This window comes from Xenopus laevis, chromosome 1S (assembly GCF_017654675.1).
Source record: "Xenopus laevis strain J_2021 chromosome 1S, Xenopus_laevis_v10.1, whole genome shotgun sequence".
In the NCBI taxonomy this organism is placed as follows: domain Eukaryota; kingdom Metazoa; phylum Chordata; class Amphibia; order Anura; family Pipidae; genus Xenopus; species Xenopus laevis.
This window is the reverse complement of record NC_054372.1, coordinates 28,740,950-29,029,307: the sequence shown is the minus strand read 5'-3', so window position 1 is coordinate 29,029,307 and position 288,358 is coordinate 28,740,950. Positions and strand designations below refer to the sequence as shown.

At 38.8% G+C, this 288,358-nt stretch overlaps 2 protein-coding genes across 12 annotated transcripts; one reads left to right on the top strand and one right to left on the bottom strand.

Moving 5' to 3' along the window:
* Positions 1 to 70,077: 70,077 nt before the first annotated feature.
* lnx1.S (ligand of numb-protein X 1 S homeolog) lies at positions 70,078 to 194,264 on the top strand. Of its 2 annotated transcripts, XM_018243141.2 has the most exons (11): positions 70,078 to 70,224; positions 74,736 to 75,182; positions 111,329 to 111,576; positions 112,204 to 112,365; positions 113,250 to 113,452; positions 120,640 to 121,011; positions 140,850 to 140,990; positions 162,056 to 162,233; positions 168,641 to 168,878; positions 191,301 to 191,459; positions 193,073 to 194,264. In XM_018243141.2, the coding sequence occupies exons 2-11, from the start codon at positions 74,788 to 74,790 to the stop codon at positions 193,206 to 193,208; spliced, it is 2,232 nt and encodes a 743-aa protein (XP_018098630.1). In that variant the 5' UTR covers positions 70,078 to 70,224; positions 74,736 to 74,787; the 3' UTR covers positions 193,209 to 194,264. The 2 variants fall into 2 exon arrangements, with proteins under 2 accessions (XP_018098630.1, XP_018098631.1); XM_018243142.2 differs by lacking the exons at positions 70,078 to 70,224; positions 74,736 to 75,182 and adding an exon at positions 83,394 to 84,017.
* Positions 194,265 to 201,501: 7,237 nt separating this feature from the next.
* On the bottom strand, positions 201,502 to 245,622 carry fip1l1.S (factor interacting with PAPOLA and CPSF1 S homeolog). Of its 10 annotated transcripts, none has more exons than XM_041575951.1 (18): positions 245,306 to 245,622; positions 239,998 to 240,049; positions 238,419 to 238,476; positions 235,161 to 235,255; positions 234,875 to 234,939; positions 234,356 to 234,463; positions 233,714 to 233,844; positions 233,337 to 233,446; positions 232,826 to 232,922; positions 231,503 to 231,662; positions 226,921 to 226,959; positions 223,530 to 223,556; positions 219,362 to 219,409; positions 216,548 to 216,602; positions 213,485 to 213,540; positions 209,017 to 209,242; positions 202,047 to 202,211; positions 201,502 to 201,937 (listed from the first exon to the last, which is right to left on the bottom strand). In XM_041575951.1, the coding sequence occupies exons 1-18, from the start codon at positions 245,490 to 245,492 to the stop codon at positions 201,757 to 201,759; spliced, it is 1,860 nt and encodes a 619-aa protein (XP_041431885.1). In that variant the 5' UTR covers positions 245,493 to 245,622; the 3' UTR covers positions 201,502 to 201,756.
* Between the last annotated feature and the right edge of the window lie 42,736 nt (positions 245,623 to 288,358).

Below are 288,358 nucleotides of genomic sequence, written 5' to 3'. Positions count from 1 at the left end.
CATTGTCAAGGTATTAAGACCTAAAGAGGGGGGAGGATATTAATGGAAGGCTGCTTTTATCCTGTGTCAGATTAATAGATTGGAAAATTGTATTTTACTAATTTGAGTTCCTTCTTTTATTTGAATTAACCATTGGTTAAAGAGCAGTACAATAAAAGATTAGACTGCATAGTTATTGTGGTCTCATTTGTGCTTTCCACCATGTGACATGCAGTGCATATTAGCAGAAATGTTTCAAAACCCGAACATGCAAGGGCCCGTTTTAAGACTGAACACATGTAACATTGCTTTTCACTTGATGGTCACATTATACCGGCCAGTCCACTGGCCAACTGATCGGTCCAATGAAAACTGGGGAAGAGAAAAACTTACAAACACAGTCATTTCTGCTACTCCTCTCCCATTTACAGCAATGGATGTCACAGCACAATGGCAACTTTTCAATCTTAGTGATCTCACAGTGAATCAGAGGTCCAGGCAAAACAATTTGTGGTAGTGGAAAGCGCAGTAACACAACATTGGGTAAAGGAGAGGTTTTTGGTAACAAATCCCTACAACCATAGTGCTTATCTTGGCAAAAGGGACGTGTGAGCAACAAGTTCCCAAAAGGCAATCTTTCCCTTGGATTCCCACAGTAAAAACATTATCTTTCTCACACATCAGCCTTAACATCACATCTTGCTGATCCTAGGTTTCGTCAAACATCCATGTACTTAATGGATACACATTTAATCCCTAAATACCCTAAACAGTCACATACATTTATATATATGTCCTGTAAATCACAAGCTCTTGTGGCTATGGCCCTTATTACCTACTGTATCGGTATTTATGTATGTTATGTTAGGCATAGCACTGCAGAAAATAATATAATATTTTACTTTATGAATTAATGTTGTAATAATCATAGAAATGGCCACGTATTTTACTAGAATATATTTTTGTACTATAGGGGGTAATGCAAAACCATGAGGCTGTCCTACTTTTATTAGCTATTTATATTAATCATTTATTCATAGCTCTACTTACACCAGACCGTTAAAAGCAAACTGGTTTACATGTCCATACTACTAAACAATACAAATTCATGTTCAGAAATACAAGATTCTATCTTATTACAAAGAAACACATTAGTTTTGCAAAATGTAGATGCATTTTTCATTTTTATTTCTAAAAAGGTTTGTGTTTCCAGTAAGTGTTTCCAAAGTAAAAGAGGTATTATCTGGAGAACCAGTCTATGCATTTATCTCAGCTAAGGATCACACATCATTAAACGTCCCATGCAGTTTTGTAAATACTGACCCAGTAATATTTATGAGAAGGTTACGGACACATCTGTTATTTAGATTCTAGTGAGGCTTCTCTTGGGATTTCTCAAGTCATCTTATGTCCTGACTTTAACCAGTCCTTCTGCATGTGCACCTCACTCAGTGGATCTGTGTGCTCATTGGCTGCACGTGATCATTTACTCTCTTTAATCCACCAATAATATATATATAATATAGAAAGTGTTGGTTAAAGAATAAGTAAACCTTAAAAATAAGATAATATAAAATTAATAAGGGTTCTATTATAAGCAGTATGTAAATTCATTATTTTTTAGATTCCAAGTTATTAAAGGATACATGTACTGTTAATGTGAATGAATTTTGTTACAACAGCGCCACCTGCTGGTCATTTTTCTGACCACCAAATAGTCAAGGAGTTGTCAGGAGAAAGATGTTCTTGTGCTTAGGAAAGATTTGGTGCAGTCACATACAAGCCTGCTTTGAAAAATTATGCACCGTTATGTGCAAATAGAGCTAGACCAAAGTGTGGACCAAATTGGGCATGATAAGATGTACCATGTCAGACTGGTCCACTTGTATATAAGGAAAAACTTATGGGCCCTTCTGCTCACAACCATTTGGCCTAATTCATGGTTATGCCCCATTTTTGTATGGGAACAAATGGGCAAATTAGATTGGAGGATAAATTAGTATGTACTGTAAGTATAGTATGTAAAGAAAAGAGGCTAGTAGATTACAAAGTCTGAAGGAGAAAAAGAGAAGGAAAAACTGTTTTATAGGGGGCCTAAGTTCTTTAAGGCTTTCTGGTGGGTCCCTGGCATCTCAGTCCTACACTGAAAATGCATACAGTTTTGGATGCCTGCCATTATGGTGGCAGCTAGGAAGAAATCTAGCTTTGTATGTGTTTTTGCAACTAGCAAAAATGTGTAAAATGCACCGGGAGATTACCAGCTTCCCTTACCTCCCGGGGTGTCTCTCGAAGATTGTTGGTGCGTAGGCGCATGGGTTTTCGGCCTGTGTGATGCTGGAGTCATGACGTCACGAAGAGGTGCCGAATTTGGCGCTAAATCTTTTTTAAAAAGCCTGTCCTCCATTTTGGCTGTGCCCAAGCTGGTTTCAGTATTCTGCTCCTACCGAATACTCTGAATCATATTGTGACTTGTAATCCTGGTTTTGACTCCTGCCTGACTTTCGACTACATCTTGTTTTATCCTGCCGGTACCTCATTTACGGACATTCTATTTTACGCATGTTCCTTGTTGGTTTCCACAGCAGAAAGCCTGGGGAACCTAAAGGTTGTAGGTCAACACCGAAATCCACAGGGATTCCCTATGCATCTGGGTGTACCCATCATCGTTCAGGTTCTTTATAATGAAAACGTTACAAAATGGTTGAGGATCTTATAGGATTATCTTGTGTTATTCATGTTGGGTCTACGATTAGAGCCCAAGCATTACTATCCACTATGAATTGCTATGAATTGCACTCATCCTGCAGTGCAGCAACAGGAAGATCCCCTACAAAGGAAACATTGGAACCTTATCAGACCAGCAGCGCCGGATTTTACTTCTGGGTACCCCTAGGCCGCGCGGTCCGACCAGGCGAAAAAACGCCGGCGCAGCTGGTGCAGTTGAACGGCGGCTGGGCGGCATGCCGCCCCTATTTCTTTGCCGCCCTAGGCCCGGGCCTATGTGGCCTTGCCGCAAATCCGGGCCTGCAGACCAGTAATTAGATATTTTCCTGCTAAAGGGCAGATGAGCAGGGAATGAGCCAACATTCATATTTCTATGACCAACAGTATGTCACAGGCACATAGACCAGAAATGCGCCAGCACATTAGGCAGATTTCTAGTTGGAGCTACAATGTTATGCATAGTTCATTTTCTTTGCTATGGAGACTTGAAATTTTAAAACAAATACATTATTTCCCATTGTTATGTTGGTTGAGGTTACATTAAATACCTAAAATACTGGAATTGTTGTGGCTGTCATCATTATTGCCAACAGAAGTTTCAACAACTGAAATCCTGTGAAATATGTTACTCATACAACAATATTCTATAGCTGAAACTAATTTTCCATTTTACTGCAAATTCTTTTTTGACATGTATTTGTGAAGGATAAATGAATAGAGCTCAGACACAGTGAAGAGCAGCCATATTCTAGGCACTGCAAAGCTTTTTGCTGCCACTGAAGGAAACAAAGGGGTTGGATGTTGTTGGTTTGTTTAGACTTTTCAGCCTGGCACCTACCACACCATATGCCCAATTCAAGTGAGTTTATCAGGGAATGGAACTTTCTGTAAGTATATGAGAGATGTACACACTGGGCTGATTAAAAGGCATTCTGTAACATAGCCCCTAGAGAGCTTCTGAATCAATACTTGCTGATCTTAACTACAAGATGTTGTAGCACCTTGGATCCATTAGATATTATTGCTTTGCTCTCTCCAGGTAAGCCTGAAGTAAAGGTCAGTGGTCTTTATAGGACAAGGAACTATATTTTATCTTTTCAGTTTGCTGGGATCCTACCTGATAATTCCTTGAATTAGAGAATTTTCTTTGTTAAGAGTTCAATTAAAATGGAGTTCTGATATAGACACTGTGGGGGAAATTTACTAAAGGGCGAAGTGGTTAACGCTGGCGAATTTTCGCTCTGGCGAAAGAGCATTACTACGCAAATTCACTAAGTTTTTGAATTTACTAACCGTTACCTCTGTCACCAGACTTGCCTTCGCCACCTCAGACCAGGCAAAGCTCAATAGAGTAGATAGGAGTTCTTTGAAAAAAAGTTGAAAGTCCCAAAAAACGCTGTCTTTTCCTTTTTACAGGGTGATAGGCTGAAAAAGATTTTTTGGGGTACCCTCCTTCCTCCCTACATTTGATAACATATGGAACCTAAACTAAATTGTGGACACATGTGTAGGGCAATATAACAACTTTATATAATTTTATTAAGGTTCCCTGGCCTTGTGTAGTGTAATGTATTTGCTGCAGCATATATGGCCATTGTACTTTAACTGCACTCCGCATGCAAATTAACCAACGCTATTGCAACTTCGAACTGCTGAGCGTATTTTGCTAGCGCAACTTCGCCAGCATTCGTTACCCCGTGCGCAACTTCGGATCTTGTTGAATTAGCGTTGTCCAGTCAAATTTACACCTGGCGAAGTGTTGCAATGTGCGCAAAGCCAGCGCTGGCAAATTTTCGCCGGTTAGTGAATTTTCCCCTGTGTCCCATTGGTATTGGAGGATTCAAACTGTTTTTGCTAAAAAAAAGTTATTCAAGTGGGCTCCCTCTCAGTTGGCCACTGGCTAGGGAAGTATATTTGCATTACCAGCTCTCCAACTCTGTCTCTGGAGACAATCACTGTTGAGTTCAATAGTACAGTCTACTTGACAGATCAAGAGACACTTCTGAGAAGCAGTGCTTCATATTTAAGCCTTGGACTTCAGGAGTTGCATTCCTCCAAAGTGGCAGCTACTGCAGATCTATAATGCAGACACACTCAATCAACCTTTAGCTCAGTAACAAACAATCTCATTGTGAATATTGCTCCCTCATATCCAGCCATCACCACAACTCCCATACCACCATGGTCATGTCTCTTTTCCCCCCCCATATAGATCACGCAGTGCTTCATGGAATACAGAACTATTGAGCTGGGTCCTCCTAACAGTGGGATAAAAAAATACTCTTGGTGGGTAGAATTTGCATTCCGTGTTCCTTTTTTAAAATCAGAAGCTTGTTATACAATGACCTCATTTGATCTCAGAGTCCCTCTAAAGTTTAGGGGTTCATTGGTTTAACTTTTTAATGGGGCTTTATTCTAGCACAAAATGAAACCATCATTTAAAGCTCAGTGTCTTTATTATAACTCATCCCTCCCATCTCATTAGCAAAGATGTGTTTTATATAAGTGACTCTGAAAGGGGTCATACCCTCTGGGAAGAATTTATTTCATGGCCTGGCAATGTGATTAATGGTTAATTTACACCACTGACATCCAGACTGTCAGATCCCTCCAGCAACCTTTGATGTAAAACACACTTGGAGGCATAAGGTCATCTTTATCAGTATAGGGGGCTGGAATTAGACAAGGGGGAATGGGACACAAGGCAATGATAATACCAGATAGCTCAAGAAAACAAGACAGCACATTCACTTTGTGAGCTTTTACTAGTAATGTTATCATTGCCAAAAATATCCATGTGGAACTGTTACAAAATACAAACAGTGATGTACACATACACATGGTAGGGATTGTCAAGAAGGACAGGGCTCAGAATACACATGAATGTACCCCAAATTCACTGGACATCACTAGATTGCATCAGGGTACTACACTCTCAAGTCACAGACCACTCATTCTGAGAATTCCATTTTTATTAACATGGTTTTTATTGTCATTCAATAGTCTTAGTGAGCAATAAGATGCTGTTTGATAAATAAAGTCAAAGGGACAGATTCCCTAAAGGGCGAAGTGACTATCGCTAGCGAAAATTCGCCAGTGTGAAGTCATTTCGTAACTACGCGATTCCCTACCGGGCACAGGCGTCACTTCTCCACAACTCCACAAATTCAGTAAGAAGCGGATTTTACTGAACGTTACCTCTTGCGCCAGACTTGCCTTCGCCACTTCAGATCAGGGGAAGTGCAATGGAGTGGATAGGACTTCCTCAATTTTTTGTTGAAAAATTTTTTAAATCCCAAAAAAACTGTTTTTTTCCCCTTTTTTCTGAGTGATAGCCTGCAAAAGACCGTGTTCTCCCCTACATTTGCTAAAATATGGAACATAAACTATACACTGGGCTCATGTGTAGTGCATTACATCAACTATCAATCAATTATTTTAAGGTTTCCTGGGCTTGTGTAATGTAATGTATTTGCTGCAACATATACGTCCATTCAACTTTCACTTCCAGCCATATGCAAATTACCCAACACTAGCGCAACTTCGCTTTGCTTGGCGAATTAACGCTAGAGCAACTTTGCCAACGTTCGCCGCCCTGGACGCAATTTTGCATTTTAGGGAATTAGCAGTGTCCTGGCGAATTAACGTCTGCCAAAATGTTGCGAAGTGGACGAAGCGGTCGCTATTGAATTCATGAATATGAATTTATGCTATTACAGCACACCCATGCCTGATAGTTTTATGTTCAGCAAGCTATGGAGACTCCTTGTCTTATTTTCTATTTCCTAGAATTACAGCCATAACTCCAGCTAATTATTAATCTTAAAGTATAATTACTATGATTGCCTATTCCCACTCCTTACTCTCCTGCATGTCAAGCATGTTCTACTTTTTTTGCATCCCAGTGATGCCACCTGTTTACCCTGTACTGTAATTTTACATGGTTTTTTTCCCAATAAAATAGTTCCCAAAACAGGGCCTGTCCCTGAAAACTGGAACAGATAGTTAACTGCTCTGGTTGTATCAAGTCCAGGATTCCAGCACTATGCTGCCCGCTAGCAAGGTCAGTCTTAGAATTATACAGGAACGCCCCTCTCTTTTTAAGAATGGGCAATGAAACAAGAAATCATGGAAATGAAAACAAGGCACAGCAAGAAAATCATTGTTTGCACCCTATATGATTTAGATCCATCCCAATGAAGAAATGCTCTTTCAACCAATACTTTCCAATAGACAACTATTACCTTACAGCAGTGATGCCCAACCAGTAGTTCGTGAGCAACATGTTGCTCTCCAACCCCTTGGATGTTGCTCCCAGTGGTCTTAATGCAGGTGCTTATTTTTAAATTCCAGGCTTAAAGGCAAGTTTTGGTTGCATAAAAACCAGGTGTACTGCCAAAGTCTCCGTGTAGGTTGACAATCCATATAGGGGCTATCAAATGGCCAATCACAGCACTTATTTTTCATGCTTGTGTTGCTCCCCAACTCCTTTTACATCTGAATGTTGCTCACGGGTTCAAAAAGTTGGGGATCCCTGCCTTACAGCAAGGCTTTCCAGTCCATCCAGATGCCCAATGCAATTTGTAGTAGTATATGGAATGAGAAAGCCAGAGCAGATGTAACTGCAAAGTGCGTTTATTCACACAACATATTATGGGTGTAAAACCCTTTATCAAGTGTAGCAATTAGAAATGATCTCTATTACTGTTAATCATCATCATCATTAAAGGGATACTGTCATGGGAAAAAAATTTTTTCCCAAAATTAACCAGTTAATAGTGCTGCTCCAGCAGAATTCTGCACTGAAATCCATTTCTCAAAAGAGCAAACAGATTTTTTTATATTCAATTTTGAAATCTGACAGAGCACAAGTCACATGACCAGGGGCAGCTGGGAAATTGACAAAATGTCTAGCCCCATGTCAGATTTCAAAATTGAATATAAAAAGATCTGTTTGCTCTTTTGAGAAATGGATTTCAGTGCAGAATCCTGCTGGAGTAGCACTATTAACTGATGCGTTTTGAAAAAAACATGTTTTCCGATGACAGGATCCCTTTAACCATTAAAACACTTTACATTATTTTTTTATTCATCTGCTTCCATGTGTTATTCTAAAAGATTACTCTAAGCAACATGGAAATGTTTTATCCAATGAGGAGATCAGCTGTACAATGTATTCCTTAAATTTATATTTCTGTTCCCTTTTACCTGAAATTGTTATTACTGTATGTGGTGTTATAAAGTGGGTTATTTTCTTTAAAGCTGGGGAACACTTCAAAATATGTACAGACCCTAGCAGTTGTATACGTGATCCACAGAAACTCCCTCTAATTGTCTCACCTTACTGTTGACAAAGGGGGTTGACCTTTGCTTTTGACATACTGTCCTCCTTTGGGGATTTTAATATTTTTTTTTTCTTAAGGCATTAGAGAGGCAGACACTGACCCACTGCCATCATATAAGTCCCAAGTGAGTAAGTTAACATACCAATATTAATCATTGTACAAGTCTTTATAATGCCCCTTGTTTGGCCGTGATCCTAAGATGATGGAAGATTATATACCTTCAACATACTTTGTTGCTGCAGTAGCATAGAAATTAATTCTAAAAATCAGGAATGATGCATCTCTTTAAGAGTCTTGCTGTTAGGTTCAAGTACAGGAAATAGAAGAACAACTGGCATTATTTTACTGAAAGCAATTTCACAACGTGTCAATAGTAACACTCTACATTGTCTATAAACGCTACGGAATTCCCTTGGAAGAATCAGTCATATGGTTTATTTTTTGGTGTTTTTTACAGGTATTGTGTAACGTGGGTTAGATTAAAGGTTCCAGTTGCCAAGCTGATTGGTAATTCGTTCAGAACAAAGTAAAGTTGCTTTCTTTGTAATACAATTCAAATGGAACTTCCAGAGGTCATGGCTTCAGTTACCAGTTGATTGAATTATCCCAAAGCCTTAAAACCAGGTGTTCGACTAGTTTTTTGTTTTGCATATATCATATAGTAATTCAACAAGATCTTTCCATGTGTAATCATGTTTGGCTTCACCAAAACTGCTACAGTATATATTCAATATACTGTGTGTGATTAAGAGTCTAAGATTTATTATCATTATTATAAGTCCTTTTACTAATGGATCTTATACAGGGCGCTATTTAATGTAGCACCACAAAGACCTTTAAACCAGTCTGAACAATGTACCAACCGCTAGCAAAATGTTTTCAAAATGGACACATTTGTCTGGAGGCACTTGAACAGTTCAAAATTCAGCCACTTTCAATATGCAATGTAGGGTTTTGATTTGGTTGCAAAATCATTTGCATAAGATTCAGTACAAATCCAAAAATCCAAATCCAAAAATGTTTTTTTTTAAATAAAAAAATAAAGAAAAAGTTTGCTGTCTAAACATTCTAAAAATTAATTTTAAAGCTTAAGAGCCCCTTTAAAGGTGTTGTAAACCCAATCAGAACGTAGTGCCCCCTTGTTTTCTATAGAAGTTGAAGAAAAATTTGTTATAGATGCAAGAAAATTCACCAATGAGAATGATACAGATCAAAAAAATTTAATAAATGCAAAATAATTGACCAATACGAATGCTGATTCCCGGCACTATGTCAGGCACCTTGCTATTATCTTACATATAAAGATAAAAATTTTGTTTTTTTTCTTCACTATATTACACTAAAATAAAAAATGGGGACTCCAATAACTGAAACAAAGAACAGGGAGCCAGATTGATACAGTTTAACTTGGATTTTAATTGGAGGGTTTTTGCTTTTTAATGAAGCCATTTGTTATGAAGATTTGGTGAAATGTTTTATTGTGCAATTTCGCTTTAGGAAGGCAACCCTTGTGTTGTTTGGGTACAGCTAGCAGCATGCCTCAACCTTCATTATATGTTACATTATTTGGGAATCCAGTAACGACTGAGGAAAAGTTTGGTTGAGCAGTGCAGTGCAGTGCAGGAGGGTTTTGAACCCCTTCAAGTAGAGATATAATTGACTCCTTTAAAGCTTTGTCCAGTGGCGTAGCTACTCACCGGCAGGTTCTGGCATAGGATGAGTACCTGGGCCCCCCCCACTATGAATCGTGTGCGATGTAAAATCTCCCCCTGCCCAACCACCCACGATATCCATTATTGTGGCTCCGGTGGGCCCCAAGAGGGTGCGAACCCAGGTGCCATCGCACCCCCTGCACCCCTGGTAGTTACGCCACTGGCTTTGTCCCAGTGCAACTGGAACATCTACTCAGAAATCTGTATTTTCACTGACATGATAGAAAGACATGATCCGCAAATAAGAAAAGCCATCAGTCACTTCAAGAGTAGCTTCGTATTGGCATCCAAACATTCACAAACGCCAATCAAAGTAGCACAGTTGCAATTTGCAAACCCTGAATAGATGCAATTCATATGTACATAAAGATATTCTCTGTACTTACAGCACATTAGGGGAGATGCTATTGTATATTACATTCATTAGTGTTGTTTATACCCCTTAATGGGGTAAAACAAGGATTCTTTCAGCCACTTATAATCTGGTATAAACTTGCTGGTGAAGTCCAAATTAGAGAATGTGAGATTGCTCAAACTTCCTATGTTGTAACGGGAATTGTGCTTTATCAGAAAAATCAGCTCCTAAATAGTCTAATTAAAACATTTCAACCATGTGGAAACCACAGCATTAGTCAGTAGTGCTCATTCTATACAGGGTGGAAATGGAGGAATAAAAGGAAACAACGTGTAATTATGTTATCGGGAGAAATACTGTATATGCTAACAATGATGGATGTACAGGGAAACATAAGGCTTCCTCATCAGAAATGATGCCTTTATTTATGCAGATGGGCTGTAAGAGCACAAACATTTTTATAATTCCTGTTTATCCTCAGAGTAAACTGTTGATTTTGCTAGAGAATGCAGCAAAGAGGCATTTTTACTACAACACAGATGAATTCAACTGATCTAGTGTTGAACTGCCATGGTTTTCTGCACCAGGGATATGTAGGGTACACTTATTTTCTCTCCATCACTGACTCCATCACTGACTGCTTTCCTTCTTACGTTATCTGCACTGCTGTAAACTCATTGACATACATTTACAATCATTTTAATTTTAACTTCTAAGTGTAGATAGTGTAGAAATGTTCTTTGTTTCTGACTATATCGTGGTAAAATTGAAAATTAGTACTGTCTCTTCGACTGTCTCAGTCGACTTCGACCATTCGCCATCTTAAACCTGCCAAATTGCTGTTTTTGCCTATGGGGGATCTCCTAGAACCTATTTGGAATCAATTGGTGGACTTTGAAAAATCTAAGTTTTTTTTGGGGAAAACGTTGAATCAAATTAGATTGAATGCGCTATTCCTTCGATTCGTACGATTCAAATTGGCCCGAATATGGATCGAAAACAGACCTATTCGACCAAAAAAATCTTCAACTTAAAATTTCGACTTTTTGAATTAGAATTTCAAAGTTTTTTCTATTCAAAATTCGACCCTTGATAAATATGCCCCTAAGACACCAAGATAAAACATCCTGATCCCACCAGCATTTTGTGGTAGGGAACATATTGAATAGAAAGACAACTTTTTCTGGTCTGACTTTTAAAGGGAAAAAAACACAATTTTATTGTAGAAAAAAAAACCTCGAATTTTTCATGATTTAGTAAACCCCAATGGTGTTAAAAGTCAGAATAAAAAAGTACTCCAACTCAGACCTGTCGATTTCATGTACAAGTCAATGGCAGATGCCCCGTTTATATCCAGATCTGCTCTGCGTTTGATAGAATAATGTGAAGATTTTGTGGTTTTCGGGCATCAAATCCAAAAAAGTCGCAGGTTTTGGCCGTCAAACACGAAAAGTTGCAATTTTCACAGACAAATCGTAAAAAGTGTATGATTCAGATTTTTTCATGATTTTATTGAGTTTTTTCCTGCACAAGAAATTTTCTGAAATGTTTATTGATAAATAGGGGGGGAAAGTCGCTTTCAGAAAATCAGAGAACTTTTCGGATTTTGATAAATAAAAAAAAACATGCAGAGCTACTGGGGAAAAATAGCCCTGTATTCACCTCCTACCAAAGGGCAATGTGCAATGTGGGAGAGTAGGAACTCATAAATACCCCCCCCAGCCTGCCCCTCATGAATACAGTGCTGCCAAATACTGGTCTCCTTGCATTCCTGGCAGTATGAAGTACAACTACCCGTAGTTCTAAATATTGGGCAAATTTAAATTGCAAAAAGCATGTCTTTTAAACTTTGCACCATGCCTCACACATAATAAATGACCCCTAATGTAATTAACTTTGCCTGGATCATGAAATACATATTTGGTGTACAAGAATAGGATCTGTTATACAGAAACCGGTTATCCCGACAGCTCTGAATTACGGGAACCATCTCCCATAGACTCCATTATAAACAAATATTTTTATTTTTTTTATTTCTCTTCACTTATTTTTCAAAAATCAAAAAATCAAAAAAGAACAATGCAACATCATATGGGTAATAAGGCAATGGTGTTATAATTTAAATTTTTAAAAATGATTTCCTTTTTCTCTGTAATAATAAAACAGTACCTTGTACTTGATCCCAACTAAGATCTCATATATCCTTACTACAGGCAGACCAATCCTACTAGGATTAATTAATGTTAAATAGTTTTGCTTCACCGAAAAATTAGCGAATTACCCGCGAAATTCGCGAAACTGTGAAAAATCTGCGAAACAGTGCTGCGTCCGTTTTTAACGTCGATGTCCATTTTTTGGACGCCGGCGTTCATTTTTGGCAAAATTGCACCGATGTCCAAAAAAACGACGCTGGCGTTTCACTAATTTATTCACCGGCAGCGAATCGCGGGAATTCGCCATGAATTGGTGCCTGGCGAATAAATTCGCCCATCACTATTGTTAGAATAATGTTTTAATAGACAAGGTAAAGCAATACAAATTACGGAAAGATCCTTTATCTGGAAAACCCCAGGTCCCATGCATTCTGGATTACAGGTCCCAAAACTGTATATAAGACTTTGCAAAAAAAATCAACAGGAAATGGTATGTAAGTCAAAAGAATATTATAAATGCAATAAAGTAGTGGGAAGTGGGATTGGTGGGAGACCTATATCACCTGGCTGTAAAGATTATATTGCGGTTAAAAGGCACTTCCTAGTTTACCTCTATGAATTAATGAATCTCATAAATATTTAGTTTACACTAATACCACTGAAATGGTTTAGACTCTTCTCTGAAATATTTACCTCATCACAAAAGTCATCGGCTGCGAGTCTCCATGAGAGAAGCACTGCTTATTAGCAAATTGTATAAATATTTAGCAACAGAACATAAACAAAAGATAACCAGCCTTCCTATAAAGATATGGATATATACACTGCCCACTTTATTTCCATTTGTCTGTTTATTAAAAGTCTATTAAAACTTAATGTAAATCACATATGACACTGGTCCCAGGTTTAAACTAAGACAAATAATGTTACAGAAAGAAAACCAAGAAATGTTAGTATTTCTATAGAAATTGTTTTTGACGACAGCTGAGTGCTAAAGTTTAAATACACTTATGGTAAAGATGTTTAAATTCAGTTTTTACAAATTCAATCTTATCACGTTACTGTACATATATAAGAGCCACAGAAAATCAGACGTGGTCTATAAAAGCTGAAATAACTCAGCCTCTCAGCTATTACTTTGAACTGACCTCATAGAGGAATTAAGTAGATGCCCAATTTAACTTAACAGACACAATGTATATTAAAATAACAGTGAAGTTGTTAAAAAATTATAAAACTATTGAACATCTTTAGCATAGGTGCATGTAAACTTTAGCACTTTTACAGATATACAATATATGTATATATAGGTACTAATGCTGCATATATTATTACAGGTCTGGGACCTATTATCCAGAATGCTCAGGACCTGGGGTATTCTGGATAATGAATTTCTGTCATTTGGATCTTCGTACCTTAAGAAAATTTTGTAAACATTAAATAAACCCAATAGGCTGGTTTTGCTGCCCATAAGGATAAATTATTTCTTAGTTGGGATCAAGTACAAGGTAATGTTTTATTATTACAGAGAAAAAGTAAACCATTTTTTAACATTTGGATTATTTGAATAAATGGAGCCTATCGGGCAGATTTACTTAAGGCCGAAAGTGACTAATGGTGGCGATAATTCGCTAGCGAAGGAGATAGACTCTAGTGCTACTTCGCACTCTAACGCCAGGCGTATTTTCGCTCTGGCGAATGGACGTAACTACGTAAATTCACTAAGATGCGGATTTTACTGAACCTTCTCGCACCAGACTTGCCTTCACCACCTCAGACCAGGCGAAGTGCAATAGAATAGATAGGACTTCCTCAAAATAAATTTGAAAAACTCTGGCGTCTTTTCAGTTTTTCAGGGTGATAGGCTGCAAAAGATCGTAATTTTTTTTTGGGGTACCCGACTTCCCCCCTACATTTCCTAACATATGGCACATACACTATACACTGGGCTCATGTGTAGGGCAATATAACTACTTTATTTTATTTTATTAAGGTTCCCTGAACTTGTGTAGTGTAATGTATTTGCTGCAACATATACGTCCATTGAAATTTAACTTCCTGACGTATGCAAATTAGCCAATGCTAGAGCAACTTCGCTTTGCTTGGCGAATTAGCAAAACTTCGCCATCGTTCGGCGCCCTGGACGAAACTTCACACTTTAGTGAATTAGCTTTGTCCTGTCGAATTTTTGCCTGGAGAAGTGTCTTGATGTGAGCGAAGCAGTCGTTGGTGAATTTCCGGAGTTTAGTGAATTTGCCCCTATGGGAGAGGGCCTGTGCGTAATTTGGAGCTCTCTGGATAATGGGTTTCCAGAAAACAGATCCCATACCTGTATTATTATTATAATAATTTATTTATGGTCAAATACACTGAACAATGCACAATAGAATACATACACCTCTAAAATTGTTTGTTTTTTCAAAGCCAAAAAAATACAAAAACCTCTAAAAGTCCAACTGGATAAAATCATATGAGCTCAGCTTTAGTGAATTCGCCAGGCGCAAATTTGTGGCGAATTTCCGCTTTTCACTGACAGCAAATAAATTCGCAAAACTGGAGCAAAAAAATGTGGGCGCATGTCAGAATAGTCGCACGCATAAAAATTGTCGCGCATCAAAATTATTCGGACACCCATTGACTTTAATGCATTTGGACACAATAAGCGCGTGTATAAAAATTGTCGCTGGCGTCAAAACTATTTTGACGCCCATTGACTTCAATGCTTTTCGCGAATTTGCCCAGCACTACTCAGCTCCCATTGACTTCTATAGGACCTTGACTACTTTTACTTGCTGAAGCTTTGTATTAGATTAAATATTTTAGTTAATAGACCCAATAGTGTCAAACATAATAATTTATTTAATCAACAACTTTTACAGGTATGGGATCCATTATTCAGAAACCCGTTATCCAAAAAGTTCAGAATCAAGGGAAGGCCATCTCCCATAGGCTTTATTTTAATCAAATAATTCTGATTTTTAAAAATAAATACCTTTTTCTTTGTAATAATAAAACAGTACCTTGTACTTGTTCCCAAATAAGATATAATGAATACATATTGCAGGAAAAAACAATCCTAATGGGTTTCATTAATGTGTAAATTATTTTTTAGTAGACTTAAGGTATGGAGATCCAAATTATTCAAAATATCTGGAAAACATACCAATGACGTGCTGGGTGACTGAGTGTGTTTATAGGTAGCATTTATTTATTAAAGCGCAATGCAGCAGAAGGTCAGGAAGTTCAGGATTAGTGATGGGCGAATAAATTCACGAAACTGGCACAAAATTTCGCCGGTGAAAATTCGCCAGCGTCAAAACATTTTGGATGCATGTCGGAAAAGTCACTCGCATCAATCAATCTCGCGTCATTCATTATTCAGACACCCATTAACTTTAACTAAGGCATCAAAATTTGCGTTAAGCTAATTTTTTGCCGTTTTGCAAAAAATTCCCAGGAAATTTGCAATTTTTTCGGCGAATCATTATGGCCCAAGCACATGCTACAAAGTTTGCACTTTATTAGTATCATACAGGGCAGACGTGTATGGTGAATCATGTAAAGCAGTGAACCCTGTGTCTACCAGTGGAACAAATAAGTATAAAGATCCCCACTATATTCCCAGTTAGGCCAATAATGACAAGTTCTTGCCTCTAGTTAGTTTACATGATTCCACAATGCAAGACCATCTATGATCATTATTATTATTATTATATAGACACACTCTGGGGGGTCTTTACTGTTTGTATGGCAAGAAGGCAGAAAGGAATAATTTCCCTTGGATTGTTTCAGTCATCCAACAATTAAATGTCGCAACATATGGGTCCCCATTGCATCAAAGAATTTTAACAGCATTGGTCTCAACCATCAAAACATATCTTTAATTCAGTGGATGGCTGAATTTATCAGTGCCATTTTTTTTAACCCCAGACGACCCTCTACATTAAAATCAAAGGAAGCCAACTGTTTAAATGTGGTTTGCTGAATCTGAATTTTGCTAAAATGCTTGGATTCTGTGCATCACAGATGTCAAGTTCACAGCCTTCCAGCTGGTTCACATTACAGCTCCTCGATCCTTAGCCAACGTTTGCCGATGCTGTTAGCAAGTCTTTGGTGTATTGTGCACATCTTGCCAGGGGTCAAGGGGAGCATTCTATGAAACTAATTGTGTCTAAATGAGTAGAGATCTGCATTTAATTTGTAGTACTAAATATGAAGAAGCCTAAGAAAACTGACATTATCATCTCCTTTATTGCCATTTAGTGCAACAAGCAATTTAGGCCCTTTGAACAGATGCCTGAAAACATGGCAGTCAACCAGTGAACAATCACCTGATAAACTTGCACAGGCACTTGCAGACACACATGTTATGGTACTTCACTTACTTAAAGGGATCCTGTCATCGGAAAACATGTTTTTTTTCAAAACACATCAGTTAATAATGCTACTCCAGCAGAATTCTGCACTGAAATCCATTTCTCAAAAGAGCAAACAGGTTTTTTTTCATTCAATTTTGAAATCTGACATGGGGCTAGACATTTTGTCAATTTCCCAGCTGCCCCTGGTCATGTGACTTGTGCCTGCACTTTAGGAGAGAAATGCTTTCTGGCAGGCTGCTGTTTTTCCTTCTCAATGTAACTGAAGGAGTCTCAGTGGGACATGGGTTTTTACTATTGAGTGTTGTTCTTAGATCTACCAGGCAGCTGTTATCTTGTGTTAGGGAGCTGTTATCTGGTTACCTTCCCATTGTTCTTTTGTTTGGCTGCTGGGGGGAGAAAAGGGAGGGGTGATATCACTCCAACTTGTAGTACAGCAGTAAAGAGTGATTGAAGTTTACCAGAGCACACGTCACATGACTTGGGGCAGCTGGGAAATTGACAATATGTCTGGCCCCATGTCAGATTTCAAAATTGAATATAAAAAAATCTGTTTGCTCTTTTGAGAAATGGATTTCAGTGCAGAATCCTGCTGGAACAGCACTATTAAATGATTCATTTTGAAAAAAACATTTTGTTTCACCATGACAGTATCCCTTTAACTGTGGCAATTAAGGTCCTGAAATCACTTTGTGCCCAGGGTCACTTTAAGGCACTAGTGGACCCAGGACAATATACCATTGCTGTTTCCCAACATTCACACCAAAAGTATTTGAGGCAGTACTGCCCTCTCCCTTCTGAATACATACACATTGTATTGATCATTTTGCATTACACCAATCTTATTGACCAGATCTCAAGCACAGATATAGGTTTTACCTAGTCATATGATGACCTCACTAAATGGATCAGTAGAAAAGCATATTTGTTGTTTTTTAGATTTTTCTGATTTGTTGCTAAAAACTGCAACTTTTTGGATTTGATGCCTGAAACCAGATTATTGAACAAAACCAATCACAGATCAGACCTTCAAAATGTCAACGGGACATCTGCCATTGACTTCTACATGAACTCAGCAGGTCTGAGTTGGAGAACTGGAGTTTGGACTGTTAACACCATTGGGGTTTAATAAATCTCGAAAAGTTCGAGTTCATTTTTTCTACGATAAAATTGTGTTTTTTCCCTTTAAAAGTCAAAGCAGACAAAATCTGACTTTAATAAATAACGCCCTTGTTGTATCTCAAACACATATATGTTCATAAAGGAACTGTATACCTTGTATATGGCACACGCACTAAGCGACAGAACAAAAGGGACAGCAGAATGAGCCACTGGAGAGCCAAGAAGTACATGGGGGTGACACAGATCAGGTCCGGACTGAGAATTAAAATAGGCCCTGACATTTCAGGTACACAGAGGCCCAATCAGCCCACATAGAGGCCCAATCTGCCCCCACCAGCCCACTAAATACTGACTTTCTATGGCACCTTATAGCAGCCCCTCTGGCATTTGCCAGAACCCACAGAGACTGGGCCTGACACAGATGATCATCTTCCCCATGTTTTATGGGCAATGGTGCCTAAAAAGTGTTTGATGGGAAGCTTAGTGACCTCTAGTTATGCCAGTGCCTTCTCCCCTTTACTGTTGACAAACTGTGTTGTCTTTGATGTAACAGCTCTTGGAGTGTATGGCCTATGACTGTATATTACAGTGAAACATGTTGGTATATATTTAAGAATAGTTTAAAAGCCCTTGCAGGCAGGTCCCTCACTACCTCATATATCAGTTTGTCAGTTATTATGTTATTATAAGTAGTGCAATATGTTGCTAATTTATAAATAAATGTAATAATATGGGTAATGGGCTTATACTGGATATTTCAGACGCAGAGTATTTCTATACATGCTGTTGCACCTTGAAGCACGGTAAATGGAAGGTCTTTGCTGGAAGTGAACTGAAATTCTGAAGCACTTGGATGTCTCTTGAAACGTTTGACTCCATTATTTTTACATAACTGTGAAACACAGTAACAGCATGTTTAATGTGCTATATTTAAGCAAATACTGTTATTCCTAATTTTGTATTTTGCTTTTCTCTGTAATAATATGCAAGTAGCCTGTAATTAATGTTTACTACGCCAGTCTGAATTTATAGTAATAACTGATGAACCCTTTGAGTTGTCAATGGTTAAATATTGTTTAGTTGTCATTCAACTCACTGCCCCAAGCAATGCCCCTTTATTCGAGAAGTCCAAACCTTCCAAATAAGAAATCCCATACCTATAAATTATGTCCTCCAATGAAGGATTGTGTCGAGTCAGTGATATATAAGAATAATATGAATAAACAACTTGAAAGAAACATCCTTGCAAAGCTGTTTATATATAAATATATGTGGAAGGCCAGGGATGGGGACTGAATTCCCCTGACCAATTATAATGGTGTTTTTGATAAAGTAGCCTTTCATTTACATTCGTACCCAGCGCAGAAAAAAAATACCTTCAACTGAACCTCTTCCTAGTAAAATATATTTAAATACATTAAATAAACAGCCTACTGAAATAATTACAGAAAAATGGGCTTTTGGGCACACAAAAAAACCTCTTTCTTTGGAAAACCCATAAACATAACATTGAAAGAGAAACAGGATTTTTCTCTGTCAACAAAATCTAAGCTTTTAATTGGAAGCACATTGGAACAAATCACGGCTGTGCCCCCTGCACTCTGTTAGGTATAGATATACAGTAAAGATCAAGCATTACAAAATTGGCATTTCAGTCTGTGGTTTGTTCCCTTGTGATATGACTTGTGTATGATACTGTCCCAATACTCATTGCCCATTCACTTTATAGACTTTTATCAGTGCTGTCCGACTAGTTTAATGTACTGAATATCTGCTATAACCCTTATTTTGGAAGCTCAAAATGTAAGGAACTTGTAATATCAGGAACTTTAGTGGAGCTCTAGTGCAGACTGAGACACATTTTAGCTTTTGTATGTATAGCTATTATCTTGAACACCTTTTAATAGCTGGGATTGGCTTTTCATGGCAGACACGGGTGCCACCACATCATACAATCACATTCTTGACAATTCCATGCTTCCTACATGGAGCAACAGTTTGGGGGAACCTGATTCTGGCTAAAACAGGTCTTCCCAAGCTAGTAAACAATATATGGGTCACACTGGAAGCTCTTACCCCACTCTGTTAAGTGATTATACATTATTTACATCAATCTCCGCTCTAGTGGTGTTAAAAGTGCTAATATCCAAATTCCGATTCCAAACACACAATGGTCAATTTCCAAAGGAATCAGATAACCTGCCTGTATGTGTTTGGAGTGTGGGAGGAAACCGAGTACAGCTTTGTTATCCAGAATGCTTGGGACCTGGAGGTTCTGGATAACCAATCTTTCATGATTTGGATCGTCATACCTTAAGTCTACTAGAAAATCATGTAAACATTAAATAAACCCAATAGGCTGATTTTGCTTCCAATAAGGATTAAATATATCTTAGTTGGGATCAAGTACATGATACTGTTTTATTATTACAGAGAAAAAGGAAATCATTTTTTAAAAATTGGATTATATGGATAAAAAGGAGTCTATGGGAGACAGCCAGGGCCGGAACTAGGGATAGGCAGTGTAGACACGTGTCAAGGGTGCAAATCTGGAGGGGCGCCCTGCACGCACCTTCTGTGCCTTTCCTACCCCCTCGTCCAGTTCCCGCTCTGGCCGACGTGTGCAATCTTTGTTTATGCGCACTTGTCTTTTTTCGCGGTGGCTTTTCGCGCATGCGCACTGGCATTTTTCGCACATGCGCACTGGCGTTTATTCACGCATGCACACTCGCATATTGGTGCTTTGCCCGGCCAGGCTGCCTAGGTTGCCTTCCTGGGTTGGCCATTCTGTAATTTGAAGTTTCTGGATAACAGTTTTCTGGATAATAGATCTCATACCTGTACCTAGAAGAAATACAGACATAAGAACATAGCAAAATGTACATATTCATATAGAGAGATCAGTGGCTTTTTTTAGACTGCAAATTGTTTAGTTAAAGGATTTGACCCTTCACCATGTATAATTCAAATGCAGGAACCATCAGAGCTAGCAGTTACTTTTCACGTGGAAACATGCTTGCAGCACGGCAATAATTAGTGGTGAGGAAAGATCATCAAAGAAAATCTGTGCAGACAGCCACTATATCATCATTTTCACTTCTAGGTCATATGAAGACAACATGTGGTATTGAACCTTATTCTGTGAACCATCACATTCACCCCTATTATAAGTTATTGAATCCAAGCCCAAATCTTCAGATCCTCATAAACAGAGGAGCAACTGCATTTCTTGCAACCAAGGGGAATTTATCCCCTAAAATATAATGTGTAAAGTGGTTGCCATTATAATCCTTGCAGGTCTGGGAGTCAAAATAGGCCCTGGCATTTCAAGTACAGAGAGGCCCAAACAGCCCCCTACCAGCCCACTAAATAATGACTTTCTATGGCATCTTACAGCAGCCCCTCTGGTATTTGCCAGGACCCACAGATTGCCAGTCCGGGCCTGGTTGTAATGCATTTATAGTGCAGTCTTACCTGTTCTGTTCTATTGTGTGTGATGGGGGTGTTGTGAATAGAGCTGAACCTGAAAAGCTTTTCTAACACATGGGGAAAATAAATTCACTACAAAAGTAATGTAAGTGAAGTGTGTAGTTATTTACTTCTGCCCACAATGTTTTAATTTCAAACACAAACCTTTTGTTTTGAAATTACAAATTGAGCCATAGAATTGTTCATTAATTAAAGGGCATGTAAAGGCAAAAAAAATAAATAAAAATAAAACCCCATTTTTACTTTCTTTAATGAAAAAGAAACCTATCTCCAATATACCGTATATACTCGCGTATAAGCCGAGTTTTTCAGCACCCAAAATGTGCTGAAAAACTCGACCTCGGCTTATACGCGGGTCATACGCCAATCCCTCACCGGATCCCTCACCTCCCTCTCCCATATATACTCCGTATATACGCCAATCCCTCACCGGATCCCTCACCTCCCTCTCCCATATATACGCCGTATATACGCCAATCCCTCACCGGATCCCTCACCTCCCTCTCCCATAGCGCATCAGGACTCTGTGACTGACTGTCACGATCGCCGCCCGGAGCAGGTCCAGGAGCTCCGGGCGGCGCGTCCTTCCAAAATGGCGGCGCCCATGGCCGCCACGTGGGTAGAGGCGCCGGCGCCGCTACCCACGTGGCGGCCATGGGCGCCGCCATTTTGGGAGCGACGCCGGCAGGGAAGGACGCGCCGCCCGGAGCTCCTGGACCTGCTCCGGGCGGCGATCGTGACAGTCAGTCACAGAGTCCTGATGCGCTATGGGAGAGGGAGGTGAGGGATCCGGTGAGGGATTGGCGTATATACGGAGTATATACGGAGTATATACGGTATTTGAAAGAAAATAACCCCTACTTTCAGCACCTGGGTGTGTCATTAGTAACTCCTCACTTCATTGATATTCATAGGCTCACAAAATGGGGTGTGGGGACCAGGGCCCTTTTGTATAAAGTGTTGTGTTATTTCCCAGCACCCACTGCTAGCCCTGTATTCTATATGGATTATCTTCTCCCTACAGGAACCAGCATGGCAGCACCAACTGCTAAACAGGGGCTTATTTATAATAATGGGATTATTGGACCCCCTTCCCCCATCCAGGCCATATTCTCCTAGAAGAGTTTGTGACCAAAATAAGCAGAGGAATTTCAAAGCTCTTGCTGCGGACTGTAAACATTTACATGTGTCCTGCACACTGTTGGGGCCGCAGAAGGAGCCTCGTATGTAGTTGCTGCATCTTTCCATCTCTCTGCCCCTGGTTGAGTTATAAGTTATTTTACTGTGACTGGTGTGCTTACAATTTTTTTTTTTAAACTGTGGGCAGGCCTACCTTTCATTGTTATTCAGTGGGTGCAGGTACAGATTGATTTTCAATCAGCCCCTAGGCTTATACACGAGTCAATAAATTTTTCCAGTTTTCTTAGGTAAATTAGGTACCTCGGCTTATACACGGGTCGGCTTATACACGAGTATATACGGTACGTTAATTAAAAAATGTGTACCATTTTTATAAGAAACCTGACTGTATGCAGTGAAATTCTCCCTTCATTTACTGCTGTGGATAGGAATTGTCAGATGGTGCCTAACTGCTGAGCAGGGAAACAATCATACTTATGAACAGCAGGGGGAGCCCCCACCTTACTTCCCAGCCATGCAGAACTCAAGCAGCTTTGTTTATGAAGCAGCCCAGACCACACTGAGCATGTGCACAGTCTTAGTCTTGCAAAGATGTTTAACAAAGTTACAAGATGGTGACTCCCTGTAGCTAACTTTGAAAGCATAAATTATTTGTTTGATTAGGCTTGTGGTGCAGTAAGTTCATGTTTATATTTAGTATACAGAATACAGCATTTCTAGACTTATTCTATTTTAGACTTTACATGCCCTTTAAGGTTTGATATTCTGTCCAGCGCTGCTGAGGCTGAACAGCAGGGGGTGCTCCAGTTATGCATTAATTATATTATCAGTGTCAAAACTGCTAATATTAAACCTAAAGAAAAAAAAGAATGTAAATTGCAAACGTGCTCAGGAGCAATTTTACGTGAAATTATAACTTCTGTGTACGGGTATACGGAATATGGAATCAGTTTGAGCACTGATTTTTATTCCACTATGATATTAATTTTACAATTCAGTTTGTAAAGTACTGAAACATTTTAAACAGACAGCACCGTCCCCCGCCCATATCTGTTTGTGCATATAAAATCATAGGCATGACCATAAGGTCTGTGCGACCAATCACAGATGGAAAGCATAAGGTAGTGACTGGAACTGTCTTTTATGTGATGGATTGTAGCTGTTCCATTTGGCTGTATCTTATATAGTCCTAGAATGTTTGTAACAGTTTCATCCAAGGAATACAAGTATGACAATTTTCAGTAAAAATGATTATTAAGCCTTCTTGTCCAAAATAATGGATTCATACATTTTCAAAGGACTTTTAAGATGTTGAATGGCTGCTTCTCCTGGGAAAACATTTTCCTGCTAAATGCTAATTTATTCTGAATCTGTGATGAGAACCAATGGAAGTGAATTTAATGTTCTTTATCTTGCAGAGGATACAGCTTCCCGTAGCATAAACAAAGAGCCTTATAAGTTTTACGTTTGCCTGCAAGACTTTTGGATGAATGGCTTATTTAGAGTGTCAAACTAATCATTCCCAGTCCGTTATCTGACTGATAAATAAATCTGCAAAGGTCTCGGCAATTCTAAAGGAAAATGCAGCCCAGGCCAGGTGCAGGGTTTAAAGTGCAATCTTTAGTCTAAATTATCTCCTCTGTTTGGAAACAAATTGACTTTGAAAAGGAAGACACAGAGGACCTAATTCACAACTCTGTAACCTTCCCAGACATTTCCTCTCTTCAACAGTGAGGCCAGTGTAGATAATAAACACTATGAACATCAGAATATATTTCCTGTTGATGCCTTGATCAGCCTACTAGAGCAAGATGGGTGGCAGTTAAATATTCAGAAGCTTTGCCTACAGACTATGTCTAGGGCAGAATGTATTTATCACTTGTCTGGCGGATGTTGGAAGCTGCAAGGCCAGAGTTTGGATATTTAGGTATTGACTCTGAATCAGGGACACTTGGGTTAAAAAATCCTAGTGACATCTCTTATGCCAACTCCCTGTGGCCTTAGGTGAACTACTTAATTCCCAAGTGAATCAGACATCAAGAATAGATTGTAAGCTCTCTGAGACTTGGGGTGCTGGGCCTTAATATGTCTATGCACAGTCAGTAGCTGTCTAAAAATACATAATGAAAACATAATACAATTTTGTAACTATAATAAAAAACCTGATTAGCAGAACATACCAGGATATGTCAGTTGGATCCGTCCCTAACAGCATGGAGTTTAAAATATATTATGTGCATTTATGCAGAAACACATTCAAATTAGTCAGAAGCCAGTTTAACTACTATTCTGGTTTTGGACTGTGGGAGCAGGGTCAGATGGAGTCGATGGGACACAGAGAACGGGCCCTCGCAGCCCACAATGCTGTGCGGGAGAAAACCAGAGCACCCAGTAGAAATCCACTCAGATACAGGGAGAACTTACAAAATCCAAGGACATAATAGTATAATTGTGTATACACGTGGAAGACAGGACCTTTCAGTCATTACGTGGGTTTGCTTTATGTAATGCAAGGATACGGTGGAATTAAATGGGTAGTTCATTTTTAGGGTCTGGCTACACGAGCAGATTCGGGGAGGTTAGTCGCCAGGTGACAAATCTCCTCTTCTCCCTGATCTGCCTTCCCCTGCCTTCCGCCGTCTTTAATGAAAATCGCCAGGGGGCAGGCACTTGGAAGGCTTCATTTTCCGAAGTCGCCTGTGATTGCCTCACAAGGAAACTTCGGGCGACTTCTAAAAACTAAGTGCTCCAAATGCCTGCCCCCAGGTGATTTTCATTTTATATATATTGCCCAGGCTAAAAGATTAAGCAGGTTGCTTTTACAAAACAAATTTCAGTTGAGATGGAAAGAGCTTCCAGTGATTCTCTGACAGTGATATAAAACCCTTCTGATCCAGTTTAAAGTGAATGCAGCACTATTTGTAAATTTCTAGGGAAAGACCACAGAGGGCACCAGTGATATGATGAAGATTCTGAAAATGTTTCCCACTAATTCTAATGGCCAAATTATCAAAAATTATCTGTCATGATTTTTATGGTGTAGTTTTTATTTCTAAATTATACTGTTTACACTGCAAATAATTCACACTACCATATAAGATTTCATTCCTGAACCAACAAGGGTATTTTTATTTAGTTGTAATATTGGTGTGTAGGCGCCATCTCAGGTCATTTTGCCTGGTCATGTGCTTTTAGAAAGGGCCAGCACTTTAGGATGGAACTGCTTTCTTGCAGGCTGTTGTTTCTCCTACTCAATGTAACTGAATGTGTTGCAGTGGGACCTGGATTTTACTATTTTACTGAGACCTAACAGGGAGCTGCTATCTTGTTTCTATATGGTTACCTTCCCATTGTTATTTTGTAAGCTGCTGGGGGGGGAGGGGGGTGATATTACTCCAACTTGCAGTGCAGCAGTAAATTGTAAATAGTGACTGAAGTTTAGCAGAGCACAAGTCACATGACTGGGGGCAGCTGGGAAACTGCCAATATGTCTAGCCCCATGTCAGATTTCAAAATTGGAGTAGCACTATTAACTAATGCGTTTTGAAAAAAAATGTTTTCCCATGACAGTATCCCTTTAATAATAATAATAATAATAATAATAATAATACTTAGACCAAAACCTTCCCTAAAGCTTTCAGATCTCCAACCAAACTGCATGAGGATTCTTTTTATAGTGAAACAAGTGGCCAGAACCACATCTATTATATAATAGATGTGGTGGTGCTCAAATGGCAATAAATAATAGTACTAAAAACAGAATGAAGAACAAAGTCATCCATAAAACAGAGCTCTCAGTCCTCTCTTTATAACAACGCATGTCCAGATTGGGATGAAATGCTACCAGCTATCTGCAATATATACAGTATATATATACATATATATATACACACATACATATATATACATATATGACAGGTATATGAAGTATATATATATATATATATATATATATATATATATATATATATATGTATAAAACAAATTACACTAGCACTCCTATTATATAGCCTTTAGGCAAAAACAGATTGAAGAAAAAGGTCTGTATTTAGTAAAAATAGACACTTTTAGTTACATGGTTTGTACAAAGGGGTCCGTTTACTAAAGTGCGTTAAAAATATTCGCACAATATATAGACAGAATTTTCGCCAAATATGTTATCGCCAGTTTTACTAACCTGCGGTAAATATAAATTTGCGAATTTTCTTGCGCAAGAATAATTGTTCGCCAGTTATCGCATTTGCTGAAAATAACGCTACGTACACATTAACGCATGGTTTACTAAACAGCGAAATGTGCTAAAGACAAAATTAACGCCAGAATATTCGCAAACTTTTACCGCCACATATGAAGTGGCGTAAAAGTATTTTTTCTGCCAGAAAATTCTCAAGGGGCAGGAAATATCCCATAATAATGTTTTTTTTTACCCATCATTCTTTGCTGACAGGAGAGAGATCTGTAGCTATTGCTGACAGGATGTTTTGGCTTCTGCTTCTATCTGGTGCAACAGCAGCAGTTTCAGCTCAGAGGTGTATTATTGGCAGTGGCATCACAGTCCAAGGATTCGTCAGCCTCTACACTTTTTGGTTTCATTGGGATTGGCTACATTAAACTGTGCATTTCTATGAAGCAAAGAGATTGACTGGTATCATTTCCTATGATTCTATTGGCAGAAGGGTTTATATGATGCAGACATGTTTGATTGGTGTTACTCTGGTGATGTTGTTGGATGGTATAATCATCAGTCAATAAAGTTTATAAGTTTTGAAGATGCATTTCTGGCCATAAATGTCACAGTAAAAATTGCCATAATAACCGCCATAAAACAAGACTATTTTATAGCATAAATATTCGCAAAAACGTAATTTTTCGCCAGAAAATTCGCAACTCGCTAAAATTACCGCTAACGTAAGCTGGTTCCTTAACGTAGTTACCGCAAGTGATCGCAATGACTTCTGAGCGCATCGCTGTTTAGTAAACTTAGTCGCTGCGAATATTCTGGCGTAAAAATATTCTCAGCGATAACATGCGGAAACTTAAAGTCAGATTTACCGCACTTTAGTAAACGGACCCCAAAGTATGCATAAGCTGATGCGCCCTGTCAAGACAGTGTCCATGCATCAGTCGTAATTAAGTGAAAAGAGTAGCGATGGGCGAATTTATTCGGCAGGCACAAATTTGCGGCAAATTTGAAAATTGCGGCAACTATAAATGGACGCCCGTTGCCTTTGACGCCGGCTCCCTTTTTGACACTGGTGATATAAATACAACAGCTTTTGGATGTTTGTTTTACTGCTAATTAATATGGTTCTTTTTCAATAATAATTGTGATATTGTTGCATATTGTATATATTTGACCCATTCTAAATCCCTAGCAACATTAATTGTTGTGTTCTGGAGCAAGGTGCAAGTGTGTCTATTGATGCCAGGGAATCCTGGATCTACCCAGGGCTCTCACAGTGGGAGGTGTTATTATGCACAGAGTATTTGTATTTGATTCTTGTCCAAAGACAAGTTGCAAGTGCAACAAGTTCCCTCACTGCAACATTTAAAGGAGAACTAAACCCTAAAAATTTATATAGCTAAAAATTACATATTTTATATACTGAACTTATTGCACCAGCCTAAAGTTTCAGCTTGTCAATAGCAGCAATGATCCAGGAGTTCAAACTTGTCACAGGGGGTCACCATCTTGGAAAGTGTCTGCGACACTCACATGCTCAGTGGGCTCTGAGCAGCTGTTGAGAAGCTAAGCATAGGGGTTGTCACAAATTATCAAGCAGAAAATAAGGTTATACTGTAATATAAGCTGATGCTACAAGGCTGATTATTAAATTGTAATGCTAGTTGCACTGGTTTCTGTGCTGCCATGTAGTAATTAATGTATCTGTATTAACTACTAATCAGCCTTATATTGTGACATTTCTATTCTATGTGTTCTGTATATTGTGAGTGGGTCCCTAAGCTCAGTAAGTGACAGCAGCACAGAGCATGCAGAAAAGATGGGGAGCTACTGGGGCATCTTTGGAGACACAGATCTTTAAGGGCTGTGGTTGCCTTAGACTAGTACAAAAGCCCAAAACATTATGTACAACTTCTTTAGTTAAGCTTTTGTTCTCCTTTAAGATGGAATTATGGGGAAAAGATGCTGCATTCAGTGAAGAAAACACTGGGGGACATTTATCAACACTGGGCAAATTTACCCATGGGCAATAACCCATGGCAACCAATCAGATTGTTGCATTCATTGTACTACTTGCAGCTGGCTTTAAAAAGCTAATCACTGCTTGGTTGCTATGGGTAACTGCCCATGGGAAAATATGCCCAGTGTTAATAAATGAACCCCATTGGGAATTGCATCCAAAATTGCACACTGCACTTGCACCACCATCGTCTTTAGTCACCATCACTTTATAGGGGGGTGCAAATTTCCAATCATTTATGAATCTGAGGAACACAATTCATGTGATGAGACATGACATTTTCAGTTTGGATTAAACACCAATGACAGGATAGTTTTTCCGAAATATTTTTAGGGGAAATTATTTTTTAAAATATAATTATATTGGAAGTCAGATCCCTTACCTTCTTCCTTTTTAAGGGTCTTGGAATTTCAAGAAACTTCTTATAATATCTTTATGTATTCAGAAGAACAGATATTGGGTGTTTAATTACAGAAGTGTTAGTGAGTCGGGTTATTATATAACCAGGTACCTACAAAAGTTGATAGAATAAAGTGAAAGCATTTACTTTATAGGACAGTGTATATTACAGGTATGGAATGTGTTAAACCGGAAACCCGTTATCCAGGAAGCTTTGAATTATGAGAAGGCCATCTCCCATAGACTCTATTTTAAGAAAATATAATGTAAAATATTAAAAAATAATAAAAATATAAAATAATGTTAGAAATGATTTCCTTTTTCTCTGAAATATTAAAACAGTACCTTGTATTTGATCCAAAATTATAATTCTTCCTTATGGATGACAATACAATTCTGTTGGGTTTATTTAATGTTTAAATTATTATTATTTTTTAGATTTAAGGTATGGGGGTCCAAATTGCAGAAAGACCCCTTATCCAGGAACCCCCATGTTTTATGGATAACAGGTCCCACACCTGTATAAGATAAACAGTTTCTGTGTTCGCAAAAGCTATATTAAATTCTCGCAAAACAAAATTTTTTGCGGAAAGGCATAACTTTTTGCATTGCAAATAGTTTTTCCGTTACCGACTTTTATTACATTCCCCCGAAAGTGTCCTTTGCATGTTAGGGGGTCCCAGTTATTAAAAAAAGTTCTGAATTATACGAAGGATTGTCTCCCAAAGACTCCATTTCAAGCTAATAATTTTAATATTTAAAAATAGTTTCCTTTTTCTCTGTAATAATGAAACAGTACTTTGTATGTGATGGGAACTAGGCTGCATGAATCCAAATGGGTTGCAAGATGATCTTGTTGGGTATATTTACTGTTGACTTTTAGCAGACTTTTAAGGTATAGTGATCAAAATGATGGAAAGATCCACTATCCAAGCATTCTGGATACTAGATCCAACACCTGTACATGCAAGCCAAATAAGTAAGTGTTAGAGTGATATGTAGCTATACTGACATTTCTTTTTGAAGTTTTTCAGAGGATATTTTTATATTCCAAACAAACTTCTGACTGACATCTTCCAGACATTTCAGCTTCCCTCAGTGATAACCTTAAGGCCTGCTTCCTCTAACATTGCTGTGCTCCTAAGACATTTGGATGATTCACTGGTGTATTATCTGTCTAGCTCTGCTTGGTTCAGCATTAGAATGCAAAGGTCTCTGTGTAACCCCTAAACCTTCCCATAATCCCTCTACATCCAGTCCAGCAAACAGCTGCCCAGAGTAAGATTTTAAAGGAACACTAACATCAAAAAATGAAAGTGTCTTAAAGTAAAGGACATTTAATGCACAGTTGTGCTGCACTGGTAAGCTCTGTAGTATACAATGGGATTCTTCTGTTATTTACTATGTGTGCTGTGGTTGAATGGCTGCCCCCATGGCTACACAGCAGCTTGTTTATATAAACTATAGTAGGGCTTCTGAAGCAAACACACCAGTTTTTCCAGTACATTATATTGTCTTTTCTTTACACTTTTGCTGTTACTTTCCCTTTAAGTCATGCCTTTCTGTTTTATCTCCACCCTATGTACATCAAACACTGAATTTCCCAGTAAAGTCCTAATCTTACAAACATGTTAATGTCCTGGTCCCACACAGAGACTTGAAACAAAATATATCTTATCATTTAACGGCTGCATTTTGCCAGAGACAGATTCAAACAGATTTCTATCAGAATCTACTCAGCTGGAATCAGAGCCAAGCCAAGTAGTATTTCCACCCTGGGTCAGCTTGTGCCAGCTACTTGGGCCAGCACCCCTCCAGCCTGCAACCCACTTGAATCCACAACCCCCCATCCCCCCAACCACTGTCACTATGTCCACCCTCACCCCCCAACATTCTCTCTTTCTAACTTCCCCTCCCAGTTGAACCCATATCTCCCCCCAATGTTTGAAAAACCCAAATAAGAAAATAATGAACAATCTTTTAGGCAACCAAATATATATGGCACAATATCACACACCATATCATACACCAAGTTCACAATGGATATTACCCACACCATAGGATTCTGCCCTTAGCATACAAGGATTCAAAAAGTGTACTTCCAGAAAATTCACTCTAAATCCCTGAGCCCTACAATCTAGAGTCTCTACAGTCTGCATGCCACCAGCTTTACCTCATTCCTGGGTTCCCTTATCCATGCCGTCAGTTACTTTAGTGCTTAGACTGTGACCATACAGACTGAAGGCTCTGCTGCTCTCACCCTGCGTATTTTTTCAGGCTGAGAGAAGCTGATCTGCTCCCTGCCCCTGCTCCATTGGTTTGATCCAATCACACAGAGGAGCAAAGTGGAGGTCAGCCCGGAGATGCCTCCTTTTGCGTATTTGAGCTGATCTCTGCTGTGTTTGCACACCCAGGCTGATTGGATTCAAATCAACAGAACAGGGGCAGCGAGCAGATCCACTTCTCTCAGCCTTCAACTGAGAACAACATCCTAAATCTTCTTACTGAGGACTTCTACCTCAGGTTCTCCAGTGGCATCCACCCTCTCCTAGAGTGGAGTCCAAAGAGACAGGACGGTGCACTCCCTTCCTTTATATAGACCAGGGAGCAGGAACTACACTAATAACACTTCCCACATAGATTTATTTACTTCTCACATCCCCTATATCTCTGTATACACTGCTGATTTTCCTTCACTATAAGCCCGAAATATAGTTAGGCTAGGTTTGCCTTATCACCACTCCCTTCAGTCTATACTGGCAACATTACAATAATGGAGTGCACTGTTCCACCAGGTACCACAAGACACAAACATCTTAATTCTTTGAAAGTGTCTCAGATACAGAAGGTAGCATCCTACGCACCAATTATACTTATTGACCTCCTACACGAGGTGTATCCATGTAGTAAGCCTGAAAATAGCATTGGGTTCCAAAAACCCAGCATTTTACGTCTTGTACCAAACTCCGACATTCTGACATTGTGAATTAGCTCCATGTCTCAGCTGGACACACAAGAGAACATCTTCCCATTACATCCCAGTTCCTATGTATTGTTCCAGCTGCATTTGTACAAAGCAGTCAGGGCTCTTCTTAACATACTACATTAAAACATAAAGGTCTGGTCTTACTTAGCCTCAGTTTTCCTTTCCACAGAAGCAGCTGTACGCAGGAAGATAAATAGATGCATGGGTGATAGATAGAAACCTTTTACTAGCATAATGTATAATCTCACCCATTGCAGAGTCACAAGCACAGCCATTAATATTTTTGTGGCAAAAAAAGGAAAATAGCAAGGGAGACAGTAATAATATTTTGTGGGTAAGGTAGGGTGGTTGTACGGTTACACTGGCTGTGCCAATAGCGCAATAGGGTCTTTATTTGCAATGTGTTTTATTTGGCTAAGGTGCAAACTACATAAAAGAGGATCAACAATATAAGTGAACTTCAGCATGTAAATCAGCAGCCCACCATATCAACAAGTCTTATTGCAAAGTGTCAGAAAATGGTGTGGCGTTTGTACCTGCAGGGTTCAGTAAAAAGCTCTTTCAGAACTTGTTGCACACAGTGATGTTATATCCGCTGCAGCACCACTGCAATAACAAATGCAGGAGAGAATCAGCCCACACGTCACAGACAGTCCTGGATTTCTATGATGTTGCTGGCAAACTAAATATACAGTTATTGAAATAACCATCAGAGCGCGTTTATATAATGTCTGTGTAATCTGCACTAAAAGCTCAATAATGGGCCCTGAGATTAGGCAATATGGAAGTTTTTCTTTACTTTATGCCCATTGCTGATTCCGTTGTATTATATTTTCAGGAATGGCTTCAATTAAATAAATCCAATGGATTATATATTTTTACATGTGTGAGGGAAATGGTTATTTTAAAGCCCTGCCTCTGTACCATGCTGTAATAACAGAAGATAGGGAATATAGTATATATACCAGGGATTGAGCAATTCTTGTTTAAAGGGCATGTCAAGGCAAAAAAACAAAATCCCATTTTTACTTTCTTTAATGAATAAGAAGCCTATCTCCAATATACTTTAATTAAAAAATGTGTTCTGTTTTTATAAGAAACCTGACTGTATGCAGTGAAATTCTCCCTTCATTTACTGCTGTGGATAGGAATTGTCAGATGGTCCCTAACTGCTGAGCAGGGAAACAATCATACTTATGAACAGCAGGGGGAGCCCCCGCCTTACTTGCCAGCCATGCAGAACTCAAGCAGCTTTGTTTATGACGATCCCTAAGCAGCCCAGACCACACTGAGCATGTGCACAGTCTAAGGGCTAGTCCACACGGGGAGATAGCGACGCGTTTGCGGTCGCGGCGACAAAGCGCCGCGACAGTCGCCGCGACCGGCACAGGCGACAGTTTTGTATGGGCGCCTATGTAAAAACGCCTGTGCTAACCACACGAGGCGATGCGCTTTTCAACAGTCGCCTGAAAAAGCCCTGGCGAGGCATTTTCAGGCGACTGTTGAAAAGCGCATCGCCTCGTGTGGTTAGCACAGGCGTTTTTACATAGGCGCCCATACAAAACTGTCGCCTGCGCCGGTCGCGGCGACTGTCGCGGCGCTTTGTCGCCGCGACCGCAAACGCGTCGCTATCTCCCCGTGTGGACTAGCCCTTAGTCCTGCAAAGATGTTAAACAAAGTTACAAGATGGTGACCCCCTGTAGCCAACTTCAAAAGCATAAATTATTTGTTTGATTAGGCTTGTGGTGCAGTAAGTTCATGTTTATATTTAGTATACAAAATACAGCATTTCTAGCCTTATTCTATTTTAGACTTTACATGCCCTTTAAGGACAATAATATAACCCTCCCTTCCCTTCCTTGGTAAAGTATTTTTATCTTGTTTGTGCTCTCATTATGCTTCTTCACTGGAATAACTAATGGGGACGCTGGTCAATGTCATGCCTTGGATGTACAAGAGCACTTTTAATCAGCTCCACTCATCTGATGAAGATTGTTCAGCTGAAAGAAACACTGGACTTCAGGCGGAATAGCATCTGCAGTAATCTTCCCTGACATCAGACAAAATAGTGAGTCACTCTGCTAAATGTGTTTTTTTTTCATGGATAATAGAACCACATTTGAGCTCTATCTTCCAGTACATTTTCTTAGCCGCATGTGTTGTCAGTCCTGTTGCCCAGTGCCACATTGAGAGCTTGAAGCAGTAAAGAGTTTTAGGAATTTTCTAGTCTCAATTTGCTCCTTTTGCCTAAAAATGTTGTTTGAAATGATTTGAATAAAAATTCTAATTTCTTTTTATGATGCCTCAAAACTGTTTATAAATATATTAGTATTACTTTTTTACAGCATTTTCCTTCCAAAATTACACTGCATTGCAGTTTTAAAAGGGAAAAGTGACTGATGTGATTGCAGGCAATGCGTTGGAAAATTTTAGGGATGCAGCGAATCCAGAATTCTGGATTCGGCCGAACCCCTCAAGCCTTCTGGATTCGGCCTAATCCTGAACCGAATCCAAATCCTGGGTAGGGGGTGGGAAGGGGTTAAACATTTTTTACTTCCTTGTTTTGTGAGAAAAAGTCACGCAATTTCTCTCCCGCCCCTAATTAGTATACGCAAATTAGCACTCGGATTCGGTATGGCTGGGCAGAAATATCCCGGCCGAATCCCGAACCGAATCCCGAACCGAATCTTGGATTCGGTGCATCTCTAATCAATTTGCATCAAAAAGCGGTCGTCCACAGTAACGTAACTACCCTCTTTCAGGCCCGGGATGGATGTCGACTGCGCCCCCCCTCCAGACGCGCAGCTTCCTTTCCGTGTTTGCTGTGACGCAGTCTCTGGTGGACTTCGAGGGGGAGTGGCCCAGGTGCGATCGCACCCCCTGCTCTCCCGGTAGTTACACCACTGGGCGCTGCTTTAGAGTTCCATGCATATTTTATGTTGCATGACTGCAACTGCACTTGCAAATGACCCAACTTCTTATGACTTCTTCAAACAAATTTGGCTCAAACAAATAAATTCTCCAGGCATGAAATCATAGCGAATTTCTGCGTTTCGCCGCCTGCGAAACAAAAAAAATTGGTGTGCGTCAAAATTTACGCGTGCAGAAAAATTGATTCGGACGCCCATTGACTGTAATGCATTTGGACAAAATAGTCGCACATATAAAAAATTGTTGCTCGCATCAAAATTGTCGAGCGTCAAAATAATTTTGAGACCCATTGACTTCAATGCGTTTCACAAATCTTTCACCATTTCGCAAATTTTATCGCCATTGTGCAAATTTTCTGGTGAAGTGAAACGGGACAGATCACTAGGCATAACATAATAGGAGTCATTACAACTGCAAATAGACAAGTACAATTTTGAGCACAAATGCCATGTTTTTTCCCACAGCTTTTTACTGTTCCTTTAATTGTGCTGGCTCTGTACTGCAAATTAGATGCAATTGTTCTGATTTTTTTTAGTCTAATTAGTGTAATTTCTGGCATTCTGGCATCTTGTTGTGCAACATATACTTTCAGTGCAACTTCACTTTGGCGATTGACCCAGGGTGCTGGGTGAACCCTGGAGCTACTGCTTGGTTTGGAGGAGGCTGTAGCTCCAGGCTTTCCCTGTGGCAATAGGCACAACAGGAGGCAGGAAGGACTAAACAGCTCTGAGCGGAACTATACAGAAGTACAAAGAGCACCTATTGATGCAAGAACCTTTAAAGAATTGGATTTTTTTGTGCATCTGATTGTGGGGAGATTTGTGCAACTGCAACTGCACTAGCAGCCATAAATGACCCCTAATATTTCCTACAGGAAACTAAATATTGTGCTACAGATGAAACAAAAGAAAAAATAGCAAAGTAATCAACATTTTATAACCAAATTGGATTCTGCCAGTACTCTTGTATTTCCATGTACAGGTATAGGGTCCATTATCTGGAAACCCATCTGGAAATCCAGAAAGGTCCAAATTACAGGATGGCCATCTCCCATGGACTCCACTTTAATCAAGTGTTTCACATTTTTTTAAAGAATTTCCTTTTTCCTTACAATGATAAAACAGATACAGGTATGGGACCTGTTATCCAAAATGCTCGGGACCCGGGGTTTTCCGGATAACAGATCTTTCCGTAATTTGGGTCTTCATGCCTTAAGTCTACTAGAAATTCATTTAAACATTAAATAAACCCAATAGGCTGATTTTTCTTCTGATAAGGATTACTTATATCTTATTTGGGATCAAGTACAAGCTACGGTTTTATTATTACAGAGAAAAAGGAAATAATTTTGAAAAATTTGGATTATTTGGATAAAATGGAGTCTATGGGAGCCATTCCGTAATTTGGAGCTTTCTGGATATCGGGTTTCCGGATAAGGGATCCTTTACCCGTAGATTGTAATTTTTAAAGTGAGGAAGCCTGTATTAAAACAAATGCATTGATGCAATTCAGCCTATAAGCCTGACACACATTTCTTGCAAAGGGCAGTAAACAAGAGTGTGACATAATATACACTGCAGTGAAAATTATATTTTTAAATACACTCGTACCTCCATTTTATATTTTTCAGGGGACCAGAAACAATGAAAGTGTAAAACCAAGGCAATTAAAGATGCATGATATATTTTTGGGACCACAGAAAACAGTGTAAAATGCAGGGAAACTTAAAACCAGCGAATGTAAAATTGTGACTGTATATTATTGTGTCAGTGTACACTGGTAGCGCACTTGGGACACTGAAAACAATGGCTGGCACAGATGTTTCACTCTGGCCTGCGCCATTTTCAGATTTGGCACAAGACGTTCCTTCACACAATGGTAGCCACCTGTAAATAGGCGGATGTGATAGAAGATTAAAACCAGCAAGGGATATTCTCTGTTCTGCTGCTTGCTGCCAAAACAGGAACATAGAGGATATTTAACAATCGTTGCTCATCTTTCTGAAACTTAAGAATGCATATGTACTGAATTGGGCTTTATCAAGTCAGAGAAAAATGTATTTAACCATCATGTCCTAGGCAACCATCCAGGGCACTGTGGGCATCATCATGAGTTTGGTCTGATTATACAGGTAAAGGAAAACCTTTATCCTGAATTCACAGGTTTACGGAAACTGAGAATTCTGTAAAAATGATTTCCTTTTTCTCTGTAATAATAAAACAGTACCTTGTACTTGATCCCAACTGTGGTATAATTAATCCTTACTGGAAGCAAAACAATCCTATTGGGCAGTGTTGGACTGGGCCGGCAGGGTGCCAGGAAAAAACCCTTTGGGCCCCAGCCCTCATAGAAACAAAAACCCTCCACAGAGATGGGACTCCTGACCGATGGCTTAAAGATAACGCACATGAAGTAGTTATGCGCCGGAAATGGAGGCAGGAGAGGGACAGAGGGGGTTTTCTGACTGGGGAGGGGGCTCTTGGGGGGGTGCAAGGGACCCTGATGTGGGCCCCCCCAGTTCAACCCTGCTATTGGGTTTAATTAATGTTTACATGATTCTTACTTAAAGAGAATTCAACCCATAACATTAAAAAACCCTACCCTACGTAGATCCCCCTCCATTCCCCCAGCCTACCTGGTACCCGGGGTAAATGCCCCTAACTTTTTACTTACCCCTCGGTGCAGATTCTGTCCTTGGGAGTTCATGGGTGCCTATGCTTTTCTTCGTTAAACTTCGGAAGCAGATCGCCGTTTTCGGCACATGCACAGTTGGAGTAATATTCCGGTCCTGAACAACTGCGCAAACTATCACCAGCAATAATGTTTGATATAGGGCTATTTCCACAAAACTCCCTAGGTATGATAGCAATATACAGATTCAAAACTACAACGAAAAAGCAAATATAATCTCTTTATGACTAATCAATAAAGCACATATTTGCAATTATATTTGAATATTCTGCTGAATTTAATGTTGGGTGAGTAAGTAATTAGGGTGTACAACTCTGAGTTATTATCATGATTATACTTTTATTTATATAGCGCATATATATTCTGTAGCATTTTACAGAGATTATACATCATTCACATCAGACTCTGCCCCAGTGGAGTTTACAATCTAATGTCTCTACAACAGTCACACACACAATGATCAATTTTATCGGGAGTCAATTATATAATCCACCTTTATGTTTTTGGATTGTGGGAGGAAACCTGTTATTACTGAATTACAATTCCTAGTGGACATTTAAATGGGCAGATTCATCTAAGACTCAGTGTGATCAGTGAGATTCTGAGAACTGTATCTGAATAAATTGTAAATGGCCATAGTCTGAACTCTTTGAGTTGGATCAGCCCACCCATAAATGTTACCACAGGTTGTGCTATATACTGTCCCTGGTACTCTCACGCAAAACTATGCAATGTTTGGCAGCAGGAAATAAAGCTACAATTATGTATAACAACAAAAGAAGGTGCAGATCCAATTGCCCATGTGGATAAAACTATCCTCTATATCTTGAACTTTTCATTTGTTTATTTGTTTGTCCATGCAAAGGAAGAGAGTGGGATGTGGAATTTACACCAAGGGGGATTTGTTTGTTTGCTAGTATTGTGTTTGCTGAAGAAATGGAAATCAGAACAATGAAATGGCCCATTTATATAATCTACCCAAGAGGCGGTTTGGACGGTAGAACTGAATTACCACTAGTGTGTGTTTCCAGGTGGAAACATGCGTCATCCTCATGAAAAATTCTAGAATTCTGACCTCACACACGATAAGCTGGGGGGTAAAATGTCAAAAAGTGGGTGGTCATAAATAATTCACTCTAAGCTTCAAAACACAAATGGTCGTCATTTAAAATGATATTAAATAATAACTGTTCTAAATTTATTTAGTTAATAAGTGTATCTAAGAGTGTTTAAGGGCCATGCTATGTGGTGAATAATAGGAAAAGAAAGGAAAACATTTAAAAACTACAAGTCCGAGGGAACAGAATGTATGAAGTGTTGTAAACCAGCAATCAGGAAAGCAAAGATAGAAAATGAGGAACAAATTTCATTGCAGGATAAGACTAACCCTAACATTTTTTGAGTATATTAATAGCAAAATATGCAGGTTGAGAGTGCGGCTCTATTAAATAATGGACATAAAGTAGTTATAAAGGATACGGAAAAGCAAAGGTGCTTAATCAGTACTCTTCTGTGTATACAACCGAGGAGTCAAAGTTTCATGACTCAGGACTTATAGACACTGAGGGCTCTGCTAAATCAAGTCACTTTCTGACGCATGGTACATAAGGGTTTACTCAAAAATGTGAACAAGGGTCTGATTTAATACACCAGGATCTGATTTAATACACCCTCAGATAATTAGAGAGCCTCTTTTTCTTCTTAGTTTCTCAGGCACAATCTGGTATGCTATGGAGTAAAAGCTGATGAAATTTAAATGTTTAAAAAGGGATTACAATCTCAACCGGCCAATTATAGGCCCGTAAATTTGACATCTGTGGCGGTTGTGTTGTTTAAAAGTTTAACATTACATTTAAGATTATGTTGTGAAGAATGGGATTATAGTAATAAGGAGTAGTAATAAATATGGATTTATAGAGGATAGGTCAGACAAATAATGATGACGGTTGTAAGAAGGTGGATAGTGAGGTTACAAAAAGACTTGCCAAGTTGGGGTTGTTTTGTTAGGGCCGGCCAGGATTCAAACTCTGTTATTTGTTCTTTTGAAACTGTGTACTTACCATATGAACTGCTGAAGGCACTTAGGGTAAGGTCACACCTACAGATTCGGGGAGATTTAGCCGCACACCGACTAATCGCCTCTTCTTTGGGGCGACTAATCTCCCCGAACTGCTTCCCCCTGTCTTCTGCCTGCTACAATAAAAAAATGCCTGTGGCATGGCACTCACGGTTCTTTGTTTTCCGAAGTCGCCCGAAGTTGCCTTATAAGTGTATTCATTCAATGTATTCATTCTTTTTGCTTTTTTTCCTCTACCCACCATATTAGTTTCAGGTGTAGATCCTCATGTAATCAAGACCCTTTATAAGCCTGTCCCTGACCACTGCTCCTTGCTTGATCATTAAAGCCTTTCAGTCCGATCCTGCCTGTGTTCTTGAGTGTTTCTTCCAATGTTCCACCTGATTCTCTGCTTTGTGCCCTTGTTTCTCCTTTCCAGTTTCCCTTTCCTGGTTTCTATTGATCTCCTGGTGTTTGACCATGGCCTGTTTACTGGACTCTCCTTGCCAGCTGCCTTCCCCCAAACTTAGCCTGCTGTAAAGACTTGTCATTGTCTTCAACCTGCCCCCAACTTTGGCCTGTTATATGGACTTGTCACTGTTGCTGCTTGCCCACTGGCCCAGTGTAAGAATTTACATACTCTTATATCTTGCTTTCATCTGTTATTTGCTGTCATTTTCATTAATAAATCATTCTTCTCCATAACAACATGTTTCTGTTCTATCAACACCCCAAATACCCACAAGGGTTTTTTCCCCATCTGAGGCAAACTGGAGAGGGTGTTTTTGCCTTCCTCTGGATCAACTAGCAGTTAGTCTTTATATAGACATAAAAGGCTGAATATGATGGTCAAGTGTCTTTTTTTAACCAATGTTACTATGTACTGTATGTTCTCACTCATCTGGTGAGATTGGTCCCCAAATGAAGCTAAATTGATGTTTTTGTTTTTTTTTTCATTTTAATACTAATTCCCTTATTACCCCACTCCCATTGGCACTGGAGTAAGTGGAATTGACATACATTAGTTTCATCAAAATTACAGGTTCATATGATTTTTTTTTATTAATTTAATATGTATTTGTACATACAGAGTACTGCAGCTAAAAGTTAGAATATTGCAATACAATATCTAGAGCAGGTTTCTAGAGCTTTGGGGCTTTGAACACCCATAAATGTTCATAAAAGCAGGGTTGCACTTTACCCACAAACATAAACAATCCCTCTGGTGCCAACTAACCATATCATAATAGTCCCTGTCCCAGTAATGCTTATAATCTAAGAATATACACACACATAGGGGCAGATTTATCAAGGGTCGAAGTGAATTCGAGGGAATTTTCGAAGTAAAAAACCTCAAAATTCAAAGTAATTTTTTTGGATACTTTGACCATCGAATAGGATGCTACGACTTCGACTTTGAATTCAATTCAAAGTAAAATCGTTTGAATATTCGACCATTCGATAATCTAAGTACTGTCTCTTTAAAAAAACTTCGACTTCAATACTTCGCCAAATTAAACCTGCTGAAGTGCTATGTTAGCCTATGGGGACTTTCTAGAGCATTTTTTTGAAAGTCGAAGTAAAATCGTTCGATCGATCGCTGAAATCCTTCGAATCGTTCGATTCGAAGGATTTAATCGTTCGATCAAATGATTTCACTTCGAACGCAGGATACCCAAATTCGATGAAAAAAACTTTGACTTCGATATTCGAAGTCATAGTATTTCAATTTGATGGTCGAATTTCTAAGTATTTTTAACTTTGAAATTCGACCCTTGATAAATCTGCCCCATAGGGTCAATATTATCAGGCGCTAATCAAGATCCAAGATTCAAGTTGGAAATCTAACCCAAGCGCTACAAGGCTGGCAAAAGACTAGGCATAAACTTGGTACAAAACAAGTAGGTAACATTGAAATCATAGGGACTTATTTACCTACTAATCTAAAAGATGTTAATTTCCACAAAGCAAAACATGTGTGCCGGCCATGGTACTCAAAAAGCAGACATATGGAACTGGCCACATAAATGCATATGGCCTGAAACACATCACAGGTCACAAAATGTAGAAACAACAGTGTCAGACTGGGACACCAGGGGCCCACCAATTAGTCTTAGACCATGGGCCCACTCTTAGTACTATTTTTCTTCCTCTCCTCACTCAACCTCTATCCTCCTAGTCTCTTTTCTTTACATACTATACTCTATTTTTCCAACTATTTAGCCTCTTTGTTCTCATAAAAATAGGGAATGGCCATGAAATATGCCAAATGTTTAGCAGCATGAGGGCCCACTGACACCTGGGCCCACCGGGACTTTTCCTGGTATCCCGGTGGACCAGTCCGACACTGAGAGACAACATCATCCTTTTGATGAAGCTACAGTACATCTTCATACAGAATTCTATATTTCACTTATTAAAATGCTTCTCCAAAAGGACAGTCTGTTAAAGAAATGTTTCAAATATCCATAGTGAAGGAGAAGGCCCTGGAAAGAAATAACATAACAGGGAAAAATTCTCATTACTAATACAAATGGACAAGGGAATGTAAACTGCAGCAAAGTGTGCATATGTATCCCTTGCCTGTCTTGTTAGCCTGCAGCATTTAGGTGACTGATGATGTGATGGAATATTTTAGCTAGAAACTTTATGGGTCATGAGCTTCAATGAGCAGTGATTGATTTCCTATCGATCGGACAAAGTGACGCTTAACTGGATTTGCTTGGTTTTCTTTCTTTCTGCTTCCTATCTGGCATGTTCTACGTCAGAACACTATATGATTTATTCATAGCTTTCTCCTAAATGTAAATATGTTATTCATTACTGTGTGCTATTACAGGCAGAAATGTGTATAACATATGGAAGTAATATTAATTAATGCAAATTCATATTAATAACCGCAGATTCTATGACAGCGTGATTGGGAAGACACAGAGTTCACATCTGAATGCAAATAACACTTTAATAAATTCTCTTAGGAACAGTTTCTTAATAAAATCACTGGCACTTAATATGTTTCCCACAGAAATGTAAGGTCAATGAAAAGTATACTTAATTTTTTAGCTTTCTGCAGACATTCTCTATAAATACCTTGTTTATAACACACCTATTGCTATCCAGTTAGATACTGAGTGCAGATATAAATATAATGAGTGATGTGACATGACTTAAAGGGCCTATAAAGGCAAAAAAAATCAAATCGAATTTTTATTTTATTTAATGAAAAAGAAACCTATCTCCAATATAATTTAATTAAAAAATGTGTACCTTTTTATAAGAAACCTGACTGTATGCAGTGACATTCTCCCTTCATTTACTGCTGTGGATAGGAATTGTCAGATGGTCCCTAACTGCTGAGCAGGGAAACAATCATACTTATGAACAGCAGGGAGAGCCCCGCCTTACTTCCCAGCCATGCAGAACTCAAGCAGCTTTGTTTGTTTCCCTGTAGAGCAGTCGGCGACTGTGTAGAGATTTGTATTGGATTTTATTTTTGACTTTACATCCCCTTTACAGTTTCCAACTCCAGCTGCAGGGACACAGATCATGGAGCCAGATTTAAACAGATAAACTGGGATTCTATTTGGAGGATTATTTTGCTGCAGTCACTGGTTCTGCAGAATTGGAGAAAGTTTGTATTAAACGATACAAAAAAAGTAAAAAAAAAGTATAAAATCCACATTAGATTACGTGACAACACAGAACCCAGTGCAGTATGTATATTCTGATTATTAATCAGTCTTGCTGTATCGGCTTCTGGCAGATATTATTTGACTTGTGCTGTTTTGATAATTTATGACGATCCCTAAGCAGCCCAGACCACACTGAGCATGTGCACAGTCCTGGTCTTGCAATTTTTAAATATTAACAGCACCAGTCTTGGATTTCTTTGCTTAAAAGGCCTTTATTGAGACATGGGCTCAGATGGTGACCCAATGTGGCAACTTTAAAAAACATAAATCATTTGTTTGATTAGGCTTGTGGTGCAGTAAGTTCATGTTTATGTTTAGTATACAAAATACAGCATTTCTAGCCTTATTCTATTTTCCCCTTTAATAACACATGAATGGATGGTCAGACTTTTGTGCTAATGGTTATAAATAGTGAAGAGTAATGACGTCCATAGACTCCGATGGGTGAAAAAAGGTACAGCTTTATTATTACAGTGAAAAAGGAAATAGTTTTTCAAAAACTTGGATTAAGTGGATAAAGTGGAGTCTTTTTGTAATTTGGAGCTTTCTGGATAACGTGTTTTTGCATAATGGTTTCTATACTGTATTGATTATCTCAAGGGAACTCAGTTAGCAATGGGGGTAATATCTGTCAAGAGGGGTTCAACATTTTTGAATATGCCAGCACAGCCTCTATATGTCAGTTTATTAACAGGAGGTCTTTATTGAATGAGGTTAATCATGGTTAGACTGTAGACCCTGCCTGTCGCATCCAATGCATCACTACCAGCATGTTTGCAATGATCACATTAGCAAGCTTGTTTTATTTAAGGGAAGAATATCATCCACTAGTCCTAGCCAATAAACCTCATGGAACAGATGCCAGGGAGTATTTAACCACTTTGGTCCAATATTTACTTATGAGCACGCAGCTCCAGATCATATGGAAGAAGGAAGATTCCTGCATACCCCTCGGACAGTTTAAATGTGCATTTCAAAACATAGTGCTTAAATAGCAAACTACATTTCTAGTATTTAAGTGCAGTAACATTCTACACACACGTGGAATGAAAACCTTACTATAATGAATTTAATGATAAATGTATATGACATCGTTTCCGGAGGGGTTGGTGTACTGTCCCTTTAAAAAGTCTTCTTCTTTGGGCATTATATTTAGCCTCTTTGGTTTTTGCGGTAAGAGAATACATGCAATATTTTTACTCTTCTACTCCAGTGTTTCCCATGAATTAAAATGTTTGCAGAACGTGCTCTGTTTCTAGCATATGAAATTGCTCATTTTATCACTGCCAAAAAATGACTAATTTTCTAGCTGTAAATGTCACGTCTGAAAGTAGGCGCAAAAATGTTCTTATTTAGATTCTGAATCACTGACATCTGTGTTTTCACACATAAGAACAACATAGGCATATGCTTCTTTAAGGTTTGTCATAATAAAATACATATAAGCTATAATGAACCTATTTGTTCAAATTAACCTCTTGTTGTATGGTTTATACGTATATACGAAATGTTTATAGGAGGCAGGTCCTTGACACTATGAATGAAAAAACAAAAAGAGAGACCGCTCCAACTCGTCGCTTCCCCCCAACCAGGTGCTCAGTCCTGGACGGCCCTTCTGGACAAGGCTTTATTAGCAGGTAGCTGTACAATGCCTAACGCGTTTCGGGAGTGTATCCCTTAATCATAGGCTTGACACTATGGTAGTATGCAACTAGCTACATAATGCCTTCTATGCTAGGTGTAGTGGATGCAAGCAGCGCTAGTGTGTTACATATTAGCTCTGACTGTAGAGCCAGAAAGTTGCCCTTCCAAATGGGAATTTCTATACCTAAATATGGTGGCCATATGAAAACATTCTCAAAAATATGGATGTTATGTGCAATCAGAAGAAAAGTAAAAATAACTTTCCCTTTGATTTTATGTCTGTACAGGGCCTCCATTGTCTTGTCTCCTAAACACTAAGGGGGTTATTTACTAAACTCCGAATGCAAAAGCCACAAAAAAAATCGTTTTTTTTTTAAATAAAATTGGACTTTTAAAAAATTACGCATTTTTAGGAAATTTATTAAACCCAGAAGATGGGAAAAGTTCGAATCTGAAAATCCGGCTCCTCAGACCTGTTGCATACGAATAAATGGGAGAAGTCCCAATGGTTTTTTGGTTGTGTGCTGGGTTTCGTGCAATTCCTCAAAGTTTTCGGGCAAAAGGCATAAGAAATTGGAGTTTTCGGGTGAGAAATCCGAGAAAATCATGAAAAATCGGATGAAAAATCCCAAAAAATTTTGAAAATCTGATTTTTTTTTTCCCACAAAGCAAATTTTCGGGAAAATGTAATAATAAATAAGTGTTAAAAACCCGAGTAGATTTGATTGGAGTTTGTAGCAGAAAATATTGAGATAAATTCAGACTTTGATAAATAACCCCCCATAGCTCTTAAAGAAGAACTAAATCTCCTTGCTAATAAAACCCCTACCCTCCATAGTCGTCCCTCCCTACTCCCCCCGCACAGGTGTTCACACAAGTAAATGCCCTTAAACTGATAATTTCCCCTCATTGCAGAGTCAGCGCAGCGGAGCTCATGGGGGCAATCTTCAGCGATTCAGGAATCTTCTTTAATTAAGCGCCGTATCGGCTCATGCGCAGTTGTAGCAATATCCCTGGCCCGAACAACTGCGCATGCGCAGAAAGCCACGGAAATTGCCAGAGGAACCCGAAGATTCCTGAAGTGCCACAAGATGGCTCCCATGAGCTCCGCTGCGCTGACTCTGCAATGAGGGGTGATTACCATCTTAGGGGCATTTACTTGTGTGAACACATGTGTGGGGGGAGCAAGGAGGGGGGACTATGGAGTGTAGGGGGTAAGGGTTTTTATTAGCAAGGGGGTTTAGTTCTCCTTTAATCTTTATTGTAACTGTACTTTGTATGTATTTGTATTTTGTATGTACTTCTATTTATTATTGTAATGACCTCCTGTTTGTTCTACTAATTTATTGTTCTAACAGCATAATGAACCCTATACAAAAGGATTTTATTGTTTTAAAATCTCCTGGGGATAAATGTTCTTAAAGTACTGTAGCCTAAACATACTAGTTTTTATTTTTGTAGCAGAGGAATTCCAACATTCAGAAATTCACTAAGATTATGATGTTGCCTGTCAATCTGGGGCCAGTGTCAAGATGAACCATTTATATAAAAGGAATGTCAGGGAGAGGTTGGGTATAATCGAGTCTATAATCTAGAGCACAATGGCCCTCAAAGGCGAGCTTCAATCAAATACTACTGGAAACCTTTAATCTAGATCTTCATGTGACCCAAACCATAGAAAATTTGGAACAAATGGATATTCGCAAAACACAGCAGTTTATTTGGCCCTGGTGTGATTGACTATTATTATGGGCTAGGGAGATTTATTAATTTATTATGGGCTAGGGATTTATACATTTTACAGTGCTTCTCATAATCTTACACACAGTCAGAATTAAGAAGTAATACTGCATAAGTGCTTTATGTGTACATGACGCCCATTTTGTGCTAAGTCTCTAGGCAAAATTTCCTGTCTACACTTGACGGCACCTGTGAAAATAGTAAACAATGATACTATAGTAATAAACAAAAATGAAAACCATAAATGTCAAAAGAAACATTTGAAGCATATAGCTTAATTTTTATTCTATTCAGGATTTCATCCATTTAGTTGATTCTGTAATAGTGACGGGCGAATTTATTCACCAGGCGCGAATTCACAGCAAATTCACGTGATTCGCTGCTGGCGAATAAATTTGTGAAACCGCTACAAAAATTCGGCGCATTCGCAGGAAATTTGCAAATTTTTCGCCGAAACACCCCAAATTCGCCCATCACTATTCTGTAACATCATCTTGTTTTCAACCCCAGCCCCACCTTCTTGGAAAGCTGATTTAGGTGCTAACCACATTAAGCTGACCATAGACGTGCAGAATGCAGATTTTATTCTCGTGTATGCCAAACGATCATTCATTGCAATCCACCGACCTACCACTTAGATTAACCATTTTGATTAAATAAAGTAGTAAAAAGAACAAATCAGACAATGTTCTGGCCATTAATTCACAGGCAGCAATCGCACGAAAGTTATGTTGGACAAATAGTAGTGACAGTCACCTATTGATATGGTCAGATAGGCAATACATGCAGAGAAATTATCGTTAGCCGACAGAAATCTTCTAACCATTCCCATCGACTGTTGGGACCATCCTCACACAATCCAAAAATCATACGAATCCTTAATCTTTGCGTCAATGGCCCGCTTCAGTTGTGTGGGAGGAGAGAATATACCTGTTAAAGTGCTCAATTCAAGCTGTATGTCTTTATGAGGAAAATTTTAATATGAAATCCAGCAGCATCTAAGGATCAACAAAGACAAAGTTGGAGATTCACTTTTCTGGCAATGTTGGCAAATGAGCATATTTGAATGAAGGCCATCAACATGTTTTTGGGTTTTTATTTAATGAGCAAAATGACAGGGTCGCCATCGATGACCATGGGCCCCATACTACAAGTTTGGTTCTTGGACCAAGGATCAGAGCATTATGGGGCCAACTGAGCCCTGTTAGGCAATGACCCAATGGGATTGCAAACATGCCTGGCAGATATCGGCCACATATTGGTCAGGCAGGGGCCCCATACACCTATAAGCTGCTGAATCATTTAAGAGATTGTATTGGCCCTTGTATGACCAGCTTAAAGGAGAACTAAACCCCCTGCTTTTAAAATCGCTACCCCCTAACCTACATAGTCAGCACAGCAGAGCTCACGGGCGCCATCTTCTTTGGGAAGTGAGCAGCATATCGGCGCATGCGCAGTTGGAGCTGTCTTACTGTGATAACTGCGCATGCGCCAAAAGTGACAGAAATTGCAGAGGGGGAGAAGACCCAAAGAAGAACGAAGAGCCAGAAGATGTCGCCTGTGAGCTCCGCTGTGCTAATTCTGCAAGGAGAATTGAGTAAAGAATTAGGGGCAATTACAGGAGGTAACACCTAGGCTGGGGGGGGGGGAGTAGGGAAGGCGGGCTATGTAGGGTAGGGGATAGTGATTTTTAATAGCAGGGGGTTTGTTTCTCCTTTAAGCCAGACCTTTGAATGCATATTGATTCGCAAAAGCATTTAAATCATTGGAAAAGGAAAGAACCAGTCGGTCCATATTTTGCTTTAGTCCATCTGCAGGAAGTCTATTCCATATATTTGTCACTATTTCTGCATGGAATAGTTATGTTCCCTTTATAGTTTTACTCCCTCCAGCTTTACCTTGTCTCCCATTTCTAGCCATCTTCAGTTTATAACTTCATCATTTTAATATAATCATTCCCAGGATCATGATATAAGGAGTCATAAAGGGGTCCCGTAAAAAGTTGAAAAGTTGCCTCATGTTACTACAATAAATCAATGGATGACCGGCAGTTACTCACATTGATTTTTATGGTGTTATAAATGGTATATGAAAACAGAATATAACAGAGCACCTGTTTTTGGGGGGGATGGAATATACCTTTAATTCTTTTCCTGATTTCTGTTCTATGAACTCTTTTTAATTAACTCAATTTTAAACAAAGGAAATATGTGTCAGATGATTCCAAATGGTTGCAATGCTTCAAATATTTTTAGAGGAAGTCAGGCAAGCCAATATGGCAACGATCCGGTGATTTCGCAACACATTTAATAAATACACTTAAATGTTTCAGGGTGGAGACCCAAGGACTCATAATGAAAGCAAAGATCCGTTGGCCTGGATCTATTTATAAAATTTTTAAGTAATCAAGCCATAGAAAACTACACAAACAGTCAACTAAAATGTTATTTTATCTGCCGCTTTTGTCTAAATAACTAAATAAAACCTTCAAAAGAGGTTGTTTCTTTTTCAGAAATGCTATGGAAAGTCAACCCACTAAAAAAAAAAAGGTCATTGCGAATGTTTTGCAAATATATCCTTTCTCTGTAGGGAGGACAATAATTGAAACAAGTTTCATAAAGAAACAACAAATGCAGGAGAGTTGCGTAACAATTCCCGGATGGAAGTTCTAGAGCACTGAGTAGTCTAAAATCTCTGCCCTTGTTGCTCATTCATTCAGCACTTGCATTTGAGGAATAACTGTGATTTGCACCTCTGTGCCTCATGCTGACAGATACAAGGCAGCCCTGGTCTAATTGGCTGCCATAAAGAAGGTGGTAAGGATAGGGCTCTTCTGCCCCTTACACCCACCTACATGGGCAGGGGCGCTCCACCAATGAGGCGAGTTGAGACACTCGCCTCAGGCGGCAGCGCCCCCCTGGTTGCCAGGGGCGGCAAAAATGCCGCTCCTGGTAACTAAGAGCCGAATTTCCGGTTTTCAAACCGGAAATTCGGCTCTTCTAGCGCAGAGAGCGCTATTGCGATCTCTGCACGAATCGCCCCTGCCCTCTCCGGCGCTATAAAGGTTAGTGCCGGGAGGAGGGAAGGGGGCGGCTAAAGAAGGCCGCCTCAGGCGGCATTATAGCAAGAATCGCCCCTGTACATGGGGATAGGGAGAAACGGCACAGACAACCAGGCCCGGATTTGTGGAAAGGCCACCAAAGAACGAGCCTAGGGCGGCAGGATTTTAGGGGGCGGCATGCTACCCAACCACACCCAAATTTGTTCAGAAACACTGGGGATGAGCAGGTGATACGATAGTTTTTTAAATATCATGTGCGGCAATCTCCATTGCTCCAGTCCTGATGATGAAAATTTGAGCAAATAAGAGTGAGTGGGGTCGACTAACAACAGCGGGCCTAGGGGCGCCCGGTATTTAAATCTAGCCCTGCAGATAACACTGTATTCAGCACATCAGAAAAAAAACCCACTTGGCCCTGATCATTGGAGGCCCCGCTGACCTGGGTACTCTCCCTATGGGATTGCAGTACCCTGAGATGGCAGTCAGTGGCTTACCCCCTGCAAAAAAAATCTTCAGAGGGGCCTTTCACACTTCACCCACTTCCTGTCCCACCTCTGCCCCACCCACATCCAGCCTCTGCCTGCCCCAACTCCGCCCACTCCCGTCCAACTTGTGTCCGCCTTCCTCGCTGCAGGTAAGAGAGCTTCTGGGGAGGAGTGTTTTTTTATTAGCTATAGAGGAAGCAGACCCCGGGCCCCCTGTTCCCCAGGATCTGTTTCCTCTATTGTTACCCTACTCGTGGTGGCATCGGTGGGCTCCACATACCCCAGTCCGACACTGTGCGGCGGTGCAAAGTGCAAAAAATGGTGGCTTTCTTCTTTTATGTGCACTTTGAAACCATCTTCAAGATTTGTTAATGGCCCCTACTGCCATATTAATTCATATTACCTTCAGATAAGCAAAGTTATACTGTTAGTCATTTTCTTTTGAGGGGGTACGCAGCATAATGTGGTTACGCCACTGAATACATGGGGCGGATATTGGGATGGAAATTTGCGAACTGATAGCAGCCAAATGATTTTTCTCCACCGGTGTAAACATACTGTATGATACTATACTGTAGGCAAAAAGTATCTCTTTCCTTCACAATGCTATCTTTATTAAATATTTTGGGATCACCCAGTTCACCATCCAATAAAAAATTATAACTGTAATGTATATTTACAATAATCAATGTATTAATTATATCTGCACATAGATACATTGTTATAAAGGGCATGTGTTTATATTAACTGGTTAACTTCAGAATTCATCAACTTGAGCATGAAAATTCATTTTTTTGAGATTTATATCAGGTATGCTGCTCAAAAGTAATTTATTTGCACAATATGTTTCGAGTCATGTGAAACATGTTGTGCAAATAAATGACTTTTGAGCAGCATACCTGCCTCATAGGCTATTCCTTGTTACTACTACAAATATTGCTTCCAGTTGAACCTGTACCTGTTGGCGGGTACATTACAAGGGAAAAGCCGACAAATTGCTTAAAGAACACAAGGTAACAGTCACCCCTGCATACTATTTAGTGTGCCAGTATAGGTGTCTTTGTTCCTCTATCATCTATTTTTAATTTGCAGTTGCACTTAGACCTAAGTACATCTTATTCTATTATTGCCTGCATACCTTTTGTATGATTTCACTCAGAGATGAAGTTTCATTTGTACAAGTAAGGGATCCATTATCTGGAAACCTGTTATCCAGAAAGCTTTGAAATACGGGAAGGCCACCTCTCCCATCTCTATTTTAAGCAAATAATTAACGTTTTTAAAAGTAATTTCCTTTTTCTCTGTATTAATAAAACAGCACTTTGTACTTGATCCCAACAAGGTTAATGTTTATCCTTATTGGAGGCAAAACAAGGTATGGAGATCCAAGTTATGGAAAAATCCCATATCCAGAAAACCCTAGGTCCCGCACATTCTGGATAACAGGTCCCATACCTGTATTTATTTGGTGCTACCAAACTTTTTTCATGAAGAACATTTAGGGAAGATGAAAATATTGTGCGATGGTGTCTGTACTTTGAATCAGTACAGGTATAGGATCCCTTATCCGGAAACCCGATATCCAGAAAGCTCTGAATTACAGAATGCTCGATTTTATCCAAATAATCCAAATTTTTAAAAATTATTTCACTTTTCTCTGTAATAATAAAACAGTAGCTTGTACTTGATCCAAACTAAAATATAATTAATCCTTATTCGAAGCAAAACCAGCCTATTGGGTTTATTTAATGTTTAAATTAATTTCTAGTAGACTTAAATTACGGAAAGATCCATTATCCGGAAAACCCCAGGTCCCGAGCATTCTGGATAACAGGTCCCATACCTGTAGTAGGAAATGACTGCATGACTGTGTTGTTTTGAATCCTGAATGATGTGCAGTACAGCCATTCATCATTATATTCAGTGCCTTTTAGTTGTTTCTTATTGGCTATTGCCTTAGAAACAGAATTAATCATTGTAGTCATGCTGATATTTTCTAGAACAGGCCCATGATATTTGTGTGTGTGGGAAACTAGGATTTTTTCAGTATTCTTTACAACATTTCACAAAAGCCATAAGTTCTCAGGCATTTATATCCCACTGCACTGGGCTTCTATTATTTAGCCTGTCCTTTGTGTTCCGATGCTCTCTGCCACCTCTCATTAACAAACACTGGGATATTCTCTGGTACAAGGCACGGCACCATGGAAAAGTGCTTGGAATTAGTGAAAACAAATGTATTAACGTTGTGCAGATGTCTCAGAAAAACACAAGTGACAATATAATAGCTTCTTCTATCAAACAAGAATGCAGAGAACACCTGGGGCTTATATTATATTTACTGCGCAGCAGTTATTAGTTATAGCAACTAGCTGTATCTTATATCAAATAAATATATATATCATGTTTGTCTTGTGTTTTTATGAGTTCTCTTTCCTGTACGGAAAACACAATATTCTCATTTTCATCTACAGTGTACTGTACATCAATAAAAATGACTGCATGGACATTGGCATTTGATTCAAAATAAATAGTAAATGCACTTTTGTTAGTTCCTTTGCGGGTAAATTTCTTTGCCATGTTTTTTTACCCACAATGCAGCATTTACTTTATAATTCCAATGTAATAGAGGTTGAAAAGAGGCAACGCATGGGGCCTAATTGTGGCCAATGCCTGAAATCTTTTGGCAGAAGTTTGCTGCATTCATTTATTAATGACCTGGAGGTGGGCATTGAAAGTACTGTTTCTATTTTTGCAGATGATACTAAATTGTGCAGAACTATAGGTTCCATGCAGGATGCTGCCACTTTGCAGAGTGATTTGTCTAAGTTGGGAAACTGGGCAGCAAACTGGAAAATGAGGTTCAATGTTGATAAATGCAGGTTATGCACTTTGGCAAAAATAATATAAATGCAAGTTATACACTAAATGGCAATGTGTTGGGAGTTTCCTTAAATGAGAAGGATCTTGGGGTTTTTGTAGATAACACGTTGTCTAATTCTGGGCAGTGTCATTCTGTGGCTACTAAAGCAAATAAAGTTCTGTCTTGCATAAAAAAAGGGCATTAACTCAAGGGATGAAAACATAATTCTGCCTCTTTATAGGTCCCTGGTGAGGCCTCATCTGGAGTATGGACAGCTGCTGCTATTGGTGTTCGGGTCATAATCTTAAAATACACAAAAAGCTAATTGACTTTAGAGAGAATGCTAGCATTTATTAGTGGGTCTTAAATATTGAGATAAGGTGAAAATGGGAAATAATAATTAGGATTTGGATTTTCTATGCTGTGTTTTTAATCAACTAATGACTTTTCTGTAGAGATTAAATCATCGGAGATAGTGCTTAATCCAAAAAAACAATACAATAACTTTTTGCTCGCATTTATGATGATTATCCTGTTCTGCCCCTCTTGCCAACAATATTAATTCAGTTTAGAAACAAAGAGTGGCACATTTATTGCCGTGGTGATATTCTACGTTGTTTTCTAATTTTCGGTATTCCTTACACAAATACTGTATATATTCAGGATGTGATATTTAATACAAGGTCTGTCCTTTCCACAAAGGTAAGAGCAATGTTCTTACCTACACAGTTCTGTAATATCTTGTTACCATAGAAATGATGGATCAGTTTGCCAATATGAACAGTGGTTATTCATTGTATCTGGAATAAGTGTCGACATATTCTGATTCTTTGCTGGCAATCTACGTTTTTGTTGTTTAAACAGCTTGACAACTTGACAAGTACTCTTAAATGTACTATTAAATTTGTTTTCATGTTCACTCAATAGAAAAAGAAGGGTATGGAGCTGTAACTATGGACACTGATTCAGGGAAGGGTGGGATTATATTACACTTTTGGAAATGTTGCATCTTTTTAAAAACCATGCTGTGTTTGTTTAAACGTTAGTTTTGGCTTTGGCTCAGATTTATAAAAATGAATTATCTAAAGCAACTAACTGACCCGAGGCTGATGACATAAGAGCCTTTCAGCTGCTGAAAAATTGCCTCTGCAGTTCCCATTGACCTACCTGAAAGGTCCGTCACTGGCACATTTCAACCCACAAATTCTCTAGTGATGCAGCAGATCAAGGAAATCTCCAATACTGATGTGCATCCAACCCCACCACCCACCCGCCCCACCAGTGCCCGCTCGTACCTGACTTCTGCCCTCCATTTATAGACCTGCGCCCGCCCTCCCCGCCACCCGACATCACAAAAGGGGCAGGGCATGCACACGCCTAAAAAAACAGAAGCCAGAAATCAGAAGCCGGCACTTTATAAGGTCTCAAACAGCACAGCGAGGTCGGCCTGTTAAGTGATGATGCCTTATGAAAGGATCTTTGCCCCCATGAGCTGGAGCAAACGGGGCAGATGTGATTGTTTGGTCCCATGGTCAATGATTGGATCATACAGTGGGTTTCTGGAGACCTGTTGAGACAGGACCACCATGATGTCATGCATGGGATTTTCTAACCTACCCACCAGATATGCTTATATTCAGCAAGGCATCAGTTGGGCAGACTGGCAATAACATCCAATATGTGAGCTATGGAGTCAATCTGAAGTTGGAAATATCAGCAGCTTGTATTGGCCAGTATGTTGTAACCTTAACTGACCTTCATTGTCCACTTCCTTGACTACCTACAAGTGAAAATCCACATGTTTTACCTTAACATCAGTTTGATGGCCATTGCTGTAAAGGAATATATTTTAATGTTTTTTGTTTTATGTTGCCACTTTAAAGTATTCATAGTTAGTTTTCTGGTGCTAAATATATCAAGATTTCAGATATAACCCACGGCGCGGATATGGTAATGCCCTAAAACATTTATACGGCATGTTCCCTTATTCAGCACCTTTACTGGAAAGTGTGATATTGTTATCAGAAAAGTTCACGAATATGTATGATCTAAGGATCTATTGAACAGAACTGACCAGATGCGGCTTTATTAAAACAACAGATAAAAGATGGCAGAACACAGCAAAGCTAAAATCAAACCCACTGCAATAAAAACCAGGACAGTGAAAGAATGTTCTGTTATAAAGATATCTACGTGCAAAAAGAACAAAGAAACTGCTACATTGTGAGGGAACGGAATGAAACTGTGAACAACACAAGACTGTTAAATATTACAATTATTTGCAGGGTTCAGATGCAACGTATTTATCAGTTTTATCCAAATAATGACATTTTTTTTAAATGATTTCCTTTTTCTCTGTAATAATAAAACAGTAGCTTGTTCTTGATCTCAACTAAGATATACTTAATCCTCATTGAAAGCAAAATCAGCCTGTTGGGTTTATGTATTGTTTAAATGATTTTCTAGTAGACTTACGGTACAAAGATCCAAATTACAGAAAGATCCATTATCTAGAAAACCCCAGGTCCCGAGCATTCTGGATAACAGGTGCCATACATGTACTTTTCCGACTGTCAGTAATTAACAAGATAACATACAAACTGCTGGGAATCATTCAGGATTTGCTAGCTCAAATTCGATACTATTATTAAAATAAATAGTCTCTAATTTGTCATCTCCTAACACTGAAAATTATTTATACCTCCAAAACTATGTAAGACATTGCAAAAGATGTCTTTTTTTCAGGAAAGTGGGAAAAGTTGAATAAATTATTCTGACTTTGAAGTTATACTTTGTGCTACAACTCTGCTTTATTTCAATACCATGTGTTGAATAATGAAGGAATCATTTTTTACCCTGAAAATTGTGTCAGCTGTGCCTGAGCCTTTACTAGCATTCCCAGTTCTGTTTTTGTATAAACTGGTTGTTACTGGAAGAGGGCTCAGGTCCTGCCCCAAGGGTTGTCTTGACCTTCTGCGTGCCAGTCATGCAAAGAAGTATATTGGAGATAGGTTTCTTTTTCATTAAAGAAAGTAAAATGGGATTTTATTTTTTTGCCTTTTGCCCTTTAATTTAAGATATAATTTATAAGTTAGCATTGCTGTATTTCAGAGCTTTCTGGAAAACAGACTTCTGTGTGATAAATCCCCAGCGCCGGATTTGCTGGCAGGCTGCCTCCTGCACCCCTTACCCCTAACAATCGAGCGCCCTACCCCAACGTACACGCGCACAGTGCACTTAATATGTTACTTATTGCTGTTGGCTTTGATGCTCCCTCTACACATCCGTTCCCAATATCTGGAAATATAGATGCGGCTGGTGACATGTAATCCAAAGGAGTTAATATCAGACAACAGACCACAGTTTGAATGAGTTTGAATGAGTTTGAATCCTTTCTGAGAGAGAGGAATATTGTGCATAGGAAATCTTCAGTGCAAATGGAGAAATTGAGCGATTCAACAGAAGTCTGAAAGAAGCACTACAGACAGCAAATCTAACTGGGAAATCTTGAAAAGTATTTACAACAGAGTTCCTACATAACTACAGCGCAATGTGCCATGCAACAACGCAATCATCTCCAGCTGAATTATTACATGGCAGACAGATGCGCACTAAGTTACATGTTGCAGACATCAAACTTCCACAAAATACTGTGCCTACAAAATCATCTACTGCTGACATTGTGAAACGTCAACAAGCCAAATGCAAGCCTTATACTGACAGAAAACATGGTGCAAGAGAAATGTACTTTTAGCCTGGATCTTTAATCAGAATTAAGAAACCAGGAATACTGAAACAAGGACAATCTAAATGTACTACACCACTTGAAGTGAGACGCCATACACATATGAACTGACTGATGGACGCATATGGAATGCAAGTCGTCTTGCTCCTGTTAGATATGACTTTTGAGAAGCTCCATTTGATGAAGGACATTTTCCTACTCCTGATGTCAACTGCAATAGGCCTGAAGAAAGTGAACCTATAAGGATCAGAAAACTACCTGCATGGACCAAGGACTATGTGATATGAATAATGTATATTATTGCTTTAAAATGCATACTGTTTAATGTTGTTGTTTATTATAGTTGTCCAAATGCTTTCCTACTATAGGGGGAATATGTGGTGTTCATGCAAAGAGCCTGTAGATGTCACTGTGCTCATACTTATACTGTGCATACTTCCTGGTAGCTTAAAAGTGAAATTTACTGTTGTGTAATGCCTGCATGACTCTGCTAAAGCACTCTGATAAAGCACTGTTATACTCTCCTCATCCTCGATACCCAAAACTTAACACATCCCTAAAAATGTGCCACCCTAGGCCTAGGCCTTTGTGGCCTTGCCTGTAAATGCCATACCTGTAAAATAGGTAGAGATAGGGTTGCCACAAGTGTAATTTTGAGCTGGACATTTAAAAGTATCCAGTTTAAAACAATGAGAATACTGTACAGAAGTGATGCAATAATCCTGCTTTGGAGTCATAACTCCACAGGCACAATTGTGCCCGCTTCTGATGTCATCATGCCCCTGTCAACATCACTGCCCCACCTCCAATGCTATCTGCCCGTCCCCTTTGTTTGGGTTTAGCTGCTGGCAAAGGTGGCAACTCTAACAACAAACAAGTTTGTTGTCAGAGATCTGGGTCATGTAATACCAATAATGGCTTTTTAAAATTGGAATCCCAGATGGTGCTATAACCTCAACCACAGCAACTAAGGAGACCCCATGCCCCATGAAAGCAGGGTTGAACAGGTAGATCTTCATTACTAGACTTTTAATTGTAATCATTATGAGAAAGGGATTTTGTGCCTGAAAATTCTTATACAAAACCTTATTATAGAAGAATATGAGAAACAGCAAACAGGACAATTAGTAATCAGAAGCTTTAGCCTAGTGCAGTGGTTAGAAACCTTATCAGTCACTGAAATCTGAACTTCACCCAAATTGCAAAAAAGCTGTAATTCAACTACTTTTTAATATGAATGCAATTTTCTTAATTATGGAAAAGAAATTAAACTCTGATGCACATACAGATTCCAAAGGCTTTCTGATCTGCCAGCGAGGCCACTGGAACACTGTTTAGAGGAAATCAAACAACATGGCCATGAAAGGACTGCATCTCAATAAAAACATTTACAATGGCTTTAGCCAAAGCTTTCATTTAGCAAAATAAACACTCACCAATATGATTAAACTCTCCTATTGGTCTTACGTGAGCACAGTTATTTGGAGAGTGCTTGGATTACAGTTTGCTTTCTTTAATAAGTGGAAGGTTTTTTTTTATGGGCCACATTATATCTGCTTTGCAAACTGCTTAGATAAATACACAGCTTTACAGAGTTACTGATGGTGATTGTCTGGATATTAAAGCTAACTTGCACTCAAGCAGCTCAATTTACTCTTTGAGAGTCAATTTCAGAGGTATAAGTAGTTACTCACATACTCCAAACAAGCAATGATTATTTTTTATTTCTAAGTCACCAAACCCAACAAACATATGGAAGAATTTGGAGAAGTTAGGTAGAATACATTCAGTAGGAAATAAATTCCTAAAAACATATAAGAGTAGTACAGTATGTCAGCTCATCTGCACCTCCTTTCGATAGTAACCTATTAGAAGAATGCTTATATAGCATAGGTGGATTCAGGAGTGTAATAATAGGGGAGCAGATCCAACATCTGTTGGGGTTTCTGTTGGTGTAGACTGAGTTGCAAGGTCCTGACTAATATACAATAGTTTAAAGAAAACAGATGGAAGACAGACAGCTCACCAGAGTAGAACTCCATTCATTATATAGGGTTTTTAGAGTTCTCTTTGTAGACCTTTTGCTAAACATGCTAAATAATTTGCCTTGATTTGATGCTTTGGGCTGAACCATTGCTTTAGGTATTGTTTACAAATATCTATGGCTCTTGTGAGCATGTAACAAACATATTTTTCAACATGCCTCATGCTTTACTCAAACAAACACACAAGTATTTCAGCACGGGAATTAACAGACCTGAAAAACTCATGTGCTCAGCACATAATTCATTAAACTGATGTGTCTGGCTAATAATTTGCAGAAATTTCCATGCTGTGCTTAGGCACAATGGCTGAAGTTTAATTCTTTGATCTGATCTTTAATCAACAGACTTCCATTGTCTAGCATACAGTACTTGCATGTTTTTAAACATTAAACATTCCTATCCATAAATTTCTACCTCGGCAAAGAACTTCAGGTCTTTAGGCATCCATTTGTTCATACCAGGTATAAGGATTATAGTAAAGCTCTACTCACGGAGCATCAATGGCGAAGCTCACCCGGACCAAAGTGCCGTCCTGCTCGATCGCTGCTCTCGCGATATGCCGGTCACTCCTCGCCGGCTACTACATCAAAACCACAGACCTCTGTCAAGGCGCTGATCAAGAATATCAGGAATCCGGCACAATTAACATCAAGATTCGGCTTTATTCACACATAGGAAGGATAACAGTGGAGGATGTACAATTCTAATGCGTTTCATGCCCCTCTGAGGAAGTGCCCAGCTATGGGGCATGAAACGCGTTAGAATTGTACATCCTCCACTGTTATCCTTCCTATGTGTGAATAAAGCCGAATCTTGATGTTAATTGTGCTGGATTCCTGATATTCTTGATCAGCGCCTTGACAGCGGTCTGTGGTTTTGATAAGGATTATAGTACACTAAGCTTTTGACCATCTCTACTTGTAACTGCTCTGCAGATTGACCATAACTCCAATATGCTGAGGAATGACTGCCAGGACCATAAATGGCGGAATCTACTCAACTGTCACTGCAGTAGACAATTACTACTGCGCCATTCATGTTGTTCTTTAACTTCTCAACAAAGGAGAATTTGGATAAGGTACAATCCTCAGTTCATAAACTTAAACGTAGATCTTGCTTGATACTAGACTGTTTTTACAGTGGAGACATTGAAGACAAAACTTTGTCCTTCTAAAATCTAACATACGACATTTATAGAGGCATTGTGATTATATGAATAAAATCCCTGACAAAGCACAGGGAAAACTTGGATCAAAATTTTAACCAAAATTAAAAACCATGCAGTAGACTCCTTAAAGGAGTTAATCTCAATTAGGATAGGGTCACATGAATAGATGTTTTAATAGAGCAGATGGGAAAACACTCAAATGTTCAAAAGCAGAGAGACAGGGAATCCTATCCAAAATCACCCTGTAATTATTTCTTTAATAGAAGATTAACTTGAAAGTTCAATCCATTAATGAAGCTCATCTATGTGAAGCATATTCCCAAATAACCTGCAGAGAAAATAAGATCTGGATAACAGACTGTTCTGCACTTCAATTCTAGTTCAGTAATTATTTCATCTGTTTACATTTTTGACCATATTACAATATTTTAGGCAGATCTTCACAGATTTTTAAATAACAGAATATCTTGCATTATTTAATGTGGTGGTAACTCAGCTAAACAAAAAGTACATTTGGACATCCATTGACAGCAAAGGGCTCATTATCTCCCTCTGTTGAATTGTAATTGCCTAAAAACTGTGTCTCTACCAATGGGGGTTTCTGAAAGCACCCAAATTTGACTTGGTAGGGCATGTAAGGAACAATGCTATTTACCATCCACTTAATACAGCAAAAAAGGATTTGTTTATAAACTCTGGGTGAATGAGGTGGAGAACTCAATGTGTAAAGAATATCACTGAAACTCAAGTCACTTATTTATTTGATTGTGGATCTGTGGTTGTTTTTCTTTAATTTTGACCTAAAAACTTTGGAAGTCCCTAATTTACCCCTACTTTGAAAAAGTAATGAGTCATACATAAGTTTACAGTCTGGACAATAATAACTGCTACAAAACTGTACAACTTTATAGACTTCTAGACTTAAGGTGGCCATACACGAGCCGATAAAAGCTGCTTATTGGCCCGTGTATGGGGCCCTCCGACGGGCTTTCCCGACCGATATCTGGCTGAAAGCCGGCCAGATGTCGATCGGACGGGACTAAAAATCCCGTCCGATCGCATCGGTTCGTTGATACGGTCCCGCGATCCGACCGCCCGTTAGCCATCGTTAGGATGCAATCGTTGGGCCCTAGGGCCCACAATCGGATCAGCCCGATATTGCCCACCTCAAGGTGGGCATATCGGGGAGAGATCCGCTCGTTTGGCGACACTGCCAAATGAGCGGATCTCTCCGTGTATGGCCACCTTTAGAGTGAGGGTTTTAGTGTGGTTGGATATTGAGACTTAATATCCCAGATATAGCATATCCAGCATCTATTGTGGGCCCAGTTGTACAGACCTAAATGTAATCATGTTTTTCAAGTTTTGGGAGGGTGAGGCCAAGTACAATTTCATAATGCCACTACTCGATATAACAGAGTGGAGACTAGAGAATGCTATTGACTTCCATTATCTTCTTGGCCAATCTAATATTCCACGGGGTATATATAGTACACTATGTCAGTTGCTTCTTGCAGAAAACACAATTTATTAAAATGACCCTGCATTTTCATGGTGCAGCCTATATTGCATGAAAGCATTCTCAGACATAATAATCTGAAATGTAATGCCTGAAAACATAAACATTTGGAAAATGAGTCTTGCTTCAAAGAGGCCATAAATGAAGCAATGTGGAAGACTTATGTAAAGGCACACAATTTAAGTGCTACTTGAAATCTTTAGACAAAGGCAAGTTTGTTGCATTGGTAGAAATGCTTATTTAAAGTGGTGAATGTAAGAAGGATATCAAATAGTGGCTAAGGGTATAATTAATATAAGGAATCTTGGGGGCAGATTTATCAAAGGTCAATGTGAATTTTCAAATTAAAAAACTTCGAATTACAAAGGAATTTTTGGGTACTTCGACCATCGAATAGGCCAAATTCGACTTCAACTTCGATTCAAATTGAAAAACCTTCAAAATTCTACCACGCGAAAATCGAAGTACTGTCTCTTTTAAAAAACTTTGACTTCGACACTTCACCACCTTAAATTGCTGTTTAGCCTATGGGGGACCTCCTAGAACCTATCTGAGGCTTTTGGGCAAGTTTTGAGACGTCAACGTTTTTTGTTTTTTTTAAATCCTTCGAATCGTTCGCCCTTCACTAGTTATACAGCATTTACAGCTATTTAATGAATCTGCGTTCTGAACTGCCACAGTAGAAGCTAATTTTCCAATGAATTAGAAAGGGGCTGAACCATTCCTCTCTACATGGATGAACTCATTTTGGCTTTTCACAATAAAGGTCAATGTTTCTGGCTGATTATTCCAATGTATTCATAATTTCATCAAAAGGTTACTGCTGGAGTCTCACATAACTCGCAATTAATAATCACTGACGATTTTCTTGCTTGATTGAAGAAAAGGAGTCACTGGAAAGAGCGAAGAAATGTTCTAAGAATTTATCATGATTAAATTAGAATCATTATAAAGGCAGAATGACAGTGTGATTTATTATAGGAAAAGCTTATCTTTCGTTTTGTTAGTCGGTTGAGTAAAATTAGCTGACTGCAAGTTTGAAAGGTTTGGATGACCCATGATATGTGTTTATGCTTCATTATTTTTAAACAAACAAAAAAAAACTGGCTTTAAGCATCTCCTGCTGACTGACCTGATCTACAACAGGAAGTGCTAACATTATACAAACACAATCTGTTAGGTAAACCCTCCGAGTAAAACACACAAAAATTGCTGCTCAGCCCCAAGACTAAAAGCTTGTAAAATACATAAGCAAAACATTCACTCAGAAGTGAATCTCATGTCCAAAGTTCTCTTTCCAGGAAAGAATATCCAGGTTGATTGCCACAAAGTGTATCCTGTGGTCAGATTTCAGGGCTAAAATGCATATCCCCTGCCTAAATTCCTCTCCTCATCAAGCCACAGCTCTATGGGGGAAATGTCATAAAATTTGCAAAGAGAACAAATTTGCGTACAAATGAGAATAGAAAATTGCGTGTCGCCATGTTATATTCTTCATTAAGCTTTTATTGCATTGCGAATCTTAATTGCACATTGCAAACTTTTAAGATGTGCTATAAGGTGGCGTAAACTTTTGGAGCAAATGTAATAATGTTTTCATTAAGAAGTTCTATTACATGCACTGCACACTATTGTAAACAATAAAATTCGCCAAGGCCGGAACTAGGGGTAGGCAGAAGAGGCACGTGCCTAGGGCGCAACGAAAGGGAGGAGCTGGGCAGGTACCTGTCTTCTGCCTACCCCTAGTCCATGTTTGCTGCTTTCCCCTCCCTCTCCATTCCCCTCCAGCGCTCTCCCCTTCTGCATTTTCCAAACCCTCACCCACCCCTTTCCCTTCCCTAGGTTCCGGAGCTCTCCCCTCACATCCTTTTTTCCCTCCCCTCTGTCAATCTCCCCTCCATCACTCTGTGCATGTGTGTGCACACTGCATTGGGGGAGCGTGCACGCGAGCATGGAGGGGAGCGCGGTTGCCGGCCGGGTCACCTAGGGCCCAGCCCAGCACTGAAATGCGTAATTGGTATACTGCTGTTGCATGAGGGCAGGGCTGCCATCAGGGGGGGACATGGGGTACAAGTGTCCTGGGCCCGGGCATGAAGGGAAAGAGCCGGGCCCCGCTTTCCGAACAGCCGAAAATGTGGAAGTGTCGAAAAGCCGAACAGCCGAACCCGAAGCGGCGAAAAGATTCAAAGCCACGAAAATAGCCAAAGCCGAAGTCCCGAAGTGGCGAAAAGACCCAAAGTCACAAAAGGAGTTGAAGTCCTGAATGTTTTTTTGTTTTTTTCTAATCCCCTGGCCACCAATGTATTATTTTAATATTCTAGAGGCCCCTGTCACCAATGTTTTTTTTTAAAATATTTTTTGGGGCCCCAATTTTTTTACTTGCAAGGGGGGCCCTGGCACCAATGCTTTTTAAAAAAAACTTTTATGGGGGGCCCTGGCGCCAATGTTTTTTTTTAAACTTATAAGGGGGCCCTGACCATCAATAGCTTTTTATAACGTGTGTGTGTGTGTGAGTGGGTTACTTTTTTAGCTGATGCTGTGGTCTTTTAACTTTGATGTGGAGTGGGTAGGATCTGGGGCAGGGCTTGGGCACCAGGGTGGACAGAGCCCAGGGGGCCCCAAAAATGTTGTTGCAGGGGCCCCGTGATTTCTAATGGCAGCCCTGCATGAGGGGCAAAGGGTTCACAAAGCAGAGCAGTAGATATTAGAAAACTATATCAACTTGATTTTTATTTCAGTAATTTCTCATAACTTTGTTGGGAAAAGGGTGGCCATAACCAACTTAATTCTATAAAGCCTGATAATCGTTGGGCTGGAGGAAGTGTGTATCAAAATCTGCCCATGCAAAAATGGGACACCTTTTAGTGCTCTTTCAGGGAGCAGTTCTGCATGGGGTCTGGCTGCAATGTAAACCTCACAAGGCGCCAGCCCTGTCCTTACCACCTCTCATAGGGCAGTAAGTTCAGGGCCCTGTTATGTACTGCACTCCCTAACTTTTAAATGATGCACAAGTTAAGCAACAGGAAGGGATGGAGGGAACCCATATGTACATGGTAACATATGAGGGGTGTCTTACCTATTTACTACAGACATGGGACCTGTTATCCAGAATCCTTAGGACCTGGAGTTTTCCGGATAATGGATCTTTTCGTACTTTGGATCTTCATACCTTTAGTCTACTAGAAAATCATGTAAACATTAAATAAACCCATTAGGCTGGTTTTGTTTCCAATAGGGATTTATTTTATTCATTTAGATCAAGCACAAGTTTGCATCAAGTATAAGTTACTGTTTTATTATTACAGAGAAAAAGGAAATCATTTTTTTTAATTTGGATTATTTTGTTGAAACAGAGTCTATGGGAGACAGGCATTCTGTAATTTGGAGTTTTCTGGATAACATATTCCATACCTGTACTATATTTACTTATTATGTATGGTATTTTGCATTTCATGTGATGAGTGATGAATGGATTTTTACAGCTCAGTCGCAGGGAGTGAAAGATTGATGAGACAAATATGGCAAATGGAGGCACTGGGATTAAGCAGAGAAAGGTATTAAAATGAAAACATTGATGAAAAGGGAAGGACAATATGGAGAGTGAACTAAGGAGCAGAATACTGTACATGTATACAACATACAGGGAGGAAATGTTATTTAGCCATTAAGCAAAATAAAAAGAAGCATTAGGAACGGAGAGAGAGAGCAAAATGCTGTGTTGGCAGCTTATTCAGCATATTAAATTAATTTAAAAACAAGTTGATTTGTTTGGGGAACTTGTTTAGTCACAATCTCCCTGCCAGTGCACAGGAGACATAATAAGCTCTGAGATATTGGGACTAAATCATTCTACTGGCCTTCCACAGTGACTTTCCACCCCTTCAGATGAAGGTTTTGCAGAATGAGTGCAGGTTTCCTGTGCACTATTAAAACAACAGCATATGTCCAAAGAAGCCTGAGAAGCTGCTTTTGTTTTAATAAGTCATTTATGTCAGAGGCAGCCATAGAGCCAGCATGCTTATATTTTCGACTTCTCATACTGACTCCAGGCCATATTTTAGCGAAGTGAAAAAGTACCAGGTAACTGAAATGATCTCTTAGTACAAAGTTTATCCAGAGACTAGTACATTTTGAGATTTTTCCTGCTCTGAATCAAACCCAAGAGGTCTCAGATAGGGAAGCCTTCCTCTGGATTGGCTAGCAGTTATACCTTTGACCCTAACAATTGATCTTGGTTTACATATGTATTTTTTTTTGACCACAGCTGCAATGTTAATATTTAACTTGACCGTCTCATCATGGTTGTGGGAAGAGACACTAGTGCTAATGAACTAGTACCGGGCAAATTTGCACTAAAGCATTACTACAGGCAGACAAGCCAGGGCAGCAGAACCAGCTCCCTATATACCCTCTCATCTCAAAATACATCTGAAAATATGCAATTGCTGTAGATTAAGTAATAGTTCCTGCAGGTCATTGTGCCAGTAAAAAATGTGTAAATGTGTTCCAGTAACTCTGCATTCATGAGCATTCTTGTGGCACAGTGCCTCCATGGGAAAGTTTGAGCTTTGGAATACATACAAGCACATGTTTTTTATTTGTAAATGATTGTAACCATGTAACAAATAATATAAGCAAACTCATTTTCCATACTGGCAAACCAGTGGCATTATCAGTGACTTGTTACACAGCCAGTATACACACAACACATCTAATATATCATATATTGATAGAACTTTATTCATGAACAAAATACTCATTGGCATGTTGTAGCCCAACATTATAGAGTTTGTTCCCAAGATGCTGAGTGTTCTCCTAAGTTACTAGACAACCCTAATATGCAGTATCTATATATAGCCCTGCTCAGTGCCAGGGTATGGTTCTGCCATGAATTCTGTTACTTCTTGTGACTTTAGATACTGTGTTCTTCCTCATTTCAGACCCACATAGACTTCCATATAATAATAATAATAATAATAATAATAATAATAATAATAACAACAACAACAACAACAACAACAACAACAACAAAAACAACAACAATAATAATTATTATTAGTAGTAGTAGTAGTGGTAGTAGTAGTAGTAGTAGTAGTAGTAGTAGTAGTAGTATTAATTATTTTAATGATATAATAACAACAACAACAACAATAATAATAATATTATTATTATTATAGTGTGATTGTCACCTACAGGGTTCTACAGAGTAAAGGGATACAACTACAATTCACAGCAGTTTCATATACAGACAAGAATTCTATTAGAATCAGTGCACAGTTACAACTGCATATTGCTAGGAGACGATAGGGGGAGGGTGGCCCTGCTTGCTTATAATCTCTTATATATGGGGATCAAAATGATTGTAGAGTTCTCTATGCCATCAAAAACTGCAGGACCCCCCCCCACACACACACACACACACCCAAGATCCTATTGGACAGATAGATTACTAGGAGTAATGTGATAAAGGGTGCTATTGCCGCAGATATAGTAACCCATGTCTAACAACCATATGTTTACTTTCAAACAGACCACTTCATTATTTCTGCCGATTGCTTGCTATGCGTTTTGTTTGTGTTATTAGATGAAGCATTCTCTGCTGACAACAATCTACCATTGGTGTTGCAAGACTTAAGTACATGATGCACATACCCAACTATACTGTATGTGCCCAGTGCCCGAGGTCTCATTAAAGGTCTCATTAACCCCTTGGAAGGGAAATTTTTATTCTTCAAACTTCCTGAAACTGTGAGAATTTTTAAATAAATTATGTAGGCAATGATAGGTGAATCTGACCTGTTTTGCTTCGTCAAAAATTAGCGAACCAACTTAGCTGGCAAGAAGCTTTAAAAGCAAAATCAATTGGTAAAAGCTCTAAAGAATCCTTTAATCATATATGGTCTTCTTATTTTGAGACATGTACTTCTAATACCAAAGACCAAGTTTTAAGGTTTCTCCAAATCTAGTTAGGTAAGTTAGTAAGGTAATTGTATAATTTTATTCTCCTGAAACAATGGGATTTTTCTTTCTTTCTTTTCTTTTTATTTGTCTTAACATCCACTGGTTTAGTTAAATATTTTGTTTTTTTATTTTTTTATTTTCCTTTTTCTATATTTTACTATTATTGTTATTAATCTTTGAAACTGTTATGCCACTGTACTTTCTTTTTGCAGCTCATTCTCTAAGTCTGCTTATTTTATGCTGTCATATTAATTTTTCTTGTTTATGTTAAATCAAATAAAATATATTCAGGTAAAAAGGAAAAAAAAAATTAGCAAAATGGCGAAAATTCTGCAAAATGCATTAAAGTCTATGGGCGTTTTTTTGTTGCGTGATGTGGCACATCAATTTTTTTTTTGTCATGCAACAATTTTTTTCACCCACTGAAGTCTATGGGCTTTTTTTTGAGGTGAAAAGCGGTGAATATTTTCGTTCATTACCAGCGATAAGTTTTCTCATGAAATTGACTCTCTCCCAAAAACCCATATGTCAGTGGGTGAATCCCACATTGGAACACAATTTTACATGTGGTGGATTATTTCCTGGTACTAGTGTCTGTCCCTACTTGCTTTAGGGTCAGGCCACACTGGGCGTTTTGGGGAGATTTGGTCGCCTGGCGACTAATCGCCTCGTCTTTGTGGCGACCAATCTCCCCAAACGCCTTCCCTCACTCTGCGTCGGCTAAAATGAAAAAACTCCGGCTCTAATCACACGTGGCGATTCGTTTTCCGAAGTTGACCGAAGTTTCCTGCAACTTCGGAAAACGAACTGTCGCGTGTGATTAGCGGCGGCGTATTTTCATTTTAGCCGGCACAGAGTGAGGCAAGGCATTTGGGGAGTTTGGTCACCGCAAAGACGAGGCGATTAATCACCAGGCGAAAAAATCTCCCCAAAACGTCCAGTGTGGCCTTACCCTTATATGTACCTGGGATTTATCATATACCGTTAAATATGAGCAATTGTCTCACAGGATTGTAAGAGCTGTGATCTTTATCTAACAGGCTTAATGCTAGTTGTTTACATGTGGGGGGTTATTTATCAAAGTCCGAATTCATCTCAATATTTTCTGCTACAAACTCGGCCTTTTTTTTACGCTTATTTATTGTTACATTTTCCCGAAAAGTTGCTTTGAGATTTTCACAATTTTATCGAAATTTTCATGCGATTTTCATGATTTTTTCGGATTTTTTCCATCCTCTGGGTTTAATAAATTCTGAAAAATGCGTGATTTTTTAAAAGTCCAATTTTTGAAAAAAAAATCACCAATTTTTCATGATTTTTGCATTCGGAGGTTAGTAAATAACCCCCTTACACTTCTATACCATAAACACACAGCTAGAAATGAAGCAAATGGCTTGAATAACAAAGCTGGAGAATCAGAACAAAGAAAACCATAGAAAAATAGGTTGTGCATTGTGCAATATCCGCATATGGTTTCTATCTATTTCACATATTCTACAAGAGATACAGTATCCCTAGGAGACTGGTAACCCCTAACACTTATATTGACCCCCCACTATCTCTGCAGCTGCAGAATGTATACTACAAGAGATTTAGTATCGCTAGGAGACTGGTAACCCCCACCACTTATATTGACCCCCCACTATCTCTGCAGCTGTAGAGCATGTACCCTTCTGCTTTCAACATGTACTTAGCATGTGTTCCTTGTAGGGGTATTAAAGACAAGCCCCTTTGTCACTGGGTCAGTGTGGCTCAAAAAACTCTGCTCTAAAGCATTGATCCCCAATCCGTGGCTTGTATGTTTCTTTTCAATCTACTGGATGTTGCTCTCAGTGGCCTTAAAACAGGAGCTTATTTTTGAATTCGTGGCTTAAAGGCAAACTTTTGTTTCATAAAAGCCATGAATACTGCCAAACAGAGCCTCTTGTAGCTGTCAGCTCACATAGGGGCTACATATAGCCAATAGCCAACATTTGTCATCCCAGGAAATTTCTGCATGCTTGTTTGCTCTCATGGGTAAAAAAGGTTACCATATAAAGCTCTGCTGCATGGTTATTAAAGTTAAATTGTAGCTGGAGCACATACTGGACATTGTTCCCTGGTCATAAAAATTTGGGCTCTTCTAAGAGACACAATTTCCCAAAACAGATTGTTAAAACCAGGGACTGACCTTGGGAATAAGGGGCAGTTGGTAATTATAGACTACTGTAAATCTGATTATATACAGCAGCTCATACACATAAAGTGGTTACTCATGCTGTGTGGGATAAAATATTCTTATTTGTATACTTATTTAAGTGACAGAAACCCTAAAACAAAAAAAAACAGATATTAATGAAGAGAAGATTATAACCCTGGTAACTGCTAAACAACCAAAACAGAACGGACAAGGTGGAATTAGTGCATTTCTGGGAGCTGATCACCCAGCATACAGGTAAAGTCAGTGCAATGCAGGTGTGGGTGTGGTTTGTGATGTCACTAAATGCTTTGTGAATAATCAACCAACTCAATTACAGGAAGGATTGTGTCGTGTTCTACCTTGTCACTGGAATAGACACCGGCTGCTGTTTCAACCTCTACTGGGAAATATGGTCCTAATAATGTCTGGACACTGTGCCCATTCCTGCCCATGGAGCTAAAGTAAGTGATTGATTTGTTCTGCCCTGTCCTGATTTACTTTGTTAGGTGGAGCTGGTTCAACAGGACACAGTGTCACATTGCCAGTCCGGAGCTTATGTTCAGAATCTGGGCTCTGCTTGTATATATGTGAAACCAGGTGTCAGTGCAGTAATATAAATAAAAAGGAATGGTTTGTTTTTAACAATTTGTGCAATTCTCTGACACACAGGGGACATAGTGAGGCAACTAATGGCATGAAAAATCAGGTTCCAAGCTGCATATGAATGTCACTTTTACATTACTGGTATTGAATTTTATTTAAGTACAAACTTCATCTAAAGTGTACAAAAAAGTCTATCTATCTATGCCCTATAACAGGAGGGTTACTAGGGATTGTTACCACAGTCTACAAGAGCCTTTAGTCTAAAAGGTTTCTGTCTAAATGGTTGAACCTCTAATGGGGTAATATAATAAAGTACAGCATTTGCTCTGGGTCTATCATGCCATAGCAACTAACCAGTCGATTGCTTTTCAGATGGGTTATCAATTAAAGGCTTACCACTGATTTGGTTTGAATAGATCTGGGGCAAATATTACAACAGTGTTGCATTACCCCTTCCATGTGAAAGCTGTAGTTTAGCTCCCAAGGATGTTATTAAGCTCCCTGAATCATTCTGCAAAAGGATAGCCAAACACTCACTGCATTTTTTAAGGATGTTATCTTTGTTGTTAATTGTGTAAACGTTTAATCAAAATTAACATGAAACTATATATGTAGATGTATAACTAAGAAGCAGTTTGCAGATATTGAAAGTCTTTCCCAGGAGAAGTATTTCTGCTTTAATATGGGTCAGATTTAAGTATGAGATGTTGCGTTCGCCAGTCTTTCGTTAACTCGAGGCCCTTAGGTTTGCCCCCAGGCACATGCTGAATCTATATATTAAGGTGGCCATACACGGAGAGATCCACTCGTTTGGCGATGTCTAGGGCCCAACGATCGGATCCTAACGAATAGTAACGGGCGGTCGGATCGCGGGACCGCATCAACGTACAGATGCAGTCGTGATCCGACTGGATTTTTAGTCCCATCCGATCGAGATCTGAATGACTTTCGGACAGATCTCGATTGGGGAAGCCTGTCAGGGGGCCCCATACACGGGCCAATAAGCTGCCGACTCGGTCTGTCGCTCAGCTTTTATCGGCCCGAGTATGGCCACCTTAACAGGGGTAGTCAGCAGACCAGTTAGATGCAGCATGCAATTAATTGCTAATTAGCTCTCACATTCGTAGACTTGCACTGAGTTTTCATGCTCTTGTAATGGGTGCACTGCTGCTCGCACCAACCAAAGTTTCTGTCCTCTTACAGATGAAAAACAGCATAGAGGCCATTGCTTCCCCACTCACATCTCTTGAAGGCATCACTGACGAGTGCATCCCTGGAACTTAGCGTTCTGTGCAGTCAGTTGTCTTTTATTTATTCTATATCTCTCCAACTTGCAGCCCTCCAGATGTTGTTAAAGTACATCTTCCAGCATCCCACCGACAGCCAAAGGGTGTCAAGGGGCAGTGGGAGATGAACTTCAACAACATCTGGAGGGTTTTTCTGTTCCCCATCTGTGAGTTTATTCAGTAAGCACTAAATGTGAGTACAGGCAGGTCCAGCATAGCAAAAGGGAGCCCCTTACCATATCACTGGGTTCCAAGTTGCTGATATAATAAATACTTATATTATTGGTGGTGAGCCCAATACAGGAAGGAAAGCATTTGTGGAAAGCTTAATGAGCTGTTGCACTGCTGCTAAAGGCCAACCGGTTCTGCTCACGTTTATCTGAGGGAAACTCACATGCGGTTCTCATGGAAAAGACTCTCCTAGATTACTGTGTAAATAGAGTGTGTTTTCCTTTTAAACGATGAAGACATAATGTAACTCTGGTATATAAGCTTAAGGAGGTTCAATGCAGAGAAAATATTTCACAGAAAAACTATTAGAATGAAAACAATATATTTTACGGTTGGCCCAAACGTGGCTATTGTTGAACATTCCTATTTGATGTTTTTATGACTGGTGCTTGCCAGTTTGCTTTTTCTAGTTATAGCTAGGTTTTAGCAAAGTGACATATTTTGAAAATACAGCAGAGACATTCCCTTGGCATTGGAAAACTTATCTTGGCTCCATCACTGTGCTGATCAATCCTGGGAAGGCTTATGGCACACACCAGAGCTGTATTGGCCTCACTAGACCTGTACTGGCACTTTCAGGCTTTTCTATTCAAGTCAATGTGAGATGTAGAAGACGATATTGTGCACTTTATGACTGTAAAGCTCCAAAGTACTGGCACTTTTCTGCTAGTATAATAATGTGTTGTCCAGACCTAAGGGCAGTGAAATAATAATGGGTTTCATATAGTGGTATAACTTTTGTCCCCTGACACACACCACCTTAGAGGGCACCACAGGGTTTGCTGATATGAAGCTATGCCTCTGGTTTCATACAAACTACTCTAGGACACTTACCTGTTTAGGAGGATCAGCCCTGATTTGTGGACATGCCTCTGACTTTATGAGCAGCAACATTCAAGGTGTCAAAAATGCACACACAAATATGTCTATTTCATGACTCTCCAAGGCACTATCATAAATTCAATGGAAACAGAGGGTAGGAATCACTTGAGGGGATTCAGTTCACAGTTTTGCACAGCTGAGTAACCTAAAGAAAAAAAATTAGCAATTAGTTCTGTTCAATAATTACATATAGTGATTAAAATGGTCTGGTCATTATAGGGTACAGCACTGGTGTAAATGTTCACATAAAATATCTTTGATTCTCCCTAATTAAGCCTCAATTGCTTATTATTAACATCATTTCAAGCTCTTTCAGTGATAGTAGTACAACAACTGATGAAGGTTGGAATGGCTTTGCTTTTTACAATTACAATGATGCTCCCCATGACAAGTGAAACTGTACTGAATGCAGGTGTGCATGTTTGGGTAATTGCCAGCATATTGCTAATAACATTATATACTGACAGAAACCGGCATGTTAAAGCAAGTCTAAAAACTTCAGTCGAAACATCTGAAGATCAGAAACTTGACTATAAGGGAATTGTATCTGCCCTGGGGGATCTGTGACCTGCTAATTTGACTGTATTATTTCACGCACAACGGCTCTTGGTGATGTCATCAGTTATAAACGGATCTTAGTGATGTCATTTTTGACACTCACTAAAACTTGTGTATTATAATAAATAAAGTAACCCTTGCTTGAAAATATGAGGATATTAGAAGTTACCTCGGAGTCCCGTGACCTGTATAAAAGCATATGGTCATGGAGACTCATTGAGACTTATAATATCATTATATTTTACATTAGGGGCTTACTTTATTCAAAATATATGTCACCCTACTTAAATCGAATCCTGGGTTCCCCTCATTGAAGTAAAATAGTAGAAAAGTATTAGGAGCACTCACGGAGTTAACAAAATGTGAATTTATTGAGGTTTTACAAAATCTCCCACGTAATATATTTCTGCAGAATAAATACATTGTATGTTCTTTCCGTAATAGCTGTGTTCAGTAGGTACTACTTGTATAATAATCACCTGTATTAAAGCATGATATATTTTACTATTGTGTTTATAACAAGTTGCAGTTCCATTCCAATAGGTCTTTGTTCCTCTCAAAGGCGCTTTCAGAACACTTTACAGTAGGCACCCCTGTTTTGTGAAATAGGAGACATGACTTGTCTCAGTGAATGACTTCAGCTTTTGTATTGAGGGCAGGTTGAGACTGGCATGAAGATGGATATATTGTCTTGTCTCTCTGGTAGAATGGATATTGACTTTAGTGCAAGGAATGTTACAGAATAAGAAATAGCTGTGGCATTCAGTTCAATAGCAGCAAAAGGCAACACTCAACTTTGCACCTTTATTTTTTGATACTGTCAGGTACATACATTTGAACATACGAAAACAAACTGTTACATTGAAGGATTCTAATCTAGATAGTTGTATTAATATTCCAAAAGATTTTTCATGCTGAACTTGGCCTGGAAATGACACAGTTGCTAGGACAAAATGATTTCTTTAAAGGAGCAAAGGACCAAATAAAATTGGTTATAAAATGGATTCATATTGGGCATGTTTAAATCTCCGACCTTTTCTTTGTGCAACATATTCTTTTACATGTCTAGGTGAAGCATCACAACTATATTCCTCTTATAAGTAAAAGCATTAACATTCATCCTTTCTGCACAATGTGTGATTTATGGCCATTTACCCTTATCTTGCACTTTCTTTTACTATTCCACATACTATCTCTTTCTTTTTATTCCATTAAACAGGTATGATATATGGAGTGGCTGGGATAAATGGTATTTTACTAATATGGGGCTCCAATGCTATAAGGCTACTAAAACATTTCAACTATAAAATATCCAACAGGATTATTTTGCATCAACATAGATGTATCCAAACGTATTTAACATTGTGTACACTACACTAATGTGTTCTGATGTCCGTCTTAACTTTATGCAGGTTTGTGTGATCAAGATAGGGACTGAAGTCTCTTTGCTGTAGACCCTACATTATGGAGTCCAAAGATGCTATTGAAGAACTGGACAATGGAAATTCCCAACCACTGTGTACTGTATGCGGCCAACTGCATTCAGAAGAAGAAAACCATTCTTATACCTACACTGATGAAGTGGATGATGATATGCTGTGCAACATCTGCTTGCATGCACTCATACAACCACTGGACACTCCTTGTGGCCATACCTACTGTACTCTCTGCCTCACAAACTTTCTAGTCCATGAAGACTTCTGCCCTGTGGATCGTAAGCATATCATGTTGCAGACATGCAAGAAATCCACCATACTTGTAAAAAACCTTTTAGATAAACTTCTGGTCATCTGTCCATTTAAGGAACACTGTACAGAAGTTGTCCAACGGTGTGACCTCAAGGAACACTTCCAGAACAGGTATGTTTCCGCATCCAGAGATATCAAGTCAATTATGATTAAACAATTGATTTGCTGTTGAATAAATCGTCATTTTGAATCAGTGAACATTTCAGAGTCAGGGGGGTTAGTCAGGGACTGCACATTGCAGCCCCCTGACAAATAATAGTGTGTTCCTATTGAAAAAGACTCAAGTAGCTGAACAGCTATTCTTTGCTATGATAGTCTCCATTACAATATATCATTATACAACAATTGATTTATATTACCATTTGACCTGACTGAACATTTCACATTAAATTCCACTCAGAAAATGATGCGCTTACATCCTTGCAGGATTGCTTGCATTTATTTGTATCATCCGCAGGAAATAAAATGACCACAGGATAAAGCTGCAGATGTTACAAACTCCCAAGTAAAAAGTAAGAAAGAAATTACAACTTGTAAGGATTATCGGTAAAGGAAGAACTAAACCTTCCTAAACCGCAGCTCAATCTGAAAAGATGGGGATTAGATAGCAGTTGGCAATGTTTGTGCAGTGGACAGCACCTGCATAGAGCTTTCAGTGCTTGACTCTGTAAATATATATATATTTTATATACCTGTTATGGAGTTTCTTGGATACACAGATTATTCTGACATTTTACATGGAACCTTTTAATATGGGCTGTGTTTATTTTGATTACAGCAGTTTTATAGTTGTCTGTATAATCTTATAAAATGGTAAACAAGTAGTTTAACAAAGAGCATAGACAGTGGTTTCCCTGCTCATAATATCAGATACATTAAAAAAAAAAAAATATATATATATATATATATATATATATATATATATATATATATATATATATATATATATATATATATATATATATATATATATATATATAACAAAGGAAAGTTGTGCTCACCACTATTTTTTAAAACCATTTGGCGGGGGTGCACCCCCGCCAAATGGTTTTAAAAAATAGTGGTGAGCACAACTTTCCTTTGTTTGTTATAGTTTATACAGGAGCAGTGACCAGCTCCATGTTGTAGCTCCCACCCTTCCCAGCTATAGTCAGGTGATCCCACTGGTGTCTAATAAAAGGGCAGCCAAGTTTGGGAGTTTTACTTTGAAAGCAGCTAGTAAGTTGCAGGTAAAACGTATTCGTCCCTTTTATAAAATGTATAATTAAATCATAGAATTCTTAATGAATCAGATGAAAATTGAGCATAGGACTGGCCAGATATGGGATGACTTTGACGTAGTTGGCCAGCTTAAATATATTGCAATATATGGACAAACAATCCCTGTTTTGTTTAAAGGGTAAGGCATTTTTTAGTAGCAGTATGCACAAAATGTCGCTGTCTTAAATATATTGATAATGGGTTGAGTGCAGAGGACTCTTGTGTTTGACTATATATATATATATATATATATATATATATATATATATATATATATATGTTTGGTGCACAAAATATTTTTTTAAATAGCCACCTTCTATCTCTAATATCTCATGACAAATAAGGGATGCAGAACCATTCTAATTGCAAACTGATTACATTTAAATTAATGCAGATCTGCTAATTGCATTTTCATTTGTGTCCCTGAGTACTTCCAAGGTTCAGTTCCATCCAGGGAACTTCATGCAAGAAGCTTGCACGGTCTCCCCATGTTTGTATGTGTTTCCTCCAGGTACCAGGGCTGAAACTAGGGGTAGGCTCTAGTGATGTGCAGGTCAGGGTTTTACTGACCCGCACCCGACCCTAACCCGTCCCGCTGCAACCCGCGCCCGTCCTGATACAGTACTTTTATACTTTAACTCTATAGATGATTACTGTTCATGGCAAAAAAACTAATCTACACAATCCTTTCCCAGTTACATCCAGGTATTCCCACACTTGCAAAAAGAAAGACTTACACTCGCACACCCTGGCCGTCCAGACTCCAGCGACTCCCAGGTGCTCGATGCCAGAGGGAATGGGCAACCTCAAAAACAACGTAGAAATAGGACACACCGGCACAACATGGGTAATTCCAGCAGGTAAAACCTCGCTCGTTTATTGCGGATGCATCCGCAATAAATGAGCAAGGTTTTACCTGCTGGAATTACCCATGTTGTGCCGGTGTGTCCTATTCCCACACTTGCCCTCATTTGGGTAAGACCTTTCCATTTTCTTGGGTCCGTAAAGAGTGACTTTTTAAATATTAATGAGCAAATCTCTTTTAACCAAAATGAGTGAAACCAGGGAAAATTTGCAAAATGCTAAAAATATCTCTCCTATATCTTTCTTGGATAACCCCACACACAAGCAGAGAAGTTACTATAATTTTTTGCCTTCATGCTTACAGAGTATTGTCTTATCTGATGCAAGAGAAGAACTCTGATAAACGATTGTGAAAAAAGTACATTAAATCTGACAATGAAATACATCACTGCAGATTCTTAAAGCCGCTGCATTTATTTGTAGTGAGATAAAAGGAAACATGCCATATCAATTAAGAGGGAAAAAAAACCCTGAATCAGAAGAATCTTTCTGTATCATGAGCAGAACAAATTAATAACACATCTTTGTCCTGGTCCACATATGTAAGTAGAAAGCAATGGAGGGTATGGGTCATCAAAGGTAAAATGATCTCTGCTATCCTAAAGTGACATTGCTTAAGGGCAGTATTATCTTCTGAAACCTAAGCTAACTACCCAAGACATTAGGATACCCCAATGTGTTGAAGGCAGAGAAATGTGTATCCTGCTTATGGATAAAGCCATCCTCTGAGCTTTCTTTGTCCTCTCTAGAGTGGTGGTTGAAGATGACAGGACAGCAGATCTGTGCATTGTTGCGAGACATCTGTATAACGATTTGATATACTACAAACTGGATTTTGCTGCCTAGGAGACATTGTTTAGAAGTTCAGATCATTAAGGTTCAAGAGTGACCAGCTGTCCACCAATCACTTGCATGGATGAGCTTTCATGCATTGAGCAGGGCCCCTTTTTTACCTCCTGCATCAGACTGTTATTATATGAATTTGTTGGTTTGATGTTTATACCCTTCTATACTACAGCGCTAGAGAATGTGTTGGCACTATAAATACATAAATATATGTTAATAATAAGGTCCGCTGCTCACCTTTTGATTTTAGTTTAGTGTAATTGTCCATCGTTGATAAACGCCATAAAACAAGACTAGCATAAATATTCACAAAAATGTAACTTGTCGCCAGAAAATTCGCAACTCGCTAAAATTACCACTAATGTAAGCTGGTTCATTAACGTAGTTACCGCAAGTGATTTCTGAGTGCATCTCTGTTTAGTAAACTTAGTCGCTGCAAATATTCTGCCAGAAGATTATTCTCAGTGATAACATGCGGAAACCTAAGTCAAATTTACCGCACGTTAGTAAACGGACCCCATAATGTACAACATTTCTAGCTACTTCTTTAGTTTAACTTTCCTTGTCCTTTAAATTGAACAATTCCACCAACTGAATAGCCTTTCTGTTTGTTGAATTTAGTTGTGATTATTCCCCTTCTTTGAAAGCCTTGTGGAAAATGTCACAGGACATAGGATATTATTACAGAAGTTTGTCTCCAGTTACTGAAAAACAAATATACTTGGCTAACTTTACTGTGTGTTTTTTTTTCTGTCCCAGTCATTACAAAGGTGGCTGAATCTAGTTTATATATTGAAGCATGTGGGTTCTGTTAAATGGGGATTTTCTGATATTTTGCTGTTAGTGTGTAATGTAAGTCTTTTTATGTCGCTGTGGTCTGTAAAATTGCAGATTGATTGGCGGAATATCAGTGATGGTGACTAACTGAATCTGTAAAGATTAGGAGCATGACCACAATTTGAGCTTGTTCTTATTGAGCGTGGTTTTTTTGTTGGCATTAGTGTGGGGCCTCATTGTTTATACAAATAAGGGCTGTCCAACCTTCAGCTCTTAGGGGATCTTAAATAAAATGTCAACAACAGATGATTGGCCAAAGTTTTGGCCATTGCAATGTTTCTACATTAGTCTCTGCAATTCACTCCAGCACACGTAGATTGCTTAAGGGATTCCTCTTGTGTTTAATGTTAAGCCAACAATACAACGTTTCGGGGGGCGTACCCCTTTGTCAGGTGACGTCAGGTTGTATTGTTGGCTTAACATTAAACATGAGAGGAATCCCATTAAAAATGAATCAGTTAATATTGCTGCTCCAGCAGAATTCTGCACTGAAATCCATTTCTCAAAAGAGCAAACAGATTTTTTTATATTCAATTTTGAAATCTGACATGGTGCTGGACATATTGTCAATTTCCCAGCTGCCCCAAGTCATGTGACTTGTGCTCTGATAAACTTCAATCATTCTTTACTGCTGTACTGCAAGTTGGAGTGATATCACCCCCCTCCCTTCCCCCCCAGCAGCCAAACAAAAGAACAATGGGAAGGTAACCAGATAACAGCTCCCTAACACAAGATAACAGCTGCCTGGTAGATCTAAGAACAACACGCAATAGTAAAAACCCATGTCCCACTGAGACACATTCAGTTACATTGAGAAGGAAAAACAGCAACCTGCCAGAAAGCATTTCTCTCCTAAAGTGCAGGCACAAGTCACATGACCAGGGGCAGCTGGGAAATTGACAAAATGTCTAGCCCCATGTCAGATTTCAAAATTGAATATAAAAAAATCTGTTTGCTCTTTTGAGAAATGGATTTCAGTGCAGAATTCTGCTGGAGTAGCACTATTAACTGATGCATTTTGAAAAAAACATGTTTTCCAATGACAGGATCCCTTTAAGCAATCTACGTGTGCTGGAGTTAATTTCATTTTTGAGGAGGGACCGTCCTCCTATACCCCAAGCACCGTACATAATTAGTGGAGAGGCCAGGTGTGCAGGTGCAATCTACTGCCTAAATCGACATTAATGTCAGTGAGTAACAGTGAGTAATTTAGCGCCAGTAGAGTAACCTATTGCAACTAATCAGACAATTGCTTTCAATTTATGATTAGCTCTGCCATGCCTAACAGTCTGGACAGTGAGCCCTTTTGCATTACCCCAAAACAAGAGTAATGCATGAGTGTGGCCTATTTAAAGATCCCGGTCTCCCTGAGCTTCTGAATGCTAGGCATTTTTTGCACTTTTATTTCAGCATTCCGAAAGATTTTTCATACATTTAGCAGCTGGGAACTGAAGTCTAGAATTCCTTAAATCCCCAAAATGATCTTTATTGGTATATGCTGTGTGTATTTTATATTTTAGCATTAGACAAGAGACCAATTCCCATATGTAAAAAAGGCACTAAGTTTGGTGAGGTAAGCCATATGGGTTTTTTTCCCATAATATGATCTTATACTGTATATATGTTATGACATTTATGGTGGGAAGCTGTAGGAAACAGAAGATCACTGGCAGACAGGTCCCATCGTCTTTCATGTCCGAGAGCACCAAAGCATTATTGTTAGTTGTCTGCATGTAAACCAAGTCAGCCTCATGATCCATTAAATTTAATACAATTACCTTGTATTTGTATGCAGAGAACTAGTCTTATCAGCGTTATCGCATACATAAAAACAACTGTATTGATGGAGTTTTCAGTCAACTTGGGTAGCAAACAACAACAACTAAACCCTAAAAATAAATTTGGGTAAAAATGCCATATTTTATATAATGAACTTATTGCACTAGCCTTCTCAATAGCAGCAATGAGCCAAAATTTCAAATTTGTCACGGGTGGTCACCATCTTGGAAAGTGTCTGCAACACACATGCTCAGTGGGCTCTGAGCAGCTGTTGAGAAGCTAAGCTTAGGGGTTGTTGCAAAGTTTAAGCAGAAAATGAGGTTGGACTGTAATATAAGCTGATGCTACAGGGCTGATTATTAAATTCTGATGCTAATTGCACTGGTTTCTGTGCTGCCATGTAGTAATTATCTGTATTAATTACTAATCAGCCTTATATTGTGACATTTCTATTCTATGTGTACTGTATATTGTGAGTGGGTCCCTAAGCTCAGTAAGTGACAGCAGCACAGAGCATGTGCAGTGAATCAGCAGAAAAGAAGATGAGGAGCTACTGGGGCATCTTTGGAGACACAGATCTTAACTGCTATAGGGCTGTGGTTTGCTTGAGCTGGTACAGAAGTCCAGAACATAATATACAACATTTCTAGCTATTTCTTTAGTTAGGCTTTAGTTCTCCTTTAAGGACCAACATTTGGTCAGACCCTTCTTATAAAACCAGGATATAAGTAAATGGATATAACCACCACTTTCCTATTGTTCTGTGAGTATTTGAACAATGTCCAGTATCAGTGGACAAAGGTTAAGTCTAGGGACATTCATGTCAGAAGAATTACTTTGGCATTAATTGTGAATCTTAATTATTATTGTCTAATGCAGGAAAGTTTATTGTGTTCCAGGAGATCATACAAATCAACCCTGTATACTGTAGCACCCTATACTTAACGAATGAGCCATTTCTTTACTGCACTGTGTAATCCTTTGGAATAAATGGTTTAAATTACTTTACTTCACATAGGACAATAAATAAATGAATAAACAGGACAATGAATAAATAGGACAATGAATAAACATTATTCAATTAAAAAAAATTATATAAAAATGTATAATTTTTCTTTTGTTTTTTTTTCACTTCATGCCTAACTTGTGCTGGGCAGCTTTGCATTGCTTCCTTAATCATTCCAAAAACATACACACAGGTTAATTGGCTCCTGAAAGGGACTTTAGGCTATGGACACACAGGCTGTTGTCAGCGACTGTTTTCAGCCTGCGTATTTGGGCTGACCTCAGCCACACACAGGCTGATCACATTGAAATCAATGGAGCAGGGGCACTGAGGCAGATATGCTTCTCTCAGCCTGAAAAATTACTCAGCTGCTGTACCCATAGCCTTTCGGTACGTGTGTACAACAATACTGTAAGCTCCTCTAAAGCAGGATATAATTGTGTTGATTATAATTTATTGGGTAGGGACAAATGTGAATGATCAACAAATAGCACAAGGACCAGTGTAACATGGCTTTATATAAATAAAAAAAGAATAAAAGTATTTTATTGGGTCCACGTCGTCCAATGTTGTTGCATAAAATGTAATTAAGTGAAACATTTTTTTTTAACACATTTTGCCACCTCCTGTTACTTATGTCACTTACACCCTCACTTGTTATGAATACACAGGGTGCTTCAGTTTTTCTGTAAAAGATTTTACTATTGATTATTTTACTAATAATGTAAAAGGGCATAAACTTTCAAAACTGCCGAGGCTGGCACAGTATGTCGAGTGACGTGTGCTAAGCTGACATGTTTGCATGAGGGCAGGGAGGCAGACGGAGGGGTGAACTGAGGATTTATTTGTTGGCATATGTAATAAAGTACAGAACCGTGAAAGGGGAATCCATGCAGAACTGCACATGGCTGTACTGTACTATACTGAGCTTGAGCAGAATCAGAAAACAGAACATAGTTATTGTTTTGGTTTATTCTGGACAGCAGGCTGGCCAAAATTCAGATATAAATAAGATCCGATGAGAACTTTGTTCAGATGACGTACTGTATATCGTTGTGTTTCACCTTCACTGATATCATGTGACACATTAAAGTAGTGAGTGGAGCCACATTTCTGTAATGACATGGATATGTGGGATGGAGGGGACTGCAAGGCTTTTGGCTTTTTGCTACCAGCATTGTACAATATTTCATTAGCAACAATTTTAGCTAGAATCTACTAGGGATGAGCAAGTTCACATGCCTAGAAAGGGGGGCAGTTTGCCACTTCTTGCTTTATATTATGAATGGAAATAGTTTGCTTCCACCTCCAATAAGCATATGTGAGCATCAGGGCAGTGGCACATGCTGCTACTTGGGGACATTAGATGCCCATCGACGAATCGCCTCTTCTTCGGATGACTCATCTCCCCAAAATGCCTTCCCGCCATCTAGAATGTAAATCACTTGCGGGATGGCACTAGGTGCGCTTCATTTTCCGAAGTCAAACAAAGTTGCCTCACAAGGAAACTTCAGGCGACTTCGGAAAGCTGAAGTGATCCGAGTGCCATCCCACCGGCGATTTTACATTCTAGCTGGCATTTCAGGGAGATTAGTCACCCGAAGAAGAGGCGATTTGTCGCTGGGCGACTGATCTCCCCAAGTAGCAGTGTGTGCCACCACCCTAACATTGACTTGTTTATATTTATGGTGATAGGTTTTTTTTTAAATTCCTTCAGTTTTGCCATGTTCTATAATATTTCCAGTTGAATGAATAAAAGAAGAAACTGTATGTGTTCCAATCCTAAGCATAAGAAAATCAGACCTCTGTATGACTGACTTAAGCTCTGGCAATCCATCTGCTCGAGCCCAGTGATGTAAATGTACCAGCTGTTTGCGGAGAGCCACTCTGAGCAGTGCAGGAGGCTGGTCCCTTTACCTTAACTCAGCCTGTTTCTCAGAATAAGTCAGTGTCTCGCCATCCATCCTGCATTGTTCTAAAACCCTCACATCAACCAATCCGAGATCCGAATCTAATCCTCTTACAGGTCAATGACTTTTGCACAGTAGCCTTAGTTTTTGAGATTCAGAGCTTTTCTATGATGCACTGCTGATGTTGTTGTTGCTGCTGCTGATGTGACAATGGCAAGATCCATCTGACACAGGGGGAAAAATAAAGAGAGATTTGGCTGTGCTGAGAGCGAGGAGCATGGGTTTGTAAACAGCAGGCAAAGGAATTGATGAGGAGAAAGCCCAGGAAGCCATACCAACAACTTCACTCAAAATGAAGGCTCTTCTGCTATTGGTCTTGCCTTGGTTGAGTCCTGCCAACTATATAGACAATATGGGCAATCTTCATTTCCTCTATTCTGAACTGTGAGTACTCACAGTGAAACCTCTGTGTGTGTCTGTTCGTTCTTGTTCCCGTCTGTGTCCAACCCCCGCCCCTCCAGCCAGTGCCATGAGCTGTGTTTTGTTGTTTGTGGGTCACAGTCTGCACTGAAGTGGAGCATCCCAAAAATAAACATGTTTGGTGTTGCCCTTGTGTTCCTCATGCACTTACCTACCTCAGCACATGTCATTCTGTGGGAAATAAAATCAGTGAAGCACCAGGTAGTTATGGATCCTGGTGAAGGAACTAACTTCAAGGACACCGAAGAGAAATTTTGTGCCTGTTGAAACAAGTGTGTTTTGTGTACTTCTGTGCGCTCACTGGAAGGAATAAACCATCTTTGGCATCTGGGTGTCCAAGTGTTGCATGCATGTTGTGTCTGTGACTGAGGGAGACGAGAACAGCAGCCTCATTTGTATGCCTGAATATCTATCTATCTATCTATCTATCTATCTATCTATATCTGTCACACAAAAATGATATCTGGGCCTTCACTCAAGCAAAAACCATGCTGGGGGGATTACTTTAATGGTAGAAGCTCTCTCTCTTTCTCTTTACTTCAGATTAAACCCCATCAGTGAGGGGGAGGGGTTTTCAGCATTTATGTGCATGAAGTAGCTGCTGCTTAGTGCATTATCCCTAGTGAATGTGCATGAATAATAGGGGGCTCATAGCTGGCACGTTCTCAGCTGATGACTGAATTATGTCTTCAGCTAATAACCGGTGGGACTGAGTTACATTTACATTCATATTACACTGAGGGCAGCCGACAGCTCAGTGGGTCAGTATCTATTTGTGCTGCCCTAGAGCCGTTGTGGTACTACAACCCTCTGGGTAACCGGAATATGGATATCCCTGTTCTACAAGGACAAAACAAGTAGAACAATTGACAAAGCACAGAGTTATCAATTAATACTTCAATAATTTTATTTATGGTATTACTAAAAAAGCATTTTTTGTTTGCCCCAATTACCTGTCTAATTACCTTGGCCTGTGTATTATTTTCCCTCACGTGTCTCTCTGTGCTTTTATTGGAGGTACAGGATTAAGCAATGTTACTGTCCCAACAGAAAACAAACAGGTGTAACCACTTCATTGTTAGATTGGGTCACGTGCCTATAAACTACTGAATCACTCTGAATGGATTTGTCATGGGCATGCTAGTATTTACACTGTAAACAGATTAATGGCTCATTAAAGACTCTCTAGCTCTATTGTCACTGATTAATTTAAAAAAAAAAAGAGACCCAAGGTATTAAGGATCATTCGTGTCTGCGGCTGGAAGGAGGCTAAGCAGTCCCATCAGGTCACCCTTGCACATACAATAGTGTTTATTATTACTATTTAATACACAAAAGCCATGAATATCTTGTAAATTATATCCTTATAAAAGGTGAGTTCTGATGTCATCAGTTATAAACAGTGAGTTCTGATGTCATTTATGTCACTGAAATTTGTGTATTATAATAAATAAAGTACCCCCAGTTGCAAATTATGAGGATATTAGAAGTTACCTAGGAGTTCCATGACCTGTATAAAAACACTCTGCCTCGTGTTTTAATATGGTCATGAAACTCCTCGGTAACTTATAATATTCTTATATTTTACAAGAGGGGGTACTTTATTCACAAATTATATCCTTATAAAAGGTGAGTTCTGATGTCATCAGTTATAAACGGTGAGTTCTGATTTCTGTCACGTGACTCACTGAAACTTGTGTATTATAATAAATAAAGTACCCCCAGTTTCAAAATATTTGGAGTTCCATGACCTGTATAAAAACACCTCGGGGCCCATTGACTAAGCTCGAGTGAAGGAATAGAGGAAAAAAATTTGATTTTCGAATGTTTTTTTTGGCTACTTCGACCATCGAATTGGCTACTTCGACCTTCGACTACGACCTTCGACTTCGAATCAAAGGATTCAAATTAAAAATCATTCGAATATTCGACCATTCGATAATCGAAGTATTGTCTCTTTAAAAATTTCTTCGACTCCCTAGTTCCCTAGGTCCCCATAGGCTTGCTAACAATTTTCTGATCGAAGGATAATCCTTCGATCGATGGATTAAAATCCTTCGAATCGTTCGATTCTAAGGATTTAATCGTTCGATAGAACGATTATTCGTTCGATCGAACGAATTGCGCAAAATCCTTCGATATTCCCTCGATATTCGACCCTTGATACATCTGCCCCCTCATGTTTTTATATGGTCATGAAATTCCTCGGTAACGTATAATATCCTTATATTTTACAAGAGGGGGTACTTTATTCACTGTTTACATTCAGAAGGAGGCTATCATAGAAAGTAATTAAATCACACTTGGATCTTCCTCCAACAAAATCCCAGGTCCTGATAACTGTGTCTGCTTTGAAAAAACATGAAAGTCTGAAGTGTTAGTTCCCCTGTGCCAAACAAAGCTGCTCTTGCAGAACTACAACTAACATCTCCATTTGCTAAGACTGCTGGGGAATTCTGGGAGTTGTAGCATCGTTCATCAACAGCTGGAGAACGAACAGCTGCCATTGCTCTAATAGAACTTGACTGGTTCTACATTAAATGCACACAGACCCAGGTTAATTATCCTGTGTGTTATTGGAAATAATTATTAACCTTAAATTGTAGAGATAATCAAGAGGTTTTCTTTGAATATCTGAAGACGTGAGCCTAACCTTGGGTACCTAGAATGTGGACGTGTATTCTCTTGTACTTTGGTTTTCATTTGTTCTGGTTTATATTTTCCTGCATTCCTGTGGGATTTCTATCCAATGAATAATGATTCAGTCTAGTAACATGCAGGAAATATCTGAACGAATACATTGCTTGTTTGCATTTGTTCACTCACACCTACAGTGCTCCTAGTTAACTAAGACAGGTACACCCAAAATGCATTGTCTGCTTCCCCTGCTCTAAGTCATAATCACCCAGACTGCAAGACTGACACCCAAGTGTGTCCTGAACCGAATGGTGGCTAGTTTGGGATGCTTAAAGGTCTATAACAGGGTGTCTGCTGAATCATTATGTTTTTAACTATATTTAACTATATTTTGAACTATTTTTTAATGAATCCACATTTCTGTATACATTTGGTATATAGAACAAACTTGCTTTTGATAATAAAAATCATCCTGAGCAGGGGATAACATGTGCCATTCAAAAAATGTATAAATGTATATGTTATTTTATTAACAATGTCATATGGGTTGTGGGTCAAGTTGGGTGGCAGGGGGATTAATAAGTTCCACATTCTCATAACTAGTAATCAAAAATGTATTTCTTTTCTATAAAATCATGGTCTATTTTAAGTTCTTCACTTTAGTGTGGACAAACCATGGCAACCAGATTTCCCTGTCTATGTAATGTTTTGTGATAACTTCTCCAACCACCTTAGCTTGACTTTACATACCCACTTGAGACATCTACTGATTAGGAATTAGAAGTTTTGCTGCTTTAAAGAACTGAGGAAGGGCGGAGCTCTTAAACATACTGTATATACTCGAGTATAAGCCGAGTTTTTCCGCTCCCAAAATATGCTGAAAAACTCTACCTCGGCTTATACTCGGGTGAATAGTCGCCGGCGTCTAAGAATGCTCGCCGACGCATAAGAATAGTCACTGGCGTCCAAGAATAGTTGCCAGCATCCAAGAATAGTCTCCAAGAATATTCGCCGGCCTCCAAGAATGGTCGCCGGCATCCAAAAACGAGACGCCGGCACCTCCAATGGGGGCAGAATCCCTCAATTTTTTGATTGAAACTTACAGAAGCTGCTGTATTTCTCACCCTAGGCTTATACTCGAGTCAATAAGTTTTCCCAGTTTTTGGAGGTAAAATTAGGTACCTCGGCTTATACTCGGGACGGCTTATTCTCGAGTATATACGGTAAGTAAGTTTAAGGACATGAAACATTTGGAGGACCATTTATCAAAGGTCGAATTTCAAATTCATTTTTTTAATTCAAATATGCAATTCAACAGGGAGGTTATTTAAGAAAAAATTTTGAATGTCTAATATTCGATGGAACGGTTCCGAAAATTTGAATCGTATTTGATTCATATTCGAATCACATTCGATTCATACGGAAAAAACTCCAAATACATTCAGCAATGTAGGAAAGGTTTATAAATATGATCTGATCATAAATAAATATAAATGCTTTTTTTTACACAGTCATACCTGATTTCCCAGATTGAGAATAATCCATGTTACTCATAAGAACCATTTCCCAACCCCTCCCTCAACTTGTTTCATTGTGAAGTGAAATGGATTCTGTTCCTCTGCTTTCCATACTGGGTGGTGCACAGATTCTCTGAAAATCAGAGATGCTTTAAGTCCCAGAATTCATCACTTCACAATGGAATACTCTACGAGCAAAAGGGATTGCGAACTGGGCCCTGCAGCACAGCGTATCATGGTTTCCTTTGAATCTGTGGAATCAGGAATGCCATTGATATTTATTTTTAAGAGTTCAGATAGCCCAACTAAATAAGCTCATTAAAAAAAGGGAGGTATATTCTCTCTTAAAAAAACAATGTCAAATGTTTTGGAACAAACAACTGTACTTCTAGCAGAGAGAATTTAATGAAAGTGCAGTACCTAAAGTAATGAACACTGCACTGAGCTAATATTATGTGCATTATTAGAGCAAATGTAAAATGAAGGCATTATTCTAACTATTGTACATATGTATGTATATTTTTATTTGTATAGCCCTCCTTGAGGGCTCAGCACTTTACAGCAAAACAATAGATTAGTATTGGCAAACTGTTAATATTATTATAGTATGTGGGGCAGGGATCTTGGGTACTAAGCATGAATATGTATTTCTCAAGACCCTTAAGGAGTGTTATTTAGATTAAAGATGGGTGAACACATCTATGATTTTGTAATATTATCGGCCATTGAAACCGTAATGTCCAGTAGTGTTTCATAAATGAAGGCCATTTGCGATTTTCTTGTCTGCTGAACAGAAATTATTGGTATTGGCTATTTGCTTTTTTCTTCATAGGAAACAGTTGTTTCAGATTTATATGGTTGTGAATGTAAATTACAATTCCTATACTTTCCTTGCTCTCATCTTCTGTAATAGACAGCTGCTGTCCAAAAAATTCTGTACCTTGATTAGCAGTACATAATGACTCGGGTGCATACTATTCTAAATATAAATCAAGTATACTGTAGAAACTATTTGGGGTTCTAGTGACACAGATCATATCTTCCCATGTGTTTATGCTTCAGTGCTAAAGCAGTGCTGTCAGCTAGTGCTAGTGCTAGGGTGCCTTTTGGTTCCCAGTAAGTGCAGACAATGGCAAGAGTAGATACAAGCCATCCATAGTTCCGTACTACTGAAATAAGATTACATAACATATGCCAACCCTCCGGATGCTGTTGACTATAAACACAACAGAAATGAAGCTTGAGCTTTTTTCACCATTTTGCATCAAGAAGGAGAAAATAATCTTTTCTGACTGTGTGTTTGTATTCAGCTGAACTTTCAGTGTGCAGAGAAATTCTGTCAGTATCATTTTCAGTCTGAGTTTTGGTGCTTGGGGCGCTTTATGGCTGCAGCCAGCTAGTGTCTCATATTCACTCCCGTGTGTATCTGCCTCAGAATTCAGGGATCTCAGATTTTAGATGTTAATTCTAAAGGTTTCAGGCACTAGAAATAAAACAAAGAACATTAAGGGAAAAACAGGGCAAACATATTTAAACCTGTCGCAAAAGATTCCATGTGGGTTTTTTTTCCCTTTTTCATTTTTCTCTTTATTTTGACCCCCCCACACACACACTTTTTACATGCTGCATTTGAAGGTCTTGTGTGTGACACATTGTACATTAACCTTGAGTCATATCATATATTTTCATACTTCTTTCGCAAAGAAAGTAAAATGGGCAGTTAATGATAATGTAAGAAATTATTTTGTGAGATGAACTTGTTGAAACAAGTCATCGAGCACTGACCATAATCTGACAGACTGAAATCCAGAGTGTTCGTTGTAGTGTGCATGAAAGATGCTTACTGTGACATTTGTACTGGGACCCTGCCTGCCTAGGAGAGGATTTCCCTAAATTAAAGTGGGTACCTGTGACCAGTGAGATCTACAGATGAGGTGGTCATACACAGGCCGATAAAAGCTGCCAACAGACCGAGCTGACAGCTTAATGGCCCGTGTATGGGGCCCCCGATGGGCTTCCCCAATCAATATCTGGCCAATATTGCTGCTGTCCCACAATCCGACCGCCCGTTAGCCATCGTTAGGATCCGATCGTTGGGCCCTAGGGCCCACAATCGTATCAGCCCGATATTGCCCACCTCAAGGTGGGCATATCGGGGAGAGATCCGCTCGTTTGGCGACATTGCCAAACGAGCGGATCTCTTTGTGTATGGCCACCTTTAGGCCCATAAATCTTTGGACAGAGACACCTTTTTTCTAATTTTGGTTCCGTACATTACCACAATGAATTTTAAATGAAACAACTCAGATGCAGTTGACCTGCAGACTTTCAGCTTTAATTCAGTGGGTTGAGCAAAAAGATTGCATAAAAATATGAGGAACTAAAGCCTTTTTTTTTAACACAATCACTTCATTTTTATGGACCTAACTGTATATACAACTATTGTGCAGACTACCTTGATTTTTCAATGTTGTATGTATATTTTGTAATCAAGACCGAGATAAAAACCTTGGACCCCGTGCTGCAAGGAATCAGTGCTTACCCCTGTGCCATCATGCTTAGAGATGCTACCTGTCTGGTTTTGACCTGGACAGCCTGGTTTTCAGAAGGGCTGCCCGGTTCAAGAGAGTCTGCCCTGTTTTCCAAATAAGGAAAACAGGACAGGATTCCCCATGGTTCACATGTCATAGCCCCGCCCCCATGACATTTCTTACCCCATCTGGTTGCACTACTCTCACCCTGCAGGCTGAGAAAACTGCAACTTTTATTTGCGCACGGGCACCAGGCCCGGACTGGCAATCTGTGGGTCCTGGCAAAATAAGGTGCCATAGAAAGTCAGTATTTGGTGGGCTGGTGGGGGCTGTTTGGGCCTCTGTGTGGGCTTATTGGGCCTCTGTGTACCTGAAATGTCAGGGCCTATTTTAATTCTCAGTCCGGACCTGACGGGCACATAGAGCAGAGGTTGACAAATACCATGAATACAAGCATTTTCAGACCCACCCCCTGCTCCGTGTGCCTGTGCACAATAGAAGCTGCTCTTTTCAGTACAGATCAACAGGGCTGAGGAAGACAGTGGATCTGCTTCTCCATTTTTTTGCAGGCTGAGCCAATGCTCTATATCCCTTGACCCTAAAGGGCAAAGAGATTAGTAACCCCACAATAATCTCCTCCGATTGCTTTCCCAGCAGCTAACATGTAAACATTACTACTATGATGATGCTGAACCTTTAGGCTTCAAGTTCAGTATATAACATATGGTATTTTAGTCATCTTAATTTTTAGTGATTCGTTTAACTTATCTATATGAAGATATATATTCACCTGTGTATGTGTATATATATATTTATACAGTATATTACACACACTTAGAAAACGAATGTTTGCAGAGGTATTAAGATATTTTATGTTGATATGTGGGAAAGGGGTCTTTGCAGTTTTTGTAGAATGCAGCAGAATCTAATATGTCAAAAGTATGCCCCATAATAGTGAAAAATACAGAGCTTCAGTACAGGTTTGAAGAGGTAGTTCACTGTAAAATTAACTTGTAGATTGACGTAGTCGTAGATAATAGCATTGCAAGAGAATTTGCTGTTTTTAAAGTTTCAATGTCTGCAACTCACAGGCTTGGAATTTCAACTGATATCTTGTTGCTAGGGCATGATTTCCCTGAAGATGGATTACTTCTATACGTTGCTAATGTAATCCTTATTGTAGTGTCACTCAGTAATGAGCAATAAGGACGGTAATATTACTGCTCACTTATACACAACACCTCACAACAGATGGCTGACATTCTTTAATGGAATATGGAAAAAATTACTGTACATGGGTCTTTCCTCTCATGTCAATTTGTGCGCATAATGTGTTAGGTTCACCCTTTGTTCTTTATTGCAAGATGGTTTTTAATACCGCTGAAAATAAAACTGGCATAAATAATAAAGCCCAAAGTCATTTGCCTCTTGCTTTGTATTAAATACATATCTTAATTAAACATCAACCTCTGTGTTATGTGTAATGGTGCCATGTGATTGCATAAGAATTCTAAATGATTTTTAGCACTTCCCACTATCTCAGTGTCTTGAAAAAAATCTATAAGACCTTATACTATATTCTTATAAAACATTAGGAAGTATTTGTGCTGCCTTGTTAATATGAAAACACTGTTTCCCTCCAAGACAAGCAAATTATTAGCAGAGAAGTTATTTGTGGGTTTACTGAGTGATAATTTCAGAGATGGGAATATTAATCAGCAACAGTGAACAAGCAGTGAATAAACTTGAGATGGATGGAGACAGTAGAAAATTGTGATCAATTATCCATAATGCTTGGGACCTGGGGGTTTCAAGATGATGATTTTCGGAAATTTTGATCTCCATACCATAAGTCTTCTAAATAAATTTGAAGCATGAATTAACCCAATAAGTTAGATATTTACAAACATGGGTTTACAGAGAGAGAATAGGAAAATAATGAAAAGACCTCATAATAATTTTCTTAAAACAGACTCTGAATATTGGGATTCTGGATAAGAGATTCTGGATAAGAGATCCCATACCTGTACTGTGGTATTAGAAATACATAAAGGGGCATTTTTATCAAGGGTCGAATTTCGAAGTAGAAAAAGCTTCGAAATTCGAATATAGCCATTTGCGGTCGAAGTAAAATAGTTCGAACGATGAAATCCTTCGAATTGAACGTTTCTAAGGATTTCATCCATCGATCGAACAGTTTTTCTTCGAATTCAAAAAACTCTAGTGCGGTGCATAATGAAGACTACACAGCGCCGGATTTCTTTGCCGGCCACCCCTAGGCCGCGCGGTCCGGACCAGGCGGCCGCACGGTCCTAGCGCCCGCCCACACTTCCCCTTCCCAGCGCGCCAGCGAAAAAATGCCGGCGCAGCTGGTGTAATTGAATGGGGACGCACATGCCCCCATAATGCGGCTGGGCGGCATGCCGCCCCTATTTTTTGCCTCCCTAGGCCTGGCCTATGGGGCCTTGCCACAAATCCGGGCCTGAGACTACAGATATTCATAAACTACTGGCTGAAATACATTTGAGTAATTTTTGTTTACACCATGGCTTACAGAAGAGGAATTGATTTAAAGGAACAGTAACACCAAAAAATGCAAGTGTTTAACAGGAATTACAATATAATGTAGTGTTGCCCTCCACTGGTAAAACTGGGGTGTTTGCTTCAGAAACACAATTCTAGTTTATAAAAAAAAAGTTGCAGTGTATCCATGGCAGCAGCCATTCAAGCACAGGATACATAGTAGATAACTGATTAGTTCTGAAGAATTCCATTGTATACTACAGAGCTTATCTGTTATCTGCTGTGTATCCTGTGCCTCTTCTCCTTTTTCAGTTTTGAATGGCTGTTCCCATGGCTACACATCAACTTGTTTATATAAACTATAGTAGTGTTTCTGAAGCAAACACATCAGTTGTACCTGTGCATGCTAAGGTTTTACTGTTCCTTTAAATAATGAGCAGGGAAAATGGAGTGTTCGGTAAACTGCTTGTAAGATAAACTGCAAGGGGTGGTTCACAACTCACAAATCAGACTGGCTGCCACAGTTGTGCTTAGGGGGTGGCTAATAGGGGCAGCTGTCCTGGGCCCGGGACTCAAGACACAAAAAGTGTTGCCAGCGCTGATAGCAACAGTTTTCACATGTTACTGATAGTGACGTGGCATATTTACATGGCACGGAAACCTGTACCTGCCCCATAAATACATTTTACCAGCAGGCTGCCATATCAACACATCCCAAATCACCCGCTTATTGTTGTCTACATAGTGGAGGACTATCAATATGGAGGCCTCTTAACCATTAAGGATTACCCTCCTGGTCACTCTATTTTCACAACAAAAAAGTAGGTTGTGTTTGAAGAGCTAACCTTCTAAGCTGTTGGGTGAGGGTGGATGCTGTATTCCTTTGTCTGTAGCCTGTACCTTCCAACAAACCACTTTCATTTTCACATTCCCATAGTAGTCTGTTTAGATAGATTTAGATATATTTGAGAGGAATGTCAAAACACACTTGCTGCTGATATAAATGGTGATTTTATTTGCTTCAAATGTGTTGAGAAAGTGATTTTAGAAACTGACATTTCATTTTCTGCACAAAAACTAAAAAGCCTTATTAATAGGTATGCACCGAATCCACTATTTTGGATTTGACCCGAACCCCCGAATCCTTCACAAAAGATATATGCAAATTAGAGGTGGGAAGGGGAAAACATTTTTTACTTCCTTGATTTGTGACAAAAAGCCACACGATTTCCCTCCCCACCCCTAATTTGCATATGCAAATTTGGATTCAGATTCGGTTCAGCCTGGCTGAAGGATTCAGTGCATCCCTAGTTATTACAGATAATTACAGATTATTTTACCCAAGAACACAAGAAACATGATGAAAACAATGACATTTGACTAGTGGACCTATAATTAATAAGACTGTGTTTATAAAAAGGATCTAATTATTTTGCAATTTAATATTTAGTATATAACAAGGTTTTGCAATCATGATGGTTACAAGCAAGGTTCAGTGCACGCTGACTAACAGATATTGGTTTCACACATTATAGTGTTGCAGTTACAGGCCGGCTGATTGAATGATTTTGGAGTTTTAGATGGATAACAAACAATTATCATCTCAATATATTAGCAATGAAAAACTAATCTTGAACACTGAACACAAATAGATTAAACACAGCAGAGCTGCTTGGAGGACACATTAGATATAGTTCAGCATGACTAGGTACAAGTTAATATTAAAAAATTCCTAAGTCAGTAAGAAAACACCTTATACACATATAATTAGTGATGGGAGAATTTATTGGGCAGGCGCGAATTTGCGGCGAATTTGCGCGATTCGCCGCCAGCGAATAAATTCGCAAAAAATTTGCCGGCGTCGGAAAAAAACGGACGCCGGCGCCAAAAACGGGCGCCTGCGTCAAAAACGAGACGCCGGCACGATTTTCGCAAATTTTTCGCCGTTTCGCAAATTTCGCGCAAAATGCGCAAATTTTTCGGCGAAGCGAAACGGCGCAAATTCGCCCATCACTACATATAATAAAGCAAATTAACACGACGGGAAACTCCTCTTACCAACATAATGGCTTTTGTTTGTCTCTGGAATTTATTCACCAGGGGTTTCTTAGCCTTTTTATCAGCGGACGCAAATAAGTCAACTTCATGACCCAAGAATTGGTTAAGAATCAGCAATATATAGTGAATAAAGTTCCCCTGTTGTAAAATATAAGGATATTATAAGTCAACAAGGAGTTCCATGACAGTATAAAAACATGAGGCCGAAGGCAGGGTGTATTTATACAAGTCATGGAAATCCGAGGTTACTTTTAATATCCTCATATTTTCCAACAAGGGGTACTTTATTTATTATAATACACACGTTTTAGTGAGTCCTGTGACAAAAATGACATCACTACTCACCAATTATAACTAATGACATCACTAGTCACCGTTTATAAGGATATCATTTACAAGATATTCATGGCTTCTGTGTATTATATGTATATATTTTGTATTACGATTGTCTATCGCAGCAGGACATTTCACTTAATTATCACTTTGCGTTAGGGACCCAAACTGAAAAGAATGGGGACCCAATTTGGGTCCTAACCCATAGGTTAAAAATAGTGTATTAATCTTCTTATTCTGCATACTATTTGTTATCATATTGATTTTTATGGTTTATTGTGAAAACCAAATAAAATATTTCAAACCAGAAAAATAGTGTATTACACTGTCCCCTGCCTCCAAACCTTCAAAGCCTCTTTAAAGACTCACCAATGTAATAGCTTCTGCCTGTCTCCCGAATTCATGTATTAAACTAGGGTTTCTTAATCTTTTTATCAGGGGACCCAAAAAATCTCTACAAGTCAACTTTATGACCCAAGAATTGGTTTAGAATCAGCTATATATATATCTCGCCTAATGCCTAATTATGCCTAATTAATGTACCCTAATTAATAGGAAGTCAATGTGCCATAACAAATGACCAGTTATTTTCAACAACCTTACTTGTCATTGGCACCTCCTCCTTAATATTGGGCACATCAAACATAGAAATAATGACTTAAAGAGGATGTAAAGGAGGTCTTGGAGATTCTTATCCCCTTATGTAATAAAAGGCCCAGTGTTTGCCCATGTTGAAGAATGTAACCAATCAGATGACTGGTAAATGCCTGCAGATTGATTACTATAGGTTAGGACTGCTCATACTTTGCTAATGCGAGGTCTACTTTTAATGATATTGTTCCATTATGATATACACCCATAAAAGCATTGTTAGCATTCCGTTCCATGGAAAATATTACTTAAATATTAATTTATGAGAAAATGTATATTGCTATATTTAACACACAACTATTTCTTATGTAACCTTAACAGAATAAATATCTGTATCTGAATGAAACGAATGAAACAGGAGGGTGGTTGTTGTCAGTGTCTTGAGATCTACTGATCTCCAGCTAAAGGTCTACTGGTAGATCCAGATCCAGATGTACCTTTTGGACACGCCTGCAGTATAGGTGATACGAACTGTAGCAAACTTTGCACTATTTATTACATAACCCAGATTGATGCTTTACATTTTTAGATTTTCTATCATGGTGCAAATAAAAACCCATTTTTCCTTTGGGTAGACAATCTCACCTCATCCTTTATCTATGAACTAAAATCATGAAATATGTTTGTCTGGGGTTGTCGGGGGTTTTCACTTATTGCCCATTGGTTTTTCATCTGTAGATCCTGTTTCCCCAGGTCCCCTTGCAGAACTGCAGAAAGGCACTTCTTCACTATATTAGAAATGTGACTTTGAGCTGGAACGGAAAGCAATAAGCAGCCTCCCACTTGTCACTTCATAATTCCTTTCTTCTTGAAACACCTTTTCCTATTGGAGCTGTATCAGAAACCTCAGGAGGGATTTAGAGGGCTGCTGTTCATTGAAAACAAATGTCTGATTTGTTCTCCTCCAAAATGACATAAAACCTCAAATGCATACAAATGTATTTCACCTCCTCTGATTGTGCCTAGCTTAGCAGTTTTACTTTACCTTAAAGAAGACTTATACAAGGCATAACCATTCACTTAATAAATAGGACTTTTATTAGACAATAAAGAAAAACACCATTGTTTACATAGATTTGCATAAATTTTGATATAAAGGAACGTGAAGTTTGGATCCTTAATTTTAGAATAAAAAGTAGAGTGACCATATAGTCTTGAATGACTGCTTAAACTTGGCTTCATCTGCTTTTGCTTTAATAGTTTCCTGCCAACTCAGTTGATTAAGGTTTGTAATAATATCTGCTATTGGGGGAGATTCCTTCTTTAGCCAATGATGATTCTTGGAAGCAGCCTTAAGTAAAGCCACCAATTTCTTAGTCCAAAAATTGTTTTCTCTGTAGTCATGCTATATTTAAAAAAGTATATTTACTGTAACATCTAAAATACTACATTAACCCACATGGAACTGGGGTTGCAGAATGGACATCACTTTCATATGTACAATTAGTTAACATTTAAAAAATTACATTTTATTGCAGTGACAAGGAAACTGAAAAACAAACCAAATGTTTGCTGGGCCTATGGCGGCAATATTATAGGGGCGCCGATATTATAGGCATGATGCTGGGGAAGATGAATTCTGAAAGACATCATTTTAAATGACAATTTAAGAAGAAGTTAAGAATGTTGTAATCTTGTTAATAGCTATATTATAATAAACCATTAAAGCACAGTGTTTAGTCTATCTCTTGTGGTTAAAAACATCCTGTCTTATATCGTCCATTCTCAGCAGTTCTAAATTTGAAATTGAATGGGATTTCCTAGTTGTTCTGAAGGAATATTGCATTTTTTAAAAAATGCTGGTCAGTGTGACTGGATTAGACATGTGCAATGGCAGGCTGTTCCAGTAATATTAGCAGAGAACAAGCTGGATTTGTTTTTCAATATGCATGGATTCAATCTGTCAGCACATCTAATACTGGCTATTAGTTGTAATACACGAGGCACAAGTATGGAAGTCTCATTGGACCCCTTAATTGTTTACTATGTAAGTACCCAGGGTCACCAAACTCTCGTAGCATGGCATGTGCCGTTACTGATAATTACTTAAATGCAGATATGACTTTGAAATTAACTTCCAAAATATTAGCAGTTTGCTAACACCAAAAGATAGGCATGTTAAATAGATGAAATGTTTTTAATGTAACAGGAGAGTAAGTGTTTGTTGTACAGTTTCTATGACCTGTAATACAGTCCCCCCACTCTCAGTCTTGTGTGATGGTTCTTTCACGTAGTCGGTTATAGTCTGCCTACTCTTCATCCCAAAAAATGAAAGCGTATTAAAGGAAAGACAATATAATGTCCTGTTACCCTGCACTAGCAAAATGTCACGTATGGCTCCCTAAATTCAGAACAAACGCTAAGCACCCGTTCACGGCTCAATCTTCCACCTGTAGCAGCCGCTTTTGGCCTCGGGAGTAGTGAAGGGCGAATTAAGGAAATGGCACCGGCGTCTCGTTTTTTACGCCAACATCCTTTTTTGATGCTGCCGACAATTTTTTTTACGAATTTATTCGCTGGTGGCGAATCGTGTAAATTTGCCGCAAATTCGCGCCTGGCGAAGAAATTCGTCCATCACTACTCGGGAGGAGCCTCAGCTACTCAGATGCCGCCAGGTGTTAACTTGAGAGGAGCAAAGCAAGTGTTCTGAATGAGCAAAGGGCCACGTTCGTTACCAAGGATAGGACAGAAGGCAACAACAGCTTAAAGGAGAAGATGAAAAGTGTGGTCAGACAGGCCGGGGTCGGTACAGGCAGAGTTCGCAAAATGATAATTCAGGCAATGGTCAGGATTGGCAGAATTCAGAATAGTCAGGGATCGAAATCGGAATACAAACAGACAAAATCACTTCCCAGAAACCAAACAAGTTAGACCTAACAATGAGCAATGATAGCAGCTTCTATATATAAACTATAGTTGTGTTTCTGAAGCAAACACACCAGTTTTACCAGTGCAGCACAGAAGCACATGATATTTTCAGTACTTAAGACACTTTAATTTTTTTGGTGTTACTGGGCCTTTAAAGTCAAGTTCTAAGGTATCCATACTTCTCCTAATATGCTATTCTAAACATAGAAACAATGCAAGTGTTTGGGGAAGCAAAAAATAATTAAGAATAATTAAGAAGCGTTGATCCGACACTGCATCTGCATCCAACAGTTGCATCGCATCGGATCAACACTGCGACTTCATCCGACATTTCTATCTCTTACCTTATTTCCTTCGCATGCGACTTGTCGCAGCCGATCACGCCGAAAACGTCGTCGTAGTCCTACCCTAAGTGCTACTTGCACATAGTTATGAATTTATGAAATACACACTTCACACTTGGCTGAATATAGAGATGCAAACATCTGCACAGCACAAAGGGATTGCTTTTCTTAAAAGATTACGTTTTTGGCATTTAGAATTTGTTTCACTTTTTTCAGATTCAAATTTGCTTTTAGTAGTTGAATCTGTTCCTCTAGTGTTTATATTGTAATTCTTGTTTTCTCCAGGCATATCTGGAGAAGCATTATTACTCTCAAAAGAGTCATCTTTTGTTTATTCTCTGGCCTTCAAAGAAAGTCTTGTGTCTTTCCATAACCCTCTTTCTCAAATTATGATAGAAAACCTTTCATATCTTAGGTGACCTTTAGGGGCATCAGGGTTTGTAAGGTCGGGAAGGTCAGAAGCCTGTTTCCCTTAATTCAGTCCTCTGGAGGCCTTTCTTTGTCGGGATTTATAAACACAATCCACAGAAGACTTCTACTGTATGATTTATCAGTCTTCATGTAGACTTCACATTTGTTTTCTAACCCATTGTCCATGGCAACACTAAGCCACAGAGTGCCTTTATATGTATATTATATATTATATATTATATGTACAGTATATATATATTTATATGTATACCAAGAGTGTTGATGACTTGCAACATCTCATTGGACATAGGCAATGCTTTAATTGTATATATATAGTTGTATATACTTTATTTTGGTGTATGATAAGTTTTAACGTATCAGTATTGCTTCCTTCTTTTTTTAAACATTAAAGCAAAAACGTAACCTTTTGTGATTGAGAAGGTTTTATTTTATTTCAAATGAGCAATGGGGCAACTGATTGAAATCCCATAAGCACTGTGATTCTACCCAGAAATCCAACAGTGATGTCCCAGGGTCTCGTTTGCCAGCCTCCTTCTCACCAGTTCTGCAGTGGGTAATCACCTCTCTGCACTGAAGATAATGGGCAGTCATTTAGCAGTGACTTTTTCAGCCTTGGGACACAGCCCTAAGAAAAACATTAAACATAACATGTAAGAGTACCATAAATCAACTCATTTGCATGATTAATATGAACTGGGAGCAAATGTCATTTAACAGATAACAGATCTGCTTTGGCCCCCTCTCCCTGCACAGAAGGGCTTTAGTATTGGCTACTTTGCTAATACTAGTGTTTGTTCTTGGTTTAAGGACATCATACAGCTTAAGTGGATTGCATTTCACAGTAGGGAGACCTGCTACTTATCAGATATGTTAATTTACAAGACACACCAACAGATTTGTCTTTAAATTTGTGATCTGTATTTCATCAGCTTTTAGGGCAATTCTTCAACTTTAAACCAAAGAGAGAAAAGCAGCAGGGGGAAATAACATGTTCTAGTTTGGATAGGAATAGACTCTGAGAACTTGTAGAGAGAAAACAGATGCTTGGAATTCTCCACAAGCACCGCATGTTCCATCCTTATACAGACACAAGGACACTGGAACTGGAGTATAACTGTGGCATACTGTACAACCATTCAAAAGTCTATGCTAAAGAACAACAAGCAAGAAAATTCATTTTCACACCTTAATGTAGAAATAGATGTGGGGGCACCTCAGACCTCAATTTAAGCTATAGAGGGTTCTGGACTTAAAACATCTGGAAGGCCACCAGTTGCCCATGTCAGGTTTAGGTGGTAGTCACTAAGGGTTAATGTGAGTTATATCTTGGGTAGACAATATGTATACAACAACATTGCATTCTGCAACTTCTGATCTGTCTAAACTGGAAAACTGGGCAGCAAACTGGAAAATGAGGTTCAACGTTGATAAAATGCAAGGTTATGCACTTTGGCAAAAATAATATAAATGCAAGTTATACACTAAATGGCAATGTGTTGGGAGTTTCCTTAAATGAGAAGGATCTAGGGGTCTTTGTAGATAACACGTTGTCTAATTCTGGGCAGTGTCATTCTGTGGCTACTAAAGCAAATAAAGTTCTGTCTTGCATAAAAAAGGGCATTAACTCAAGGGATGAAAACATAATTATGCCTCTTTATAGGTCCCTGGTGAGGCCTCATCTGGAGTATGCAGTGCAGTTTTGGACTCCAGTCCTTAAGAGGGATATAAATGAGCTGGAGAGAGTGCAGAGACGTGCAACTAAATTGGTTAGAGGGATGGAAGACTTAAATTATGAGGGTAGACTGTCAAGGTTGGGGTTGTTTTCTCTGGAAAAAAGGCGCTTGCGAGGGGACATGATTACACTTTACAAGTACATTAGAGAACATTATAGACAAATAGCAGGGGACCTTTTTACCCATAAAGTGGATCACCGTACCAGAGGCCACCCCTTTAGACTAGAAGAAAAGAACTTTCATTTGAAGCAACGTAGGGGGTTCTTCACAGTCACGACAGTGAGGTTGTGGAATGCACTGCCGGGTGATGTTGTGATGCTGATTCAGTTAATGCCTTTAAGAATGGCTTGGATGATTTTTTGGACAGACATAATATCAAAGGCCATTGTGATAATAAACTCTATAGTTAGTATAGGTATGGGTATATAGAAGTTTAATTAAAAGTAGGGAGGGGTGTGTGTATGGATGCTGGGTTTTCATTTGGAGGGGTTGAACTTGATGGACTTTGTCTTTTTTCAACCCAATTTAACTATGTAACTTCCATAGCTTTTCTGTATAAGCCCTATCTACTCTATTGCACTTCACCTTGTCTGAGATGGCGAAGGCAAGTCTGGCACAAGAGGTAACGTTCAGTAAAATGCGCAAGTTAGTGAATTAGCGTAGTTACGTCCCTTCACCATAGCGCAACTTCGCCTGGCGTAAGGGTGCGAAGTAGCGCTAGAGTAGGTCCACTTCGCTAGCGAATTTATGCCAGCGCGATTAGTAAATCGGCGAAGTAACGAAATGACATCACGCTGGCGAATTTTCGCTAGCGTAAGCCACTTCGCCCTTTAGTAAATTTGCCCCTATAAGTTGATGACACAGATTGTACAATCAGCAAGAACATGATAGTGGGCCCAGAGCAAATAAATACACAGATCACAAACAGATAGACAGAGAGAGACGACTGCTCCCTTTTAAACATATTTGATAAAAGTGGTATTTATTATTTTCAAACATGTTTATTTGTAATAGGCATTGACGTTTTTAGTTACAACAGAATATAAACGCACATTAATGAATTTGATTGAATAATGTCATCTGAACTATTGTGATTGGATTTCTGTGGATGTATTATCATTAAGGTTTTAAAAATGCACAGGGAATTGCCTACCACTAACTCCAGTTGCTTTTAGACTTTTTAATTCTAGACAATGATTGCACAGTGTTATTTTATTTAGGCACTCTATTATCTTGGGGACTTGGGTCCTGGGCTTTCTCCATAATTTGGACTGTAAACCCTGCTAAAAAAATGTAAACTTGAAATAAATGGTTTTGTCACCAATATGGATTTATTCAACTTAGTTTCCATCAAGTACAAGGTACAGTTTAATAACTACAGAGAAAATGGAAATCATTTTTAAAAATTAGAATTTATTTGCTTAAAATGAACTCCATGGGAGATGGTCCTTCCCTGATTTGGAGTTGTCTGGCTACTGGGTTTCATAATAAGAGATCCTATTTGTATTTACTTGCTTCTTTTCCTATTCATTATTTATTGTGTGTTAAACAGAATTCTCAGTCTTATAAACAGTACAAGTATGGGACCTGTTATCCAGAATGGTCAGGAGCTGGGGTTTTCCGGATAATGGATTTTTCCGTAATTTGGACCTTCACAATCATGTAAACATTAAAAAAATCCAATAGACTGGTTTTGCCTCCAATAAGGATTAATTATATTGTAGTTTGGAACAATTACAAGATACTGTTTTATTACTATAGAGAAAAGAACTCATTTCGAATATGAATATTTGTATAAAATGAAGTCTATGGGAGATGGCTTTTCCATAATTTGGAACTTTCTGGACAACGGATCCTATACCTGCATATATTTATTTACTACAGTGGCTGTTCCCTGTGTCTGTATTGTGACTGTGCTGCAAAAACGTACAGTGCTGCATATAAGCAGTGCTACATAAATAAAGATATAAATATACAGTAAATCGTTTTGTTTTCAATTGTTGCATAAAGCAGAGCTTTGTCCTTTGGGGATTCGTTGTACTGGTGGCGCTGACAAATCATGAACATGTGTGGCCTAAAAGCCATGTGTGCAGCAAGCGTGACATTCCTTGCTCTATTCTATGTGAGGCGTGAAGATGATTAGCAGATGGAAGACATAATAGAGAATATACTAGAAGGATCATCCTTTTGCTTTGTGCTTGATACTGAATACGTATTTCCCTCTCTGTATTTATTTATTCTCTGTCAGCATTTTTTTCTGCACCAGTAGAAGCTCTTCTTCTTTAAGACAGGTTTATGTTACATAAAAATAATGATTTTGTTTGACCACACAACATAATAAAAGAGTTCTGCCCCCTAGTGCTCACATGAAAGAGTCAAAGATCAAAGAGATGGACTTGCCTGGGTGGCAGAGGAGAAATGCTCCCTGGGGACCTACTGGTTTGGGTTATTTTCCGCCCCCTAAAATTCTATTTGTAGTATATGAGCTAAAGGATTTAAGTTTTCCAGTGTATACTATTAGTTTTTTTTTGTCCAACAGTTCAAGGCATACACAGACACATGTGACTTGATTAAAGCCAAGGGACATTGTCCCAAACAAAACTCTCTATACAGAGTAAGCAACGTGTCCCTTCAACCCTTAAAGGGCATGTAAAGTCTAAAATAGAATAAGGCTAGAAATGCTGTATTTTGTATACTAAATATAAACATGAACTTACTGCACCACAGGCCTAATCAAACAAATAATTTATGCTTTCAAAGTTGGCTACAGGGGGTCACCATCTTGTAACTTTGTTAAACATCTTTGCAAGACTAAGACTGTGCACATGCTCAGTGTGGTCTGAGCTGCTTAGGGATCGTCATAAACAAAGCTGCTTGAGTTCTGCATGGCTGGGAAGTAAGGCGGGGGCTCCCCCTGCTGTTCATAAGTATGATTGTTTCCCTGCTCAGCAGTTAGGGACCGTCTGACATTTCCTATCCACAGCAGTAAATGAAGGGAGAATTTCACTGCATACAGTCAGGTTTCTTATAAAAACGGTACACATTTTATAATTCAAGTATATTGGAGATAGGTTTCTTTTTCATTAAAGAAAATAAAAATGGGATTTTATTTTTTTGCCTTTACATGCTCTTTAAAGAGCTTACAAGCAAGAACTGGAGATACACTGCATTAGAAAACATCCATAAATGGGATGGCAGAGGTTTTTTAGCAGAAGAATCACAGGTTTGGGTTTTCTGGATGTCTGGTGCTGTTGTCCATACGCTGAGCAGTTCTGCTAACAAGTATCCTACAAGAAGATCCTAATGCCCTGTTAGTGTAGACTTTTTGAAGTTCATTGTGTGACTCACCAACCAATGGCCTGTCATGACAGTGACAAACTGATGTATATTTTGGACAGAAACAGTTGTTACGTGGCTTAGGGAAAAGATGAATGAACATGGAACATAAATCACTGTAAACTCTGGCAGGAAAAGGTCAGAAAAATCAATTTAGGGTGGATTTAGGTTGTCATATGAAAATTTACCACAGTTACTAGTTTCCTTGTTATAGGAGTAATTTGTATGACCGACACGTGCACTCTTCTTGCCTTCCTTTATCCATGTGGTGTCAAAGGGCTTCTAATGTTCCTTTGTGACATGCACAGATGCAAAACGTGAGTGACTAGGTGACAGGGACACATTTTAGGGCCTCCTAAATGTTCAGATAACTTGTTTTCCTGCTCAACCATTTAGGCCCCAACTGTCACATTTTCTGCTCCCCCTATTGTTCTTTCACTAGAGCAGAGGTGGTCTCTTCAGTTAAAGGGATACTGTCATGTGAAAACATGTTTTTTTTTTCCATTCCATTTTTTTTCGATTCGAAGGATTTCACCTTACGATCGAACGATTTTCATTCGACAGAAAACGACCAAATTCGATGAAAAAAAACTTCGACATTCGAAGTCGAAGTAATCAAATTCGATGGTCGAATTTCGAAGAATTTCGAAATTCGACCCTTGATAAATCTGCCCCTAACTGCTAACCAGGAGACAGACTTGACTTGACCCTTTTTTCACCTTGTGTGAAATACAGTTTATTGTACCCTTTGACATTATATTGCCCCTTACCCAGAAAACCACATAATATGTCAGCAAACCATATATTTCCTACAACTAGAAACTTTGATGTTTTAGCCAAATATATCCCTGCAACTATATATATATATATATATATATATATATATATATATATATATATATATATATATATATATATATATATATATATATATATATATATATATAAGCTGATGCGCCCCGCCAAGGCAGTGTCCATGCATCAGTCCTACCTAAGTGAAAAAGGGTATTTTCTTTGGGAGGAGAAAGACCATACCTGCTTCTCTCTTTATTTGGCATGACCGGGGCGCATCAGCTTATGCATACTTTGTACAAACCATGTAACCAAAAGTGTCTCTTTTTGCCAAATTCAGATAAATTCTCTTTAATCCAATTGTTCCTTAAAGTTGTATAATGATAGTGCTGGGTTAATTTGTTTAGTTCAGTATATGATATAAGCCACACACCCATGCACCAGACTGATTTTAATTGCAACACATGAATGAGCTGCATTTTTTGTTTTTGTATATATATATATATATATATATATATATATATATATATATATATATATATATATATATATATATATATATATATATATGTCTTCCACATCGTATGTGTTGTGTCATTCGAAGATGAAAACATACAGATTTCAAAATCTGAAAGAAAACCTAATTATTGAAATACATTCATGTGTGAATGTCAATTGGGCATCCCTACCAGCCTCATTAAAACACAAGCATCATTATCAATGCAGATCCTGTATTCATTTTGCCCAGAGTGGAGCTCTAAGCCATTGCCAGAATAGAGAGCTTGTTAAGTATTTGTGTTTTCTGCATTCAGTTATGTGTCACACATCCACAGAGACGTTCTGTCCCTGAAGCCTTTGGAAAAATATAAAAGCCTGTCATAAGAGGGACAATAAGAACGAACATCAAAAGATCCATCTATTCAAATATTCATCCATATAAATAAAGAATTTGAAATGCTTCATTTTTAAGAGGTCATAAAGCCCCATCAAAACAGTCATAGCAAGTGTAGTAGCTGTTGTGTAATACCTCTCCAAGCAGCTTCTGCAAACCAAAGATGTGGGAACATATTGAAAAGTCACGTGATTTCATCCAGGCATTTGGATTCACCAAATCCTGGGTGAATCCCTAACTGAATCCTGGATTCGTACCAATTCTGGTTGCATACCAAATGAAAACTGGATGCAAATTCTTGAATGATTTTGTTTATATCAGATATTTGAGTCTGATTATGCTCCTTGCACTAAGGACCAATGCACCCGCAAAGTGAGCTCTGATGAATAGTATCCTAGTGCACCTGCTGACTCTATGAACCCTGAAATTTCTGCTTCCCAGTATGTGGTGGTGATTCTAGGGTTCCCAGAGTGGGTTGCATCAATGGTTACGGTGGACACATTCTATTGAAGAAAACATGCAAGGCAATTAGCGCACATTTTGTTGCATCAAGCTGATTTGAATCAGGAGCAACACAGCATGGCTCGGCAATTAAATATAATGAGGACTAATAGACCTGTTACAACTGTTTACTCACATAATTCATATTCAACTAAAATATACAACTAAGAATCTCATTCTAGATTTTAAGCTTATTTGAGCAGGGTCCTCTTTACCTCTTGCATTAATACTTACACTGTAATGTTCAAACAGTCCCATGAACTTGATGGTAACTAAGCTTCATGAATTCATATTGGTGGCAAAATAATCCTGTTAGCTTTATTCAATGTTCAAAAGGTTTTTTTTAAGCATATTTAAGGTATGGTGATCCAAAATTATAGAAAGATGCCTTATTTGGAAAAAGCTCAAAGCATTCGAGATAGTGATGGACGAATAAATTCGCCTGACAAGAATTGGCGGTGATTTTCCGCGTTTCGCCACCAGCGAAAATTCGTCGGTGTCTCTGATTTTTTTCGTGAAAACATTCAAATTGCTAGATTTTTTCGTAAAAAAACGTTCAAATTGCTCGCTTTTAGTGAAAATGTTCGAATTGCTTGATTTTTTTAGTGAAACCGGTCGAATAGCTTGATTTTTTTTGTGAAACCGTTTGCTTTTAGTGAAAATGTTCTAGTTGCTTGATTTTTCCAGTGAAAACGATTGAATTTCACCTTTTTTCCTTGAGCTTTCCGATTTCACGATTTTTCGCGAATTTTTTGCCATTTTGAAAATTTTGCGGGAAATTCACAAATTTTTCGGCGAAGAGAATTGGGAGAAATTCGCCCATCACTAATTCCAGATAATATCTGTGGTAGTAAAGGCAAAATATGCTTATTTCTGGCTATTTTCTGCAAAGACTAGTCATTCCATCCAGTTTAAGTTTTTTGTGGACCTGATTATGTGAAGTCCTCATAATCTCACTTAGGAGCCTCCCATCCACAATAACCAAACCAAGCTTGGGCAGCCTATTCTCTCTACTTTTTCTAATATAGCTGCATGTCTATCCAGTTACTGCATTTACTAGAGTAGGTTATTTTCCTGAAAATAATAGATGATTTCATCAACAAATCATCCTTAATAAAGAATTCATATCTACAGTAGTATCATACCTGTTAAGCATCACCTACATTTTTTAAACCAGTTTGACTGATACAGATACTAACTGCAGCTCGGGTTGCAATTTTGAATGTGGTAAAATATTTTTTTTCCAGTGATTTATTTTGCTCTTTTGAACTGACTTTTTTTCTGTTGTTTCTTGAAGGGTGTTGATAAGTGTTAGTTAAAGGGATACTGTCATGGTAAAATATGTTTTTCTCAAAACACACCAGTTAATAGTGCTGCTCCAGCAGAATTCTGTACTGAAATCTGTTTCTCAAAAGAGCAAACAGATTTTTTTTCAATTTAATCTGAAAATCTGACATGTGGCTAGCAATATTGTCCTTTTCCCAGGCGCCTCCAGTCATGTGACTTGGGCTCTGATAAACTTCAGTCACACTTACTGCTGTACTGCAAGTTGAAGTGATATCACTTCCCTTCCTTCCCCCCCCCCAGCAGCCTAACAACAGAACAATGGGAAGGTAACCAGATAGCAGCTCCCTAACACAAGATAACAGCTGTCTGGTAGATTTAAGAACAACACTCAATAGTAAAATCCAGGTCCCACTGCGACACATTCAATTAAATTGATGTAGGAGAAACAACAGCCTGCCAGAAAGCAGTTCCAACCTAAAGTGCTGGCTCTTTCTGAAAGCACATGACCAGGCAAAATTACCTGAGATGGTGCCTATATACCAAAATTACAATTTAAAAAAATGCGCTTGCTGGTTCAATAATGAAATGTTATATTGTAGAGTGAATTATTTGCAGTGTAAACAGTGTAATTTGGAAATAAAAACTAAATCATAAAAATCATGACAGAATTCCTTTAAGCTGATTTTCCTTGTTTGACCAGGTTGCTAGAGAAACATACCTTAGCTCAGACTGATCCAGACATTCCTCACTCAAGCCAAAGATTACTTTATGTGGGGACCCATTGCCACTGACTGAATTTCAACCCCTCCATATAATAACACGTCCCAATCAGATAGATTATTTTGGTCCCATACACAACTTTCAATTTAATCAAGAGAGGACAACTGAATCTGAAGAATCTATCCACTTATGACTTAGAAATTATGTTTTTAAATCATTAAGACAAACTAAACTAAAGTAAAGACAAACTAAAGACTTGGTTTTATATGTTGACCTTCTCTTGATCAACTAGGAGATACAAAGCAATTAATGAAGCCTTGTTTGTATGTATAATATCAAGTTAGTGCTCATTAAAAAATATAAATGTATGCCTGCTTTAAATCATCAAAATGCATAACTATTTTTCAATGACATACAGCTTTAAGGAACTTTGCTGTGCAAAAATATGTTGAAAAAAACCAAGCTTTAGAGCAGTTAAAATACTATATTCTGTGGCCTTGATTCTATGAAGTGCATAAAGATAGGCTAGCTTATCAACCCACTTCTATGGAAAATCAAGGTTTCCTCATTCATTAGACCTGTTATCTATATATAAATTTTGGAGACAATATAAGTGCCATCATATTAGACCTTTATTCCTTGTGATGTTGCCATAATCATTGTCTGTTCCACAGTGTGTTATGACAAGTTACAATTATGTAGACATGTTACTTGCATGACAAGAGAAACCTGTTCCAGCCTTATATAGAAATGAGCACAGTTGTAATAACTTGCTTACAGTAATTTGAGGCTATCCAGCATCTATCTGGAAGCAGCTGTGATATATTGGAAGACAGGATAGCTGAAAAATATCAAGTCAAGGTTTCTGTGATAGAATGTTGCCATAAATTTGTATTGTGTAAGAAATACACTCTGAATTCAAGGGTAATAGCTGGGGCTTTGATACTTTGCAATTGGCAAGCATGTGCTAGCTGTAAAGATATCCTTTTAAATATGTATCATCAATCATTTGCCTGTTAAGTCCTCTGTTTGTTATTAAAGATCTGTTACGAATTCTAGTATTTCTTTTTGCGTGTCCCTGTCCTGTGCTGGAAATGTCTCCCTGTTGAGATTTACTTAATCATACAGTAGTCATTCACTTGCGATTCTCCTTGAGAGGGGACCAGATGAGACATCACATTCAATTTCCGTGGTTCTGTGAATGTGCAGGAATGGATGCTTGATTTATAGGCTCAGCATTCATTAAACCCCATATGCACAGCAACACATTGCAATATTGTTTAACGTTAGTAAGTGCTGGTTATACTTACCCCAAGTACTGAAGGGCCGTAGGGTGCTCAACATTGATCTTAATTTTTGCTATAGTCCTTCAGTTTGTCCTACTGTCACCATCTTGCACTGCTCTTTTTCACTCATCTTATATATGTAAATGTTGCTCTACAGGGCCACCATATATATTTGCACCTTCTAAAGACTGCTCTGTGCCTTTGTGTCTGTCTTTAAACTGCAGCTAATCACAAGCATCCTTAAGGTGGATTGTCCTGTCGACTCCTTTTTTTACTCCACTTTTTCTACCACCTCTGGATCTAACAGGACTTTATATTTCGTTGCATGTGTTTGAGAAGCAATGAAAGCAAAGCAACTTAGTACAGAACTCTAAACACTATACCTCTTACAACAATAACATGGGTTAATGTCACAGTAGCAAAATGTCTAAGTCAGTGATCCCAACCAGTAGCTTGTGAGCAACATGTTGCTCACCAACCCCTTGGATATTGCTCCTAGTGGCCTTAAGCAGGTGCTTATTTTTGAATTCTACATTGGAGGCAAGTATTGGTTGTATAAAAACAATGTCTATTGCTAAACAGAGCCTCCTGCATAGTGCTAGTCCACATAGGAGCTACCAAATAGCCAATCACAGCTCATATTTGGCATCCCCAGAAGCTTTTTGCATGTTTATGTTGCTCTCCAGCTACTTTTACATTTGACTGTTGCTTACAGGTAAAAAAAAGTTGGGGACTCCTGGTCTAAGCCATGGGCACATGGAGATGTATGAATTATATGTATGATAATATGTGATGATTATGTCGGTGCAGTAACAGAATGGTACTGTCTCCTAGGTGTAAAGGAGCATCACATTATGGCCTTACCAAAGAGCGTAAAAGACGATCACAAGACAGTTGCCCAGACTGCAGCTCGTCTTTGGATCTCACTGTTGCAGCCGTAACCCCTGAGCTTTCAGCTTCAGCAGCCATAGCCTTAGCAACTGAAGAAACGGGTCAAGACAATCCAGCATTTAGTCCTGCCAAAGGAGAAAGCCACACTGCATGTGAATCTGAAGAAAACTGCAGGCTTAACAGAAATAGAAGTAAGGCAATGTACACTGCGATATCGCTTTACTATTATGAATAGATATGGTTGGTCAAAACTAACAATTGTAATCCAAAATCAATGGGGGGCAGCTGGACTTCTCTGTAATGTCTAACTAGTTTTTACTGTTTGATGTTATCTTGTACAACCTGCTACCCTTACATTACCTCTACTCATATTGACTCCAAGAATAGTTCACAAGGTGAGACATCCCAACATCCAAATTGGCAACCATGAGTTGTATCTTTAAGATGGTCATGTCAAAGGGTCCCATCTAATAAATTGCTACCTAATTGCTCTATATAATGGGTCCGAGCAAACTGGCAGTGAAATACATGAGTATAGAGATCAGTTCACTATATTTAAGGTTCCCGATTAAAGTCTGAGAAGTTCACAACAGCTTGAGGAAGGTTGGGGTCCCCTGTTTTTCTTCTTAGCGAGTGTTTTGTTCTATGCCAGCCCAATGTGCTGCAAATATTACTGTTGCGTGCAAGCTAATTCATGTTGATCTCAATTAAATAATATAACCACCATTCAACATTTAGCTTTTATAAAATAAAGCATGTTAGGTCTTTTGTGTGACTGTTGAGGTTCAACACAGCTGAACGCTGTTTTTGTCTTGCAGATCGGAACTTTGAGCGTTCCACTGTCAGAAGTCTGTCTTTTAAGAAACTAAATCGAGCATTTAGTGTCCTTCGGAGAACAAAGAGTGGGATCGCTGTGGTTCATGCTGCCGACAGAGAGAGAGCAAACCTGCAAAATGCCAACATCGTAGAAGACTCTATTGGTTTGTATTATTCTGTAACACAGAGGGAGAGGGACAAAGACCATCTAATATCTGCACCTGTGCTTTGCTGCGGTAGTGCCTTTGCACCTATTTATTGTGAGTTAGGACCAAATCACATCATCATGAATTATCATCGGGAAAAAATAATAAATCCTCATGCATTTCCTTATTTTAAATTACTTTTATATAAATTCAGCAAAAACAGTGGCCAGTCAACATATTCAGTAGAGGCATCATGGTCTTGTGCCTACTGTATGTTCATGACCCCAGCTTGCCCGCAGTTAGGATTATATTAGTAGCTATCTTCTCAGTCACACTATTCACACTAGTCACACTAGTCACACAACACATTAGGCCAAGTTGAACAAAGTAGTTGTGTATGTCTTCTGACATGGCTACAAAAATTATCCTTAATATATATATTTACATCAGGTTCTTTCCCTGTGTAGATTAAAGTCTAATTCCCTTTTTACAAACTTACACCTGCCCTAGAAGCCAAGTAACCAAGACCATGGTACTCTAAGGCAACAATGTCAAACACTGAGTCACCCCAATGATGGGTGTCCAAGTATATTTATCTTTTTAAATCACATATAGTGGGCATTATTATTTTAAAACAAAGATGTGATTAAAAAGATATTTTTGCTTTGTTTTGCAGCTTTCTAATTTTTTTCCATTGCAACTCAATTATCAAAAGCCTCTCTTTGATTTGTCTATGGCTAACCGTAAACACTGCAGTGAGCATGGCCATTCCCACTCATATTAATAGAGATGGTATCCCCTCTTATCAATTCATTTTTTCCTAGGAAAACAAACTTTTATTTCCCATTTAAATTTCGTTTCTAACAAAGAAATTTTTTTTTTGTTTGTTTATTGACCTACAGGTCTTCCAAGACAATATCACCTGATTCCAGATGGAGAGATCACCTGCATTAAAATCAATCGGGCTGATCAAAATGAAATCCTTGGCATTAGAATTGTTGGAGGCAATGAGACGCCTTTAACGCATATCATCATACAGCACATTTATCAGGACGGGGTTATTGCTCGAGATAGGAGACTTCTTCCAGGAGACATGATATTAAAGGTAAAAACTAACATATACTTACTGAGAAGCTAGTTCAGTGTTATGCAGCTCTAGGTTTCAATTGTCTTAACAAGCCAGCGACACAAGGGATAGGGGCTGCTTTTATTTATACTGTGCCTCATTTCCAGATTCTTCTTGTTTGGGTAAGCACATGGGCCAAAAACTTTAGTTTATGATCCATCCAGGGGGATGACTTTGGTGATCAATTCATCTCAAGTGAGAAGGGCAACCTATAAGTGTTCAGATGTTTTACTACAGCTCCTAGTACCCGCGAAGCTAGTCTTTGCCTGCCAGGGGAATGATAGTAGTCAACATCTAAATGTAAACTCACCTGCTTAAAAAAAATAATTTTGCTACAACACAATATATAGTGTGTGTGTAGTAATATATACAGTTGAATAAAAATGTTTGGGCACCACTAGGCAAATTACATGTTCATTATGGAAGTAAGTTAACAAACTGCAAATGTTTGCAAATGTTAATGCACGGCTACATTTTATTTCATGAACTTTAAAACACAGAAACAAAGAAAACTTCAGTTTCTTCTGTTTGAACTTTCTGGATGCAAAGATCTGTTTGGGATCTTGTATATCTTTCTTAATTATGGAAAAGGTGCTACCACTGCTACTAGAAGAGTGGATATCCCGCAATACATCCAAATAATCATAGAGTGCATTCAATTTTGCGTGAAATGGTGCATGCTGATATCCATCACATGTTAACACTTCCTTAAACAGTAGAGGGGCCAAATACTAAAGAATAATGCAGGGGGGTATCTATAGAGGAAGCAGACCCTGCGGCTGCATGGGGGCCTAGGAGGTATAGAGGTCCCACGAGGCTAGTCAACCTCTAAACATTTTGGGGGCCAAGTTATGCCACTGGAATAAGGAACACTATCTTGCTGGATGTGGGGTTAGGCAGGGGTTTAATTCTTGAGAGCAATGTCTCACTATCATGCCCTTGGAAGCCGTATATTTCCAAAGCAATATCATGTTCTCTCACTTGTACATGCGTCATGTGCAGTTCCCCGAGACTTTGTCAAGGACTATTAAATCAACTTTAATATTTCATTGTGAATAAATATTTCACGCCTGACTTTAACTTAATCCCCAGATATAAACATGGCAGGATTTGTCTAACACTCTTGGCAAGAACAGTGTTTGCAAAAATGCTAATGTGTCGATGGTGAGTGAGAAGTCAGTACCTAGATCATAAACAGTATCATGTCCAAGTGGAAAAGAGAGCATTGTGCATCTCAGTGACATCTTGGCTTCTGTTACCTGGACAGTGCTTGTCTTGAACAAGTTAAAGGCTGCATGTGGCTCACTTACTAACCTTCACGGTAACCAATGCTAACCATTAAAGGAACAGTAACACCAAAACATTTGTGTTTTAAAGGAATGACAACATAATGCACTGATGCCACTGATAAAACTGGGATGTTATAGTTTATATATACCAGCTGCCTTGTAGCAATGGGAGCAGCCATTTAAGTAAAGGATACACAGCAGATAACAAAAGTTTTGAAGAATCCTATTGTATAGTACAGAGCTTATCTGTATCCTGTGCCTTTTCTCATCTCTCCAGCTTGAATGGCTACATAGCAGCATGTTCATATAAACTATATTTGTGTTTCTGAAGCAAACACCCCAATTTTACCAATGCAGTGCAACACTATATTTTATTTCCATTACTTTAAAACACTTTCATTTTTTTTATTGTTACTGTTCCTTTAAGTAGTTTTGTTCAACTGTTGGAAGAATAAATAAAAGCAAAAACTAGATTGGTGTGTTACTTCCCAGGTACAAATGCTAGTCAATGAGCCCCGGCTGGTGGAGGGAGACAGAGAGCAGCCGTTTTTTTCTTGATTCTTCAAGAAAGCATTTTTTTCTTTATTTTTATGAATTCCATTTACATTACTTTGTTCTTGTAGAGCCTATACCTAACTGTCAGGTCTTGGGAAATATTTTCCCCTACTTTACAACATTTCAAACATTACATTACATACAAACATTGCAATTTTTTACTCTATTCCTTTTTTACTTGCAGCTTTTTTCAGAAATGTACCACTGCTTCTCATTCTCTACAATATCACTCAACACAACGTGTATTGACACCAAGTTCAAAATGTTTATTTGTCTAAATTGTTGAGTGATAAACATTATTTAAATTAGTGTGTATATTAAACATAGGACAGTGGTTTGGATATTCCACCGAGCACCCAATTTATCCATCAGTACGAATACAGAACCTTGTATCTTGTACCCAACCCACCCTGACTGGAAGAGAAATAGAACAGCGGGATAATTGATAATTGTTAACCAATAATTTCCTTGGGAGGGTTGGCCACAGAACACTTGGAATCACCTGCACTAATAATTCAAACATTATAAATGCAATTTCTAGCAATAATCACAATCTGGATATTTTTGAGCATCAAAATGTTTAGAATTGCCTCATGTGCGAGGCAGTTCCCTCTTTGCAAGTCTATGCAGATGGTTCAATGGCTGCAATCAAAGCCAAGACTCCACTGTGTAACCAATATGCAACTGTCATCTGCTTTCTGAAATCTCTTGGGGGCAGATTCACTAACTTCGAGTGAAGGATTCGAATGAAAAAAATTCGAATTTCGAAGTATTTTTTGGGTACTTCGACCATCGAATTGGTTAAATTCGTTCGAATTCGAACAAAATCGAACGAATCGAAGTAAAAATCATTCGACTATTCGACCATTCGATAGTCGAAGTACTTTCCCTTTAAAAAAAACTTCGACCCCCTACTTCGGCAGATAAAACCTACCGAAGTCAATGTTAGCCTATGGGGAAGGTCCCCATAGGTTTGCTAACCTTTTTTTGATCGAAGGATTTTCCTTCGATCGTTGGATTAAAATCGTTCGAATCGTTCGAACGAAAAATCCTTCGATCGATCGATCGCAGGATTAGCGCTAAATCCTTCGACTTCGATATTCGAAGTCGAAGGATTTCAATTCGAGGGTCGAATTTCGAAGTATTTTTAACTTCGAAATTCGACCCTTAATGAATCTGCCCCTTGGTGTGCCAATGTCCTTCCAAATCCTACATTTACCCTAGTCCTATATCCAATTGATTTCCATAGCATCCTCTTGTCTGGTACTGCAGCAAACCTCTTGGCAACATCCACTCATATAACATCATTAATGTTTCTAGCTACTGTATGTTTCTCTCATACTCCAACTACGATGATTTCTTTGTCATTTCTCAAAAATCTCCAAGTTGTACAAAGACCAAAATTGTCTAATGTTTTCACAGGTTTTAGAAATACAAAATCATTTTAATTTAACAAGAGTGACTGTAGTATGGGTCACACTGGCAGACTATCAACTAAAAAAAAAACATGAATGCATCAATTTCTTTGGCTTCCTTTCATGTGGGAAACCCAAACAAAAAAAAAAAAGGCAGGCTTTAGGCACTGGTGTAAATTGGTTCATATAAAGCAAAATAGGCTATGGCATATTGTTGTTGTTGTTGTTTTGTTAAATGTGAGTAATAGCTAGTATTTTGTTGTGAGGGGTAATAAGAAATTAGACATCTGAAATGAATTTCCAGACTTTTGTTCTATATGGAAATTGTGCCAAGGGGACACAGACCACCATACTCACCAGAAAAACATGTATAAAGGGATTCTGTCATGATTTTTGTGGTGTTGTTTTTATTACTAACTGTGTACTATGCAACTACCATTCTACCATTTATTCTTTAACCAATAAATGTATTTGTTTATAGCTGTAATATTGATGTACTGTATAGACAGCCACCTCAGGGCTCTGTGCCTGATCCTGTGATTTCAGAAAGAATCAGCACTTCACAATGGAACTGCTTTCAGATAAGCTATTGTTTTTCCTAATCAATGTTGTTTCCAAGTCAGGTGTGACTACCCACTTGTGAGGCCATCTAAAATCTAATCTAAAATTCCAGCCATATAGCACTGGAAGGAATTACAGAAGGAAATTCTGTAACAACTGACTATACCTTTTCAAAATCAAATTAAATCCGTTTTTCCACAAAAGAAGTTCCAATTTTAACAATACATTATTGCTTTCTTGAGTGCACGAGTCCCATAATATCACTGTGTCATTTAAGGTTTAAGGGACACCTCATATAACCTACTTGAAAAACAAGTAATTCCCAACACAGTTACAGCTATCTGCTGGGATGTGCAATCCATCTTCCGAACGTTTCCTCATTTGACACTGCTCCATTTAATTATTTAAGCAAAACTATGGGCATTGTGCTAATGTGGTGAAATAAAGCAGCGCAGTGAGATCCTAGATCTGTAGCAAAATTAATGTGCGCTGACTCCTCAGGTAGAACAGTGAGAATACAAACCCTTGTGCATCCCACAGGACATGAGCTCAGCCAAGTAACATGAGCGCATGGGTCCTTTTATTCTCCCTTACAATCTGTTTCTCATTTATTTAAGGTTTCAGCACAGAAATATAGCCTGTTTGTCAGCACAGTGATTCCTGCACTGCACACTACAAATCTGAGCTTGGTACACTACCCAACATACTTGTTGCATGACAAACTGCAATGAAATACAAAATGAAAATGAGGTTTCCTGTAACAAATCATCTTATTCATAGTACATTTTCTCTTGCGTTTTTAACTTTTCAAAAAAGATTTCTTTTTTTTTCATGTGTTGGACCTCTAGGATAAAGAACAGTATTAAGTGGATACTGTGATATTTTAAGAAGAGAGCCATCCAAACCTTTTAAAAATAACAAGTAATGTGAATATGTAGAGGAGTACACTCTTGGGGGCAAATTTACTTATGGTCGAATATCGAGGGTTAATTAACACTCGATATTCGACTGGCGAATTGAAATCCTTCGACTTCGAATATCGAAGTCGAAGGATTTACCGCAAATAGTTCAATCGAACAAAAAATCGTTCGATCGAACGATTAAATTCTTCGAATCATCAGATTCGAAGGATTTTATTCCATCGATCGAATGATTTTTCTTCGACCTAAAAATTGTTCCAAAGCCTATGGCTAACATTGACTTCCGTAGGTTTTAGGTGGCGAACTAAAGTTTTTTTTAAAGAGACAGTACTTCGACTATCGCATGGTCGAATAGTCGAACGATTTTTAGTTTGAATTGTTCGATTCAAAGTCGAAGTCATGGTCGAAGTAGCCAAAAAAACATTCGAAATTCGAAGTTTTTTTTTATTCTATTCCTTGGCCCCTTGGTGTACATAGCACAAAGCCATGCACGGCAATGCTCCACTCAACTCTTTTTGTAGCAATGGGCACACCAGTATAGAAATGTCCAAAGCACTGTACAGAAACCTATAACTGACATATTAACCCAAATAGGCTGTTAACCTGACATTTTTCTAATTGTGGCCAGTACATCCAAAAGGCACCCAGAGCCTCCATTCCGTTCTACGGGCAGCTAATAGCTGTTGCGGAGTTCCTTCATTTTACAACCCTTTGGAACTTGTACATCCTCTAAAACAATTTTGAAAGTGACACAGCACTATCAATGCATAAATACAACACAACAATCTGAATTCTATCAGCAGGTTATTTATTCCCGAAGTCTATATTGTGATGAGAGTATTGCTTTTGATGTGGTACCCTGCGGGCTCATGCAGCTTGAAAACCCAATGTCTAGGCATGCCTATAGGACCTTACATGCTAGTATCACCATACTAAAAATAGCCAAACATCGCCCATTTGCCTCTCAGACTCTTTGGAACACATAAGAGCACTGAACACTGTCATCTGTACTAACTCTTCATATGGCCAGTCAGCTGGAAATCATTCATTGTCAACTCCTTGCTCATCAGTCAGTCTCACTTTTTTATATGTGTTCTGCCAGAATTTTCCTGATATTGCTTCCAAGTTCACGTATTAACGTGATAAAAATGCCCTTCAATTTCCTCTGTTCCAATACTTTGCATCAAAATTAATTTCCAAAACATCCATATCGACAGTGAGTCATAACATCTGAGAAAGGAATGGGGTCTTAGAATGTAATCACAAGAGTTAGTTTCTTAAATTAATTACATTATGGCTATACATTTCCCATAATTGATGCCTGGTATAAAAACATTCATAAAGGAATACAAAATGTTCTTCTTTTAAGATGCTTTATTTACCAGTAGGTCTTTCCAGCTGACACGAGGTCACCCATTCCGATTAGAAGAAAAGAGGTTCCGCCTAAATATTCGGAAGGGGTTTTTTACAGTGAGAGCTGTGAAGATGTGGAATTCTCTCCCTGAATCAGTGGTACAGGCTGATACATTAGATAGCTTTAAGAAGGGGTTGGATGGCTTTTTAGCAAGTAAGGGAATACAGGGTTATGGGAAATAGCTCATAGTCCAAGTTGATCCAGGGACTAGTCCGATTGCCATTTTGGAGTCAGGAAGGAATTTTTCCCCCTCTAAGGCAAATTGGAGAGGCTTCAGATGGGTTTTTTGCCTTCCTCTGGATCAACTGGCAGATAGGTAGTTAATAAAAAAAAAAAAAAAAAAGGTTGAACTCGATGGACATGTGTCTTTTTTCAACCTTACTTACTATGTTACTATGTTACTATGTCATATGAATTCTACTTTACGACTTCATAAAAAGGCAAATATACTGCGCAGCTTCTCCCTGGGAATGGATTTATATTGTTTAAATATGTATTCTCTTTGAGGCCCATTTACTATTGGTCGAATATCGAGGGTTAATTAACCCTCAATATTCGACCCTCGAAGTAAAATCCTTCGACTTCGAATATTGAAGTCGAAGGATTTACCGCAAATGCTTTGATCGAAGGATTTTCCTTCGATCAAAAAAGCTTAGAAAGCTTATGGGGACCTTCCCCATAGGCTAACATTGGTGCTCGGTAGGTTTTAGGTGGCGAAGTAGGTAGTCAAAGTTTTTTTTAAAGAGACAGTACTTTGACTATCGAATGGTCGAATGGTCGAACGATTTTTAGTTAGAATCGTTCGATTTGAAGTCGTAGTCGAAGGTCGAAGTAGCCAATTCCATGGTCGAAGTAGCCAAAAAAATCTGAAATTCTCCGGTTTTTTCATTCGAATCCTTCACTCGAGCTTATTAAATGTGCCCCCAAGTGTTGTAAATATCCCCACAGAAACTGGTTACTATATAAATAAAGCAACATAATTTGTGTTTTCCTTTGTGTTCTTTTTGTACAGGTAAATGGCATTGATATAAGCAGCGTGCCTCACACATATGCACTTTCAGTTCTCAGACAGCCTTCCAAAGTGCTAAGGCTTACAGTGCTCAGAGAACAGAGGTACAAGTGTCGATCCAATGGAGTCCCAATGGACCAACACAATCCACAAGACGACAGCATTCATGTTGTATTAAACAAGAGCAGCCATGATGTGCAGCTGGGAATAAAATTGGTCCGAAGAAGAGAGGAGCCTGGAATATACATTTTTAACTTATTGGAAGGAGGTGTCGCTGCAAGAGATGGTTATTTGCATGAAAATGATCGGGTCTTGTCAATTAATGGTCATGATTTACGTAATGGGACGCCTGAAATTGCAGCCCAGCTCATACAGGTGAGTCACTTTTACCCTAGCGCAGTGGTTCCCAAACTATGGAGTGACCCCTCCAGGGGGAATCGTAAAGCATCAGCAGGTGGGGTTCAGCCTGAAAGCCAGTTAGAGAGAATGGGGAGAATGTCCCTTTGGTCTCCTAGATACACCTGAAAGCCCAGTTTATAGGACAGTAAAAGATAGATTTGGGATGATTGGGATGTACAGTATTTGCTGCCCTATATATTCTTGAAACCATGACTAGAGATGCACCAAATCCAGGATTCGGTTCAAGATTCGGCCAGGATTCAGCCTTTTTCAGTAGAATTGGGGCAAATCCAAATGTCTTCCTGAACCAAATCCAAAAAATCATGTGATCTTTCTTTACACAAACAAGAAAGTCAAAACTTCTTTAAATGTGCAACATGCACACACTTAATTTCCTCCCTTGTTTTCCTATTTTGCATATGCAAGTTAGGGTTCCGGTTTGATTTGGTATTTGTCCGAATCTTTCACAAGTGATTTAGGGTTCCTCCGAATCTTAAAATAGTGGCTCTCTAAATCCCTAACTATGGCTGATACTTCAAGGGGGTCCCTGGGCAAACCTTCAACTGGGTCTTAAACTGAAAAGTTTGACAACCACTGCGAGATGAAAAAAAAACTTCAGAAAAGAGTAGACTCATAAATTGTTAAATGTATCTGCATGGGCAATCTGGTTCCTAGTTTGCATGCTCTATAATGCATTATCATGACATCTGGAGCATAACTAGCTTTTGGAGTTGAATCTGTTAATGCATTTCAGATTTTTGTGTTACCCCCTTCAGTGTCTAAGGAATCTGCATAGTATCAGACTCAATGTACATTACGGTAAATCCTTTCTAACATTGATGTGAGCTGACTTAATTAAAGTAAAACCAGACTTTCATTTGCTTTGGTTTTCAACAAGAGTTTAACGTTTAACATAACGTGGATTGTGTCCCTATTTAGTACACGTTCAACCTTAAATGTAATGAAATTAACTGTATAAATAGGAAATTGTAACCCCTGCTTGTAAAATAAGGAAATTAGAAAACAATGAAGAGTTAAATGACCTTATAGCATTTGGGTACATTTCATTTATTTTTCATACTATACAGTTGATAGGTAAGCATAGTTTTACCCGCTTCTCTGCCAGTTAGATACAGGTGCCAACACTTGCTCTTAATTGGCTGGTCTGCTCGCCACAAGGATAGATTGTAGAATATAAAGTGAATAATTTACACCCTATTGTAAAATATAAAGATATGAGGATATTATAAGTTACTGATGAGTTCCATGACCAAGTGATTTTATACAGGTAATGGAACTTACTTCTAATATCCTCATATTTTCCAACACTTTATTTCTTATAATACACATGTTTTAGTGAGTTATGTGACAAATATGACATCACTAAGCTCTGTTTATAACTGATGACATCACAAAGAGACGTTTAAAAGAATATAATTTACAGGATTTATATATATATATATATATATATATATATATATATATATATATACAGTATATATATATATATATATATATATATAATACACAAAAGCCATGAATATCTTGTAAATGATATCCTTATAAACGGTGAGTTCTGATGTCATCAGTTATAAACGGTGAGTTCTAATGTAATTTCTGTCACATGACTCACTGAAACTTGTGTATTATAATAAATAAAGTACCCCCAGTTGCAAAATATGAGGATATTAGAAGTTACCTCGGAGTTCCATGACCTGTATAAAAACACTCCGCCTTCTGCCTCGTGTTTTTATATGGTCACGAAACTCCTCGGTAACTTATAATATCCTTATATTTTACAAGAGGGGGTACGTTATTCACTATATACAGTATATAATGTGTAATATGTTTTATTATACTAATGCTTTATATGCACCAACAACAAACATCATTTCTAGTAAATAGGCAAGACAGACTGGGTATTTAAGACTTTGTTGAGTGTGGGTTTTCTCTATATGTTTATGTGTCTGTGTCCATATGAGAGAGTATTTTTTATCAAAGTAAGCAAAGAATGTATGTATATGTATATCTAATATTACTAATGAGTTGCCATTTGGAAGGGACACCATTTCCAGCATGTTAACTTACAATAGGAGACAGCTACATTTGAACAGCTGTGTCTTGTTCAGTTTCTCCCACATAATAAAGGCTAATCTTGGTCTTGTCCAAGCTATAGGCTCCAGACTTCTTGATTAATACGGGACACTTTAAACTTTACAATTGCCAAGGAAAGGAAAGTAATGAAAAGCATTTGGATGAGTTCCTCAGACGAACACTCCGCTTTGCAATTATAAAATTCCTTCCCTCATGACAGCCGTCCACAGACAGGAACATTATGCAGGACATGGGGACCCTCTCTGTATCTATCACTGCCAGTCCACCCATTCATTCTGATCACAAATGTCCCCAGCCCTCTCTGACAAGATTCCAAGAAGGGATGTTGTAATTTGTTGAACGCCACACCTGAAAGCCATTACACAGCTCATACGCTCAGTTATTTGCATAGTCACTAAGGTCACGCAAGGGCCACTGACAGTCAGGAGGCATGTGAGAAGTTTATGAAGGGCCCCTAGTTTTACTACAGGGTCTGTGTGTAATATGTCAGTGATACACACGTGTGCTTGTTCTGGTAAAGAGGCACAGTCCAGGGTTAGAAATAGGAATTGAGTAAACACGGTGTGGTTATGAATCACAAAGAAAAACAACATGACTACGGATAATTGTTTCTCACCTGCACACTGAATGAACATAGAGTGATATAATGTGTATCCATTACCTTGTTTGTTTTGTTTCTTCTTCTATAATGTGAGGGACAAATGAAATCGGCATAAAATACAGAGGGGAAAATTCGTATTAACAAAGGAGGGAGGGTTTTTGTGTCCATTAAAGCTATAGTAACACCTACTTTAGAAAAATTTAAATGATTTAGTGCCATTCCCTAGGATCCAAATCACTGGATTTCTTGGAAGTTGCCATTTTTGGAGGGAAATTGCTACATTTTTGGAGCCAGAGCAACCAGAAAATGAACTCCCCCTCTTCAAGGGGTGCAAGTCCTAATGAGGTGGAAGTGTTGGAGCTGATCTGACTCCTAAAAAACAGCAATTTCTTCAGAACAAAACGCCGATTGTGATCAAATTTGCTGTTTTATAAAGTCGTGGGTGTCAAGTACATGGTGGTCCATTAAAGGAGAAGGAAAGATTAAAACTAAGTAAGCTTTATTAGAAAGGGCTAAATAAATATACCAGTAAACCCTCTAAGTAATGTTGCTCTGAGTCCTCTATCAAAATATACACCACATTTCTTTCCTTCTATTGTGTACACATGGACTTCTGTATCAGACTTCCTGCCTTCAGCTTAAACCTCCATGCCCCGGTCAAGAGCATGCTCAGTTTGCTCCTCTCAACCCACCCCCTTCTCTGCTGTAATCTGAGCCCAGAGCTGTGAGACTAAGGCAGGACGTGATGTCACACCTAGCTAAGATGGCAGCTGCTACCCTAAACAAACATAGGGAGCTTCTAGAGCTGTTTACTCAGGTACGGTAAAGCATTCTGCAGAATAAATATAGCATTCTAGCTTGCACTATTGTGACTAATCTATTGCCAAGAAACTGTCTCTGTAGCTTTCCTTCTTCTTTAAAGTACAGTGCAAAAGATTCCTTACAGCTGAAATTCTATGCGAGAAACCATAGTAACAAACACAATAAACCAAGGCTAACATAATAAGCAGGCGTACATTTATTCACAGCTATTGTATGAGGAAAGCTTTTCGATATAACCTTCAATGCAGAGTTTGTTGTTGATGTTTTTACTTATACACATTGGAACCGAACCTTTAACCTTTCCAAACCTTGCTAGAAACATTTGTTGCTGGGGCCCAAGACAAATAGGTGGGGGTTCTGAATTTTATAGGATATGGAGTTTGCAAACAACAATACTGAAAGGTTTAAAATTCTTCCACTTTGTTAAACCAAGCCATCAGTCATGTAAATACGGAACACAAGAAAACTATCATCTGTAGGTGAGTGGAGGTTGTTTGGCTCCATCCATTGAGGTCATTAATCAATCAGAAGATTTAAAGGAAAATGTGCATCTGTATTAGGCATAGTTAGCACATTCTAGCTTGTTCTATACATTGAAAAACTCTATATTTGTATGGCAGTTATATACAATTATGTTAGTAAACACTTCTGGGGTCATATATAAGAAGTTTTATTCACTTTATGTCTGCTCCAAACATAGCTTTTGTTTTCTGTCCCCTCCTTTCTATTGTTTGGAGCTCTTCCAAAGGCTAAAGAGACACAGATATTGTTTTATTCCACACATCCTGTTATTATTTCCATTCTAGCTATTCCTTTCAGAGTATTATATCCAGTTAAATCATCAGGGGTATACTGTCAACACAGGCAATAAAAAATTAACTTTGCAAAAGAATTACAAACTCGGAAAAATTTCACGAACAAGTACAAAGCTATTGTACTTGTTCCACCTAATGCTTTGCTGTTAGGAAAGGTTCTAAACACAGTGTTTGTTAAGTAACAGTAGGCCTAAAGGGGTTACGTATGCAAAAACTGTATTTAAAATATCTTTTAATAATCATATTCATTAGGATTGTATCATCTGTGGCATCTCAGCTTGTGTGTCCCTTTACAGATTACAATTTGGTGTTGTATATTTTACATTTAAAACCATTGCAGCCCTTCCTAGCCTAAAGCTTAGCATGTAGTGGCGTAACTTTAGAGGAAGAAGACCCCCCAGTCGCAGGGGGCCCTGGGGAACAGGGGGTCTGGACTGTGGGGTCTGCTTATATAGCTGATAAAAAAAACTCCCACCTCCACAGCCATTCTCTCTTACCGGTGAGGAAGGGGGAAGCAAGTAGGCGGGAGTGGGCAGAGTTGGGACAGGACATGGTGGAGCAGAGGCAGGATGTGGGTGTGGCAGAGGCGGGACAGGAAGTGGGTGGGAGGATGGGGATCGGAGTGCGCCAGACCCCTTTGAAGATTTTTTTTATTAAGGGCCCCGGTGCACTCTAGTTACGCCACTGATAGAATGGGGTATATACTAATACACAGGGTGTAAGTGCAAGCATTTTCTGGCCTCTGAACCTCTCAAGATGCAGAGAGCAGCACCATTGGTATCAAGATATCTTAGGAGTTCAAAAACTTTGTTAAACTTAAAGGACAAGGTGAAAGTTCTCCAGTTATGTATGTGAGTAATTTTCAGTTTCTGATTTCTAGTTTGAGGTTTGACTTCTTTGTATCTGCCCAAGGTTTCCAAGATGCGGCTTACCAAATAATTTTAACAATTCAACTCGGTACACTTTGTGTGAGCTTAAAGGAAAAGTAACATCCAAAAATCAAAGTGTTTTAAAATGATAAATGGAGTATTACCCTGTATAAGGATTAGTTACCTCTGCCGCAGCACCGGCGCTGCTACTGCCGCTTCCTCCTGCCTTCCCAAGATGGCGGCACCAAGGGATGCCAGCATCAGAATGGACACAGTGTTATCACGCTCGTTTGGCGCCATTTAAAGGCCTATTTAAAGGGCATGTAAAAGCAAAAAAATAAAATGCAATTTTTACTTTCTTTAATGAAAAAGAAACCTATCTCCAGTATACTTTAATTAAAAAATGTGTACCGTTTTTATATGAACCCTGACAGTATGCAGTGACATTCTCCCTTCATTTACTGCTGTGGATAGGAATTGTCAGACGGTCCCTAACTGCTGAGCAGGGAAACAATCATACTTATGAACAGCAGGGCCCCCCCCCCATACTTCCTAGCCATGCAGAACTCAAGCAGCTTTGTTTATGACGATCCCTAAGCAGCCCAGACCACACTGAGCATGTGTACAGTCTTAGTCTTGCAAAGATGTTTAACAAAGTTACAAGATGGTGACCCCCTGTAGCCAACTTTGAAAGCATAAATCATTTGTTTGATTAGGCTTGTGGTGCAGTAAGTTCATGTTTATGTTTAGTATACAAAATACAGCATTTCTAGCCTTATTCTATTTTAGACTTTACATGCCCTTTAAGGTGCCAGAACACTACAGTCATTGCCCTAATATAGGTTCTACCTTGTGTATTCCTGGGTGCGCTTTACTGATTATTACTACTGATTCCTGTGTTTGACCTCAGCCTGTTTAATTGTCTTTGAACCTTCTCTGCCTGCATTGACCCATCTGCCTGGACTTGACTATTCTTCTGCCTCATCCTTGTCGGTTACCTTGAACTGTTTTTTTCCTCCTTCGTCCATTATTCCTGGCTTAGCCTCGGGCCCCTTATACCCTGCACTGGTAACACTGCTGTGTTTGCTTCAGAAACACTACTATTGCTTATACATATTGTTATAAATATATTGTTATATAAATAAGCTGCTGTGTTGAAATGGGGGCAGCCATTCAATGAGAAAGGGCTCAGGTTACACAGCAGATAGCAGATAAGCTCTGTAGTTTTGTATGGCTCTGCATAAAATATTCTGAAATAAATCCATTTTGTTGTTTGACAAACCAGAAGAAATGCCATGTCTAGAATTGGTATATTTGGAAGTCTGTTGAAAGAATTAAGAAAACTGGAATGGTGTAGGTGCAACATGAGTCAAATTTTTGTCCTATTGTGATTAATGTAGCTGAATGGAAAGTAACTGGTTACCACTTTGTGTAAGATACGTCATCCACTAGAATACGGCAGCACGATAGGCCTTTGTCAAGAGAATAGTGTTCTCCTTGGAAAAAAAGTTTTAATTAAGTCTTTGCTTTTGGGTGTCCATACATGAACATCTGCAGATTCAGCTTCTATTAAACTAATGGCAGTTTATCATCAGATGCTTCAGAAAAATCCAATCAACACACATACTAAATACTGAAGTTGTAGCAGCCAAGCCTGTGTTTTGAAGCCAATGGCTATACATGGGCCCCTAGTGTGATATGATCACAGTGTTTTCAACTCAGCCTAATATTCCAAGAAATTGCACAAATTTAACCAAATAACAAGACACATGTGTATGACCCACTTTGCCCCCTTCTATTTGATCATCTTTTTAAAACCAGTCATGATACCTGTTCAAACATGGGTTTCATCCTGGCTAACCAATATATATGGCTTGTTCTTTAATGTCATGCAAAAAACAAAGATTTTCCATGACTGCTATAATTAGGGCCAATGTTAGGGTCAAGCAGAGACAGCATTTGCTCTCAGTCCCCTAAGGGGAAAATATTTAACCATAGGACATATGAGGCTGTTCAACAGGTGGTAGATATTTTAGTGTATATTAAAAATATGCAGCTCCAGATTTTTTTGAATTAAAGCCACACACATTTCTCAGCTAGTTCTGTTTATTGTTCCCCTCTCACCTTTCTGATTGTGAATGTCTAGGCACCTTGATAGTGATGCATTTAAAAACCTTAGTACAGAATCAGATGTGGGTCACACATTACAGTATATTTCTCCAGAGCTATGTTCAACTGCTGTCTGACATGCTGTAATTTTTCCCCATATTTTGGGACCCAATTAGGGTTGCCACCTTTTCTGGAAAAAAATACCGGCCTTCTTATATTCTTGCCATTTTTTTCCTATTAATAACATTGGCATCAAGCATCATTTTTACCGGCCAGGCCGGTAAAATACCAGCCAGATGGCAACCATTGACCCAAACCCAATTCACCATGCAGTGCCCATATCCCTAACCCTACCTTGGCTTTTGAGGAACAGGAACTACTATAACTACTATAGTTTAAATTAGGGATGCACCGAATCCACTATTTTGGATTCGGCCGAACCCCCGAATCCTTCATGAAAGATTTGGCCGAATACCGAACCGAATCCGAATCCTAATTTGCATATGTAAATTAGGGGTGAGAAAGGGAAAACATTTTTTACTTCCTTATTTTGTAACAAAAAGTCACGCAATTTCCCTCCCTGTCCCTAATTTGCATATGCAAATTGGAATTCGGATTCGGTTAGGCCGGGCAGAAGGATTCGGCCGAATCTGAATGCTGCTGAAAAAGGCAGAATCCTGGCTGAATCCAAAACCGAATCCTAGATTCGGTCCATCCTTGTTTGAATAAAGAAATAGTGCTGGATGAACTTTTTGCCATTACTGTCCCTTTAATCTGTAAATTATTTCAGATTTACTGTATATTACAGCTCAGAAAATGAAAAAAAAAGAAGACTGTCATTTACTATTGAAAACATTTTTGATAGAATGCAGAATTACATAGGTGCTAATGCTGCTTTGAGCTTGTCCCTTTCATTTCTTATGATCAAAAAACAAGAGGAATATTTTTAGCATGAAGGTAATGTTCACCATGGTTTAAAGCAGCCTGTTTCTCACACGTGTTCTATTATTCTTTTAATGGCAGATACAATTGTAAGTTCCTTTTAGAGCTATATGTGGGAAAATACATATTCTCAAATACTTTAAAGCTTGCAGGTCATTCTCTTGATGTCAAATAAAGAATTTCAGTTCTTCCTGGGGTGGTAAATATGCAGTTAATGCTCTCCCCATATATTTCAATGGTTGCTTAAAAATGTGGCATCTCCAAGGGGATATATTATATTCTCCAGCATTATTCACTACTTTGCTAACCTATAATTCCCCCAAGCAGGGGTGATCCTGGCCCCTCCGCTGCCTGAGGCAGCAGCACTTGCTGCTGCCCCCCCTCCCCCAGAAATTCGCTCTTAAAGTACCAGGAGCAGCATTTTTGCTGCCCCTGGTACCTAGTGGGGCGCTGCAGCCTGAGGCGACAGCCTCAACTCGCCTCATTAGCAAAGCACCCCTGCCCCCAAGGATGATTAGCTGTCCAAACCCTAGCAAGTGCCCTAAAAAAAACAGGCAAGCTCCTTGTTATCTGATAAACCCATATAGTTGCTTAATTGGTTCTTCTGTGATTGATCAGCTATTGTCTTTACTTTGATCGATTATAAGTTAGCGATTTAAAAGTTTCATATGTCTTTGTGTTTCATCTATACTAACTAATTTTTTTTTTTAAATTGATGTTGCTGATCCTTTAAGAAACTAAACCTAGGGATTGTCGCAAATCAAGCAGAAAATGAGTTTTGCCTGTAATATAATCTGATGCTCCAGGGATTATTAAACTCTGATGGTAGTTGTGCTGGTTGAGCTGCCATGTACCACTAATTACTTTCTAATCAGTCTTATATAGTGACATTTCTATACTGTATATACAGTATATTGTAAGTCCCTAAGCTCAGTAAGTGACAGCACAGAGCATGTGCAGTGAATCAGCAGAAAAGAAGATGGGGAGCTACTGGAGCATCTTTGGAGGCACAGATATTTTCTGCTAAAGGGTTGTGGTTGCCTTGGGCTGGTACAGAAGCCCAAAACATAATGTACAACATTTCTGCCCTACTTCTTTAGCTGAGCTTTAGTTCTCCTTTAAAAGGTACTCTTTGATTTTTACTGAAAAATCTATATAAACTGTAAATTGTTCTGCATAAGGGGCTTTGTTAAGTTACGTTGTTAATGTTGTCCAAGGACACTGAAGATGCATATGTACCTAGGCAACATACATATTTTTACCATATCATGATTCAGAGTTCTTCTCCCTTATCAATATTGGTTCTGATGTTATGGACCAAGGATCTGATCAAAAGAAAGTCCAAACTGCTGTTATGCTTTGGGCTAAGGATCAGAGTGGCTACAGTCTACATTTGGTTCTGTTGCTAATACTCCAGAAAAAAAAGTTTACTGTAACAGATTTCTTACCCTTAAATGCTGCACTGAGAAGCTTAAAATGCGTGATTCCATTTTTTTGACGTAATTTATTGAAAATCCAGGATAAATGAGACACTTGGTCCATTTATACAGCACAGTAACCTAGATCTGACACATCTATTCCCAGCTGGGGTCTGTCGCTACATGACTTATTTTCAAGCATTTTTAGCATCACTGAGCAGAAATGGTACTTGTTAACTTTATTAAGGACTTTAAAGGACCACATCCCCTTCAAATTGACTTTTAGTTTCGTTATACCAGGCGTTTCAATCTGGTATACCCATTATCTTCTGCTTTGCTGCACCATAACCCTTCTCATACTTAATTACAGCCCCCCAGTCATTGACTTCATCTGTGTCAGCTGATTTTCTAGAGTCATTTTTTATTATATATTTTTATGTCTAAAAATGCTTTTTCTTTTTTGTTTTATGTACTGTATATTTATGTATGTTTTAAAATAAATTGAAGAAATGTGTAAAGAGGTTTAGTGCCTCATACACTTCAGTATTTTCTTCTTCGTTGTGTTTGTGTCAGGGCCCGAAGGCTCTGTTGTAGTGTGGACCAAGGAGGAGACAACAACACCAAGTTCGCGGTACAAAAGGATTTATCAGAAGAATAGTCGTAATCAGGTAAATGGTCAATACAGGCGGCAAGGATCAGAATCGATGAAACAGGCAAGAAGTCGGTACACGGTTATCAGAATATCAAGAATCACTCCCAGGAACTATACAAGATCAGGGCCGGACTGGGAGTAAAAAGCAGCCCTGGCAAAAAAAATCAAAGCAGCCCACACAGAAATGCGTGCTGGTCTTTTATTTAAACACGAGCATATTTTATATATCTATATATATATATATATATATATATATATATATATATATATATATATATATATATATATATATATATATATATATATATAGTCATAAACAAATACAAAAGGAGTACATTTTAGTTTTTTAAATTTATGTTTGCTTATCATTTATAGTAGGGGGTACATTATCCCTTATAATACATGAGTAATACTCAGAGTTCCCTGCGTAACTCAGCCTGCAGCCTTGTGCCTTTATATGGTCACAGAACAACCCCCCAGTGACTTCTAATATCCTTATCATTTACAGTAGGGGGTACATTATTCCTTATAATACATGAGTGATACTCAGAGTTCCCTGTATAATTCAGCCTGCAGCCTTGTGCCTTTATATGGTCACAGAACAACCCCTCAGTGACTTCTAATATCCTTATCATTTACAGTAGGGGGTACATTATCCCTTATAATACATGAGTGATACTCAGAGTTCCCTGTATAACTCAGCCGGCAGCAGTTCTAGAGGTACCCAAGTTAAGTGCAGCACCGCAGGGCCTGTCTTATCAAGTGTGGGGCTATTTTGGTGGGGACCCTTAGACTGAGTTGCCAGCTGACATACCACAGGGACTCCAGTGCCTGTCTCTGCTTCTCTCCTGCTAACTGTTGCTGTAACCCTGCCTTTTAGTGATGTTGCGGGCCGACCCGAGGCCCGCGGGTCGGGCGGGTTCAGGCTGACCCCTGGACAAAATGCACGGGTCGCGGGCGGGTGCGGGTTGAGCTCTTCTGCTGCTCTCCCAGCCGACCAAGTACTGCCGGTTTCTGGCTTCCGGCACCGGAATATATAGACTTCCACCTGCCCTGCCCCACCTGTGACGTCACTGCGGGGCGGATCTATAAATAAAGGGGAGCAGCGGGCCCGGGTTGGGTGCGGGTAGGGAGCGGACGGGTTAGGGTCGGGTGCGGGAGCGGGCGGGATAGGGTCAGTTGCGGGTCGAGAAATTCTCGACCCGCACATCACTACTGCCTTTGTACCGTATCACTTCCTTGTTTCATTAGCCCTAGCACTTAATGGAACATAGTGGCCCACAACTATTTCATACTATCACAGCCCACTGCCGAAGAATTACAGAAAGAAAAGAGGAGAGATACTTTCTACTTTTTTCAAATTCTCACTCATAACCCTTCATTTTTACACCCTTCACCATTTAGCTTTACTTTTTTCCAGATTTCTCTCCTTTCATTCCTTATTCTGCTTCCCCATCTTCACTGCTATTTATTTTGCCCCTTTATTTTTTATTAGATCAGCCTCTCCTTTTTTTTCAATTGTTTTGTCTGCACAGTGCAAAAAAAAAAAGGTTAATTGCCTCTTACTGTAGCAGGGAGCATTGCGTTCAGGCACAGCACAGGCAGGCCAGCAGCAATCAGCATAAATATGATCCGCACCTAGTGTGCTGCAGCTGTCTGTGCTGATGCGGGCGCGCAGAGACAGGGGACTGAAAGGCCATGCTGAAGGCCCTGTTCCTCCGGCTTCCACTGTGAACGCAGCAGCAGAGAACGGAGAGATGTGGGAGGGGCGGAGCCACAGTGGGAGCTAGGACGGAGGAGCGGTCCTAGAGCCCTCCAGATGCATTGAAAGGTACAGTAAATTCTAATAAATATTATTTCTCAGGAGCGGCCCACATAAGCAAAATATAGAGCGGCCCTTAGGGCAAATGCCCGACCACACAGATTGCCAGTCCGGGCCTGTACAAGATAGACCTATAATTGGGCAAAGACAGAAAGGGAAGTTGGGAATAAATAGTCCAAAAGTTGGCGCCAAACTTCACGCAGTGACGTCATGACGCCGACGCCGGCGTCCTCACGTTGGTGTCCTGACGCCGGCACCCATTCTGACGCCGGCGTCCATTCCGTCGCCGGCGACCAATCCTAGGGCGACACGTTTCTGACGCAGTCATACTGCGACCAGGAAGAACCGCATGGTGGAGCAGGAGGTCGCCATCTTGGATGTCCCGTGGGGTAAGTTCACTACTTTCCATTACAGTTTGCAGCCCCCGTTTCTATAGCTGTGACCCTTGTTGACTTTTACCCACCGGCATTCCATGTCATATGAGTTTAACATTTCTGAAGCAGGTAGGGTTGCCACCTGTTCGGTTTTGACCCGAACAGTTCAGTTTTTCTAAGGTCTGTTCGGATCTCAACTTTCTGTTTGGTTTTCAGCCTTGTGAAATCCGAACAATAATCTGGCCAATACATGAAGACCAATTAAATACAAAGATACTCACCTTGACATGGCTTAGTTATTAACAGGTGCAGTTCATTTCTTGTTATTACAGAAACAGAAATAAGCAAATCAAAAATAAGAAAACTAAGAATTACCTCTCCCCCCCGATGCGCAAGACGTACATGAAGAAGGTATGTGGGGTTGGGGACAGCTGGAATTTGTGGCTGGGGAGGGAGGCCCTTGGTGTGTGCAGGGACTAGTGATGGGTGAATTTATTCCCCAGGCGCGAATTTGCGGCAAATTTTCGCGATTCGCGAAACGGTCAATAAAATTCGCTGGTGAAAATTCGTCTGCGTCAAAAAAAAATGGACGCCGGCATCAAGAAAACGAACGCCGGCGTCAAAAACGAGACGCCGGTGCAGTTTCGTGAATTTTTTGCAGTTTTGTGAATTTTTGGGCGAAACGGTGCAAATTCGCCCATCACTAGTAGGGGCCTGTATGTGGAAGCCCGGGTGGGCCCAAATCCCCCCAGTCCGACACTGTCTATAACCAATGTTTGGAAAACCAATGGTACATTTGGTACAATATAAAATTAACCAGATTAAAACTGTTCAGATTAAAGTCCTTAAAATGACCAATCTGATGAAATTTTCGCCATTAATAATTGGCAGACAACAATTGTACGAACGCCATGTCCTGGAAATACATTGTAGGTCACCCATGAATATCGTCAGATAGGCAATACATGCACAGATATCGAAATCTGACAGCAATTTCCTAGCCTGTCTGATCGAGTAAATCTGGTGGTGTTAAAATTGTTGAGATAATAATTTGGAGCTAACAAGGCCCAAAAATCACACAAAATTTTGCTTCGTAAAACTATCTGCATGGCCAGCATAATAATCTAGTTCATAATCTGCTTTTTATTTTTAATTGACTCTAGCAACAAGCAAATTTAAATGTCCTTGTGCAGAGAGGGAACATAGATAGGACATTGCTTTTGATAAAAATAAGATTAACAAAGACCCTTTACAAAGCTGATTTAATTACTTTCAAGTACAATACAAAATTAATTTAAATATAAAACATTTAAATTAACTATTTGAAGAACCATTTAAAAACAATAAAATTAAGTTCAAATCAAATTTTTCTAAAGAAGAAAATATCTGCACTATACACATATCAAGGAATTTAATGGCTATTCCTTTAAACCGTTTCATAAATCTTAGATTTTTGGCCACACCATTGAAATTCCACTTACACTCATATACACCTACAATGCACTGTAAACCCAACTCACTCTGGAACAGCCACCATCTTTCCAGGTCCACAAATAGTGACTATCCCTTCAAAAGAATGACAAATGGTAGGAGGTTTCAAACATTTTCATATCATTGTATCAGTCCAAGGTACAAATCTAGTGATTGTAAGTTGTAAGTTCAATTCACCTTAGAGTCCAAGTAGAAAGTGACTCAAGACAGGCTTCTCCCACAGTGCTAGACTATGTGCAAGCTAAAGATCTAGGTTATGCAACACCAGTCTGCAGGCAACTTTGGAAGGATATTTGGGAGATTAATGGGCACATGCCTGATTAATACATATTGACGAAAGGCAATAATTTACAATCAAATTGAAAATGTCTGTTATCTCAGGTTGCTTACTTATGAAGTCCACTTCTAATAAATCAAGCATACTATGAACCTTGATTGTGACACTTTCCTGGAAATCTGTAACATGAAGCTCCAGATTATTCTCATGAGTAGAAACAGACCAAACCCACTGCTGGTATACATTTTTAATTTCTTTATGGTCGTTTTCCAAACAAACATAATTCTTTTCTCTAACATATGTGCTAACTAGGGAGTCCTATAGTGCAGCTATATAAACTTAGGTATGTAGTATATACATATTAAGATTTTTAAATCCTAACATATGATCCATTTAGCATTCTGCCCAGGTGACCAAGTTCCTACTGGCAGATAAGATTGATTTGAGTTGTCTAGAGAAGCAATGTGGTATCCCCTTGTGATAGGGTTTGTCACTGTTGTTGTGGTTGTGCTGGCAGATTGAATAGGCTGGGGCTGCTATAGTAAAAATCTACAAAACCATCAAGCTTGTAATTTTAACTTTAAATGAGAACTAAAACCTAACTAAAGAAGTAGGGCAGAAATGTTGTGCATTATGTTGTGTGCTTCTGTACCAGCCCAAGGCAACCCCAGCCCTTTAGTAGGGAAGATCTGTGTCTCCAAAGATGCCCCAGTAGCTCCCCATCATCTTTTCTGCTAATTTACTGCACATGCTCTGTGCTGCTGCCACTTACTGAGCTTAGGGACCCACTCACAATATACAGTACACATAGAATAGAAATGTCACAATATAAGGCTGATTAGTAATTTATACAGATAATTACTACATGACAGCTCAGAAACCAGTGCAATTAGCATCAAAATTTAATAATCAGCCCTGTAGCATCAGCTTATATTACAGACACACCTAATTTTCTGATGGATAATTAGTGATGACCCCTAAGCTTAGCTTCTCAACAGCTGCTCAGAGCCCACTGAGCATGTGAGTGTCACAGACACTTTCCAAGATGGTGACCCCCTGTGACAAGTTTAAAGTCCTGGATCATTGCTGCTATTGAGAAGCTGAAACTTTAGGCTGTAAATTCAGTATATAAAATATGCCATTTTGAACAAAAAACATCTGCATCAAATTAAAAGAACAGGGACCTGTTATCCAAAAATGCTCAGGTTTTTGGCAAAATGGATCTTTCCATAATTTGGATCTTCATACCTTATGTCTACTAGAAAATCATGTAAACGTTAAATAAACCGACTAGTCTACTAATACTACTACTACTACAACTACAGTACATACTACTAGTCTACTAAACAATCACTTAAACATTGATAAGGCCGATAGGCTGGTTTTGCTTCCAATAAGGATTAATTAAGTCTTAGTTTGGATCAAGTACAAGCTACTGTTTTATGATTACAGATATTTTTTTAAAATTTGGATTATTTTGATAAAATGTTCCCATATCTGTATCTAAGGAAACAGTACAATGCATGTTATATATATTTTCACAAAACAAATAATTTTCTTTTAATGTATAATGAGGCAGATCTAAAGTGACCACATCACTGTGATGATATCAGCCTGAGACACAGGCAGCCATTGGGAAACAAGGAGGGAAAAAATAATGTTGTTGCAACCCCCACAATTTGGTTCTAAAATTTCATTATGAATAAAACAAGGTTTGGTTGGGGTCATCCTACATGTGTTTCTAATGTTATTGTGGGCTCTGCTACTCTATTTATCTTGCTTAATTTGTAGTTTGAATGACTTAGAACAATTAGAACAATCCCTGAAAGAGTAAAGTTGCTACGGGGCACCACATATTATAGTCTGGCACAGAAAGAAATATTCCTTGAATCTGGCCAGAGGGCTGGACCTTTGGGGTCAGCACAAGACAGATTGCTTACATTCTCATCAGTCTGCTTGTGCCAAAGCCCATTAGTACAAACACAGGGTTCATATGAAGCCGATTATACAAGTAAATAGTAAACCTGGCAATACTAGAGTAGACACAATGTTCTTGGAGGGTAACAAATAGATTCACTTTGTGTTGCCATTCATAATGCTAGCCATTGATTTATTGCTTATATTACATTATTCAGAAATACCTTTAACAGGGGTACAAGCATGATGACCTCCTTAAGTCCTAATCTTTCTGGGGTCCATTGTATGTAATATAGAATTGACCATAGTGTATTTAAAGGTAATAGGGTCTTAGATTGCAGGCTCCACTGGGGCAGAGACTGATGATGTATAATCTCTGCAAAATATTTGAAAAATAAAGGATAATCATGTGCTGAGAGACATAGGAGCAAGGAGGCCCTTGCACGATAGAGCTTACAATTTTTATATATATATACACACACACACAAATATAAAAGGAATAATAGTCGAATTGTAGTCATTCACTCGGTGTTTGAGACCTTTGTATTTTCAGCCATACCTCCCAATTAGACCCATGCTCAGTTACATTTGTACAAGGGATTTGGGATATTCTCAGGATACTCTGTTCTTCACCAGATCATGATAAGCCCACCCCAGTGTGTACTGAATCATTAAACACGTGTCTCTGTTTGCACTTATTCTTTAACATCTGTTTAAACCTCTGCCTAATACGCTCTACACTACAGATCTTAACAATAGTAAGGATTATATGTTCTGTGCAAAATAAAATGCACCTTCCCCAGAGTTTTATCATTCATTCATTCTCTGTGAGCACATCATTTTCGAAAGCATAGATCTTCAGTCACAAATATACAATCAAAATATTTAAATATGCTATCAATTTATTTGCTATACATTTTGCTATAATTTTACTTTATTTGCTATAAAATGACAAACGCTGGTGCTTATTACTGTACCTAACGACAGTACTAATGACTTACGTCAGTAACTGTATATACATTTGGGTTCTGCTAATGAACATCTTTGATTTATGTACCGTTAACATATTGTGCAACATGGAAAGTACAAGTAAAAAGGAGGCCATACATGGCTTGTGAACAGTATTGTTTTGATCAGCCTGTTAGCCAAATGGACCGATATTGGTATTCTTTCCATTGTTCCGATTGTTTAGATGGACAGTCCTAAAATTGGAAAAGCAGAAACAGAAGATGAACTGCGGCTCCTGTTCACTTCCTGATCTGCTGATGTATCATCCTGACCCCTAAACTGATCAATGTGGATATCGGCCAGGTCATCATACATGTACCTAAAATCATTATGGCTACCTTTAGGTTAAATTGCATTTTAGCTGCCCTTCCATCTGAAAGTAGTTTTTAGTATAGCAGTGGCACAAACTTATAAAACAGAATGACCATTATAGCTGCTTATCTCCAAATCTCATCAAGAAAGCATAAGCTAAGGTTAGCAAATCATCTCAAACACATAAAACTGGTAAAACAAGCCGTTGGCTGATTGCAAGCTGATTTATGAAATGTAATCAGTGGAGCCCTTCTTAGCTGAATTTTCTAGAACCATTGTACATTTTTTCACATGACCTGGTAACCATAAAATAAACCCATATCCAATGTTCTCACCAATTCCCTTCCCGCCATGTGCACAAAAATGATATGTTATGTGTACTTTTAAAATGAAGTATTCGTCTGGTAGAACAGAGTAAGCATTAAATAATGAGCAAAATTCTCTCTGCATACCACAATTTGTTATATGTGCACTGGCCTTAAAAATGTGTGGCTAAAAGCACAGCTTAGAGGGAGCATTGTCCATATTATTGTACTAATGGAACAATTCTGCTAGCATGTTTCCTTGCACTGCTGTATCTGTTAGACTAAAACAGTCATTCACAATGTGGCTTGCGGGTTAAAACGGTTGAGGACCCCTAGGGGCACATTTACAAAGCTCGAGTGAAGGATTCGAATTAAAAAAACTTCGAATTTCGAAGTGTTTTTTTGGCTATTTCGACCATCGAATGGGCTAGTTCGACCTTCGACTACTACTTCGACTTCGAATCGAACGATTCGAACTAAAAATCGTTCGACCATTCGATAATCGAAGTACTGTCTCTTTAAGAAAAACTTCGACCCCCTAGTTCGGCAGCTAAAAGCTACCGAACTCAATGTTAGCCTATGGGGAAGGTCCCCATAGGCTTGCCTGCGTTTTTTTGATCGAAGGATATTCCTTCGATCGTTGATTTAAAATCCTTCGAATCGTTCGATTCGAATGATTTAATCGTTCGATCGAACGAATAATCCTTCGATCGTTCGATCGCAGGATTTGCGCTAAATCGTTCGACTTCGATATTCGAAGTCGAACGATTTTAGTTCCTGGTCGAATATCGAGGGTTAATTAACCCTCGATATTCGACCCTTAGTAAATCTGCCCCCTAGTGTAAGGAACCAAATCAGTGTCACAGTGCACTGATGATAAACTGAATTTAAATGGCATCAGCCTGAGACCAATGCAGCTCAACAACCTGCATTAATCGTGTGTCTTTGACTTTTTAAATGATCTGGTACTCTTACAATATTATTATCACTTTATCACAGTAGTGTCATTTGTTTCAGAACTATTTGTCTTATTATAAGTACAGTTTTGTTGGTTAAAAATGTTCTAGATTTAAATGTTGCTTGGAGAAGTGTTAGTATCTGAATATTTTAAAGTGGACCTGTCACCTACAAATAAAAAACTGCATGATGAAAGTCCTTTCCAAATTAAATATGGAACCTGAAAATTTTTTTTCATTAAAACATCCATAACTGTTATAAAGGTGTTTAAATATCTAAACTGTCAATCAAATATTACCTGCCCCGCCTCTATGCCCGTGGCATAGAGGAGGGGAAGTCAATTCCTTTCACTTTCCATTCAGCACTTCCTACATGTCACTGCTCTCCTCACCTTCCCCCTTCCCTCCTCAGGCTCTATAATTGTGTAGGGCACTGCACATGGACATTAGATCCCTCATTCTGGTTCATACACAAGATTTTGGGGTGATACACAATTTCCCTTAATAACCGTGTCCACAAAATGGCAGCTGCCTGCTTGCTGTGATTGTATAATTCCAAAACAGAAGGAAACAAAATTGAAATAATAAATACAGTGTAAGTAAAGTTTATTTTGCTCAACTAACATGATAGAAAAGAATTTGAAATAATTTCTTAGCGTGACAGGTCCTCTTTAAGCGTCTATTTCATTTTTATTCTATTTTCTATTGGAAGGGTGGTTCTTCTACACTATTGCAAAGATATCCAGCCTTTGACATGAATATCAACGGCTGTTGTCTACTGACTGTTTTCTATCTGTGCATTAAAATGTTGCTTAGAAGTGTTGAAGGGTGTCATGTTTATATTATTATTGATGTATAACTAAATGTGAAGTCTGTATTGACCTTATGTATATATTGTTGGCCACTAATAAAACAGAGACATCAGCATGGACATCTGACCTCTGATAGGAAAGTTGCTGTCTGTTCCAGTGATAGACACCATGACTTACATCTGTTTTCCATCACTCAGGCCAGCGAGGAGGGGGTTTACTTTATTGTATCGAGGCTGAGCAGTCATCAGACCCCTGATATCTTGCAAGAGGCCGGGTGGCACAACAATAACAATGACAGCCCTGCAACATGCACCAACGAGAGGAACCATTTCAACAAGGTAAAGTCATTGGGGCAGATTTACTAAAGGGCGAAGTGGCCGTCGCTAGCGAAAATTCTCCAGAAGTCCATAGCCAATTTACTAACAGATGTAGAGGACAAGTTGCTAGTGAAAGAGACTAGTCGCTAGTGCCGTTTTGCGCCCTTTCGCCAGGTGTATTTTCCATTAAGTTACCCCTTTTGCCAGAGTTTCCTTCACCATCTTAGACCCGACGAACTGATAAGATGAAGCTTCATCCTCCTCAATCTTATGTCAGTAACATCATATCCTGTATGCCGAAAAGTTAGAAAAATGATTTTAAAAAAAAAGAAGCTTTTTTTCATATTTTAAAGTGGGATTGTATTCAAAAGTTGTGAATGTTAAAACGTTTTGTTTTAACATTTTTTTTAAACCATTTGAGGGGCATGCCACATTTGTTTTAGGGTGGGCTCATATCTAGGACAATAGAGGATCTCTTTTGTCTTTATTTGGCTTCCTTGGACATTTTAAAATAAGAAGTGGCCACTTCAAGCATTTGCACCAACATCACTAATAAAGACATATATACGACCTATATGTACCCGCCCTATTCAAATTGACCTAAGCGTAAGTGTATTAACAAAGTTTCGCTAGGCGGAAATTAACGTTCACTATGAAATGCTTGCGTTGACGAATTTACACTAGCGAAACTTTCCCAGCGTTTGTCTGCCGAGATGCAACATTTTTTAACATTTTAGTGAATTTGCGTAGTGGTTGTGAATTTGCGCCTGTCAAAGTTGCGTGAAATGTGACAAAGCCTTCGTAGGTGAAAATTTGCCTTTTAGTGAATTTGCCCCATAGGGTTGCATTATTGGATTTTATGCTTCCAGTAATGAATAAAACACAGGTTTTTACTGGTTAAGGTTGTCAATACACATCGTAAAGTGTGCTTGGCACTTACAGTTAGGTCTGCCAGCAGAAATCCATATAATGCCCTTTGTTTCACACTATGGGGTATATTTATAAAAGAGTGAAGTTAATAGTGAAGTTCCGCCACTAGAGTGAAATTCCGCCACTCTCCATTCATTTCTATGGGATATTTATAGGCGTATTTATCAAAGGGTGAACTTTCACTTTCACCCATTGATAAATACGCCTTTCAAAATCCCATAGAAATGAATTGAGAGCTGTGGAATTTCACTCTAGTGGCGGAACTTCACTCTTTGATAAATTTACCCCTAATTATTGTTTTTAGCACACTAACCACACTTGTATTATGTGTACCATGACCTTATGCCAATAAAATCCTAAATGCATTCTATCTCTCTGACATTTACCCAGTGTAACTGTTACATGTGACATTGACAAGTGAAGCAAACATGAATCCAAATAATGTGCTTTACTGATAACGTGAAGTGTATATTATTCCAATCTAGACTGTATGTACCAGTCTGTCGTGTATTTGTGGTGAATATGTAATGCATATAACAATGTACAAAGAAGAGTAAGAACATTTTCTGCCCAAACCATGACTCTGGCACAATGATGAATAGAGCTTTTTGTACTGGCATAATAATACCAAAAGAAAAAACATTCCTTTGTATCTTCCTTTCTCTCGTTTTTCTTTCAGTGTCTCGTTTATTTGTTATTACAGACAAAAGATAGCAGAGAATTATATATACTATTGCCTCGACTATTGTGTTTTCTGGAGGTGTTAATATTGCTCTATTAATCATTCATAAATCTACTGTTAGTTTTAATACTCCTCAAGATCTACCACCGCCATGTAAGGGTTCTATTCTAGAGTTTTGGAAACTTAATTCCATTCAATTTAAATATTATAACTATTTTTCAAGAAAATGTGTTCATTTGATGGAACAAATTCAGTAATTAAAACTTGGCCAGGGGTGGGATACAATTATATTAGGGATGCACCAAATCCACTATTTTGATTTAATGTGATTTGGGGTATGGTCATCAATCGATATCTACCAGCTTATCTCTTTTATGCCCCGATGTCTTCAAGAAGACTAAAGGGGTGGAGATCAAAATTATAATGTGACTTCAGAACATGTATGTGCCACAGTAACTATGCCCAAAGGGTCACAAAAGCCTATACTTAGTGCCAGGTACAAAATGGCTTAGTTTATAGGGCTCATCGGATGTCATGGCAAATGTGATTTCATATGTTAGTGATAGCCAAGGAGTCTCTCTTTACCCCCTCAGTAACCGGGTGGAAGTTGTGCAGCCAAAAAAACCCTCCCTTTTGTTATTCCATATAACTCAAAAGGCTATTACTATCTTTTTATAATAAAACAAAGTGAATAGCATGCCTTACTTAATAAATGTAAACAAAAACACTAAAACAATAATATGACAATGTTTCAGGATGTTTTCTATCAATATATTGTAATTACTAAAAGTTACATATAGTACACAAAACTGAACACTTGCCTAAAACATGTCATTTTCCTAGTATTCATATAAAGATGGCCTACAGTGAGAATCTTAAAGGTACCAGCTGGATTAAGACAGCAATAAAGTATTTATTTGGCTTTCCTTGCTCGCTACAATAATCCCATAGCTGAGATATTTAATTCAAACCTTATTGCTCCATAAAGTCAGGCAATCATTTTATGACACAATTGGCAAAATATAATAAAAGTTGTACAAGTTAGCCATTTTCCAATTTAATATTGTTCAATAGACAATTACTGCATTGCAAATTTTAATTGCACAGAGCTTCCGGCCAGTCAACAGCTTTGTATTATTATTATATTATTGTTATACAGATATGTATTATTTTTTGGTGAAATTTAGGAGCTATACATTCCAGTCTGAATAAAACATCCTATGTATTTTACCTTTGAAAATGAGAAATAGTTTTTTAAAGGTCAATACAGTACTAGAAAAATCTTAGTAAAACAAAATAGCCCATCAGCTCTTAACCTACCCAAAAACATTAATATACAATACAGGTATGGGATCCGTTATCCAGAAACCCGTTATCCACAAAGCTCTGAATTACGGAAAGGCCATCTCCCATAGACTCCATTTTATCCAAATTATCCAGATTTCCTGTTTCTCTATAATAATAAAACAGTACCTTGTACTTGATCCAAACTAAGATATAATTAATCCTTATTGGAAGCAAAAACCAGGCTATTCGGTTTATTTAGGGGCAGATTTATCAAGGGTCGAATTTCGAAGTGGAAAATACTTCGAAATTCAACCATCGAATAGAATCTGCCGACATTCGAATTCGAAGTACGATTGTATTCCTATCGTATTCCGTTCGTACTTCGAATCGTACGTTTCGAACGATTTTCCTTCCAATATAAAAAACTTTGAAAATTGCTCTGGAAGGTCCCGATAGACTAACATAGCGCTTTGGCAGGTTTAAGTTGGCGAAGTATTGAAGTCGAAGTTTTTTTAAAGAGACAGTACTTCGATTATCGAATGATTGAATAGTCGAAAGATTTTTACTTCAAATCTAAGTCTAAGAAAATTCGAGGTCGTAGTATCCTATTCGATGGTCGAAGTATTCAACATTTACTTCGAATTTTGAATTTTTTAACTTCGAAAATTCCCTCTAATTCACTTCGAGCCTTGATAAATCTGCCCCTTAATGTTTAAATTATTTTCTACTAGACTTAAGATATGAAGATCCAAATTATGAAAAGATCCATTATGTGGAAACCCCAGATCCCGAGCATTCTGGATAAATCCCATATCTGTATAGGGCATTGTGCAATACATCCTAATGGGAGCTGTATAAGGTGTTTGAGAAATACAGTTGTAACTTATTGAAAAAATAAATGACTGAGAGTTTACAAAAATTCACTAGCACAGTGACTGATAGAGATGTCGCGAACTGTTCGCCGGCGAACTTGTTCGCGCGAACATCGGGTGTTCGCGCTCGCCGGAAGTTCGCGAACGTCGCGCGACGTTCGCCATTTTGGGTTCGCCATTGTTGGCGCTTTTTTTTGCCCTCTCACCCCAGACCAGCAGGTACATGGCAGCCAATCAGGAAGCTCTCCCCTGGACCACTCCCCTTCCCTATAAAAACCGAAGCCCTGCAGCGTTTTTTCACTCTGCCTGTGTGTGCTGAAGAGATAGTGTAGGGAGAGAGCTGCTGCCTGTTAGTGATTTCAGGGACAGTTGAAAGTTTGCTGGCTAGTAATCGTTTTGATACTGCTCTGTTATTGGAGGGACAGAAGTCTGCAGGGGTTTGAGGGACATTTTAGCTTAGGTAGCTTTGCTGGCTAGTAATCTACCTTCTACTGCAGTGCTCTGTATGTAGCTGCAGTGGGCAGCTGTCCTGCTTCTGATCTCATCTGCTGACTGCTGCAATAACAGTAGTCCTTGTAAGGACTGCTTTTATTTATTTTTTGTTGTTTTACTACTACTACTACTACTACTACTATAAGAGCCCAGTGCTATTAGTCTAGCAGTGTTGGGGAGTGGGACTGGTGTGCTAATCTGCTGCTCCTAGTAGTTCAGCAGCACCAACTTTAATTTTTTTTTTTAATATTCATTTTTTTTTATTTTACTTTTTTTATTTTACTACCGCTGTAGTAGTGTATAAGTTGACCTTTTAGGCATTATTTGCCCTGTAGGCATTATTTGCACACTGTTTTCTTCAACCCGCCATCGAGCTGTGTGACCTTGTTCACATTCTGTCTAAATATCCATAATATTACCGTCTCCAGAAAAAACACCGGAGTCACTTTTTTCAAGCAGCCATAATATATTTTACGTAATCCGTATCCACCGCTGTAGTAGTGTATACGTTGGCCTTGTAGGCATTATTTGCACACTGTTTTCTTCAACCCGCCATCGAGCTGTGTGACCTTGTTCCCATTCTGTCTAAATATCCATAATATTACCGTCTCCAGAAAAAACACCGGAGTCACTTTTTTCAAGCAGCATTCATATGTTTTACGTAATCCGTATCCACCGCTGTAGTAGTGTTTACGTTGACCTTGTAGGCATTATTTGCACACTGTTTTCTTCAACCCGCCATCGAGCTGTGTGACCTTGTTCACATTTTGTCTAAATATTGATAATATTATCGTCTCTAGAAAAACCACTTGAGTTACTTTTTTTCAAGCAGCATTCATATATTTTACGTAATCCGTATCCACCGCTGTAGTAGTGTATACGTTGACCTTGTAGGCATTATTTGCACACTGTTTTCTTCAACCCGCCATCGAGCTGTGTGACCTTGTTCACATTTTGTCTAAATATTGATAATATTATCGTCTCTAGAAAAACCACTTGAGTTACTTTTTTTCAAGCAGCATTCATATATTTTACGTAATCCGTATCCACCGCTGTAGTAGTGTATACGTTGACCTTGTAGGCATTATTTGCACACTGTTTTCTTCAACCCCGCCATCGAGCTGTGTGACCTTGTTCACATTTTGTCTAAATATTGATAATATTATCGTCTCTAGAAAAACCACTTGAGTTACTTTTTTTCAAGCAGCATTCATATATTTTACGTAATCCGTATCCACCGCTGTAGTAGTGTATACGTTGACCTTGTAGGCATTATTTGCACACTGTTTTCTTCAACCCGCCATCGAGCTGTGTGACCTTGTTCACATTTTGTCTAAATATTGATAATATTATCGTCTCTAGAAAAACCACTTGAGTTACTTTTTTTCAAGCAGCATTCATATATTTTACGTAATCCGTATCCACCGCTGTAGTAGTGTATACGTTGACCTTGTAGGCATTATTTGCACACTGTTTTCTTCAACCCGCCATCGAGCTGTGTGACCTTGTTCACATTTTGTCTAAATATTGATAATATTATCGTCTCTAGAAAAACCACTTGAGTTACTTTTTTTCAAGCAGCATTCATATATTTTACGTAATCCGTATCCACCGCTGTAGTAGTGTATACGTTGACCTTGTAGGCATTATTTGCACACTGTTTTCTTCAACCCGCCATCGAGCTGTGTGACCTTGTTCACATTTTGTCTAAATATTGATAATATTATCGTCTCTAGAAAAACCACTTGAGTTACTTTTTTTCAAGCAGCATTCATATATTTTACGTAATCCGTATCCACCGCTGTAGTAGTGTATACGTTGACCTTGTAGGCATTATTTGCACACTGTTTTCTTCAACCCGCCATCGAGCTGTGTGACCTTGTTCACATTTTGTCTAAATATTGATAATATTATCGTCTCTAGAAAAACCACTTGAGTTACTTTTTTTCAAGCAGCATTCATATATTTTACGTAATCCGTATCCACCGCTGTAGTAGTGTATACGTTGACCTTGTAGGCATTATTTGCACACTGTTTTCTTCAACCCGCCATCGAGCTGTGTGACCTTGTTCACATTTTGTCTAAATATTGATAATATTATCGTCTCTAGAAAAACCACTTGAGTTACTTTTTTTCAAGCAGCATTCATATATTTTACGTAATCCGTATCCACCGCTGTAGTAGTGTATACGTTGGCCTTGTAGGCATTATTTGCACACTGTTTTCTTCAACCCGCCATTGAGCTGTGTGACCTTGTTCACATTTTGTCTAAATATTGATAATATTATCGTCTCTAGAAAAACCACTTGAGTTATTTTTTCAAGCAGCATTCATATATTTTACGTAATCCGTATCCACCGCTGTAGTAGTGTATACGTTGACCTTGTAGGCATTATTTGCACACTGTTTTCTTCAACCCGCCATCGAGCTGTGTGACCTTGTTCACATTTTGTCTAAATATTGATAATATTATCGTCTCTAGAAAAACCACTTGAGTTACTTTTTTTCAAGCAGCATTCATATATTTTACGTAATCCGTATCCACCGCTGTAGTAGTGTATACGTTGACCTTGTAGGCATTATTTGCACACTGTTTTCTTCAACCCGCCATCGAGCTGTGTGACCTTGTTCACATTTTGTCTAAATATTGATAATATTATCGTCTCTAGAAAAACCACTTGAGTTACTTTTTTTCAAGCAGCATTCATATATTTTACGTAATCCGTATCCACCGCTGTAGTAGTGTATACGTTGACCTTGTAGGCATTATTTGCACACTGTTTTCTTCAACCCGCCATCGAGCTGTGTGACCTTGTTCACATTTTGTCTAAATATTGATAATATTATCGTCTCTAGAAAAACCACTTGAGTTACTTTTTTTCAAGCAGCATTCATATATTTTACGTAATCCGTATCCACCGCTGTAGTAGTGTATACGTTGACTTTGTAGGCATTATTTGCACAGTGTTTTCTTCAACCCGCCATCTAGCTGTGTGTATTATCGTTTCCAGAAAAACCAACTGAGTTTTTGTTGTTGTTGTTGTTTTTTTAAAAAATAATGCCAGGCAAAGGCAGGCCGCCACGCAGAGGCCGTGCTAGGGGCCGTGCTGCTATGCAATCCTGTGGCCCTAGCAAATTGCCCAGTTTTAAAAAGCCAATGACCCTGAACTCCCAAAATGCTGAAGAGGTAGTTGACTGGCTTACACAGCACACCCCATCCTCTACCGTTTCTAACTTTACCACAACATCCTCCTCATCCTCCACTGCTATGGCCACCCCACGTAACACTTCCTCCACCACCGGTGCCCCTTCTTCACTGGGGTCAGAGGAGTTATTTTCCAATGAGTTTCTTGAACTGAGTAATGCGCAACCATTATTGCCAGAAGAAGATGAAGGAGATGAGGACCTTACACCAGATTTAATTCTGGCAGAGAACACGATAGAGATGGACATAATGAGTGATGAGGAGGAGGTCCCCGCTGCTGCTTCCTTCTGTGATGTGTCAGAAGAAATTGATGCATCTGAGGAGAATGATGATGAGGAGATTGATGTTTTGTGGGTGCCTAGTAGAAGAGAGCAAGAGGAGGGTAGTTCAGATGGAGAGACGGAGAGTCAGAGAGGCAGTAGGAGAATAAGACTTAGAAGAAGCAGGGAGGACAGCCCGCAGGGATCAGTAGGGCAACAACATGTATCGGCACCTGTGTTCAGCCGGCCAACGCACCCGCCATTGCCGCCAATACCGCCAACTCCGCCAACTTCTACTGTTACCGCCAGATCGCACACTTCCAAAAAGTCAGCAGTGTGGGATTTTTTTTAATGTGTGTGCCTCTGACAAAAGCATTGTAATTTGCAATGAGTGCAGTCAGAAACTGAGCCTTGGTAAGCCCAACAGCCACATAGGTACAACTTCTATGCGAAGGCACATGAGCGGCAAGCACAAAGCACTTTGGGAGCAACACCTCAAAGGCAACAGGCAAACTAAAAGCCACACTCCTTCTGGTCCAGCATCTTACTGCTCTACCTCTGCTCTCCTTGACCCGTCTGAACCACCCTCCACTCCGCCTTCCACCTTGACCACCTGTTCCCATTCCCAGTCATCTGCCACCAGCCAAGTTTCTGTGAAGGCCATGTTTGAGCGTAAGAAGCCAATGTCTGACTGTCACCCCCCTTGCCCGGCGTCTGACAGCTGGCTTGTCTGCACTCTTAGCCCGCCAGCTTTTACCATACCAGCTGGTGGACTCTGAGGCCTTCCGCAAATTTGTAGCAATTGGGACACCGCAGTGGAAGGTACCCAGCCGCAATTTTTTTTCTAAAAAGGGAATACCACACCTGTACCAACATGTGCAGAGCCAAGTTACCGCATCTCTGTCACTTAGTGTTGGGCCAAAGGTCCATATGACTACTGACGCATGGTCCTCCAAGCATGGTCAGGGCAGGTATGTCACCTACACTGCCCACTGGGTGAACTTGGTAATGGCTGGGAAGCAGGGAATGGGTAAGCTCAACAACAACAGTGGAGTTGGTGTCACCGCCACGGATTGCACGCGGTTCTGCCACCACCTCTACTCCTCCATCGCTCTCTACCTCGTCTTCTTCTTCTTCTTACTCTGCTGCTGGGTCCTCCTTCTCCTCCTCCACACCTGTGCACCCCCAGCTCCCCCTAGGCTATTCGACGTGCCAGGTACGCCGTTGTCACGCTGTCTTGGGGATGACGTGCCTGGAAAGCAAAAACCATACCGGATCTGTACTCCTGTCATCTCTGCAGTCACAGGCCGATCGGTGGCTGACCCCACACCAACTGCAGATCGGAAAAGTGGTGTGTGACAATGGAAGCAATCTGTTGGCAGCGTTGAGACTAGGCAATTTAACACATGTGCCCTGCATGGCACATGTGTTAAATTTAATAGTCCAACGTTTTGTCTCCAAGTACCCAGGATTCCAGGACGTTCTCACCCAGTCCAGAAAGGTGTCGGCCCATTTCAGACGTTCCTACACAGCCATGGCACGCCTTGCTGACATTCAGCAGCGCTACAACATGCCAGTCAGGCATTTGATTTCTGACAGCCAGACTCGCTGGAATTCAACGCTCCTTATGTTGGAACGTCTGCTGCAACAACAAAGGGCCGTCAAGGAGTACCTTTTTGAACTGGGTGGTAGGACTGGATCTGCACAGCTGGGGATTTTTTTCCCCCGTTACTGGGTGCTTATGCGCGATGCCTGCAGGCTCATGCGACCTTTTGAAGAGGTGACAAATATGGTCAGTCGCACCGAAGGCACCATCAGCGACCTAATACCCTTCGCTTTCTTCCTGGAGCGTGCCGTGCGACGAGTGACAGATGAGGCTGTAGACCAGCGTGACGAGGAGCTGGAAGCGCACGATTTCTGGTCGGAATCACCAGAACGAACCCAGGCACCTGCTGCAACGCAGGGAGAGGTGCCAGAAGTGGAGTCAGAGGAGGAAGGTGGCTTTGTGGAGGAGGAGGAGGAGGACCAACAGGAGCAGGCTTCCCAGGGGGCTAGTGGTGACCTTTTGGGGACCCCTGGTCTTGTACGTGGCTGGGGGGAGGAGACCGTGGATGATGCAGTCCTTGATAATGAGGAAGCGGAGATGGATAGCTCTGCATCCAACCTTGTGAGAATGGGGTCTTTCATGCTGTCATGCCTGTTGAAGGACCCCCGTATCAAGAGGCTTAAGGAGAAGGACCTGTACTGGGTCGCAACGCTACTAGACCCTCGGTACAAGCATAAAGTGTCAGAAATGTTACCAACATACCACAAGTCCGAAAAGATGCGGCATTTACAAACCAGCCTGCAAAACATGTTGTACAATGCTTTTAAGGGTGATGTCACTTCAGGAACTCATCAACATTCCAGGGGCAGAGGTGCCAGTAATCCTGCCACGAGCACACCTGCAAGGACAAAGCCCTTTGGCCAGTCTGTAACGTCAGACATGCAAATGTTTTTCTGTCCAAGGCAGCGCCACAACCCTTCTGGATCCACCCTCAAAGAACGCCTCGACCGGCAGGTAGCGGACTACCTGGCATTAACTGCAGATATCGACACTCTGAGGAGCGATGAACCCCTGGACTACTGGGTGCGCAGGCTTGATCTGTGGCCAGAGCTGTCACAATTTGCCATGAACCTCTTGTCTTGCCCAGCCTCAAGTGTGCTCTCAGAAAGGACCTTCAGTGCAGCAGGAGGGATTGTAACTGAGAAGAGAACTCGCCTAGGTCACAAAAGTGTCGATTACCTGACCTTTATTAAAATGAATGAGGGGTGGATCTCGGAGGGTTACTGCACGCCGGAAGACTTGTTCTGACTTCTATGCAGCTGTCCTTCTCTTCAAGCCTCATGACTCCACACACAGCTGTCCTTTAGCGTCCTCCTCCTCCCTCCGCCACCGTTACAAACTAGGGTGCAAACCCTACTGGTTTAATTTTTTCTGGCCTCTGTGCTTCAGTGGCTGCGACCAAAAAAATGCCTATTTTCTGCATTTATATGACATAATTTTTCTGGCCTCTGTGCTTCAGTGGCTGCAACCAAAAAAATTTATATTTTCAGCATTTATATGGCATAATTTTTCTGTCAACTGTGCTTCAGTGGCTGCGACCAAACAAATGCATATTTTCAGCATTTATATGGCATAATTTTTCTGGCCTCTGTGCTTCAGTGGCTGCAACCAAAAAAATTACTATTTTCAGCATTTATATGGCATAATTTTTCTGGCAACTGTGCTTCAGTGGCTGCGACCAAAAAATGCATATTTTCTGCATTTATATGGCATAATTTTTCTGGCCTCTGTGCTTCAGTGGCTGCAACCAAAAAAATTTATATTTTCAGCATTTATATGGCATAATTTTTCTGTCAACTGTGCTTCAGTGGCTGCGACCAAAAAAATGCATATTTTCTGCATTTATATGGCATAATTTTTCTGGCCTCTGTGCTTCAGTGGCTGCAACCAAAAAAATTTATATTTTCAGCATTTATATGGCATAATTTTTCTGGCAACTGTGCTTCAGTGGCTGCGACCAAAAAAATGACTATTTTCAGCATTTATATGGCATATTTTTTCTGGCCTCTGTGCTTCAGTGGCTGTGGCCAAAAAAACTGGGCAAACAATGCCTACAAGGTCAACGACGTTGACCTTGTAGGCATTGTTTGCCCAGTTTTTTTGGCCACAGCCACTGAAGCACAGAGGCCAGAAAAAATATGCCATATAAATGCTGAAAATAGTCATTTTTTGCCATACGTTGACTCAACGTATATGGCAAAAAATGACTATTTTCAGCATTTATGTGGCATATTTTTTCTGGCAACTGTGCTTCAGTGGCTGCAACCAAAAAACTGGGCAAACAATGTCTACAAGGTCAACGTATGGCGAAAAATTACTATTTTCAGCATTTATATGGCATATTTTTTCTGGCAACTGTGCTTCAGTGGCTGCGTCCAAAAAAACTGGGCAAACAATGTCTACAAGGTCAACGTATGGCGAAAAATGACTATTTTCAGCATTTATATGGCATATTTTTTCTGGCAACTGTGCTTCAGTGGCTGCGTCCAAAAAAACTGGGCAAACAATGCCTACAAGGTCAACGTATGGCAGTTGTTTAAAGAGAACAGTAGATTACTAGCCAGCAAAGCTACCTAAGCTAAAATGTCCCTCAAATCCCTGCAGACTTCTGTCCCTCCAATACAGAGCAGTATCAAGCAGATTACTAGCCAGCAAACTTACTATCATCTGTCCCTGAAATCACTAACAGCTCTCCCCCTACACTATCTCTTCCAAGCACACACAGGCAGATTTTTCAGATACATTTTTGCCCTTGATCCCCCTCTGGCATGCCACTGTCCAGGTCGTTGCACCCTTTAAACAACTTTAAAATCATTTTTCTGGCCAGAAATGTCTTTTCTAGATGTTAAAGTTCGCCTTCCCATTGAAGTCTATGGGGTTCGCGAACCGTTCGCGAACCACTCGCATTTTTGCGCAAGTTCGCGAATATGTTCGCGAACTTTTTTTCCGACGTTCGCTACATCCCTAGTGACTGATCCAAATTGGGCACAGAGCTTGGCCCCGTCTTGTGTAACAGAACATAACAAGTTGTTACAACTACGGCTGTAAGGAGCTAAGCTGCACTAGATTGTCTGGATTAAAGCACAGATCAAGGCGTTTGCAACCACATCCCAACATCTGGTTCATGCCATGATGACGATCATTCATTTTTATATGGAAAATGATTGGTCAATCTGGAAACTAATGTTTGTGTATAAGTGAGTGATTTGTACACCAAGATCCCGAGTGCACAGCTGGGTCAACGATCCGTCTGTAACAGGAGGAAGAAATGTTTTTCCCTAATAACGTGTTTAAAGAGCCATTCTTTATACAAAGATACATCTGGGTAAATTGTTGATAGAAATCATTCTTTTAGTCGCCCCGTATCAAATAGACGGGTGCAAGCAGCCGTGAAATGTAAAAGTCTTTAAGAAAGAAAAGTGTTGAAGTGCAATCTTTAGTCACACGGATTAACTCCAGCATGCTAAAGATTTAACTGGATTCTGGGATTTGAACGCTTTCCCAAAATAAGTACTTCTGCGGGGAATTTCATTCATACTGCTGGAAATAAATAGAGGTTAAGTAAAGGTTTAAAAAGCATCATCGAGAAGGAAGAGTGTCTCCACAGTCTGCATCTTCTTCTAACCAAAGCCATGAGACAACATTATAGTGTAACAAAGGCTCACAGGTTAACAATGAGTGTGAGGTGCCAATTCTGCAAGTGGCACTGGGAAAAATTGGCTGTGTAACTTCTTTCTAGGTTCTGGCAAACATATGGCTCATTTTATAAAGCCCAATAAAAGCCAATCAGCTAAACAAAAAAAATTCTTTAGCAATTATAGCCCCCAAGGTGTCAATATTTCCATTTCTTCATGTGTTGTACAGATGTATTGCTATAAATGTGCAACACTGTTTTGGGCTCCCACTTCAATTGTAAGATTCATTTGCACTTCATAATCAAAATAAGTACAAGGTTTTCACATGTCCTGACTACAAATGGCTAGATTGAAGGGGTCAGATGAGTTTTATTTCTATTTCTAAGATAAAATATAATTTTTCTTTCTGGTTTTAGGAACACTGATTTCTGTACGTTTACATATATACAGTTGTAATAAGCAGTGTCATTTTAGGGAACTGTCTAATAATGAAAAACACTGTAGAGCAATATTCCTTTAATTTACACTAGAACAATGAATGATCTGTAAATGAATGCCAATGTATGGTACTTATATCAGTTATAACTGCTGCTTCTCAATGCCACTTGTGTCACATGGTGCACAGGTCTTGTTCAGATAAATAAATTGTTTTGTACTTCTTGTTGTAAGATATTAAGATATCACCTCCGAGCTTAGAGATTCTATATATTCAATTGTAACTTTTCATTCTAACATTCTTATATTTTACAATAGGGTAAGCATTGTTTTAATAACTCCCATTTGTTGCATTTCCACAGGCCAGTCCAAATTATGGACCCAAAAGGGGTGGCCTTACTGGAAAGTGGCCATTGTTTTTGCTAAGACGTGTTTGGCACAATTGTTCATGAATGTGTCAGATTGGGGGTGCTGTCTAAATTCACATTTTTTTTCTTTGTCTAAAATGATTGGAGGTACATTTTGTACTGTTTAACACCTTTAGTGCATATAGAGTACACATTTGGGGGCAGATTTACATATGGTCAAATATCGAGGGTTAATTAACCCTCGATATTCGACTGCCAAATGTAAATCCTTCGACTTTGAATATCGAAGTCGAAGGATTTCCCGCAAATAGTTCGTTCGAACGAAAAATCGTTCGATCGAACGGTTAAATCCTTTGAATCGTTCGTTTTGAAGAATTTCAATCCATCGATTGAACCATTTTTCTTCGACCAAAAAATTGTTAGAAAGCCTATGGGGACCTTCCCCATAGGCTAAAATTGCACCTTGGTAGGTTTTAGGTGGCGAAGTAGGGGGTCGAAGTTTTTTTAAAGAGACAGTACTTCGACTATCGAATGGTCGAATATTTGAACGATTTTTAGTTCGAATCATTCGATTCGAAGTTGAAGTCGTAGTCGAAGATCGAAGTAGCCAAAAAAAACATTTGAAATTCAAAGTTTTTTTTATTCTATTCCTTCACTCGAACTAAGTGAATGTGCCCCTAACTGTTTGTATAACTCTTTAGTCATGTGCAATGTTGTCCTGGGAAATGATATTAATATGAGAAACAGATTCTTCCCAAGAGATGCCTGTTTTTACCATCACAGGTCCACCACCATTTTTTACAGCTGGGAACACTCAACCCATCCAGCAGTAAAACACAACTCGTCCACCATTAATGCTTTCTTGTACCACTTGTTAAGACTTTCTATTTGTAATTTTTGATGTCCATTATTTGGAGATCTTCATTGGAGATCATCTACTCCCATCAACATTTTGGCCTTTCCATGTCTTGCGAAAGCTGCTTCTTTAGAGAGCTTCATATTAAAGAGAATCAGACACTGTATATAACAGGTCAGTGGCGTAACTATAGAGGAAGCAGACCCCGCAGTCGCTCTCTTACCAACGAGGAGGGGGATGAAAGTTGGGCAGGATGTGGGCGGGGTCAGGGATGGATGTGGGTGGGACAGGAAGATGGGCGAAGGAGTGTGCCTTGCCCCTATGAAGGTTTTTTTACAGGGGGGCCCAACGCACTCTAGTTACGCCACTATAACAGATAAATTGTAATGTGGACTTACTCATGTGTTCCTTTAATGCAATCAGTACGAGGCTAATGAGGTGGCTGTCAGGCCTTTTTGGATCAAGCTCTTAGAGGACTGAAGTTTGTTCCAGCCCACATTGCTCAAAATGAGGTTACAGCTATAGGAAATCAATCATAGGCCTCACAATAGTTAGGAACGCAAATCTATGATAACATCAAATCTCATCCTGAATGACTTCCTAGCTGGAGTTCCTAGAAAAGAAAACAAGCATTATCCCCGTATCTCCCCCTAACTGACTCAACCCCCAGGCCACTCCAAGGGAGCCAATGAAAGTGTTCTCACCATCCAGATACCATCCAGATACCATACTGCCATCACATCATTTCCCCTTACACCATGACATTATTGCAAAATGGCTGTCATATTAGCAGTTCTGATTTTATACATTTATATACGTGTAGTTCAGTATATTTTTTTTACTCTGCCACAGCTAAGCTTTCTGGTCTTCTTAACGCTTATTGTTGAATCAGCTATAAGTTTCTCCAGTCTATATGGAAATGTTTGGGATGTAATAAAAAGAAAGTTTGTTCCAGTAAAAATCAAAATCCTAATCCAGGTAGAATGGAAATCTGGCCTCCCCTAAAGGATATTATTATTTGGTTACATAAATGTTTGATGGTTGTGCTGATAGGATATTGGCTCATGACTTGTTTGATGGGCTGAGATTCCTTAATTAACTCTGTAATGAAGAGAGAAACGTTGTGCTGTATACATGCTTATAAAGCCAAAACACACATGTTGGAAAAAGAGGGCTTTTTACAAGCCAAGGATTCTGGTTTAAGTGACACAAAGGGCACATAAATGCAAAGAAACACAAGAAGATTTGTATTAGGGGAGAAAATAATGGTTGTTTTGTTCACAGCCATTGTTCCATAGCTTCATGGTACCTGCTGGGGTCCAGTGAAGGAGCATATGTGCAGGAAACAACAACAATATATTCCATGGTATGGTATTATAATCAGGCAAAAGATTGCCCTTTAAATAGCTGCATTTAGACAAGGCTACTGTATATTTGCACATGTACATCCCGTAGGGCAGCCTGATATTCCAGCTGACCCCCCTTGTTGCAGGTCAGAACTAACATCATGGCATGGCGGCTAACTGAACCACTGAGGCCAATAAAACATGTGGATAATTTTGCCTTAGTTGGCGCGTGTTTTACAAACACACAGTTCATTCAGGACACTCTCTCTTTCCTCTTTGGCTTCCCTGAGTGGTGATATTGGATCTGAAAAGTCTGAAAAAAATGTTCTAAAGAACATACTGAGAGCCTCTAGAAAGAAGCATCTGAAGTGCAACTAATAAGTGGTGTAACTATCGAGGAAACAGATCCCGTGGGAGGATGTTGGGACCAAAAAAAATTCTTTTGTAGGCGGAACAGGGCTAATCTGGCTAACTAGAATAGGACAAGATAAGAGGCTATTCACTAATGAGGCCCTGGACAGTTACTGCACAAGTGGGGCTTGAACCAAGCAATTGTCCTTCTGGTTCAGTCCTTGCAGACTATGGGGCCGATTCACTAAGCTCGAGTGAAGGATTCGAATGAAAAAAATTCGAATTTCGAAGTATTTTTTTGGTACTTCGACCATCGAATTGGTTAAATTCGTTCGAATACGAACGAAATCGAACGAATCGAACGAAAAATCGTTCGACTATTCGACCATTCGATAGTCGAACTACTTTCCCTTTAAAAAAAACTTCGACCCTCTACTTCGGCAGGTAAAACCTACCGAAGTCAATGTTAGCCTATGGGGAAGGTCCCCATAGGTTTGCTAACCTTTTTTTGATCGAAGGATTTTCCTTCGATCGTTGGATTAAAATCCTTCGAATCGTTCGAACGAAAAATCCTTCGATCGATCGAACGAACGTTTAGCGCTAAATCCTTCGACTTCGTAATTCGAAGTCGAAGGATTTCAATTCGAGGGTCGAATTTCGAAGTATTTTTTACTTCGAAATTCGACCCTTAGTGAATCTGCCCCTATGGGTTATGCTCTCAATTTAATTCATTAATTTAATTAATCACATATTTAGCCATAGTGCCTGCAATGACCAAACACCATAATATGCAGAGCTCGATAATTTTTTTTTCCATTTCATATATTGTCTGAGGATCCATCCCTGGTGATGATCTTTAACAAGGAAAATGCAGGGTCGCTCCTGCCATAAGGAAAGGTGGGAACCTTGCCTCAGGAGGCAGTGAGCAGCCAATTGCAAGGGACAGCCAATAGCCACCTCTTCTAACTTTAAGAGACAAATTTCCGGGCTGGACATTCGGCTCTGCTAGTGCAAAGAGAACTATTGCTGAGGAATATGCACTCTAGAGCACAAGACCAGGGCACAGTGTGCATACTTCTGTATGGAATTGTACACACACACAGGATAAATGAGATTCCATCCTTAAAAGAAGCATAAAGCTTCTGAAAACAGAAGGTATTTACTTGTCTCATTCCATATACAAAAGACTGCCTTTATACCAAAAATGAAAGTTTAACTCTCGCATGAGACATTATGGGCGGAGACATGCAAATCACTCCTTTATGTCCCTTTGGCCAACTATGCATCCAGAACCGCTGGTTTTATAGCACAGATACAGCCTCATAGGTCAGAGCTATAAATCCAAACTTGCAGACAGCCTGTTTCAATCTTGTTAGATCTCATCAGTTCAAAATATTTGAACATGACTTCTGAGTGGCCAAAGGCACATAAAGGAGTGATTTGCATGTCTCTGACCAAAATGCCTCACGTGAGAATTAAACTACCGGTATCATTTTTGGTATTAAAGGGGAAGGAAACCTAGTTGGCCCAAAAACCCTCCCCCCTCCCGTGTGTTGCCCACCCTCCCCCCTGGCCTACCCGTCCCGCTGGGCAAATGCCCCTAACTTGTTACTTACCCTTCTGCGCAGGTCCAGTCCAGGGAGTTCACAGACGACATCTTCTTCCACGCGATCTTCTTCCTGCTTTGACCGGCGCAGTAGGAGCATTTCACGGTACGATCTACTGCGCATGTGCCAAAAGTACATTGTGACTTTTGGCGCATTCGCAGTAGATCCGTACCGGCAAAATGCTCCTACTGCGCATGCGCCAAAACGCCGTTCACAGCAGGAAGAAGATCGCGTGGAAGAAGATGTCGTCTGTGAACTCCCTGGACTGGACCTGCGCAGAAGGGTAAGTAACAAGTTAGGGGCATTTGCCCAGCGGGACGGGTAGGCCAGGGGGGAGGAGGGAGGGTGGGCAACACACGGGAGGGGGGGAGGGTTTTTGCGGCAATTAGGTTTCCTTCCCCTTTAAGGCAGTGCTATGTATAGGGCACGAGACAAGTAAATACCTTCTGTTTTCAGAAGGCTTTATGCTGCATGTTTTGCATGTGAAGGGCTTTTTGGCTCCTTTTAGCCCATCTCACCCTAACCAGGCTAGGTTCTCTGCATCTTAAAAAGTGAAACTGCCTTCTTGGAATGTTAATACTGATGTGTAAGGGAAAAGTAACTCTTTAGAGAATCTACTAACAATACCATAGCCCGTCTTTTTACAGCTGTTGAGATTGCTGCACATTAGCAGGATTCTGTGCTTGACGAATGATAGTGGGGGGGGGGAAATTTCAACCAAACAAATATGATTCAAAATTAAAATGGGTTGAGTGCAGAGGACTCTTGTATTTGTCAAAATTAAAATGGGTCATTAAAGATTAGCTACTGATTTCTTATTATATAAGTTGTAGAATAAGGATGTGACCGGGAATGTTCTTATGGGGCCAAATGCAGGTTTACTCATGTTTTAGCCCAGTCACTGCCTCCCACGTGTTGCCCTGTCAGTGCGCCAGCTGTCTGTCCTACTTAGCTCTCTGTCCAACTTCCTCTGCACACGCAGCTGTGCCGCTCATATGTGGGGCACGTGTTAGAACTTTTTTGGTTCTGATATCCTCCTGTAAACATTTATCTTGCAGTAAATATAAGAAAGGAAACAAGCTGTTTTGATTCTGTGGCTTAGCAGGGTCATTTAGCCAGGGCAGATGTTTAATAAAATGACAAGGCGTACACTGGTAAACACTCAGATTGGAATGGCTTACTCTTCCCTAGTAAATTAACACAACAGAAAAAAAAAGCACTCTAATATGCTTTATTCATTGCTCCCTCACACTCCAGGACTTGCTTGTGCCATTGTAGTGTTCTGAAAAAGCAACTGATCCACAAATAATTTCTAAAAGGAACATGATGCTCTTAAAGGGATACTGTCATGGGAAAAAACATTTTTTTCAAAATGAATCGGTCAATAGTGCTGCTCCAACGGAATTCTGCACTGAAATCCATTTCTCAAAAGAGCAAACAGATTTTTTTTATATTCAATTTTGAAATCTGACATGGGGCTAGACATATTGTCAATTTCCCAGCTGCCCCAAGTCATGTGACTTGTGCTCTGATAAACTTCAATCACTCTTTACTGCTGTAGTGCAAGTTGGAGTGATATCACCCCCTCCCTTCCCCCCCCAGCAGCCAAACAAAAGAACAATGGGAAGGTAACCAGATAACAGCTCCCTAACACAAGATAACAGCTGCCTGGTAGATCTAAGAACAACACTCAACAGTAAAAACCCATGTCCCACTGAGACACATTCAGTTACAGAAGGAAAAACAGCAGCCTGCCAGAAAGCATTTCTCTCCTAAAGTGCAGGCACAAGTCACATGACCAGGGGCAGCTGGGAAATTGACAAAATGTCTAGCCCCATGTCAGGTTTCAAAATTGAATATAAAAAAATCTGTTTGCTCTTTTGAGAAATGGATTTCAGTGCAGAATTCTGATGGAGCAGTGCTATTAATGGATTCATTTTAAAAAAAAAAAATTCCCATGACAGTATCCCTTTAAGCTGATTTAATTAATATTAATATCCTGGACTGAAGCATCGGCTTATTCCTTCATGTTTATTAAATAGAGACAAAAGACTGTAAAACCACGCAAAATAAAAATAGACTAAACAGTTATCAACCTACATATCTATATATCTCCTTATCCATCTGTCCAAACCATCCAGTATTTGTCTGTCCCCCTTTTCCAATCTTTATCAAGCAAGTAAACTGTGCAATAAGCTGTTTATCCAATGTTGCAGTAATGCTTGCAATGCTCGTGCCCTAGATTTCATTCCAGCCAGGGCACACCATTATTTGCTATGATTTTGTTCTTCCCCAGCTTTGTTTTGCCCAGCACGCTGGTTTCCTTCAAACACCTACAAGAAAGTTGCTCACCCCCTAATATGATTGATTATTGTGTGTGAATGTAATACAGACCTTAGATTCTAAACACCACCCAGAAATAAGCTTCTGCCTGTCTTCAACTTTAAGGGCACAATCCCCAAATACAACATTCATGTGATGGGACCTGTAACACCAGTTTCAAACTTTTTTAGGCATCAGATATTTGCTTTGTTACAGTAAATACCTACTGAAAAGTTACTATTAACACTGGTGCCAACTTGATTTTAAAAGTGACCCCATAAAAGCACCATCATAGACCCTGGGGCAGTAATGTAGTATTAGCACTAGGCCCTGACTCTCACTGAGGCTCTTACTGGCTTATCCTGTAACTCTTACTGCCAACATGATGTAAATTTGTCCCAGTTGAATATTCCATGGCCTCTTGGTACAGGTATTGGATCCATTATCCAGAAACCCATTATCCAGAAAGCTGTGAATTATGGAAAGGCTTTCACCCATAGATTCCATTTTATCCAAATAATCCAAAATAATTATCTTTTTCTCTGTAATAATAAAACAGTAACTAAATAACTATCCAACTAAGATACAATTAATCCTTATTGGAAGCAAAACCAGCCAATAGTGTTTATTTCATGTTTAAATTATTTTCTAGTAAACTTAAGGTATGAAGATCCAAATTATGGAATGATCCTTTATCAGGAAAACCCCAGGTGCCAAGCAGTCTGGATAATAGGTCCAATACCTGTACAACAGATGTAGGTGATCTTGTTTCAGGCCAAAGGAAAATTTAGTGTCTATAAATGTATGCATTAAAACTTGTTTTTATATTTAGAGTGTCAGCCGCACGGTTTTGTGCCATGAGAAGATGGTGAGCATAATGAAGGACAACACAGAGTCTCTGGGAATGACTGTAGCAGGAGGAGCATCCAACTGGGAATGGGACCTGCCTATCTTTGTGACCAGTGTGGATGCAGATGGAGTTATTGGGAGAGACGGCAGGCTAAAAACAGGTAATACGATGGAATGGAGAACAATGTATAGCATCAGTAGTAAATGGAAGTCAAGTAGCTAGCATTGCTGCCATGCATTTCTAAATCTGCGCCTTCAGTTCCAACAAGAGCAATATCTGAGTGGTGTTCTACCCATATTTGTATCCCAGAATCCAAAAACATCCTGTTGGTCCCAGTCGGTTGCAACAATGACATTTGTGAAAAGCGTGAACCTCAGTCTCGTTATTTTTTGCCATTTATTCATAAAACTATAGAGAAAATAAATCATCACACCCATGCAAAGCTGCAGAGATGCATTAAAGTCAATGGAAGTGTATTTTTAGAATTTTGGCAAGTGTAAAATTGTTCCACAAAAATGCAACAATCGCAAGTGCAAAATCGGCTTGAAAATTCATGGAAAACTGTAATTTTTTTCATCCCACATGTTTACTGGATCATGTTGAGCCAGTTCACAATTTTTTATAAATATGAGAAAAGTGTGAAAAGTTGCAGTGGCAATTGGTTGCGATTAAGTACAATTTCTTTGGTGCAGCTCTGCAATTTTTGATAAATGCTTCCCACAGTGTATGTTTATGTTATTACTATATAATACACAAAAGTCATGAATATCCTGTAAATTATTTCCTTATAAACGGCGAGTTCTGATGTCATCAGTTATAAACGGTGAGTTCTGATGTCATTTCTGTCACATGACTCACTGAAACTTGTGTATTATAATAAATAAAGTACCCCCTGTTGCAAAATATGAGGGTATTATAAGTTACTATATGTTTTTATATGGTCATCAAACTCCTTGGTAACTTATAATATCCTTATATTTTATAAGAGGGGACACTTTATTCACTATATAACTGCATAACTGAAGCTTAGTACTAATAAATAAATAAATATATATAACTATATAACTGAAGCTTAGTACTAATAAGTAAATTCCCAACTGTATTACACTGGACAATAATGACAGAGGGCAGTTACAGCATTCCTGGAATTTGATTCCTTTGATAATTTATCCCCACCAATCTGGTTTTCATGAATAATAATAATGTAGGAAATAATTATACACAGGGAAAAGCAGTCAGAAGTGCAACTAGCAGTTGGCTGGCAAGTGATCAAGAAACAAATGATCAGGAGAGTCCAAGCACCAATGTGCAAAATTCTTCATTTTATGCAACTATATATTGGGCAAAAACTAGCCCGATAAGAATAACAAGTACATTATTTATGATGAAGCAGTTGGGAGTCATCCTCTGGACATGCATTTAAACATATCACATTTGAAATGACAGTTGTATTAATGAGTTTGGGCTTCTCTGCTCTCTCTTTCATCAGACCTGTCCAAGCAGATACACTCATTCACTTACTGGAAAGGCCGTGGTGGATAGTTCAGATCAGCCACTTTGTTGGCACTAGGGATGTCGCGCACTGTTCGGCGGCGAACTTGTTCGCGCGAACATCGGCTGTTCGCGTCCGCCGCAAGTTCGCGAACGTCGCGCGACGTTCGCCAATAGGCGTTCGCGTCAAAATCGTTCGACCATTCGACCATTCGATCGCTAAAATCGAACGATTTTCGTTCGATTTGAACGAAAATCGTTCGATCGAACGATTAAAATCCTTCGATCGTTCGAATCGAACGATTTTCGGATGTTCGAAGTTCGCGAACTGTTCGCGAACTGTTCGCATTTTTTGCCGGCGTTCGCGAACACATTATCGGCGGTTCGCTACATCCCTAGTTGGCACTGGCATTTTGATTCCTACTAGATAGAATGCCACACTTGAGAATGTAAATTATTAGGGGCATAAAAAAAGTCTCCACATAAAACATATACTTTAATTCTACACTTTTAAAAAAATTAAAGATCACAGCGGGAAGTTAATTCAACTATTGTGGTGCAATAAAATCTTGCTGTCTCCCTTGCCAGGATGGCTCCTTCTTTGGCTTATGTAAAATGTATAATTACATTTCAGCATGCTGTGTCCCCATCACTCATCTACTCCTCTGTGCTACTGAGAGTGCATGAGTTTGCTAAAAGGGACATATTCACATCTTACCATCTTGATCACTTCTCTCAGAATCATGTGCACTTCTGCTAGACATTTAGGGGCAGATTTATCAAGGGTCGAATTTTGAAGTCCAAAAAACTTCGAAATTCGACCATCGAATTAAAAAAACTTTGAATTCGAATATCGAATTCGACGTTTTTTCAATAAATTTGGCAAATAAAAATCGTTTGTTCGAACGATTAAAACGTTCGAATCGAACTATTTGAACGATTTTAGCGATCGATCAAAGGATCAAAGGACCTCTGAAGACTTAGAAAATGGTTGTAGAAGGTCCCCATAGGCTAACATAGCACTTCGGCAGGTTTAATTTGGTGAAATATTGAAGTCGAAGTTTTTTAAAAAAGACAGTACTTCGATTATCAAATGGTCGAATATTCAAACTATTTTTACTTTGAATCGGAGTCAAGGTAAATTCGAAGCCGTAATATCCTATTTGATGGTAGAAGTATCCAAAAAATTACTTTGAATTTCAAATTTTTTTACTTCGAAAATTCCCTCGAATTCACTTCGACCCTTAGTAAATCTGCTCCTTACAGTACTGCACATCATTCTGTGTAAGGAATAGAATTAGCATAGATGTATACTTGCAATTAAGGAAGGATTTGCGAGGTAGAGTCCTGCACCAGGTCAGGTACCCACAGAATACCCACAAAGTGGTTGGGCTTTGGGCTAAAAGTCTCTGGCTGTGCGGGCAGTCCATGGGTTAGCCACCTGGGTAAGGAACGTGGGACAAGTCCCTCTCACCCTTCCACGTCCGATCCACAGTGATGTCACTTCCAGTTTGTGCCCCGAGTCAGAAGACCTTTTGTGGGCTGGGTTGGGTAACAGATCAATGGGGGCAAATTGAATGGTTCCGGTCACTTCGCCAGTCACAGTTTGTTGATGTTTTCTACTGTAACTGGGCACCCTTCCAGGCAAGTACTTCCCAGTAGAGTGTAAGGAATAATAAGATACTGACTTGTACTGGTCAAGTAATTAAGGTTCCTACCCTTCCACTCCAGATGTGTGTAATGCTAACTTGGGCTTTCCAGGCCCATGGGGTTAATCACCAGCTAGTATACAAGAGCATGGGTTACAATGGACTCTAAAACTTAAGGTAGGGCCTTCGCAAAGTGAAAGAAATGAAGGTGCGGTGTAGCACAACTACAACTCCCACATGCTACTGTGCTTTAACCAATAAAGAAATGGGCGCCAGGAGGTTCTTGCAATCAAACAGAAATTTTTTTTTTTTATCAGAGACAAATGATTCACAGGGTACTTACATCAGTACAGAGGCTTTTGCAGAATATTTAAGCACACACAGCTAACACAGGACTTCAGAGGTAGATGCATGTGTATTCCCTGAGGCTGTAGTCAACGCAGTACAGCACCTCCAGGCAGAAATACCTCAAACGTGGTCTGGATCTCACCCAGTGGAGTGGTCAGGGAGGAGAATCCACTGTGGTCCCTTCACTGTAGGCAAATCTTACAGCCTGGGAAGCTACTCCCTGCTACACCTCCTTGATGGAGCACAAAGCTGCTCTTTCTCTCTTCCGTCACTGTCTTACTCTCCTAGAGAGTCTATACCAATTATATTCCTGCCACTCACTAGCCTAATTCACGGGGTCCCTGCTCCCCGACTTATCTCTCTAGAGGTACTGGTCCCTCTAGGGCACACTGCTTTACTGGGCCTTGCTGTCCCCAGAATTTGGATATGCATATCAACACTAGATACATGGACTTTTGCCCAGCAACTAGGAAAAAAGGAAGAAGGGTAGGGAATTAAAGCCAATAGGGGCATATCAACCATATGGGTCCCTACATGTGTATTAACATACAGTATTTTTATAGTGTTTCAAAGGTGCTATACATTAAGCTTTACAAAGAAGGGAACAAAGTGAAACACACACAGGGGTTCATTAAATGCAACTGAAACATAATAATTCATCTCAGTGGGTATATCTCTCATAGCCATTTCGTCTAAGAATCAGAACAGTGTCAGACTGGAGGGCTCAGGGCCCACCGGGGCTGCCGCCTCAGAACACCCCCGCCCTAGCCACAGCACCCAGGGGTTCGGATAGGGAGTGGGTCTTGGTCTGTGGGGCCCAGCAGATTTTTTTCCAGTTTCCCTCAAGCCCAGTATGACCTTGAATCAGAATGACCTTTTTAATCTGTGTAGATATGAGATCTTATGTTATGTAGCATGGTTTTTAGCACTCTTTTCCTTAAAGGAAAACTATACCCCCCAAACAATGTAGGTCTCTATTAAAAGACACTGAGTAAAACAGCTCATGTGTAAAACCCTGCTTCATGTAAATGAACCATTATCATAATAATATACTTTTTTAGTAGTATGTGCCATTGGGTAATCATAAATAGAAAATTGCCATTTTAAAAAATAAGGGCCGTCCCCTGAGATCGTAAGATTCACTGTGCACACATACAAACCACATGTAAGGTCACATGAGCCAATTAACAGACAGAGTTCTGCCTTTTGCTTCATCACTTCTTCCTGTTACAGTTAGTGTTGTAGTATTTCTGGTCAGGTGATCTCTGAGGCAGCCCAGATAGAGTCACGAAATGGTGGTTCAAGGCAAGAGATGTAAAAGGGCAATATTTATGTAAATATATATTCCAGTTTGGTAAGATTCTTTAATATGTCATTCAATTTGATATAAACTATCTGTTGCTTAAGTATTCATTTTGGGGGTATAGTTTTCCTTTAACTAAAGTTCTAGAACAGTTGTTCTCCTGCTGTAATTACATTTTCAGAGTGCTAACTGCCCTGTACAAGTGGACTGGAGTTTATTTATATGAATTTATATTTATACTGAATGTTGAAATCCCTAATTAGTAACCACAAAAGAAACACACTGTAAAGATAATTTTTACTACATTTTTTTTTCTCAACAACAATACCAAAAGAACAAATTTATACTGGGATAAAAAAGGGACACAGGGCAAAGATGAAAAGCTGCACAGATGTCTACAAACCCCAGGTTATCAGAAAGATTCATTTCTGGAATAAAACCATTCCTCTTCACACTGAACATAAATAAGTCAAGCTCTGGTTGATGCTGGAAAGTAGGTTCCCAGTATCTATACTGTGGCTCAAAATAAAATAAAAATAAAAAGGTGCAAAAGTAAGAATTAAAAAATGCTTTTTAGAATGTATTAATATTCATGTGCTTTGCACAGATGTTAGAGAAAATGTATAGTGCGACATTAACTGATATTTTGGATCATTTACTTAAACTGGGCAAATTTGCCCATGCGACGTTACTCTTACCAACCAGCCAGCAATTTGCTTGATCAATCAGCTGCTGGTAGAGTACCCATCAGTGTATCATATGAAATTGGATTCATATGGGTTATGTTTGAGAAGAAAACAATCCGTATAGCGGAGAATTACTTAAACAGGGTGTCTCACTACTGGGAATATATTAGGAGACCCCCTGTTTAAGTAATTCTCCGATATACGGATTCTTTTCTTCTTAAATGTATTTTAACCTTACTTTGGGGAGGAGTTCCGGGTGTACTTTCCCTTAAAAATACTGGGTAACTATATGAATGTTGTATCTCTAGCTGCAGCTTTGGGATATTTTTTTCTCAAATGGGTTATGACATTGAGCCATTCAGGATAAGGGTGAAAGAGTGCTCCAACAAACAAACAATATGGTAAATAATAAAGCCTATTTCTGAAGATTAAAGGGATACTGTCATCAGAAAACATGTTTTTTTCAAAATGAGTCAGTTAATAGTGCTACTCCAGCAGACTTCTGCACTGAAATCCATTTCTCAAAAGAGCAAACAGATTTTTTTATATTCAATTTTGAAATCTGACATGGGGCTAGACATTTTGTCAATTTCCCAGCTGCCCCTGGTAATGTGACTTGTGCCTGCACTTTAGGAGAGAAATGCTTTCTGGCAGGCTGCTGTTTTTCCTTCTGTAACTGAATGTGTCTCAGTGGGACATGGGTTTTTACTATTGAGTGCTGTTCTTAGATCTACCAGGCAGCTGTTAACTTGTGTTAGGGAGCTGTTATCTGGTTACCTTCCCATTGTTCTTTTGTTTGGCTGCTGGAGGGAAAAAGGGAGGGGGTGATATCACTCTAACTTGAGTGCAGAATTCTGCTGGAGCAGCACTATTAACTGATTCATTTTGGGGAAAAAATGTTTTCCCATGACAGTATCCCTTTAAATAAAATCAATGGCACTCTAAGTTGATTTTTACAATGATGAAAACTCCCCTTTAAAGGCTTGCTAGTTGTTGGCGGATTACATCTACCATCAATGTTAAAGGCTGGAACACCAAGTCCCAGTGGGAATACATCATGATGCCTTATTTTTGGTGATTTTGTCCACAGGTGACATATTGCTGAATGTCAATGGCGTTAACCTAACAGGAGTAAGTCGCAATGAGGCTGTGTCCCTGTTAAAGAACTCTTCTTCCTCCTCCGTGGTTCTAAAAGCCCTGGAAATAAAAGAATATGAGCCTGAAGAGGACAACATCAACAATGCCCTCTACATGGACTACCTCCAGAACGTCTCTGAACAGAACAGAGAATGGTCACCGGTCTGGGTCATGTGGTTGAATTTGCCTCAGTAAGTTCAGATCTCATATCCTTTTTTCTACAGGAGAGTGGGCGGAAAGATTTATATTTCTTGGGTTGCTCACTCCTTTTTGCTTATTATTCACTACAGTCACTTGTCTTAATTAAAGCCAGATTTGGCTGAAAGACCTCTGCCTGAGCGTATGTTTTTCTTTCCTATTTGAGTCGGTGCACATTGCACAGGATGTAGGTATTGATGTTGCTTAATGTAAATTTCTTCAAATCCCTGCTATTTTCTGGGATCTGATATTTAGCTCATTAGCCAGCCGGCATTAGGACGCAGACCAAACATACTCGCCATTGTTTAGCAGCGGTGTAATATTTAACCAGTTTTTCCTCTGATGCAGCGTACATTTATATACAGTATATAACTACTTATAAACTCATGTCTAGTAAAGCAGGAGTCCCAATCAAGTAAAATATCTTGAATTTGCCCCAATTGCTATGCTAAGTCACAGATAACTATACTGTATCGTAGTAGTAGGTTCTGAAAGATTGGCTCATTCTACATTAGCTTTATAAAGGAAACGTATGCACATTTTAATTGAATAGTTTCCCTATGAATTTGTGAAATGCAAATACTTTGTGCTGAAAGCCTTGGGTGTACTACAGTATACCTTCAATATAAGGGACCCTCTGCAGTAACCACAATACTGAGAATTTAAGGATATATCAAATCTCTCAACAACATAGACATAGCGCATTTCATTGTTTACTTTTTCATGTTTTTTTCGCCACAATATTATTAAATGATTTGTGTACTAACATTTACACATAAATACATTCCATTAGTATTGATCTTCAGATGAGAAATTCACCATTAGTGGTATTAGTGGTGTTATAGTAGTATAAAACAATAGGGAAACAGTTGGCAAAGTGCCAACATCATGGGAATTTGTTGGGCCTTCTTACTCCCAGTTGAGCATTTCTCTCAGAATTCCAACCTTGCAAAACTTTGTTGCCATCATTAAGAATGATTTAACATGCCTCTTTATGACATGGGCAAAAGACACCCATGTGAAGGGGCTGGCTCTTTCTTCTACAATGGAGTAGCCCCTAGAAATGGCAGATACCTCATTCTCATTTTTTAGAAGACATCAAAACATAACTTTTATAATAACAATTTAAATAACAAATGTTATTAAAAATTAAAATTATTATTGTTATTAAAAGTTGTTTTCCGGTATAGATTTTAAGGATGCCTGTAGGTTATTTATAAAGTACTGACATATTCCACAGTGATTTTCAGAGATTATACATTGTTCCCATCAGTCAGCCCAATTGCAACTCACAATGTAAGGTCCTTATCACATTCACTATGGCATGCTCCAGCAGCATTGGACTGAGGTGTCTAGGGCCAAACAGGGCAGCAACCACCAGGGCCCCCTTTGCAATATGAAGGGCCCCGCTCCCAACATCTGTCCAGCCCTGAAGCCCCCCCCCTCTTCCTGTGATTGCGTCACATCACTTATGCTCTACCTCCTTCCTCAGTTGGTAGTGGGGAACCACCCACAGTTCCATGTGTTTAGTGGGGCCTGTGAAGGCCGGTGTTCACCCGTTTTTTTCCTGGTATCCCTCTGGCCCAGTCTGACCCTGCCCTCCAGCATCAGTATTATAAAGGCATATGCTTTAAGTCGGGTGGGAGAGTAACTGCCACAGGTTTCGTTGGGGTGCCTGCTGGGGCCCAGCAATAGAATAAACATATTCATGCTAGCCTCTACAATGGTGAAACCCTGCAATGAAGATGCATGGTACAACTGATCCTCGCATGGTGTTTCTACAGACACACATCTGCGCCCATTTTACAACTAATACTGCACCAAAAATAGAGACTTCCCATGTTCCAATATGTGTTTGTTTTCTATAATTTCATGTAATTTCAAAAAATGTGGCTTTTTTCTTTTTTTGGCATTTCAGTATTGTTTGTACAGCCCACCCCTAATCCCTTTATGTTAGAGAGAAACAATACACCTAAATTCATTTGTACACACTATGAGAAAGTCAATTGTATTGAAATGGTTACACCGCACACCTGGAATTTTACTCACTTTATCTGCTTTTAGTGGTGCTGGTTATCCTTCGGCTTGACGTGGCCTTCCAATGATAGCAGTTTCAATTATGGATCCGCACACACCAATTTTCTGCAGTTTTTCCTTTTATTTAATTTCACCACCAATATCAACGTTTCGGGGGGTACAACCTCCCTTCGTCAGGATATACATTCAAGTGTGACAAAAAGCATCTTTATAGGCTTAGCTCCGCCTACATTGTTACATGTGATCTAATTAACATTTAACTTTATTTTCCCATTTTGTTTAAAATTCTCATAGTGCATATATATTAGGTAGTTTTACCTTATAAAAAATTCTTTATCTTTTATATAAGACATTAAAAATATATTTTATATAAGACAATAAAAATATTAAATCCTTCATATGTGATTGTGATTTTCCTTTTATTTATTATATCTCTACCCATTACACCTTAAAGTCAGTGAATTATTTTCTACCTTTGTTGATAATATTATTTTCTCTCTATCCCCTGACTGTTCATATCTGTGGAGAAGCAGAGAGACAGTGAGTTGTGACAGTAAGTGAAAAGTGACCATAAAATCTTAAGAATAAACATATTTTGAAAGTATATAATTGGGAAAATGTATATTTTAATTATAAAAAACAAGCCAAACTGAAATTTTCATTGAGACCCTTTGGTGTTAGCGTTTTAAGTTGCCATATCCAAAAGGCTTCTCGTCTTAAAAGGTTCCTTTTAAAATCATTGCCTTTATCCTTTTGCACCACTTCTAAAATTTGCCACCTTAGCTGCGATACATTATGTTTCATTATAAAAAAATGTTTTGCTAATAGTGTCTCTTTCTTGTATCTCTCTTTTTCTTTCTCTTTTATCCCATCTGTTTCTGGTTTAAAATTTCTTATGACACTTTTATGTTCGTACATTCTTAATTTGAAAGATCTAGACGTTTGGCCCACATATCCTAATCCACAGGGACATTTTAATAAATAGATTACACCTTCCGTGTCACATGTGGAAAAGGATTTGAGTTTTATATCATGTCCTAAACTGGGGTGTTTGCATATATCCCCTTTGATCACCCCACTGCAATGTCCACAATTGTGACAAAAAATAAATAGAAAGAAAAAACAAAATTCAGTATGTGTGACAACATTTGGTCCCCATTCAACCTTCGTAAAGAAGGTGATATTACAATATTGGCCTATTCTACAAAAAGATAAAATATATGGTAAATTGTTTATGGAGAAACCCCTTTTTAGTTATAAAAGAGGTAAGACAATTTCTGATGGGATCATCAGAACAGATTTAAAGGAAAAACCCACCCACAAAAGAATTTCAAACAAAAATGGAACCTTTCCCTGTCACAATTGTGGACATTGCAGTGGGGTGATCAAAGGGGATATATGCAAACACCCCAGTTTAGGACATGATATAAAACTCAAATCCTTTTCCACATGTGACACGGAAGGTGTAATCTATTTATTAAAATGTCCCTGTGGATTAGGATATGTGGGCCAAACGTCTAGATCTTTCAAATTAAGAATGTACGAACATAAAAGTGTCATAAGAAATTTTAAACCAGAAACAGATGGGATAAAAGAGAAAGAAAAAGAGAGATACAAGAAAGAGACACTATTAGCAAAACATTTTTTTATAATGAAACATAATGTATCGCAGCTAAGGTGGCAAATTTTAGAAGTGGTGCAAAAGGATAAAGGCAATGATTTTAAAAGGAACCTTTTAAGACGAGAAGCCTTTTGGATATGGCAACTTAAAACGCTAACACCAAAGGGTCTCAATGAAAATTTCAGTTTGGCTTGTTTTTTATAATTAAAATATACATTTTCCCAATTATATACTTTCAAAATATGTTTATTCTTAAGATTTTATGGTCACTTTTCACTTACTGTCACAACTCACTGTCTCTCTGCTTCTCCACAGATATGAACAGTCAGGGGATAGAGAGAAAATAATATTATCAACAAAGGTAGAAAATAATTCACTGACTTTAAGGTGTAATGGGTAGAGATATAATAAATAAAAGGAAAATCACAATCACATATGAAGGATTTAATATTTTTATTGTCTTATATAAAATATATTTTTAATGTCTTATATAAAAGATAAAGAATTTTTTATAAGGTAAAACTACCTAATATATATGCACTATGAGAATTTTAAACAAAATGGGAAAATAAAGTTAAATGTTAATTAGATCACATGTAACAATGTAGGCGGAGCTAAGCCTATAAAGATGCTTTTTGTCACACTTGAATGTATATCCTGACGAAGGGAGGTTGTACCCCCCGAAACGTTGATATTGGTGGTGAAATTAAATAAAAGGAAAAACTGCAGAAAATTGGTGTGTGCGGATCCATAATTGAAACTGCACACTATGAGAAAACCTTCTAGCCATGTCCCCTCACACCCCTAGGTTATTGGCTGCAGACTAAAGCTGGCCATAGATGTAAAGATTTTTAAAAGATCCAATCGTTACCGTGAGACCACGATTATCTCTAAATGATTGTTTAAATGTACAATGTGTCCATCAACCATCAGGCGATATTGCCAGCAAAACTGAAGGGGAGCTGCCTGATTGGCCCTGCAGACATAGGCCCTGGGACTGATAAAGATTTTTTAATAATTTTAAACGTTTAATATTTCCTCATTAGGGACAACAAACAATGAAGGTGCAGTGACATTACAAAACAATATCACATGTTAAGCTTTTAATATGGGTACATAGTCAAGTTAGATCTTTGCAAAACCCACCCCAAGAAGAATGCAATTAAAACCCCTGATGATCATCTGCCAGTCAGGGTAATGTGTAGCCCTCTGCTTATTGAACCCTGTTCCAGAGTAGCATTGATCAAACACTAAGCAGCTGCCAAACATCTAATATTTCGCTAGACGCAAACCTTCCAGAACACTGTACAGGTAATAAAAATATACTGAGCACATGTACGTCCATTATCTCCTGTTATTTGTACGGCAGCCATTGCAAACTTGCACAGAGTATTCCCAGGATTCCAGCTGAGCAATGATTGGAATATTATTGCCTGACTTGGCCCAGATGTTTAGCATAAATTCCAGTAAAGAAATTGTTGTGTTCTAAGAAACTTTGGGTTTTTAAACCCCTTTATGTGTTTTTCAGTAATTTACAGGAAACAGCTGTGTATGTGTAAATCCGACATTGCCCAACTGCCTTCTAAAACTGGCCAAAAACTCTATAAATGACTGAAGCTATAAAAATAAACTTTCTTAATCAAACTCAAAATAAATGAACTTATAATTACATCTTCGTTTATCTGCCATTAAGAAAGTGTCAGTTTAGGTTTTGGTTGGCTCATACAGGGCTGTCCAACTGGAGGTCCACAGGCTGGTTATGGCCAGCGATATTGTTTTTACCCCCATCAATAGTAATTTCAGAAAGGGTCTTCTGTTCACCAGTGGCTCTTGATCATAAATATTGGCTGTAAATACTGTATTACATTCAACATACATTTATATTACACATTAAATATGAATAAATACAAGTATGGGACCTGTTATCTAGAATGTTCCAGACCTGGGGTTTTCCTGATAAGTAATTTGGGGTCTGCATACCTTAAGTCTAATAAAAAATCATTACAATGTTCATTAAACCCAATAGTATTGTTTTGTTTCCAATAAGCATTAATTGTACCTCAGGGATCACGTAAAAGGTACTGTTTTGTTATTAAAGGGCATATAAAGGCAAAAAAATAAAATCCCATTTTTACTTTCTTTAATGAAAAAGAAACCTATCTCCAATATACTTTAATTAAAAAATGTGTACTGTTTTTATAAGAAACCTGACTTTATGCAGTGAAATTCTCCCTTCATTTACTGCTGTGGATAGGAATTGTCAGATGGTCCCTAACTGCCGGGCAGGGAAACAATCATACTTATGAACAGGAGGGGGAGCCCCCACCTTACTTCCCAGCCATGCAGAACTCAAGCAGCTTTGTTTATGACGATCCCTAAGCAGCCCAGACCACACTGAGCATGTGCACAGTCTTAGTCTTGCAAAGATGTTTAACAAAGTTACAAGATGGTGACCCCCTGTAGCCAACTTTGAAAGCATAAATTATTTGTTTGATTAGGCTTGTGGTGCAGTAAGTTCATGTTTATATTTAGTATACAAAATACAGCATTTCTAGCATTATTCTATTTTAGACTTTACATACCCTTTAAAGGAGAAGGAAAGCTACAGAGGCATTTTATTGCCAATAGATTAGCTGCAATAGTGCAAGCTAGAATGCTATATTTATTCTGTAGAATGTTTTACCATACCCGAGTAAAAAGCTCTAGAAGCTCTCTGTTTGTTTAGAATAGGAGCTGCAGTATTAATGTGGTGTGACATCACTTCCTGCCTGAGTCTCTCCCTGCTCTGGGCTCAGATTACAGTAGAGAAGGGAGGGGAGGGGGGAGAGGAGCAAACTGAGCATGCTCTTGCCCAGGGCAATGAGGTTTAAGCTGAAGGCAGGAAGTCTGATACAGAAGCCCATGAGTACACAATTGAAGGAAAGAAATGCTGTGTTTCTTTTTACAGGGGACACAGAGCAACATTACTTTGGGGGTTTACTGGTATATTTAGATGGACCTTTCTGATAAGGCTTACTTAGTTTTAACCTTTCCTTCTCCTTTAAAGAGAAAAAGGAAATCCGTTTTAAAAGTATTCAATTTAAAATGGTGTTTGTGGGAGATGGCCTTCCTGTAATTCAGAGCTTTCTGGATAATGGATTTCCAGATAACAGTCATTTCTCAAGAAAATTACTTGGTAATATTCTAAACAGCTATATATACTGTATAATGGAGGGAGAAACAAATACAATATGTGCACCAGAAATAGAGTTTGATTTATTAAAAGAGCTAAATGAGTATTGGCCCATGTCAATGTTCTAGTGGTTTAGGCGACTGAGAACGGCTGATGTAGCTTTCTGTCACCAAGCCATACAATCTAAGGGCTAATGCCAAATGATCCCTATTTATTCCACAGGATGGTTTTTATTATTTTCCCTTGCAGTTGATCCACCTGGAAGCCTTTCAGTACATAAATCTGTCATGTGTACAGAAAATAAAATATTTTACAATCAAACATCCATTTTACACTTTCAAGGGGCTTCAGGGGACTCCTGTAAATATCTGGAACCAACACCATGGAAAATGTTGAGGGGGTGTTATAAAAATAAGCTTTTCATATTAAAGGAAAATATAAACTGTTTATGAGTTGGGTATAATTTCATTTTATTTTCCTATAAATGTTCATTGACATAAGGTTCACAATGAATCTGCTTATTGGTTGGTGCTAGTAAGTGTGGGAGCTGTCATTACTCTTTCCATTGCTGAAAGAAAATCAATTAGTTTCATACATCAAATGAAGCAGTTTCCTGGATGGCCAAATCATTGGAATAAACTGTAGAATATTTGTTTATGTTTGAACCAGTATAGGAGTAGGGATGCACCGAATCCACTTTTTTGGATTCGGCCGAACCGCCGGATCCTTCACGAAAGATTTGGCCGAATACCGAACCCTTATTTGCATATGCAAATGAGCGAGGGGGATTGATACATTTTTACTTTCATGTTTTGTGACGAAAAGTCACATGATTTTAAGGATTCTGATTCGGTTCGGCCAGGCTCAAGGATTCGGCCGAATCCGAATCCTGCTGAAAATGTCCGAATCCTGGCCGAATACCGAACCGAATCCTGGATTCGGTGCATCCCTAGTGTCAATTTAAGATTCAGTATAATCTCCAAAGATTTTTTTCCCCCGGGGGAATCTAGTTATGCCATTGCCTAGCAACCAGGTAGTAGTTCGAAAGTCAGAATGGAAATCAATAGAAAAGAAAGATAAGCAATTATTAAATAAGAACAACAATTACATCAATGTCTCGCAATTAATCTGTTTTCAGTTGCCTAGAGAGGTCTAATAATTAAAAATAAAATAGGGTTCTTTACAGGATCATAGCAATGGAGGAAGCAAATCTAGCAGTTGCTGGGGAGCCCCAGGAATATAAAGGCCCACTGGGGTTATTACTCCTAGTAAGTACTGTGTACAAAAGAGATTAATTTTTTACCAATTGGGGTGGTTCTGTGACACCCAAAGCATGTGAAGTGTTAAGCATATATCTGTAATTGTATTTAGTGTGCCGGAGAGGTGGACTTTAAAATCTAACTAAATCGTCAATAAATTGAGCTTGAGTATAGAATACAGTTTTTTAACATTATATTGTAAAATGTAATTATTGACTAATAAATATCTTGCCCAAACTTGCTGTAGCTGAATGACCCTCAAAAGCAAACAAGTGATAGATAATTAGCATTATATGTGCATTAAAATAATAATAACACTAAAAAGAAGAACACCCCAAACATAGGGGCATCTGTATTATTGGGTGCTAGAATATAAAAGTACCCAGAGGATGTTACAAGGGATATTAAATCAAACATTTTATTTGAATGTTTTTTATCAATGTTTCAAGGTAATTAAGAGCTGCATCAAGATGATTGTTCTTTAGCTGAAGCTTCTTAAACAGAGAACTCCACTATTGATCATTAATATGTAATTCCTGCAGGTATAAGGCATTATAGTCATGATGATGATCCGGCCACCATCATTCCTTTCTCTGTTTAGTACAAAGCATTGATCCTAAAGAGACTGCATATAAATCTAATACTACACGGCACTACAGTGCAAGAACATAATAACCATGCAGTGCAATGTTTGACTTGAAGAAGTTCTGCAGGGAAATGCAAGCTGGAGGTGAAAGGCCCAGTGAAAAAAGCTTTAGTCTCAGCTATGGTTCTCTTTGCATACACAGCAGTTTCACCCAACATGAGGTAAAGCCGTGTCCTGTTTCCTAGGTTTGTTGTCTTTGCCAGCAAATTGCAGACATTAATACAGATTTTCAAATGTGGTCATTTGAGACCAGGAAATGCAGTCGCTCTCACTTTATTCTTTATTTTGCAATGAATCTTCCATGTTAGGAATTCATATTGGATGTTATTAGAGTATCACTTGCAAGGGCAGAAAGCACAAGGGAGATGTAGATTCATTTTCAGGATGTAAATACTTTAAACATCCCCTTTTTAACAGCCTTCAGACTGCAGTTTATATAAAGTTCTTGGTAATATTGAATTCTGATCTGACTCTTATCTCCAATAAAATGAAAATGTTCTGTAAAAGACTTGCCATGGAGCACAGGACATTATGGTTACCATCACTTTCCCTGAGCAGGATAGGACAGGGCTGAAAGACCATTTGCCAGTGATCCCCAAACTGAGAGGTGCCCTCAAGTCAGAGGATGCCATTAATGAAAATAGATCACGCTATTAATGTGCAAATATTGTTTGTCATACTGTTTATTTCAATGATGGCCAACCAACCGGCTCTCAGTGAAGATGATGGTAGGAATATCTGTATTTGACTTTAGTCCTCTATTACCTTGCCATGGTTTGGGGGACACTTTACATTGCCTTGTAACTGCATTCCCATGCATAGTCTACATAAAGTTACATTTCCTTTGCTGTGCTTTATGAAGATATTGTACATCAAGCTGCAGAGGGTTCATTTATTTGGCAAAAATAAACAAAACATATGTGCAATAATGCCATTCATTGTGCCTAAACCTGTACTGCACCTGCTCATATTTGTGCCAAGCACTATTGTGTCCAGGGTCGGACTGGCACAGTTGGGGCCCCCGGGTTCCATCTTCTTGGGTGTGGAACCCAGATATTGCTTGTTTACTGGTGTGTTTGTGATCATTGTTTTGTTGAAACAAAACCCATTTCAAAGGCACTTTCTTTTCAGCATAAGGCAACATGATCTTTTCAAGTATTTTGATATTGTATTGAAGCTGATCCATGATCCCTGGTATGTGATAAATAGGCCCAACACCATAGTATGAGACACATCCCCATATCATGATGTTTCTCTGTCTTCACACTGGACTGTGACTTGAATTCAGTGTTTGGGGGTCGTCTGACAAACTGTCTGTGGCCCAAAGACCAAGGAAGAACAATTATGCTTTTATCAGTCCACAAAATTTTGCGCGATTTCTCTTTAGGCCAGTCAATGTGTTCTTTGGCAAATTGTAAATTCTTCAGCACGTTTTTTTTTTTTTTCAACAATGGGACTTTGTGGGGGCCTCTTGCCAATAGCTTGGCTTCACATAGGCGTCTTCCAATTGTAACAGTATCACAGGTAACTTTAGATCTTCTTTGTTCTTCCTGGAGCTGATCATTGGCTAAGACGTTGCCATTTTGGCTATTCTTCTATTCATTCAAATGGTAGTTTCCATTTTCTTCCACATCTTTCAGGTTTTGGTGCCATTTTAAAGCATTTGAGATCATTTTAGCTGAGCAGCCTATCATTTTCTGTACTTCTTTATATGTTATCCTCTCTCAAATCAACTTTTTAATCAAAGGACTTTGTTCTTCTGAACAATTTCTGGAACAACCCATATTTTTGCACTATAACCAGCATGCACAACATTTGCTGCCTTCCTTCCTTAAATAAGGGACGTAATTGACACCTGCTTTTTCACAGAATAAATGATCTCAAATAATTGAACTCCACACTGTTATTATTTGGAACAAGCTATTATTATTTTGAACACTGCTCTTATTTGGAATAAACCTCAATTAATGATTCAATGACACAGAATCAGCAACATGTCATGACTGTTGTGTCTGTTGGTTTTCTATTACTCAACTACACCCACTAGTAAATTATTTGCTAGAAATATAATTTCTACGAAAAATAGTTTTTGATCAGGTTACTGATGTCGGGCTGCTAATATACTGAACACTGTCTATATGTGCCTCACGCTCATTTTAATGGCATGCACCGGAAATGTCTCAATCTTCACTGTGACATTTTAGAGGGTAAGGATGGTTCCATTTGCACATGAGGTGACTTGGAATCATTCATCCAGGCAGATTTGTTCTTGGTTTTCAGGTTAGTTGATGATGCCTGTATACCTAAAATTCCAAATCGTGTTTCCGACTCTCATTGGATTGAGATAAGGATATTTGAGGATAAGGGCCATTTTAGGACATTCTCCTTTTAGTTCTTGGTCACTACAATTTTAATTTGGGCGTGTGTTTGGCATCATTTCCTTGCAGAAAGTTTTACCTACCCCATGGTTTCTGATTTTTAGTTAATCAAAAGAGGTGCTTTAAATGAATTGTTCAGTATAAAAATAAAAATTAGGTAAATTGATAAGCTGTGCAAAATAAAAAAAAAGTTTCTAATATAGTTAGTTAGCCAAAAATGTAATGTATGGAGTGACTGGATGTCTAAAATAACAGAACAAAACAGAACGTCCTGTTTTGCAGCTCTCTTGGTTTCCACTGATTGGTTAGCAGGCAGTAACCAATCAGTGACTTGAGGGGGGGCACATGGCCATAGCTGGTGCTTTTGAATCTGAGCTGAATGCTGAGAATCAATTACAAACTCACTAAACAGTTATGTCCCATGTGGCCCCCCTTCAAGTCGCTGACTAAGTTAGAGAGCTGAAAAGCAGGAAGTAGTGTTCTGGCTTTTATGAAACATTTTTTATTTTGCACAGCCTATCTATTAGGCTATCTATTTACCCAGTTTTGTACCATTTGTTCGTCCTTTTCCTGCTGTCACTACAATGCTTCACTGTAGGCATAGGACAAAAATATTGTGAGCTGTGTATAACACTGGGCTGAATTGGAGGGTGGCAACAAAGACCAATGCGGAATCATGTCTGCAAATGTCAGGTTTTGTGGTCAGCTGAAACCATGATGCAATATTTATGGTGCACATCGTAACACTTTCAAAATCATTCTAAGGCTGGATGTAGGTGAAGCAGCATCCCATAAGCAATAGCCTCAACATAACTTTTCCACAAAACAAGAATAGTTGATTGGAAAACGATCAATGTGATATTTTTTTAAAAAGGGAATTTTAATGTACATCTGGTAAATGTAACCCTCTCACATACAGGAAGGCCCTCTAGTTGCTTCAAGAACCTCTGGTGTATTTCTGCCATCTTGTGACAAAGAACAGACAGCTCTTCTACTTTTTATAATGTGCCTGGAGCCATAGTTCCATTAGCTACATAGTTAATCTAGTTCTGCTCATGCTTATGTGCATTCTACACATCTGCTTCTATCTCAGGCTGGGCCTGTGTGTTGTTTTCTGGTTTAATGTTATTTGCAGTGATGTATGTCACTACATATACCTGCAGCCTGGACTGGCAATCTGTGTGTTCAGGCAAATGCCAGAGGGGCTGCCATAAGATGCCATAGAAAGATACTTTAGTGGGCTGGTGGGGGACTATTTGGGCCGCTCTTTACTTGGAATTCCAGGGCCTATTTTGACTCCCAGTCCAGACCTGCCTGCAGCTGTGTTGAAAGTTCCATCATATTACTCAATGATAGAAGAGCTTAAGTAGGTTTATAACCATCTATGGGAATAACATGAGCCAATGGAACAACTTCAGACATTTATTGGTGGTTTTGCCCTTGTGCTTTTCATGTGCCTAAGGCAACAATGCTTGTACAATATATAGCATTTATTATAAGTCTTTCACAATTAAATTACAGGTGGGATCTGTTATCTGGAAACCTGTTATCCAGAAAACACTGATTTATGGGAAGGCCATCTTCCATAGACTCAGTTTTAATCAAATAATACACACTTTTAAGAATTATCTTTTCTCTGTAATAATAAAACAGCACCTTGTACTTTCTCCTGACTAAAATATAATTCATCTTTATTGGAGGCAAAACAATCCTATTTGGTTTAATTAATGTTTACATTATTTTTCAGTAGACAGGTCTGGAGATCCAAATTATGGAAAGATCCCTTATCCAGAAAACCCCAGCTCCTGAGAATTCTGGATAACAGGCCCCATACCTGTACCTGTATGTAAAGTACAGATGTGGGATCTGTTATGCAGAAGGCTATCTCCCATAGACTAAAATAATTAAAATTATTTCCTTTTTCTCTGTTATAATAAAACAGTACCTTGTACTTGCTTCAATCTAATATATAATACATCTTTATTGATGCAAAACAATCCTATGGGGATCGAAATTATGGAAAGATCCCTTACCCAGGTCCCTACCATTCTGGGTAACAGGTTCCATGCTTGTATTAAAAACACTATAAATTGTATTAACCAGAAGAAAATGCAGAAGAATTAAACCATTAATGTCTCATGACAAACAAAGCCTTTTCTGTGGTTAAATATCGTATATTAACTTTATGTATTTATTACCATTGTGAATTCACATTTTTGTCCACAGCAAGAAAATGGCAAATTTTAATATTTTTGCATTTAGGTTTTTCAAACTTGAATTTTTAAAAAAATTCTAGAACATTTGATTTCAGTTATACATTCAAGCTATTTTTTTTTTCTTTTTTCGAATTAAATGAACATACTTTAACTTGACAAAATCATGTTTTTTTCATAAATAGGTTAATGACCAAGAAAAAAGTTTTTCTCAGTTGAAAAACGTGAATTTAAAGGGCATGTAAAGTCTAAAATAGAATAAGGCTAGAAATGCTGTATTTTGTATACTAAATATAAACATGAACTTACTGCACCACAAGCCTAATCAAACAAATAATTTATGCTTTCAAAGTTGGCTACAGGGGGTCACCATCTTGTTACTTTGTTAAACATCTTTGCAAGACTAAGACTGTGCACATGCTCAGTGTGGTCTGGGCTGCTTATGGATCGTCATAAACAAAGCTGCTGAGTTCTGTATGGCTGGGAAGTAAGGCGGGGGCTCCCGCTGCTGTTCAGAAGTATGATTGTTTCCCTGCTCAGCAGTTAGGGACCGTCTGACAATTCCTATCCACAGCAGTAAATGAAGGGAGAATTTCACTGCATACAGTCAGGTGTCTTATAAAAACTGTACATATTTTTTAATTAAAGTATATTGGAGATAGGTTTCTTTTTCATTAAAGAAAGTACAAATTGGATTTTATTTTCTTGCCTTTACATGCCCTTAAAAGATGAATAAATATCCCCCCATAGAATTCAGTGGTTAAAAATGAAATCTTGTTTTGGTAGGTTTGATTTTCATTGGGAAACATTATAGGGCTCATTTATGACTTCAGCGGTAATTATGGTTGCACAAAAATTGATCTCTGCTGCAATCAAATGATCCTTGGTGACTGTGGAAATTGCAGGGGCATGATGCCAACCAAGAATGATTACAGTTAATTAAGTATGTACTGAATCCACTATTTTGAGATTCTGAAGCGAGATCTGAACCAGGCAAGGAATGGTTAAAAAAAAAAGCACAATTTCATTTTTTTGTGTGACAAAGTTACGGTACATGATTTCAAGGATTTGCTTTGGCCAGGCACTTTGGATGAATCTGAATCCTGCTAAAAAAATATTCATGATTTTACTGTATTTATATTTTTTTATCTCTAGCATCTGTATCTGTCTCTATCTCTATGTAGCAATGCTTTGTATACATTAGTCCCATATATAAAGAATATGTTGACTTTGTACAAGCAGAATTTTTTAAAAAAAACATCAATTCTGTGGTTGCTATTACTCATGACCAGTAATAAAATAAATATTCAGTGCTATTGCAAATTTAAACAGGATTTAAGCCAAATTCTCCATCCCCCATGGAAGGCATCAATTTTTTTTATTTTTTTTCACCAAATGTAACCGACTCACTCTAGTGCCTGGTGACCTTGATTGTTAACTTATGCGACCTCGCAGGCCTAAGATTCCACATCTGGAATTCTTTTTAGTGTTCCTGCCAAGATGTACATTATGCACTGAAAGCCCATTTCCCTGAACATTAACTCTTCATCCATCTTTCAGACACACTCATTTGGGGGCCACAGTTTTTATATTAAAAAAATCCATTTTGGTTTCACTCTGAATCATTGTGATAGGGGCTGCCTTATTGTTAAGCTCTGAGACTTACCAGGCAATTTGACTGAAATATTTAGTCCTGCTCTTTTAGGGTTACTATCTCTCTTTTCTTTCCCCATACATTAAATTCAAAAACATTAAATAAAAAGGTGGTGGTGGGGGATTTCTCAGGCAGTTCTGGAAAACTGCTTATGAATCGAGTATGTAATATAAACCTTTTTATTGCATTACAATTTATAACTATTGGGCATTGCGACATTCTTGTATTGTTTCCAGATTTCTTATCTTAATTATGTATATTTCCATGGGGGGGGGGGTCTACTGTATAAAAGTACCATAAATGTGGATCAGCTGTAAACTTTTAGGAAAAGTGATTTTTTTATTTAGCATATAAAGAATAGGATCTTTTATCTAGAATGCTTGAGACCTTTCCAGAGAAGAGGTCTTTATATAATTTGGATCACCCATATCTTAAATGAAATGTAAAAGCAAAAAAATAAAATCCAATTTTTACTTTCTTTAATGAAAAAGAAACCTATCTCCAATATACTTTAAATAAAAAATGTGTACTGTTTTTATAAGAAACCTGACTGTATGCAGTGAAATTCTCCCTTCATTTACTGCTGTGGATAGGAATTGTCAGACGGTCCCTAACTGCTGAGCAGGGAAACAATCATACTTATGAACAGCAGGGGGAGCCCCCGCCTTACTTCCCAGCCATGCAGAACTCAAGCAGCTTTGTTTGTTTTCCTGTAGAGTAGTCGGTTACTATGTAAAGATTTGTATAGGATTTTATTTTGGCTTTACATCCCCTTTACTGTTTCCAACTCCAGCTGCAGGGACAAAGATCATGGAGCCAAATTTAAACAGATAAACTGGGATTCCATTTGGAGGATTATTTTGCTGCAGCCACTGGTTCTGCAGAGTTTGAGAAAGTTTGTATTAAACAATACAAAAACTATAAAATCCACATTAGATTACGTGACAACACAGGAGCCAGTGCAGTCTGCATATTCTGATTATTAATCAGTCTTGTTGTATCGGCTTCTGTCAGATATTATTTGACTTGTGCTGTTTTGATAATTAATGATGATCCCTAAGCAGCCCAGACCACACTGAGCATGTGCACAGTCTTAGTCTTGCAAAGATGTTTAACAAAGTTACAAGATGGTGACCCCCTGTGGCCAACTTTGAAAGCATAAATCATTTGTTTGATTAGGCTTGTGGTACAGTAAGTTCATGTTTATGTTTAGTATACAAAATACAGCATTTCTAGCCTTGTTCTATTTTAGACTTGACTACCCCTTTAAGTCTGCTAAATGATATTTAAATATCAAATGAACGCAATAGGATGGTTTTGCCACCAATATGGATTCATGTACTTTAGTTACCATCAAGTACAAGGTATTGTTTTATTATTACAGATAAAAAGGAAATCATTTTTTAAAATGTGATTGATTAAAATTGACTTTATAGGAGATAGACCATATCATTTGAAGCTTTCTGGAAGCAGGTTTCCAGATAAGTAACATGTAAGAGATTCCATAGTGTGAAGGTCCCTGTCCTGTAGAGCTTGCATTCTTTGTCGCTGGATAACATACAGACATAAATAGGAGGGCAAAGTGCTCAAAGCTTTAGGCATTGGCCCCTAAAGTTGCAAGATTGAACCAGATATAGGTTCCATTCTCCAGAAACCATTAGCCAGAAAGCTCCAAATTACAGAATAGCCATCTCCCATTTTTCAATTTTAATCAAATAATTTAAAAAATTTCTCTGTAATAATCAAACAGTACCTTGTAGTTGATCCCAAGTAACTAAGATATAATTAATCCTTACTGGAAGCAAAACAATCCTATTGGGTTTAAATATATTGGGTTTAAATAATGTTTAAATTATCTTTTAGCACACTCAGGGGCCCATTCACTAAGCTCGAGTGAAGGAATAGAGGAAAATAGAGGAAAAAAAATTCGATTTTCGATTTTTGGCTACTTCGACCATCGAATTGGCTACTTCGACCTTTGACTACGACCTTCGACTTTGAATCTAACGATTCGAACTAAAAATCGTTCGAATATTCGACCATTCGATAATCGAAGTACTATCTCTTTAAAAATTTCTTCGACCCCCTAGTTCGCCACCTAAAACTTACCGAGGCCAATGTTAGTCTATGGGGAGGGTCCCCATAGGCTTGCTAACAATTTTCTGATCGACGGATAATCGTTCGATCGATGGATTAAAATCCTTGGAATCGTTCGAACGATTATTCCTTCAATCGTTCGATCAAACGAATTGCGCAAAATCCTTCGACTTTGAAGTCGAAGGATTTTAATTTGGCAGTCGAATATTGAGGGTTAATTAAACCTCGATATTCGACCCTTGATACATCTGCCCCTCAGGGTTATTTACTAAAGTCCGAGTTGGGCTTTTTTGGGGTTATTGGGGACTTTAAGGGGGTTATTTATCAGAGTCCGAATTTATCTCAGTACTTTCTGCTACAAACTCCGATCAAATCCGCTCGGGTTTTTTACGCTTATTTAATATTAAATTTTCCAGAAAATGTGCTTTGCGGGAAAAAATCTGATTTTCATGAATTTTTTGGACTTTTTCATCCGACTTTCAAAATTTTCACGATTTTTATGTAATTTTCACCCGAAAACTCTTAAAACTTTTGGGTATTGCCCGACTTCACCCATTGACTTACTGTATATGCAACCTTGACAGGTCTGAGATGCCGGATTTTCAGATTCTGACTTTTCCATCCTTGGGGTTTAATAAAGATTTTTAAAAAGTCAGATTTTATCATTTATGCATTCAGAGTTTAGCAAATAACCCCCTAATTGTTCATGTTTTTTTAACTCAAATTTTTTGGTATTTACTAAAGTCTGATGCTGCAAAAAGATCAAATCTGAAAATCCAGCATCTCAGATCTGCTGAGGTTGTATATAAGTCAATGGGAGAGGTCCCTATCCTATTTAGAAGTTTCTGTGGTCTGTGCTTTGTGCTGGAATTGGCCCAAAAATGTGACTATTTCCTAAAAATTCTGGCTTTCCGCGAAAAAGCCAGAAAAAAATCAAACAGTTCTGCAAAACCTCTGAAAAAATCGTACAATTTCAGTTTTTTTGCTTGATTTTATCTGATCCATTTAAATCAAGCTTTTTTTCATAATAAATAAGGTCACATTGTGGATTCTAGTTTGGTCTGACTTTTTTAACAAATGTTAAAGCACAAAGGGGAGCTTGGACCCATAAACAAAGATGAAAAATTATGCAACGTGATTACATATAATATTAATTGCTCACTGTGATCACATTATTAACTTAAAGGGGTGGTTCACCTTTAAGCTAACTTTTAGTATGTTATAGAATGGCAACTTTTCAATTGGTCTCCATTATTTATTTTCTATAGTTCTTTTTTTTAATTATTTGCCTTCTTCTGACTCTTTTCAGCTTTCAAATGGGGGTCACTGTAAGGCAACAAATGTATTGTTATTGCTACTTTTTATTACTCATTCAGGCCTCTCCTATTCATATTCCAGTCTCTTATTCAAATCAAGGCATAGCTGTTATGGTAATTTGGACCCTAGCAACCATATTGCTGAAATTGCAAACTGAAAAGCTGCTGAATAAAAAGCTGAATAAGTCAAAAACCACAATTGATGAAAAAACGAAAACCGATTGCAAATTGTCTGAGAATATCCCTCTCTACATTATACTTAAAGTTAAGTTAAAGGGGAACAACCCCTTAAAAAGGGATTTAGATTTTTACTTATACATGAAGAATGTTGCACTTGAGCCTATGAATAAGTGCCCCAGTAGGCACGAAACGCGTTAGGCGGTCACCTGTCTGTCCTAATAAATGATTTCAACTTTTTATTATAATTTTGGTCTTTACTTTTTGGGGAAAATTCACAACTTTTTGCTGTTTTAGAATGTAGCACTTCTCAATATTACATGGTAATGAAATGGATGGTCAATCATGCCTATGTGCCCAGTGCTTTTTTCAGTGATACCTCAGATAGCCTAATGTGTTCAAGACTTCCCTGGAAAAGTCTTGATTCTCAGAAAATGCCAAGTCTTTAGAATTGTGGACAAACAGGAACATAAAACCGCAGAAACTGTGCTGCAAGGTTATTTTATTCACAACATGTTTCGAGCTAAAGTGGCTCTTTTTCAAGTGTTCAGTCTTGATTCTCAGAAACACCATATGTCCTGACGTGCGAGAATCTGCTATTGCAGGAGAACTTGTTTTTCCAAGTGACAGTTGCTGATTAAGAGCAGAGGAGCGGAGCTGCTGGAGGTGTCTCCTAGTTATGGCTTGGGGCTGTAACAAGATGCATATGTAGTGCATGGACACAGGAGAGAGATAGTAAAACCCCACGCTTGTTTCATCAGTCCTGCACAATAAACCCCACAATAAATTCTACAAGAATTTCCAGTAGCCCAGCATCCTGTTTTTGTATTTGGAAATCTCTTCCAAACTGTATTACAGTCTCAGTTATGATTACTTGTTGGTATCCATCATGAGACCCTCTCACTGCAGGAAAAGCTATGGAGAATGACTGCCATAAGGAAAGTATCAAATACTCAACCCCTTAAATTATTCTACGTTTCTGTTATCCAGAACTCTTGGGACCTAGGATTTTACAGATAACTGATCTTTCCGTAATTTGGATCTTCATACCTTAAGTCTACTAGAAAATCACATAAACATTAAGGGGGTTATTTATCAAAATCTGAACATTTCTCAGTTTTCAAACCCGCACAGGTTATTTCCCCTTATTTATCAATATATTTTCCCGAGAGTTTTCTGTGCTGGAAAAAACTCGGAAAAATAGTGAAAATCGTGCGAACATTCGAATCTTACAAATTTTTCGGATTTCCCTCCAGAAAACTTCGGATTATTGCACGAAACCCAGCGCAGATCAGGATATCTTTGTGACTTCTCCCATTGACTTATATACAACTTTAACAGGTCTGAGATGACAGATTTTCGGATTTGGAGTTTTTTCATTCTCAGGGTATAAAAAATCCTGAAAAATTCTCATTTTTTTTTCACTAAAAATTCAGATTTTATAGTAAAAAAAAAACACACAAATTTTTCTAGGTTTTTTTTTGGCATTCGGGCTTTCATAAATAACCCCCTTAATTAACCCAATAAGCTTAAATTATATCTTAGTTTGGATCAAATATAAGGCACTGTTTTAATATTACGGAGAAAGAGAAAATACATTTTAAACATTTGGATTATTTGGATACAATTGAGTCTAAGGGAGATGGCCATTCTGTAATTTGGAGATTTCAGGATAATGGATCCCATACCTGTACTGAAGCAATATTCCTTCTTCTGGTTCTGTCCTGTGACTGTTTAGTGCAACTAAGTCCACTCTCTTTCTACAGTGAGCACTTATATGCACATCTTGCACCATTTTATAGATTCACATTACATCCCTCGACGTTAGGGCAGTTCTTAAAGGGGTTGTTCACCTTCCAAACACTTTTTTCAATTTAGTTGTTTTTAGATTGTTCCCTAGAAATAATGACTTTTTCCAATTACTTTCCATTATTTATTTTTTACGTTTTTTCCAAAATCTAAGTTTAAAGTTGAATGTTCCTGTCTCTGGTGTTTGAGTCTGGCAGCTCAGTAATCCAGGTGCAGATTCTGAACTGTTACAATTTTGCAACATTTAGTTGATACATTTCTCAGCAGCATCTCTGGAGTATTAGCAACAATTGTATCAATTCTAACAGCTGCCTGTAATGAAACCCAGAGATTCTGCTCAGCAGGGACAAAGATAAGAAATGTATCAACTAAATGTATCAATTTAGAACAGTTTACAGGATCGGCGACCCCCCCTCCCAGAGCTGCTTCAGAAGGAGAGAAATGACACTTTATACTTCAATATTAGAAAAACCGTGACACATAGAAAATAGAAAGTCATTGGAAAAAGTCGTTATTTCTGGTGATCTATCTGATAACAACTAGTTGTTTGAAGGTGAACAACCCCTTTAAAGAGGCATCTGATATTTCATATTTAAAGGAGAAGGAAAGGCTAAAACTAAGTCATCTTTATCAGAAAGGTCTATATAAATACACCAGTAAACCCTCAAAGTGCTCTAAGTCCTCTGTCAAAATAAACACCTAATTTCTTTCCTTCTATTGTGTACACATGGGCTTCTGTATCAGACTTCCTGTTTCAACATAAACCTCCAGGGCTAGGTCTTGAGCATGCTCAGTTTGCTCCTCTCCCTCTGCCACTCCCTTTTCCACCTCCCTCCTCCCCTCCCTGCTGTTATCTGAGCCCAGAGTTATGAGTGAGCAGGGAGAGACTCATGCAGAATGTGATGTCACAACAATCTAATACGGCAGCTGCTATCCTAAACAAATAGAGAGCATCTAGAGATGTTTACTCAAGTATGGTAAAGCATTCTGCAGAATAAATATAGTGTTATAGTTTGCACTATTGTGACTAATCTATTGGCAATAAACTGTTGTGGTCCTTTAATATAAAATAGACAATTTGCAAGTGGATTTCTTTTTTTTTTTTTAATGTTTTTGCAATTAGTCTTTCTGTACTGCCTTTCTGTATGTCAGGGTCAGCCATAGTTAGCAACCAGATAGCAGATTCATTCTATGGGTAGTAAATGCCATATCATTTAATTTACAGCACAACTGGGTGATTGTGTGTCTGTTGATTGTCTTCCTATGATGTTATTCCTAACAACAAGGCAGCCAAGTCTGAATGAGGTTGAGCATATGTGTCATAGTCATGGATAAGTCATACATTATTTAACAATCCCTGCTATAATAACTTAATGTTTCACACTCTTTAAAATTTGCGGAGAGTATTATTGAATAGTGCTGCGACGTTCTCCATCTCTTTTGTCCGCCACAACTTATTGTTGGGGGGCATTTATTTCCAGTTCTTGAGCAGCATTATTTTGAGGGTCCTTCCTTCTCCTTTAATTAAAAAATGTAAGCGTTCAGGGAATGTCTTAAGGGGAAGGTAAGGAGTCTGGGAGGACAGGCACAAACAGGCAGAAGAACAATAGAGATTCAGAGGGCAGCACAGCACATGTGAAACAGTAATTGGAGATAAGGTCAACAATGTGCTTAGTTTCATTAGAGGGCACTGGATATTGGTATTTCCTTACTATAGATAATTATGAACTCCGAATTCTGAACTATAACCATAATATGAATTGTCACCTACACCCTGTACTATTCCTACTGCCTGTAAGCGTTGAGTTACAAGGTGTGAAATTAGGGGATTTGCACATTAATACCAAACAAACTTTATTAAACAATAGACTCTACACTTAGTTTCATGTGAAGACAGGTTGATAAAAGTGTATTGTATATGATACAGCCATAAATGAATGTGGATCCCACTAACTGGTGTTGGGCAGAATGACAAAACTGGCACAAATAATACTTTGGTAAATCAGCAAATAATGGCTTTTGTGCATCTCTTGCAGCTATTTGTACAGCTGTAAAGAGGTTGTGCTGAGGAGGAATACTGCTGGAAGCCTGGGATTCAGCATAGTGGGAGGTTCGGATGACGGCAGCAGGATCAAGCCTTTCTTTATTAAATCCATACTGGAGGGGACACCAGCTTATCACGACGGAAGAATCAGGTAATGTATTAATCATTAAATCCACCCATGGTTTAAAGGTCTAGTAATTGTATTGGCACTGGAAATCGATTGCAGGTGTCCGATGTATTCAAAGTCCAAATTGTGCCCAGCATATACAGTTAGGGGCCGATTCACCAAGGGTAGAATATCGAGGGTTAATTAACCCTCGATATTCGACTGGGAATTAAAATCCTTCGAATATTGAAGGCGAAGGATTTTAGCGCAAATAGTTCGCAAATAATCCTTCGATCGAACGATAAAATCCTTTGAATCGAACGATTCGAAATATTTTAATCCATCGATCGAAGGATTATCCTTCGACCAAAAAAACTTAGGCAAGCCTATGGGGACCTTCCCACATAGGCTAACATTGAGTTCGGTAGCTTTTAGATGGCGGGGGGTCGAAGTTTTTTCTTAAAGAGACAGTACTTCGACGATCGAATGGTCGAATAGTCGAATGATTTTTAGTTCGAATCATTCGATTCGAAGTCGAAGGTCGTAGTAGCCCATTCGATGGTCGAAGTAGCCCAAAAAACACTTGGAAATTTTAAGTTTTTTTACTTCGAATCCTTCACTCGAAGTTAGTGAATCGGCCCCTGAGTATTGTACAAAATGATTAGTTTATCTTAATTCACATTGATAACAATGTACAGTTAGGAATGGGGACCCTGCTGTATCACACACACAGCAGTACCCCCACATTAGGCGCCATATTCCCAGTACATAGGATATTTGTTTAGAAATATGGCGTGCCTATTGCATTACTTTATAAACATTATACATCAACTCCTTTCTTACCTCCTAATGAAACTCTCTGTGTATAATGAACTCTTATGTATTTATAATTATATTTGGTCTGAAATGCTAAAATTTGATGGTTGATGGGGTTTCACTTTACTTTCCTGCACTGGGAGGGAAAGTGGGGACAAGTCTTGCCTCTTATTTTTAGGCCCAGTAGCTGGAAGTTGAGAGGAACAAGATCTTCTTGATTGACAAGCTTACTAAGGGTCAGGGCACACAGGCAGATTCAGGGACAAATCTCCTCTTCTTTGGGGCAACTAATCACCCCAAACTGCCTCCCCTAGCACTCAGAGCGCTTCGTTTTCCGAAGTCGCCGAAGTTTTCTCGCCAGGCAACTTCGGGTGACTTCAGAAAATGAATCTTGCCGAGTGCCATCCTGCCGGGAGAGGCAGTTCAGGGAGATTAGTCGCCCCAAAAAAGAGGAGATTAATTTCCCCGAATCTGCCTGTGTGTCCTGACCCTTAAAGAAAGGATCTTTTGCCTGGTTTGGCCACCCACCTGATTAAGTTATCTTTACCTGATTATGTTAGAAGTCATATCACTCATGCATATGAATTTTAAAAGGGTGACAATTGTCCTAAAGATAAAGCCCTCTTGGATATTCCTTATTAAGCCACAGCAGGGCTCTGTTATGAAGTTCAGTAGAAGGGACCAAAATAGGCTTACAATAGGAGGAGTGAAGAAGAAATAAGTCAAACAAGTCTTCATATGAGAAGAACACATGGCTTTTCAGCAGGAGAAATGAAGCAGCATATTTAATATTCTGTCTAAATGCTGTAACTTTATTTTGACAGTCTTTTATTTCTTCTCAGATGTGGTGACCTCCTTCTTGAAGTGAATGGAAGATGCACGTCGGGGATGCCATATAACTCCTTAGTGAGGATGCTGAAAGAAATCAAAGGAAGAGTTGTTCTTACCATAGTGTCATGGCCTGGATCCTACTTGTAAGAAGAAACCCAGGACACCAGAGGAACCTCCATCCCTAGCAAAGGGTTTAGTTTACAGAAGAGATGTTCCTGTAATACACATTCCAGATAAAATTCCAGCTTCTTTTAAGGGTATTTGTTGAACACTTGCATCTTTCATCTGTTTTGGGTATAAAATGGACGTGTGCAGTTCTGGGACACCACTAGTGATGGGTGAATTTGTCCCGTTTCGCTTTGCCAAAAAATTTGCGAAAAACACACTTAAGTCAATGGACGTCAAAATTATTTTGACGCACTTCAAATTTGACGCCCATGACCATTTTTATACGTGCGCCTATTTTGTCCAAATGCATTAAAGTCAATGAGTGTCCGAATAATTTTGACGCAAGACAATTTTTATGTGCGCGACTATACTGACATGCGCGGCAGATTTATCCACTGGCCGCGAAATGTGGAAATTCACCACAGTTTTGTGCCTGCTGAATTTATTCGCCCATCACTAGACCCCACAGGTAAACTGCTTGTCCACCTGCATTAAAAGAGCTAGAATAGATGCGCTTGATATGATAATTTGTCGTCCAATGGTTTTTGTCGGTGGTTTTTTCAAGTGTTGGCAAGTGAATATTACATGCTAGTAATACTGGTTGTGTCAAAATTGCAGCTCTGTAAACGTTCATAGCTTTGAATTAGCCAACTTGTGGGTTGGTCGGCTGACTGTAACATTTGTGATGTGTTTAATGACATTTTACAGTATGGAGAGAATTGAACAGTCAATGAAATATTCTTAATCAAATTTCTCTACTATAGGAATGGTTGTTAGACAGTGTAAGGGGCTCCAGCAGAACTACAGCTCCCCGGCTGGTTAGACATCCCTTATATGAGTTATTTAATGAGCCTGTTATGAAATGTGCAATATTTGTACCCAGTTAAGCACCAGCAACTCATATATTGTCTGGATAAAGTCCAGTCATTCTGCTATACAACTGATTTCGTAGACTTGCGGGCCCATTCACCAAGCTCGAGTGAAGGAATAGAGGAAAATAGAGGAAAAATAGATTTTCGACTGTTTTTTTTGGCTACTTCGACCATCGAATTGGCTACTTCGACTACAACCTTCGACTTCGAATCGAACGATTCGAACTAAAAATCGTTTGAATATTTGACTATTCGATAATCGAAGTACTGTCTCTTTAAAAATTTCTTCGACCCCCCTAGTTCGCCACCTAAAACCTACCGAGGCCAATGTTAGCCTATGGGGAAGGTCCCCATAGGCTTGCTAACACTTTTCTGATCGAAGGATAATCCTTCGATCGATGGATTAAAATCCTTCGAATCGTTCGATTCTAAGGATTTAATCGTTCGATCGAACGATTTGCGCAAAATCCTTCGACTTCGATATTCGAAGTCGAAGGATTTTAATTCGGCAGTCAAATATCGAGGGTTAATTAACCCTCGATATTCAACCCTAGGTAAATGTGCCCCTTGGTGTTTCATTTGAAAATTGTTAGATTGTGGAACAGAATTCAGAGATTTGTAGAATAGTGCAAATGTCCACTTATTTCATTCACAAGCTGTCCAATACCACCATGGCAGCAAAGATGTTAGGAACTTAGAATTATTTCCTGGAAAAGAGATAAGAATTGCTTTTGACCCCTTAGCCAGGGAAAAGCTAGGAAAGTCTGAAATACTGGTGCCACCAAGTTTACAGCTTGCCAAATGTTCAATATTGACTTGGAAATATTGATAAAATAAAGTTTTCTGCCAAAATCACCACCAAAAGTACTGCCTCTGCGCTAGGAATCTCACCTCTTTGTGTTTAACGTGCTACATGTTCATTTCCCTTTCTGTTTAACATCTAAGTTCATCTCTGACAAGCATTTTATCAGGAGGGTATTTTCTATTTGTATATTTTTATATATTTATTTTACTAAACAGGTTCACGTAAAAGCAGAAGGCAAGCCTCAAATCATATTGTTTTTCACAATGATTTTAACATAAACACTTTTAAGATAAAAATGTAATAAAATAGGGCCAAGTCTGATATATAGGGAATTATGTACCCCTGCTGTAATATAGCCATAGTAATAGTCGCTAATAGGTTGGTCATCAAGCTCTAAAGATGACTTAATACCTTCATATTTAAATGTAAGGGAGGTGAATTATTTTTATTAAGTTTATAACGTTGGATTCGTAGCCTTTTGGTGAGGACCAAAAATAGGTGGTGTTTGGTATGTGGGTCTCAATGAACCCCTTAAGGTTTTTTCCTACAATAGACAATCATAATAAAGATACACTGATGATTGTAACCAGACTATGACTTCCTAGCTGAACTGGTCCGTGTCAACCCCTGAGCAAGCTGCTAGGAAATACTGCTTTATAGGCTTATTTCTTACAGGTCACTGCTATTATGATGAAATTTTACATCAGCTATGCTATGGCTATTGCAGTGCCAGGCCAATCCGACTGGGTGCCCTAGGCTACCCGGCCAGCCACTGTGCTCCCCTCTGTGCTCGCGGCCGAACGCAGTATGCGCAAAGCACCGGAGGGGAGAGCAAGGGACAGCGCTGGAGCTAAGATGGAGGGGAAAGCGCCGGAGAGGGAGGGGAGAGTGTCAGAGGGTAAGGGAGAGGGAGGGAAAAAAGCATCGGAGGGGAGAGCAGGCGACAGCACCTGAGCTAAAATGGAGGGGAAAGTGCCGAAAAGGGAGGGCAGAGTGCCACGGGGTAAGGGAGAGGGAGGGAAAAAAGCACCGGAGGGCAGAGCAGGGGACAGCACCTGAGCTAAGATGGAGGGGAAAGCGCCGAAGAGGGAGGGGAGAGTGCCAGAGGGTAAGGGAGAGGGAAAAAAGCACCGGAAGGGAGAGCAGGAGACAGCGCCTGAGCTAAGATGGAGGGGAAAGTGCCGAAAAGGGAGGGCAGAGTGCCACGGGGTAAGGGAGAGGGAGGGAAAAAAGCACTGGAGGGGAGAGCAGGGAACAGCGCCGGAGCGAAGATGGATAGGTAAGTGCTAGAGAGGGAGGAGAGAGTGCCAGAGGGTAAGGGAGAGGGAGGGAAAAAGCACCGGAGGGGAGAGCAGGGGACAGCGCCGGAGCTAAGATGGAGGGGAAAGTGACGGAGAGGGAGGGGAGAGTGCCAGAGGGTAAGGGTGGGAGGGAAGGAAGGAAAAAAGCGCCCGAAGGGAGGGAAAAGAGCCAGTGGGGAGGAGAAAGAGCAGTGAACATTGACTAGGGGTTGGCAGAAGACAGCGCCCCCTTTCATTGCGCCCTAGGCAGGTTCCTCTTCTGTCTACCCCTAGTTCTGGCACTGGGCTATTGTGACTGAAGGTGGCCATAGACATAGAGATCCGCTCGTTTGTCGATGCCCCACATTGAAGTGGGCAATATCGGGCTGATCCGATCGTGGGCCCCGTGGGATCATAATGCATCCGATACGGGCATTCAGATCGCGGGACTGTATAAACGCACAGATGTTGCCGCCATCCGACGGGATTTTTTAAACTGCCCGAACGAGATCTGCCTGAAAAATACAGCCCGTATATATATATATTTATATATATATATTATATATATATATATATATATTAGGGATGCACTGAATCCACTATTTTGGATTCGGCCGAACCCTCGAATCCTTTGTGAAAGATTCGGCCGAATACCAACTGAACCCTAATTTGCATATGAAAATTAGGGGTGGGAAGGGGAAAATTTTGTTACTTCCTTGTTTTGTGACAAAAGTCACGTGATTTCCCAACCCACCCCTAATTTGCATATGTAAATTAGGATTTGGCTTCGGTTCAAGGACTGATATAATTTTAAACAGTACAGTCACCCCCATGCACATATGGTAATGGATATATCCAGCCAATATTCTATACTACTTGATAGGTTGTTTTACTATGAAAAATATCTGCACATAATTCCGACTGAGAAACAGACATTGGTCCATGAAGTCTATATCCTCATAAACTCTGGCATTTGTACTTTAATGTGCTACTAAACTTGCAGTGTTACATCTTTAGTGTTTAATGTAAAGAATACGCTGATGAATGATGTACAAATGTAAATTAATGTACCGTGTTATAATGACTTCTAGAAGTGTAAGAAATCTATAGGGCATCCTATAAAGCAAAGATGGGCAAATTGTAGTCCTTCAAATCTTGTTGACTTCCAGCCAAAGGCTCTAGAATCCTGGGAGTTGTATTTAGTTAGTGCAACAAGTTGAACATCACTGCCTGACACGTGAAGATTGTGAATAGCAGACGGGACCACAATTCTTTTTAAAGAGGTAACAAAATGACCAATTCCATATTCACTGATGCAGTAACTCACTTTATTCTGCCAGACTAAAGGTGGCCATAGACGTAACAATTACGATCTTTCTTGGAAATAATCTTTCCAAGAATTATCATTTGTTTTAATACATCAGATATACAAGTAGAAACAATAGAATTCTACCTGTATCTGACTATTCAGCACTAACAATGGCCGATGTTGGGTCCCTTTAAAATAAGATAATGGGGCTATTCTAAGTACTATTGTAATTTACATTCATTATTTATTCTCTTTTCATTCCAAGATACTAAGGGAAACATACTGTTAATATAAACTAATTTTGTTACAACGGCGCCACCTGCTGGTCAGTTTCCCCACCAGTCTGACCACCAAGTAGTCAAGGAAGTAGAGGCTGCTCTGATGTTCTTCTGTTTAGGAAAGATGTGAGAAAGGTTTATAATATTATTCCTAAGGAGAACATCAGAGCAGCCTCTTTCCTTCTCCTGACAACTTCCTTGACTACGTGGTGGTCAGACTGGTGGGAAACTTAACAGCAGGTGGCGCTGTGGAAGCAAAATTCCTTCAGATTAACAGAACGTTTCCCTTAATATCTTGCAATAAAAAAAGAATAAATAATGAATGTACATTGCAATAGTGTTTACAATGGCCCCTTCATCAATTTTGCATTCATTTAATTTAAAGTTGTACTTATCCTTTAAAGGCTCCCGATCAAAATTTTCCGTTCAGTCCGATCAACAAGCCGACCGATATCCATGTCTTCTGCCGATATTGGTCGGCTCTTCTCCCACCATACACGCACCGAATATCGTACGAAAATTCGTTTTGTTCGATATTATATGTGCGTCTATGGCCACCTTAACACTCGCCCAGACGTGCCTCACAATTTTCTTTTCAGTAACAAATTCTGTCCTTACACCCTTCTCTAGTGTTTTGTGGGTCCGTTTCCAACCCCCCTACCCGCACACCGTTATCTTCGGATCTGTTGTTTTGTAATTGTGACGTGCGAGTTCCAAGTTGTTACGTCTCAGTGAAACGTGTTATCACCCACTGAAAATATTTTTCTAATCTAGATAAAAGGGGTTTCTACAGTCAGAAACCATGTTTAAATATTTCTCTCATTGGTTAAAGTATTTTTTTGTAAAAAAATATATTGTTTCTTAAAATGTGTCAAAGTGAATATAATTTTTTGCTGTCAATAAAAGTGGATTTCATTTATATTTGAAACTCTGGTGTGTTATTGATGTAATGACTTGTGGCTTCAGACCTGTGTTCTAGTCTCCCCTGGACACTCTAGAGTTTATGATGTCCACATATTTCTGTAGCTTTCCTATGGGTGCTTTGCTTTTGTTGCAGAACCCAAACACATAGGGGCAAATTTACTAAAGGGCGAAGTGGCTAATGCTAGTGAAAATTCGCCAGCGTGATGTCATTTTGCCACTTTACGAACGGCCCCTGGCGTAAATTCGCTAGCGAAGTAGACAGACTAACGGTACTTGGCACCCTTACGCCAGACAAAGTTGCACTCTCGCGAAGGGACGTATCTACGCTAATTCAGTAAGTTGCGGATTTTACGGAACATAGCCAGCTCAGACCAGGCGAAGTGCAATAGAGTAGAAAGGAGTTTGTTTTTTTACATTTTATTGGATGATAGGCTGAAAAAGATGGTAAATTTTTTTTGGGGAACCCTCCTTCCCCCTTACATTTGGCACCTAAACTATACAGTGGACACATGTGTAGGAGAATATAAGACCTCTATTTAATTTTATTAAGTTTCCCTGGCCTTGTGTAGTGTAATGTAGTTGCTGCAGCATATACGTCCATTGTACTTTAACTTCACGCCGTATGCTAAATAGGCATCGCTAGCGTAACTTCAAACTGCTTATCGTATTATCAATAGTGCAACTTCGCAACCATTCAGTAACTGGTGCACAACTTCGGATCTTCGTGAATTTGCGCAGCCCTGGTGAAACTACTCCTGGCGAAGCCTTCACTAGCGCATTTTCAGCGCTTAGTGAATTTGCCCCATAGTTACTTACCATTTCATAACGGAGCCAGAGGTTCTCCAAACATGGATTTCTGGGTACTAACTCTTACAAACTGATTTCAGAAAGAGCCACGACTTGTTTCTCCTACTCAATGTAACTGAATGTGTCTCAGTGAGACATGGGTTTTTACTATTGAGTGTTGTTCTTAGATCTACCAGGCAGCTGTTATCTTGTGTTAGGGAGCTGTTATCTGGTTACCTTCCCATTGTTCTTTTGTTTGGCTGCTGGGGGGGGGGAAGGGAGGGGGGTGATATCACTCCAACTTGCAGTACAGCAGTAAAGAGTGATTGAAGTTTATCAGAGCGCAAGTCACATGACTGGTGGCAGCTGGGAAATTGACAATATGTCTAGCCCCATGTCAGATTTCAAAATTAAATATAAAAAAATCTGTTTGCTCTTTTGAGAAACTAATTTCAGTGCAGAATTCAGCTGTAGCAGCACTATTAACTGACATGTTTTGAAGAAAAAAAAAAGTTTTCCCATGACTATCCCTTTAACTATTCTTTTGTAAGGGGGTGGATTTATCAGTTCAAATTTGAATTTTTGTCACAGTTAAATTTTTTGCATAAAAACAAACTAATTCGAATTATATTTTCAAAAACACAAAGGTTTGGTATTTATTAAGCAAAAAAATAAAAAAACCCCGAAAGTCGAATGTAAAAAATCTACATCTAAAAGTTCATGTAGAAGTCAATGGGAATTGTCCTAGGCAAAATTCAAGCTATTTTTTTTTTTTTTTTTTTTAAATTTGAGTTTGTAAACTCACAATTTCGAATTTTATGGGCATATAAACTTGAAATTTGAGGCATTCAAGCTTTTTTCTCAATTGTATTTAATCAAGTATTTTTATTTCATAATCACATTTTTTTTTGTAAATTTATTCAAAGTAGAAAAAAAATTTAAACCTCAAATTTAAACCTCAAATTTAAACCTCACAAATTTGAATTTTGATAAATAGGCCTCTAAGCTACACTGAGGCCTCCCATGCCTCAGCCTCCCCTCACCCTCCTCATACACAGACATTCTTGAAAATTCCATGCAACCCCTTTTGCAGCAACAGTTTAGGAGAAGGTCCTTTGCTGTTTCAGCATACGTATACTGAATGAGTTTGTGGTGATTAGAGTGAAAAAAACTTGACAAAGCTCTGCCATTAAAGGAGAACTAAACCCTAAAACTAAATATGGCTATAAAAAGCATATTTTATATACTGAACTCATTGCAGCAGCCTAAAGTTTCAGCTTGTCAATAGCAGCAATGATCCAGGACTTCAGACTTGTCACAGGGGGGTCACCATCTTGGAAAGTGTCTGTGACCCTCACATGCTCAGTGGGCTCTGAGCAGCTATTGAGAAGCTAAGCTTAGGGGTCGTCACTAATTATCCATCAGAAAATGAGGTTGGTCTGTAATATAAGCTGATGCTACAGGGCTGATTATTAAATTCTGATGCTAATTGTACTGGTTTCTGTACTGCCATGTTGTAATTATCTGTATTAATTACTAATGAGTCTTATATTGTGACATTTCTATTCTATGTGTACTGTATATTGTGAGTGGGTCCCTAAGCTCAGTAAGTGACAGCAGCACAGAGCATGTGCAGTGAATCAGCAGAAAAGAAGATGGGGAGCTACTGGGGCATCTTTGGAGACACAGATCTTTACTGCTAAATGGTTGTGGTTGCCTGGGACTGGTACAGAAGCCCAAAACATCATGTACAACATTTCTAGCTACTTTTTTAGTTAGGCTTTAGTTCTCCTTTAAGCCAACTAAACACCTGTAAGATAAATTGGAGCTGTGGTGCACGCCAGGCCTAATATCAGTGCCCAACCACTTACATATGAATGCACACAAGCCTTCCCAGATAAGTAGAGGCTGGTTTAGCAGAATGGAGTGGACCAACTTTATACTAATACAGAAACCAGATTTAACTATGATTTAACTAACTAGGATTTACTAGTGGTAAACATATAAAATGACAAAAATTCAGAATCAAATTTTTTTACTAAACAAATGCACATCAAAACAAAAGACTGCAAGACAGAAAAAGACTGGGATCTAAACAGAGAAAACAAAGTGTATTTTTCAGAAAAAAAAAGAGCAATTTCGAAAACAAGTGGGAAAAAAAAAGTCAAACGATTGAACCACTATAATTATCTTTTTCTCTAAACTGGGGAAAAATATTTACTTTCAACACTCATGTAATGGCTTAAGGACCTGAGTGGTTGGGTCATGCGTGCCTAATCGGCATTGGTGGATTCAACACTTTCGGATTCCTGGGCAGGTTCAGCGCCAGCATCTTTCCCTTCTTTGCTTCTTTTGGACTTTTTGTGTTTGTGTCTTCTGTGACTGTCGCCCTCTTCGCTGTCGTGGCGGCGCCTGCTGCTGCTAAGGACACGGGAAGAGACATCAGAATCTGCACTGTGTGTATAAAGTCCATACATAACCACATGCATATGGAGAAGTTACACAAACATGCACAATCTATAAAATGAGTATTAAAAGTAACAAGAGTAAATAAATGTAGTACCTCCGGGATGATTTGTGACGTGGCGCCTCCTCTTTCTCTCGATGCCGCCTCTCCCGGTGCCTTTCCTCTTTTTCTCTGCTGATTCTCTCTCGGTGACGCTCGTAGCTCCTTTCTGTTCTTTCTGTCCGCTCGCTATATTCCTTGTACCTGTATCGCTCTTCCTCGCTGTGGGATAGGAACAGAGTTAGGCACAAAGAGAAAGCACAAGCCTAGCAACATGGCAAGATGCTCTCTGCATTGGATATTTTATTCACATAATGATATGTACAAAGGAACGGGGGTGGGTCTAAATTTAAAGAAAAACTACAATTTACCCAGCTAGGTTAAAAGCTATGCCCTGGGCTAGAGTCCTGCGCAGGTCCCGCAACCCGTACCCGCAACCTGCAATCCACATTCTTACCTGCTTGGACCCGCTACCCAACCCGGACTATTAAGAATCAACTGTCATTGTAAACTGGAAGTGACATCATCAGAAGTAGGCGTAATCAGATATGGAGAAGACTCGCGGCACGACCCGCATCTATACCCGCAACCAGCAGGGTGCCACAAGTTTTTGCGGGTAACCCACAGGTACCCCACCCCAGGACGCTGTACCCTGGGCACACTAGTTCAGGGGGCTTAGAACAGATTCTGAGCACATTAGCTGCTCCCTATTCCCATATGAATAAGTTAGGCAGCCTGTGGCAATCAGTAGGATTTGGCAGTGACATTACCTTGACTGCAGGAAAGACCTATTAAATAAGCCTGTAAATGTTCGGGGGGGAAAGTGATTGATAATGTATTGGTGGGGTCTGTAAGCAGGATCAATTGAGCAGGAAAACTGGACCCTTAAAGAAGAAGGAAAGCTACCGAAGCAGTTTATTGGCAATAGATTAGCCACAATAGTGCAAGCTATAACACTATTTATTATGCAGAATGCTTTACCATATCTGAGTAAACAGCGCTAGAAGCTCTCAGTTTGTTTAGGATAGCAGCTGCAGTATTAGCTTGGTGTGACATCACTATCCCTGCTCACTCTTATCTCTGGGCTCAGATTACAGCAGGGAGGGGAGGAGGAAGGGAGAGAGGAGCAAACTGAGCATGCTCAAGCCCTAGCCCTGGAGGTTTAAACTGAAGGCAGGCAGTCTGATACAGAAGCCCATGAGTACACAATAGAAGGAAAGAAACGCTGTGTTTATTTTTAACAAAGGACTCGGAGCAGCTTTACTTTGAGGGTTTAATGGTGTATTTATATATAGACCTTTCTGATAAAGCTTACTTAGTTTTAGCCTTTCCTTCTCCTTTAACAAGGATCTGCCATTTTTCTTTTTATTAATAAAGGTATTGTGGCATTCAGGGAAATTTTAACTCGTCTGGATCACACCTTAAATCCCCATCGTCCTTTTGAGGATAACGAATTAACCCCATATATCTCAACACAATTAGCCTGACTATCCAATTGGGCAAGTTATTCTACAATTGACTATAGAGTTGGAGAACTGTAACTCACACCATAATATACCCAAGTTGGAGAACTATAACTCACATCCATTCTTGTTCTACATTGTAGTTGTTCTAAGACTAGGGGAATCTAAATATAACCCAATTGGGCAAATTATTCCACATTCAACTGCTGAGTTGGAGAACTGTAACTCACACCATAGTGTACCCAAGTTGGAGAACTATAACTCTACATTGTAGCTGTTATAAGACTGGGGGAATCACCTAAATTTAACCTAGGAGACTTCTGGTTAATAATTTATATCACTGATTTATAATAAGCGACCTGAAATGTTTTGAATACAATTTTTTCCTCTTTTTTTAATCTTGTATTTATATATTGATATATTTATATTGTTATATGTAAATTCCTGGCTGGCCAGGTTTTAAAGTGGATTATTTTATTGAACAATAAAAGATAATCCCTTCAGATTAACTTGGTCTCCAAACACACCTTTAACTAATCTTCTAATTTTTCTTTTTATAAATAACCAGATTTTCTTTTCTCATGGCTGCCCCATCCCGTGCCTACATATGTAAAAGTAGAAAACTGAATAAAGGTTATTGGTACAAGTCCAACAATATCACGAAATGTCAAAGGTGTATATTTTCTGTGAGTAGGAAGCTAAGGGCATTTAACTTGCAGAATTTGCATAAAACCATGTGATTTTTTACTCTGATCGGGATAAAAGGCTTATAATTAGAATCTGAACTGTCCACTTTTTCCCCAAGTTATAAATAAGACCCACCCTGTTATATGCTACACTTAATATAGTCAACCCATTAAATAACGGTTATGATATTTACTGCATGAGCCAGTGTACGGCCACCCGGAGACCCTCAGTGGCTACAATCTCTCCTCCAGATAAAGTAACAGGTTACCCAAGAGTAAATGTCTTCTTCTCCCAGAGAGCACAGAGAAGAACAAGGCATTAATTAGATCAATTGTTTTAAGCACAACATCTGCGATACAATGTAAATACAAGCTCTAAGTAAAAGCAGCTGACTGGTGGGAAGGGGAACGAATCTTCACCCCAAGAAGCGTAGGTTGGGGGGGAAAGAAAAACACTAGAGCAACATGTTGAAATCAGATGTTCAGGGCTAGAAATGTGGAGCTCTTGGCACTGACATTCCACAATATAAATGCCAACCTTTCCTGACTGCCCACCATTTGTAAAAACTGAATTTATAATGGTACAGGTATGAGACTTGTTATTGAGAAACCTCAGGACCTGGGGTTTTCTGGATAATGGATATTTCTGTAATTTGGAGCTTCATACCTTAAGTCTACTAGAAAAACATTAAATAAACCCAATAGGCTGGTTTTGCCTCCAATAAGGATTAATTATATCTTAGTTTGGATCAAGTACAAGCTACTGTTTTATTATTACAGAGAAAAAAATTTTGGATTATTTAGATAAAATGGGAGACAACCTTCCTGTAATTTGGAGCTTTCTGGATAACATATGGAATGACTTTACCTTGCACCCGGGGATATACACAAAGAAGCGGTGTGCTGCCCTACTGAAAGATTTATATATCCTATATAATAAAGTTGAAGTGTCTCTGCGTCCAGTCCCTGTGTCTGTGGGTTTGCGCTACTGCGCATGTGCCCCACGGACCATCTCTGGCGGCCCGTTCTAGCGCCCGTTAATTTAACGGGCTTAATGTCTAGTATATATCTATCTATATCTGTACCTTGGCATATTCATGCAGAGTAGCTCAGTGGAGCTCTCTGGCAACATCTTCGGTATTTTTGGATACTCTTCTTTTCATTCTTCAATTTTCAGAGTTTTAGGCACAAATACCATAATGGTCCCAACTGCGCACACGCGAAAAGGCTCCGTGCCATAAACATGATCTGTAAATATTCTTGTTAGGGATGCACTGAATCCAGGATTCAGCCTTTTTCAGCAGGATTCTGATTCGGCCGAACCTTCTGCGTGGCTGAACCGAATCCTAATTTGTATATGCAAATTAGGGGCGGGAGGGACATTGTGCGCCGTGTCACAAAACAAGGAAGTAAAAAATGTTTTCCCCTTCCCACCTCTAATTTGCATATGCAAATTAGGATTCGGTTCTCCGCTGAATCTTTCGCAAAGGATTCGGGGGTTCAGCCAATCCAAAATAGGGGATTCGGTGCATCCCTAATTCTTGTGCCACTTTTTCCTTTCTTTTCTTGTATCTGGCTCTTTAAATACAGCGGATAGATAACCGTGGTGCTAATGGAAACCATCTCATTGCGTTAAATTTAGAAACCTGTCTAAATTCAAGCTGGAAATATCAATTTACTTTGGCTGGCAAACAGCTTGCTTTAAAATGATCCTTCGCACCAGCTTCGTTTCAGAAGAAAATTGTACCCAAATCGTTTGCGCTCATTAAATGGTGTTTTAGAAAAGTGCAGCCCTGTCTGAAAATAAATCCACTGAAGTGGAAAATGTATGGCAGAGTCTCTGCAGCTCCTCCTGCCCGTAACCCCAGGACTGTCTTTAATCACTAGTCAGAGAAAGGCATATGGCCAGGGGCTAATTTAAAGAAAAAGTAAAGGGGCGGGAGTTGTGCAAGAGCTAAAATCTCTCCTTAAATACCTCTGTGTTTTCATAGCTGGTAATAGCACAGAGAATTGGCCTGGTCTGTTATCTATTAAGCCACAAAGGAGCTTCCAGTTCATCACCCCCGTGCTGAAAGGAAAACTATACCCCCCAAACAATGTAGGTCTCTATAAAAAAGATATTGCATAAAACAGCTCATATGTAAAACCCTGCTTCATGTTAATAAACCATTTTCATAATAATATAAATTTTTAGTAGTATGTGCCATTGGGTAATCATAAATAGAAAATTGCCGTTTTAAAAGATAAGGGCCGCCCCCAGGATCCTACGATTCACGGTGCACACAAACACACCAAATAAACCATACTTTAGTTCACATAAGCTAATTAGAAGACAGTTGTTTCTTTTGGTTCCGCACTTCTTCCTGTTACAGTTAGAGTAGGATTTCACGGGCGTTTTCAGCGCGATTCGAGGCACTGCGCAAAAAGGCAAGCGCCAAGTCAGATGCGACTGAAATAAGGTAAGTTATGTAAATGTTGGATGGAGTTGCAGCGTTGATCAGTCGCGACATGGCTATCGGATGCAGACACATCGTTCGGCATTTGCATCAGACAGTCGTGTTGTGTCGGATCAACACTGCAACACCACAAGACATTTGTATATCTTACCTTATTTCGGTTGCATCCGACTTGATGCCTGCGTTTTTGTACAGCGCGTCGGATTGTGACAAACGCCCATTTAATCCTATGCTTACTGAAAACACCCATGTAGTCCTACCCTTAGAGCTGCAGTATTTCTGGTCAGGTGAGGTCTGAGGCAGCACACAGACCATCACAAAATGGTGGTTCAATGCAAGAGATGTAAAAGGATAATATTTACTTAAATATATATACCAGTTTGGTAAGATTCTTTAATACGTCACTTAATTTGATCTATCTGTTGCTTAAGTGTTCATTTTGGGGGTATAGTTTTCCTTTAACCCATTCAGAGCAACGCAAAAACCCTAAAGCAGTGAATGGGTTAAGCAGCCATCTTGCCTGTTTTTGGCTTCCGATCAAGCTGCCTGTTCAACAGATGTGGAAATGCTTTCTCAACTCCAAAAACACTGACCGTATAATTTGCAACATGAAGCACACGCCATTTACAGAACCAGAACACAGCGACTTCAGAGAAGAAAACAAAAATATTCTGGTTACTAGCATCTAATCTGCATTTTGATGCTCTGCATTTATCCCCCACCACAAACTACAGGAGAGAAACTTTTTCCTAACAAACATACATTGTACCATGGTACAAAGTCAACAGTGACTCCTAGCGGGTCTTTTTTATAGGCAACGAAATATTCTATATTCTGCATTCGCGCAGTCAGGTTAATGACTACCATATGAACACCTTCCAACTGCTAAAGGAGGGGAGATGGATATATACAATCACTAGGAACTGGGAAACAAAAGAAGGAGGGAAAAATAAGGGAAATTCTGGAGCTCTAACCAAAAGCAGAAGACGGCCATCATATATGTGAGCTGCAAACACAAAACAGACACTGTTGTGACATCACGGATTTCAGCAAAGTATTACTCAATTAGCCACATTGTCAAAACTATGGCGGTTCTTTGTTGCTGGAGGGCTGTACTGGCCAGTAAATTACCTACCAATAAATGGATACATATGAACTCAGGGAAAAGCTTTGCAAATGATTCAGTACATGACACAGCATAAAAGGATTCCTTAAAAATATCACACAATCTTCTGAATTGTGTGTATAACCAGTGCATTGTTTCATATGAAAAATCAGGAAAGACTAAAATTAAGTACGCTTTATCAGAAAGATCTATGAAAATACACCAGTAAACCCTCAAAGTAATGCTGCTCTGAGTCCTCTGTCAAAATAAACACAGCATTTCTTTCCTTCTATTGTGTACTCATGGGCTTCTGTATCAGACTTCCTGTTTTCAGCTTAAACCTCCAGGGCTTGGGCATGCTCAGTTTGCTCCTCTCTATCCCTCACCTCCCTGCTTGAATCTGAGTTCAGAGCTATGCTGGAGCAGGCAGACTCAGGCAGGAAGTGATGTCACAGCAAGCTAATATGGCAGCTGCTATCCTAAACAAGAGAGTGTCTAGAGCTGCTTTCTCAGGTATGGTAAAGCACTCTACAGAATAAATATAGTGTTATAGCTTGCACTGTTGTGGTGAATCTATCAGCAGTAAACTGCCTTTGTAGCTTTCCTTCTCCTTTAAGGGTCTGTTTCAACTGCAACTATGCGTTCATTTTAGGTCGTAGCTGAACTCAATACCAGTGAAAAAAGTTGCTAGGACATCAGGATGCTACAGTAAAAGTGCTGGGGGTTATAAATCATGGCCAGATAGCAAAAGAATAATCTAGATTTACTACAATCTATATGACCCTGTATGGCCCACTTTACACGTTTCATACCCTCCTGTACTTAAGTCATAGGTGTCAAGAGACACCCATGACTAAGTACCGGAGGGTATGAAAAGCGTAAGGTGAGCCATGCGGGGTCAGTATGTACTATTTTAAATGTAAACTGCAATAAAAACTATTTTTTTAACTATAAAGCCTTGGGACATATATCTTGGATATATATTCATAGCAAATTGTGGGTGCCTTTGAAACCGGAGCAAGTTCCTTTGGCTCAGCTTGGATTCACAGGAATCAGCACTATGGACTCCCAACTAAAAATGGAGAATAATCTAGATTTAAACAAGGCTGAAACAACAAGCTGACAGAGCAGACCCTTCATACAGCTCAGTAAAAACTGGAATGGGGACTGGCAATTTGATAAATTGTGTACGTATAATGGATACCATAAGGTACAACAATATAACAGCTCTCACTGGCTTGGCATGAAGATTGGTGGTACCAATTGTGTTGCTCTAGAAGAAAACCAATGGCAAATGTTCCATTCAAAACTATTCACCTATTATATGCGCCTGTGCTTGGGCTGTGATCACGTTCACGTTCTCTGTCCCGTTCCCTCTCACGGACTCGCTCACGATCTCGCTCTCTGTCCCGATCCCTATCACGCTCTCGCTCCCTGTCACGTTCCCTGTCCTTCTCTCTTCTGGGATAGTAGTCCCACGGTTTGGAGGCATCTACCAGGCTGGACCACGGACCAGCAGAACCAGGCATGTGAGGAAAAGACACTGCAATAAAAGACAGAACATAATGAAAGTCAATAACATATCTTTACTGCACCTGCATGCCTCTGTAGGCTCACAGCTTTATTACATCTTGGACCCTACGCAGTGATACACCACCATAAAGAATTAGGCTTAGCATCGTGCAGAAATAATGCACATCATCCAGGACGTTTATTCAGTTGAAAGCTTAGTGCTCCATCACGCTAATGACTAAAGGACTATAGAAACAAAAGCAGCATCAAATTGGGGGTAGGGAATATATTTTGGTGCATATCCAGACTAAGGGGCAGATTTATTAAGGGTCGAATTTTCTAATTTTTGTTATGGTCAAAACTGTCAAGTTTGACTAAGGAATTATCCAAACTCAATTCGAGTTTTTTTTAAAAAAAATTCATATCAAACTCTAGCCTTTAAGAATTCCAGTTTATGCAAATCCGAGTACCGGTAGCATACTAACCTCTCTAAAAACTGCTTCTCCGTGCTGCATTTTTAAGTACAGACACGGGCAAATCCTACTCAATAAGACAATATTTTAATGGTCTGTCCGAAGGTACAATGTATCTTGCTATGTGTGACTGCGGGTCCCAATACATAGGGAAGACAATACGGAAAGCAGGGGTCTGTTTTCTGGAACACTTAGCAGCAGTGGATAGGAAAGACACTAAATCAGCAATAGAGAAACATTTGATAGAGAAACATGGGGGGAAAAAGGTATCAAATATCAGATTATTGATAAACCTTTTTTTAAATTAGGAAAGATGACAAAAGATTATCTAGAAAAGAGGCTTACTGGATGTATTGATTAAAAACTTTGGAGTGTGAAGGAGGAATGAATAGAGACCTATTATGTTATTATTAGAATCCATGGATTGATGAGGGCTAAGTGATTGATTAATTGATTATTGTGTTAACTTATGAATATATATATATTTACTATGATTATTTAGAGGATTTCCTGTTTATGATGATAATGTTTTGTAACTGTATTGAATATGAATTTTTTCTTGTAATTCCGTTACTAGGACAGATTGTGCCTTTCAGAATGTAAGAGGATCAAACCAGTGGTTTTGTGCAATGGTTAATTATGGGTGGGACAGATAGGTATTTAAATCTAAGGTGTGTAGTGGGATCATGTGATCGCTTCTGAAGAAGTGGCGAGACACCACGAAACGAGTAAAGCGTATGATCCACTGATTTGTATGCTGACACGATGGAAAAAAATCTTTTAATATGGGCCATTAAAGTTTATACATTTTTAAACTCTTCTCCTGATGCTCCGTGAATTGCTCTCTATTGTCTTTAAGAACTCCAATTTGACTATTCACTAACTAAAACCTGCTGAAATCATGTATACGTCAATGGAAGAGGTCCACTGACCAATTTGGAGATGTTTGTAGCCTTCCTGACATTCTACATTCGAATCGAGTTTGGTCGAATTCAAATCAGTTTTAGAATTTTTTTTTTTTTTTTTAAATGAAATAACCCCCAGTCGAATTTAGAGTATATTCGAATTTAAGGCTAGAATGTAGATCGCCGGGGGGATGGCACTCTGAGCACTTCGTTTTCCGACGTCAACCAGAGTGCCATCCCGCTGGTGATTTACATTCTAGCTGGCGGGAAGGCAGTTTGGGGAGATTAGTCGCCCCACAGACGAGGAGATTTGTTGCCGGGCTACTAATCTCCCTGTATCTGACCGTGTCTCTGCCCTTAAAAGTCCCTCAACTTGTTGAAGATTAGTGCAATTTTTAAGTCTGAATATGCTACCTAGGGTTCTAGATTTTCAGTATTTGACTGAATCTTTTGCAGAAAAATCAGTATTGAGCCAAATCCAAAAAACAAGATTTGGTCCCTTATTTGGATTTATTTTAGCTGAGTAATAAGGATCCTGTTTAAAAAAGAAAAGGCACATAAAAAATATTGTGTTGCCAAAAATGAAGGCAAGCCAGACGATACAACACTATTATGGCTTCCAGATTGGTATGGAACTAGATACAGCTGAGCACACTCCTTTTTCAAATAGCCTGGTGCACAAGCGTAAGAGGGTACGGCAACCCCCAAAATCAGACCAAACTGTAGAAATACGCAGGCACACAGGACGATTAAATTGCAGGGTTACCCCTTGCTATTTATTTCTGTGCGAACGTGCAACGTTTCGGGGCAAGCCCCTTTGTCAAGCATGCTTGACAAAGGGGCTTGCCCCGAAACGTTGCACGTTCGCACAGAAATAAATAGCAAGGGGTAACCCTGCAATTTAATCGTCCTGTGTGCCTGCGTATTTCTACAGTTTTTTCCAGATTGGTATTCCATCATGTCCACTTGGCACAGAGTAGTCAATGGTAGTAATGGTGAATTCACTATACATTAGTTAGTTGTTATTCACTGACTGGCAACATTTAAATGCCCCCCAAGCAGCAGCTGGACTCACTGACCCACTAATTCCCTTGACTTGTCATGATGTCAACAAGACGTGTAGTGTCTTTTCGGGATTCAAATGTAATATGCAAGCTAAATAGATTTGTTTTCGAGCAAGCGTCCGCTTTTATCTTATGTCATTGGCGTCACCAGCCCCTCCTGTGAGGAGATGCTTTAACCATTTTAGCCACAGCAGCTCTGGGTGTCTCTTATTACTCTTTCCGTGTGGCCTCCACAGTATATTATGGCTGAACACCAAATGAACTCTGCAACTTTTGCTAGTCAGCGTCCAAAAATACGCAAGCGAAGCTTGGGTGCGCTCCAGGGAAAATATCAAAGTTAAGTGTAGGTACAGATGGGATTCCCCACAGCCTTCCTTCTTCTGCCTCTAAAAACATTCTATGTAACCAAAAAGAAAGTTGATTGAGAGCGCTTGAGCCCTTGCCATTGCACAGATGCCCGGAGACAAAAGTTGAACGAGAGTTTGGACAGTACTACTGCCAGCCCAGTGACCTCTGTATTAATAATAAAGGGCCACCATCATCCCTTAATTTACATATATCTGTACAGGAAACCAGTTATTCAGAAAGGTCTGAATTACGGAAAGGCTGTCTCCCATAGACAGCATTTTATCCAAATTTTTAAAAATGATTTTTTTTTTCTCTATAATAATAATAATAATAATAAAACAGAAGCTTGTACTTGATCCAAAATAAGATATAATTAATCCTTATTGGAAGCAAAACCAGCCTATTGAGTTTATTTAACGTTTACATGATTTTTTTTTATAGACTTAAGGTATGAAGATCCAAATTATGGAAAGATCCATTATCCGGAAAAAAAAACAAGGTCCTTCGCATTCTGGATAACAGGTCCCATACCTGTACACTTCTTTGCAAAAAGATTTTATGCTTTTAAAGTGGATTATGTAACATAAGAGCAACGTTTGCTACAGGTATTACCGAAAAGGTCAGCTGTTTATAAGCAAATATCTGATTGGCTGTTATGTGCTACTGCACCTGGGAAAACTGTGTGTCCTATTTTACATATGATGGATAAAGTGCTTATGTGGCTATATATGTGCTGCCTTTACGTGTTCAGATCTCAGACAGCTTATACATTTTGTTAAAACTCTCTAAATCCTGCAGGGATATAAACAGTGGATTTCAGAGGGAATCTGTGGCTGCTGTTCCAGAATTCTCTTATATACACATGTACAGTCTCACAGAGATTGGAAGCTCAAGCAGTACTCTTTATAAATGGACTCTACCTAAAATATAAAAGTAACACTATCATATTTGTTTATGCCTTAACACTGTGCATATGGATTAGTAAAGAAGGATATCACAAGGGCGAAAAAATATTGAATTTCCCACCAAAGAGCCTGACATGAGGAGCCCACTCTTCGCATCATTAGGTATAAAATGGGCTTAAAGGTAAAGTCCTGCAGCGGGTGGAGTATCCGCGGGTTACCCACAAAAACCTGCGGTACCCTGCAGGTTGAAGTTCCAGGTGCGGGCTATAGATGCGGGTTTGTGGGTCGGCCCGCGGGTCTTCTCATTAGCTATTTTTACTCCTTTTTTCTGATCAGGTCTACTTCCGATAATGTCACTTCCGGTTTACAATGACAGCACTTCCTGATTCTTGATGGTCACCGGTTCGCAGGTCAGGGTTGCGGATAAGGCAGGTCGGGTAGCGGGTCAAGGTGGGTAAGAATGCGGGTTGCGCGTCTGGGTTGCGGATTGCAGGTTCCAAAAAATGGACTCTACTTAAATGTATTTGTACTGCACAGTTCTAACTATAGAAATAAGCGTTGACACAATATAAACTCACCGCTGCCATACGGAAATGCAGGAGCTGATTGCCCATCATAGCCAGAAGAGTGACCACTAGAAAAAGAGTTCAGAAGTCATTGGAAATCATATGAATTATTCACGAGTAACATTTCTAACTTCTGCAAGTGGACCTACAGGCATTTTAGGTTACACTTTAGGTTGCATCTCAGAAACCGGTTTTCTTTTGGCCTGAAGGCTGCAGGTCTAGCAAAATAATTTACTCTTAACAAAACTTAATCCTTTCCTGAAAAAGAACCAATGGTGTCACCGGGCTCTGATCAATGAAGATGTAACTTTAGGACACATTACATAATATTTATATATACACTCGTGTCTGTGTAATCAAACCTGGGTTACTGGAGGTATTCTGGATACTATTTAGCTACAGTTTCTAGCACCTGAAAGCTATAGACTGCCAGGAGCTGCAATACAAGGACATCTAGAGGGCTGACAATTGCTGGTTAGGTGTTTGTAGGTGTGTTTTTTAGGGATGCACCAAATCCAGGATACGGTTCAGGATTCGGCCTTTTTCAGCAGAATCCTTCTGCCCGGAGGAACCGAATCCTAATTTGCATATTCAAATTTAGGGTGGGGAGGGAAATTGCGTGCCTTTTTGTCACAAAACAAGGAAGCATAAAAAATGTTTCCCCCTTCCCACCTCTAATTTGGATATGCAAATTAGGATTCGGACAAATCTTTCGCAAAGGATTTGGGGGTTCAGCTGAATCCAAAATAGATAATTCGATGCATCCCTAGTGTTTATATACCTGTTGTTTCATAAATAGATAAACTGAACGCCTCTTTGGGAGAAAGTGGAAATGTTTTTGATGCATAGGCATTGCAACTCACAATGGCACTGGCTATAAAGTGACTATTTTATCAATTTAGCCTATATCTTCCAAAAAAAAAAAGGTGACAAAACGGTTGAAATGCAACCTTTCAGCACAAATAAGGTAGAATTCGACTATAAAAAATACATAATGAAGACCAATAAAAAGTTGCTTAGAATTGTCCATTCTATAACATACTAAAAGTTAACTTAAAGGTGAAGATAGGATTGTAGGTTGCATATACAATTTGAAAATTTAGACTTTTTGGGAATATAGGAATATAATACTTTTGCGGGTGTGCGTTAATTCCAGTAACAGATGCATTCCTGGACTTCATAAATATGGTCAAAAAAAGGTGAAATGTATTGTCTACATTTCAGTCCCTTCGGGACCTTTCTCAAGACATATACAGAGAAAGGTCCCGAAATGTTGACAATAAATCCCGCGTTCCACCATATCATGAAGTCCAGGAATGCTTCGGTTACTGGGATTTCTATGACACACAAGGCAACACCCAGTGGAGCTCAGGTTCTCTCACCTTTAAGTATTTCCTACTCCCTTAAAGGGGGGGTTGACCTTTAAGTTAACTTTTAGTATGTTATAGAATGGCCAATTTTATGCAACTTTTTAATTGGTCTTATTTTTTTTTATATAGTTTTTTAATTATTTGCCTTTTTCTTCTGACTCTTTTGGGTTTTCAAATAGGGGTCACTGACCCCATCGAAAAACAAATGCTCTGTAAGGCTATACATGTATTGTTAGTGCTACTTTTTTATTACTCATGTTTCTCTCCTATTCATATTCCAGTCTCTTATTCAGATCTAGGCATGGTTGCTAGAGTAATTTGGACCCTAGCAACCAGATTGCCAGAATTGCAAACTGGAGAGCTGCTGAATAGAAAGCTAAATATCTCAAAAACCACAAATAATAAAAAATTAAAACAAATTTCAAATTGTCTTAGAATAACAACTCTGTACATTATACTTAAAGTTAACCCAAAGGTGAACAACTCCTTTAATGCAAGGTATGTAGCTGAAAAGTTATGGAAATGTTTAATTTAGACAGAATATGCCAAGGCTTCTGTAAGTCTTTGCAGCCTTATAAGAATAAGGCATGCCTCTAAATAACTTTGGCTGGTAAGGTTCCCATGGTTAATGTACAATTAAAGTCCACTGGATGTATTTCAAAGGCCTCTTTCCCATCAATGCATGCGGACATCTGTTCTCATCCTGCTGAGCTGGCATACAAATGTGGGTTTTCTAGCATGGCATGTGCCCAGCAAATAGTCCAAAATGATTACCACAAAATGTGTTTTGTGTTGCACTGAACAGGGAATAGTACAGATATTCCAGAAAAGGAAATAATTTATTTCAGCAACTGGATAGGATAGAAGGATTCAAATTTGCAATGAAAGTGTGTGTGTGTGTGTATATTCATGTGTGTGTGTGTGTGTGTGTGTGTGTGTGTATGTGTGTGTGTGTATGTGTGTGTGTATTCATGTGTGTGTGTATTCATGTGTATGTGTGTGTGTGTGTGTGTGTGTGTGTGTGTGTGTGTATTCATGTGTGTGTGTGTATTCATGTGTGTGTGTGTGTATTCATGTGTGTGTGTGTGTGTGTGTGTATGTATTCATGTGTGTGTGTGTGTGTGTATATTCATGTGTGTGTGTGTGTGTATTCATGTGTGTGTGTGTGTGTATTCATGTGTGTGTGTGTGTGTGTGTGTGTGTATTCATGTGTGTGTGTGTGTGTGTGTATTCATGTGTGTGTGTGTGTGTATATATTCATGTGTGTGTGTGTGTGTGTGTGTGTGTATATTCATGTGTGTATATTCATGTGTGTGTATATATTCATGTGTGTATATTCATGTGTGTGTGTGTGTATATATTCATGTGTGTATATTCATGTGTGTGTGTGTATATATTCATGTGTGTGTGTGTATATATTCATGTGTGTGTGTATGTATGTATGTATGTATGTATGTATGTATGTATGTATGTATGTATGTATGTATATATATATATATATATATATATATATATATATATATATACACACACACACACACACACACACACACACACACACACACATACATACACACATACAGGGTACACAAAGTCACTGGTGCTCCTTACAGCACATTTGTAACCGTAAGTAGTCCTGGGCTGAACGATAGTTGAATGTTATAGATAAAGAAGCACTGTACCAAATAATTCTGGATTTACATACCTTTCTATTGTCGGGATAAGAGATGGTGGTGGACCTCCAGGAGGAGGAGGAAAACCTAAAATGAGAAGGAGAGGTTGATATTTGAGTTTCTTTATACTGTAATGTTTTTGTGCCATTCATATTGATTTTTAAATCCTAATAACTCCTTTCCAATGGTGAATACACAGTGAAGTGATGCTTTACAACTGCGAGCCTTGAGTTCCTCCAAAAATGTTATGCTCCTTTAAAGGGATTATTCCAACACACAAATCTTCACCTATATACAGACTTCACAGACAAATTGAGTACATCTTCTTACAGCCACGCCTCAATATGCTATTTGTTTTCAATAAGAGAACTATAATCTAAAATTCACTAATTAGATCTAGACACAAACAGTTTAAGCACCTTCCCAAGCACTGGCCTCCCAACAGAGAAATAGAATCGCAACAATCAGCCTAAAAAATAAAATGGATCAGCAATGGCCCTAATTTCTATGTGTTTAGGATACAGATCACCATTTCTACAAGCACAGGGTTACAATTCAACATTTCAGTGTAGTGGACCGATCAGTCAAATCTCCCCTCTTTAGTCAAATGTACATCTGCACAATGTGCCTTCTTTGCCAAAACAATGTTCCTTATGCCTGGTTAACACGAGTAATTAAACAGAAAGTTCAGTTACTGATGATTTAAAAAAAAAAAAAAATAAATAAACTTTAAAAAGATGGGGACTGAAACGGCAATAGAATAGAATCTAGCTGTACTACTACAGCACTCAGAGAGTGGAAATGCATAATCATAATAAACTGGCAGAATCTGCTTTCTAAAGTTACAGCTGAGACCTATAATTAATGTTGCCATTAGAAATAACAGTAGCCAAAATGTCATTGAAAGAGAATACTGTACATTCTTCTCACCCACTATTAAACAGGCACTTTTAAAGGGGCGATTCGCCATTAAAGTGTTTAGTTTGTTACAGAATGACATTCTGTATTTATTTGCCTTCTTTTTCAGACTCTTTCCGGCTTTCAAAAGGGGTCATTGACCCCATCTAAAAAAAAAAAAATTCTGTAAGGCTACAAATGTATTGTTATTGATACTTTTTATTACTTATCTTTCTATTCAGATCTTCTATTCATATTCCAGTCTTATTCAAATCAATGCATGGTTGCTAGGGTAATTTGGACACTAGCTGTCAAGTTTGAAATTGCAAAATGAAGAGCTCCTGAATAAAAAACTTAATAACCCAAAAAACACAAAAAAAAAAAAAAAAAAAAAAACTAAAAACCAATTGCACATTATCTCAGAATACCAATTCATAAGACGTTCAGTGGTGGTTATTAAAGCGATAGTCATGGGAATTTTTTTTTTTCAAAACGCATCAGTTAATAGTGCTGCTGCAGCAGAATTCTGCACTGAAATCCATTTCTCAAAAGAGCAAACTGATTTTTTTATATTCAATTTTGAAATCTGACATGGGACTAGACATATTGTCAATTTCCCAGCTGCCCCAAATCAAACATGTCTTTCCCTTCCTCAAGTATTTGTCTTCACTTATGAATGGGGATACCTATACTGGTGTAGGAGGAGGCCAGCACAAATACCTTCATCCGCCTACTAGCATTTATTTATTCTCAGAATATCACACTATACATCAGTGATCCCCAACCAGTGAATCAGGAGAAACATGTTGCTCACCAGCCCCCATGGATGTTGCTCTCAGTGGCCTGAAAGCAGCTGCTTCTGTTTGAATTCCTGGCTTGGAGGCAAGTTTTGGTTGCATAAAAACAGTACTAACAAACAGACCCTCCTATAGGCTGCAAGCTCACATAGAGGATACCAAACAGCCATTCACAGGGCATATTTCGCATCCTCTGGTACTTTTTCATGCCCCCCAGCTTTTAATATTTGAATGGCTCATGGGTAAAGAAAAAAAAAAGTTTGGAGAACTGTGCTCTACAGCATACTAAAAGTGAATTTAAAGGTAAACAACCCCTTTAAGATTGAGATTTGCCAGAGTTGTCCTTCTGTCTCAAATATGGCACCAGTAGTTATAACAGATTCAGAGAAATAACGAACAGGCGGTTCACTAGTTGTCAACTACAATTCCCAGCACTGGTTAGACAGCTCCACTAATACATGAATGCTGGGAGTTATATACTTAAAGGAGAAGGAAAGCTACCAAAGCAGTTTATTGCCAATAGATTTGTCACAATAGTGCAAGTAATAACACAATTTATTCTGCAGAATGCTTTACCATACACCTCTAGAAGGTATCTCTGTTTGCTTAGGACAGCGGATGCCATATTAGCTTGTTGTGCCATCACTTCCTGCTTGAGTCTCTCCTTGCTCACTCATAGGTCTGGGCTCAGATTACAGCCGTGAGGGAGGAAAAGGGAGGGGCAGAGGAGAAAACTGAGCATGCTCAAGCCCTAGTGGTTTATGCTGAAAAAAGGAAGTCTGATACAGAAGCTCATGTATACACAATAGAAGGAAAGAAATGCTGTGTTTTTTTTGACAGAGGACTGAGAGCAGCATTACTTTCAGGGTTTACTGGTGTATTTATATAGAGAGATTTCTGATAAAGCTTTCTTAGTTTTAGCCTTTCCTTCTCCTTAAAAGGCAGAAGTTTGCCTACCCTACGGCAGATCATTCCGCACAATCTTTTTCTTTTCACTCAGCAGCGATGGAGAAAAGGTACCCAAAGCCCCACCATAACTAAAAGGAAAGATTTTGTCTTGTTAATGCTTTACTAAGTTGGACACTAAAATCAGAACTTTATTGCAAAAACCAGAACGGAGTGAACATAGAGAAAAGTTTAAATCTAACTTACTGCGTTCGGGGCTCATTTTCCTCACACTCCCTTTCTTTCCTGTCTTCTCTGAAAACCAATTAAATAACTTCTTAAAAATAAATAACATGCTTATATTGCTATGGCAGGGCTGTCACTCTCATGGATTTTATCCTGACGTATTATAAATTTGTCCAGAATTTTACAACCTAGCTGACTGCAGGTAACAGGTGGGAGCTGATAACGCACATGATATTAATTAAGTTAATCTTGATAAGAAATTAAGGGGCCAAGCCTAAAGGAAAAACCCTGTTGGTGGCAGCCCTGTGCCTGTGCTACTGTAAATGTAAATATCTGCTGTTCAATAGAACTGCCAACTCAATAGAACAAGAAGCCAATAATTGTTTCCTTAAATATTACAATAGGGCAACAGTCTACCTGGAAATAAAGTTCTTAAAGGGGAACTATAGCACAAATCAAAATATAAGCTTCAGCATACTGAAATAAGAAACTTTCTAAATATAATCAATTAAATATTCTGTACGGTTTCTGAAATAATCAAGTTTATGTTCACTATCCCTCTCTCAGCATCTGTTTCTCTTCATTCTGTCTTCTCACAGGAGTTGGGTGTCAGATATTCATTGACAGTTAGATCCAATGGGGGGGGCTCTTTTTGCCTAGAAGATGTATTGGAGATCACTATTAAAATCACCAGACATCATGTCTCTCTACATGCAGAATTTGTGCAAAAGCCAGTTATTTAGTTAGATTTTGTTTGTAATGGAATCCGTTATTTGAGTGAGTTCTAATACATCTGCTAGGGAAGGAAGCCTCCCTATAAGACATATTGAATCTAACTGTCTATGATTATCTGACAGCCAACTGCTGCATGACAGATGCTGAGAGAGGGATAGTGAACATAAACTTGATTATTTCAGAAACAGTACAGAATATTTCATTGATTGCATTTAAGTTTCTTATTTCAGTGTGCTGAAGCTTATATTAAATTTTAATTTTTGCGATAGCGCCCCTTTAAATAACTGGATATTAGAAATTACAATTTAAAAAAAAAAAAAAATAATAAATAAATATATATATATATATATATATATATATATATATATACACATATATTAGAAATTACAATTTAAAAAAAAAAATAATAATAAATATATATATATATATATATATATATATATATATATATATATATATATATATATATATATATATATATATATATATATATATATATATATATATATATATATATAAAAGTTTGTACATCTCCACTGATCTACAGCTATCTGGCCTTGTCATTATCCAGGCATATTTCATAGGGTACTAGATGCCTTTAGTTTAGAGTTTGCTATGCTTTGCCATTCAACATGGTACCTTGACCCACAGGCTGGAGCCCAGTGAATTAAACATAGTTTGAAGTGAAATTACTGCAGGGCCTATGGTTAAACAGGGAAAATGATTATAGGGGCATCTGTTAGCAATAGGCTGCATTTGTGTGTTGAACACAGACGGAGGTCTGCAGTGTTATAACCAATAGCTTTTAGATGGAGTTTTCTTTAATAATCCTCAATTATAAAGCTTGATGGGAACCGTGGGAGTTAAAGCTCTTCTTTAAAGGAAGACCGTGTTTCACAGAGTTAAAGGAATTGTTTAATGTAAAAATAAAAACTGTGTAAATAGATAGACTGTGCAAAATAAAAAATGTTTCTAATATATATTTAGTTAGCCAAAAAATGTAATGTATAAAGGCTGGAGTGACTAACATAATAGTCAGAACACTACTTCCTGCTTTGCAGCACCCTTGGTTTCCACTGATTGGTTATCAGGCAGTAACCACTTGACTTGAGGGAGGGGGGCCACATGCGTCATAACTGTTGCTTTTGTATAAGTTTATAGTAACTTGGGGGTCATATCTTTTAAAGTGTGGAAGCGAGAATTCACCTTTGATAAAAAAAAAAAAGGCCCCTAAAAATCCCATACAGGTTAATAGAGAGTGATGATATTTTCCCACTGGCAAACTGTGACAAGCAGAGAACCCATATTGATGCATAGAGAATAGAGCAAAGCATTGTATTTGGACCAATATTTGCATTATAGAATTCCTGCCACGCATGTACTGTAGCTTATGAAGAAACTGTCAAAATTGATCAAGTCAAAAATTAAATCAAGTATTATATATTTGCTTTGTTAAACACACCTTTAGGGTGGTCACAAATTGCACATTAGCTTGATCAACAAAACAAGGTATAAATGTGATATTTATTAAAGGGGTTGTTCACCTTTGAGTTAACTTTTAGTATGATGTAGAGAGTGATATTCTGAGACAATTTGCAGTTGGTTTTAGTTTATTATTTGCGTTTTTTGAGTTATTTAGCTTTTTATTCAGCAGCTCTCCAGTTTGCCATTTCAGCCATCTGGTTGCTAGGGTCCAAATTACCCTAGTAACCATGCATTGATTTGAATTAGAAACTGGAATATGAAAAGGAGGGAGCCTGAATAAAAAAAGGAGTAATACAAAGTAGCAATAACAATACATTTGTAGCCTTACAGAGCATTTGTTTTTTCACATGGGGTCAATGACCCTCATTTGAAAGCTGGAAAGAGTCAGAAGAAAAAGGCAAATAAAAAATTATACAAAATAAATAATGAAGACCAATTGAAAAGTTACCTAGAATTGGCCATTCCATAATATACTAAAAGTTAAGTTAAAGGTGAACAACCCCTTTAATGTCTAACTACAGTATATGAAGATACAGAGAACGACAAAGCAAGCTTTCTGAAGTCCCAGGTTCCTTCTTTAGGCTCCCATTGAAGAGGGATCCACAGTCCAGATATTTGCTTTGTGTGCACATTATTCTTTTTAAATAACAGCAAAACAAAAGCTTTTTCTTTACAAATGAAAACATGCAGATAAACTGTACATTAGTACAAAGTAAAACTAGCTTAAAAAGATACTAAAACTTTAAAATTGGATCTTTGCTTCTCCCAAAACATTTAATACTGGCAGGACAGATTTCTGAACTTCTAGGCCCACCACACTAAGGAGCAATAGAAATCATGTTAATGCCTACTCATCTCCTAAGATATACTTAGGAAGTTGGGAAAATGAGATAAAAAAATTAAGGAAAATTAGATTTAAAAAAAATCTGTTTTTTATGCTGTCAAATATATAGCAATTTGGGAGGAAGCATAGAAAAAAAATTGTCATCCCATTTCAACTTAGTTCTAGGCAGGACACACCAATTATATTAAAAAGGGGTTTGCCTTTAATAAAGTTAATATGGATACTCGGTATCATGCATTAGAACAATTATTAGGGCACCAATGAAAAGCACGGTTAACTAGGGATGCCCCGAATCCCCTATTTTGGATCTGGCCGAACCCCCGAATCCTTTGCGAATACCGAACCGAAGTTTTATATGCAAATTAGTGGTGGGAAGAGGGAAACATTTTTTACTTCCTTGTTTTGTGACAAAAAGTAATGAGATTTCCCTCCAAGCCTCCAATTTGCATATGCAAATTAGGATTCGGTCTGGCCAGGCAGACGGATTCGGGCAAATCCGATGCTGAAAAAGGCCAAATCTCGAACCGAATCCTGGATTCGGTGCATCCCTACTGTTAACCAAATACCAGAAAAATGTAACCCTATCCTGATAATTGTACAAGTTTTCTTCAAAATACTTTAGGAAGAAATATGACTTTTGTGTTAAAATTAGATCATAGGAAGCAATGTGTGATTGTGAAAACAAGCCATGCTCCTTTTGGGTGATCTAGCTTAAGTAAAATACGTCTAGTTGCTCAATGTAAATGCTCCTTGTATACAGGTATACATTCTATTATGGTGTAATTAAAACGTTTTGCAGTTAACCTGCGAGTGCCTGGCTCTACTCTCTTATACTGATGTATCTGCCTGGACAAAGGCAGAGATTAAGGTACACATAAAACAGCAATTGGAACTAGTAATCTACACATTCTATAATGCTGGTGTAGCCACTGTGGTTCATGGGATCCTGTAGATAATTTCAAATTACCTTAACACAGCGGGAACTACATACATGCATTTTCTATGCAGAACTTAGGACCTTCAAGTTAAAAACATGTATTGTAAAATATAAAGCCTAGGAAAATTCCAACAATAAGTTATATATTTAAAACTGGACAGAAAATATATTAACTATACTGCACTTACCTGGAGGTGGCACAGTGATGGGAATTCCTGAAAAATAGAGAACAGTGTGCTTATGAAAATTCAATTACTCTTCCCTGACAAATAATTTGGTTTGAACAAGATGTGAGCAAGTGTGTCATATATCCAAATAAAATCACAATATCCGCTGTTTTTTTTCAGAAAAGAATATTTGCCATTTATGGTTGCCTACTCAACCCTGGCTCTCCAGATGGATTGGATACAGAAGCAATAATAGCGCATGGCATGGTTACTCTTTGCAATCATTCAGTGTTACTGTATATCCTATAAATCCAGTAGATGAATGAAGCCGATTAGTTTGTTAGGGTGGCCAGAGAATGAATGAGTAGGAAATCCCTCATCTAAACAAGTTATGTACTGTAGTCTTTGCAGGTCAAGAATCCTAATTTCTACTTGTCTACCAGTTGTGTAATATCCATGTTCGGGCAAACTGAGTTAATGGTTTAGCTTGAATATGAGATCAGCATCTTATAATTAATCACATTAACATTCAATTATTCCCAAAGAGAAAAACTAAATACAATAGAAAGTAAATGCTGTAAAATGGCCATACACTATAAGAGGTCACTATAATGGCCACCCCCCACCCCCCATATGCCCTCTAAGGCCTTTAATCTGATTGTTGGCCCAAGGGCCAAACGATCGGATTACAATGGTGGGAATACAAGACATCAGAGCGAGGATCTCATAAACTAGACTATTTTTGGCCAGATATCAGTCAGGAGGGCCCATCAGAGTTCCCCAAACATGAGCAGATAGACTGCTGAATTAGTCTAAAGGGCCTAAATCTGCAGATAAGATCTGCTTGTGAATGGCCACTTCACTGTTTGAGATGTTACTGCATTTCTGCAATTCACCAAATTAACATTAACCAAATACCATGGTACGACAAGGTAATCGGATTTAAAATATTACACGTTTTAAATTCAGTATTATTCCATTTTCTGGGAAACAAATTTCTAGGAATGCAGAGAGAACAAGAGGTCACCCCTGCAGAGTAGTGTGTTTGAAGATTGCTGCATGTATGAGGGCAGTTTAATATACCTTACTTTATATATTATTTATTACAGTTTAATATACATTGCAAATAAATGTTTTGCACAGACGCAATGCTTCATGAGTCAGGAAAGAAACATTGGTCCACAAGTAAAAATAATGTCTTCTTTATTTTCTCTGGTTACTGAAGGACCAATACATATTTTCAAACTAAAATTTCCTGTAGGGTTGTTACCTTTCCCACGATCTTGGCAGGTGGTGGAGCCATGATGCTAGAGGGGTGGGTCAGTGACATTGCTAGTGCAGAGAGAGACACAGTGGGGTGGGGCTATGATGTGCCAATGAGCGATTGGCTGCTCACCAAGGGAGATCATGCCCAATTTTCCTTATTTGGAAAACCGGGCAGACTGTCTTGACCCGGGCAGCCCTTAGAAATACCAGGCTGTCTGGGTTAAATCCGGACAGGTGGCAACCTAATTTCCTGATAAATAATTTATCTCATACACAAGAATTCTCACTGGCAAGGCTTAATGGGTATTGGGACTTTCTTACAAATGCACAAGAATCACACCATGTCACTGTACAACACACAGAAGAAATTTTCGTACAGCAAACATCAATTTAAAATGCCTTTATTGGTACATTTTATGGCAAACAGCCTGGTCTACGACGTTTCAGGCCTACCGGCCTTTTTTCAAGCTCACACACACACACACACACACACACACACACACACACACACACACACACACACACACACACACACACACACACACACACACACACACACACACACACACACACACACACACACACACACACACACACACACACACACACACACACACACACACACACCATGACATTCAAATGTTTTCCTGGTGGGTAAGGCTGATAAGCTAAAAGACTAATATACAGGTATGGGATCTGTTATCCAGAGAGCTCACAATTACAGGATGGCTTCTTCCGTAGAGTCAAATAATTAACATTTTTAAAAGTTCCTTTTTCTCTGTCATAATAATAATAAAAAAAAAAAAGAACCTTGTAAGTGATCTCAACTAAGATATAAATCATACTTATTGAAGGCAAAACAAGCCTATTAGGTTTTAATGTTTAAATTATTTTTTAAGTACACTTAGGGGCCGATTCACTAACTTCGAGTGAAGGATTCGAAGTAAAAAAACTTCGAATTTCGAAGTTTTTTTTGAGCTACTTCGAACATCGAATGGGCTACTTCGACCTTCGACTATGACTTCGAATCGAAGGATTCAAACTAAAAATCGTTCGACTGTTCGACCATTCGATAGTCGAAGTATTGTCTCTTTAAAAAAAAACTTCGACCCCCTAGTTCGCCATCTAAAAGCTACCGAAGTCAATGTTAGCCTATGGGGAAGATCCCCATAGGCTTGCCTAACTTTTTTTGATCGAAGGATGTTCCTTCGATCGTTGGATTTAAATCCTTCGAATCGTTCGATTCGAAGGATTTTATCGTTCGATCGAAGGAATAATCCTTCGATCGTACTATCTGCGCTAAATCCTTTGACTTCGATATTCGAAGTCGAAGGATTTCAATTCCCAGTCGAATATGGAGGGTTAATTAACCCTCGATATTGACCCTTAGTGAATCAGCCCCTTAAGGTATACCCCAGGTCCAGAGCATTATGGATATCAGGTCCCACATCTGTTTAGGACCATAATATAGGATCTATAACTTGCACTCACCCCTCTCAGCCGTGTTACAGTTCTAGAAGGTGTGCAATCCACTTACCGAGCTCTCAGTTCCATCAGACATATTTCATCATTAGCACAAATGATATCACTTTTGAATAGTTCACCCAATTTCTAATTTCCCCAACTCATTTTTATTTGAAGGCCTTACAGATGTGGTTTCCTACATCTGATACAGATAAGTCTTGTGTAGATTTAATTTTGTGGCTATGGGAAGGCCAATACTGAATTGGTGAACTCAGTTTCAACATGCCCAAAAAGCCATTGTAGAAGGCAAACCCTTCCACTACTAAGCCTTGTCAAAATACTTTTGCAGAGTTTTTTTTGGATCTAACTGCAGCCCACACTTGTGTATACAAAAAAAGTGTTATTTATGCTTTCCCTGTGATATGAAACTGTTTTCTATCTACTCTATTCTATCATTGATACCAGTTGTCATAGTGGTTTAACAGAATGTCAATGCTATTCCTATAAAAATTGTGTTTTACAGAGCCACTACAATCAACCCTATCCCATGATACAGGTTTTACTATATCTGGATACACAAGACTAAAGAGAGTCCAAAATGGCATCCCCATAAATTTACACATCTCTTGACCATTTTGATTTAATATACACTGAAAACACAAAATTTGCAAGAAACATTTACCGTATCGAGATGGTTTTTGCATCGAGAACGATATTGATCCTAGGAGAAAAAGGAAAGCACACATACATTTTCAGTTTCAAACGGGGATACAGTGACTAGCATAATGGTTTTGTAATTCGTATTGGATTTTTTTTGTATACAGTATAACACAGATTTGGCATTTTCCGAGAATTGGACATGATCCCATTCAGACAAGTTGCGTGCTTTCTTTCCCAGATTAAATGGTCTCACAGAATAAACCGTTCTGAAGTGGCCCTCTGGGAAGTGTAAAATCAGGGTTCTACTGTATAGGATCCCATGGAGTATGACCTTTATATTAATGCAATGCCACCTGAATGATATGCAATTTCTTGACGTGGTATCTTGGAAATTGAATTAGAATATACAGGTATTTGCTAGTAATTATGAGTCCAACAAAAAGCCACTTAATTAACAGAACATAAAGTTGGACTACGTTGTCCTACAGTGTAAAGATTGCCATAACATTTTGTAAGCCAGGAATATCCTGGGTTATCTTGTTTCCTACTCCAAGAAGTACACATCCACTATCATATAGTACTTGTGGATGATTTCGATTTTAACTTTGTAACCTCCACCTTCTATCAATTGGAATTAGGGGTGTTAGTTGTATAAACAAATTCACCCCTTCTTTAGCTGCCGTTTGCATCTAAGACTTACAGATCCTCACCATACAGGGCGTTTGGTAAGGATAACTTGATTAATTAGCTTTCCCCACAATTACTCTTAAGCAGCGATCCCCAACAACATGTTGCTCCCCAACCTCCTTGCTGCCTCGAAGGAGGTGCTTATTTTTGAATTCCAGGCTTGGATAAAACTTTTGGTTGCATTAAAACCAGTTGTACTGCCAAACAGAACCTCCTGTAGGCTACCAGTCCACATAGGGGCTACCAAATGACCAATCACAGCCCTTCGTTTGCATCCTCAGGAACATTTTCATGCTTATGTTGCTCCCCAACCCTTCTTACATTTGAATTTTGCTCACGGGTGAAAAAGGTTGGGGATCCCTGCTGTAGAGAACCAAGGAGTAAAATAAAAGCCCTTTAACCCCTTTGAAGCACGTTTCTTTTTCATTTAACTGCAACATGTTGCCAACATGCGGTGTAGCAGAGGTCAAAAGTAATCAGATAAACTTAAAGGTGAAGGAAAGGTCTTTTAAATTGGGGGTGCCAAAAGTAAGGCACCCCCAAAGTGATTGCATATACTTACCGGAAACCCCGGAAAAGTGCTCCTATCAGGACAAAACTGCACCGGGCCTGGGATTCTTCCATCGAGGTCCACAGATCGATAGTCTTCCGGCTTCTTATTTCTTCTTGCGTCTGCACAGTAGTGTGAAAAGCCGGACTTTAACTAAAAAGCCAGCTATTTTGTTCTACAGCGTGTATCTGCCCTGGGAAATCTGAATCTATAATAAGCCGGAAAGCGATTGCTCCGTGGTGCTCGCTGGAAGAATCCTCGGCTGGTGCAGTTTTCTCTTGATAGGAACACCGGCCCAGGGTGTCAGGTAAATACATGTGATCAAGTTAAAAGACCTTTCCTTCTCCTTTAAAATGCCCGTGTTCAGGCCGAAGTCTGCAGCTTATTGTCCGATGTATGGAGCTATCCTAACTACAGGTGTGACAACCTCATCAGCTTAGACAGAACTTAGGTCCCACTTTACAATCGCATTCATGTGGACGAATAAGGCCCAGACCCACTTGTCTGGCAGCATTGGTTCACATTTAACTTCTCTCCATCCGATAAATAATAAATTACAGGCAAGAAAAATCCTATACCGATTTCACAGAAAAACAGCAGCAAAAGCATGATAAGGTCTTTAGACTCTATGAACCAGCTACTGCCAAGGTATGGCCAGAAAGGGGCACACTACAGTCTCACTCCATTTCCTTAGCCTTTCAATTTGGAAATAATATAAAATAAAATAAAAGCACACAAACATATTTCAATGTAAAACAATGCAGTGAATAAACTGATCCTTTGAAACCTATTTATAGTTAAACATGTCACCTCTAATCTTTCTTAAACAATGAAAACAACACGAGCCCACGTAATGAATTCCTGTAATAACACAGTAATCCTAATGGTCAACCAATCACAAAGCCTCTTTCTGTGGCACACACTATTCAGCAACCAAGGTGTTAATCGAACACTGCAGGGCACTTTTCCTGAAATAATGCAAGTTCAGGTTTTTTTTTTTTCTTGAAATGAGCTTCACAAGGGAGACTGAAGCCTAAAAAGGCAGCTTCAAAGCAAGTTTTGTTTTCAAAAGAACAGGATGTTTTATATTTGCAATTCTGGATTTTTGGCCATGTCTCCTAGTTAATGTGAGGTAACAACTAGGCCTTTCTCCCCTATGTTAAAACTAGGAGGTATGGCACAATACTATTCTTGTAGCAACTTTGAAAATAAAGAGTTGGCTAGAGTGCAAATATAACAAGGACCATTGGGAGCCAAAGCCACAGCCTTGCATGGATTTCTGCAGATGTACAATGAGCACTGATTTATGGGGAGTAAGAGAAAGTCAATAACCTGCTAGTCTAACAAGAAGGGGTACAAGACTCGAAGGCTTCAATTTTGTCATTAGGTATAAATTTAAAAAAAAAACATGTTCCTGCAGCTTTATGCTTTCAATCTTAATGCCAGAAGTCATTCTTAAAGGGGAACGCCACAAAAAAATAAGCTTTTTGAAAAGTAAACACAATTTCAAGCAACTTTGAAATATACATCATTCAACAAATATGCAGACTTTTCAAGATCTTTAATGGTTTCTGACAGATCCCTAAGCCTAGCCCCCTGCTCTAATCTTGATCTCTCTAACTACTTTGCCGAGCTGGCTGACTACTGTTACTTTGTATCAGCCAGTTGTCCTCAGCCTGCATCCTCCAAACCCCACAATTCCCTGCACACGGGATTTCAATAAGGAACGGAACATCCCAGTGCAATGCATTGTGGGTTATGTAGTTCCTGCATGCTGTCTGTAAGCTGTGGAGAAGTTGTTACAAATTTTAACATCCGTGTTTAGTCCCTCCTTCCCTGCCAGGATTTCAAATGATGCAGAAAGAGAAGAACTGTTAAACAGCTGGATTTCATAGAAACATAGGAAACAGGTAACAGTGATGGATATATTAGGGGTTTCTGTGTTATGTGGGCCTGTTTATCAGATATTGATTTGGAAGCCAGAGTTTCCCTTTAATGGGACACTAGTGAATGGATAATGCACACAGAGAGAAAAAGCAGTTTGTTGGATCAATTACACAAAATAAAAGGATTATTGAAAAATATATATCCTAAACATGCTTTAGGAAAAAGGTTAACAAACAAAAGAAAATTAAAAAAAAAAATGAAGGGTTCCGGATACGTATATATTTTCTTTGGCTACAGTTTCTCGGTTTGTCTGGTTGTGTCAAAGCAATAAACAGCAGTTTTACATATCATATCATAAACACAGGAATAAGTAAGTATCAAATAAGATAAAGAATAGGAGAGCATCAGAATTAGCCAAATTACTTTTGTTTTGACAAGATAATCTGAATTTTAAAGCATCTCTAGATTTTAAGTTTTTATTTCTTCTTTAAAGGACCAGTTAAGCAAAAATATATTTTTATTTTAATATCTGAAACTATTCATCCAGCATCCAGATAAATTACATAGTAATTCATTTACGATATTAGTAGAATTTTATTTTAGGAGACTGGCTTACTGTCTGTATCCCTGTAATGGGTCATGAATGACATTTAACCCCACCACCCCAGGGTAACAAAGCATCTAAATGTACTAGTGTTTCTGGAGCAAATCCAGTGCAGGATAACAGCATTTTATCTTTAAATGTATATACACATATTTGTTTTTTTTGGTATAAGCATTAATGTTCCTGTAATGCTTGTTCAGGTTTATCTGTAAGTACAGGTATAGGATCCCTTATCCAGAAACCCGATATCCAGAAAGCTCCGAATTACAGAAAGGATGTCTCCCATAGACTCCATTTGATCCAAATAATCCAAATTTTTAAAAATGATTTCCTTTTTTTCTGTAATAATAAAACAGTCGCTTGTACTTGATCCAAACTAAGATATAATTAATCCTTATTGGAAGCAAAACCAGCCTATTGGGTTTATTTAATGTTTACATGATTTTCTAGTAGACTTAAGGCATGAAGACCCAAAAAAACAAATGCTCTAATTTTAAGGTTATTGCTACTTTTTACTCATCCTTCTCTTAAGGTCCCCTCTTATTTAAATCAACGCATGATTGCTAGTGTAATTTGGTCCTAGGCAACTCAACTGAAATTGCAAACTGGATAGCTGCTGAAAAGCTAAATAATTTAAAAACCACAAATAATATAACATGAAAACCAATTGCAAATTGTCTCAGAATACCACTGTCTAGTTAATTTAAATGCAAATAACCCGTTTAAGCCAGACACTACACTCTTATTTCAGACACACCACGCACTGGGTAGCCAAATATTCGACAAAATTAAAATTAAACTCACGTGTGATTACTTGGTGCAACATTAAATGAAAGCAGTAAAACTTTATGTTAAAACAAGAATTCTGATACTTACCAGGTGGTGGGATTAGAGGTGGGGCAGTACTGACATTTGGCAGTGGAGGAAAAAGGGGAGGTGGTGGTAGGTGTGTGGGGGGTGCGCCAGGAGGGAAAAATGGTGGGGGTGGCTTGATAAAATTATTATCCACTTCAGAAGGAGACTGTTCTGAAACTACCTGAAAACACAAAAGGACAGAAATAACTGGAGAATATTTTTGTATTGCATAAGAGATTGCAGACATCCATAAAATTGAGGTACTATCCTAGGTTTATTGAGATTCAGTTTAGCAGCATTTGCCTTCACTGTGTGTCCAGCACACACATTTCTGACTGACAATTTTTACTATAGGTATGTTGGGAGGAGGAAGAAGACTGACATTTTTACCAAGTACATTGATTTGTTTGTCAATCAGTCAAGTTTAAAAATGTGTTGTGTTGGATTAAAAGTGTTAGATCAGTACATGTTAAAAAGGATTTTTTAATTTTTTTTCCGCCTTCACATCTGCTGCTAGATTTAAATCTCATTATAGGAAAGATTAGAGGAGAAAAGGGAAATGAAAGGGTTAATCGCTGGGGGTGCCTGCAGTTATTATAATTGTTACCTCAAGCCCAAGGCAAATGCTTCTCTTTAAAGAAAAAAAAAATCACTGGAGTGCCACCATCTTATGCCTATCTTGGTTTCTTTGCTGCAGGCTTGGGCTATATTCACGTGCAGTAGAGGAACATTTTGGCTTTTCATGACTAAATTCTTATGTTGCTCTACTGCTCATGGTCACTGATCTGGCCAGCAATAAGGAATCCCTGGCATGGAAGAAAGGATGGTGGAGCAATGCTTAATAGGACCCCAAGCTGTCATAGGAAGTATGTTATCTTGTGTTAGGTAGCTGCTCTCGTTACCTTCCCATTGTTCTGTTGTTAGGCTGCTGGGGGGGGGGGAAGGGAGGGGGTGATATCACTCCAACTTGCAGTACAGCAGTAAAGAGTGATTGAAGTTTATCAGAGCAAAAGTCACATGACTGGAGGCAGCTGGGAAATTGACAATAAGTCTAGCTCCATGTCAGATTTCAAAATTGAACATAACAAAATCTGTTTGGTCTTTTGAAAAATGGATTTCAGTGCAGAATTCTGCTGGAGCAGCACTACTAACTGATGCGTTTTCAAAAAAAACATGTTTTCCCATGATAGTATACCTTTAAGTTTTCCTTTAAAGTATCCAACAATGCTGCACAGTGTATTTATACATGGCTGTTAAAATTTCAGTGACTAATCAACCAGTGGCCAAACTTGTTGGACCACTATGGAAAACATTTTCCTCTGTAAACTGAGCAGATGATAGTACCTGGATATTGCTTTCATTCGCACCTCGCCGGCGTCCTTCAACACGAGTGATAGTGGTTGTCTGACCGATCACATCAATTGTGCTTGAGATTTTTCGACTATAAAACAATTAATAAGGAAGAAAATCAAGAAGCTACATATGATGAATTCTCATTGCTTAATAGTATTTTTCACTATTTAATGCAACCAAAGAGAGAGTCCACAGAAAACTACTCAATCTACACATGGGCATTAAAGCGGCATGGTGGCTTTTTAACCACTTTGAAGACACATGAAGAAAGTCAAGTAACTTAAATATGTGCCTGTATAATATTTCAAAATAAAACTAAAGTTTTGTTACTAACCCTAACCAATGACAAAAAACTTAAAACCACTATTGTATGCCTATTAGTTTGTCTGTGTGAAAATGATGATATATTATATATAATTTTCAGACAGAAAGTCCATCAACTTATTACACAACCTTCAAGTTTTGTTTTGATGCATTTACACCCCATAAATGAAACACTCACCTTGGAGGAGGAACACCAGGTTTGAATAATGAAGTGGGAGAAGTAAACTCTGGTTTGATACTCTGCAAAATGGTATCCTTTTCTGCATTGCCAGTTCTGCCCTGCTGTACCTGTGAAGAAATAAAGGCTTAAGCAGTTGCAAACTCACCCTAGATTAATTTTTCATCCAATTTGGTTCTTAATAAGAAAATAACTACTAAGTATCAATTTATGTGAGAATGTTGGTTTGTTTGTCTTCAACCTGCAAAGTCATACCTGGTGGAACTTGTGTGTACTGACTTCAGTTAGGGAGCTGTCTAACTATACAATATTACTATAAATGCTTGTAGAAAGGCTTGACAGCAATTGTGTTCACTGAGAGGAGAAATATGTCATACCATAATTTTATTTGTTGTAGAAGAGATTGGAAGAGCATCCAAGCCCATCCTTAGCCTCTTCTGTTTTTCACAGTAAGCTTTCCATGTGTCTTCATTAAAACCATAATTAAAATAGTCTGACAGATCAGCACCTAAAAAAGTAAAACAAAAAGTAAAGCTTAGGCCTAACACTACAACTGGTAATAGTGGGTTATTATCTTAGCTTCAAGGAGAGCTAAAATTCAACAATGAAGTAGGCTAGAAACATAGCAAATTATGTTTTGGGGATCTATCGCAATCCAAGGCCTCCAAAGAGCCCCAATAGCTACCTATTTACTTTTTTGTTAATACTCAGCGCATGCTTACAGCTTGCAGCTTACAATTACATGAGCTTATGGACCAACTCATATATACTGTATATATACAATATAAATGTCACAATACAAGGCAGGTTAGTAATTCAGATTCTCATTACATGGCAGTGCTGCTTTCAGTGCACCAAAATGGTGAGCTCCTGTGACTTTGATAGCCTGGATCATTACTACCATCAAGATGCTGAACCTTTAGGCTGCCAGTACGTTTGGTACATAAGATATGGCATTTCAATGCATTTTTTAAGGTTTAGTTTTCCTTTAAAGAAACCCAATGATTATAGATTTTTACCTGGTTTTCGCCAAGGTTTGTCCTCAAAAGAGTCCAAGTCTACTTCCAACAGAGGTACGCCATTAATATTTCCTGGGGCATCCAAATCTACCCCTTTACCTTTTCCTCCTGACCAAGTGAAAACACACAAACAACAGTGTTCAGATTTGTTATACAGTATTTTTGTATTATGTTATTCTCTGTGTTTTATGGCTTTGGCACACAAAGCATTTCAAGTCGGCCATTAAGTAGTGGTGATGAAACCTTAAAAGAATTTCATTAACATCAATAGCCAAAACAGTGGTAGACTCTTCAAGAAGACTCAATTCTTCTTCAAAAAGTCTGCAATTATTGTTCTTAAAGGAGAAGAAAAGCTACAGAGGCCTCAGAGCAGCATTACTTTAAAGGTTTACTGGTGTATTTATATAGACCTTTCTGATAAAGCTTATTAAGTATTGACCTTTCCTTCTCCTTTAATAGCTCCGTTTTGAAGATACCAACAGTTTATATGTAGAGAACACATCTATACATGCCACTCACCTGTTGGTCCATATATTCTCCCCCCAGTTTTAATATTTAGATTAACAGGGGTTGTTCCATATGGCCTATAAAAGTAAAGAAGAAAGTATATTAAATTCTTTGTGAAGATTACTAGATGCTATATTTGGGTATAAGTAATCTACGGGACTACAGCTTCATATACTCCATGAGCACTACAGATGCTGATTTCTGGAAATTGTAGTTTCACAGCAGCTAAAGCTGTTATGGACCTTCTAAGGCTTTACTGTGTAGAATAAAGGAAACATTTATGGAAACATACACATACTGAGGAGCTCCAGTTTTAATATCTCCTATGGTAACATGGACATCATCGTCATCATCATCACTGTCACTTTCACTGTCATCTTCTGTCTCAGTCACCTACAAGAGTGGAAAAAAGTTTTACTAAAGTGATACGGTCATCCCAAAAGTACCCCCTTGTATTACTGTTTTACCAATGGTATTCTGTAATTTTTATCACCTCGGCAAATCCCATTTCATACAATGATACGGGCAATGCATTAACTTACTTGGTCTCCATTTTATTATTATAATAATGTATTTTTAGAGTGCCAACATATTCCACAATGCTGAAAAGATAAGCCTACTCATCTCTTTCACTCTCAGGCTAACAACTCACAGGGCTGACCACTGCTACTCAAAACCTTTACAAAACCCCCCATCAACCCTTGAAAAATGAGTGTAAAACACAAAAGCCATTGACAAATAGGCCTCCATTGAGAAACCCTTAGTGGCATGGTGGTCAAAATACTGTGAAACATGTCCAGGCAGCAGTGCAGAAAATATTAAGAATTTCAGTCTAACGGTTATTTCATCTTGCTATGTCCAGATTGTGATATTGACAATATATGTAGAAATTCTGCCGCAAAAACACAAGGTAAGGCTATTTTGACAGAATGAAAAAGAAATAAATTACCTGGGTAACAGGTAATGCCTCCATGCTAGTTTCAAGAGACTCTTTCCAGAAATAAAAATCCACAGCTATACTATTTTACACAAGCCCATGCAGTTTTCAGATAAAAGTGAATGTTTTGTATTCTTGCATTTCACTTTCTCTTATACATATGTCAGTAATACTGCTTTAAAGCACTTTAGCCAATTCCTAACACAAGAAATGCAAGAATAATGGCCCCAGAAAGTTACCCTAGAAGGGGAAAATTCAAACAGACAAAAATATTTGTCATATGCAACACTCATTTCTAGGGCTCTTCCACCATCCTGGCATCAGTTATACCATGTGACACATTTAAATTACAATGAGGTCATGTATGTGGGTGGAGCCTGTTTGGGACTTTCACAGAGTAATGTAATTAAGTAGACCATCAGATTTTTCATTACAAACCGCTGAACAGTAAAAACTACATGCTGATTGGTCACTAGGGGTTAATAGACAAGAAGCAAACTTAAAACCATGTATTACACTACCAAATTGCAAATAGAGGTTTAAAGCTATGGTAGTAGCTAAGGTTTAGGAAATAAAAACTTCCATAAAGTTCCATAGTTTCATCTCTATACAGTTAGTAAAGGGATTGTTCACCCTCACACATTTTTCAGTTTAGTTTCAGATTGTTCACCAGAAATAAAGACTTTTCCCCAATTACTTTCTAGTTTCTATTTGTGACCATTTTTCTAATACTGATGAGCAAAGTTTCATTATTCACCTTCTGAAGCAGCACGGTTTTAAATTGATACATTTAGTTGATACATAAGATATTTGTCCAGAATTTCATTAAAGCAGAAATATAGGATAATTGAAAAAAAAAATTATTTTGTAGGCAATTATGAGTAATATATGGTGTTGCTTTTACATGGTGCTTAAAATGAATATTATATTTAAAAAATAGCCCTTTATTCGAGCTCCCTATAGATGTTCACTGGTCCCTGTTCTAACTGTTTCTGCCAGAAGCACAGTAGGAGGGGGACAGCCAATCACAGCCTTGCAGTCACACAAGCAAAGACAAGCTTCAGTTTCCTATCAGGACTGCTGATTGGTTCCTGTCCTATAGTGTAGTGAGCCGAGTACCACCCGCTCCCCTGCACAGCCTGGGAATTCAGAGAGCAGGAAGAGAAGGGAGGGATTATTAGGGTTTTTGCAGAAATATTCGATAAATCAGCTCGAAACACTACTTTTTAAGCACAATTCTTCGATATCTAAATGAGTATGATGCACTGGTACATTCTTATTTTTTTTACACAAAACGTCTCCTTTAAAGGCAGCTGTTAGAATTGATATAGTAATTGCCACTACTATATACCGTATATACTCGAGTATAAGCCGAGTCGGGTCAAGCGCAAAAACAGTCGCCGGCGTCCAAGAATGGTCGCCGGCGTCCAAGAATGGTCGCCGGCGTCCAAGAATGGTCGCCGGCGTCCAAGAATGGTCGCCGGCGTCCAAGAATGGTCGCCGGCGTCCAAGAATGGTCGCCGGCGTCCAAGAATGGTCGCCGGCGTCCAAGAATGGTCGCCGGCGTCCAAAAACAGGACGACGGCACCTCCAATGGGAGCAGAAACCCTCAATTTTTTGATTGAAACTTACCAGAAACTGCTGCATTTCTCACCCTAGGCTTATACTCGAGTCAATAAGCTTTCCCAGTTTTTGGAGGTAAAATTAGGTACCTCGGCTTATACTCGGGTATATACGGTACTGCTGAGAAATGTATCAACTAATTGTATTCTAAGGGTAGCAAATTGTAAAAGTTCAGATATGCTTCTGGATCACTGAGCTGCCAGACTGAAACACTAGAGACAGGAACATTAAATTTACATTTTGGGAAACTGGTGAAACATAGAAAACAATTGAAAAAAAGTCTTTGTTTATGGTGAACAATCTGAAAACAACTCAACTGAAAAAAGTGTTTGGAAGCTGAACAAACCCTTTAAGATGGGACACAAATGGAGGTTACCGTGAGGCAGTACAGCACTTATTTTGGGGGTGGCACTGAAGACTGGCATAAAACAAATATGCAGGCAACTTTTGGGGATTAGATTGTGTTATACGCACATAAGCAAAAGCTGCTAATACAAGTCTGATTTGTAAGCTGTTAGAAAGGATCTAAACTAGAAAAATAAATCTGTGTGCTCTATGCACTTTTGCAGTTTATACTCATTTTGCATTTTAAGTGTTTTTAAGATAGAAGCAGTTTTGAACTACTAAAAGCAACTCTGATAACCCCGAGTGTCAGTGACACGATCTATGCAAATAGAAATGAATGGAAGACGGCAGATGCTGTTTTGAGGATAGGCCTCATGTGATATTAACCTAACATGATAATACAGAGGGGTCTGGAATTTCCAGTAAACCCACCTGCTAACCAACAAAGAATCATTTAGAGAAATAGAAATTTAAAATGCACAAAGTTGAAACCAAATGAATAAATGCTTTATTGTACCATTCAAAACAAAGTTCTTTTAATGTTTTATCGTCTTCTGCAAAAAGCCAACTACACAGCTGTAAAAAAAAAAAAAATGCAATTCACACAAGTTCAATATCCCTGCTCTATAGTAACAACAGTTGGAATGTTACCGTTTTCACAACACCATTCTCAGAAGTCTCTGCTTCGATTCCAGCTACAGGATGAGAGCTGTGGATTAAATAATAAAACACATATAACATCTTACCAACTTTAAGAACGTCAGTAGTCAGATAACCTTTTTTTAGGTCTATTACAACTAAGCGATGTTCTTAAACAGCCCAAAGTAGATGATGGGGGAAGAAGATCAATTTGAGAGGCAAACACTTATGATATTTATACACACACACACACACACACATATATACACATATATATATATATATATATATATATATATATATATATATATATATATATATATATATATATATATATATATATATATATATATATATACATACTAATACATACACACACACACAGACAATTAGTATATAAATCTGTACTTCTGCAACATTTCCCACATATTGAGATGGTGTATAAAAATATATAACATGTACATTCTCAAAATCATATAAAATACATTTAAAAACACCAAATAATGGTTGTCAATATACTGGTATTCTAGATGACTCTAAAGCGAAAGAGGGAACTACTGCATTGGCATTAAAATAATGATTACATCAAACCTGGAAACCCAGTCAAAACTATGTTTCAAACAGACCAATAATATTGTATCTCTACAAGGAAGAATCACCCACTGGCTACACATTTAGCACATATCATGCTCTATAGTCAATTGTATCCTGCTATCCCATTGTGATAGCCATTTTTCATTCTCCAATGGCATATAGCATCAGTTAGCAGTTCCGGTGCATTCATAATTCTAGCATTCAATCAATATAAAAAATTGACCTCTGGTATTGGAATGTGCTTATCAAAAATGTAAATTTAGCCTTACAATGTAGCCAAAGTCCCCATCAAAAAAAAAAATATTTCAACTGACAAGCTAGGCCTGCTTTCACCTTTTCGGACCGATCTCTGCTTGTAGATTTTAAAAGGAATTGTTCAGTGTAAAAATAAAAACTGGGTAAATAGATAGGCTGTGCAAAATAAAAAATGTGTCTAATATAGTTAGCCAAAAATGTAATGTATAAAGACTGGAGTGATTTGATGTATAACATGTCAGTCAGAACACTACTTCCTGCTTTTCAGCTCTCTTGGTTTACACTGACTGGTTACCCAGGCTACCAGGCAGTAACCAATCAGAGACTTGAGGGGGGGCCACATGGGTCATATCTGTTGCTTTTGAATCTGAGCTGAATGCTGAGGATCAATTACAAACTCACTGAACAGAAATGTACCATGTGGTCCCCCTTCAAGTCGCTGACTAACTCAGAGTTATAGAGCTGAAAAGCAGGAAGTTGGATTCTGGCTGTTTTATTAGACATCTGTTCACTCCAGCCTTTATACATTACATTTTTGGCTAACTAACTATATCAGATACATTTTTTATTTTGCACAGCCTATTTACACCGTTTTTATTTTCACACTGAACTGTTCCTTTAAAGCAGGCTGAGAACAGAGGAGCCCCCATTTGTTCTAAGCCTAATCAGGACATAGCCAAACTTCATTTCACAAAACCTTAGCATCCGAAAAGCTCTATAATAAAGCAAAAACTCTACAAACCTTGTTATGTCTTCTTCTTCATCATCATCTGCTGCCGTGGCTTCATTTTCTTCTGCACAAAAAGAAACACAAACCCTTGGGTATTTACTCATGTAATAATACACAAAACATATCACCTAAGTCACCTGTCTCTAGAATGTGCAATCTTCCGTAGTGATTTGTGGTTCATTAGCACCGTTTCTCCTCTGATCTTTCAGCTGGCCAATTAAACCCACTGCCTGGTTGCTAGGGATAATGTCCCCAGCATCCAGTAAATTCCCATTTAACAGCAACATAATATATGGGAAGATTAGGTAGTAAATTAAAAGGGGCAAACACTGTTTGTGATACTTAAATGCATAATTAACAGCATAAAGGGATATAATTACCACAAAACTATGACAATTTTTTTGCATCATTTTGTACAACCTACAGAAATACAGTAGCTATAGGTTTCCGGGTATGAAGAAAATCATTTATGCCACCGTTTACCAGGGCAAAACCCACAGTAACATCATGCCAAGTGCTGAACTACTGCTCATTAAAGGCAAACAGAAACGAAGGCCCCTTTCCTCACACTTCATGTCCTTATTTCAAGCGACCCTATTTGTGTACCTATAGCCTTGGCTCCGTAGATTATATAATCCCCAATGATTATAAATTAGACTATTAATGGACTACCTGGACTAAAAAAACACCATACTCAATGGATACACCTTCACATAGGTAAACAGTAAATGTCCCTTGCTGTCTGGCTCTAGGGGTTATTAGAGCAGTTAGTAGACTGCTACTGTTTTTTGCATTACCACTAGCAGTCTAAGGAAGATGGCTTGAAGCTTGTGAGCAGCCAGTCTGAGAAAGTAGAGCTTGTTTTCAATTTACAGAAGCGTTCATTAAACTCCATGTGTTTTATTTAACAAAGAGTGAAGTAAGAGATCACCACAGTCCACTAGTGTGAAATTCCACCAATCTCCAATCATTTCTATGGGATTTTTAAAGGCGTAATTATCAAAGGTGAACTTTCACTTTCATCCATTGATAAATACTCTTTTGAAAATCCCATATAAATGAATGGAGAGTGGCGGAATTTCACACTAGTGGACTGTGGCGATCTGTAACTTCACTCTTTGATTAATATGCCCCATATTGGTAACTCCTACCTGCCTTCCAGCAAAAATGCACCCTTGTTCATTTTTTACTTCAAGTAGCACATCAAGCTCAAGAGGGCTGGGGCACACAGAACATATCTAATTAAAGGACCAGTACTATAACAGAAAATCTTTTACATCTGAAGTTTGCAAGCACCTACAAGCAAATTATTTCTAACATCCTATTAAATATAGAGATGTTTACATTTTACAGTCCTGTAGAGATCCATAAATCAAATTTGTATTCTACAGCATTTATCTGTTTTCTGGTATGTAATCTGTGCCTTTTTTGCCCTATTTCTACATGAATGGCTACTCCTAGCCTAGGCTAAACATCAGCTCCTTTATATTAAATATAGTAGTGTTTCTGAAAGAGTAATATTTTGTGCAAAGTAAAAATACATTATTGAAATGCATACAAGACACTTGTTTTTGGGAGATTTTTTTTTTTTTCTTAATGCCTGCCCTGAGCAGAAGTTTAGTCTAGGGATCTAGACAAGCCACTGAAGGAGATGCCACAATCCTGCCTGAAACAGCAGCAACTTGCACATATTCACAATCTTTTGCACCTCTGGAATTGGGCACAAATACTTGTACCTGACAGTGGTGGGTCCATTTACTAAAGAATAATGATTTGGCAAGGTGAAAAGCTGCAAGTAAAGGAGGTAATGCCTTTTTGAGCAGTACATTTTCAACTGCATCAGCACAAAACATTTTATTAATAGCTCTCTGAAATCAATTATGACATACTCAAATATAAAGCTTCTGTTTGGCCAACACTGAGAATACTATTCTATATTGTCTACCTTTTTTCACATACTGAAAGTTTCATTTAATGCAAAAGGTAAATTTCTATTCAAACATTATTGTCATGACCAAATAAGTGACATTTTCCTGACTGTGAACTCAGCACCTTTCCCTTTCTGTCCGTTGAAACTGATGCAGAAGTAAACTTTACTGGGGAATGAAATAAAAGTCGGTAACGGAAAAAATATTCGCAATGCAAAAAGTTATGCCTCTTTGCGAACAAATTTTCATTTGTGCGAATTTAATAGTTGTTACATTTGCTCCAAAAGATTACGACACCTTCAAGCACTTCTTAAACGTGGGCAATGTGCAATGAAATAACAGTATAAAGAAGAGTATTACATTACGAAATGCGATTTTTTTTGTGCAAATTATTTTGCGCTTTGCGACTTTTATTACATTCCCCCATACATGCTTCTCCACAGGTCTGTTATTCAGTTGATTTCAGCTAAAATAGTTTAAAACATTAGACAAATGTTTATTTTGGGGTACTAATCCCTTTTTAAAACAGGGTGGGCTGTGCTTGAATATATCCAAAATACTCCGTTCCCAATATTCCTTCTTCAGTATTCAACAGCTACCCTGCTAGATTTCATACTTATACCGGACTATGAATGACACGTTATTCTGAAAGGGAAAAGTCGTCAGATGGTCTAATCAGGGATCCCCAAACTTTAGAACCCATGAGCAACATTCAGAAGTAAAAGGAGTTGGGGAGCAACACTAGTATGAAAAGTGTTCCTGGGGTGCCAAATAAGGACTGTGGTTGGCTATTTAGTAGCCCCTATGGGGAGCTCAACCTACATTGAGGCTCTGTAATATCCCTTAATATGGCATTTATCCATGTGTCTAGTTTTACTAGCCTGATCAACCAGTCACCAGTTTCCATAAATAATGGCTCCTCTATTGGGTGCAGCCACTTCTCCACAATCATGTCCTGTGAGCTAAAACCTGACAAAGGGGCCTGCCCCTGAAATGTAACGGTTTGACTGCACGTGAGTAAACTAAGGTTTTTTTTTTTTAAATTTATTTCTGTGTGAAATGAGAGATTGGTTAAAAACCATAACATTTGGAAAAAGTTTAATTATAATAGGTCCCCTTATGGAAACCCAATAGCTTAAAGGAATGGTTCATCTTTATGCTAACTTTTAGTATGTTATAGAGCTGCTAATGCTAAGCAACTTTTCAATTGGTCTTATTATTTTGTATAGTTTAATTATTTGCCATTTACTTCTGACACTTTTAAGGTTTGACATGGGGGTCATTGACCCAATCTAAAAACAAATGCTCTGCAAGGCTACATTTATTGTTATTGATACTTTTTATTACTCATCTTTCTATTCAGGCCATCTTCTATTATATTCGAGTCTCCTATTCAAATCAGTGTGTGGTTGCTAGGGTAATTTGGACCTTAGCAACCAGATTGCTGAACTTGCAAACAGGAAAGCTGCTGAAAAAAAAGCTAAATAACTCAAAAACCACAAATACAAAATGAAAACCAATTACAAATGGTCTCAGAAATCACTCTACGTCATACTAAAAGCTAATTTAAAGGTGAGCAAGCCCTTTAAGTGGCACTACACTCGTTAAATGAACAGTGTAGGTTTAAAGGCTCTACTCATGAGAATGAAGAAATTGCAATACCTTTAGTGTTGGGTTATTTCGCATTGAACTGTGTATCACAGGGTTGCCAGGTTGGTGGTTTTCCAGCCAAATTGGGCTACTAATTCAAAGCCCAGGTGGGTTTTGAAAGTACAAACTAACCAAGGTACAGATTTGGGCTGCTTTAAGAGCCTTTGGCTGGTTTGTAATTTGGAAACCAGCCAAAGTTTTTTCTTGGCCTAATGAGCCAAGAATGCATCTCCCGAAGCATGTTGGGTAATATAGTTTTTGTTTAACAGTTTGCAAACTGGCAAGTTTAATGTAAGACTACAATACCCCGCATGCAATGGGACTGACTTGGATAGAAGTCAGGAGTTACCAGATTGAGCTCTGTACCCCAGTCTCTCGTCACTCTTAAAGGGATACTGTCATGGGAAAAAAATGTTTTTTCAAAATGAATCAGTTAATAGTGCTACTCCAGCAGAATTCTGCACTGAAATCCATTTCTCAAAAGAGCAAACAGATTTTTTTATATTCAGTTTTGAAATCTGACATGGGGCTAGACATTTTGTCAATTTCCCAGCTGCCCCTGGTCATGTGACTTTCTGGCAGGCTGCTGTTTTTCCTTCTCAATGTAACTGAATGTGTCTCAGTGGGACATGGGTTTTTACTATTGAGTGCTGTTGATTGGATCTACCAGGCAGCTGTTATCTTGTGTTAGGGAGCTGTTATCTGGTTACCTTCCCATTGTTCTTTTGTTTGGCTGCTGGAGGGGGAAAAGGGAGGGGGGTGAGATCACTCCAACTTGCAGTACAGCAGTAAAGAGTGATTGAAGTTTATCAGAGCACAAGTCACATGACTTGGGGCAGCTGGGAAATTGACAATATGTCTAGCCCAATGTCAGATTTCAAAATTGAATATAAAAAAAAAATCTGTTTGCTCTTTTGAGAAATGGATTTCAGTGCAGAATTCTGCAGGAGCAGCACTATTAACTGATTCATTTTGAAAAAAAATGTTTTTCCATGACAGTATCCCTTTAAGCATTCTCGTGTTTTCTGATGACTTTCCTCAATCTCTGACAATATTGGGGCAAAAATCTGCTGGCCACCAAAATGTCTAGAGGTTGAGCTGTTTTACAAATATGTATTTAAACTGTTTATGTGTTAGGCCTTATGGGGCACCAATACCTCCTGGGCCCCACTCTGTAGTTACACCGCTGGTGACAGGTGACAGGTGACTCTGGCCCATCTTGCTTTATGGAAAAATTTGCCAAACAGTGAAAATTTGAAATAAAGGGCATATTTTCACATATCCATTTTATAGACTTTTCTCACTGCACATATTGTGCTCTTTTTGGGGGCTACTTTTAAAGTGCCTCTTGGCTAGTTTTGTAGCCGCATTTGGCTTATTTTAAAAATTAGACCTGGCAACCCTGGTGTATCAGGGAAAATGCAACACAAGCAATCGACTTAAAGGAAAAAGGACAGAAGGTAATGCTGGGGGAGGTGGAACCCTGTATAATGTTAACATGTAAGCTGGAAGTTTAATGTCAGGAGAGTGTCAGGTCAGCAATATAAATACAGTGATAGCCGCTGTGATACAGCAAGATACAGTAAGATACAGTAAGATACAAGAGCACCTGGAACACATGGAAACCAAACACAATTCACCGACGCCCTGAAGGGACAGAGCGAATAGTTCTAACTACATTCTAAACAACCCACGTGGGCCTACTGTAGCCGGTATATAAAACAAAAGTTAAAGTCCCATACCCCCGTACAGCCATTCCTCTTCCTCATCACCGCCTCCTCCTCCCCCTGCTCCGTCCGCTGTCGCCGTCGAGACGCTGACAGCGGTTGCGACTGTGGAGGTGGTGGGTGAGGAGGGAGTAGGGGCGGCACTGCCGCTTGTCCCCGCTGAAACCACCATCCGCTCAACCAGCTCTCCGCCGGCAGACATGTTTTCCCAAGAAGGAAGCTGGGAAAGATTCCAGTCTCGCGAGAGTTCCGCAAGCCCGCCAGTAACAGGGTAATTCAGGCGTACCAGGGAACCACTGAGAGAGCGCCGTCTGTCACGTGACCGCTAACATTTACCCGCCATGTTTAAGAAGGCAGCGGATGCCCTCATTGAAGCTACATGTATGCGTAATGGGATGGCTAAGTTGTGGGGGAGCTGACTTTGCTGTTTGCGATCTCAACAGACCTTCTTATTAACCATCAAACTCTTTAGCTCCAAATAAGTGCAATGGGGGTGTGAATACATTTAATTTAACAAACTTTACTCTGCCCTTGCTTGACCTTACCAAATGTATTAAAGGGGTGCATAGGGTTGCCACCTTTGCTGATAGTTCAACCCGAACATGGAGGGGGGCAGTGATGTAGGAACAGGTACGATGACATCAGATGGGCATGTTGGTAGAGTTATGACACCAGGGCAAGGCTATTGCATCACTTACATGCAACTGGCTGCATTAATATCCAGTTTTCTCAATGTTTTAAAGTGTTAATGCCCAATTCAAAACCACACAGGTGGCAACCAGATTTATGGAAAGGCCACCAAGGTCCTGGCCTAGGGTGGCAGGATTTAAGGGGGTGGCATGCTTCCCAACCACACCCACATTAGTTCAGAAATACTGGGGATACGTTTTTTTTTTAAATTTTCTGCTCACCAATCCCCATTGCTCCAGTCCCAATAATGAAGAGGAGGGGACTGGGGCGACGAACAGCAGTGGGCCTAGGGGTGGTAACCCTATCTCTAGCTATATTCTGCTTGATGATTAAGCCCAAACCTTTAATTACAGGTAGGGTTGCCACCTTTTCTGAAAAAAAATACCGGCCTTCCAATATATTTATCTTTTTTCCCTATTAATAACATTGGGATCTACCATAATTTTTACCGGCCAGGCCGGTAAAATACCGGCCAGGTGGCAACCCTAATTACAGGTATGAAATCTATTATACAGAAATCAGTTATCCAGAAAGCTCTGAAATACAACAATGCTAATTTAGAAAAAAAAATATTCTTATTTTTGATTGATTTGCTTTTTTTTGTATCTGTAATAATACAAAATTAACTTTACTTGATAGTAATTAAACCATGTTGAGGTGAGTATCTTAGTATTTAAATGCTTTTGATGTATTGGCCAGATTATTGTTCGGGTTTCATAAGTCTGAAAACTAAACAGAAAGTTCAGACCCAAACAGGCCTTACAAAAACCGAACTGTTCGGGTCAAAATTGAACAGGTGGCAACGCTAGGGGTGGTTCACCTTAAAGTTAACTTTTAGTATTTTATAGAATGGCTAATTCTAAGCAACTTTTCAATTGACCTTCATTTTTCCTTTTTTTAGAGTTTATGAATTATTTGCCGCCTTCTGACACTTTCCAGATATCAAATGGGGGTCACCGACCCCATCTAAAAAAAACAAATGATCTGTACAGCTATAATTTAAAGGTTATTGCCACTTTTAATTACTCATCTTTCTCTTCAGGTCCCCTCCTATTCATATTCTGTTGTGTTCAAATCAATGCATAGTTTCTAGGGTAATTTGGTCCCTAGCAACTTGATTGCTGAAATTGCAAACTGGAGAGCTGCTAAATTAAAAGCTAAATAACTCAAAAACCACAAATAATATAAAACGAAAACCAATTGCAAATTGTCTCAGAATATCACTTTCTACATCATATTTAAAGTTAATTTAAAGGCGAGTAACCCCTTTATAGAATACTATGTCAATCCTATGTTATTTTCTACTGCTGGCCACTATACTGCACTGAGTGTGTAAGTATGATGCCACAATGCCCATTGATGTCACAGGATCATTAGCAGCAACAACACAGACATTCGACATTTCAAGCTGGAGAGAAAGCAGGACAGTTAGTAGTTCCTTCCTGCTGCCTGCATTCCCAGGTTGTTCAGGGGAGCCGATGGCATTCGGCTCGCTGCACTATGGCAGTGTTCTCTCCAGGCTGTTTTCACCTGCCGTCCCATGCTAGGGTTGCCACCTGGCCGGTAAAAATGATTGTTCATCTCAATGTTATTAATAGGAAAAAAAGATAAAAATATAGGAAGGCTGGTATTTTTTTAAGGAAAAGGTGGCAACCCTACCCCATGCACATCCCCCTCAAGTGCACCGCACTGCTGAAGCTGGTACTTTTGTGTAGTGTGTTTGCTGAAGCACAGTCCTATAAGAATTTGTAAAAAAAAAAAACACTTATGGGCTGGTTGGTTGTTATTAGGACATGCCTACCCCTCACTTCAAACAAGGCCAACAACTGTAGTAGATGTACAGTTAGCCTAAAATTCCAGCAATATAAGCCATTGCCTATGTTGAAAGCTTTATGGTTTTAATGCAAACAAAATAAGGGAATGTGTCGCACCAGTTCTCTGGAGGCAGAAATTTGCACTTCTTAGTTTCAGAGCACTTGTATCAGGGAATTTCAGTGCAGCTTTGATCTGCATCTGGCACAAGGGGCTGTACTGCAAGTGCAATTCTTAATGCCTGTCTGGATGAGATATATGCTATAAAACCTAGTGTACCTCCACAGCCCACCCTCCATGAATTCCTTTTTGCAATACACTAGGGATGCACCGAATCCAGGATTCGGTTCGGGATTCTGCCTTTTTCAGCATGATTCGGCCGAATCCTTCTGCCCAGCCGAACCAATCCAAATCCTAATTTGCATATGCAAATTAGGGGTGGGGAGGGAAATTGCATGACTTTTTGTCAGAAAACAAGGAAGTAACAATTTTTCCCCTTCCCATCCCTAATTTGCATATGCAAATTAGGGTTCGGTTCGGTATTCGGCCGAATCTTTTGCAAAGGATTCGGGGTTCGGCCGAATCCAAAATAGTGGATTCGGTGCATCCCTACAATACACACACAGACGCGCAGGTCTTTTCACTCCATTTGGGAGTGCATGCTTTATTGAAATAAAAACTTGCATTCATTCCTGAGAATGCTGAAAGGCTCATTTTAATAAATGGCTCTCATTTCTTAATTTTAGGACAGATCGCAATTTAGGTCTCTTATGAGCTTTTTAAGGTCTGCAGTTGTTTTCTTCCAATTCTTGGGCCCATCGTTCAGTTCAAAGTTTTCTATATTCAGCCAAATACAAAAACAATCAATGCACGAGACTTACAAAGAATGAATGAAATCTATTCATAATGGCATATACTGTATGTCTTTTTACCAGTAGCATTGCTAGGGTCAGCGTGGCCAACATTCAGAATTTGCAACTGAGCCTCCCCTCTGGATGAGTGCACATTTGAATACCTTTGAATTCAACCACTTGCTGTAGTTATGTCACTGTTTTTTTACACTAGATCAATGACTACAATTATGCCATGATTCTACACCATTCTAATTTTGACTTACCCATTGAAATTAATTTGACAAATCAGGTGGAAAATAATTTCTGGCAAGAGACGTTTTGTGATATCTGATTTTAATAGGGTTACATATTTGCATAGTACATTTAAAAAAATCCAAATAATTCTCTCTTAAATAAAAACTAGAATGGCCTCAGGGTGCTGGTCGTGGATGCCCTGCTGTTTGTAGGGCTGCATAAACTGACCACATCACTTCCAAAAAGCACTGTTTGTAGTGTACTAAGGGTACAACAGAGACTCCCCTGAAAGGTTTGCTGGGATCCCACAATAAATAAACAAGTTACTTAGCACATTGCTGTAAGGGGAGTGCTTTCTTGGAACTGGTGAGGTCTAAATGTGTCCATAAATTAATTTATTAATAGATGTGATTTACATGGTGTACTATTGTAGTGTTCAATGTATTCCCAATGCTGTTTAGCCACTGTCTGATAGAAGGAATTGGGTTAATTATCCCACCAGCTGTGCTTGGAATCAGCTGCCATTACGCAGGCTCTTTTACTAACACTGATCATAACCACCAGCAACCAATCATATTGTTGTTTTCAGGAGTCTACTGATCAAGTCAAACTGTTGATTGATTGGTACAGATTAATGCACTGAGGCAGCTTTGCCCAAATGAGCCCCATTATGTCCAAAGACTGCTACTTTATGCCGATTGCTAGGTTTATTTGGAAATACTGTACTCATTTTGTAGAAAATATTTCACTTAATATAATGACAAGTCCATTATAATAACTGGTAAACTGCATAGATCATTGATAGTTTGTAAAAGGTTTAAAACATCCTTTAGGCCCCATTCATACCAATGATCCAGTGAGCCTAATGCAGAGGTTTTGATCAGGTTGGATTAAGATATGAAAAACTTTTTTGAACTTGGCAGTTGGACTAACATGTGGTAAAGTTCAGCTTCATTCAAATACAGTGCCTTGCTCTGATCCACCTGTACCTAATTTAAATTTCTCTTTCAGTAGAATATGTGTGTGTATTTAGGGAGATGTGGTATATCCAACTCTAAATATCATGGGGACACTGTTTTGTGTCCTGATCCATAGGTTGAGAATCCTTGGATCCAATATAATCTCATTTGACTCAGTGACAAAACAACTGGATTGACCCTATTTGGACCAGTGTGTTGGTGGCCAAATCAAGTAAAGATCCACCTATTTGGTGACCTTGCCAAATGAGTAGACCTTTTAGAGTATGACCCGCTGAACAGACTGCAAAGCATATAGAGTTGTACCTCTATATTTTATAAGCATCATGCATTCTTACTGGTCAACCAGTAAGAAAACATGATTTTCCTGTCATGTTTCAGTAGGTGTACATGTCTACATAACAGCATTTATGCTCCAAGAAATTGTCTGAGATTATCTAAAGAAGAGTAAAGGTGGCCATAGATTTACCTTCACATCGGACGAACGATTGTTCGGTGCCATCTCCCGACCTGCCACTAACCATTCAGATCAAATAAAGTAGTAAAAGAACAGATCAGATGGTGTTCTGCCCTGACAGCAATCGCACAAATGTGAGGTCTGACAAAAGCTGGTAACAGTCTCCAGGCCCGGACTGGCAATCTGTCGGTTCTGGCAAATGTCAGAGGGGCTGCTCTAAGATGCCATAGAAAGTCATTATTTAGTGGGCTGGTGGGGAACTGTTTGGGCCTCTTTGTACCTGGAATGCCAGGGTCTATTTTGACTCCCAGTCCAGACCTGACAGTCTCCCACTGGAATCGTCAGATCGGCAATACATGCAGACATATTGTCACTAACAGACAGAAATTTTCTAACCTGTCCGATCGTCTGAACGACCGATCACCATGGCACGAAAAATGTCGGGGACACTCCATACACGGCCCAAAAATCTTTGCGTCTATGACCAGCTTAAGGGTACCTGTTTCTTGTTCAGCTTCTTGAGGAGAGGCTCTGATTTGTACCCTGACAGAATCTGGAAATCTGCAAATTTCCATATCTTCTATCCTTTAGTTCAGATATCCAGTTGCTCCTCTTCTAGTGTAAAAGAGCCAAGTGCGGGAGCATGGGCGGACAGTATTAAGACTCCAGTTTTATGACTTTGTACCTTTTATAGCATTGTACATATTACTACTTTATTAACAAGATCTGTAAGTACTGGATCCAGGGCAGCCATCAGTGGGGGACAGGGGAGAGAGTTGTAAGGGGGCCCCCCTGCTTTCTGAGAGCTGCTGACTTCGGGAAGGCAGGGCGGGAGCACAAGGGGAGGTATCTTCTGTCCATTACTTCCCCTTATTGGTCACAGGTCCCGGTTAAGATGCTCAGGGATTGGATAGCTGAGGTTTGAACTTCTCCTCCAGCTCATCCAATCACCATGCAGCGTTACCAGGACTTGAAATTCTGTGACCAATAAGGGAAGAAAATTTTGTCACTGGAAGAAGATGCAGCCACCTGTGCTCCCCTCCTCCCTTCTGTAGTTGGCAGCGCACTTACAGTAGGTGAGCCACACTAATGAAGCAGGCAGGGCCCTCCTAAAGGTAACCCTTTGTGGTCCCTGTTGTGTGGTGGGGCCCTGGGCACCAAATTGTTTTTAAACTTCTGGGGGGGGCAAGTTTTTTTGCAAGTTTAAGGGGGCCTTGGCCACCAATTTTTTTCCCCCATGTGGGGTCCTAGCCACGAATATTTTTTGATGGGGGGCCCTGACCACAAATGTTTTTTTCAATGGGGGGGTCCTAACCACCAATATTTTTTTATTAACATGTGAGAACCCTAGCCACCAATGTATTTTTTTTAAACCAAATAGGCTTGTTTTGCTTCCACTAAGGATTAATTATATCTTAGTTTGGATCAAGTACAAGCTACTGTTTTATTATTACAGAGAAACAGGAAATTATTTTTAAAATTTTGATTGTATTACCGTATTAGTCTGTGGGAGACGACCTTTCCGTAATTCGGAACTTTCTGGATAATGGGTTTCCAGATAACGATACATGTATACATATTTTACCCTGGTTCCCCAAGTACTTTTCTAGTCTGCTGGAGGTTTTGTCCTGCTGTGATCGATTTACTCTGGACTATACTCTGTGTTATTACAGATACTTGCTGAAGCGTCTAACACTGTATATCTGTGTTTCCCAGGGGACACAGATAAGTTTGTAAATCAGCCCAGTAACCCACATTTGCTTTAAATTGATGATCTACCTTATTTTCTTTACCGTTGTCTCTTGTAGGCAGTACTTTTACTTATTAAATGGGATCATGGTTACTCACCCAAACCCGGATCAATGACTTCCATGTAGGGAAAATTTTATTTGCGTGTCTACAATCTAAACCTCTTTGAGTGCATGAGAGTATGTTATTAGCCTTTAGAGCAGCTTTCAGCTGTCAGGTTGGGTGCTGTTGTTCTTAAAGTATTTTTCATCTTCAATTTAACAAAATTGATGCCCTTTAATCTACAGTATAATGACCCTGTTTATTATTGTAACTAAGGTGCATTACTTGCGTTTATCCCAAATTATTTTCATCTGTCATCTCCTTGCCCTTAGTCATTTTTGGAGTGTCAACAGTCTGGCTTTTATTTCACCACTTTATACAATATATGGTCATCTGCCCAGAGTAGTGCTGCTGCTTATAATGGTTAATCTTGTATTTTACTAGTTAATGCTTGTGAATAAAAGCTCTGTATTCAACCTTTTACAACATAACTTGATTTAAAGACTGCTTAAAGGAGATAACTACACTCCATATGATTTTAATTCATCCCATAAGGCCCCCTCCCAAACTGCATCGTTAGCACATGTCATGGGGTCCCATGTACTTTTTTTCAACACGCAGAGTTGCACACCATTGACTTCCATCTTTAGGCTCCCCAGTTGCTGCCATCTTTAGGCTCCCCAGTTGCTGCCATCTTTAGGCTCCCCGGTGGCTGCCATCTTTAGGCTCCCCAGTGGCTGCCATCCTTAGGCTCCCTGGTGGCTTCCATTTTTAGGCTCCCAGGTGGTTATCTCCAGCCAACAGCAAGCACCCTGGATGTCAGGACCAGATGCCTTCCATTGCTTATGCTCTTTGTTCCATGAGGAAGCATAAACCAAAAGAAATGAGACCAAAGACAGCCACCACCAATCCCTGCTGCAGAACTCTGTATGTGCAAGGGACAGTGTGCACTATGTGCTAATTGTAGGGTAAAATGTTTAATTTTCATTTAATATCTCTTAATTTGGTGGTTTTGAGAGTTTGTGTTCTATTTTAAATACATGTATTGTTCTTTGAAACTGGAGGCTTTTTTTTTGTAACTGCAAATTATTTTATTTAGAAACTCTGTAAACTCCCCTATATATTATTTACTAATGTAAATTTCTCTAGGAGCTGTTGGTCACCATGGAGATAACCTAGTGGAGAAGATGATATCTGTGCTTCTGCATCTTCATGGACATATGAATGATGTAATGGTTAATATGAAGGAACTGCTCTGCACAGTGATGGTGAACTGGAAAGAATATTGGCACCTGGATGCCTGGCACAACCAAAGTATGCATAGCTTTCACATACTGTTCTTAACCATAGAACACTAGTATACAAACGAGGCTTTGGTTATTATCTTCTTAATTATACAGAGGCAAAACGGCAGAATTTCATGCACATCAATTTGTTTTGTTAAAAGTATAAATACATGTTTTATCACTGGTATTTACATGTTTTGGTCAAGACTTGACAAGACAAGATAAGACTAGGCAAGGCAAATAGGAAGGAGGCTAAAACAGGAACCCATAGCTAGGGACAATGCCACACTACTAGGATGGGAACCAATGCTCAGGCAAGGAGTGTTTGGAGGGCTGGTCTTATATAGGACAGAGTCAGCCCTGATTGGCTGACTACAAACCAACTGCTGGGCTAGGGCTGCAAAGGCCAGGTAATATATAGTGAGCAGCCCTGCAGGATGCTCACCTGGCCCGGTGGTTAAGACATTGAACCAGAAACCCAAAGGTCCCTGGTTTGAATCCCAGTAGAGTCGGACAGTGCCATTATCCAGGAAACAACTAAAGTGAATTTTCCTCCAGAAAACAGGATTTACGCCAATCATTAGTCATATGATGCCTCTTTCACATTGATGTCAACCCTGTTGAAGAGAGAATTGTAATCAGTTGTTGCCTGCGTGATGATTTAATGATGCGACCCTATGAAACTGTAACTATTAGCTAACAGTCTATGAGGGGCTGTGTATGTCTTGTTAAACTCTATTGCCAATGATGCAGCTCTGGACTGCCCGATTACCTGGAGAAAACTAGGCCATAGCCAAAGTTAAAGGCTAACATATACTGAGCCTGTGGAGCGCCACTCTGTTACAGGGCCTCCATGAGAACAGTAGCCTGTGCTCCAACTAGGAGGGATAGCAAGGGGGTAGCTCTGCCCTCAGGCAAGACTGGTCTGTAGTGTATGGATCACAGCCTAATAGGGATTTAGGTTTAGTGCTTTCCCTGATCCAACATGTAGGGATCCAGGTCATGATACAGAGATCCTGAGGGTGCGTCTATCTGTGTCGTACACTATCTTCACGGGGATGTAACAAAGTGCTGTCTCTGAAATGCTGTGACGTTACCTGACATGTATGTGATAAACCTCAAAGGATTGTGAGTATAAAACCCTGATTTTTCACTTTAAGAGAATAAAGCCTGTTGCTATTTGTTTTGTTCAGGAACCTTCGGGCATCCAATTATTTTATTTAGTCATGCAGCACAATTGAGGTGTAGTTGCACAACACCATTCCTTCACCCTTTCATCTAGCAATGGCCCATCTTGTGGAGAGAGGTTCAAATGTTATGTGCTTTGCATGCTTCCTAGCCGGACAAGGTCTAGTCCAGCCTAGACTATTAAAATAGAATAGTAGCCAAATCATTTATAAGTTGTTCACATATTTCAGACATATTTCCACTGTGCTGCAGCTGTGCAGAGACATAAGGAATGCAGTCTATGGTGATTATTAGTTTGTACTGTTTTTCTTCATGGAGCTATTTAATAAGGACAATAAATACTATCTGCATCATTTCCTTGTGTTTCTGGATTAGGGTGCTGAGATTTTGACTGCTGAGCATTTCTGCTGTTTCATACTTTGCATATTTTACAATGCAGAATAAGTGGCCATGATTTATTACGGATTTCTTCATGCTAGCCCTGACAGTTAACAGTCACTTCAACAGTGGAGTGCATGGACAATGCCAAGTATATATATATATATATATATATATATATATATATATATATATATATATATATATGTTGTTCACCTTTGAGTTAACTATAAGTATGATGTAGAGAGTGATATTCTGAGACAGTTTGCAATTGGTTTTCATTTTTTATTGTTCATGGTTTTTGAGTTATTTAGCTTTTTATTCAGCAGCTCTCCAGTCTGCGGTTTCAGCAATCTGGTTGATAGGGCCCAAATTACCCTAGTAACCATGCATTGCTTTGAATAAGAGACTGGAATAAAAATAGGAGAGGCCTAAATAAAAAAGATGACTAATAGAAAGTAGCAATAACAATACATTTCTAGCCTTACAGCATTTGTTTTTTAGATGGGGTCAGTGACCCCCATTTGAAAGCTGACAAGAGTCAGAAGAAAAAGACAAATAATTAGAAAACTATAAAAAATAAATAATGAAGATCAATTAAAATTGCATACAATTAGCCATTCTATAACATACTAAAAGTTAACATAAAGGTGAACCACTCCTTTAAAATTAACTTTTCTTTTAGTGTGACATAGAGTTTGTTATTGTGAGACAGTTTGTCTTCACTTGTTATTTTCTGTGGTCTTTTTATTACTTAGCTTTTTTTGTTCAGCAGATCTCCAGTTTGGAATGTCAGGTAGAATCTTTGGCTACGGTCCAAACTACCCTAGCAACCAGGCAGTGTTTTGAATGAGAGACTGAAATATGACTAGGAGAGGCACTGATAGAAAGATAAGTTGTAAAATGTATAATAACAACACAACAGTAGCCTAAGGGTAGGGACACACTGGGCGATTTGGGGAGTTTTAGTCGCCTGACGACTAATCGCCGCGACTTTTCTCCCCGAATGCCTCCCCTCGCTCTGCGCCTGGCTAAAATGAAAAATCGCCTGCGCTAATCACACGCGGCGATTCGTTTTCCGAAGTCGCCCGAAGTTTCCTCGTGAGGCAACTTCGGGCGATTTCGGAAAACGAATCGCCGCGTGTGATTAGCGCAGGCGATTTTTCATTTTAGCCAGGCGCAGAGCGAGGGGAGGCATTCGGGGAGAAAAGTCGCGGCGATTAGTTCGCCAGGCGACTAAAACTCCCCAAATCGCCCAGTGTGTCCCTACCCTTATAGAGCAGTCGTTTTTGGCTGCTGAGGTCAGTGACCCCCTTCGGAAAGAGTCAGAGGAAAAAAGCAAAGAATTAAAAAAAACTATAAAAATGAAGACCAGTTAGAAAGTTGCTAAGAAACCACCATTCTATAATAAAGTTAACTTAAAGATAAACCACATAATAAACAGATTTTATTTGCTGCACTGAAGCAAACGGCAACATATGTACAATATGATGCACATCATTAATCACAATAGCTGAGCTATATTCCTCACCATTTTTGTTTATGTCAATTTTACTACTTGCAGACTTTTGTTTTTCTTTGCTCAGTTTTATGGATGACCCCTGCATACGGTTTGTACATATTTTTTAGCAAGACAGCTGTGTTTTACGTTATATGTCCATACAGGTAAATATTTGTGGGTCAGTTGTTTGGGGAAACAAAATGTACTGTGTGTTCAGAGCTTGACATTGTGTACATGTTCATGTGTGGTAAATCTTTTCCAAACAGACCTGAGCTGGAGCCTTTTGGTGATTGAGTAAGGTGACATGAAGGAGAAATAAACTGTAAGCTCTTCAGAACTGAAACGTCTTTCCAGCTGTGCCATGACTTCCATAGCACCTGTATATATTTTGTAAACTATTGGATACCATTATGGTGCTATATATGTTAGTCAGAAAATTGCAGAATGAGAAGAGGAAGCGAGAAACTGTAGAGTATAACTATTACATTTCTTTGAGAAAAATCACAGTTTTAACTGTTTTTCTGTGCCCTTCAGCTTGTGCAGCTTTACAGCTAGGAGAAATAAAAAAACAGCATTTTAATAACCAGATGGATAAGGAACCTAGAAGCATGCTATCCTATAAAGCAGGGGTCCCCAACCTTTTTTATCCGTGAGCCACATTCAAATGTAATAAAATATTGTAGAGCAACATAAACATGCCAAATGTTCCTGGGGTGCAAAATATGGGCTGTGATTGGTTACTGGTATCTCCTATGTGGACTGGCGGCCTACAGGAGACTCTGTTTGGCAGTACACCTGTTTTTTATGCAACTAAAGCAATTCAAAAATAAGCACCTGCTTTGAAGCCACTGGGAGCATCATCCAAGGGATTGGAGGGCAACATGTTGCTCGTACAGTAAGGGGCCGATTCACTAACTTTGAGTGAAGGATTCAAAGTAAAAAAACTTTGAATTTCTAAGTGTTTTTTGGGCTACTTCGACCATTGAATGGGCTACTTCGACTTCGAATCGAAGGATTCAAACTAAAAATCGTTCGGCTATTCGACCATTCGATAGTCGAAGTACTGTCTCTTTAAAAAATACTTCGACCCCCTAGTTCGCCATCTAAAAGCTACCGAAGTCAATGTTAGCCTATGGGGAAGGTCCCCATAGGCTTGGCTAACTTTTTTTGATCGAAGGATATTCCTTCGATCGTTGGATTTAAATCCTTCGAATCGTTCGATTCAAAGGATTTAATTGTTCGATCGAAGGATTTATCCTTCGATCATTCGATCGAACTATCTGCGCTAAATCCTTCGACTTCGATATTCGAAGTCGAAAGGATTTTAGTTCCTAGTCGAATATCGAGGGTTAATTAACCCTCGATATTCGACCCTTAGTGAATCAGCCCCTAAGTTTTGTGTAGGACACCCACAAGATAAGAGGTTCTATACAGTGCTATCATAGATAGAAAAAAAATTGAAATTACCCCACTGAAAAATCTTTTTTGGTAGTTTTAGAAAGATCATTTATTTTTGCCTCATTCTGTATATTAAATGATCATTAGTCAGGGCCCCTACTGGAATCTTGTACAGGTACAGGACCCATTATTCAGAAACCTGTTATCCAGAAAGCTCCAAATCATGGGAAGGCAATCTCCTGTAGAGTCTCTGGAATAATAACAGTGGCTTGTACTTTATCTAAACTAAGATATAATGGACCTTCATTGGAGGCAAAACAATCCTATTGGATTATTTTATTGTTATGTTTAGTAGACTTTAAACTAAAATATGGTCATCCATATTACGGAAGGAACCCTTATCTGGAAAACCCCAGGTCCCAAGCATTGTGGATACTGGAGCCTGTACTTGAACTGCCAACCCAATAAATACCAGCCCAGCTGTTTGTCTTCTTCCACCAGATCTGATGATCTAACCAGGACTCTCTTTAGTAATGACTGCTTATGTTAACTTTGCCTTTTGCCAGAATGTTTTAGGATTAAAAATTAATATCCATCTTTTACCAGCCTTCATCTCTCAACTTTTTCTTACAGATTAAACACAAAAGCATATTTATAAGTATCATAAGTATGATCACATTATGCTATAGAGCTTTATGCACTTTTCTTTCATGTTTTACTTTTAGCCAATTTTAACTATGATTCCAGAAAGTATTTAGCACTGTAATGGAATAGAAAATGGGGACATTGTTTAAAGAACAGATTTTTTTAAAGCACAGCACTCTCTCAGTGCTGCTACCTTCAAACACCTTTTTACAGTACATTCTTAAACCTACAAAAAAGTGCACTTGTGCTTTATGTGTAATCCACTGTAGACTTAAACGTAGTCTCTGAAATTGGACATACTTCTTCTTACATGGCACTGTACATCCCCTTTTTTTCACCCCGCCAGAAGTGAGGACTAATAGGGCCCACACTGCGGTTGGTTTATTTATTTATTTTTTTTAAATTTCATGGTATTAGCAATTTTTACATTGCTAATATCATGAATGGGTTACAGGAGTACCCTCTGCTGATCTGCCTGACAAACAGCAAAAGTTACTGATGCTCAAAGCATCTCTGGATGCTCTGCCCTCAGAGACACTTTCAGTCTCAGTAAAGGGTGTATCTATCACTTTACCCTGCTTCCCCCACTGCAGGTTGGAACTGACAGAGCTCACACTCAAGATGGGGGTAACAATAGCATAGGATTGGTGTTATGTAGGATTACACACCCGGGCATTCTATTTAAAAATATTATTGTTTCCCCTATCATTAGCAGGGCTTTGTCAACCTATCCCTTCAGTGGGGGAAAAAGTTTAAGTGATAGGTGCCCTTTAATTATGCTTTTGCAGTTCTGTGGACACCAGGCTAAAATAGCAGGGGGGGCTCCTATTACATAATAGCAGTGTAACCCTTTCGACACCCCTTTGTTGGTGCTACACTGTGGCGATTACCTGATGGCACGGGACAAACCTGAGCCACTCAGTGGTATTGGGAGAGACTGGGTACCTGGTACTTACCAGCGCAGTGCCTCCACCTAGTGGGATCCGGGAATGCACCTACAGATGGCCCCACTAGGAATACTGTAATAACACATGCACAGTATTTGTTAAACTGAATAATTCTTTATCTAAAATTAAATGGCCAACTAGTACAAATAGCCTTGCTAACCAGGTGGGAGTAGAGCCTCACTAACTAAAGGTGGCCATACATGGATAGATCCGCTCGTTTGGCGATGTCGCCAAACGAGCGGATCTCCCTCCGATATGCCCACCTTGAGGTGGGCAATATCGGGCAGATCCGATCGTGGGCTCTAGGGCCCAACGATCGGATCCTAGCATTCGGTAAACGGGCGGTCGGATCGCGGGACCGCATCAACGAACAGATGCGGCCGCGATCCGACGGGATTTTCTGTCCCATCCGATCGAGATCTGGCCGACTTTCGGCCAGATCTCGATCGGGGAAGCCCGTCGGGGGCCCCCATACACGGGCCAATAAGCTGCCGACACAGTCTGTCGGCAGCTTTTATCGGCCCGTGTATGGCCACCTTAACTTGCTTGCGATGACTATCTACCTAACTAAAGAAGGCAAAGTCCTTTAATGTCCATCCACAAAACAGTCTCTGTATCTTCAAGCTCTTCTTTAGGGTATTGTCCCTTTAAACAGAATACTCCAAATCCTCTTCGGATGCTTTACAGAGTTCTCTTCAGGTGAGTCCAGCACATTCAGACATACAGTGCGACTACCAGCCCCTAGGATGCTCAGATGGAAATCCCCTGCTAATGCTGTTTTTTCCAATCTGGATTTCTTTCACACTCTCTGTCACTTCAGGCTTCCCTGTGCCAGCCTGATCCAAATGAATGCTTTTGGTGCCTCTCAGCTCTCTGGGCCCTCCAGCAGCTCTCTAGTCTCTCTCTTTGTCCACCATGTGGTACTCTCTGCCAGGCTTTTCTCTTTTGCCAGGATCTGCGACTTCCTCTTCCTGCCATCCACTCACTAGCTGCGGTGTCACTTCCTGCTGCACTGAGATCACTGAACAGCTGGTTGCTAGGTAACAGTTCACAGCACACAGACACAGGCTCTGTGCTTGATCTCTTATAGGGATAAGTGCAATGGTTTTGCACTAATTATCTACATTAGTATTTCCTAATACAGGTGTGGGATCTGTTATCCGAAAGCTCCAGATTACAGAATGGCCGTCTCCCATAGACTCCATAATAATGAAATGATCCAAATTTTTAAAAATGATTTATTGTAATAATAAAACAGTTTATTGTACTTGATCCTAACTAAAATAGAATTAATCCTTATTGGGTTTATTTAATGTTTACATGATTTTCTGGTAGACTTTAGGTATGAAGATCCAAATTACGGAATGATGCATTATCTGGAAAACCCCAGGTCATTCTGTTTAACAGGTCCCATACCTGTTTTATGAAAACTTGAAAAAAAAACACAAAAAAAAGTTAATGAACTATTTCACCTACTGGATCATACAGTATGTGTAGCATTAGGCACTTGGTGACAAATATTCCTTTCAGATATCATCTGTTCTAATTCAGAACATGTTTTATAAATTGTGTCTCTGTGTTTAATAAATAGGTTTTAGAGATTTTACTGCTTTAATGTTTATCCCTGTAAGCGGCTGAACTCTACTTTAAATGATTGTGATAAAGCTGATTTTTTTTGTTTTTTATTGTACTAACGTATAGACTCTTCTGTTGTCTAAAAGTGAAATCTGCCCATATTGTGTATACATATCTGTGTGTCTCAATAGGGCCCTTTTCATAAATTCATAGTGAGCTTATAATTAAAGTTTGTGGTTGGTTCCCCACTGTGGCCCAGATTAATACTTGTGAAAATAAATTCAATATCAAGTTCTATGGTCTTTAAATATAATTCTAGATACAGGTATGGGATCCGTTATGCGGAAACCTGTTATCCAGAAAGTTCCAAATTACGGAAAGGCTGTCTCCCATAGACTCCATTATAATTAAAAAATCCAAAATTTTAATAATGATTTCCTTTTCTCTGTAGTAAGAAAACAGTTGGTTGTACTTGATCCCAACTAAGATATAATTAATCCTTATTGGAAGTAAAACCAGCCTATTGGGTTTATTTAATGTTTACATGATTTTCTAATAGTCTTAAGGTGTGAAGATCCAAATTACGGAAAGACCCGTTATCCAGAAAGCCCCAGGTCCCGCTGATTCCGGATAATAGGTCCAATACCTGTACTATTGTGCTATTAAATGACATTGACTAACACAACAGTGCAGTGGGAGCTGTAGGGCTAAACACATTGCAAGTGGATATGTTTTTTTTTCCCAGTGTGTTGTAGCATTTAAAGGGGAACTCCACATGAAACATGAAAAAGTAAACATAATTTCAAGCAACTTTGCAATATACATCAATTAAAAAATATGCAGACTTTTCAAGATTTTTAATGGTTTGCAACAGTTCCCTAAGCCTAGCCCCCTGCTCTCCTGCTGATCTGTCTGACTACTTTTATAAGCTGGCTGACTCCTGTTAATTTGTATTAGCAGTCCTCAGCCTGCATTCTCCAAACCCCACTATTCCTGCTCACGTGATTTCAATAAGGAACAGAACATCCCAGTGCAATGCATTGTGCGTTATGTAGTTCCTGCATGTTGTCTGTAATCTGTGGAGACGTTGTTATAATTTGTAACATCAGTGTTTTAGTCCCTCCTTCCCTGACAGGATTTCAAATGATGCAGAAAGAGAAGAACTGTTAAACAGCTGGATTTCAGCATAAAAAATGGCATTTATTCACAATTTTTGAAGAAACAGGTAACTCTGATGGGTATATTAGGGTTTCCTGTGTTATGTGGGCCTCTTTATCAAATTTTGGTTTGGAAGCCGTAGTTCCCCTTTAAAATATATACACTTCTGTCTTTTAGTAACCCAGAAGCGCAAGCTTTGTGGGAGGCGTTACTGAACATGAAGAAGAAAGAGGCTGTGATGGAGGTCAGGAGACATCTAGTGGAGGCAGCCAGCAAGGAGAAGATTCCCATAAGGATGAGTATGGGTAAGCATGGTCTAAGTATAATTCATATAACCACCCTACAGGTTACAATATTGAAATGTATGTAAGATGCACAAGGTATTTTTATGTCAGTGTTGCCTTTAATGATGTTAGCAAGTCCATGCTAAATGATATTCTTACTCCTCAACCAAAGAAAAACTGTCAGCATTATATCCAGGAGTACTTTTGATTTTCTGTTATTATGAAACTTGATATGGTTTAAGAGGCCATGATTATGGTATATCTCACACAAATAAATATGTTTATGGCAGTTGACAGTGTCTGTCCCCTCATATCTCTCCACAGTGCAGTAGTGGTGCTTTAATCATAAAGGCATTGCTAAAATGTTTCCCTTAAAGCAGAAGGAAACCCTGTAGAAAAAAAACCCGTACCCCCCACTCCACGTAGACCCCCCTCCCTCCTCCCCCCAGGCTTACTGCCCCCCCCCCGGGAAATGCCCCATACTTTATACTCGTCACAGATTCTGGCAGCGGACTTCACATCATCCATCTTCCGGGTCCTCAGTAAGCTGACTGGGAGATCGGCAATCTCTGTCAATTTCAGCACAGGTGAGAGCTGTAGCATTTGGTATTGCATTTGATAGCTAAACAGAGTGAGAGTAGGTGTCTCTAAATAAGTGTGTTTTCTTGTGTTTCCTCCGGGGATGCTTTAAAGGAGAACCAAACCCTTTTTAGTAAAATCTCCTACCCTACATAGACCTCCCTCCCTGCTCCCCCCCAGCCTAGGTGTTACCTTGGGTAAATGCCCCTAACTCTTTACTTACCCCTCGTTGCAGATTCAGGGCATCTGAGTTCACGGGCGCCATCTTCTTCTCTTCGGTAATCTTCATGAAGAGAGTGGCATGTCAGCGCATGCGTAGTTGGTGCAATCTGCCAGTCCTGAACAACTGCGCATGCGCCGGAAGCCATGGAAATTGCCAAAGCGCCGGAAGAAGACCCGAAGATTACCGAAGAAAAGAAGATGGAAGAAGGGGGTGATATCACTCCAACTTGCAGTGCAGCAGTATTGAGTGACTGAAGTTTATCAGAGCAAGTCACATGACTGGGGGCAGTTGGGAAACTGACAATATGTCTAGCCCCATGTCAGATTTAAAAATTAAATATAAAAAAATATGTTTGCTCTTTTGAGAATCTGATTTCAGTGCAGAATTCTGCTGGAGTAGCAATATTAAAAAAAAAAAAAATTCCCATGACAGTATCCCCTTGACTTGTGACTTGAGCTGCATCTGCCTGTTGCGGCACACATGGGGCTCATTTAAACCCAAAAATACATCTGAATTTTAGATCTCTCACTAGCTAAATTTACTTTGATTCTGCAATACTTAAACAACTGGTCATTATAGCTAATTATCCTATCCATATAGTCAGTGACATGTCCCGTTAGACAATCCCTGTTCATTTGTTTATTATTTGATTACTTATGGTTATCGATATAAACTAGTAAGCGATAGAACTTCATATTAGTATCCCTTAATATAGTAGACATATCTACAAATAAAAATAATACGTAAAGTTTATTAGTTAAAAGGACACAAATGCGCTGCATATATTCTTAAGGGATGGATGCGACCCTTGGAAACTTAGCAGGGAGGATCTTGGTCCCCCAGTTTCTATTAGGCTCTGCTCCATTTAGGAAAACAACAAAAATAAAGTTGTAGTGTGATTGGTCCTATAGATTAAGCAAATATTTCATAAGAATGTTTTAATGTATAATTACAGCTATTAACCAATTCTTTATACATTAAAGTTCAGACCTGGTCCGTTTATCTGTTTTTATCTTGTGATGTAAACATTTTACTGTTATTAATAAGATATGTCATATTTATGACTGTATGTTCTATTTTAAAAAAAAAATTCAATGTTCTATTTTAAAAAAAAAATTCAATAAAAAATATTGAAACCTAAACCCAAAATTACATTCTTTTCAGTCCAAAGTTTGCCTGTTGTGCGCAGTGAGATGTTTATCCCATTTATGTTACTGGAGGGGGTCCTGCAGGAACAGTAGTGGCATTGCTGCTATGAAATGGCACAACCCTAGACATTACTGGGGCAGTGACTGACATACATCATCTGTAAATGATATTGAATATATCACACTATATAAACATAGAATAATATAAATATGTGTGTGCGTTCTTGCATGCTCCTTCCTGAAAGTTTTATGGATTTAAGCCAGCAATAGATTAAAATGAGCAGTCATGTAAATCCAAGTTCACTGAAGTTTATTCTTGGCAAACTCTGTTCATCTTACACAGCTGGCACCAATCCCATTCCCGCAGGGTTTCAAATTGTTTCTGTAACCAATATTTTTCCAAAACGAACTTTGTCATCAGGGTGCTCTAACTGGTTTTTAGTGGACAAAGGCAAACAGTACTTTAAGATCTCAGTCTTCAATCTTGTGGTGAAGAAATAAAGCGAATGATTAATTGTCTACTAACTCTTAGTGCTCTAGTACCTACTGGCTGTTTATATGTTTATATTTCTAGTAGCTTGTGTGTTATATTTTTCATTAACTTGAAGTCAAGCTCATCTATTTATTTTGGAAAAGAGATGAAAAAGTCACAAACACCAATACCAGAAAATAGTCTGCTTCCCTTGAAAGTCACAATTCTTGGGAAAGTGTGGTTTAAGAGATGACACTATACCTGGCGGTATCTAGCAGAGTTAAGTCTAAAGCAATTGGAGTTTCACCATTCATCCAAGTCACATATTTCATAAATAAATCCCTTTGGTTTATTATACATACAGCAATTTATTCTGAATGCCAGTGTATGCCAGCAGACTGTGTGTGGACCAGTTGCAAAGAGACCATTTCATGATATATATATATCTTATAGGGGGGCTCCCTTTCTTAGCAGATGTATTAGAGCTCACTCAAATAACTGATTCCCTTACAAACAAAATCTAACAAAATAACTGCCTTTTGCACAAATCCTGCATGTAGAGAGACATGATATCTGGTGATTTTAATAGAGTGAGCTCTAATACATCTTCTAGGCAAAAGGAGCCCCCCTATAAGATATATTGAATCATTTATCTGACACCGACTCCTGAATGAAGACAGAAAGAGGAGAAACAGATGCTGAGAGAGAGGTATAGTGAAGATAAGCTTGATTATTTCAGAAACAGGTACAGAATTTTTAATTGAATGTATTTAGAAAGTTATTTATTTCAGTATGTTGAAGCTAATATTTCATTTTCACGATCGTTCCCTTTAATTTTTACTTCCATAGATCAAGAATCCTAGTAACCAGTCATTTTCTCCAGGCTAATGATTCTGGTAACCCACCATCACATCTGTGTGACCAGGAACTTCTGAATTTCATTATCAAATTAGTTTTTTTTGTTGCCTCATTGTGCTACACAGGTTTATCCTTGTCCCATCATTGTGGCATTGTATTATCTGGGTACTACAAGTAAAAAAACATGTGAGCCCCTAGTGGGGGTTAAACTCTGCCTCCAACCCTACGTAAAAGGGAATTAATTTGATTTAATTTTTTTTACTGTCAGATGGTAAGGTGTTTGTGTCACTTTCCATGACTAGTTGCTGTGGAGGTCCTCATGTACCTATAAATTACAGTCTATATCTGGGACTGTTGTAGATGAAGTCCATGTGTGCCGCACCTCCCAAGGGCAGTGATATTGCAGTGTAATAGGGATTATATTCCTTGAGAGGCACACAGGCTCCAAGTCATGCTTTTAGAGGTGGACAGCTCTGGAGGAAACTCAAGGGTAGTTATCACTGTACAGACTGACAGTTTTGTATATTCCCCTACTTTCCTTTAGACTAGAGATATCAGAGGAGCCACTCTACCCCCTTCCACACCATGTTTTATTCTCTTTGACCCCCTCCAAAAGGTGGTGGGTTATAAAGTAACATAAGATATGGCTTAAAAGCATGCATAGTCAGTACAGGTTTGGGACCTGTTATCCACAATGCTTGGGATTTGGGGGTCTGACAATAATGGCTTGGGTTAAAGCTTTAAGGACAATTAGAATGGGTAGAATGCCTAATTGCTGCCAGCATGAATGTCAGTTAGGGGAAGTGAGCAATAATTTCATGTATTAGATATTGAAATTATAGCAGTATGACAGGTATGGGATCCCTTATCCAGAAATCTGTTATCCAGAAAGCTCAGAATTATGGGAAGACCATCTCCTATACACTCCATTATTATAAAATAACTCACATTTTTAAAAAGGATTTCCTTTTTCTTTTTAATAATAAAAAAGTACCTTGTGCCTGATCCAAATTAAGATATAATTCATCCTTATTGGAGGCAAAACAAATCGTATATCGTTTATATATTACTTCAAATATGTTTTTTTTAAAGGTTTTATTTATTTATTTGAACATCATCATACATACAACAGTGGATTCAATAAGTCATTACTTATTAATACATGCATCAGATCCATCCTTTGTACATTTTGTTCTTGTGTATAGTCAAACCTTTTTTTATTTTAATTTGGCAGAACATATACTTCAAATATTTTTAGTAGACTTAAGGGGGCTGATTTATCACGGGTCGAACTTCGAAGTGTAAAAAAACTTCAAAATTCGACCATCGAATTGCATTACTTCAATATTCGAAATGTACGTTTTTTTTAATCGAATTTGGCCATATTCGGTCGAAGTCAAATCGTTCGATCGCACAATGAAATCCTTCGAATAGAACGATTTAATCGATCGATCGTTCGAACGATTTTACTTAGACTTCTAAAAACTTAGCCAAATGTTGGCTATAGGTTCTAGGAGGTCCCCATAGGCTAACATAGCAATTCGTCAGGTTTAAGGTGGCGAAGTCAAACTTTTTTAGAGACCCTACTTCGATTTTGGAAGTCGAACTTTTTTACTTCGAGTCGAAGTCGAATTTAGGCCTATTCGATGGCTGAAGTACCCAAAAAATTGTTCGAAATTCGACGTTTTTAACTTTGAAAATTCACTTCAACCCTTAGTAAATCTGCCCCAAGGTATAGAGATCCAAATTGCAGGAAAACCCTATTTCATGCAAACCCCAGATCCCAAAGTCCCATACCTGTACAACATTTTTCAAATCTAACTTTGCTAATGTGCCCTGACCAATGTTTTATGAAACTGGAACCTTAACAGTCTGAAATCCCTTCTATAGAAACATGCCGAACCTTCACCTTGTATTGTTATTGGGTGCTTTGTATGTAAATCTGTTCAATGTGTGCTCCCCTTTATGTTACAGTGAGTAATACAGTATGTTGGCATTCTATAAATACTAATCAAAAATAATAATAATAGTAGGTCAAACAGAATCAATTTTTATAATGGCATGGCCCCATTGTTATTCTGTAACTTTTGTTACTCTGTTGTAAGACTCCTGTTTGTTTAATAATGTAATTTGCAGGCTTTATATAAATAAATGATACTTTTGGAGTTGTCTGAATCCAGAAGGTTATTATGTCAGTGTATTCCTAATAGTAATTAGTTTGAAGGGGATTTTATAGCCCTTAGATCATTTTGGAGGCGCATGGGCACAGCTGCATTATTGGGCAGGAGGATTTATTTATTCTTTAACATTGAAGAAAGAACACCCATCCTTGTTGACTGAGCTGGCCTCAAATAGTAAAGGAACACTGGAAAATCTACTTTCACCAACCATGATGCATACCTTCACTTGTCATGTCATTTAACATTGAAGCTGCCCAGGAAAATACAGTCTCAAAGTAAATCTAAACCATACCCACTTGCTGATTTCTTTCATTTGTGTGTGTGTGTGTGCATAAAACTGCAAGTTCATGAAATTCAATAACACAGGAACAGATATTAAATTGCATAAGAGTTCACTCTCAGATGTGGTACATTTTTCTAACTCAACAGAACCTTTCCTTTTCATGTCACTCCATATTTTCACTTGAAAGCTTTAAAGTCTTCTATTTACTTTGGAGAACAGAATATGCTTTGTACTATATTCTTAGTGGAAGAAAGAGTAGAAAAACATTGACTGGCAGAATCCTTAATAGTTTACCACCTGGGCAGCCCTGCAAGTACTCTACAATACATTTATTTACGTGTGACATTTAATGAGTGTAAAGTAGTAATATTATAGCTTTTCTTACTAGAAGTAACCTTAAAGGGGAACTATCTAGAAAATGAAAAGTTGATATAAGCTTCATCATACTGAAATAAGAAACTTTCTAAATACAATTAATTAAAAATTCTGTACTGTTTCTGAAATAATCAAGATTATCTTCACTATTTCTCTCTCAGCATCTGTTTCTCCTCAATCTGTCTTCATTCAGAAGTTGGGTGTCAGATGAATGATCCAATATATCTTATAGGGGGGCCCCTTTTGCCTAGAAGATGTATTAGAGCTCACTCTATATCACCAGAAATCCTGTCTCTCTACATGCAGAATTTGTGCAAAAGGCAGTTATTTTGTTATATTTTGTTTTTACAGGTATAGGATCCCTTATCCGGAAACCTGATATCCAGAAAGCTCCGAATTACGGAATGGCTGTGTCCCATAGACTCCATTTTATCCAAACAATCCAAATTTTTAAAAATAATTTATTTTTTCTCTATAATAATAAAACAGTAGCTTGTATTTGATCCCAACTAAGATATAATTAATCCTCATTATAAGTAAAACCAGCCTATTGGGTCTATTTAATGTTTAAATGAATTTCAAGTAGACTTAATGCATGAAGACCCAAATTACGGAAAGATCCGTTATGCGGAAAACCCCAGGTCCCGAACATTCTGGATAACAGGTCCCATACTTGTACTGGAATCAGTTATTTGAGTGAGCTCTAATATATCTACTAGTAAAAGGAGGCCCCCCTATAAGATATATTGAATCATTCATCTGACACCCAACTGCTGTATGAAGACAGAATGAAGAGAAACAGATGCTGAGAGAGGAATAGTGAATATAAACTTGATTATTTCAGAAACAATGCAGAATTTTTAATTGATTGTATTTAGAAAGTCTCTTACTTCAGTATGAGGAAGCTTATATTAAATTTTCATTTTCATGATCGTTCCTTAAGGTGTCCAAAGACGTGTAGATTTTTGCCTTGTATCCGACGAATGATAGTACCTCGCACACAGTCGTATTTGAACGACTTTATCTCTGTTTTATTCTAGAATTCCTGGTTCTGTTACCCTTTTAATGAAACTTCAGTGCACATCCAGTCACCCGTGTGGTTAAGGCATCTGAAGGTTTGGCACGCAGAATTAAACATACAATATATTTCAGAATATGTGTTAATCAACACATCATTTGTACTGCAGAAACACCATAAATATATTTACTTTTGGCAGTTGCTAAGAAGGCTGTGCCCTGTAGGACCATTCTTGAACTTGAAGGGTATATTTTACAAATGACATGTTTATGTTGCTTCAAGGAAATGAGAAGCATATGTTGACATGCCTTTGGTTTTCACTTGGATTTTTCAGGGGTACAGCTATTTTTTTTGCCTTGCAACGGATCTCGTTCCTAGTCTTCGTTCAACTTATTATGTGTAATATTTACATGAAAAAATCACTGCATAACTGTGTTGGAAAATATTTTTTGTGTATTTAAGAGCTATACTTTCAGATTGCAACTATGCAGACTAAAGTGGAAGTGTTAAGAGATTTCTACTGTGTTGAACTTTTTGCTTTTAGTATCCCCCAAGCTCTTATAAGGGGTTTTTTTTTGGCTGCTGTCTCAGACTTTCATTTTCTTCCTCTCACTTTAGTCCTTTACATTTTTTCAATGCAATTTGTTATTTCAGGTGTTGAACCGTGTTTACTTTAAAAATTGCTGATTTTATTTTTGCCGTTTAAAGTTCAACTGTTTATTGAGGGATATGAAAGAGTGGCCGGGGGAAGTATAGTTTCATTACTTTACAATGCTAATAAACAACAGATTTTTAGGGACCACTATATAAATGCTCTCAAGGGAAATCTAAAAATCCTGTGCAATTAAGGCAGGTCATTCTTGTTTTTCAGTATCATGGGTGGGTACTAATACATTTTGCTGAGCTTTGAACTATATTGTAGTGTTTGGGGCTATGCAGTGCAGTACGTGAATGGGTCTAAAAACTGTACTGTGTTCCTTGACACTTCTTTATCTTTGCCTGTATTTGATAATGGTTCCAATCAGAAAAAAATATAGATTTGTTCATAATTATTTAGGATTGTTCCCTATAAAGAAGTGTGGGTCCCCACATTGTGGTCAAATAAAATTGGAAATGACCAAAAAGTTTCTGTATCCAGGTACACGTTTCTTGTTGTTTATTGGTAATTTTTCTTCACACAAGGCAGAGTCATGACCCTCACTATGTTATCAAAACAGTGTTAGTTTTTTCTAAATTATTGCATTAGTATGGATGGTAGTTTGGAGTGTAGAAATGTTTCTAATTCTGTTCCTTTAATTGATTCCAGAATGCCTACTATGCGGAGGTTGTTCCTTTTGCTTCTGTTCTCTAGATCAGGGATCCCCAACCTTTTGAACCTGTGAGCAACATTCAGAAGTAAAAGGAGTTGGGGAGCAACACTAGCATGAAACATGTTCCTGGGGTGCCAAATAAGGGCTGTGATTGGCCATTTTTAGCCTCTATGTGAATTGTCAACCTACATTGAGGCTCTGTGTGGCAGTGCACCTGTTTTTTTTACAACCAAAACTTGCCCAAGCCGGGAATTCAAAAATAAGCACCTGCTTTGAGGCCACTGGGAGCAACATCCAAGGGGTTGGAGAGCAACATGTTGCTCACGAGCTACTGGTTGGGGATCACTGCTCTAGATCATCCACTTTGTTGTACAGGATTGTTTCAGTACAGGACTCTTTGTTGTGTGTCCACCAATTGTTGTGTTTTTTCCAGTTCGTCTTCCAATGTGCTGAATCTTTGCTCAGCATCTGTTATTCTTTGAATTTGGTTAGTTATTTGTTGAAGTATTTCCGTTACAGACTCCTTTATACCGTCCAACTTTTGGTACAGCCATGGGTGTAGTACTTTCATTAGAGTCTCTGCCTGGAGTTGTTTGGGTGGTGTTTCAGTCTCTGAGTCCATTGGATCAGATTCTTGAGCTGACTTTTTGTCTTTGAGTTTTTGTTTTATTTGTCTTTGTGACTTTGTGCTTGATTGGCCCAAAAACTTTTCCATATTTTGTGATGATTAGAAGTAAAGTAGATGTTTTTGAATTAGGTGTAGTTCTTTGTAGATTATTTTGTCTGTTGGAATAAAACACTTTTGTTTCAAGTTTAAATATGTCTCCTTTTCTTAGGGCACCCCAAGTGATTATATATACATACAGTATTATATATATATATATATACCACGGGCCGGTGCTCCTATTAGCAGAAAACTGCAGCTGATCAGGGGTTCTTCCAGCGAGCAGCATCGGCTTACTTCTTTCTTCAAATTTCCCAGGGCAGATACATGCACAGTAGAAATAGCCGAATTCTTTGGTACAGTTCAGTTCGACCCAAAGAAAGAAGAAGCCAACCGATCCGTTGTGCTCGCTGGAACCCCAGCCCGGTGTAATTGTCTCCTGATGGGAGCACCGGCCAGGGTTTCAGGTAAGTAGATGCAATCACTTGGGGGCGCCTTACTTTTTTCACCCCCAAGTAAAAAAAATCCTTTCCTTCTCCTTTAAAAAATGTTTTTGTTGGACAAGTTGTGTCTGGTCTTATTTACAATATGTCAGCTTAGGTCTTATTTTTTTATTTTGATATATTATCTGAACTCTGCACAGCTGTTTTTTCAAGTTTCTTACTTAAAACCCCTTTTGTTCTTGCACACTTTTTACTGATTGTTGAACCTCTCTTAACTCCTGCTTGGACCATATGTTGTATATGTGTTTAATTATCCGTTTAGCATGAAAGTCATTAAGCTATTTATTTTTCCTGCAGAGCCATTTTTTAGCCATGTCAGTTGTGCGTTTAACTGATCCAGTACAGCTTTAACAACACTTCTGTTGATTGTCCCATCAGAGTTACTGTACATGGGAATCATTATTTCAGAGTATAATTATGTTCACAAAAGTAATATTTGTGACAGGCAGTGTTTCATGCTTAGGGGCAGGTAGACATACGTAGAATTTTATATCCTCAAGTTAACCAGTGTTCTGTGTGCAGTGGTCAATGACCACCCCCCCCCCCCACTGTGGGCCTTCTCCTGGAGTTTCTTTAAATATTTAGGATGACCTCATCAACCTGTTTTAGTTTTAAGTGTCAGGTCGCATCAGAAGACATAACTACAGCATGCTGTTCCCAAGTCTTCCTTTGCTAAACACCAACCAAGTTAGACAGAAATGATTTTTATATTTATTTATCCATGCATATCTAATTATTTGCATATGGATTCAGAGCATTCTGCCTGCAGAACATATAACAGAATTTAAGAAGCAAACTACAAGCAAAGGTCCTCATAGGCTTCCTAACAATTTTCTGATCGAAGGAATATCCTTCGATCGATGGATTAAAATCCTTCGAATCGAACGATTATTCCTTCGATCATTCGACCATAGAAATAGCGGTAAATCCTTCGACTTCGATATTCGAAGTCAAAGGATTTTACTTCGACGGTAGAATATCGAGGGTTAATTAACCCTTGATATTCGACCCTAGGTAAATGTACCCTTAAGACTTAACCTCTATGAATTCAGTAAAACACACTACCCTTCAACAAACTACTTTCAAACCTTTAAAGCAGTGCAGGATCATGACCTTAAAAACCACTTACTATAAACTGCATGCGTAGATAGGCAGGTACTACATGGGGGAACAAATGTTAGTGAGAGAGTGGGGTAATACATTTTATGCCAATTGAGCTGTGACTATGTTATCAAATTAAGCAGTGGCTGATAAAGAACACCACCTATACACTGTATGCAGTTTTTAGTAAGTGTTTTAAAGGACATGGTCCTGCACTGCTTTCAAGGTTTGTTGGTAGGGTAGCCTGTTTTACTGAAATCATTATTAAAGGCTAAGCGGCAAATTCACTGAAGCGTGAAGCGGCTATCGCAAATTCGCCAGCGTGACGTCATTTTGTTACTTCGCAGATTTACTACCGGGTGCTGGTGTAAATTCGCTAGCGAAGTGGACCTAATCTAGCGCTACTTCGCACCCTTACGCCAGGCGAAGTTGCGCTATGGCGAAGGGACGTAATTACGCTAATTCACTAACTTGTGCATTTTACTGAACGTTACTTGTTGCGCCAATATATACTATTTGGATCCACCATCTGAACTGATTTGCTTGAAGTAAAGAGCACATGCAAGCTAGGGATGCATCAAGTCCGGAGCTGCTTCAGTCGTAATTGGAGTATTGTGATATTGTGTTTGCAACATCTGAATTTTATAAAGAATGAGATATGGATTCTATTTACATGACCATAAAAAATAAGTTATGGCAGGAAGCAGGGCTTCCGAGCATTATCCAGAATGCTCGTGACCTGGGGTATTCCGGATAATGGATCTTTCTGTAATTTGGATTTTCATATCTTAAAACTACTAGAAAAGCACATATATATTATTTAACCCAATAAACTGGCTCTGCTTCCAATATGGATTAATTATATCTTAGTTTGGATCAAGTACAAGCCACTGTTTTATTATTACAAAGAAAAAGGAAATCATTTTTTAAAATGTGGATTATTTGGATAAAATGGAGTCTATGGGAGATGGCCATATCGTAATTCTGAACTTTCTGGATAACGGGTTTTCCAGATAACAGATCCCATACCTGTGCTTTGTTTTGTTTTATTTATTTATATGTTTCATGGTATTTATAAAGTGCATTTTAAGAGTTTATACATCATTTACAATGATCCCTAACCTAGTGGCGTTTACAGTCTAAGCTCTACGGTCTCTATCACTCTACACTATGTTCAGTCACTTTTAAATCAGTTAACCTGCCTGTAAGTGTGGGAGGAAGGCAGAGTACTCCTAGAAAACTCCTAGAAAACCCACCCAGACACAGGGAGGACATACAAGCTCATTGTAGATAGTGCCCAAGGGATATTTGTTCTGTTCACTATCATAAGGGTCCAATTAACCTGGCATTTAGTAAAAAATTGTTCTTTTCAGGTTGTGGAGGTGAAATATACATTCTTCTATTTTTCCATTTTTCATATCTAAAGTATATATTCATCCTTAACATTTTTTTAATGTCCCTGTGCCATTAATGAAACTATAAGTATTTAAAGGGGAATTTTATCATCAGTTATTCTCCAGTTTCCAACATGTGTCATGGGCTCTGCTTCTGGTGTTGGAAAGGAAATCTGTCAGATGCTTGAGCTGTTGCTGTTAATTAAAATCACTTAAACCAAACCATAAATAGCTTTTTTTGTGAATCAGGTTTGGATTTTAAAGTAATATAAATAGGTTAAAGCCATGTTAAATGATACAGCACTGATCCTTGGGGCCAGATTTGGTAGACATGCAGAGCATTATGTTACTTGTTGTCATAATCGGTCTAAACCTCATGAATATGTTACCATTGAGAATATTTCATATTTTTCTCTATATATGAATATTAATTGTTAGGTTGTATTTTTTGCTTTATTCAATATAGATCCCCTGATTAGCCATGGCTGATTATGTACATTAAGAGAAGTCTTGCTCTAGATAATGGATTTTATTTAATTAATTTAGCCCACCATCCCTATATTCCAGAACTGCACAGTTGAAGACACCAAGCCTTTGCCTCTGTATGCTGCATATACATTAACACATGTGTAACACAAATTTTGAAGAACATTTTGACTCTTCCTAAGGAGCAAGACAATTTTTATTGATACAATGGTGTAGGATCTATTCTCCAGAATTCTTGGGTGATTTTTCTGTAATTTAAAGCCTCATACCATTGCTGCTAAAAATTATTTAAATGTTAAATAGGATTTTTTGCCACTAATATGGATTCATGCAACTTAGTTAGCTTATAGAAAGGAAAATATTGAAATTTTCTAGAAACAAGTTATGAAAACAGAGGATATGAGGGGAACAAAATATACAAAATGTAGGTGCCTTAACATGTGCTTCCCATATTAATTAAGTTATAATTATCCTGTATATTACACCCTCTTGTAAAATATGAGGATACTATAAGTTACCAAGGAGTTCCATGACCATATAAAAACGCGAGGCCGAAGGCCGAGTGTTTTTATACAGGTCATGGAACTCCAAGGTAACTACTAACATCCTCATATATTGCAACTGGAGGTACTTTGTTTATTATAATACACAAGTTTCAGTGAGTCATGTGACAGAAATGACATCAGAACTGACTGTTTATAACTGATGACATCAGAACTCACCATTTATAAGGATGTCATTTACAAAATATATATATAAGTCCACAAAGTCCCCGCACTCTTACCTCAAAATTCCTTCATGGGTGCTCGGTCAATTGTAATTGTATATTGCTTATAGAAGGACCCGCACTCCGAACTCTTGTGTCACAAAGTTTTATTGATCCATCACTTGTGCTCCCAACGTTTCGGCCCTTGGGGCATTTATCAAGGATGATATATATAATGGCCCTCTTTAAGAAAGAGCTACCATGTGATTTGGTATTGATGGCTGCAAATTATTTATTGGTTTGTATTTAACATAAAATGGAACAAAGGGGTATGAGGGAGTTATGTTGCTAAACTGAAGAATTTGGAACAATTCAACCAGTTCAGCTGATAGAAACAGAATTTGCTTAAAATCAGCAGAATCCAGGGAGGCTGCAACTTAACCCTCAAGTTTTTGCAAGGTAGCAATTTCCCATTGAACAAAAGCTCTAGGCTGGGGTGCTCTAGGCCGCTCTGTAGGAGCTGTATAGTGATGAGCTAGCCCTGTTATTAGATGGTATTGATGGCTGTATGGCTGAGCTGTGTAGGGCTGCTCAAGATACCAGTCGGCACAGAGCACAGATCTTATTGGTGGCCCCACAGTCAAGAAATCTGTGATAGAACTACTCTAATGGAGGCTAATTTGAATAGGCAATAAAGAAATGGTCTGGCTTTACTGAAGTAAACATAAGGTCAGGGTGAGCTGCTCTGGGAGCGGATAAACCAATATTTATAACTAAAAAAGCATAAAATAAAATAAACAAATCCATTAGATGGATATATTGTAGAGCTCTCCCGGGTGATTAAAATGAGGGGTCTACAATTTCCAGGGAATGCTTTAAAAGTTATGGCAGCCAAAGCTTTGAATGTCATGGTGGGCCCTTGGCAAATGCCCTATTTGCCCATTTATTAAAAGCCCTGCCACCCACATACAACAGAAAATTGCAGGAGGAAGATGCTACAACATAGATCCCAAATGTAAAAATCTGTGAACTCACTGCAGTGTATTGTATCACTAAGCTAAATTATAATAAGCCTTGGCATGAATTTAGCAATTTCTTTTAATTTCACAATAAAAGTTGATATTGTATGAGGTAAACTTGCCTGCATAGTGTCTGAGGTTGTCATGAGTTGCATATGACTTTCTGCAATGTATGCTTTACTTAATAATGCATTGCACATTGCCAACAGAATCTTAATAGAGCAATGTTTATCAAAGAGTTTTATAAATTGAATAAAGGCATGCACATACGTTCCATAGAACTTTATTTTACATGTGTTTAAGCTTTACCTAGTATAATAGTACGGCAGGAAAATATTGGTGTTTTATAAAAAATAAAAAACATTGCCAATGGCTAGTCCTCACTGTACACTACAACACATTCCCTGCACTTTTTATGGAATTTGGGTCTTTTTTTACTGAAGTATCAACCCCATTTTTATAATAGATGGCCCCTGCTGAGCCACCTCCTAAACCACATCACCCAGACCTGGCTGCCTTTCAGTCCAACTGACAGCCTGCGACCCCTCTTGTGTGGCCCCAAAATAATTAACCGACCCCTTCTAATATTGAAGGGTAAAGTTTCATTTTTCACCTTCTAAAGCAGCTCTGGGTGGGGGTATCGCAGACTCTTTAACTGTTCTAAATTGATACATTTATTTGATACATTTGTCATCTTTTTCCCTGCTGAGCACAATCCCTGAGTTTCATTAAAGGGGTGGTTCACCTTTAAGTTAACTTTTAGTTGGCTACTTTTCAATTGGTCTTCATTATTTATGTTTTATAGTTTTTAAATTATTTGCCTTTTCCTCCTGACTCTTTCCACCTTTCAAATGGGGTTCACTAACCCCCATCTAAAAACAAATGCTCTGTAAGGCTGCACATTTATTATTTATTATTGCTACTTTTTAATATTCGTCTTTCTATTCAGGCCTCTCCTTTTCATATTCCAGTCTCTTGTTCAAATCAGTGCATGGTTGCTAGGGTAACTTGGACCCTAGCAACCAGATTGCTGAAATAGCAGACTGGTGAACTGAGAAATAAAAAGCTAAATAGCTCAAAAACCACACATAATAATAAACGTAAGCCAATTGCAAATATCACTCTCTACTCCATACTAAAAGTTAATTCAGAGGCGAATTGTTCACCTTCCAAACACTTTTTGTAGGTCAGTTGTTTTCAGATTGTCCCCCAGAAATTACTCAATTACTTTTCATTATTTCTTTTTTTACTGTTTTTCGAAAATCTAAGTTTAAAGTTGAATGTTCCTGTCTGATGTGTTTGAGTCTGGCAGCTCAGTAATTCAAAGTTCAAATAGGTCAGCGCCAATCAAACCTCAGGGGAAAAATATGAAGAAAAACAGAAAAAAATAATATAGTGTAGTATTTAGTTAGAGAGTTATAGTTCCACAACACCATATGGTTTCACTTAACCTTTAGTGCAATTAACTCTTTACATTTCACCACGTGCATTTGTTTAAAGCGGGTACTTACAAACGTTCAAATTATTTTGTGCATATCAGACCTTGTAGATTTCAAAACTTTTTGTTGATCTTTCTTGCTAGGGGAAGTTTAGAAAGCGCAGATAGTGTAAAAACTTCTTTATTTTTTAATAATAAAAACCAATTGGTTACACTCACATTTAAGTGGATTAAAACAGGCAAAACATCTCTCTCTACAGTATATCGTCCCAGTTTCTTGGATATTTATTTATTTGCGGTTCAGGTCTCGACCAGCGTTTCCTTCAAACGTTTCTCCACGTGCTCCTTCCTGGGCGCTTAGTTGTGATGTCAGTTTGCTGTGCCTAACGCGTTTCGTCACTTAACGACTTCATCAGAGGCTTTCCGTAGGTTGAAATTCCTTGCCAAGCTTCTTAAAAGAATTGGTTGCCATGGTTACGTGTCCCACCGACTTCTCCTCAGTTTCTTTTTTCTTGCAGGCGGACGCATCTCCATGGCAAACCTGCGCTCAGTAATTCAGATGCAGACTCTAAACTGTTACAATTTTTCAACATTTAGTTGATACATTTCTCAGCAGCATCTCTGGAGTATTAGCAACTATTGTATCAATTCTAACAGCTGCCTTTAATGAAACCCAGGGATTCTGCTCAGCAGGGACAAAGATAACAGATTAAATAACGAAATCTTTCAATTTAAAACAGTTTACAGGGTCGGCGACCCTCCCCCCCCTCCCAGAGCTGCTTTAGAAAGTGAAAAATTACGCTTTACACTTCAATATTAGGAAACCAGTGACACATAGAAAATAGAAAGTAATTGGAAAAAGTCGTTATTTCTGAAAACCAACTAGTTTGAAGGTGAACAACCTCTTTAAAGGCAGCTGTTAGAATTGATACAATAGTTGCTAATATTCCACAGATACTGCTGAGAAATGTATCAACTAATAGTATTAACTAATTGTATCAAATTGTAACAGTTCAGATGCTCCTGGATCACTGACCTGCCAGACTGAAACACTAGAGACAGGAACATTCAACTAAACTTAAATCTTTGGAAAAATGGTAAATATAAAAGATGGAAAGCAACTGAAAAAAGTCTTTGAACAATCCCTTTAAGCACAGTTTATAATGTGTTCTTGTACCGTATATTGTATACGTGTCAGTACGTTTATATTAGAGACAGGGAACAAACACTTCTATAAATAAAAGGGAAAAAATGCTGCAAAGAATAAGGGGCACATTTATCAAGGGTCGAATATCAAGTGTTAATAAACCCTCGAATTCGACCCTTTTCATTCGAATCCTTCACTCAAGCTTAGTAAATGTGCCCCTAAGTGTAGTATGTTAAGATAATGATCGATTTTACAAGTGATTTCTGTTTATTGTGTATTATACTGTAGTATTTTATCACCTATAGTCCACCTGTGCCTATTTCTGCTTTTATCTTTAAGATCATAAATTCAAAACCTTATTGTTTCTCATAATCTGATTATATCTCAGACACAGATTCTTTGTCAACCATTTAAGGCTTATGGTGAGGCAACTTTGGAACACAAAGCCCTGTATTTTCTCCTACAGGATATTTATTTTATTTATTGCCAATGAGAAAGCTTTATAGGGGAGATTTGTTGTTCGTGGTAGCGCAGATTTAACTGCGGTTGACAAATCTCCACATCTACCATAAATCTTAAAGGGGTTGTTCAGCTTTGAGTTAACTTTTAGTTTGACATAGAGAGTGATATACTGAGACCATTTGCACTTGGTTTTCCTTTTTTTATGTTATTTTATTCAGCAGCTCTCCAGTTTTCAGTTTCAGCAGTCTGGTTGCTAGGGTTCAAATTACACTAGCAACCATGCATTGATTTGAGTAAGAGACTGAAATATGGATAGGTGAGGGCCTTACATAGCATTTGTTATTAGATGGGGTCAGTAACGCCCCCATTAGAAATCAGGAAATAGTCAGAAGAAGGTGGCTAATAATTAAACAACTATAAAAAATAAATAATGAAGACCAATTAAAAAGTTGCATAGTATTGGCCATGCTAAATATAACATACTAAAAGTTAACTTAAAGGTAAATCACCCCTTAAAGGACCAATGCAAATAATCCTGATGCTAGAACCATTTATATTAATGGATAAATAAAACAGACTGTTGGATTACATCTTATTAGTTCTTTCTTTCCAAGTGTAGTAGCAGTAGTAGGCTTATGCCCATGATAAATTATTTTTTCTGTATTTAAGATAAGACAGTGTAGGCGTAATGAGCAGTGCACGTGTAAAGAAGGCCATTGCCCTTTGCACATATTTATATTAAATTGAATTGATATCACTTTCCACAATTAATGATTATCTTCCTTCAAATAGATTTACTTAATAAAATTCTTTCATTTCATTTAGGAATGCCTTAACTCAAATTCTCCAGCCATGGGAGCCAACACAGTGTTAGATCTGCTCTTTCAGTCTGCTTATACATGTTGGGTGGGGCTGAGTGTCTGTGCCAGGCAGGTGGCATTGCTGTTTGCCAATGGAAAAAACACAGTTGACTCCAAATACTTTAATTCCCCAATGGACAGAAGGTCACTGGATGGTGCAACATTACTTTAAATGTGACTGTATTCAGGTCATTTGCCACCAAAAGCTAAAATGAGCCTCATACCCCCAGCTCACCCGCCGGATTTACTCAGCAAGTTTATTTAGGGCAAACGCCACTTTCCCCCAATAAATAAGATATCTACTAACCACCAATGAATTGGCACATTAATTAATCATTCAATCAATTTAGTTATTTATATAAAATGCTTACCACTGAACAAAGTCAATTATATGAGCTGTCTCTTACATTAGCTGTTTATTGGGCAACAACATCATTGGGTCCCCTAAACTTTTTTCCCATACACATATATAAATGCAGCTGCTTATCAGTCAATGTCCCACTGGGCCCCTATAGTTAATGGTATCCAGGAGTTGCAGGGTTTGTTTACCTTTCATTACACCCCTGCTTTTAAAAAAAATGATTTGTGAGATTGTGATGTACATTAAGAAAAAAAAAACACATTCATCAAGTTCAACATTTTGTTCTAGTTAAACTGCTAACTGCTAGTTGATCTTTTGTGCAGTGGATACAACAGGCATGGACACAAATTTTGTCACTATGCACTTGTATTTATAGAAGCCCCCAGACAAATAACTTGTACCAAGATTTCACCTTGTACTATGAGCTATCGTCCATAACCCTCTATTCCCTCACTTGCTAAACACCATCCAGCCCCTTCTTAAATCTATCTAATGTATCAGCTTGTACAACTGATTCAGGGAGAGAATTCCACATCTTCACAGCTCTCACTGTAAAAAACCCCTTCCGAATATTTAGGTGGAACCTCTTTTCTTATGTATACTGTATATATATGGGCAGCGCCGTTTCTTAGACAAGAGCCGCCCCTCTGCCCGCTTACCTTTTCCTAGCAACGCTAGTGCCACCCCTGGAAACCCATATGGTGCTGCCACTTGAGGCGAGTCGCTCAACTCGCCTCATTGGAGGAGCGCCCTGTACATGGGTCAAATGCTCTGTATAAATATGTGCCACAAACCTCTGACCTGTCCTATGTATAACTTTTATAAATTAGCATTCAATTTCAAAGCCTTCAGGCTGGACCCCCTCATACATTGTTTTGCCCCCATATGGTTCACAATTTGCTAGCCTTTGCTTTTAGGTGTTTAGCATGAAAAGAAACTTAGACTTATACAGAGTTGTCTGTTTCTTGAGTAAGGAAGTTTTCCTGTAAAACCAGGCTTTGTACTTTTTTTTTCCAAAACAGCTGTTAACATTAATATAAAAATGAGTAGGTTTTCTTTTTAACTAAGCCACCCCTGCCAGCCAAAAATGGCAGTGTTATAGTCTATTTTAAGTGGCTAAATTTATGGGACTGATATGTGATGGCTAAACATTTTTTCAGCCAAAGATTACTTTCTGCAGCTTCTACACAACTCAGTGTACACGCTGGTTTCAGTTATGGTTCTCCACATCCATTTTAGTGTTTTATTGTGCCAAACCCCATACAATGTCAAGGTCATGATTATAGGTTTACCAAAATGAATGTCTATACAGGCTCTTAATTATTATCACTATATTGGTGGTTACGGTTATATAATAGTATTAGTGGTTAAGATTGCAGTTATTAAAGAGATTGACTGCAACTGAGAGGGAACGTACAGTATGGGGCACATTTACTTAGCTCGAGTGAAGGAATAGAAGAAAAAATACTTCGAATTTTGAATGTTTTTTTGGCTACTTCGACCATCGATTTGGCTACTTCGACTACGACTTCGAATCGAACGATTCAAAATAAAAATCGTTCGACTATTCGATAGTCGTATTAAAAAAAACTTCGACCAAGTGCTTCGCCACCTAAAACCTACCGAATATCTACAGTATGTTAGCCAATTTTCTGATCGAAGGAAAATCGTTCGGTCGATAGATTAAAATCCTTCAAATCGTTTGAACGATTTTTCCTTCAATCGTACGATAATTAACCCTCGATATTCAACCCTAAGTAAATGTGCCCCTAAATGTATGATTGTATTCTTTTCAAAGGGTTACCTTTGAACCCTGTATTACCTTATGTAGGTGTAGTGCAATGATCCCCAACCAGTGGCTTGCGAGCAACATGTTGCTCTCCAACCCCTTGGATGTTGCTCCCAGTGGCCTCAAAGCAGGTGCTTATTTTTAAATTCCAGATTTGGAGGCAAGTTTTGGTTGCATAAAAAACAGCTGTACTGCCAATCAGAGTCTCCTGTAGACTGGCAGTCAACATAGAGGCTACCAAATAGCCAATTACAGCCCTTATTTGACACACCCTCTAACTTTTTGCATACTTGTGTTGCTCCCCAACTCTTTCTGAATGTGGCTCATAGGTAAAAAAGTTTGGGGATTTACTAGTGATAGTGTAACAAAGTGCTTCTTAGGGAGTAGGGCATACACTTGGCTTTTAGCCATAAAATATGTTTTTGAATGTCAGTAGCTAGATTATTTTGGAGAACGTCAAAAGTGACACTTGCTGGCCTGGATTAAACCAGTATTATGTGACCATGGACCTGCAAGCTGTGCCAATTTGTTTCTGACTTATTTAAGTTGGGTTGAAGAAGTCACCTGAGCTGTCCAATCTATGAATCAAGTCTTAGTGGACAGCTGGTTCATTTATTGTAGGTGTCACTGCCTTTAGTGACTGTAGCTAGAAATCTTCAACATTAACAATGCTCTATTGATCTAAGCCACAGTAGAAGCAGCTGAGTGAAAGCTGCATTAGAAACATAGCAAGTGTCACCAACAGGAGTATCAGTCCATTAAGTGGATGTCTCATGGGAACTGTTAACCAAGAGTCAGTGACCCAATCAACGGAAGTAATACAGAAACATCATAGGTGAACTACTCCTTTATCAACCATGATTTTTTTTTTTGTATGGGTCTCTTGTTGCAAAAATCAGAAAAGGCATATTCTGGTTTTGGGTAACTGATTAATGATTTTGTGAGAAAATACTGCTGCATGCTGAGAATGGAAATAACATTACCTCATGTGGGAAATACTGAAATCAGTTGGGTGTGGTTCTCTCTTCGGAAAAATACATGGACAGCTTGACATTCTTTCTAGGTTGAAAAATGAATACAGTGTGGGACACAAGGGCATGTAATAGATATATATATATATATATATATTGTGTACATTGCACACATTACATTTCAGAAACCTTAAAGGCTCAAGTGGATTAGACAAAGGCAAATGCCAATATTTTTTTATGTGTTAGCGCCTACTTAAAGGAGAACTAAATATTAACTAAAGAAGTAGCTAGAAATGTTGTACATTATGTTATGTGCTTCTGTACCAGCCCAAGGGAACCACAGTCCTTTAGCAGTAAAGATCTGTGTCTCCAAAGATGCCCCAGTAGCTCCTCATCTTTTTTTCTGCAGATTCACTGCACATGCTCTGTGCTGATGTCACTTACTGAGCTTAGGGACCCACTCACAATATACAGTACACATAGAATAGAAATGTCACAATATAAGGCTGATTTGTAAATATTTCAGATTATTGTTACACATCAGCTCAGAAACCAGTGCAATTAGCATCAGACTTTTAATATTCAGCCCTGTAGCATCATCTTATATTACAGACAAACCTAATTTTCTGCTTGATAATTAGTGACAACCCCTAAGCTTAGCTTCTCAACAGCTGCTCAGAGCCCACTGAGCATGTGAGTGTCACAGACACTTTCCAAGATGGTGACCCCCTGTGACAAGTTTGAAGTCCTGGATCATTGCTGCTATCTGAAACTTTAGGCTGGTAAAGTAAGTTCATTATATAAAATATGGCATTTGTAGCCATGTTCATTTTTAGGGTTTAGTTCACCTTTAAATGCCATTAAAAAGGGACAGCAAATTAGTTGCTGTTTGGGGATCTGGCAACCTTAATACAAATTATTTGAGAATAATTATTATTTTGGCAATTATAATTATTATTTTGGCAATTATTATTATTTTGGCAATATCCAGTATTAGAGAACTACTCCTCAGCAACCCCAGCGATAAGAATTGAGACTAATTAAGCATTTATTTGTGCGTTTACAACTTAATTGCTGCTTTCAAAGTAAACCCCCATACTTGGCTGCCCTTTTATTAGACACCAGTGGGATCACCTCATTGCACCCCCGCCTAATGGTTTTAAAAAATAGTGGTGAGCACAACTTTCCCTTGTTTGTTATAGTTCTACAGGAGCAGTGACCAGCTCCATGTTGTAGCCCCCACCCTTCCCAGCTATAGTCAGGTGATCTCACTGGTGTCTAATAAAAGGGCAGCCAAGTATGGGGGTTTACTTTGAAAGCAGCAAGTAAGTTGCAGGTAAAACCTAGTATCTTTGTAAAATGTATAATGAAGCAATAGAATTCTTAATGAATCAGATGAAAATTGAGCGTAGGACTGGCCAGATATGGGATGACTTTGACGTAGTTGGCCGGCTTGGATATATTGCAATATATGGACAAACCATCCCTGTTTTGTTTAAAGGGTAAGGCATTTTTTAGTAGCAGTATGCACAAAATGTCTCTGTCTTAAATATATTGATAATGGGTTGAGTGCAGAGGACTCTTGTATTTGTGTGTGTATATATATATATATATATATATATATATATATATATATATATATATATATATATATATATATATATATATATACGTATATATATATTTTAGTAATGTCATTGCCTTTATTAGAAAACAAGGGTTGCTTATCCACAGCACTGGATTATCTCTAGAATATTTTCTTTTTAGAACGTTATATTAAACTTGTTGGTTGTTGCCCTGTTATAGCAGAGGAGCAATTTACATTTGACTGTATTAAAAGCTGACATATAATCATTGTATTCGCTAAGTGGAAAAATATTGTTTTTAGTGAAACCAATTAATCTAATTGTGGAATGTACACATTTATCAGTGTTAACATGATCAGCAAACTAATTTCAACATGAGTAATTTTGCTTAATATCTTTTTCTATGCATATTTATGTAATGGTGATGGCAGAGGGGGTTTTGACTGACTATGTAAGGAATAAAACTCATTAAGTCATTGTAAGTCTTGTGATGGTAAAGTACAGAAGCCAATAATATAGTGAATAAAGTACCCCCTCTTGTAAATTATAAGGATATTATAAGTTACCGAGGAGTTTCATGACCATATAAAAACTCGAGGCCGAAGGCCGAGTGTTTTTATACAGGTCATGGAACTCCGAGGTATCTTCTAATATCCTTATAATTTGCAACTGGGGGTACTTTATTTATTATAATACACAAATTTCAGTGAGTCATGTGACAGAAATGACATCAGAACTCACCGTTTATAAGGATATACAGTCATTTACAACATATTCATGGCTTTTGTGTATTATAAGGTTATACACTATGCACTTTTCTTCAGAGTACAGCTATTCTTAGGAGGGCCACATTGGTCCCCAGGTCAGTTTGAAAAAACGGTTCCATAATATTTAAAAATGTCCTCCAACTAAATATTATTTTCCTTTAGGGCAGAGACACACTGAGATGTGGGGAGATTAGTCGCCCGGCTACAAATCTCCTCTTCTTCGGGGCGACTAATCTCCCCAAACTGCCTCCCCTTCCTTCCCGCTGGCTAGAATGTAAATTGACAGCGGGATGGCACTCGGAGCGCTTCGTTTTCCAAAGTCACTCAAAGTTGCCTTACGAGGAAACTTCGGAAAATGAAGAGCTCCGACGCCGTCGATTTACATTCTAGCCAGCAGGAAGGCAGGGGAGGCAGTTCGGGGAGATTAGTCGCCCCGAAGAAGAGGAGATCTCCCCAAATCGCAGCGTGTGTCTCTGCCCTTAAGCTTTCATGTTGACTCAAGCCTGTGAATGGCAGGCTTACCAAATGTAAGGAATACAAAGGGCAGTACTAAAAGTGTGGTTAGAGTTTCTCAAAATAGTTTATGTAGAAATTCAGAACTCTCACAAGTATTAAATGTGACATGTTGCAAAATGTTTGCGACCATTAGAATTTCAGAAAGAAAATAAAATAAATGAAACCCGAGACCCCCTAAAGACATAAAGCAAATAAACAAAGATTCTTAGCAGAACAAGTATTTTCCTGCGTTCTTGATCAGCAGTCTTAACTTCATCATGAAATGAATACGGACATGCAGAGTCCAAAGGCAGTAATTTAATCTGGCACAACTACCCTGAAGTATGAAAAGGCTGAAATGCTTGAGGATGTCGGGAGTGATATTTTTATACATATAATCAATTTAGAATCATGTTACACTTGGACCAAGGAAAGTATTGCCATTTACCAAAATACAAATACATAAAATGCGGATGATTTCGGACAAACGCTCCCCAAACGGAACCTTGTCAATCATCGATATGAAATTAAAACAATACTGTTAGAGGCCAATACATGTATTGTTGAATTTAGAGTCAGCTATTTTGATCGTTTGATTTTTTGTTAGTGGGGAATTATCATTTTTGTAGAAAAATCTGTGATTGTTGTCAAGACGAAGTTCCCATTTATCTTTGTTGAATTGTTGTTCAGTTGTGTGCTTCCTAGAGAATGGTAGCATTACAGTTACATAGTTAGTTACATAGTTAAAATGGGTTGAAAAAAGACAAAGTCCATAAAGTTTAACCCCTCCAAATGAAAACCCAGCATCCATACACACACCCCTCCCTACTTTTAATTAAATTCTATATACCCATATCTGTACTAACTATAGAGCTTAGTATCACAATAGCCTTTAATATTATGTCTGTACAAGAAATCATCCAAGTCATTCTTATAGTCATTAACTGAATCAGCATCACAACATCACCCGGCAGTGCATTCCACAACCTCACTGTCCTGACTGTGAAGAACCCCCTACGTTGCTTCAAATGAAAGTTCTTTTCTTCTAGTCTGAAGGGGTGGCCTCTGGTACGGTGATCCACTTTATGGGTAAAAAGGTCCCCTGCTATTTGTCTATAATGTCCTCTAATGTACTTGTAAAGTGTAATCATGTCCCCTCGCAAGCACCTTTTTTCCAGAGAAAACAACCCCAACCTTGACAGTCTACCCTCATAATCTAAGTCTTCCATCCTTCTAACCAATTTAGTTGCAGTTACATCAGGACCTCTGATTTTGAGGTCTCCTCGCGACATGCCAATGCTTAGTGGCATTAAAAGCTTTTTGTCAGCCATATTAAAATATGATTCACGTAGAGACTGAAATAATTTCTCATTTGAACTAAACAGGCTATTAATGAATACTTTTGAATTCAAGAGGTTGTAATTTATTTTAATTTATATTCTTTCCTTCTTGGTCCCATCAAAAACCACCTTCTGCTCACTACAAAACAAATACTGTTAATTGGTGAATTAAAGCCACACTTAACTGACAGCATAGGAAAATGGCTTAGGGTCCCCCTGTGAAGGCTACTTTGAGACAGTGAGGATTATTCCAGTTCTCTGAAGTTCATGTGGAGCAAGGCCATGGGTGTAACAAGAAACTCCTGGATCTCCTTGCCAAATCCTTTCAGACTTTTCCATATAATTTCCCTTGCAACAC

Coding starts and splice junctions, on each gene's coding strand:
- lnx1.S (XM_018243141.2), top strand. CDS start 74,788: ATGGAGTCCAAAGATGCTATTGAAGAACTGGACAATGGAAATTCCCAA. Junction 168,879..191,300: donor ATGTGGTTGAATTTGCCTCA/GTAAGTTCAGAT, acceptor CATCTCTTGCAG/CTATTTGTACAGCTGTAAAG. Junction 191,460..193,072: donor TATCACGACGGAAGAATCAG/GTAATGTATTAA, acceptor ATTTCTTCTCAG/ATGTGGTGACCTCCTTCTTG.
- fip1l1.S (XM_041575945.1), bottom strand. CDS start 245,492: ATGTCTGCCGGCGGAGAGCTGGTTGAGCGGATGGTGGTTTCAGCGGGG. Junction 235,256..238,418: donor AGAATGGTGTTGTGAAAACG/GTAACATTCCAA, acceptor CCACTCTTGTAG/GTGACTGAGACAGAAGATGA. Junction 233,447..233,713: donor CTACAACAAATAAAATTATG/GTATGACATATT, acceptor ATTTCTTCACAG/GTACAGCAGGGCAGAACTGG.